Source organism: Peromyscus californicus, unplaced genomic scaffold, assembly GCF_007827085.1.
Source record: "Peromyscus californicus insignis strain IS unplaced genomic scaffold, ASM782708v3 Scaffold_19__1_contigs__length_69161282, whole genome shotgun sequence".
NCBI lineage: Eukaryota > Metazoa > Chordata > Mammalia > Rodentia > Cricetidae > Peromyscus > Peromyscus californicus.
Window position 1 is genome coordinate 44514628 of NW_026294491.1, and position 288358 is coordinate 44802985.

The window sequence follows — 288358 nt, forward strand, 5'->3', positions numbered from 1 at the left end:
TTGCCAATTCCTTATGTCACAAATGTTTATAGTATTTTATTTAGAGTTTTGAGGTAAAAACTCTACATTATGACCATATTATACAATAGTCTACCAGATTTTCTTACTCATATTGAACTGCAATTTAATTTCTGTTGCGAAACCTTTCTCTCTTCTTAAGCTTCTGCAGCTGCTGCTAGCCATCACCCTACTTTAAACTCCTATGAGATTTACTTCTTATTTCAAATATAAATGAAATAATATATTCTTATCCTTGTGTGACTGGTATATTTGACTGAACATAATCGTCCAGTGTCGCACCCATGTTGCTACAAATGACGTAAATTTGGTCTATGTTTACGGTTGAACAGCATTACATGGTTCATGCACATCAAAACTTCTTCATGTAGTCATCAGTTGGTAGTCAATAGACAGTTAGTGTATTTGTATTTCCCAGATACTCTAAATAATACCACAATTACATGGGAGTGTTGATGTGTCTGTGACAGACTGATTTAATTCCCTCAATACAAATCCCCAATACTCAGAATACTGAACATTTGTATGTGTATGTGTGTGTGAAACAGAGAGAGAGAAAGACACACACACACACACACACACACACACACACACACAGAGAGAGAGAGAGAGAGAGAGAGAGAGAGAGAGAGAGAGAGAGAGGAGAGAGAGAGAGAGAGAGAGAGAGAGAGAGAGAGAGAGAGAGAGAGAGAGAGAGAGAGAGAGAGGCCTCTATGGTGTTTTTCATGACCACAATGTAGTTTACATTCCCCCAAGTAGTATGGAAGGATTGCTTTTCTATGGCAGTTTTTATCTCTACGGATTTTGTTTATTTGGCAGCTTTTGTTTGGTTTTCAACAAACAAGGACAATTTTATTAGAGTTTAAAAGAAAAACAGCAGGGAAGGCTAGCTCTAAGTCTTGACAGTGGTTGGAAGAAGGAGATAAAGAAGAATTAGAAAAAAGACACACTTTGAGTTAGTCAAGCAGTCACAGGATGGAAGCAAGACGTTTGGAGAAGGAGAAAGCACAGATACTTAAGGAAAGTGTGTCCAAAATAAGGCCAATATATGTAGTATCTGAAAGAGACATCAAAAAGACAACTGGAATTTTTGCTTTTCTGAGTATTCTGAAAAGTTAACAGGCTCTATCCAGATGCCTACTGTGGCTTCATAAAAGAATGTACCAGGGTGGGCTTTCTGGGAAGGAAAAGTACAGCATTTCAATAATGGGATAATTATTCCTTCCATTTCTTTAACAAGGCTTAACAGCCTTCTGGAGTGTGGTTTCTACTAGTTGATTGACATGCACAACACCCTTGTCCAAGCCCCTCCTCCCTGCACCAAGGCTGAGCAAAGTGTCTCAGCATAGGCACTAGGTTCCAAAAACCCAGCTCATACACTAAGGACAGGTCCCAGTCTCACTGCCTGGGGGCCCTCTAAACAGTTCAAGCTAAACAACTGTCTCACTTATCCAGAGGGCCTCGTCCAGTACCATGGGGGCTCTTCAGCTATTGGTTCACAGTTCATGTATTTCCACTAGTTTGGCTAGTTGTCTCTGTACTTTTTCCAATCACTTTGACCAAAAGAAAATAGCTTTCTTCAATGGCCTCAACACAGCTCTGATCAATGCTGTTTCAGCCCTGGATCAGTTTATATGGCTCTACAGAAACCTTGCTGATTCAATTCAACTTACCAATGTTTAGATTTTATTTCCTTATGGGTTTATTTTTTTGGGGGGTGTTCTCCCCTCAAAAAGAAACTGTGCTACTACTATTACCAGAAACAATTTTGCTATTTTTTTCCTAGAAGTTTCTTGCTTTCACAGATTACACTTAAGTCTCTAATTTACTTGAGTTCACTTTTGTAAGTAGTCGGAGATAGAGATTTATGCCTAAAGTTTTGGGCACTAATTAATGAAAGGATTGCGTTTTTCTAAAGTGTGTTATTTAATACCTTTGTCAGAATTTAAATGGTAGAGTATAAGTTGGTTTGCTAATTTTGTTTTGTTCATCTGTGTATGTATAAATATCACACTTTTAATTACTGTAGCATCATATTACATTTTTAAATCTAGTAGTATATTCATTCTGTTTTTTTCTTTTTACTTAATATCACTTTCATCTTCAACATACTCTTGCTATTCTGTATAAATTTTAGGTTTGTTATTACAGGTCTGTGAAGTGTTATAAATATTGTGAAAAGAATTGTATTGAATCTCTATGTCATTTGGGGTTTGTATGGACATTTTAAAAGTATCTATTCTAACAATCAATAAAGGTGGTATGCTTTTTTTCTTATGTGTTGTATTCAATTTCTTTCATTAATACTTCATAGCATTCATTTTAGATACTCATCGACTATATTTGAGTGTTAAATGTATCCCAGACACTTCAACTAGAAGGTACCTATTTCTTCATAATAGATAACTAATTTTGAAAATTAATTTTGATGTTAGTTTATAGCTTAAGTGATATTTTGGATCAGTCTATTATTGTATAAATATAAGCATTATAGCTTTAATGATCTATGACAATTTCATAAAAATTATAATGTACTAATTGATTGCTGGTGGAAATCCAAATTACTTTTATCATACATTCCATCAGGTGTGCTCCACTCTGTTTTATTCCAATGAAATGAACACTTACATTTTATACAAAAAAACCTATACATGAATGTTTATAGTGGATTTACTTAATACCAAATGTGGAAACAACTTTGTTCTTTATTAGATAAATGGGGGCAAACTGCATGTCATTCAGATAGCATATGTTACAAAATAAAGGGAAACTTTTATTCATAAAAGATATGGTAAAATGTTAAACTAAGATTGGTATTTAAAACAAAGTAATCTAAAAAGTCCCCAAGCTGTATAATTCCAACTGTAAGACAACTGTGAAAACAGCAAAATTATGGAGTCATTTCAAAGACCAATGTCACCAGGGTTTGTGGACAGTGTAGTAGATGAATAATAGAAAACTATATGGTAATGTTAGTATTCTAAACGATACCATAGTAGTGGTATTATATGTTATGCATTTGCACAAACCTGTAGAATACATACAAACAGTTCTCCAAAAGTGAAATACAAATAAATGATAAAGAAATAAAGGTTCAACATCATGAAAAATGCAAATAAAAAAACTACCTGAGATTTCATTTTTCACCTGTCAGAATGGCCAAGATCAGTAAAAAAAAAAAAAAAAAAAAAAATGACAGCCCATAATGGCAAGGACATATGGTAAGGGAAAAACTCATCCATTGTTGGTGGGCCTATAAGCTTTTATAATCACTATGGAAAACCCCCACTATATGAACCCCCTCTATCAGTGTGGGGGGTCTTTGGGAAGCAGAGAATAGATATACTCTAAGACCCGGCTATATCAGTCTTGGATATGTACCCAAGGGGCTTTACATCCTACTTTAGCGACACTTGCTCATTCATGTTCACTGTTACTCTATATGTAATAGCCAGAAATTGTACATAGCCTAGATGTCTGAATGAGTTGAAAATGTGATCTATTTACACAATGGAATATTACTCAGCTATTAAAAATGAACTCATGAAATTCCCAAATAAATGGAGAGAGAAAAATATCATCCTGAGTGAGGTAACAAAGATCCAAAAGGACAAATATGGCCTGTATTTATAGTGGGTAGCTGCTCTGTCTATGACCTTGAAGCACTGCACCTAGAGATTTAGCAAGTAACTGTCCTACTTACTTATGATCATGAAACACCTGGCCCTGTGGTGTGGCTCAGGGCTACTCTTTAGACCTGAGAGGCATGTAGGCCTCTCTCTTCTCTTGCTTGTGAGCGGGATGGTGCTGACCATCTCAGTGGCAGAACAACATTGGACTGTACCTTAGCTTTTTCAGGATGCCATGATAAATTTCCTGTCCTGTAGTGAGTTTTCCTGCCTAATAAATTCCTTCAACCTTGAAGCAGATTCCATGGATTTCTCGCATTATGTATTCACTTATCTGTGGATTTTTGCTTTTAAGTCTTCAATAAGCATGTTATAATCCCTATGACGACAGAGGTTAGGCATAGAGAAAAGAAATGTGAGAATGGAATGATTTCCTAGGAAAGAAAAATAGGATACATAATTATGAATGGATGGGGAAAGAGAAATGGAACAGTAGGATTATATAGGGCATGGGAGTAAAGAGAGGTGTAAGGGAGGGAACATGGGGAGGAACAGCTAAAACCATGGGCCGTTTGAAGGGTCACATCAAAACCTACTACAACAGAAGTGTCTTAAAATATGCAGACATATGAAAAAATATAAATGTAATTACTAAATAATAGGAGTAAAAATTTTTAAACTAGACATCACCAAATGAAAACTCCATGCTAGCAATGGGTTACATCCCTTTCCTTTTAATGGGTTGCCTTGTCCAGCCTTGATAGGAGGCTTCATGCCTGGTTTTATTGCATCTTGTTATGCCACGTGTGGTTGATATCACTGGGACACTTGCTGTTTTTTTTTTTTTTTTTTTGAAGGGAAATGGAGGATCAGTGGATCTAGGCATGAGGGGAGGTGGGGGGTTGAAGTAGGAGGAGTGGAGGGAGGCAAGGCTATCACCAGGATGCATTGGATGAGAGAAGAATAAAGGAGAAGAAAAAGAAAAAAAAATTCCAAACTTGAAGAGTAACCTCAGAATAAAGTACCAACAGTTCATAAACAGTCAGGCCTGCTGGGATGCCCTCTGGGATGTGAGTGCAGGGCTATTCCAGGAAGCAAGCAGCAAAAAAGCTGTCAGAGATTGATCTGCATTTTCTAATTGGTAGGGACAATGAACATTATTGAGAAATCTATCAGTCATTTTTCCAGTTTCTTTTGAAAATTCTCTGTTTAGGTTCCAGCCCCATTTATTGTTGTCATTTATTCTGAATGGGTCATTTGTTTTCCTGTTTTGATTCTGTGATTAAGTTCTTAATATATTATGCATTGTAATCCTTTGTCTAGCGTATAGCTGGGAAAGACTGTCTCCCATTCTGTGGCATACTTCTTCCCCTGGCTGACTGTTGCTTCAGCAGGGCAGAAGCATTTCAGTTTTATGAAATCACATTTGCCAATTACTCGTCTTAACCTTGGATGAATTGGGACTTATTCCGAAAATCTCTTCCTCCATCCCTATAATGTAGAGTACTCTCTGTGGTCTCTTCTAGAAGTTTCAGTGTTTCAGGTTTCCTGTTTAGGCTTTTGATTTATTTGTAGTTAGTTTTTAGTACACAGTGATAGATACAGGTTCAATCTCATTCTTCTGTATGTGGACATCCTGTTTTCCCTGCATTATTTTTTGAAAATGCTTTCTGTTCTCTAGGGTATGTTTTTGGCAAATATTAAATGGTTGAAGTTAAGTGTACGCATGTCGGTGTCTCTGATTTTATGTTATTGCTCTACATGTCTGTTCTTGTACCAGTAACATATTGTTTTTATTACTATGACTCTGTAGTATACCTTAAGACCTCAAATTTTATTCCTACCAGCATTTTTCTTTTTGATCAGGACTGGGTTTGCTCCCTGGGTTTTTGGGTTTTTTTTGTGGTTGTATATGAATTTTAGGATAGTTTTCTTGCTATTTCTATGATGAATGAGATGGGGTGTTTAGTTTATATTGCATTCAATCTGTAAATATCTTTGGACAGAATGATCATTTTCACAATCTTTATTTTACCAATCCATGAGTATGGAATGTCTTTCTATTTTCTATTGTCTTCCTCTGTCTCTTCAGAACTTTAAAGTTTTCATTGTAGAAACAATTCATTTCCCTGGTTTGATTTATTCCTCAATATTTTATTTTCTTTGAGGCTACTGTGAATGAAAATGTGTCTATGATCTCCTTTTCTGTGTATTTATTGTTTATTAATAAAACAGGGATTGCTTTGTGCATATTGATTCTGTATCCTGCCACACTGCTTAATTTATATATAATTTCAAAAAAATTATTCTGGCATAATTTTTGGTATCTCTGTTCTACAGAATCATGCCACCAGCAAACAGATATTGTTTGACTTCTTCTTTCCCTAATTGTATCCTTTAATTTCCATCTCTCATCTTATTTCTCTAGGTAGTTATTTGAGCACAATATTGAAAAGGCATGGGGCTAGTGGACTGCCTCCTTCCTGACTTCAGTGGGATAGGTCAATCTTTTGTCCATTTAGGTTTGGTTGTGGGTGTTTCGTTTAAAGCTTTTATTAGATTGAATTTTGTTCCCTCTACTCCATATTCTGTAGCACTTTTGTAATGAAGGCATGCTGAATTACTTCAAACGTTTTTCTTTTGAAGGCTGGGCAGTGGTGGCACACGTCTTTAATCCCAGCACTTGGGAGGCAGAGGCAGGCTGATCTCAGTGAGTTCGAGGCTAGCCTGGTCTCCAAAGGGAGTTCCAGGAAAGGAGCAAAGCTAAACATAGAAACCCTGTCTTGAAAAATAAAAAAAAAGTTCTTCTTTTGAGATGACCAAGTGATTTTTTTTAATAATAGAAAAGTGTATGACATTTATTTACATTGAGACATTATTATGCAATTGAAAGAACAGCTTGTAAGTGATTTGATTTGGGTAAAATATGTATTGTTTAATAATACAGATGAAATAACAGCTTTTTCAATCTATTATTCCTAGTCTCTAGGAAAAAACCCTTATAATATGGAGTAATTTAATATTTTATCAATTCTAGTTGTCTTAAATAGACAACTAATTATTTTCTGTCAATAAGTGAGTTCTAATCCAGAAATTAGCAAAGCTGATGGATGAAGTCAAAATATAATGAATTTTATGCTTAGTTTCTAGCATGAATATTTTTTTCAAGTATTGTGAAGTATAAACATTGGCTTAATAATTCAATAATATTCTTATATATCAAGGTAAAAATCTGTGACATCATTTTCTTCTGTGAATCTCTATATAAATTTATTTAACTGTAGATAAATATGAAACATGAAGTTTTAGTGGTAAATGTCTTCCTTTAAAGGTGCTGTAACTTTATCACAAAGTGTGTTTTGAAAGTATACATGTGAAAACATTACCTTTACTGCTTTAAATTTAAAAAAATGACTCCCTTAATTTATTGAGTTTACCAAGTGATTTTTATCTTTAAGTTCATTTATGTGGTTTGCTACATTTATTCATTTATTGATTTGTGTGTGTTGACCCCTTCCTGCATTCCAGATATAAAGCCAACTTGGTTAGTGTGTGTGTGTGTGTGTGTGTGTGTGTGTGTGTGTGTGTGTGTGTGTATACATTCTGTTTGAAATTCTTTTACTGATCTTGAGTCTATGTTCCTCATGGGTATTTGCTTTTAGTTTTTGTTCTTGAATCTTTACTTGGTTTGGTTACTATAGTGATACTGACTTAATAGACTGAGTTTAGGAGTACTCCTTAGTGTCTATTTTTTAAATAGTTTAAGAAGAACTAACAATAGTTCTTTGAGTGTCTGGCAGAAGTCTTGTTTGAATCCATTTGGCCCTGGACATATTTTTTAGGTGGGCAGCCTTTTATGCTTATTCTAATTTTCTCACTTGTTATGACTGTCTTTATGTGGTTGATTTCTTCTAGGTTTAAATTGTTAAACTGAAAATAGAAACTAATTAAGTAATTAATTCTGATATTTTCTCCCTCTATTTTTGTCCAGATGACCTATCTATTGCAATATGTGGGGTATTGAAATGACCTGCTATTAATAGATTGGTATTAATCTGCATTTAAATATAGACATACATTTGTCATGAAATTGCGTATACTGGAGTTTGATGCACAGATATTTAGGACAGTAATGTCCTCTAAGTTAACTGTTTTATTGATTAGAATGAATTGTTCCTAATTATCTCTTTTGATTAGTTTTAGTTTTAAGTCAAATTTTGTCTGATATTCTGTCCAATATTAGAACAGCAATGCCTGATTGCTGCTTTGGAATTGATTAGAGTACTTTTTCCACCCCTTGTCTCTAAGGCAGTGACTATCATTAACCCTATGATGTGTTTCCTGTACACAATAGATATATTGATACAGTCTCTCCAACTGTGTCTTTTGATTGGAGAGTTGAAGCCATTGGTATTTACAGTTAACTTTGAAATATATGTCAAGTTTTGCCATCGTGTTGTCGAATTTTGGTGTTGTTTCTGTATTCAGTGACACTTTCATGTTTAGAAAGTATGGCTTCATATTTTCCCACAGTCCTTCCCCTACACTCATTCTTCTCTTCAGCATGGTATTTTATGCTTCCTGTGTTTTCTTTAGGTTTGGTTGTTAGATATAAATTTTTAAGGCTATTTATATTGAGGAAAATTTTTGTTTCTTCTTCAATTGTAGTTGATAGTTTTGCTAGGTATGTTTGTTTAGCCTGGCTATCATAGGAATTAAGGAATTGGAATTAATTTCTCCATGCTCTTAGGGCTTTCTTAGTTTCCATCGAGGAATCAGCTCTTATTTTGACTAGCTTTTCCTTACATGTGATATGAGTTTTTCTATTGTAGCTTTCTATACGTTTTCTTTGTTTTGTGTATTTCGTGTCTATTTGATGTTCTGTGTGCTTTTTGTATCTGTATGGCGTTTCTTTGCTCAGTTCAGTGGTTGTTTTCTTCTTTGATTTTGTTGAAGACCTGGTTAATGTTGTTGACTTAAAATTCTTCCTCATTTAAGTCTGTAATTCAAGTTTGTTTTTACATTTATGGTGTTCTGTATTTCCTTGATGCTCCTTTCCTGCATTTTGTTTTAATATTCATTAATAATTTGGTATAGAACTTTATCATCCTGTCCTGGTGTTTTGTCTTCTGCTTGATTATTTATACTTGTAAGGATTTCCATTAAGTTTTTGAGTTGAGTTACTGAGTCTGGACTATGGGGACAAATATGTCTGGTAGTAAGATTGAATATGGAATGGGAGGCACCTTGATATACAGACAGTCCTCATAGAAGCCTGGAGATTTGTTGTAGTGCAAGCAGGGGAGCCTAGACTAAACCAGGAAACTAGGTATGTGTCCCATTTTAGATCTTATGTGTTAGGGAGGGTGGGTAGATGGAGAAAATCAGAAAGATTCACTGGGCTAGATCTTGGCAAAGGATAAGGGATATTTCGCTGGAAGGAGAGGTTGGGTGTGGCAAAGGGACTCGTGGATAGTAGCACAAACCTATTTTTCAAACAGATCTATTTCATCATTCTTTCTTGGTATTTATAAATTCATCTTGATTCTAGTACTTAAAAAACTATTTTTTAACAAAATAGTTCATCCTATTTCAATGACAAATCTAGTCTGATTTTCAAAGGGGTTTATGAAGGAATGGTTCTATACTACTAAGATGTTCATAAGAATAACTTTTCAGCTGGGCGGTGGTGGTGCACGCCTTTAATCCCAGCACTCGGGAGGCAGAGGCAGGCGGATCTCTGTGAGTTTGAGGTCAGCCTGGTCTCCAAAGCGAGTTCCAGGAAAGGCGCAAAGCTACACAGAGAAACCCTGTCTCGAAAAACCAAAAAAAAAAAAAAAAAAAAGAAAAAAGAATTTTCAATGTAAAAAATCTCTTTCATTTAACTGAATTTCCTATAACTATTAAAAGCAAGTAACAATTTAACAAATGTCAAATTTCTCTCAGCACATTTTAGTTTGTTACAAACTATACTAGGTTTAAAATTGAATTTAGCTTTTTAGCTTCAGATGTTTGAGATGATCTTACTGATGTGAGTTCAGGTGGAACATTGCCTGGCTTTCCTACATATTATGTAGAAATTTTCTTTAAGCCCGGATTTAATACTGAGAAGTAAATAAAGCACCCTTGTTTCAGGAGATTTTGGACACTTACAAGATTCGGGAGATCACTCCCCAAAGCTATATAAGTAGAAAGGGTTATTGGAGGGAAGAGAGATTCTGGCCAGCCCACCTGTCTTTAGGATTATCTCCGACATTTCATGCTTCCTTCAAGTCCTGCAGGAAGTTTCAGGGATTCGGCTTTTGTGAGTCATCATCTAGGCTGAAGCTGGCTTTCTTGTGATATTGCTTCATTTCTGTTACCCATGCTCCTATAGGTAACCTCTCACACATACTCCCGTAAATAGCTCCAATAAACCCATTGGCTTGCCAAGTTGAACATTGGTAGAATAATTTCTTTGATCTGTTGTTACAGCCAGATCTGAAAATGAATAGACGTTTGTTCATATCTCCCCAGGAAAAGTCACACTGCTGCCTAATGGTTTTCATAAATGCCTCCTGAATCCCTTTTGTTTGGTGGCAGGTATTGATCTTCTCCTGTTCAGCTGTTTAGTTGTTTCAGTGACTGTTACTGGTTTTTCTGATTTTTTGGCACTGGGAAGTCTTTGCTCTATTAACACTTGTGCATCTTCCTCAGACTGTACAGGATCCATATCACCTTTGATGTCTGGATCCTCATTTGTAAACAGTATTATGTCCTATTTATTATGGCTCAATCTTAGTTAGGGGTATCTGATCTATCAATGGTTTGTCTGAGTACACACTAGAATTCCTGATACCTCAGTCTTGTTGGTTGATTTTCCCTTACTATATTTATGTGCTTTGGTCAGTTTTAATAAAAGACTGTGGTCTAAACCTGTCTTTTCACAGACATATTTTTACCAAGGGAAGTCTACTTTTGACTTAATGGAGTTGAGACTTCGCGAAATTTGCTGAGGAAGCAGATTCATGCTCCTTGGAAATGCAGTGCTCGCTCTGAGTCCAAACCTGGAAATAATGCTACACATCCTTGGGCCTGACAGAAATTCTGCCAAGACGCTGACAATATTAAGCAATTCCCCTACTGGCATCCTCTTTCCAAATACATTAAAACATTAAAAGGCAATGCATTAAGTCTCTTGTAACATGGAATGGATCAATTTATTAGAATGCTTTCTCCTGAAAGGAAAGGTTTAGGGTGAAAGTGATAGATAACAAGAAGGCTAAAAGAACAGCAGGAAAAAAACTGCACTATGTATAGAGGAGAGAAGGGCTGAAAAATAACTTTGCAAATACATTTTACTATAGACATGCGTTTGTTCTTTAGTTCAACTATAAAATAATTTTAAAATTATCAGAAAAATGTTCAAAAACAGTCTTGACACAAAGGTTGATACGCATAAAATTGTTGAACCAGATACATATTCCATATAAATCTTGTGAGTACAGACATTGGGAAGTAAACTTTCAAGTTCCAATTCACAGTGATATCAGTACCATCCAGATGAACAAAAGTCCCAATACAGATTCAACTTACTTCTAGTAAGATTGGTAAGATCTTATATTTATTGCAATTCATTGTTTGAAAAAATGGACATATTAATTAACATAAATTATATGTTTGTTATTACCAGTGTATCGGGTACTTGTAACTAATATCTCTAATATAAGAAAACTGAATTCAAACAAGCTAAATAATTTGTTATAAAATCAAAATTATATGTAAACAAAAGCACGTATAATAAAGTTCAAGCTTTTACACATGATGTTCAACATTATATCTTTATTTTAGATAACATTCATGTGGAACAAACACACCAAGTAATTCCATACAGAGCTTTAATTCATGTAAAACAGCAATGTAGAAAACTATATGTGCAATGTGTTCTGAAACATTTGTTCCATTATAATATTAGGATTTTTTTAAAGCTATAGTTCTATGGAATGTATATATTTTGTATATGAAATGTACATATTCAGCTGGCTAGAAGGTATAATAAGTACCATAGGATATGCTATTTCAATTTTCCATGCAATAACACTGAATATTGTGTTTCACTTCATTTTAAATTAAAAGTTCTTCATTTCTCATTAACCTAACAACCAACATTTCTCAGCTCTCCAATAGCCAAAGCATTCTAGTTTTCTGCATACATTTTGGTTACAGTTTTCAAACCACTGATTCTTTCATTGTAGGCAATTGTCTATAATAAATCTTTGTATGTATACATGTTAGCCACACCATCATGCTGATCTTCATGCTAACCTACATATATCATTCTGTATGAGGGCATCAGGTTAGAGGCAGCTCTCCCAGATAACTAACTTGCCTTACCTATTAGAATATATTAACTTTCTGCATATTCACAAGTGTTATCCAATATTCCATCTGCATAGTATTGACTAAGAGAGTCTTACTGTATAGTATTTCTTATACTTCACAATACGTTTTTATTACTTATCCTTGATTAATTTTAAGAGAATAAAGAAAAAGTATTCTAAAGTACTTAGAAAATTGACAATGTAATAGTATTAAATATAAAAAGCCCAAGATACACTATTTTTCAATGTCAATACTAAACATGGATAAAGCTACCTCAGTCTGAATTCACCGAATCTTGTCCAAGACACTTTCTCCTTTGTTTCATGTACGGAGTTTAATTGCAAGGGAATCGCTACTGTGAATGTTATAAAAGTTGATTCAGAAAGCTTTTTTCATATGAATTATTAAAAGACATTACAGCTAGTCACTTGAATATTTCAATCTCATATACATATTGTTGAACTTAAAATCATATGCTATAAAGTAATTGTATCAGAATAATGGATTCTTATAAAAAACCAAATGTATACAGAACTTAATAACACCAATTTAGAGATAAATGTATATATAATAAAAATTCAAGAGATACAAAGCAATGATGAGTATGAAATTCAGAATAAGTGCAGGTTGAACAGAAAAGAATATACTATGCAAAGGATAAAAAGGGAGCTAGAACCTTTGTTAATGATTTGTGTCTTGAAGTGAATGGTAGATAAATACATTTATCACATTATTTTATGTGACAGATACACCTGTTCTTGTGATTTAATAAAATAGACACAGTATGTTTTAAATATTTAAAATAACATACACTAAGTTGGGAGGTGGTGTTGGTGGTGATGCATTAGGAGTGAGCTGGAGGGATGGGAATAAATGTGATCAAAATTGAAATTCTCAAAGAATTAATAAATAATATATAAAATAAATTTTTCTTTTATATTTAATCCTATGGCAGACATGGAAACATTTAAATTATAAGACAGGAATGTTGAGTTCCCCTCTTGAACTTACTTGATATCAGTTCAGTTCCTACCGAGGACTTTCACACAGTCAGCACACATGAAATAAAAAAAATTGCCTAGAACAACTAAACAAAAAAGTATCATTCAAAACTATTTCAGTTGGATAAATAAACCCTTGCAATATAGGAGAACACTTGAAAACTCAGTACAGACAGGAAAGAAGCTATTTCAAAACTGGGTGAGTTAGTGGAAACAATTGCCAGAATGTTCTCTTTAAGTCATGGGCATTCTTGATTTGTACTTCTAAGGAGTGCTTCTTAGATTCTGAGAAAGATATCTCTAGTTTGCAAAAACAGCTATACACTAGTTGTACGATTAAGGTGCATGAAAGTATATCTAAAAGCAGATTTCTACTTCAGGATTGTTTGAAGAAAGGAACATTGTACAACAAAATAGGCATAAATTGGGGCCTGGGGAGACACCACAAAGGTTAAAAACATGTATTTGTCTTCCAAATGATCAGAGTTTTGGTCCCAGCACCCACATCCAATGCTTCATAAATGCTTGTAACTTCAGCTCCAGGGACTCAAAGGCTTCTGGCATTCATAACACATTAACTCTGGAGTGCATACACACACACAGATGCACACATACACATATGTAAAAATAATAAAACCAATCTGTTTTAAAAAGGAACATAAAGACATAGAAGTTGGATAACATGAAATTCTTTTCTTAGTGCAAATGTAGGGATATATATAATTGGTTTCATATCTAGATGGCCATAAAATTCCATTTACATATACTTTTATTTCATGTTAAAGTACTTCAGTTTTCATAAGTGTTGATTAAAAAATAAATTTCCCACATCTCCTTTGCTCTAAATACAGAAATCCTATGCCTGTACAAAAATTGAGAGTACTGTTAGCAGATGCTATCTCTGTTTCTCTTTCCTTGCTCCAAGGACACTGCAGCATTTCTGTTTCACAATGAGTAAATCTATTTCAGAAACAGAATGTGTTTCTGTGGCTTGTATTATCACCTTTCTAGAGACTTCTGCACCCCTCCTGGGTACCAAATGCATCTCTGCACAGTGAATGCTCCAGGGACTCAGAATAACTCTGATTAAAGCATTTACATCTTCAAAACATAGACTTCTTATCGTTATTTTTCTCATAGTGTGATGGCTCTGCTCTCACTTGAACGGTGTTAAACATTGTTATATAACACTATGAATAGATGTATATGGACGAAAACAGAAGTGAGCTCATTTTGGTATCTGTGAAAACGGTTTGAATTCCAGCCTTGACACTACAACACAAATGAACTAACTACTGAGGTCATTAAACAGGTACAGAGTGAATACTGTGATCATGATTGTACTAAGTGACACTTGGCATGTGCATTCTGTGCAAAGAGGAGGAGCTGGGTCTGAAATCCAACCTATGCTCCACTTACATATACTGACCTTTGTAGGCACCAGGAGAGAGACATACAGGTATAACCTGTCTGCTAAGAGATTGAACTTTATCCTGTCAATGACTGTACAGTATTGAATAGTGTCATTAACACATTGTATTTTTTCTTATTATGTCCTGAGAACTCCTTAAGATCCACAGGGATACAACTTTTCTACTGGAATTTCACTATTAGAAATACTAAATAACATTGTAAGGCTATTTGGAATAACACAAGGCTTTTTGGAGCTTAGTGCCTATGGTGGGACACTTTGCACAGCCTTGGTGCAGGGAGGAGGGGCTTGGACCTGCCTTAACTGAATGTACCAGGCTCTCCTGACTCTCCATGGGAGACCTTGCCTTGGAGGAGGTGAGAATGGGGGGGTTGGGGGTGGGCTGGGGGGTGGGAGGATGGAAGGCAGGGAATTTGTGGTTGGTATGTAAAATGAATAGAAAAATCTCTTAATAAAAAAATAAATAATGTATTTTCCCATTCAAAAAATAAAAAAAAAAAGAATTTCTTTCAGCACACATGTATCCAGTTTAATTTTCAGTCTGTTTTATTGATTCATTGGTGATGGGACCAATGAATTCAGTATTGTTTAGTTTTCAAATTTGTGTCCTTTCAGGACTACTGGAGAAGGAGATCTGCAGCTCTGTTTGAATTGAAAAGGAGTTGGAAGCATAAAACAACAACAACAAAATGATAAAATCATAAAACCTTATGAGACAATAGAAGAGACACCTAGAGCTACAGCTATAAAGAAAAAATAAAATCATAAAATTTGCAGGTAAATGGATGGCACTAGAAACTACCACACCAAGTGAGGTAATGCAGAGCCAGAAAGGCAAATGTCTCACATACCCTATAATTTGTGAATCTTAGCTCCTAATCTTAGTTTCTGAGTATTCAATCTGATATAGGCAGGAAAACCAGGAGAATAGGAGGCAGTGGAGTTGTGGTGGGGGAAGGAGATCTACAACTGGGAACAATAGGACACGGGTACTAAGAAGAGGGTAATGGGAAAATGGGGAAAAGGCTTTATCTTAGGAGTGTGCAAGGAGGGAGGATGGTACACAGGAATAGGGGAATAAATATCATTATGTGTATTTTGAAAATGACATAGAGAATATTATTTTATGCTTACTCAAAATTACACATTATATAGTTTGGATGAAGTTATGCAACTTGGGCTGAAATGCTTCCCCCAAGAGCCAAAGCCTATCAAACAAAATTCCTAGTAAAAAGAATAATAAACCACTTTTCCAGTTGTTGGCTTGGGGAAAACAACAGACCTTTAAAACAATACATTCTTTTGCTCTTGTCTTTGGTTGACTCCCAGAATCTGAAAGTAAGCCCCTATTGCTAAATATACAATACACTTTGAACACAGGACTTGGAGCAATCAAGCTGGAGCTGACCTGGAACTCTCATACTTGATAAACCAACTATCATACTATCAGAAGATGCTGTGTAAGCTTCCAAGGGAGAGGAACAACCAGTCGTCTTACAAGATGTAAAGCTTACGAGCCACAATAATAACTAGAGTGGCAAGATATCCACAGTGGTGAGATAAAGGCACTTGTATATTGTGTGCAATGAACAGCTGTCTAACTGGATATATGACCAACTCAACAGTAAGGAAATTATATCCAGTGCTGTACATTTCAGGCTGGCAAGATTACAGAACCAAGAAGCAAGACTACTGGTATTGTAATTCTAAATCAATATAATTTCTGACTACATTCTAAATATTTTCCATATACTCATATACTTTCACTCCTCATCAAAAAACTTCTTTTTGCAATAGATGCATGGTGTTACAACTAGTAAAAAATGCAGAGAATAAATATGTGTCCAACTCCAACTCAAACATCTGCAATGCAACCCCTACACCTAAAGCATAAAGAAAATCATGTAAAAGGAGAATGATTTTTTTTAGAGCCAGAATAACTACTGTTACATAGTGTCACCAAGATATGAAAGGAAAAATGCACCACCTATGAGATCTCAGCAGTATGGTTACCAAAACAAGACAAGCTTAACATTAATTCCTATTGTGGACAGAAGAAATTTCACCTGATCCTAACCTTAGACAAATAGGTATGGATGATAAATGGCTTCTGAGAGAGGGATAGTTAATGTTGTGAAACAGTGCATAAGAGGCCTTGATGGGTTTGAGCTAAGAAGACACGCCATGACAGCCATGGTGCAACCAAGGGGGTGCAGCAGAAATTTACTTACACCATGCAGGCACAGCATCCATGTGGACAGTTTTATTATTAAAGTGGGAGGGGAGAGAGAATAGAGAGGAGAGAAAGAGAGAGGAAAAGGGAGAAGTGGGAGGGATTTTCTCTTAAAGGGGGCTTTATATAAGATGACGTCAGGATGCTGGCCAAGTCCTAACAGTTTACTACAGGGATGAATTACCATACACTTTGTCCAATCCCAAATTGTCAGCCATAAACACATGTACATAAGAGTACAGTTAAACATACTCAATAGGTTATATGTATGTATGTATGTATATATATATATATATATATATATATATATGTGTGTGTGTGTGTGTGTGTGTGTGTGCGTGTGTGTGTGTGTATTTAGTAATAATAATTAAAAAGAGCGTAATTTTAGGAGGGGTACATGGAAGAGAGTGTGGTAGATGTAGTGGTCTTATGAAGCTCTCTCTCTCTGGAGAGAGAGAGAGAGAGAGAGAGAGAGAGAGAGAGAGAGAGAGAGAGAGAGAGAGAGAGAGAATGAGCAAGATTCTGGTAGAAATACATAATATGATGGGTCCTTCATAATGGCTATGGATTAGAGATTGCTACAGCAAAATCATTAATAAGAGCTCAGTACAGTTCTGTTAACTGTAAGCATACTTGCTGGACAGCGGATCTTTAGAATGAAATCAACTTGCTTCACTGACATTTAATAGAGACTTGGTATTTGGCACTATGGCATTTGGGGAAACCTGAAGAGTGCCAGTTCAGGTGTCTCTGTCATGAAACTCAGCACAGCACTATTGCATTGTGGACAGTGCCGAGACTCTTCATTGATAGAGCAACTTTAGTAAGATGTGCATATTCTTCTGAAGGTTGCCATAAAGTTTAGGGAATTAACACATTTTTACATTTACTATTTCTTCAGCTCACATAGTCCATAATCTTCTTACATTTGGCTTGCAAGGCCAAATTCAGAGTAGAAGAGAAAGAAGTGATCAAAATTTGCTAGAATTTTTAAGGATGAAAGTGATAAAGAAATATGCTATACTGTCAAAAATCTTTGCTCAGCCAAGGAAAGTGTTGATTGCCTGAACACATTTTGGACTAGGTGCTTACTTGAGTGGTGGTAGTTATACAATTCTGGGGGTTTGCTGAAACTTTGGAAATGGATGGATAGAGAACAATCTGGATGATCAAAACAACTCTTTGAGTAAGTCTGGAAGGATGATGAGCTGGCATGGTGGAAAGTCCTGGCTGAAGAGACATTAGGAGATGTCAAACTGTGGGAGCCCACAACTGACTCAGTTTCCCAGTTTGAATCTGAAGTCTATTCTGAGTCAATAGAGCTCAGGCTTGCTTGCTCCAGAGCCATGAGAAAGTCCTGATTAGCCCATGGGAAGGAACGTACTATCTAGCTAGACCTAGGCTGCTGATATCAGCCAGAGGTACATGAGATAGAAAAATGAAACTGCCTGCCCCTTGATGCAAGGACAGGATAGACAGTGGTTGAATGAATGCGTGTGCTATGCATTGTTCTACCTCTGTCCTTCAAGACGTATATAAGCTGGCTATGAAATAAACTCTGACATTGACTGGCAGGCCTCTTGACTCTCTTCTGTCTGCTTGTCTCTACAATCTGTATGCTTCCACCCAGATAACCAGTCAACAGGTCAGCAGTCTCCAACATCAGACTGTCTGTAAGAACATCCACAGCACCCTCCAAGATATATTTTCTTTAATTCTTGCATAGCTGCATTTTGTTCCAATGTTAGGTAGCCAGGTGTCTAAGTCTTAAATAAAAAAAAAAGTATGAGTGAAATCTAAACTTAAGGAAACAAGTGATGTTCTGCAGACTTTTACATGTCAACACAGAACTACAGGAAACTCAGGATGAGGATTCATTTTAATGCATCAGCCATTGAAAAGGGCTCTATGATTCCAAGTTAAAACTTGGACTAATTCACATCTGAGGTTTTATTTTATTTTATTTTGGTTTTTCAAGACAGTGTTTCTCTGTAGTTTTGGTACCTGTCCTGGATCTTGCTCTGTAGACCAGGCTGGCCTTGAACTCACAGAGATCCACTGGCTCTGCCTCCTGAGTGCTGGGATTAAAGGTGTGTACCACCACCACCTGGCCCATATCTGATGTTTTAATTTATAGCTTCAGAATTAATCATGCAATGATAAACAATTTATGAAAGTGGAAAGCAAATTGAAAGAAGCAATTATAAGTTACTTATCAGTAGGATGAAATCTTAATTCACATCAACACTTTTATGCCTCACTTCTTTTAAAAGGACTATTTTGATTTCTCATTGCAGCTGTATTGGGGTCTTATGTGTTGAGAACATGGTTGAAAAAATTCAGGGCCCAGAAAAATGGCCCAGAAGGTAGTTTCTTGCCCCCAAGTCTAATGACCTGAACCACACAAATGGTGGAAGCTAAGATTAGACTCATGCCACACACACCCTGCCTGCCCCCTAGCTGGTTGCTTGCCACCTGAGGCAAGGTGGGAGAGCTGGCCCTGCCCTTCACCAGCTGCTGCACTCTGGAGAGGGGGCCCTGCACATCTTCTGGGCAGTACAGTATGGCTGACCCTATTGAAGCAGGCAGCAGTGAGAATGTGAGTGTGGGAGAGCTGGCTATGTCCCTCATCTGCCACGGGAGAGGGAAAGACATGTTCCCCAGCTCCTCTGCTCACTACCCGGGGAAGACAGGAGAGCTGGCCTCAGGGACATGAGAGCAGGAGAGCTGGCTCTGTTCTGCACCAACTGCAGCTCTCAGAAAAGCGGTCCTGTAGATGTAATTCAGTGTAGATGTAGCCAACGGTTTTATCAGATAAAAAACACAGAGCCGATTCAGAGAAGAAAGCCAAGAGGTCAGAGCCAAGAGCCTCACCCTTCCTGATTCAGGGATCCTCCTCAGCCAAGAGAGCTCTCCGAAAGAGGAGCCCTCCTTCCTGTGTGTCTGTCTTTATATCTCCTTGTTCTGGCTTCTGATTGGTTGTAAACCCAATCATGTGGCTGCCTCGTCACTGCCTGTATGTACCGCCCTCCAGGTCCTTAAAGGCGTACACCACCATTGCCACGCACTTGCTATGGCTCTAATAGCTCTGACCCCAGGCAACTTTATTTATTACCACCACACAGTCCCATACCTTGCTTGGACAACACAGTAGAGCAGGCTCTGGTGGTGTGGGTGTGGGTGAGCCACCTGAGAGCTCGAGTGTAGAACTGGTTCTGCCCCTTGCTGCTTGATGCATTGGGTGAGCGAGCCTGGGTAATGCTGGAGAGCTCTCCTGGAGGTGAGGCTGAAGGAAAGCAGGAGGGCTGACCAACCCAGCTACTACCCAGGCCCAGTATCAGAGCTGTGATATGAGCTGGCCCACCCCAACATCCACCCCATCTATGAACTATTGGTATGTGAAGGGGCCAATCCCGAAGATCCAAAGCTGCAGGATCTCCATGACATAAGGCAACAACAGAATATCCAAGAGGAGTCCCACTGAGGGCCCAGTTTCAATAGCGTAGCTGAAACTAGAGGCTTTGAACCAGAACAATGACTTATTATAATGAACACTTGCAAGTAAAGATGTATGAAGTAAAGGATATATATGTACTGTGTGACTCACTGGATCGCAGGACAGATTCCATGATGAGATCTTTTTCTTTTTTTAATTTAGTTTTATTTTGGGGGGAGTTTGCAAGGGCAAATGCAAAGGATGGGGAGATGAATGAGATTGAGATGCATGTGTGAAATGTACAAAGAATCAATAAAATGTTAAATGAATAAAAAAGTAGGCTCATGCATACTACGTATTGTTCTCTGAAATTCATATGTGTACCATGGTAAGTGTGCACCTCACACATCCATAAATAAATTTTTACTAGATTTTGACTTCAAAGAGGACAAATATAGAAACAATATGTATTTCTTATATTAGAAAATTTTCTATTAATTTTATAACTTTTATTTAAAAATGATAGAGTTTATGTCCCGATGAGATTTTCAGAAATACAAGAAAAACAGTCTATAGCTGTTCTATATAAGTGAATGAAATAGTACCTGTACTAAGCAAGTAAAAAATTAGACTCGTGCTCTAAATGAATGTTTAACTTGAAAACATTTTCTGGATGTGTGTAATAGATATGCATTTACTATTTTATGACTTTCTATAAATCACATGAGCCATAACTTCTCACATGACCTCCTGCAAATAACTCCTCCATGGACCTATAAAATTATTCTAGAATCTAAGACATATAAAGGCAGTATGAGGTCTTCTGTGAGTTCTGATAGTAGTGAAAATTAATCTTGTGAGGACAAAACTAGCCCCCAACCCTCACCGCACGCTGCTGAGGCAGCATTGTGGCTCATGGATGTTTAGGTATGGCACAAACTTTCTGAGCAGATGTCAATTGATATTGAATATGAGTGACAGAGGGCAAGATAAGAGCAGCAAAAGTGAGAAGATAGACACATTCAAGAAAAGGGGAACATATGTGGATACAGTTTGTTGCATAAACAATGAGGTTAGGAAACCAGTATAAAGGGGAGATGTGATCAAACAAAACAACTCTTCATGAGCATTTTTCTGCTACTCCATTCAGGGATTTTTTTTTTTTTTTTTTTTTTTTTTTTTGGTTTTTCGAGACAGGGTTTCTCTGTGTAGCTTTGCGCCTTTCCTGAAACTCACTTGGTAGTCCAGGCTGGCCTCGAACTCACAGAGATCCGCCTGGCTCTGCCTCCCGAATGCTGGGATTAAAGGCGTGCGCCACCACCGCCCGGCCAGGGATGTTTTAAGAAAATGCCACAGTCTAGGACCAAGCCCACCTGCCTCATCCTCATACTTCCTGGTCTAGTTTTTACACTATATTTCCCTGTTAATGTGAACCAAGAACCAAATCCATCCATGCCATCTCCACATTACCAATTCCAGTTCTGCTCATGTAGTTCTTGCATTGACACAGCCTGAGTCACGTAATAATCCCACATCAGACAGACAATCAACAGAAGAAATCCACATGCCTGGGTCACATCACACAATCACAAGCTATATGAAATATCTAGAGAATATGACTCCCATCACTGCCACCAACATTTTAGATATGTTTACCAATAAGATTACCTAGAAGAATCTCAGGACACAGAATCTAAAGGAACAATCATAAACTTCATCAAAGAATACAAGGAGTTTAAAGAAGACACAGACTAGCATCTTTTAGAACTTAAAGGGGATAGCAACAAACACCGAAGTGATTTCCAAAAGACAAATATATGACTGAATAAAATGATCAAGACAGTTCACAATTTGAAAACTGTATTCAGAGAGGAAGTAAAATTATTGAAAAGAACTCAAGTTTAAGTGAATATGGAACTTAAATCCCAATAACTCAACTGGAAAACTCAGAAGAAGCCTTACAACTGAAATGGATTGAGTAAATAGAGAACATCAGGATATTAAAATAAAGTAGAGAAATGAACCACCATAAAGAATAATTAAAAATACAAAGGAAACATGAAAGAACTGTGGGTGCTTTATTATTATAAAAGACCAGGTCTTTTAATAATAGTCACAAATGATGAGAACAGAGTTGCTGTGGCCATAGACAAGTTACAGTCACAGGTGAAGGAAAATCCCTCATTTAATGGCTCATGGAGGGAGGAAAACTTTCTCAGCACAGAGCAAGGGTACTGAATGCCACAAGAAAGAAATCACAAATCACATATAAAACAAACACTACCAGAATAATAGCTGATTTTTCAATGGAAACTTTAAAAGTCCAAAGATCCTGGAACAATATATTTTCATTTCTGAACAACCATATATACCAACCTAGAATATGTACTCAGCAAAAGTATCTGCCACCGATAAGGAAGAAAGAAAATCTTTCTGTGATACAAGGAGGCTAAAATAATTCATGTTCAGCAATCCAGCCCTAAAATAGAGAAACAAAACTTCAAAATGAAGAGAGGAGTATACATAGCCAATATAATACAGAATGAAAACAAATGAAACCATTTAACAAAAAAAACAAATAGGACTAAAAATACAAACAGAAAGAAAAACAGCAAAAACCCAGAAATCAACACACATCATTCAATAATAACTTTAAATATTAATACGCTAAAGTCCCTAGTCAAAAGACATGGGATAATTGATTAGATTTAAGAAACAAAATTCATCTTTCTGTTGTCTATAAGTAACTCATTGCCTTCAATGATGGACTTGACTCCAAAGTGAAATGACAGAAAACATATTCCAAGGTTTAGAACCAGGAAATATAGCTATCCTAACATCCAATAAACTTGACTCTGAGCTAAAATTAATCAGAAGTTATAAAGAATGGAAGCTCATTCAAATTAAGAAAACAACTTTTAAAAAAAAGATCTTGTAAGTCTAAGCATACATAAACCAAACTCTGGTGAGCCCAATTTCATAACAAGTGTACTATTGGACATCAAGAGAAAGATAACTAAGCCTAATTCATTAATAATAATAAATTAAAGCATTTCATTCTTGCTTATGATCAAATAGTTTTCCACAATGTATCTCAAGTGTATGCACAGGTTTGTGTGTGTGTGCGTGAATGTGTATCATGTTTTCTTTATACTTTCCTCAATGGATACCTACTTCAGTTCCACAGTTGCCTATTCCCAAAAGCACAGCAATGACACAGGGCACCAGAGCGCTCTCCTCTCTCTAGCACTGGTTTTGCTTACTTTGCACATCACATGCCCAGTAATGAAAATGCTGGGTCATAAGATAATTCTATTTTCTGAGCTTTGGAAAAGTTCCATAGTACTCACATTGAATTTTCAATGCAGAATTTGTTTCACAAACCAGGAAGAGGGATAAAATTCTTAATCTGATTTTAGTGCATATTACCAAGAAATATTTTCCAGCAGTGGCCTTGGGTTTTGCAGCTGCAGCCATGCTGATGCTCAAGAAGAACCAGATTACCATTTATGCACATCTTTATTAAACGATTCCCAAATATTTAAATAGCCATAGCTGGAATGCTATGAAGGCTATGCAGTCTTGAGACTACATGAAGGAACACTTTGCCTGGTAGTGTTTCTACGGGTACCTTATAAGTAAGGATATCCAGCATCTCTGTGATTACCTCTACCTGTTTCCCGAACCCTGTATGCCACCCTGTGCCACAGCCACCAGAGACTGGTTCAAGGTCCTAAGCAGGAATGATTTGTAAAAATCACAAGAAGAGAGGCCCACAGAGTCACCTACAAAAGGAATGTTATTGCCTCTTGTACCTACCAAGGTAACCAAGATCAGGAACTGAATCCTAGTTCAGAAGTGGATTTGGTCACAAATGTGGCCAGGCAAGTCAAGTTGGAGGGGATTATTTTGTGCTGAATAAAGTTGAAGACAGTTGTGGATAGTTTTACGTCAACTTGACAAAAGCTAAAGTCATCTGAGTGGAGAGAATCCTTTTAAATTTTTTAAATCCAGTTAAAAAAATAAAAAAAAAAAACTTAAGCATCCATAAGATCTCACTGTTGGTAAGTCTGTAGGGCATTTTTTTAAATGGTGGTTGGTATGGGAGGGCTCTGAACATTGTCAGTGATTCCATCCCTTAGCTGGTAACTCTTGGTTCTATAAGAAAGCAGGCTGAGAAAGCCATGAGCAATCCAGTAAGCAGCACCCCTCCAAGGCCTCTGTATCAGCTCCTGCCTCCAGGTTCCTGCCCTTTTTGAGTTCCTGTCCTGACTTCCATTGATCATGAACTCTGATATAGAAGCCTAAGTTGAACAAATCTTTTCTTCCCCAAGTGGCTTTGATCATGGTGTTTTAGCACAGAAATAGTAACCTTAACGAAGACACCAGTAAAACAAGCAATAGTGAAAGCAAGTTTCTTGTAGTGGAAGCCAAAATTCAGTTTTATTTGGACTTTGATGAAGACAATTTAATTTAAATTACTATTAATATATTTCATGAGTGATTTTCAAATGATTGTCAGAACTGGAAAGCACTATTTTGCCGACTGTTATAAATAGTAAAATAATGATGATTATTTTGTATGGTCAGTAACTACATGTAAACCTTCAGGTCTAGCAACTTCGACTTGAAGATGATAGACACCATGTTTCTGACTCCTTCAAGCTTCCACTCAGCTTTCCCTGTTACTGCTGAGGCTGCTCCTGTGATATGTCTGTTTACATTTCACATTTATTAAGGATGGAGCATGATAATTATTTTCCAGTATGTTATTCACTTGATCCCCTTTCCTTAATCCTTATTTCCTACTGGCTGTGCTACCCATTTAGAGCTTCATGAATTCCCCTGCAATGGAATCACCACTCAGTTCAGCTATCATGATAAATTAGGAGGCATATAATAGACAAATTTCCACACAATACACTAAATGAAGTAAACAGGGTCTGGCAATACAGAATGGGATGGAAAAGAATATTAAACACTCAAACATAGAATTTCCACTCCATGTAATCAAGTCTATTCAGAAATGTTTTCCTGTTTTTAGTGTAAATGGCTAACAATTTAACTTAAATGGGACTTAATTCAACTTACACTCACCAAATTCTTATTTGCCTTTGGAATACTTGCTTGATTTTTAAATGAAGCACAGTTGCGTTCACTAAGGCATTTGTTTGCTTGCCTTTGAGGATGTAATTGAACTGAATGTATTTTAATAATTTTTCACGAGGCCACAACATCAAAGAATAAACTTAGGCCCTTGCATTAAGAGTGACAAGCAGCAATTAACAGTGAACAAGAAACTACCACTTAGGAAACTACTGTGAATGTACCTTGTGCTTGGTGTATTTATTTATCTGTATCTTATGAAAATATTTACATCAATTAGAGTTTTGGGTCAAGTTAATGTAAGTAGCCACAGCTCTCAAAATCAGTGACAGGCAAAACACTAGATTCAACCACTTCCTTGTCTGTTTTCCACTGTGCCCTGGCCTCTCTTTTGTCCTGAATCAATTATTCTATAATCAATTAGAAACTAAAATAATAAAACAACTTACCTGGACAGTAGAATCCACTTATCTTGTTTTCCTCACACAGAGATTTGCAACATTTTTTATTATTGTTTTAACAGATGGTTTGATATTATTAATACATCATAATCTTGAGTCATGGCAGGTTTATTAACTAAGAGTGCCCTAACTTTTAGGTAGAGCAGTTGATCTGATGAGGGTGCCTTTGATGACTAGTTCAGTGTTCAAAGCTGTCATTGCCAATGTCTGTATTTTCTGCATTGTTCAAGCAATTATGGTATGTTGCTGTGGGATGGTCTGTATGTCAAATGTGGTGCTGATTGGTCAATAAATAAATCACTGATTGGCCAGTGACCAGGCAGGAAGTATAAGCAGGACAAGGAGGAGAATAAAGCTGGGAAGTGGAAGGCTGAGTCAGAGTCACTGCCAGCCGCTGTCAGGACAAGCAGCATGGGAAGACTCCGGTAAGCCACGAGCCACGTGGCAAGGTATAGATTTATAGAAATGGATTAATTTAAGCTATAAGAACAGTTAGCAAGAAGCCTGCCACGGCCATACAGTTTGTAACCAATATAAGTCTCTGTGTTTACTTGGTTGGGTCTGACGGCTGTGGGACTGGCAGGTGACAAAGATTTGTCCTGACTGTGGGCAAGGCAGGAAAACTCCAGCTACAGTATGTCTCCAATATTTTCAAAGTATAAACAATTTAAAGTCTACTGATTTATATGTTGCAAAATTTGTGGTAGAATAGAACCTGAATTATTATAGGTATTTCCAAATGTAAAGTTAATTTCATTATTGCCTTAAGAAAATCACATGCAGTGTTTTTCTAATTGATATGTGAAGTAAATACTTTTATTAATGTTGCTTATTCATTAAACATTAAAGGATATTTTAATTTAGTATTTTTACTTTTTCCTCATTAATTCCTTGATTATCACAATTAATTATGTACATAGATTAAAGATAATATTTTAAGAATGCAATTACTGTAATACAAAATTGTTTCTTGAGGCGATGAATCACAGTATTATCTAAGTAAATAATAAAGCTATAATACATAGAAAATTAAAATACAGATCAAAAGGAAGTGACATAAAAGCATTCCAGTGATTATGAGTGAGTATAATTCAAAATAAATATTTTTTTAAGTAGAGTATTATTTCATAACCATTTTCAATAACATTTTGCTTTATATTATGATCCAGAATGTATGGAAATTTTATAGTGAAAGGTTATTTTGGTTTGTAAATTTTCACATATAGAAACTGATACCTGAAAATGAATAAGTGCTGCTTGTTCATTTAGTAAGCAGTAATGATAGAGTAGAAAAAGTACCAGAGTGTGGGGTGGGAAGAGAAGTACCAGAGTGTGGGGTGGGAAGAGAAGTTTACTCAGAATGATTATTTAGCAGTTGTCTCTGAGGAAACTGATGCCCAGGAAAACGAGAGTGATATAGAATGATTTCATTGCTTTAATGCATGGCATCTCCTTCCTCCAACAAAATGTAGGCTGTACTTACTGCTTTTTAGTCAACTAATGTAGAATTGTGTCTTCTTTCATTTCTTTTGATATCTCATGGGCCTGCTAGTTGCCATGTCCTAAAACATACAGTAAAATTATAGACATTCCCATGTGGAGAAGAACTGGACTATATGGTTAACAGACCCAGGGACAAACCAAGAAGAGGATATTAAACTTTTTATAATCTCCCTCTATCTATAACCCTATTGCTATGTCCATTGATAGCAATTGAAAACTCAGAGGCACAACCACACAAATGAGCCATGTTCAGGTTCAGACTAAACAGATAATGTAAATATAAGTACTGCTTTTGAACGCACTGAGTCATAGGAATAATTTGCTTTACAGAAATAGCTTGCACACAATAACAACCTACCAAAGACCTATAGTCATGGAAAACAAGACATTTTGCTCAGAATGACCAAAACTGAGCAATGTTTCACTGATTTTTTTCCCCAATAATATTTCATGTTTTCGCTAATCTTATTGTTCCTAGGTCCAAATCTTGAAATTTGGAGAATAGAAGCTGAAATAACTGAGAAACCAGGAAAGCAAAAAATTATCATGGAGGCAGATGAGAGAGAAATATCAGTATAGGTTATATGAAAGGGAGAAATGGGAAAAACAGGGAGGATGAGTATAATTTGGGATGGATTAGTGAGGTCAACGCAGAATAGGAGGGAAAAATGAAGGAAAAATAATACCAAGGATGTCTGAGAAAGCCTCAAGGAATGATATTATTATATATTTACCTAAAATCACATACATACAATACATATATACATACATATATATGTTAATGAAGTTATGGCACTTGTGCTGACAACCTGTCCTCCTGTCAAAGCCATGGACCGTCGAACAAAAACCCAGTACTAGGCCTGATGAACACCTCTCAAGAGTATATATTCTCAAATCCACTTAGCAAGACCTCACAGCCTTGAAACCAAGCTTCAAGACATGGAATTTTCTATGCCAATGAACCCACGTCGAAGCCATTTCCCCCGCTCATTCAGTGGTGGTGTCCCTGGCCAGAGGGATACATGACAGCTGCTGAGATATTAATGGGCAATGACTGTTAGCAAGAAGCTGTACAGTAACAATAGTAACAGTAACAACAACAACAATGAGACTGCGCTGGAAGGCAAGTGGGTAGAGGATGTGCTGGACAGGATCCATGGAGTGTTAGTCAACCCAGGTGGCCAAGCCTCTACTCCCAAGGTCAGAGCCATGGTGAGGGTAATCTGTAAAATTATTGTGGGTGGGTTGGGATTATCAACAACATGAAAGAGGTACTGCTGCCCTAAATTTGGGCTCCCTGACAGGAGCATTATATATCCAGGGACATACACGTGTAATTGAATGAATGGTTGTGAGATGCAACAACTGAAAGTTGTGTTGGTTCACTCAAACACTAGTCTCAAGTCTAGAGAGATGGGTCCCATGAAGTCTGACCTACCCTAGGCAGGCTCAGTGGGTGCTCTACGTCGCCTGCTGCCTCTGGATGCATTGATGATGTTTCCCGGCTTTACCAGTAGTTATACCTATGTTCCATCACAGTGGAAGCAGAACTGCTCTGGTAGTGTATACCAGCCACCACCAGCTTGCTGACAGGCCCAACTCAACACACTACAGATATGGGATTTTTAACATGTTTAGGGAACCTGCTATACTGAATCAACACTTATGAAATCAGGAAAGTCCATTCTGAGAATAAAATACTCTAATGTTTCTTAGAATTTGTCAAATCCATCATCATAGTCATTATCATAATTACTATCAGCGTTTTGTTGTGCTAGTGAGGGACAAGCAGGACATTGTTGTATTTTAAAAGCACGTAACCATTGAGATACGTCCTAAGACATATTCTATGATTTAATCGACACATGATAGTGTCATATTTATAACTCCATTATGTATATTCTTGTATATATAATTGTGTAAGTGTATGTGACATTTGACATAAAGTAAATGCATCTTTTCAAACACTTATCATTTCTGTGTGATGACAATATTCAAGATCCCGTTTTAGTGCCCATGGGTGTCATCTCAGCACTTAAGAAACTCAGATAGGAAGTCGTGCTGTTAATTGGAGACTAGCTTGATTTACTGTGTGAGTTCCAAGTGAGTGTGAGTTACAGAGTGAGACCTTGTCTTTAAAAAAAAGAAAAAAAAAGTGAACATATTACTTGTAGGTTTTTGAATTGTACGATAAATTATCACTTTCTGTAGCCACACAACTTTGAAATTTCACAATGAATCTTATTTCTCTCATTTGCTTTAACTTAATACACAATGATCAACCTCTCTCCATGTTTTTGTCAAATTTACTTCCTCCAGGAAACACTATTAGACTTCAAATCCTATGAGATAACCTGTCTTAAGATTCCAGATATGAGTGAAATTTTGTGGTGGTCTTTTAGTATCTTATTCATTTTTCTTAACAAAATGTTAAATCTAAAGTATGTAACAGTCTGTCTCAGTGTTTTTTTTTTTTTTCTGCTGTGAAGAAACATCATGACCATGGCAACTCTAATAAAGGAAAATATTTAATTGGGGTGGCAGGCTTACAGTTTCAGAGGTTTAGTTCATTATCATCATTATGGGAGTAGGCAGACATGGTAATGGAGAAGGAGCTGAGAGATCTATATCTGAATCATCAGGAAGCAGGAAAAGAATGCCACACTGGACATAGCTTGAGCATCTGATACCTCAAAGACTGCCCCCATTGGTACACTTCTTCCAACAAGGCCACACTTACTCCATCAAGGTCACATATCCCAGTAGTGCCACTCGCTATGGATATTTGGGGGCCCTTTTTATTCAAACCACTACATAGTTAATATGCCAACGAGACATCAATACTAACACATTTAGTGACACTCTATTTACAGTAGCTAAGAAATGAAAATAACTCATGAATGGAAACTCAGAAATAGAAATAACTCATAAATTATTATTGGACAAGAAAAATATGTCATATGTACTCAGTGAGATAATATTCACCCATAAAAATTGTTGCAACTTTAATGAAACTTGGGGTCATTATTCTTAATATTGTGAAAAACAGTCCTTTAATTTCTGAAGCAACAATGTTTTTCACAGATATTTTGAATCTTAATACACATACTTTGAAAAATTGTAGATCTTCTCAGTCATTATTTAATAAATGCAAACTATAGAGTGTAAGGATAAAACATGTCAAAATTATTGGCATAATATTTATACAAAATCATTCTATGGTGACTTGTAGAGACAAGATTCAATTGCTGCGACAGATTGCCTAAAACAATGAATTTAAGAAGCATTTTTGGCTCATGTTTTCAAGGCATAATCACTTGAAGCTGTTGTGGGGAAAAGCATATTATAGTAGGGAACATATCATAAAATAAAATGATCACATTATAGATGAGAGAGAGAGAGAGAGAGAGAGAGAGAGAGAGAAAGGGAGGGAGGGAGGGAGGGAGAGAAAGGGAGGGAGGGAGGGAGGGAGGGAGGGAGACAAAGGGAGGGAGGGAGGGAGGGAGGGAGGGAGGGAGGGAGAGAGTGCTCATGATCATCATAATAGCCTTCTAACATCCATCTTTGGGTCCCCAGGAGGCAACATCATCTGGGCTCATCTCATCTCCTCAGTTTAAGAACAAACATTTATCATGCCAAATTGCTCTGAATCAAAACAGTACATATTTACTTGATGGAGAAATCTGTGTACAAGCTGCAGATTGTAGCACCAGCATTTCAACTGCCCAAAGGTCTGTTAGTTGTTCTTCTCTATGTAAAGCTTTGCTGTTGTGTTAAAACTCTAACCTCATTTAGTGAGTACACAATGAGAAATTGCTGTTGATTTCATTCATTAAAACATTAATTTACATCAACTAGCCTTCACCAAGTAGCTGGAGTCTCTTGGGGGAATAAATACCATCAAACTTTTCTTTTTCCTACTCAGTAACTAGAACCATTTTTGTATAAATATTCTGTTGAAGCTCAGGCTAGCCACTGAAGTATTAGGAGATTTTTAATAGACAGAACATTAGACAAGCAATGAAACATCAAAAATCAGTCACAAGTGCAGTTGTGTTTTTGAATCAACAAATGAAGCAGAGGCATTAAGATTTCAATGGTCTACTTCAGCAAATTAACAACTGTTTAGACAAAAGGCAATACTGAGTCCACTCTGCCACAATAATCTTGTGTTAATCATAGATATAAAATTGACACCATGTGGAGTTCTACAGAAGAACATTTTTTTTTTAAATTTAACAGGAACAAAGAAACAGCAGAGTGTGCTATTTGGTACAATATAGAGTTGGTATTTTAGAATTTTTGACATAGAGATGAATACAATATCTGGCAGTGGCTAGCTGAGTGACCTCTATAAATCATACACATATTCCCTCGACAGCATCTATAAGCCTCTTCATTTGTACTTTCAGGTTTATATTAGGGCATAAATAAGAGGCTTGTCTTGGGGTGAATTTAAATTAAAAGTAATATTATACAAAATAATGAAAATGGACTCATTAGAATATGATGGAAAATAAAATGAATTATGGCCGGGAGGAGCACTCAGGTACAGGAACTTGCAAGTGTCTCGGGCCACAATGAAACCTCAACTCAGAGAGTGGGTTAGAAGAGAAGAATAGGAGAGAATTTTCCAAGAGGTAGCAATTTTCTAGCCATTTCCACAGTTTAGAGTGTTATCGCTCTGATTGATGTCCTCCATTTTTGTGTATAAAAAGGGCACAGTGTTGGGTGAGAAAAATAAATTTCATATACTTAAAACCTCTAGAAGAGCAAGAACTTCCAGTTCTTAAAACACCATAACTTAATGTATCATATCTATTAAAATACTAACAATTTGTTTTAAAATCTGAGAGCTACTAGAAGTATTGGGTGTTAATGCTGGACCACTTACAATCATGTTATTTGTAGATGCTAAGATGCACTACATCTTCCTCATAAGCATAACATAGCTATCAATGCATGAGGAAACTGGGTTGCTTTCTGGTTGGTGTTTCCTTGTGAAGGTTATTATAGAATTATTATAGAAAATCATTTATTGAATGAATATTTCAAAAGTTGTCCTTTTTTCTAGTTTTCCACTTCTTACAACATTTATATGTATCCATGAAACATATTCTACTTCAAAGTAGTAATATTCATCATGTGATCCAGGACTGATGACAGGTCACTAAAGAACTAATTAACAGAACTCATGTGAAGTATATCAATTAAACATTTTTCCTGGTGCCATGTCTATCTTGTAGTTACCACAGATTTATATAATATATTCTGTCAAAATGTTTCCTAGTCTATAAGTACAAACAAAAGGAGGTTGAGAAGGATCAGAATTAATGCTCCAAAAAATAGTCTCACATATATACATGTAAGTGTATAATTGTGTACATGAGAATGAGAAGGAAAAAGAGAAAAAGACAGAGAAATGAATTCTAATATTTGTGAATCTATCTCACAGAAATGTCATTGTCCTAAAGAGGTTTAATTTGAGCAGGGATTGTTTACTATTAGTATTGTGGTGGTTTGAAAGGGAAATGACCACACAAGACTATGTATTTGAACACCCGGTTCACAGCTGGTGGATCACTGTGTAGTGATCCAGGAGACATCTGGCCAGGATAAGAGGTTACCATCTAGGAGCTGAAATCACTTCATCACTAATAGGAAAATAATAACATTAGTCCTCCAAAGTTATTAGAGTTATTAATCCTCTAAAGTCCTTTAATATCCTTTAGTCCTAACTAGGAAGAAATGATTTTTCCCACCAACCAGTAAGTTTTTGGTGATGGCTACAGCCAACACTTTAATTCTAGCCTAAGGAAAATGGACAGTGCACTAATAACGTCTTTGTATTTCCAATATATGAAGAGTGTGATGATAATTTCTGCTGTTTTAAATTTCTAAGTTAGAAGTAAATCATCAATGGTAATGAATTAACAGTAAGCCAATAAATGTCATATCATAATTATTTATTGCAAATACTTAAAAAGTCACATGTGTGTCTAATTATATATAAGATAAATATTATATTTTACATAGTAAGTGACTCTTATCTTTGCAAAGCCAATTCATTGCCAAATCATGAATTGTGTTGAAAATATTTATGTGTGTGTATATTCTACATACACTCACTTTTTTGATGCATATTGTTATAGGTTTAATCTACTACTTAAAGGAGATATGCAAAGTACTAATTCCCACTATGCCATAACTTAAGTCAAAAATAAGGTGTTTGCAGATAAAAATTAATTTACAATCTTTAGAGTTTTTTTTTAATGCAGTATGACTAGCATCCTTATAAAATGGGAAAACTAGACTTAGAAAATAGTATACTAGGAAGAAACAGTAGTGAAGGCAAAGGGAGACATCCTTCTATGAGCCTAAGACAAAGATGCTACAGGTTATCAGAAACTTTTGTCTAACAGCTTCATCTGAGATTGAAACATTCCCCACCCCACCCTCACAGAAAGTTCTTTCAGCAAGAAGGTAAACCATTCAAAATAGCTTCAGGAAGTCCTTGAAACTGACTAGAAACACTAGGCTCCTAACACTCTGCCAGAATGAAAAAAAAATGCTGAGAGTTCCTTGCAGAGAGCAAAGCAGAGCTGCAAAGAAGAAAGAAGACTCTGAGAGCAGGCTGGCTGCCTGTAAACAGCAAAAACCAGCCAAGCTGCCAGGAAGACAATGTAACCTGTTTAACTGCTTTCAGACTGTGTAGTATGCTCCAGGTTCCCAGCTTTGTGAGCTGTCACTCATGCTGGGGTGGGCTTTTGGTGATGCAGCTGTCTTTGCATCATTTCTGCTTTTTGTAAGTTACCCTTCATCCACATTCCTATAAGAAAGCCAATAGCACTTATTTGTTCACCAGGTTGGACTTGGATAGTACCCATATTTTGTTCTGTTGTGGGTTCCCTATCTAGGGTGAGTAGATGTGTGTGTTATCTCTCCCCAGGAAAAGTTTTTAAGTTAAAATATAAACATGTACAAAGTAAAAGTGTTCGGGTCCTAGAGAAGTCCCATGTATGCAATCAGCAAGAACATTTATTATTCCAGCATGCTGTGGCCAACCATCCTACACAAAGGCAAAATGGTGATGACCTTGAGAGAAGCTGGCAGGCTCCTTTTAACCACAGCTAAGGGGAATTCCTAGGGCAGTTAAGTCATCTCAGATATGATTGCCTTAACCAAGTGGCAGTCATATCAGTACATTTTAATTGGTTAGGGCAAGTCAGGGGCTGGTTAAGGCTATCTATAGCTTTTCCATATTTGGGGCAGGCCTGGACAAGTCCCAAACTTTGTCCTTATGGGGATATTACCTATCACCTTAAGCTGCTGTGGCTCAGGGTTGGTACATGTTGTTCCCCTCATTCTTGCTGTCAGACTGCTGAAGATTGATTGTCCTTTATTTGTGGATTCCTCTCAAACTGCCTGCTCAGTTTCAAGAAGCAAGAACTAAGCTCTAGTTCTTAACTGAGTTATTAGGACAGGCTGCCATATTTGCCTGGCCCTCTCAAAAGCAGTGGTTTTCTATTTCTCCTGAAAAAAAATACAGAATATTAAAAATATACCCTTAATTTAAGGTCTAATCATCAATAACCACTTTCATATTTTACAAAGAATACACATATTAGCCTATTCTAATGCTGATCAAAGTATTCAGTGTTTTTAAAGAACCACAAAATGTTTTCCTAGTATCATAATGGAAATTAAATATGGATTGTGGAACTACCCTAGTAAAACATTACAAAATATACTGAAGTCCTGATATTTTTGTCATTAATAGAAAGCACCAGAGGGGGGCAGTATGCAGTTGGATCATAGAGACTTTAGACTAAAAATAGAACAAATGTTGTTTAAGAAGTTAGAGTTATTTCCATTAAATGACCCCTAATTTCTCTGTTACTCTACTTTCTATAAATCCTCCACTGGACAAACCCAGCAGTGGTCTCTTTTTACTTTCCTGGTTTATTCAGTTACTCAAAGATATGTACTCAAATTTGAAGATTTGGAGTTAGAAGCCTCAAGTGAGGAAGAATATTTGTCATTTGTCATTCTGGGTCTGGATTATGGCATTCAATGATCATCTCCAGTCCATCCATTTTCCGGCAGAGTTGGAGAGTTTATTTTTCTTTAGAGTTGAGTAGTATTCTATAGTTCATAAGAACCACATATTTATTATTTATTTATTGCTTGAAGAACATTTATGTTGTTTCCATTGTTGCTGCTGTGAACAGAGAAGCATTGAATTTATCTGAGCAAGTGTTTGTGGAGTAGGATGTCTAGTCCACTTAGTATTTGGCAAAGGTGCCTACAACATAAGTTCAAGAAAAGAAATGTTTTCATCACACGGTGATGGAAAAACTTGATGTCCACATGCAAAAGAATAACATTAGATGTAGCTCTATCACCATGCATACAAAATAATTCCAGATGGATCAAAGACCTAAATGTGAAACCTATAAAACCAAAACTGTTAGAAGAAAACATAATATACTACATGTTATAGCTATAGGGAAGAACTTTCTGAATGTGACCCCATTTGCCCAATAATTAAAGTCAACACTTCACAAGAGGGTCTTCATAAAATTAAAACTATTTTGCACAGCCTAGGGAACAATCAACTTGGTGAATACAGAGCTCACAGAAAGAGAGTGAATCTTTGCTGGCTATACATCTGACATGTGATTAATGTTCATAATATATAAAGAATCAAAAAAAAAAAAACCCGAGTCTAAAAAAATGACCCGCTCAAAACTTGGTCAGACCTAAATGCTCCCTCCCTGAAGACTAGAGTTCATGGTACTAAAGGTTCCAGGCAAGCTTCAAAAGGAGAAAGCAACCAATAGTCCTACCCAGCTATGATGCCTAGGAAACACAACAACAACCAGCATGCCATGAAAACCAGTAGAGTAAGTAGTCACATGCATACTTTAATAGGAACCAACGGCTTCTAATTTGACTTAAGACTTTTACAGCAAGAGGGAATCATGCCTGGTACTAGAAACCTAGCCAACTATCAAAGGCTAATGATACTATAAATCTTAGAAGATAATCTAAAATCACTACTTAGCTAAACCATCACAACCCCTAACGATACTGTAAATATTTGCCCTTGTACCTACAGATAAATGCAGCCCTTACTCCTCATCAAGGGAACTTCTTATTCCAACAGAGGGAGACCATTACTTCAGAAAGCTACAACTAATCAAAGTGAAGAGATGAGGAGCTGAGTCTCAATTGATCTGCAGACCACTTCCCCACCTAAGGCTTAGAGATCATTGAGTAAGAGATGACAGAATGATTCCAAGAACCAGAGGACTGGGCAGTTTGCTGTGAGACTGTGTCTTTTAATAGCACTATAAACTACACACATAAAATCTCACCAACATGACTGTATAAACATGAGCTGAACAAGAAAAACAATAGACATGCAAAGATGGGAAAAATCCCAGAAGGCCTTAACCCTGTGTAACTCCAGGCAGCTAAGGAATGCTGAGGGTGGGAGAAATAGTCTGCCCCAGGGAAGAGCACACCAATTGGCTATCCAATACGAATTCGTCAGTCCTGAAACCACACATAACATTATATAGACTTAGCATGTTTTATCTATGTATTTGTTAGCACATGTGTATATACATATCTATATACATGTGTATGAAACGACAGTTAATGAAAAGGGCTTAGAAAGAAGAAGTATATGGAATATTTCAGAGAGAAGAAAGGGAAGGCAAAATGATGTAAATATAATCTCAAAATATAACAGAAACAGAAAGAAAGACTAAAATTTGTGATGATGCTACCATCTGTAAAATACATGAATTCTTTTGTCACTAATCTTAATTTTTAGAAATACTTTTCAAATCTGTGTTATCTGACAAGAATAAATCTCATTAACTGCTACACTTCAAATGGCCATTCTGTCAGTGCAAATTTATTTAGGGACAGGTCTACATTATTAACAAGCTATGAAAAGTCACTAGCTAAATGTCACCAAAGCTGAGATATAGCTGCACCTTGGGATTCATATAGCAAACAGTTTAGTTTTAATCATCTTAGGCCACAAGATATCTTGACATTTGGGCAGCAACTTTTCCCTCTTTAACTTGCAATGGGCTCAGACCTCTATTATCTCAGCCATAATTTTTAACTTAAACTGTGATGGAAAGTTTTACCTTCTAAATTAAATATGGGGAAGAAATCGATCCATCATTCATTTAATCAATGCTCACCTGCAGCTCTCTTCACACCCATCTTTGCTCCAAGAACAGGAAGCAAGGACAGCTGGAAAACTCAAGCATCTTGGAGTTGCCAGCATTTTTTGCACTAGATGTTTTTCCGTTACATTAATACCTAGGAGAGATGACCTTGCTGAACCCCATTAAGATAGATGATTGATTTTAGTATCATATTTTTTTATTTTGATAAAATAAATAAGTCTTATACTTTAAAATATGCATTTGAAACTGTTTCTCCCTCAAGTGTAATAATATTACCAAGATATCAATCTCTGGTTCCAGAAAGTGGTCAAATTCATTATCAATATTTTATTTAAATGCTTAATGTGTAATATGATTGAACTGAATATTATTGATATATAACGTTTTAGCCTGTTAATTAAATTACCGTGAAATATTTTGTAATATAATTTAAAAATAATACATTGAAATATATATTAACACTTTATATATTTTAATATAAATGCATAATGAGAACTGTTTAGTGTATATGTTCCATATATATATATATATATATATTAAGCATACATAATGCACTTTTTTGTTTTTTTTTTTAATTTTTTATTCATTTTATATAACCACCACAGATCCCCCTCTCATCCCTTTCTCTACTCCCACTTCCTGCCTTCTCCCCACTCCTCCCTTCATCCAACATGGTAAGTTCTCCCATGGAAGGACAGCTAAGCCTGGTACATTAAGTTGAGGCAGGACCAAATCCCTTCCTGCTTTAATAGGGGTGAGCAAAGTGTCCGACCATAGGTAATGGGATCCAGAAAACTGGCTCATGCACTAGACCTGCCTGTGGCCACTGTGCCTTCTTTTCCTCAGTGCTGTCTGCTATGGGTCAGACATCCTCTGGACAAGCCAGATCCTATGATAGAGAGGTTCCCCACTCATTCCTCGCACACACTGGAAGGTGCTGGCTCTAGCCACGTGCTTTAAGAATGAAGAGGGGATATATTTTGTTATAGAGTAATGATTCTACAGTTTACTGAAGTTATATGTCAGATTTTCTCTTTTTGAAGCAATATTCAGGGATTTTCATTATTTCTGTCAGAAGATAGAAATAGGTTGTGAGAGTTCTGCTGAACAGTCAAGGAAAGCAGTCACGTTATAAAGGCTCTAGCATCTGTGTTGAGCAGTTAAATTCATTTTCCTCTTTTTCCAGGCCTCTCAGACTGTGTAGAATGTCAGGCATTGCAATGGGCTGTGTGTACATAACCTGCAGCTCTAAGAAGTCCAGTAGTAACCCTGGCCGGTTGTCCATCTACCTTCCCACTGCTCTGTGTTAAGTGTAATTGGTGTCTGTAGAGTCAAAGTCATACAGACTTTGAAATCCATCTTAAAAGTGGATATAAAAGCTCACCTGTGTTGTGACTGTGTAGACTACTGAGGCAATAACATGGCCTATAGAATGCACTTATTTTTAAAATGTCACAATTAACAAAACTCTATCAAACACAGCTTGAAGTAATGTAGAGGAATCACTAATTATTCTGACAGGACACATATAGCCAACCTTTTCATATTTAATTCTTGGTATAAGACAGCATGGTATAGATGAATTATTACTAAAACAATTACCTCCTGTGTCTATTTCCAATTGGTCAGGACTCATACATTAAGAAGTAAACTTTACTTTGCTTTTCATGTATTTCATTTATTTAAGAAAGTAACATATAAATAAACACAGTATTTAAATGTTAGTAGTGAGAAATAGTGAGGGACCTATTACCTTGAAAAGGTATTTTGCAAACATAATAGGAAATGGCCTTTGTAAAGTCTTCTTTCAAAAACCAGTAAATCATACCCATGAAAATGCCTAAAAAGAGATCTTTTGTTGTTGTTGTTGAAGTTTTTTTTTCCTGTATTTTTTTTTATTTTACATCCCAGCCACAGTTTCCCCTCCCTCATCTCTTTCCAGTCCCTCACCCCCATGCTGACCCTCTGTTTCCACCCGCCAAACCACTCCTTCTTTTCTGTTCAGGGAAGAGCTTGCCTCCCATAGATGGCAATAAAACATGGCCTATCAAGTTGGAGTAAGACTAAGCACATCCCATGTATTCAGGCTGGGCAATGAGAGCCAGTATGAGGAATAGAGTCTCAAATAACTCCCGCTGTTAGGAGTGCCACAAGAAGACTAATATATACAACTATATCATATGGAGAGTACCTAAGTTCGTCTTAAACACCCTAACATCTGTGTTGAGCGTCTATAACAATGTAGGCTCCTGGTTGTTGGTTCAGTCTCATGAGCCCCTTTGAGCCCAGGTTAGTTGATTCTGTGGGTTTTACTTATGGTGCCCTTGACTTTTCTGGCAAAAAAGATATCTTAATAACTTAGAATTAAAATATTTTTTCCTCAAGTAAATTGGCTTCTTATAGGTCTTTATTCTATGGATCCTACTTCATTTAAAAGTAGACATATTTGTGAAACTGCCCTGTCGTGTCCAGAAAACACAATTGTGCTGTAGTCATCGTCTGCCTCTGGCTCTTAGAATCATTCCATTACTTCTGCCATGATACCTGAGCCTTGAGAGGAGGTGAAATGTTATAGATGTCCCGTTTCCTCTGAGGCTGAGCACTTTGAAGTCTCTTGTTCTCTGAACCTTGACCAATTGTGGATTGCTATGCTAGTCATTGCTTACTGCAAAAGAAGCTTTCATGATAAGATTTGAGGGATGCACTTGTCTTCTTCTTCACAGAAGCTATCAAACAAACTTCCCAGAAGTGTCAATAGCTTCTCAGCTAGGGCTGTGTGTTTGTGTCCAAGACCCTCCCTCCATTCTAGCAGTTTGTCTGGCTTGACCTTGCACAGGTCTTGCAAATACTGTTATGACCATTGTGAGTTCATTTGTATAGCTCTACTGCTATGTCTAGCAGGCCCTGTTTTCTTGTAGTCATCCATTCCCTCTGGCTCTTGTACTCTCTCTGCCCTTGGTCCTTTGATGATCACTAATAGCATATACAAGATTTATAAAAGCTCAAAGTAGACAAACTCTCAGTCTAGAGTGAGGACGTTGGACTGAAGTCACACCTCTAGCTGAGGAGCTACTGGTAAATGACATCCGTTGAGAGAAGGCCAGTTAATTAAAAATTACGGCCCCTGATAGGTTGACGATGCTCCAGTGGATGACCACACCTATGAGGATAGAGGCAACACCAACTGGACTCCGTATTTTTTAAGAGGACACATAGTAGAGTGTGTGTGAAGTAGGGGGTAATTCTTGGAGAAATTGGGGGAGATTATGGTTATTACCAAGGTATAATTATGGAATTCTCAAAGAAAAAATGAGAGAGAGAGAGAGAGAGAGAGAGAGAGAGAGAGAGAGAGAGAGAGAGAGAGATTGTGTGTGGTGGTGTAAGTCACACCCAAAAGCATGGGATGGGTTTGGGCTTTGCTGAGAGAGTTTAGCCTATGAAGCCATATATTAATATCCTCTTTGAAGAGACTATACTGATGTTTGATAGCCTTTATAGGAGCATAACAATAAAAATAAATTTCAGTATCATGAAAGATATCTCTTCTGAATGAAAACAGTAATAAAAGTAGATATATGACACAATCTGTTGCAAATAGTCCAATCAGTCTACATATAAAACTGAAGTAGATGTAGTATAAGATCGAGCACAACACTTTTCTAACTATTCTATGTAATAGGAACTCATTAAGTAATAGATGATATCTTAGATTTAAAAACATGCATTAGGAGATAAGATCTGTTTTATTGGGTGGGAGAAAATACATCCCATTTGCACTTTTTTTATATTAACTAAACAAGAATTGGCAAATATATGAGAACATTAGACTCTAAGTAGGCACCTGAGATGTTAAGTAAACTTCTCCAGATTGTGTGATGGAAGACATGTTAGATTCTATGAACCTTCTAACATTTGGATGTCTTTATGTGGAGCTCTTTAGAAGCAGGACAAAAACATAGAATTAGGATATCGGTTTAGGTTTTGGGGATATATATATATATATATATATATATATATATATATATATATAGTGTCTGAAGTTGAATGAGTGGTTAAAAGGCAGAGAATGCAGGAAATGAAGTTGCCATATTTAGACAGACATCACTCCAGAATGTCAGAGATTATTCTCCTGACAAACCATTCAAACAAGACTCACTGTAGAATGAGCCCACCTAATGGATTGTTGTGATTAGAAAGATGACTAGGACAGGTGGAGTGTTAATTCCTGAGAATGCCTTCTCTGCATGGAGGAAGTTTCAGGAAGCCCTCTAGCTCATAGACAAATACACATGTAGCTGGAAGATGGCTCTGACCAGGTTAAAATGGTTAGATCAGAGCATTGTGTATTGCTGCACAGCCACAAATTCCAGTGATCAAAAGTTACTTGCATCTATTAAGATTCCTGATTGAAAATACTGCACTTAATCTGCTGTATGATATTTTTTAATAATGATAAAGATAATTTATCTTCTATGGAAGGATGTGACTCAAAAGATGCCATGTATCATCATTTATGATAGTAACTAGGTTTGTTTCCATGCCAGGAAGGTCAATGTCTTTAGGGGACTAAAATAACCGAATCTTCTTCCTTGCTTATGCAGCAAGCCCAATACACTTAACAGCACTCTTTACCATTTTCCCCCTTTAGGACTGGCTAGTGGAGCCTTGCAAATATCTTTTTCATTGAAAGTATGTGTAATGGAACTCTCAATTTCAGCCCATAAGTTTTTTCTTCCCTCAAAGGTACATAAATATTTTATAATCAAATTCATCCACTAAAATGCTAATGTCACTCTCTAGAAACAGAAGGGACCCATGAAGTTGAATCACACCACAGGCCTGAGAAAGAGACATGGAATACTTGGGGGGTTGGGGGAAGAAGTGAGTGATGGTGCAATAGACTGAGTGTTCATGACTCATGTGATAAACTGGCTAAATACTGAACTCCCGGGTGATGGCAGCAGTTAGAGGAGCTGTGACAAGTGATGGTTAGATTCATACAGGAGAGGGAGGCCGAGGGAACACATTCTCTGTACCATTCTGCACAGAGAAGATACCCAGCTATCTATGAATATGAAGGTGGACCATTGATAGACTTTACAATTTCATCACTGTACTTTTTCTGAAACTTTGTCTAATGTATTTTCTAAAAATTAAAATATTTGAGTTTTTTAGTAATTAAGGAATAAGTTCATATATACATTTACTGTATTGTTTAATTTCATTTCATGCATTATATTTTGATTATTTTTCACTGACCCAACTTCAACCCATCTCAAAGAAATAGTTCTAGTCACTACCAATATTTTCATTATTGGATTCATTTATTTTTCTGTATGTTCTAAAGTCTTCCTTCTGGAAGCATATGATAGCACACTTTAAAAGACTTTTATTAATAACATTGCACATAAATAACCTTATATATTAATGAATTGCACTCACCCAAATTCATGTTTTCTCCCACAGAAAACCTAACAAAACAAAATATTATAAATTTTAAATAAAATAGTGAAATGACCCTTTGCAGAGAAGGAACGAATAAGCTGTGAAAAAAAATAAATGAAGGAGAAACAGCAAGAGTAAGATATAAGTAAATCACAAAGTGCTTTGCATAATGGATCTGTCAGAATTGAATTTCAAACTAATAGAGTCAAAATCAAAGTCAACTTTGCTTGGCTTTTTCTCCTTTAGCCTGTGTTTTACTTTCCAGCAATTTGGACTCAAATAAATAGTTCTAGTCACTGCCAATATTGTCATTCTGTTGTTTTTTTTTCTTTTCTATGTTCCAAAATCTTCATTTTCCTAATATCATATTATAGTACATTTAGAAAGACTTTCACTAATAAGCTTGCACATTAATTATATATAGATTTGAATCAAATTGTCAAATATTTCTTATGCTAAATATCGCTTGAAATATTCAAGGTTTAATTTACATGACTGTTACTCCTTTTCACTTACAAAAGTCCCTTTCTTTTTACTATCTGTTCTTAGACCCCACTGCTCTACAGAAGCTGTGCTCTCAATATTTTTAAACCTAGGGTATTTGTCTTTCCATATATGCTAACATTAACCATGTTCAAGGTTCTTTGTTCTAAAGAGAATATTCTAATCGTCTTGAACTCCATCTACTATTTCCATGTGCCATAAACATGGCACTTGACTCTCTAGTTCTTCCTAAAATCATGGTTAGCAATTTTCCTCTTCAAGATTCATCTTATGCTAGAATCAGCATCATTTAAATTGAGTTAATTGAAGTCAAGTTTTTCTTTTAAACCTTGTCTGTCCCATTTGGTGCAACTCTTTGATCTTGTCTTGAAATTAATGCTTACACCATCTCCATCATATCCTACCCAGTGTTTTCCCACTTAACATCCTTTCTTCCTTCCCTCTTGTTCACAAACAACCAGTCTCCCAAATAACATCTGAAAAACTTCTAAAACTTTTGCTTCTTGCTGGTATTATTTTGTTTCATTTTGTTTCTTTTCTAGCCTTCCCCAAAGATCAATTGTAGACAGAAAAACAAAATGTCAAAATTGAATAGTATCTAGAGGAAGGAACAAATGCTTCCACTTGGTGAGAGGGTGCATAAAAGCACCAGAGGACCTCTGTAATCATTGATATTTAAGAAGTCCAAGACATGTCTCCTTCCTTCATATCTTCTGCTTCACGGAGTGTGGAAAGACACAGAAAATTTATGATACTCTTACCCATTAAGCAGTTCATGTCTTCAATTAGTACCTACATATTCAGTTTAAAAATTCTTATGATTTCTTAGATATGCCAAATAATACCTCCACTTACACTCTCATGGTGGAATCTCAGCTAGCCATGTCTTTTATGGAAAAGCAGAGGCCGATGGTGTACCATTCAAGAACTGCTGGTGACAGACTGCCGCTGCTGTCTACTTCCCAGGTTTCTGTGAATAATACCCTCCTAGCACTTATTTCTAAAGGTCTTTTAAAAACTATTATATTTCTTCTATTTATTTATTATATTTTATGACTAACATATGTGTTATGAATATTGTGTTAATTTCCCTGTGTAATATTCATTTTTAGTAAGCAGTGGTCAGCCCCTCAATATATAATACCTTGTGGGAACACACAAATAAAATATTATTACAATGCTGTTCTGTGATTTTTTTTGTATCATTTTTTGTCAGCATGAATAAATAATTGTTTCTAAATTGATACAATAGTGAAACCGGTTATAGAGGGAGTGAGGAGGCAAGAGTCCACTTATTGTGGGAGGCCAGCTTCTACCTTTTCAAGGGTTCTTATGAGGAGGAGAGAGGGATCAAAAAATATTAGACAGAAAAATAGCAAAGAGGAGAAAGACAGAAACACAGGAGAGCTTTGGGAGGACCCAAGTCAATACCCAATGACCTTGTCCATTAATTCAAAGGGGCTTTTTATAACAATGCCAAGGGTCAGGACAAAAGACCTCTACCTTGCTAGATCAAAACATACTGCACCGCTAAGTGTGGACCCATCCAAACACTTGATAACCATGCCCATGGTCAAATCATCCCCCTATGCAGCCCTACTAGGTAAAGCATTGACCCTGAGTAATTTGGGCCTCCACAACTTATGACTGATCCAAACATCCAGTTTAGAGTAATTATTATTTGACTGTCTTTCTGGCCATCATGTGTCCCTCGGTTTACTCATTGTGAAGAGATCACTTAATTTGTTGATAGCATATTGCATCTCACACACTTGTTTTCTCTCCTCTGAACCTGTCTACACATCCCTCACATTTCTCCTTTTACATCAGTTTAAAACTTTTCTGTGTTGGATGATCTTTTCATATTTAGCCTATATTATTCACAGAAGTTGACAATTCATCTCAAGTACAGTCTTATAAAATTATTGTATGAATGGATGGTTGAATAAATGAGTAAATGAACATTTAGAATGGTATTAACAAAAACCTTTAGTTTCATTACATATCTATCCTGTGCTCTGCGTATTGTGCTGCACACTGATAGCAAAACAACAATAACATATATTCCTGCCTTCGAGCAAATTAGCCAGCACAATATCGTCTGTGAAAATGGCAACTTGTAGATGTAATTCAGTGGTCTTATCAGACAAGAAACACAGAGCCGATTCAGAGAAGAAAGCCAAGAGGTCAGAGCCAAGAGCCTCACCCTTCCTGATTCAGGGATCCTCCTCAGCCCAGAGAGCTCTCCGAAAGAGGAGCCCTCCTTCCTGTGTGTCTGTCTCTCAAGTCTCTCTAGTCTCCTTGTTCTGACTTCTGATTGGTTGTAAACCCAATCATGTGACTGCCTCGTCACTGCCTGTATGTACTGCCCTCCAGGACCTTAAAGGCGTATGCCACCACTGCCACGCACTTGCTATGGCTCTAATAGCTCTGACCCCAGGCAACTTTATTTATTAACATACCACCACAGCAACTCATATTTTAAGATGGTCTTCATAAAATACTAATGCTACTTCTGAAGAAATCACATACTTTGGACAAGGAACTTGGAGGGACTGGCCTGGAAGCACCTTCACGAGGACTACCTCTCATAGTAGTGAAAGGTGCTATGCAAGTTGCCAAGGGGGAAAAGCAGTCGATATTCCTGTCCGGCTATGTCTATGAAGCACAGCACTCATTTGCATGGCAAGACATCCTGGAAGGAATTTACATCTTGGAAACCCACCATTGTATTAATTGATCCATTCAATAGGAGGAAATTGACGTCTCATAGCATTCATCATGCCACGTACCTAACGACTGATGAGGTCAGGGGCCTTGGAGAAGAACTTACAGCTGCTACTTCTCTGAACTAGTATTACTACTAATTTCATTATAAATATTTATCATTATATCCACAGATAAGTATAGATCTTACCCCTCATCAAAGACCATTCTTTTGAAACATATTTAGACCATTATAGAAATACAGAGAACATTTTTCCAACTCCAACTGACACATTTAAGAGCCTCATGCTTGAAACTCATGAAAAAAAAAAAAACTCAGAAAAGGGAGCTGAAAGATTTTAGGAACTAGAAGACCAGGGTGCCTTCTGAGAAACTGAGTCTTCTGTATAGGATGGGGAAGCTGCACCCATGAAATCTCAACAATATGATTACCTAGATAAGACCTGAACAATGAGAGCACTGACAGACATACCAGTGTGCTTGGGAGATCTTACAAGTCCCACTCCTATTAAAAGGCTATAGTCAAGTATGGATTGTGAGAGTGGGTAATCATTTCTCCGAGGATGAGCCCCTTAGTTGGTTTTTCAACACCAAGTGGTATGCTTTAAATATGTACATACAAGCAAAGGCTAAATGATCTCAATACATTGCGTTTTTTGTTTATATGAATATATACATGCAATAATAATAATAAACAGTATATATAATAAATGAACGTAGAAGGAGGACTTATAGGTAAAGGAAGCTGAATTGAGAGGGGTAGGAGGATATGATAGTAGGAGATTGAGGATCATCAAAGAATACTATATATAAAATGTCATAATAAAATCCATTATTTTATACAATTAATAAATGCCAACAAAATGAAGGCTTTTTTATAGTTTAAAATTGCATTTCCTAGAAAACAAAGGGAAACTAATTGTCTTGTTTCTGTTGTAAGCATATATAAATTATTTGTACCAAACAGAAAAAAAAAGAGAAGCAACTGTGACAGAAGTTTTGATATTACCTATGAAAGGATATGCACTTATGTGAAAGACTCACCTAAGATGGTGAGAATCAGAATGTCTTAAAGGAGCTAGAATGGGCTTCATCTGTATAGAATATACTGTGTATCTGACAGTGGACTGATCCCTATCCTTTGATAAATAAAAGAGAGACGACTAAATGAGACACTGATTTATGGGTATAGCAGAACTTCCTGTAAATGGGAATTAACACAGAGACCCACAACTGGACAATGTTACAGAGAGAGACTTTGGAGTATTCAGTCCTAAATGTGTATCTTCATCAAACCCCTCCCCTCAAGGCTCAGATGTAGAAGAGAAGGAAGAAGATTGTAAGAGCCAGAGGTAATGGAGTACAATAAGGAAGCAGTATCTTTCAGACATAGCAGGACTAAAGTATACATGAACTCACAGAGCTGTGGCAAGACCTATATGGGCTCAAGCCAGATAGTGTTCCAGAGCTGAGATGGAGATGGAGATCCAGGTATCCAATCCTAACCAAGGAGCTATCTCCAACTGACATATATTTGTAAAGCAAAAATTAGTTTTCTCAAACAGTCTCACTGACTATACAAGCCACACTTAAAGTAGACCCCTGCCCAGAAGTAGAGGGTCAACACAAAACATATTCCTGGTGTTTTTGTCTTGTATTGCTTTGTTTGGGGATTCTTTTTTATTCTTACTGCTTTTTTGTTTGTACCTTACAGTTTCTGATTTTGTGTTTTTAATGGGTTGTACGTGTGTGTGTTTCTTGTAATTTTTCTTCCTTTTTTCTTTATTCTATTTTCTTAATGTTTCTGTTTGTTTTCTAATGAGAGAGAAAAAGGAGGCATGGATTGGGTGGGTAGAAAGGTAAGAAAGACCTCAGAGGATATCGGTGAAGGGAAATCATGATCAGAATATATTATATGAAAAATTATTTTCAATAAAAACACACAAAAATGGAAGAGAGAAATGTGTATGTGTAGAGTATAGGAAGACAAGGAAAGGGAGGAAAATGTCCTGGAAAGTCCATGTGTTATTTAGTGAAATTAGTGACTGAAGGGTCCTGGACCGGAATTTGAGTTGGAAAACAAGAAGAAAAGAGGGTTTGAGCAGCAGTTCTGTGTGTAATGAAATGAATCTCCACTAATGTTCTTTAAGAGACACAATTAAATATTGCAATTCCCTTTTAATTACTTGGGAGCACTGGCCCATAGTTTAATAAATGCAAATCTCTTCAGAGCCTTGGTCACTTGGGCCTCAGAACTGATAAAGGCTGTGTGCATTTTATTTGCTTTTAAAATCCCATTTCTTTTTATTTTAATTCTTTTCAAAATGAGAGTGGGAATGAGACACCTTTAAAATCAGATTTCATATTAAAAGTGAAAATGATAATTATCCTGAACTAGTTAGATGTGCAAAGTGTTTCTGACTCTTGTGGTACGTAATTTTGCATACTGAAGAAATGGCTTTGCTGCTTCTCTCGCTGTGATTGGGTCTTTAGCGGGGAATGTGAGGCTCCTAGCCTTCCTTTGCTTAGAACATTTATCTCTGAAAACTTGCTACTGAAAATTCTTTCTCTTGAGCTGCACATTTTTCCCCAGCCACTGGCCATTTTTATTATTCAAGACTCTCTTTCTCAAGAACTCAAGAATCATGTCTTTCAAGAAAGCATTCACGGAAGGAATTTTTTCCACTCAGTGTCTGTAGGTGGACATCAAGTTATAAAATTGTCTCCTTTCGCTGGGCGGTGGTGGCGCACGCCTTTAATCCCAGCACTCGGGAGGCAGAGCCAGGTGGATCTCTGTGAGTTCGAGGCCAGCCTGGTCTCCAAAGCGAGTTCCAGGAAAGGCGCAAAGCTACACAGAGAAACCCTGTCTCGAAAAACCAAAAAAAAAAAAATTGTCTCCTTTCATAAAGTCTGCCTTCCTGTGAATAGAGTAACACTATAATCGGTGTAAATTAAGCAAGAATCATGTCATGTCAAATTTTCAAATGAACAAATAAAGCTTCCATCTATATTTCAAAGGACTGAAGTGTAGTCTAAATTATAACATGAGATCACTGACATAAATAAAGCCTACCAAAGTGTCCAAGAAAAGTTTCATTTGATAACACAAAAATCCACCCCCCAAATGTTGGTAGTACTAATTAATGAATGCTTATTGTTTGGCTTTTTGATCACTCTTGTGTTCTCATAGCTATAGTTCTATTCAATACTTTACACTGGATATTGTATGAAGCCTTTACTGACTAACCAGGCCAAAAAAATTTATTTTGCTTGCATCAGGAATGCACCTTCATATGTTTCTATGGGTTCATCCAAGAATCTTGAGCACAATAGTACAAAATAACAAAGCAAAGACAAAAACCCAAACATACAAAAAAAAACCAAAACACCAAACCTTCAAAGTTACAGATGAATGTTAAGGGAGAAATACAATTCCTTTTTCAGACACAAAAGTGCTGAAGAATTCTCAGGTCTACACTGCTTGCCTCCAAAATTTCTGTCTCATGGATGTTAAGGGGTACCTCTAATTGTAGCTCCTCTGCTTTACCAATGCCCTTCTCTAGGAACTAGTGAGACGAGGACCCTGTTGTTTTAATTCAGTTCTCAAAGTGTTGAGAAGAGCTCCCCTTGGCCCTCAGGTTCTCTAGTTGTGACTTCCTCACAGATAACTACTTTCTTTAGTCTCAGGACTGGAAATAGCTCCTCAAACTTATTCTTCAGTTCTAGCTGTCTGAAGGAAGACATTACTTAGAAAACCTTAAAGGAAACTAAGAAAGAGTAACAGGTATTATCTGCACCTTCAAAATTTTTGTACATTGAAACAAATCCCCTGTGAGATGATGGTACTAGAAAGTATAGCCTAGGGATATGATTAGCACATGATAGAGAAACTTTCTCAATTGGTTTGGTTCCCTTATAAAGGAAACTGTGGAGTGTGGTGGTATTGTGTTCTCCAAAATATTGTGCACCCTAATAAACTTATCTGGGGTCAGAGAACAGGACAGCCACTAGATACAGAGGCTAGAAAATGGTGGCACTCACACCTTTAATCCTAGCATTCCAGAGGCAGAAATCCCTCTGGATCTCTATGAGTTCAAGGGCACATTGGAAACAGCCAGGCATGGTGACTCATACCTTTTATCCCAGAAAGTGAGCCTTTAATCCCAGGGAGTGATAGCAGAAAGCAGAAAGGTACATAAAGCGTGAAGATCAGAAACTAGAAGCATTTGGCTTGCCGGTTAAGCTTTTAGGCTTTGAGCAGCATAGTTCAGCTGAGTTCCATTTGGATGAGGACACAGAAGCTTCCAGTCTGAGGAATCAGCTGAGGATTGGGCGAGGTGAGGTTTGTTCCGGTAGCTGTGGCTTGTTCTGCTTCTCTGATCTTCCAGCATTCACTCCAATAACTGGCCTTAGGTTTGATTTAATTAATAAGACTTTTTAAGATTCCTGCTACAGTGGAGTGCTACCTAGCTACCTGCACCACATGAGGGTATAGAGGCATCTGTGAATTGGAGGGAGCCATCATTGTACCCCGAATTGCTGGAAAGTTGACCTTGGATTAACAAGCTCCAGATTTCCATTGTCAATAATCCAGTGTGTACATGCTACTTTTGTTATAGCATATTGAGGAGATTATTACACTCTCTCTGTGAAACAGTATCTTGGCCGGTTTACAGATGTGAGACGAAAGCTCAATCAGGTACATCTTCATTTGTTAACTTACTGGGACTGCATAGTTTGTTGTAATAAAAAGGATAAAATTCATCCATTTGTTAGTTACGTGGTAAGCACTTTGCAGAGACTTCTCTGAAGTAATACCTTTCAATGCCATAAGCAAAATTTGACATACGTTTAAAAACAACATCAACCTAGAGTGTCCTGATGGTGGGAGCTCAAATTGTGATCATTTCACAACTATACACATAAACTAACGCAGAGATACCCACCATACGGAAATTGTGTATCTCTAAAATTTGGGCGTCACTCTGTAAGCTGACCCCTCCTACCATTAAGGTTCTTTTAAATAACTGAATTATTCAGGTTGTGGGTTTCATGTAGATTATTTCAGAGAAAGCATTTCATAGCTCTATCTTGCAGTTTCATGCAGCTCATATTTAGCTTGTTAGATTTTTGCTTTGTAATGGTGTTTCCATTTAACTGGTACTCTAGTCTCTCATCCATTCCCTGATCTATGCCCCTCGTATAAATCACCCTGCTCAGCCACAGTGGTGCAGTCTGCACAGTATGGCAACCTGTCAAGACTCAAATGCATGATCCTATCACACAGGGCAACAGCAACTCTGGTTATCAGGGTACAAGAAAGTTCACGCTGAGTCTTTTGTTCTGTATTGTTTTGTATTGTTTTCTCTCTCTCATGAACTGGGCCTGTTTGGATGACTTTGAAAACTAAACTTTTTTCCTCTTTGCCCAAACTAGGATTCTAATTTAAGTATAATGGGACTTGAACCTCCCTCAAGCCTTTTAAAATATTCAAGGGAGGCATAAAAGAAATAGCAGAGAGACATTCGCTTTTTATTACTCTGTATGATGGGGATATTGTATTGCATACATACTAATGTAAATTCCTCTAAAATATATAATTTCCACCCTTTATTCTCTCATTGTTCCCCCTCCACAATCAATTTGGATTCCAGAGACCTTCATGACTGGATAAAGAGCTTCCCAAAGCTGGTGTTCTTGGTCTTTGGATTCAGTAACTGCACACTAGATAGAAGCTGTAAGTAATAAATTTTTCTCTGTGACTCTTCCTGACAACAAGAAAAGAAATATTAACTTAACACTTCTGGTTGAACTTGAACCAGGGCCTGAAAAACTGATAAGGGACTCACACCGTTTCCTTCCCCCACTCCTATGCTCTAACCTTACCAGGGAAGTGAAACATTGACAGCATCCTAAAGGTTACTTGAAAGAAGTACTCTCAGACTTTGAAAGATTGGTGATGATGTGATTTTAAAAACTAGCATATTCCTTACCAGTTACTGAATATCTTCTGTCTTTTTCTATTTTATCTTACTCCTCTAAAAGGTGAAGTGAGAAGCATTTTGCTTGAATCAATTTTGTCTTTAACTCAAACCTTTTAAAGATGTATTCTTCATTCATTTTTAATAGTTTATTATTTATTATTTATGTGTGATTGTCTGCATGAGTGTATGTGTGATTTTGTGTGTGTGTGGGTGTGTGTGTGTGTGTGTGTGTGTGTGTGTGTGTGTGTGTGTGTGTGTGTGTATGTATGGTTGCAGGTGTTAGAAGCAGGCATTGGATCCTTTGAAGCAGGAATTACACGAGTTAGTGGCACACACATTGTAGGTTCTGGGATCTGAATTTCTGTTCTTCTGAAATATGTATTGTAGAATATTATTTCAAGGTGTGTTACTTTTGTTTATGTTGCACTTGTTTAACTCTGTTAAGCTGTGTTACTGTGCCTGTCTAAAACACCTGATAGTCTAATAAAGTACTGAACGGCCAGTGGCAAGGCAGGAGAAAGGATAGGCGGGACTGGCACGCAGAGAGAATATATAGGAGGATAAATCTGGGAAGAGAAGGGATCTAGTAGTAAGAGAAGAAGGAGGACATCAGGGGCCAGCCACCCAGCTACACAGGAAGCCAAGGAATAAGAAATAAAGAAAGGTATACAGGAAAAGAGAAAGATAAAAGCCCAGAGGCGCCGGACGGTGGTGGCGCACGCCTTTAATCCCAGCACTCGGGAGGCAGAGCCAGGAGGATCTCTGTGAGTTCGAGGCCAGCCTGGACTACCAAGTGAGTTCCAGGAAAAGGCGCAAAGCTACACAGAGAAACCCTGTCTCGAAAAACCAAAAAAAAAAAAAAAAAAAAAAAAAAAAAAAAAAAAAAAGCCCAGAGGCAAAAGATAGGATACTTTAAGTTAAGAAAAGTTGACTAGTTGATAAGCCAAGCTAAGGCCAGGCATGAATAATTAGAAATAAGCCTCCATGTGTGATTCATTTGGGAGCTGGGTCATGGGCTCCCAAAGAGACAACGAGTAAGCAAACAAACAACAACACATATATATGTGTGTTGTATGTGTGTATGTATGTATATATATGCTGTGTGTTTTTTCAGTCCCTCTTTGATGAACACACACGTTTATTGCATGTCTTGACTACTGGGAATAGCAATGTGATAAACTTGGGTGTTCATGTAACTGCTTTATATGTTAATCTTCTTTCTTTGTTAATTTCATTTCTTCTTGATACATACTCAAGCAGTGAAACAGACAGGGTATAGGGTAAATCAAGTTTCAGCTTTCTGAGGAACTTCCATCATATTTCATATATTGGTAGCAGTAACTTACATTTGGGAATGGGTTACTTTAAATCAGAGGTGTCCAAGTAACTTCTTGATATTGTGACATAACATTGCCATATACAAATGCAATTGGTCACATTCATAGCTATTGTTCGTGACTTCACTTATCTGCTTCAGATGAACTCAAAAACAGTGGCATAAGCCCTAGCTGCCATATAAATAACATGTTTTATACAAATTCCATATACATGAGCATGTATATGGGTAAAACCCCTCAAAGACTGCAGTTGCACCTAAATATATAAAATGTGATTTTGATTTCTGTACTGTAAAATGTATAAATTAAAGCATTACAATCAAGTTAATGTTTTCAGTTAAATGATAAAAATAAAATTTCAAAATATCTGGACATGATTTCAGTTGTATGATACTATTATAACCAATACTATTTTAATGGACTCATGACCTTTCTCACTCATCATACAAATAAATACTTCATGGCTGTCCAAGACAGCAAAGGTTGCCTTGAATGGACATATATGAGATCATTTACCCTTACCATGAGGATAGTGTAGTGTTTTGTAGTAACTCCTTTATCATAAATTGATGCTAAAAAGCTACATGCTTATTACTGCTGAATATGGAATCTAATTCTCTGCCCTCAATAAAACATGTAAGTTCCATAACACTGAAATGACTTGAAACTTGGAGGTTTCTTGGAAGCCACAAAAGTTTTGGAAGTTAGTATATCAGCTATGCATTTCTTTTATTTCTGCTTTTCCCCCAGGAAAGGAAACACTTTTTTGCATATAATTAAAATGAGTCAATTTTATGTATTCACACTATTCATGGAAAATCTTTAATCTTTGGATCTTTAAAAAGGAATTGACATTTCTTGAATGCATTATTCTTTGGAATTTTCAGAAAGTGTTAGAGGTATTAATTTTATCTTGTTAATCAGAATACTGGTTTAATGATGCCTATTATATCTAATCTTTACTGCAGTACCTTACACTGCATTCACACAATGCTCCACAGCAATAATTAGCTAAGGAAAAAAAAAACAAAAAAGGAACAGCCAAGTAAATAGAGACCTTTACTTTATTCTAGTAGAGAAATTAATTTATATTTAATGTAATCAGCATGTAAATTTAGTAGTGAATATAATACATGTTTTAAAACTTACTATAATCTAAGGGCTTAAATAAATGAGATGTAACTAATAGAAACATAATGAAGCAGCTCACAAATTCAATTCAAGGACATGAACATTTAGCAATCAAAAGGTAGATATGTAGATAGACTTTGTGACTAGTGATATAGAAGGATGTCGTATAAAAGTTGCATAGAGGCCTGTGAACTTCAATAAATATTTAAAATCTATTCTCAGAAGTGTCATTCATTAATCTAACTCTTTTCTCAGTAGAGTAGAGTGCTGGTACAGATGTCCTCATGATCCTGACCTTTGTAGAAGAGGGCAACAGAAACATCATGTAGAAAATTGTTCAATAGGTGCTCAAGAGAGAGAATGTTCTTACTTCATAAGAATAAAACTCACTAATATTTCAATTTGGCAAACTATGTTCATTTTTTTTCTTTCACGGTAGAAAAGAATTCAAGAAATTTTATTAATAAATCCAAGCTCTCTGCTTATATGGGGAAAGCATGCTCATTGTCTACAAGGTGAATGCCATTTTGCCCTGATGTGGTGACCTTGCGTCATTACCTGGAGTATCTCGAGGCAGAAGTATGTGCACTCCTGTGAAAAATGGGTCATATTTTTGGATTCCTGTCCACGTATTTGCTGTTTTTTAATGGGAAAAAATGCTTCTAATTGCTTAAGAAGTGTAGCATTCATTAAATGTCATTGCATGCATGTGTGTTGTTATTGATTTTGTGATGGGGGAATGTCTTTTTGTATGCTCTGAATGTGTTGCTCTGATTGGTTGATAACTAAAATGCTTATTGGCCAGTAGCCAGGCAGGATAAGCAAACAAGGAGAATTGTAGGAAGGCTGGAAGGCTAAGTCAAGAGATGCCAGCCGGCTGTCCAGGGAGCAGCATGTAATGGTACACAGGTAAAGCCACGGAACACGTGGAAACATATTGATTAACAGAAATGGGCTAAGTGTAAATGTAAGAACTAGACAGTGGTAAGCCTGAGCTAATGGCTGAGCAGTTTTAATTAATATAAGCTTCTGTGTGTTTACTTGAGGGAACACGAGTAGGAGAGATTTGTCCCAACCTCTGGAGAAATCTTCTGGCTACAATTTTGCTCTTTCTTGCCTGAACAAATAACTTGTTGAAATTCTTTTTTCTTGTTGCTTTAGTGATTTTTGGTATACATAGGAAGCCATTTCTACAATGGGACTCTATTCTACTCTAAACGCTTGGGAAAAACTTGTTTAATCATTTAAGCCTTTGTCTCAAACTCCATGTGTCCATGTACTATTAGGGTCTCCTATGTTCCCTCTGTTGCCAGCATGCCAGAACTACTCTGATGCTACACTCAGACTGCTGGAAACTCACTTGCTATCCACCCCTGCCAGACTCAAGTTGGCAAACTAGGGTATTTATTGCCTCTCCCAAATTCGTAAACTTCATGTACCAGTTGTAATAGTATCATTTTCTTAGAGTACTAAGGATTTAATATATTTTGATTCACTTTCCTTCCATTCTAAATTGCATCTAGATTTTAAGTCATGTCTCCATTTAATGTTTCCTGCTTCTTATACCTCTTCACATTCCCACCATGGGTATCTTTCCTTATATAGCATCTCTGCCTAATCATTAGAATATTACTAAATATTTTACTGCTAGCTTCTCTTACTTGGCTTCTTACTTAATGGTGTGATGAAATAAATCATTCCAATAGAGATTATTGTCATATCTTTAACCTAATGACAGTAATTAAAACTCCCCTAACATTTTCTACATAATGTGTGGTCTTTTATTTTGGAAAATAACTGTTTCTGATCTTAATATTTTCATTTATAAAACATCTCATCAATTTTCTACAGCTACTATATAGTTGGAAAATATCTCATTTTACAAATAATAGAATTAAAGCTCTAGCAGGTCAACAAACTTATCAAAATTAATAGAATATAAAACTGATCCAAGGGTCACACTTCTCATAGCAAACATTCAGGTTATGAATTACCTAGAAAGCAATCCATATACAGATCCTGTATCATTTTAGCTGTGTAATCTTAGTCAAGTTATTTGATATCCCTAAAACCAAGTTACCTTAAAAATGTTAAAGTTGTTTGAGAATTCTAATATATATATACATACATATATATATATATATATATGTATATATAAATGCTGTATTAAGATTAAACACATAAGGAAAAACAAAGAGGGAAAAAGAGAGAGTAAGGAGAGAGAGAACAAGAACAAAAGAGCAAATGAGAGAGACACCTCAACTCTCAATTCTCTTTATACATAATGTCTGGCTGTAGCTCTCTGCATCTGTTCCCATCTACTGTGGGAGAAAGCCTGGTGATGGATGGATAAGGCACTAGTTTAGTGAGTATATGAGTATAGCAGAATATCATTAGCAATCATTTTATTGAGTTTTTTAAATCAAGGAGTGTTTGGCTTTACCTTAGTTCTCTGTCCAATCTAGTCTCTGGTTCTTAGTTACCCAAGCAGTATTAGTGTGGGCTCCTCCTTGTGGGGTGGGCCTTAGGTCCAGTCAGACATTGGTTAGCTTCTCCCAAAAGTTCTGTACCACCATTGCCCCAGAATATTATGGAGGCAGGGCAGATTGTAGGTCAAAAGTTTGGTGGATGAGTTGGTGTCCTCATTTTTTTTTCAGTAGACTGAAGTTACCTTTCTACACCAAAGACTAGAACATAGTGAAGGTAAGGGCTACATGAAAGTACCAGGTCATTTTCTCCATGTTCCATGATTTGTGTAGGCGTTTTCATTAGCAATGAGGTCATGTTGTCAGTTTTCAGAAAGAAATCTTTTGTCATAGCAAAATCTTTTGTCTGGGTTGTTTGGTGATTTCCATGGGACCCCCTTGGCCAACAACTCAATTGAAATGCAATATAGTTCCACCACAGCAAGCCTTGCCAGGCTAAAAGAAATGGCCAGTTGAGAATTCATATCCTCCATTACTAGGAGTCCTCATTAGGATCAACTTCATAGATATCAGGAAGTTTCCATTGTACTAGGTTTCCACACTACTCCCCCTATACTTGCTTAATTTCAGCTGTCTCTCTCTGCACTATCTCCCTCTACCCCATCCCTCCATCACCTGATACCTATCTCCCATTCCTGCCTGCCCCCAGTCTGCCCATAAATTCTATTCCATTTTGCCTTCTCAGAGATATCCCTATTTCCCCCTGCCAGGCCCATCCTCTTTACCTAACAGATTACAGCTTGGTTATCATTTACTTAACAGCTAATATACTCTTATGAGTGAATACATACCATATTTATATTTATGGGTCTGAGTTACCTCACTGAGGAGAATTTTTTTCTGGTTCCATTCATTTGCCTGCAAATTTCATGATGTCATTTTTTTAGAAACAGATTAGTAATATTCCATGTTGTAAATATACCACATTTCTTTACCAGTTCTTCTCTTGAGAGACATCTGGGTTGTTTTCAGTTTCTGCCTATTATGAGTAAAGCCTTAATGAACATGGGTCTTGAGGTAGATAGTTTTCCAACTTTATGAGGAACTTCCATATTGGTTTCCATAGTGCTTGTCCTTGCTCTCCCAGCAGCAATGGAGGACTTTTGTCCTTCCTTGTCAGCATGAAGTCTTTCTTGTGATATTGATCTGTGCCATTACAATATGTGTAAGATGGAATCTCAAAGTACTTTTGATTTGCATTTTCCTGATAGGTAAGGATGTTGAACATTTCTTTAAGTGTTTCTCAGCCATTTGAGATTCTTCCATTGAGAATCATCTGTTTATACCTGTTCTCTGTTTTTAGTTGGATTATTTTTAAATATCTACTTTCCTCAGTTCTTCATATATTTAGGTTATTGTTCTCTATCAGATGTGGAGTTGGTAAAAATGTTTTTCTATTTTGTAGGTTGCTGCTTTGTCCAATTGATGATATTCTTTGCCTTTCAGAAGCTTTTCATTTTCATGAGGACCCATTGATTAATTATTGATCTTAGTGCCTATGTTCTTGGTGTTCTGTTCAGAAAGTTATCTTCTATGCCAATGCTTTCAAAGCTGTTTCTTACTTTCTCTTTTATGAGGTTTAGTGAAACTGGTTTTATAGTGAACTCTTTGATTCACTTGGACTTGAGTTTTTGCAGGGTGTTAAATATCTATTTGCATTCTTCTACATGCAGACATCCAGTTTGACCAGTACCATTTGTTGAAGATGCTTCCTTTTATCCATTGTGTATTTCTGGATTCTTTATAAAAAAATTCAAGTGTCCATATTTGTGTGTGTTTATGTCTGGGTCTACATTTGATTCCATTGATAAACATATCTGTTTTTATGTCAATGTCATGTGGTTTTTATTACTGTGACTCTGTAGTACAACTTGAAATTGGGAATGTTGGAACCTCCAGCAGTCCTTTTGTTGTTCAGAATTGTTTTAACTATCCTGTTTTGTTGTTGTTGTTTTTCCACATGAAGTTGAGAAATGTCCTTTCAGAGTCTGTAAAGAACTATATTGAAATTTTGATAAGGGTTGCATCAAATCTGTAGATTGCTTTTGGTAGGAATGTCATTTTTAATATACTAATCCTACTGATCCGTGAGCATGTGAGATCTTTCCTTCTTCTGATACCTTCTTCAATTTCATCCATCAAAGACTTCATGTTTTTAATCATGCAATGCTTTCACTTGCTTTTTTAGAGTTACCCTAAGATATATTATTTGTGGTAATTGTGAAAGGTGTTGTTTCCCAGATTTCTTTCTTAGCTCATTTGTCATTTGACTCTAGGATGACTCCTGATTTTTTGTTCTTCTTGTTAGCTAATCTTGTATCTAGCAATGATTCTGAAAGTGTTTTTAGGAGTGGCCTGGTGGAATTTTCAGTGTTACTTATGTATATTATCATATCATTTGCAAATAAGGATGTTGTAATTATGCCTTTCATATTTGTATCCACTTGATACAAATTGTTGTCTTTTTGCTTCAGCTAAAACTTTACTGTAATGAATTAATATGGAGAGTTGACAATTTTGTCTTGTTCCTGATTTTAGTGGAATTTCTTTGAGTTTTGTCTACATTTAATTTATTTTTGACTATAGGATTGCTATAAATTGCCTTTAATATTTAGGTATGTCCCTTTTATCCCTAATCTCTCCAGGACTTTTTCCAGGAAGAGGTGCTAGATTTTGTCAAATGAGCTGTGTCCATCTAATGATATGATCTTGTTTTTTTTCCTTTCAGTTTGTTTAAATGGGAGATTACATTTACTGATTTTCATATAATGAGCCATCCCTGCATCACTGGTATAAGTCCTACATGATCATGGTGGATGATCTTTTTGATATATTCTTAGATTAGATAGGCAAGTATTTTGTTATTTATTCATCTATGTTCATAAAGAAAATTGGTCTGTAATTCTCTTCCATTTTTGAGTCTTTATGTGGTTTGGGTATCTGAGAAACTCTGTTCTTATAAAATGAATTAGACAGTGTTTCTTCTGTTGCTGTTTCATGGGAAATTTGACTAGTATTGGCATTAACTGTTCTTTGAAATCTGGTAGAATTCTGTGCTAAAACCATCTCGCCCTGGTCTTGTTTTGGCTGGGAGTAATGACTGTTTCTATTTCACTAGGGGTCAAAGGTATATTTAATTTGTTTATCTGATGTTGATTTAACTTTGTTAAGTGGTACCTATCCAGAAAATTGTCCATTTCTTTTAGATTTTCCAATTTGGTGGAGTGTATTTTTTAAAGTATGTGCTTATGATTCTCTGGATTTCTTCATTGTTTGTTGATATGTCCCCTATTTCGTTTCTGATTTTTTTAATTTCAGTATTTTTTCTCTGTGTTTTAGCTAGTTTGGATAAGGGTTGTCTATCTTGTTGATTTTCTCAAAGAACCAACTCCTTGTTTCATTGATTCTTTGTATTTTTCTCTTTGTTTCTATTTTATTGATTTCAACCTACACTTTGATTAATTCTTGCTGTCAAATTCTCTTGGGTATGGTTAATTCTTTTTGTTCCATAGGTTTCATGGATGCTGTTAAGTTACTAGTATGAAATATCTCCATTTTTTAAAAGTGTAGGCACTTAGTACCATGAACTTTCCTCTTAGGACTGCATTCATTGTGTACCATAAGTTTGGGTATGTTGTGCATTCATTTTCATTGAATTCTATGAAGACTTTAATTTATTTTTTAATTTCTGTCCTTATCTATTTTTCATTCTGTAGATAGTTGTTCTGTTTCTATGAATTCATAAGCATTCTGTTGTTTTTGCTGTTATTGAAATCTATCTTTAATCCATGGTAGTCTGATAGGATTCCTGGAGTTACTTCAATTTTCTTGTATCTGTTGAGACTTGCTTTGTGTACAAGTATGTGTTCAATTTAGAAAAAGATCCATGAGGTGTAGAAAAGAAAGTATATTCTTTTGTGTTTGGGTCAAATGTTCTGTAACTACCTGCTAGGTCCATTTGGTTTACAATATCTGTTAGCTCTAGTATTTTTCTCTTTAGTTTTTGTGTAGATGACCTGTCCATTGGTGAGAGTGAAGTATTGAGGCCTCTCATGATCAGGTCAATATGTAATTTAAGACATCCCCTAGTATAATCATAAATCTTTAATGTTAGCTAAAACCTTTTGCCTAATTCAAATCTTGCTTTTGTCATGTATTTCATGACTGTTTGAGGATGCAATATAGTTCTATGAAAATGAGTATTTTTGATTTACTTGTCACATTTTTTGTTGTCTCAGAATATATCCCATTGGGCCACAGATAACATGCATGTTAATTGAAAAATCACCTGAATTACTCTTTTCTGTATGGAGATTTGTTATTAGTATAGTATTAGTTAAATATATTGGTTTACCTTGTATCAAAATTCGTATTTAAATACTTCTTTGATGTATTTTATATAACAGAATTCTATCCATAGCTTTAGAATCAGTAAAATTAGTAGTTTGTAAGATTACTGTTTCTCTTCTTCACCATGCTCCATACTCCTTATTCTACATTGTTCTCCTTTAGATATTTGCTATATGAATAATTTTTAATATGTTTCCAGTATTCTTGAGAGAGAGAAAAAAGACAGAGAGAAAGAGAGAGAGACAGAGACAGACAGAGAGAGAGAGAGAGAGAGAGAGAGAGAGAGAGAGAGAGAGAGAAAAGGGGTAAGTACTGTTTGGCATGTGAAGGACATGTGTCTGAGTATTACTTTCTTTACACAGAAAGATGCATAGTTTTTCTTTGACATTTAATCTTTTTAATAACCTGCAGTCTGTGTATTACTCAGAGCAAGCCATATCTTTTCAATACTTTTTATATCTCTATGTAGATGTATCTTTTTCCCATAAGTCAACTTTAGATAGGCATTTGAATGATGTTCATTTTCTTAATCCTATAAATAACACTACTGGGACTAGTCTAGTGTCTGTATTGTTTATCTTTGTTGTTGTGCATTTTCCACAATGCAGGTCTGCTAGTATGATAATGTAGTGGATGACAATGTAATCAGATCTGTACTGTCAAATTCCCTTCAATGTCATTCATTTTCCTTTTACAACTGCAATACGTCAGAGTCTTGATATCTCAACATGTTATTATAATTTTGTTATTTTTTAAAACTATAACTTTAAAGAAAGCTATTGTATTTATATTCTGTTTATTATGCACGTATAAAGAAAAACACCTTGAGATGTTAGATAATATTTATATACTGTATTATGCCTTTTTATTGTATTTATTAAAATATATTTTAATTGAAAAGGAATTTAATCACTTTCCCTTCTTGCTTTCCTTTTTCCAGTCACTCAGATTTACCCTCTCTCCAAATCCTTCCATACCCTTCCACTCTCAAGTTGATGGTTTGATTTTCTTTGATTATATTATTATTATTATTATTATTATTATTATTATTATTATTATGTGTGTATATGCATTCACAGGTATATAAATACCAACTTTTCAGTCTGTTCTTGATCTTTTAGTGTATATGAATTTAGAGCTGACCACTCTGTGTTGGAGAAGAAATAAAGGGACTCATCCTGGTAAAGGCTAATTCTCCTTCTCCCAGATAGTCATCTCTTCTAGTTCTTAGTCTACTGCTGGGACCCTGCAAGTATTTTTTTTTTCCGTTCACAGTAGCATGTCCATTGATACCATACAAGAGTGACTGCACTGACAAGATATTTTCCCTTTGAAAATATGTAATTTGTTTGGATTTTTGATCTATTCACATGACATTTAGCACAACTATTGATATAATGGTTTTTTTTTTGTCTTCCTGTGTTCTCATTGTTTTTTTCCCCTTGCATCCTTTCCCTCTCCTTCCTTCCTTGTAGTTGTTCATGGTATCTAGTATTCCATCTTAATTCTCATATTGACTGCTACAATTTACATGCAATTTCCACTGCTGTACTATTTATTAAATACTTAATATGTTACATAAACAAGAACAAAATAAATGCAATACAAATGGCTATGTTAACATGGAAGGGGGACATTTTTGCAAGCTTCCACCCTTAGACAAAGAACTAAAGGTAACTAATGACTGCTCAAAGAATAGCTAGCCTCTCTCATGGATGGGGATGTTTCTTTGTTGTCAAAAAGGATTTTTATATACCAAAGTTTCTCATAAATATTGCTGCAAAATCTCTAAACAGATTATCAGTTTAGTCAAGCAATATTATGGGAAGAGGTACATAGCGCTAATCAAGAGTACTCACCTCAGGTATTCATGCTAGGTTTAAGCTTTTCACATAATAGTCTATGTAATATTGAACAAATAAAATATTACCTCATCACTTCAACAAACAAAAATACTATAACTTTGTAACACTCATTTTTGAGAAAAGTCATCTAGCTACATAGAAAAAGAAACTTCCTTAATTTAATAGTGGTTGCCCATGAAAAAGGAGTGGTTGACTCTATATTTCATAATGAAATATTAAATATACTGTCCCAAGGTATAATATACCTTGCTGCTTTTAACCATCTATTCCATATTTCACTACAGGCTTGGCCAACTTAAATTAGAAGATTTGGATAAAAAGAAATACTACATTTTAGCCAAAATGCAATAATACATAAAAATTAAGTTTTCATGGGAGAGTTTCTGTTTATATAGTATTACAGGCATTTAAAACCTCATGGCTTTACATCTTCATTAAGGAAACAATATTTAAAATTCTCTTGTGCATATATTACTTTTGCAATATTTCTTTCCATTCTGTCATAAAGCAAAATGATAATTGTTGAATATTAAAACTTAAAATGTCCAAAACAATTCCTTTATCTTTGAAAATGTTATTTTAAATATTTTAAATGGATTTTACTGAATTTAATTTAGATTCTTTTTTTTTTTTTTTTTTTTGGTTTTTCGAGACAGGGTTTCTCTTTGTAGCTTTGCACCTCTCCTGGAACTCACTTGGTAGCCCAGGCTGGCCTCGAACTCACAGAGATCCGCCTGGCTCTGCCTCCCGAGTGCTGGGATTAAAGGCGTGCGCCACCACCGCCCGGCTAATTTAGATTCTTTAATATTAATTTTGAGAACACAATAACATCAAAAGGTGACTATTATAATCAAATAAAGTAATGGCTTTTACCCTTTATTATTGATCATAAACAGAACCTTATTTTTTATTCAGCTGAAAATTGATAACACTTTCTGTGATTCATCTTTGCCTAAATGTAAGTTTGATTGCCATTATCTTCTATCATAATTGGCTTCAGACACATTTGGGTGATTTTTACACAATTTAAAAGAAAAACAATCTTGGAAAGAAAAAAATAGTTCTTAATGATAGATATTTCTGTGAGTGTAGAAAATGAAAGTTACTTTCTCTTTCTTCATGCATAAAGAGCCAAGACAGAGCCCTTCCATCTCAAACATGCATTCTGCAAGCTCATGGTTTTCTGTGTTAAAAAAAATAATGTATTTAAATATGCTTGACATGAGAACTGAGATAATGAGTCCTACACACAAGGTCATAGTCATGGAAACACATTACTTAAAAAGAAAAATGCAAGTTACTAACTACATTTTTGTTACTTACAATGTATAGTATATATCCATTTATTTGATTTATAAAATAATTCCAAAATATTGTCAAGATCTGCTTCAGATATTTAAGAGAAATGCTTTTAAAGACACCTAAAGGATACACTCAGTGTATTGGTCTAGCCCTCTTGTGTTCAATGTTTCCTTAGTTCTTGCAGCAACTTTCCAGATTCATTAAAAGTTGTGCTATCAAGGGTCATGCGAAGAACTCAGGATCAGAAAATGCATCCATTATTCATCTGTTTATTTACTAAACTTCTATTGAATACATAATGCTATAGTCTCTATTGTGCACTGTGAATACCAGCATCAATATTTAAAGACATGAGCTCAAACAATCTAGTATCAGAATATTTACCGTACAACCATTCTTTGGGGAATAAGTGGTTTGAGAGTAAAAAATGTACTGGTCAAAAGTAATATTATTTATTGGTGTTGAAAGGTAGATATTCTAATAATAAAAATATGGAAGGTAGGATATATTTAATTTGTTATTATAAAATTTATGATTGAGTAATACCAGGATTGCAATACTCTTTTTCACTCTTTTAAGAACTAAATGTATGCAAAGCTTTTGCTCCGTTTATGAGCAGATAAAGACATTGGCATTTATAAATCCTATGGGGTTGGTAGCAAACAGATAGAGGTCAGAACAAAAGGACCTGATCACTCCCGACATGGCAGATAGCTACAGTTTTCAAGACAATCATAACTGAGTATATGTCTGATTTTCTCTGGATTATATTTCTCAGTCCTCATTGCAGGTAGGTTAGACTAGGTGATAATGAATACCAATGTTTCTTAAAGTATATGGATACATCCTGATGAAACCACCATAAATAGAAAGTATTCTGAGTCAAAGTTTATCATATACATGTATCCTAGTTAACATTAGAATTTAGATACATTACTCTGTGGAGTATTTGCTTACCCTCATGGTCGCATTGCAACTTGGGAACTATAGCTTCATGTTACACTCCCTATTAAGATTGCATATCAGACAGTACATCCATAATCTGGAAAAAACTTTGATGTCAAAATTCTGAATATATTGTTCACAATGTGTATCTCTGATGCATTTATCATAAATAGAACCATTGTAAATTTGAAAGCTTTGGAAAATTTCTTGGGATATGTAACCACAACATAAAATATCTATGACTCATCTCAAACATTTTCCATCTGGATTCTGCAGAAGTTTTCTATGTTTATTTTTTAAAAATAATTAAAAACCTGGAAGAGATGTCACAACAATGAGCGAATGACCTCATGAATTAGAGGTGAATTATAAACCTGTATAAGACTTATAATCATCACACAGTTGCTATACGATGTCATTCTGTATGCTGTGAATATGTGTTGCTCTGATTTTGTTGATAAATAAAATGCTGATTGGCCAGTAGTCAGGCAGGAAGTATAGATGGGGTAAGCAGAGAGGAGAATTCTAGGAAGAGGGCTGAATCAGTAGTCACCAGCCAGACACAGAGGAGGCAAGATGACAAGGCAGAATTGAAAAAAGATACCAAGCCACATGACTAAACATAGGTAAGTGCTATGGGTTAATTTAAGTGTAAGAGCTAGTCAGTAATAAGCCTGAGCTAATGGCTGAGCAGTTATAATTAATACAAGCCTCTGTGTATTTACTTGGGGGACATGAGTGGGAGAGATTTGTACCAAATGCCAGCCGGTTAGGATATAGGAAAACTTCCAACTACATACTGTGATAAGAGGAAAATAAATATCTACATTATAAAGTTAACTTATTTGGGGATCTAATTATTAAAGTACTGAAGTGACCTATTTAAAAATGATGTAGGCTCAGTGAGGTGACTTCAGAGAGTAAAGCCTCTTGCCTCAGGTCTGATGATGAGTGTTTGATCACTATGGCCTTACAGTTGACATAAATAAGGGATTCCTACATGCTCCTCTGACCTGTGTGTCTTCTGACACACATAGTCTTTCCTTAATACATACAAAGCCTCTGGTTAAATAATCAGTGGGAATCCAACACCTATTCTAAGTTCTTAGATGGAATGTCTGTTTCCTCCAAATCTAATAAACCTGCAATTATTTCTTGGGTGAGAGTTCTCCATGGCATCTCCAGCTTCTTCATCTCATATGCATAGCAGTGATCTGAACTATCTTCATAAGGATGTTCTCTTCCATTAGGGATAACTGAAGTCTATTTTGCTGTTCAGGAAAAGAATAATGTCTCCTTTCAGGGCACAGACATGGCAGATTTTCCAGCAGTTCCCTTGTGAAAGATTATCTATCCTTACTTAAAATTGTATGATTTCATTTGTAATGTAAATACATCCTATGTGTAAAATTTACATTGCTCTGAGAAACAATCAATGAGGCTATTATTGCTCTCCCTCCTATGGCAGATAAATTCCTTGTTCTCTGACCAAGGGACCCAGGAGCTTCTTGTATTTTGTTAGAACCTTGAAAGCTTCAGCAGTTCATCTACAGCAGGGGTAAACATCTTAGACACTTTACACTTCATCAATTCTTGTGTTTAGTTTTATAATATTTGTTACTACACAGGGCAAACACAGTTGCTTACACATTTACTATCCTATGTATCAACAAACAACATACATACCTGTGCAATTGTAGAAATACAAAAAATGATATGTAATAATGTTAAAATACTTTCTGACAGGTCTGAAGAGATGGCTTAGTGATTAAGAATGCTTACTGCTCTGACAGAAGTCCCAGGTTCAGATCCCAGAACCTGTGTCTCATAGCTCGAAGCCTTTTGTAAATTGAGTCCCAAGGAACCTGACACCCTTTTATATATTTTCTCTGAGCATCCATATATTATACATAAACTCTCCTATGAACACACACAAACATATACACATTTAAATATATACCTTATATTTCTGGAGTTTGGACCATAGCTCATTTGTAGCTCACTTACCAAGCATAGCAAGGCCTCTAATTTCATTATCATTCCTTTCAGCACAAACACACACACACACACACACACACACACACACACACACACACACACACACACACACAGTGGATAATTGATGGCCAATAATACAATGAATGTGTTTGAAATTATTTTTGAATATTATGATTTGTTTCTCTTTATGACTTGTATTTTCTTACTTGAATATATGAATTCTGTATGAATATGGTGACCTCTGAACTTGTCACTAGCACTTACAATGCAGCCCAGAGGTGGAGTGCTTCACTAGCATGTAGAAATCCCTATACTCAGTCCTGGAATCACCAACAAAAGTGACAAAGGTAATAATGATACTTTAGATACTAAATTTTTATTTGTAAAAATAAAATTTTTATTTTTCTTGCTGAATAAATGCCCTAAGACTAAAAGGATGACATTTAATGGAGTTCTTTCCTGAGTATTTATTTCCGTATCCAGATTCATGCTCTTACTATGTTCTTATAAATATTTTATTTTTGTTTCTCCTTTTTATAGATTTGTTAATGTATTCATATTTCAAATATCAAAATGAAAGTTTAAATCAAATTGGCTGCCTAATTATTTAAAATCTATATATGCATACATAAGTCCAACACTGTCAGGAAAGACATAATTCAAATTTTGTTTGTTATAAACCACCTCTATTGTTCCTAAAGAAATGAATATGCATATAAATTGTAGACCTCAGCCACAAACATGAGTGCCTGTGTTTATAATGGAGAAAGATGCCAGAGAGGAACATTTGTCCTAGAGGGCCAGTATATGGCCACACGCTGCTCTTATTAAACTGTGAGCTATTTATTAATGTGATAGATCATTTACTCTTACTCTATAACACAAAAATTAATAAATCATGGGCTATTGCAAACTGGTTATCTTGCGGGTGGTGCTTTCTTTAGGCATGTTTCCAAAATTGTTTTTGACCTGCTTTTTTATGCCCATCAGCTAGCAATTTGGGAATTTACTTTATGATTTATTATAAAATTACATTTTAAAAATGACTTCCAATTGTTCTTATAAAACATGAAGAACTAATAAGAAAATAAGGATATTTTGTAGAAGATGTACTCAAAAAAAAAAGATTAGAAAATTAGAGGAGAAAATACGTTCTGATAAACACAACTTATAAAAAGAAACATGATTATTTAATGATTACCCTTCATTGTACAAATGAGAAATTTCAGATGCAGAAGCACTAAGTATTCAAACTTAGTCTAGCTGATAATAGAGCTGGTTTCAAAATCCATTTCTTTTCATTGTGTACATATTTTCCATATCTAGCCTTTCAGAGCAGATAGAACATATTCAGACACAGGTTCATTCATGAGATGCATGTTAAATACTTTATTTTTCTAAGTATAATCATCCTCATTTACAGAATTCAATACAGAAAATGTACATCATTATTACAACCCCTAATGTGGGTTGAAATCTAGATGGATAGGTGAGTTGTGAACTTGAAGTTAAGCTAAACAAAGGCAATTTATAAAATAGTACCTTTTTATTTCTAATTTGTATAAATACATATATGCAAATATAAACATAAATAATACATATGATATAGAAGTGTTCATATATTGCATATACAATGTTGACTTACACATAAGATAATTCATATTATAATTTATTCTTCAAGGTAAATTGAGGGCAATACACTAAACTACCTTTCTGTAAGTGATGGAACAGTGAAACCATTGAACGAGATGATACCATGGGTAGAAAGCAAGGGTTATTGGGTGAATTTGAGCTGCCAAGATTGTTTGGGGTGGAGCAGAAGGGGCAGGAAAAAGTGAAGAGAGGGTTTCTTGTTTTAAAAGGACAGGTTGGGGCAGTATGACGCCTGTGAGCTGGAACTTACTGGGGTTAGAGTAGTGGGATGGGGCATGCGAACCAGTGTAGCCTTGGAGCTGTGTGGGGGACTGAGCTGTTGTGGGCATATTTGAGTTAATAGGGAACTAGATGCCCCATTTGCAGAGGTTGTTGGCCACAGGGGTAGATAAGGGAAGTAATGTCTTTTCCAAAAAAAACCAGAGAAACCTGCTTTCTAGGGTTTCTCAGGCATGTTGAGAATAGCCTTTAAAAAAAAAAAAAAAAAAAATCGCCAGGCGGTGGTGGCGCACGCCTTTAATCCCAGCACTCGGGAGGTAGAGCCAGGCGGATCTCTGTGAGTTCGAGGCCACCCTGGGCTACCAAGTGAGTCCCAGGAAAGGCGCAAAGCTACACAGAGAAACCCTGTCTCGAAAAACCAAAAAAAAAAAAAAAAAAAAAAAAAAAAAAAATCTGTTCGCAATCCTTTTAATTGGTCAGACTCCAGCCTGAGCTGAGCCCTGTCTTCATTTAAGACATTGTTAGCAGCACTTCCGTGTTTGGGGGTGCGTGCGGGGGCGGAGGGGGGGTTGGGGGCACTTTGAACCTAACACTTTCAACGAAAGCAATTTGTCAGAGTGGGTGTATGCAAATCATGGAGTTAATTAGTTAGACTTATTTTGATCTCTTTATTAACCTTATTAACACAATGCAAGGTCCTCCAAGACCAATTAGTGTGTGTTCTTTCTGGCAGGAAAACTTCTTAATGCGTGATTCTACCAACTGAGACAAAGGCACAGTAGGACTCAAACCCTGAAGAAGTGTCAAGATTCTGTGTCATTGAATTTGTTATATTGGTCATCTACTGCTGGGCATGGGGCCTGTCCTTATGTGAGATTTGTAGATCTAATGAGCCTGTATTGAAGAAAAGTAATTTTTCCTTTGTGAGACGTTATCCATTGGAAGTAGCTTCTTAGGGATGGGGGCTTGTGTCTGCTTCCCCTCTCAGTACTGTATAGACCAGTGAGGGTCCTGTGAATTGCTGCCACAGCCTCTGTGCTCTGTTCTGTATGTGTTTCCCATGCTTTTACTTGGCTCTGGTTTGTTTCTTATTATTATCATTATTTGTTTGTCTATTATTATTACAGTTATTATTAGATGCCTGGTTTTTTTTGTTTTTTTGTTTTTTTTTCTGAAAGAGAAAGAAAGGGTGTTGATTTGGGTGGGTGGGAAGTGGGAAGCACCTGGGAGAAGTTGGGGAAGGGGAACCATAGTCAGAATACATTGCATAAAACATCGATTTTCAATTAAAAATAAAGATTTTGTGTCAGATGAATGATTGAAATAATTTATTCCATTGTCCATAGGGGAAATAAAATTCAAAATAATAAACACAATTATATACTTTGAAACTTAAAGGGTACTTTAATTATTGAAGTCCCCGGAGCTTGTTTTTGATGTTGATCCATAAAAAACAAAAACAAAAACAAAAACAAAAACTACATGGAAAATTTAAAGGTGAAGAATCCTAATTGTTTGCCACATTGCCAACAAACAAACAAACCAAAAACAAGTATATCTGTAGATGGTCTAAATATGCCTTTCCCCCTGTCTTTCGCGATCTATAATTGAAATTCTTCAGCAAAGACTGAAATAAAATGTCTAAAACTCCTTGAAATGTAAGTCAATTGTATTTTTAAAGCAGTTTTTACCTGTGTTTATGTGTCTGTGTGTCTCCATGCTTCAGCAGTGCACACTCATACAGGTGCCCACAGAGGCCAAAATAATGCATCAAATCTTCTGGAGCTGGAGCTACAGGTAGTTACAAGCAGTCCAGTGCAGTGCTGCAAATAGATTTCCAGTTATTTGTGAGACAAACAAGCACTCTCAATTGTTGAGCTAGCTCTTCAGTTCTGTTAAGTCAGTATTTATTTAAGTTACTATAATTCATCATTTCAAATATTTTATTGTTGTATATATAGTATGTGTTTCGATCAAATTTACTCCTCATTCTTTCTTTTTTATTTCCCCCCAAATGCCCTCTTTTCCTTCCCAATTCCAGGCATTTTTTTTTTTGTAAAAACCACCAACTCCACTTAGTGTTGCCTCTATATACATGTATATAGGAGCTATAGGACCATCTACTGGACCATGTGTAGCTTCTCAGGGGCTATATTCCTGAATGAAACTGACTCCTCCTATCCCAGCATCAATCAATCACTAATAATTCTTCTGTTCATTTTAGGATTTTGACTGGCTTGATATTAAGCAGGGCTTGTGCATGTAGTCACAGTGGCTATGGTTTAATGTATACAATGTCTCTGTTCTGTCCAGCAAATAATGTTTTGCTAGAGAGGCTTACTGTAATCTTCTGTGATAATTCCTGAGTCTTAAGAGGAGGGAGTATGGTATAAATAATTGAGTATTCCATAGTCTTAATCTCTGAGTGATAATCAATTATAATTCTCTGTATTAATATACAGCAAAAATCATCTTCTCTGATAAAGTTTGAGAGGTAATTAATATATAGGCATAAAGAATATAAAGATAAAACATCAGGAGGCAGTTTATTACTGTGTCCATTCTATAGGATAATAGTCTCACCAAAGTCCTAAGCTGGGGAAGCCATGGGTTTTTGACCAGGTTAGTGGTACCAGGCATAGGACTTGTCTTATGTAGTGGGCCTTAAAGTTAACCAGAAAGTGGCTTGTTACTCCCATAACAATTGTGCCACCATTGTGCCAATGGTCATATCTAGACAAGCCAGGCATTATTGTAGCTTGTAGGTTTCTCTCATGGAATGAAACTTTACATTACCTTTCTCCCTATGGTGAGCATAGAACTTTAGGGCAATAGGGATGAATATTCCAAATCAGTACCAGGTTGATTTCTTCCTGTACTATAACTGAAATCTGTAGTGTCTTCTGAAATAGGGCCTTACTATTAGTAAGGTGATCTTCTTGATCTTACTAGCTTTGGAAGGTGATCAAGAAGAGCAACGACAATGGGCTGTAATGTTTACAGTATCTCTAGGACACCAGTGACAAATAAAAGATAAATGGCCTGTTCCTGAAACTAGGCTTTTATTTGGTGTCTGGCAGAAGCATTGCTAATCTTTTATAGGGTAACTCCTCTTAAAATTATCCATATCTGTTATATATGTGTATATATATATATAATGTGTGTGCATACGTGTGTGTGCATGTGCATGCATGTGTGCATGTGTATGTGTTTGTGTGTTCCTCAACAGCAATAGTCTTCCATGTGGCAAAGTTCTATAGTGCTAAGAATCTTTTATACATGAATTCATTGATCAAATGCCCACATCACTGAAGCCTTGCTAGATTCCTAACCCCCTTCATTCCATCTGTGTTCTATCTCCCTTCCCCTGATAATCCTCCCAGCCCTGTACCAGTTTTCTGATTTTTGTGGACACTAATTTAAGTACACACGTCTAAAGATCCAAAGTTAGCAACCATATATGCAATAGTCTTAGAAACTAACTCAAAGTTTGAAAATTTAGCCTCATTTTTTCACACACATATTTAGCTAAAAAATTTAAGAATGTTTAATTACAGACTACCAATGTGTTAATTTGGAATTCTATGAATATGATTCAATTTTGATGTGAATAAATGAGTTAAAAGAGGAATGAGATTTTCTCATTTCTAAATAGAAGGTATTACTGTCATTTCCCCTTTGTTCTTTGAATGTTATCATTCCTGTACAGCGTAAAGGATTATTCTCTGTTCAATGCTATGTAAAGACTATATAATGTGTAATATCTCTTCTTTTTAGGTGGATTACTAAATTAAAATGTTTAAAATGTTCTCAAAGCCTAAATGATACTGAATTCAAGCAAAAATTCCAGACTAAGAATCATTGCTCTGTGACACATACAATAAACTATCAAATTTATTGAATAGATGATACCTCCTGTTGACACATCCCTCCTGAAGGAAAACAGGGTGCTCTGAGGATCATGACTCATAGGAAACTTAATCAAGAATTTTATAAAATTCAAGTATTCCCTCTCTTTGTTTATGTAAACAATTAATGATGGTTGAGGGAGTAAGTCTCTTGGGTAGAGTTTCCTGCAAGTTACCCAGAAACTCTGCCCAATAATGATGCAGCACTCTCTTGCTGGAGTTTTTTTTTTTTTTTTTCTGATGCAGATGTCTGAATTACCCATGCTTCTGTAAGTTACCCCTCACCCATATAGCATAATCAACCTCAGTGAACTCAATATTTAACAAAGTTGGACATGAATAGATTTTCTTCTTTGTTTTCCTGGTACCCTATCTGAATACACATTTCTATCTACCCAGGAAAATTAATATAATAAGATTCCAAAGTAGTTCATCTCAAATATTTTACCATTGTATTTGAATGAAACAATGCATGTATACATACCATTCCCTTTTGTGTATCTCTTTTTGTGTGTATGATTAGTTTTATCTGTTTTCTATGCATGAAATTTCGTGGTGGTGTTACAGAGATAAGCCAGCAGTTAAGAGCATGCACTGTCCTTATTGAGCACATGTGTTCAGTTCACCACATCCAACTTGACTGGCTCATAACTTCCTGTAACACCAGCTCCAAGGGATCTAACACCCTCTTCTGACCTCTTCAGGTAACTACATTCATGGCCACATACCTCCATGTACATACACACATAACTTAATCAATAAAATAATCTTTCAGAAAGTTATTTCTTTGGAGAAAATTCACACGCACTTTATGGAAACAGTGTACTATGTAGAGTCTCCAGGTAAAATGATCTAAAGTTCAATCAATAGATAATTTTTATTTTTGACAATTTTATATGTGTATGGAATTCATTGAAATCACATTTAATACCCCTTTATGGCCCCAGAGCTTCTTACTTTCTACTGTCACACTTAATAATGATTATATAAGTCTGATTTAGGATGTTAAACTATGCTTTGATTGTAGAGGTTATAGCTATTTAATGAAATGATTCTATAAAAGACAAGATTAAATTAGTGAAGGATTGGAAGAAAAGGGCTTTTGACATGTGATGGAGGCAAAGTGACTTTAGAGGAATTTGAGCTGAAAGAGGAAGGAATTGGAATAGCTGTTGTAGAACAACAGACCTTGAAGAACAAATAAATGATTAAAGTATAGGTTCGGGGTGTGTGTGTTCTCATTCTGATCCTTTTAGAAAGTCAACAATAAAACTTATATGATTCTTAGCATGGTCTTTGTGTTTGTGTTTCTTCAGCAGATAAGACATGCTGTTACAGGCCACAATGCAGATAAATTTAATTTACCAACAATAATTAACTTCAAGCCGGGCGGTGGTGGCGCACGCCTTTAATCCCAGCACTCGGGAGGCAGAGGCCAGCGGATCTCTGTGAGTTCGAGGCCAGCCTGGGCTACCAAGTGAGTTCCAGGAAAGGCGCAAAGCTACACAGAGAAACCCTGTCTCGAAAAACCAAAAAAAAAAAATAAAATAATTAACTTCAATTTGAAAAAAAATCAAATGAATCCAAATATTGAAAATATTAATAATGTTTAGTGTTAGTAACAACTAATAATGTCATTGATGTGGTGTGAGAGTATTCAGAGTGTAATACTTGGAGATCATTACCTAGGTTTATTCTGTAATAACAAATATTTGTAGAGACATGACAGGTCATTGTCTGATCATAAAACATAATCTCACTTGCTCATTTAGCTCTCCTCAGGACATGGTTGGAGTAGGGCACATTACCTCATTTGACAATTCATCCAATTAATATTTATAAACGTTTTCATGAAAGGTCTTGGGGAATAGTTTGAATTATGATGAAGACAACTTATTTCATAGTTCAAAAACAGAGGTCTGCGTTTCACTGTATAAGATAATATAGTTTTTGATTCCTTTAATAAGTCTGAAAATAATGTAAGAATTTTGTGACCCTGATATTAAGGGAAAGATTTTTGTAATGAAAAAATATTATACGAAAGATAAGGCCATACGTGTTTTACAAAAATTTTATGAAAAGAACTTCTCATCTCAATAGTACATTAATTAAATGTTAATTCTGTAATTAGTTACCTTGTATCTTCCAACAACTGAATGCACCAATATTTGATCTACATAGAAGCAGATAGACTTTAAGACAGCAGTTCTAGGTAGAAAAAATACTGGATTTTTATCAAACCTAGTAATTTCTATTTTCAGATATCAGAATGTCTTTTTTTAAAACTTTTAACACTTTAAACATATAATTCTTTTTTAAACTCCCAGTTTTTTCCATATAACACATGGTATACATACCACAAATCATTGTGCAAGGTTGAATTTGTACTATGTTTTCTTAATAATAAAATATAACTGACCAAGGGCATAGAGCTTCTAAATTTATCATATATATGTATGATATATATATATACATATATATATACATCATTTATTTTTTTAGCAAAATATGTTTGTTTTTTTAATAGTTCAAATTTTTCTTTTATTTTTTATTTTTATTTTTATTATTTTTTCTTTTTAAATTAATTAATTAATTAATTTTCCTATTATCAGCTTGATACAGTATAAATTCTTATCTTAATAGTGAAATGTTTCGTTGAGGCTTGCTCAGCAATTGAGTAAAACCAAAACTTATTATAAGCCACAGTCATCCTAGGGTCCCCCATGCTATATATATATAGCCTCCATGGTTCTGTGGGTTGCAGTCTGATTGTTCTTTGCTTAATATCTAGAATCCACTTATGAGTGAGTACATACCATGTTTGTTCTTCTGGGTCTGGGTTACCTCACTCAGGATGATTTTTTCTAGTTCCATCCATTTGCCTGCAAATTTCATGCTGTCATTGTTTTTCTCTGCTGAGTAGTACTCCATTGTGTATATGTACCATATTTTCTTAATCCATTCTTCAGTTGACGGGCATCTAGGTTGTTGATAATGAGTATTCCCAGATGGGTAATGCCTGGGGGGTGCTCACCAACCTAAGACAGAGCGCCTGTGTGGTCTGGGCAGGCGTCTCCATGATGGGTAAGGTAACCTGCTGACGTCCCACGCAAACTAAGTCAGAAGCTCATTTTTTAGTAAAAGGGGGACCTGTAGGTCCCTGGCCCCCGTTTTGGGTAACTGTTGCCTTGCTTGCTGACCTTGACCTTGATATCCTCCCTATGCTAATTCCCTGCTGGGTTCCACCCTCCTGAATGCTTAAGGGAAGTTCCTTGTCTGTGTATCCTGCATAATGGGCATTAACAGCTTAGATGCAAGATTGTCAAACATTGGTAGTGAACTTTTGCCCTCCAGGGTTCTCCCATTGTGCTGTAAGCCTGTATTTAAGACCTCCTACCTCCCTCCATAAACGGCATTCAGCATTAAAAAATAAATAAATAAATAAAAATAAATAAATATATAAATCATTTACTTAGCATACACAATAACAAATGATAATATTCAATATGTTATATATATCAACATTTATAAGACTATAAATACTAAGAAACCTATTTTCTTAATTTTGGGAATCAAGGGAAAATTAAAAGAATATAGTACATCATCCCATTAATTTTTTCATTATATTTTGGGAGAAATATGATTAATGCAATGTATTTATCCATAGGTATAAAATGTAATGATAAAGATATTTAGGCACAATAGATATTATAGAATAATAAAAAGAATTAAAAATAACAGGAATATCTTAATGCTTCTGGTTGAATGTATGATTAAATAATTGAAGGGGTAATTTTTCATGAAAGTTTTTTAATTGTTTAGAGCAGTTTACTGCGTGTGTATATATATATCACACAGTATATATGTATTGCAGTGATCTCTAAGGTTGCAGCTTCTGTGTGACATCACTTGTGTTTTAGTGATGCAGCTGCTTGTTAGTCATCCCTGTTCATTTCTGTCAGTAACCCCTCACTCACATTCCTCCTAGTAAGCCGAATAAAAACTCATTGCTTCACCAAGTTGTATTTTGTCACAGTTATTATTTTGGTCTGTCATAGGTTCTCTTCTTGGGATGATAGGATATGTTCATTGTATGTCCCTAAAGAATTCCTACCACACAGGGACAGGCCTTGCCCAATGCAAGCCAGGGCTCCCTGGAAATGTGAATAGTCAATGTTCGAGAGCTCCAGCAGTGGTGGAAACAAGGTGATGGGAAAGGTCTTGGCAGTGACAAAGAAAAGGTTGCTGGGGGGGTGGGGATTTGTAAGAACTTCGTATTGAGTAAAAGTTACGAGTAAGAAAAGGCAACATATGGTAACCCTAGAGCATTGGAGGAAAAAGCAAACAAGTTTCAACAACAAAAACCTGAATGATGCAAGAATCAAAGTGGAAAATGAATGAACAAAAGCTTAAAGACCTTCATCCCAAAATGACAATGACTGCTTATGGAAATTGTCAGGCACTGAAAGTTGCAAGTCGGTGCAACTTCCTAATGCCAAGTAACAATTAATAGAAGAGCTCTGTGACCTGTTTCATTACCTAAGCTATGCGAAGCTTTAGGCATTTCGTGACTAGTGCCCTGCAAAGGAAATGGAAATACCCTCATTTCAATGGAAAGGAATCATATAACAAGTGAGTCACATTCCACAAGGCAATGAAGTGTGGCAAAGTTTGTTTCAACACACCTAAATTATAAAGCCTTGCATCAAAACAGCTATTAGAACAGGCACTCAGAAGCTTCCCAGTACTATTCACTCATGGAAAATAATCATAAACCAAACTAAACAAGGTTCAAGCATCTGCATGCCTCTATTCATCTTTTAAAGTACAAAACAACCAAAGCAAGAGCGTTCTATAAATAAGTGTATATAAGATGATTTTCAGACTAACTTCATGTCCTAAAATATTGGATTTATGAGTAATAAATATAAAATCAATGCATTACATAGTCCCTCAAACATTCTGAAGTTTTCAAGTGCTTTCCAAAACTGTATCAGAAAGCATACACATGTACACATGCACACACACACACACACACACACACACACACACACACACACACTGTGTATGTGATCTCCCTCTTTCAATGTAAGCAGGAGTAGACAGGAACAGTGGTGAGCCTGAGTCTCTGTTCTGCCCAGAAGGTGACTGTTAAGAATCTCATAAAATAACACTATCCATATGAAATCTCAATCAGATCTCAAGTCTGCTCTTTAGCATTATCTCTTAACACAATTTTAATAAATTTCTGCTCTCTTTGTATTGTCAAAAGGGAGTATTTCCTTAGTAGATTCATATAAGTGTTAGTTATTTAGCTGATAGACTCCTGCATACTATTACTGCAACATGTGGTGCTCTGGGAAATACAGAGTGCTTAGATCAAAGAACTATGAACATTCAAGTCTTGCGTACACTTTGTTTAAAAGCAAGACTTGTTCATATATTCAGGTGAGTTTAGCAACCTTGAGGACCTGAAGCCTGCTGGCTTGAGAATTTGAGGATTTGAGTCCTTGAGGACTGTGAGGTCTAAGAAAGACCCAACTCATCCACCCAATCAATATGTGTGTTAAATAATGATTTCTGTGAAAGTTCTTAGCATGTTATGAATAGTTTCCCTGTCCTTATTACACTGAATTCATGAAAGGGAAACAGAATGCACCACTTTAACAAAGTTCCACAAAACTAGCAACCTTGCAAATATACAAAAAATAAAAGCAGGTTTCCAACACTGTGCTCCATAGGGTAAGGAGCTTTATCTTTTGAGTACTCACAAAGACCCATTTTCTGAGGCCTAATTGTGCTCACACATCACAGGTTTCATAATGGCAAACCACAATTGCTGAAGTTTTCCAAGATGAACTTGAAAAAAAATAAATCTTGTAAGTTTCTTGTCTTCCAGAAACAGATAAATTAAAATTATTTCCTATCAGACATTGATATGTGAATGAGCTTCCTTGAGAGAGTAACCAGTAAATAGCCATAAATTATCAATAAAAAAGAATGGGGGAGACAAAGATAAGCTCACAGTTTGGGTGCTTTAAAAAATGGTTGAACATAGTTATAATCAAGGTAAAAAGAGAAAAGCCAATTTGAGAGTGTTATATCTCCTAATAATTACTGAACATGGATTACAAGAGTAAATGGGAATAGCTGGCAGAAATCTTTTCTGCTTTGTCTTTGTTTGGGCTGTATTATAAAGACAATATCACAAAATGGACATACATATTATTTGAAGTTTTAATATCTTTATTTGAACACTGAATTCCTTTAAAACAACCAATTATATATTCATTTACCTTTTCCTTTTCCTCTCTCCAAACCCTCCCATATAACCTTCCTTTCTAATTTTCAAATTTATATCCTCTTTTTTTAATGAATTGTTGTCACACACACACACACACACACACACACACACATACACACACACACACACACACCTAAATATGTGCCTGTGAACTCAGTCTGTTTAATATTACATACATGTGTGTTTTCAGGGATGAACATTTGGTAATGGATAATAATTTGGCAAGTTATTTTTCCTCCTGAAGAAGATTATTTCTCCTGCTTTAAATAGTCCTTATCTGCCTATAGTTCTTTAGTAGACTATATACTTTTTATTTCATTTATTTTACTGTTTATACAATGCATATTGTACATTGAGGATATTCTCCTTTCTACCCTGCCCTCCTTTTTCTCTCCTTTACCCATTCTGTTAATTTCCCTTGTTCCACTAGATAAATATGTTTTGAACTCCTCATCTACTAGTTAGCTCATGTATTTTTCTTAAAGCTTTTTTACTTTCTTGAGGCTGTTTCAGGGTCTGCAAAGTAAATTGATTAATTCAGAACTTCTACCTGGTTACTGAGCAAACAAAATTAGATTAGGTGTAAAGTACTTTGTGCTTAAAAAACACTTGAAATGTACATCTCATCTAAGTGCCTTCTAACTCTTTATGTAGCGGTGTTAAGGTTCAGCTGACTGGAGTCCAGTGGAGCTTGAGGAAGATGGATTTCTGCCTGTGGAAATAATCACAAGAGTATTTCTGAGGAACGGGCACATTATTGAAATTATGCCCTGGGGATTTCCTGTTAATCCTACCATGTGATGTACAGATATGTGAGTGCTCTTCACCTAGGTTCAATTTTATTTATTTAAAATTATTTATTTTACATCCAGACTTTAGTTTCCCCTCTCTTCTTTCCCTATTCCCTTACACCAAGTCTCCTCTGCTGGCCTCCATCCACAATCCATTCCTCTGTTTCTTTCCAAAAGGGGCAGGCCTCCCATTGATATTGTTAACAAAGCATGGCATATCAAGTTGTGGTAGGACTAATGTCCTCTCATTGTTTTAAGACTGGAGAAGACAATTAAGTTTGAGGAGTAGGTTCCCCAAAGTCATCCAAAGTGTTAGGGACAGCCCCTGCTCCCACATTCAATTTTTTTTAAAACCAGTATCTTTAAAAATATTGAGAAAGAAGTACATCTCAGTGCAGGCATCCCTAACTAGTTTTTATTTTTGTATCTAATTTTATTACTCTTTTAAAGGCATGTAAAGAAGAAGACAGTATAAAGAGCATGGAAATGATTAAGGAAAGACACTTCTCTAAGACACATTTCTGCTTGTTTCTGCAATTAGTTCTAACACATGTTTTGAAAAACAAATGTATTCCAAACAGTTTTATATGTTAGGATATATTTAAGCATAATTTGAATTTTGTGTTCTGTTTGCACTGATTTATTTCATAGGCAGAAGGCAAATGCACTAAGCCACATTTAGGTGCACCCAGGCACATGGCTCCTTCATCTCCCTCACTGCCACAGCCATGCAGATACACATCTGTGATTTTCCATGTTGCTTAATGTAACTCTTTTTCTACCCCTAATAAAATTCTACAGCTGATATCTTATTACATCCACTATAGAAAATAAGCCTCAAGTCTTTTACAAAATTAATAAAACATGTTTATATATTTAGCAACTTAAGGTGTATATGATGTTCTACTGATTTAGCTTTTTTACATAGAGTTTCAAATATGTTCCTAAAATCATCATTAAGTATTATATTCTTCACCCTACTTCCTACTTCCTCTGTTAGGAAATTTGCTTGTTTGCTTCTTTGGACTATTTTGGATGTGTTATGTTATGGTCCAGTACTTTTTGTAGAATATATATGCCCCATAATTGAAGTGACACTATCACCTAACTTCATCTTATAACAAAATTCTTTGAAATAGTATTTACACTTTCTAAAATGATGGAAAATAATAACTGTCACAGGAATGTTGAATAATTAAAGAAATTAGGTGAAACATTTAGAATGTAGAACATATCAGCAACATAGTTTGGGTGCTTGTTGTTTTATGATGGTATGTATCTCTATAGACCATTTATAATAAAAACACAATAAATTAAAAGTATCTATTAAGTTTAATGTACTGAACATGATGTTACAAATACAATACACTGCAAAGTATCAGTCCTTTACCTATGGGTCACATGGCTAATAGGAAGATACATTCTAAAGAGATAACCATATTTTGTATCACTAGCTCAAGAAGAGATTAAAGTGAAAGCACATGAAAATTACATTTCTTTGGATACATAATGTTTACAAATACTCATAAAATCAAACAGTTTAAGCCAAGTCATCATAAGTGTAGAACTGCTTGTACTTGATACATGTCAGTGATTGTAGTAGACATAACAAAGCACCCTTAAAAGATGTAACAGACAAATTCCTGGAACTTGTGACACAGAAAAATAGCCACATACTCACATATTTATCTAATATTATCATTATGTCTGTTAACAGACATATCCTTGTTTATCTGCATACCTATCACATCTCTAGTTTTCAAAATTATTTAATGCTTCTCTATTTAAATATCTAACTACACAAAGATTTGTGTTTCATATGAAAGCCAAGAGTATTTAGCCGAGATAATTTTACATTTTAAAGATATAAAACCTTTTAGCATTCTATCAATTAAAAAGAATCAAGTAGTTCTTTCCTATTTCCCTCAACCTATACCTTCATTCTACAACAAATTGTATAGTCTCCACTCCATATCAATCTCTATTCTGGGCTTTATTATGATCATAGGTACCACAATCAGGAAGGAAAGATAAGTAGATGAAAACATCTGAACTTATGGGGTTCACATAATGAAATAAACTCAAAAATGTTTATGAAATAATCAATATATATGTACATATATATATTAATTACATGATGAGACTGTTTCAAGAGGCAAGGAAAAGTGGTGAGTGAGACAAAACACAAGTGGTTTCTAGAGGAAAGGGTGATTTTGAAATAGAATCATCAGGGTTAGATAACTTGAAGAAAGGTAACTGCAGGCATGACTCTGATTTCAATGACATTTCAAAACAACAGTTATATGTAGAAGAAGAACAAGCATCTCATCTTTCAATCTGTATTTATTGACTGCCTTCCTTGAATGGGTCTTTTATGGACACTAAGACTACATCAATGCCTGAGCAAAAGCCCTTTCTTCAGGAAAAATCATTCTAAGTAGGAACTTGACATTCCTTCACATTAGTCCTGTCTCATGCTTATTGTTGTTGTTGCTTTTTTATTAGCCATCTGTCAGAAAAACAAAGGAAATATTTTCTTAATTATGAAATAAGACTATCATGTTTACCTCAGATGAGTGCTTTAGGGCTTCATTTGCTAAAAGTCGAAATGTTCAAGATGGCTTTATAGAAAAACACTGGGCTTGTACAGTGGTCGTATGGAGACTGTGGGCTTTGTTTGCCTATTGTTAGTCTGAGCTTTGCTCTGTTGTATCCCAGCCTTACATATGGGGCTTCTCAGTTGGAAACGATGTCATTTGGAACAAAGCTGATCTTATGAAGATTATTTCCTACAGTCTAACACCCAGTAAATGCAGCGAGTTTATTCAAACATTACACAGCTTCCAGAGTAATATATGACACACAAATAAAATAAATCATGGATTTAGGGAAAAGCTAAAGTGTTGTCAACTGAGCTGTAAATGTTTCAACATAATAAACAGTAGAGCAGAATAGAAAATGCTCCAGAGTTGAAGCCTTCAGCTTATGATCAAAGGGAAAAAGATTTGATATTGGTTGGAAAGAAACAGAGCATTGTGTCCAATTTTAACAATGCATGCTATCTAAAGGAAATAGCATGTGTTAGAATTGTCAGTGTGACAGATGGTTGGACTGTATATAATATAGTTGAACAGTATTTTGACAAGAAAGTGGATGGATCTGACAGTTCACAAATCACAATCTTAGGCTGCACTACTGAGAAAATATAATTGAATGTGTGCTAAACTGATGCATAGTCAATTTTTCATAACCTGAGGCAACAGGATATTGGAGATGGACATGATTATTCACAGATTTGATAAAATAAAGAGCAGAAGAGGCATAATGTGTCTAAAAGAGGTAAGCAACATTCTCTAAAAGTAAATATTATTTCTACTGTCTCTTTTGAAAAACCAAATGAAAACTAACATTCATGAATAAAAATCTATTATTTAGAACAACACAGGGATAGATTTAAATGTTACTGTGCTTTACCTAAAAATATAGTATGTGTTAAACTAAATCTGAATTTTGTACAATGAAGAAGGAAATTGATTTTACTATTTCATTAAATAGTAGTAGGTAATAGGTCTTTTCAAATAAGACTATTTTCTCCTTTCTTTGTGTAGATATGGAAATCTGTCCTTCTCTGTCTCTGACTATCAATTTGTAGCCATTGTTATTTTAAAACATAGCCATGTGAAAGCAAATTTAGAAAATGATTTTATATTTGGAAATGAATAAATTGAATGGTAGATTCCTTGTCTTCTCTTTAGTAAATGACAGCATTGTCTGCCTAGTGTTATGCAGGCTTCTTTATAGTTGTCACAAAGCAATGCATCAAGGTTTCATTAAAATGCACATGACCTTCAAGTGTTCAATCCTCATATACCAGTGTAACTGTAGCAGTGTCTGCTTATATTGAAATGTTGAAAGGGTAAAATTTAATGGTTCTACAGTTGAAGTTTTCAGGGAAGAACTAGGAGTCCCTAAGCAATCAAGCATATTGATTAAGAATAGTCAGTAACCAGGAGAATGAAGAACAGCAAAGCAAGTGTTTGACTCCGTATGATAATATCAGCGTTTTCACATTGTCCCTCGATTCCTGTCTATGGAAGTTTTGCCTGTTCATTGTTCTTGTCAGTCACATGTACAGTTCCACCAAAAAAGCAATGAGACAAATATAAAAATCCAAATCAAAATAAACCAAAGTACAGAGAAAACACAATTTGGATTTCTTTTATTAGTTAGTTCATCTTCTTTGCATGAAGAAAGTGCACTTGGAAATATTTGCTGCTTCTGGTGAAACTAAAAAGGCATTGCTATATGCTTTAATAACCTTTAGTGCATCGTTTTGCAGGTATGATACTACATCATTGCAATCTGTGTTGATTCATAAATCACAAAGCAATAAAGCCGGCTAATAAATCTCACTCTCACTCTTCACATTATTGACCCTTCTCATTTGCTGATTCAAGAACTCTTCCATATGTTGAAGTGGCATCTGTAATCTATGTATCATTATCCTTTATGTCTGGTGTCATTTTCTATAAATCAATATCCTTCTTCCTTGAAGTTGGCCTTGAAGAATGAGTTTCTCTACTCTGGCTTGAGCATGGCTAAAAGATTATATGTGTGACAAAGTTGCTATCCCCATGTCACATTATGGGAATTTTGGAAGTGATTGCTGGAGACCTTTTCAAGAGCATTACTCTGTGATGCTAAGAGATGACTCAGAAGTTTAATCTCAAGTGCCACACAGTGTCCAACAGTTTTGTGCCTGTGCATGTAACCAGCTGTATCCACCCTAAGCTCTTTGAATTTCCCTCTCACTATAATAGGTGGTTCCACTTTTATAAGGCTACATCTGAAAACTCACCATGAAAGATTTATTTGCTGTTCATAATGTTTCAGTGTTTTCATTCATTTTGCTTCTGGCTATTTTTTAAATGCCTAATGCAAATGAGTTTTCTGTAGTAAGAGCATATCTGGTTTTGATTTGACTGGAAAATTGAAGTTGGTTTAGGCTAGAACCCCTGCATAGAACTCTAACTGCATATATGTGTGTGTGTGCGTGCGTGTGTGTGTGTGTGTGTGTGTGTGTGTGTGTGTGTGTGTGTGTGTGTGTGTAGATAGAGAAAGAGATAGAGATATATTACCATCTTGGCTCTCAGTCATGTGTAGTCCTCCCAACTTCTGTTGCTTTAATGACTAATATAGACAGGTAATATTATATTTCTGTGAAGAAAATAATTAGAATAGCTTTCCACATAGAATAACTGGACAGAATTTTAACTTTAAGCTCATGATGTTAATAGAAATATGTCTGCATTCATATTTGACACATTTTCACACTAATATGTGCTTAATGCATTATCACTTTAAAAAATCAAAATCCACATGCTGTTCAAAATCATGCAAGCTAAAGTTCTATCTGTGTAGTAAAACACAGATTTTAATCATCAGGTTTAATAGAATTTAAAACTTTATGTACAAATATATACTATTAGTCATGATTGACATGGAAGCTGTGTCGTGAAGAAGTATCAGGATATCTCTACCATGATGTCCTGCCTCAACTGTGTGCCATAGTCATGGAGCAAACAAAATAATCCTTTCTCTTTTGAAATGATATATTCTTGGGTATTTGTCTCAATACTGAAAAGCAAACATATCCACTAATTTACAGCCTTATCTATTCTTGTATGCATATATCTACATGCACACCCCCTACACACACATACACACACACACACACACACACACACACACACACACACACACACACACCTCTATCACATTCAATCTGAATTTTGCCTTTAACTGTCTCATGAATATGTATCATTGTTAATACACTTTTAACTGAAAACCTTGCTGTACTTTTTTTCTCCTCTGAGTCTAAAGCCTAGTGTGTTCTGACTTCTTAAGCCTATTTTTATCCCTTGATTTTTTTTTTTTTTACCAGATGTCCTTCTAGCACATCTCTGACCTCTCAGATGTTTTTTTTTTTGCTAGATTTTTTTTATCCACTAAACATTTATACTTGCCATGATGTTATTTTAACAACTCTTCTTTCAGCATATTTTTTACAGACACATCAGTTATTCCAAGTTTTCTACCAGCACTGCGTGAACCTCTGTGCACACTGCATCTCTACCCACACTGGGGGTGGAGAACATCTCTTCACATTTAATTTCCCAGTACCCGTGAATCTCACTTCTCAAACCACAAGTGTGGAATTTCAAGTGACTGCTGGATACAGCAGCACAATATCCTCCTGATGCTTTATGTTTAACCTGCAAACAAAGGCCTTTCATTTTCAAATACAAACATGACTTCTAAATTTTTTATTCAGTTGTATTTAATAATGATGATTCCTTTGGCATGTTCTCCTCTCATAGATTGAGGTTCTAAACCCCGTCTTATTTCTTCTCCCAATTACATGCTGATCTTAAGTAGGATTTCATTTCACAATTTCTTATACTGCATCATTGAATCTTCTATTTTGGTGCCCAACTATAATGTATTTCAGATTATATATATGCATATGAATATATATGCACATATAAATATATATGTATACTAATATATATATATATACACATACACATATATAAACATACATATATATATAATATTAAAGCACAAATAATACAAAATGTCTCAAACATTTTTCTTGGTATCACTAATGATAATTAAATAAACATCCAAAGGACTAAAGACATTTGCTGCCCTGATTTATTTCATAATCGATCAACATCAGCAACCAAAAAGATCTCCAGCCCAGAAGAGATTTCAATCATCAGTTCCACCACATCTTCTGCATTTATGTCACATTCAGTAACTGCTCTAATCAGGGTCATTACTTTCCTTTTATTATGTTTTATATTTTTATGAGAGCTAAATTTCATTAAACATTAAGTTAATCATGTCATTCCACTACTGGTAGATACAGGTGCCTCTCTAATGCCTATAGATTTAATTTCTAACTTTTATTGGGATACAGTGTCAACTGGAGCCTTTCCATCAGCAATCATCAGTATATGCTGAAGGTTCAGAAAACTTTTCAAAGTAAGTTTGGATTTCACAAATCCCAAGCTCTCTCCATCCAACTCTGTTTTTGTTTGTATGTTGCCTTTTATCTCTGTCAGAAAATATGCTACTGCCTCTCTTGATCTCATTCAAATCTCACTTCTCTGTTGTGAGCTTTGCTTCTTCTCAGATTATTTATGTGCTATGATGTGTCATGAAAGTCTGTTGACAAATGTGCTTTTAAGTGAGTTTCTGGGTGGTAGAGAACATCTCTTCAAATATGATTCCCAGTATTTCACACATTGCTTAGCATTAATAAATATTTGTTAGATAAAGTAAAAGTCTCTAATCTTTACATATGAAAACATTCGGTTTCTCATTTAAATAAATGGGCCTTATCACTTAGTAGGTCTCGGTGGGTAGAAATTATATAATTATATCATTTTTGGTCTGTAATTCTGTATTTTTTACTAAGATAATCAAAAAGATTAAAAGAGATCTTCTTTGTAAATGACCTTCAAAGAGCATTTGCTATGTTTACAATAAATAAGAGGTAACATTCTTGACTAATTCATTTAGAGAAAAAAATATTTTTTAAAGTTTACTCCTAATCAATGAAGTTAATGGATGTTTCATGTGAGTGAGGATAATGTATGGAGAATTAAAGGAAGGTGTGTAAGATAACTCAGCAGAAACTAGACATAATATTTAATATATAATCCCTCAGAACTGAAAACAAAATATGTAAGAGAAGACTCTATGGAAGTATAATGTTGCACTTCAGGCTTTCAAAGCAGATTTTTAAATGAAATATTTCATAAACAATGAATAACCTTAACTTAAAAAAGCTCTCTCAGAGAAATATTTCAATGGAGTATGAATAATGTGCATTACAACAATCCTACTTTCTAGCAATAACAATGGGTTTTGTTACTAAACAGTGAACAAAGGCCAAACAATGGGTTACATGCAGATGTTACTACAATTCTTTAGAACAGGGAGTTAAGAGAAAAATTGTGATTTTTTTCCATATGTAATTTTTAGATGCTAGTGAGTAAAAACAAACAAACCAAAGTCAATTTCATTAAAGTATTGAAAAACGGTTTAAAATTAGACCACTCATAAGTCTTAGCAATAAAACACCAAATGATGGAAGTCTTATCTTGAGGGGGAGGAGCCTCATATTTCTATTTTGCATAATCATGTGTATCTTAGGGATACCATTTCCTTCATATTTCTCTGCAAGTTCAGAACAAGTGATTCTTGGACTTAGGATAACTTTTTTGTATCTAAAATAAAAGAATCTTATTTTTTATGAATAAAGTTGAAAATATCAATTTCAGTAACACAGTTGAGAGCAAATGTGATGGGCTGGTGACATGGTTCAGTGAGTCAAGGTGCTTTCCTACAAACCTCACCTAAGCCTAACCCCTAAAACTGACATATTGGAAGGTGAAAACTGACACATAGAATCTGTCTTTAACCTCTATATGTATCCTATGGCACATGTCCACCTCCCCAGTTAAAATAAATATGGAATTTTGAGAACTAGTACAGACAACAGTTATTTGTATACTAAAATGTTCTTCAGCTTACTTTTTAGAACAGCTTCATTCAGTCTCCCAAGTTCATTACATACAGATAGTGACTTAATCCTGGCGCATACTTCAAGATAGAGTAGAACTCATTACCAAGGCCCAACAGTATTACAAAATCCAAGTGAGGTAAATTGTGTTATTACTTAGCATATATTCTTTCAATCTATAGCAGGAATATACTTTTTGCATAGTTAATGTTGAGTACAAATATGTAAATTTCTGTCTAGTGGATTATAGTGAAAATGGGAAGAGCAAAACTTTCATTATTTTGTCATGATTTTACTGAGGCAGCTAAATCTTTCTTCATCATATATGTTGGCTTTCTTCATATTTAAAGAGGATGACAGATACAATTCAATTCTAGTTCAGAAACAAGCCCAGATAACATCTAAATTACCTGAACCTCCGTTAATCCATAATTGAGTAAGAAACAAGTTTATTGATATGTCCCACTAACTTTCTGTGCTTTCTTAATTATTTCCTCTATGGACAGACATGGTTAACATATGAAGAAATAAATTAATGAAAACTCTAAGAAAGTGGAAATTTTCAACGTATCTTGATTGTATCATCAATATTTCAAGTGAACAGACAGTAGTAAATCAACACTTAACAACTTATTGTTGTGCACATACATCAATGCATCGTTCTTCCTCATCTGAGAAACTTCTGTTTGCAGTAAATAGTGATTAACACTGTGACCCACAACTGGCAAAAATATAGAGAATAAGACACTGTATAATGTTCATCCCCAAAGGGAGTTTGTATACCACACACCCTGTTCTAAGGCTCAGGAATCACTGTGGAAGAATGGGTACAAATAGTGTAAGAGCCTTTGGTGGTAGACAACTACAAGAAAACATTCTCTTCTCTACACAGCAGGACAACTACAAAAATGAACTCAGAGATGTTGCAAAAGCATGACAAAATATGTAAAAGTCCAAGACAGATTAAATTTTAGTGTGGAGAGAAAAATTGGGCACAAAAATCCTACCCCATCCAATGGAGCTACTGACAATTATTAGCTGTTGGGAATGTGGGAGACAGTTTATCTCTATGAAGTAGCTTGAGTAAGTTGACCATCTCTAGAGGAAGACTACAAAATATCTTTGAATATTGGGAAATAGCAAGTTGGCTTTGAATGATCTTTTCAAAAGGACATAAAGTTGAGTGAGTAGAGAAAAAGGACAGAATTTTGAGAGAGTTGGGGGTGGTAAATATGGCCAAAATACATTGCATGATAATCTCAAAGAATGACCAAGAGGAACAAGGAAGTGAACATTAGGTTTTGTTTTACTTGTTAAGGCATTCAAGATAGATTGAAAGATGTACTGATAAGGTAAAAACAAAATATAGCACTATAAGAAGACAACAGAAATTAGTTGGTAAAAGAGAAAAAAAGAATAATGGTTCTAGAAAGTGTTTGTGAGAGAAACCTTTGTTCTTTTCCTGTATTCATTAAATGAAGAAAGGATCTGATTATGGCTACACTTAGAACAGAAATGTCAATGAAGTAGCACAAACTGCAAGGTAGAGAACTGACTAATTTTAACAAACCTCAAGTGCAGTAGAAAAGTGAGTGAGATTCAGTACCATGAGATATTAGGAGTTTTGTCCTCCATAACGAGAGGAAAGAGAACATGGATTTCTAATAAATTCTCAAGACATAAAGAAATTCTGATCACATAGTTGTTTATTTGGGAAGAAAAATCGTATTTTAACCACATCTTTGCTACAACTGTCAGCCATGCTTCGAAGACAAGGAATGGGCAAAGCAACTATGTGTTGGCTTGTTTTAAGACTTTCATATCTGACTTCCTTACTTTCTATTAAGGGGTATAAAAAGCTCTCAGAAGAAACACAGAATCAATTGAGAAAGTCTTGAGCAGTTCAGAAACTAACTTCTAAGCATATAGGGAACCATGAATACCAAATTAAATCCACTCATTAGAGGATGGCAAGAAGAAAGCTAGCAGTGAATCATAACCGAAGAATAAAATGGCAAAGCTTTAATTAGAACCAGCCCTAGTGATCCTGTGGGAAATGTAACCACTTGGGTGGCTGAATCAGGTAGGTTGCTGTGAGTTCTGGACAACCTGTGATACATAGTGAGTTCTAGGCTAGTGTGGTGGCCCACAGAGACTTCATAGTGTGGCCTTATTCCATCTTAACTCAAAGTCAGAGAGTCTGAGCACATTTTGCCCTTCAAGGCTGCATAACAGGATGGTTTGGCCAAAGGCGTGGTTACCAGGTGTACAATATATATACAGGTACAGGTAAAGAGATGTGATTGTTCTTAAAATCTAAATATCTAGAAAGGATGATAAGAAAGTAAAATTAGGTTATGAGGAAAGATGGAAGGGTGGGTATAGGTCAAAATGACACAGGAAACCTGAAAAAAAGAGAATTAGGGGCAGGGGTCTGACAGGAGACAGGGTTCAGAGCTGGTTGGGGGAAATTGGGAAAGGAGAATCACAAGAAACACTCTGAAAACGTCATCATGTTGATTTTTAAGGTAAAGACATGTTTTTTAAAAGTAGACATGTAGCATGAATCTTTAAAGTTCTTATTAATAAAATCAAACCTGAGGCCAGTTGTTGGGGTGAATGCTGGAAGATCAGAGAAGCATAACAAGCCACAGCTTCCTCACCTCGGCAGTTCCTCAGCTGATCCTGTTTCTTCAGACTGGAAACTTCTCTGAGTCCTCATCCAGATTGAATCTCAGCTGAACTGCTGCTTGAAAGCCTGAATGCTTAACCAGCCAAATGCTTCTAGTCCTGGTCTTCACGCCATATATACCTTTCTGCTATCTGCCATCACTCCCTGGGATTAAAGGAATGTGTCACCATACCTGGCTGTTTCCAATGTGGCCTTGAACTCACAGAGATCCAGAGGGATTTCTACCCCTGGTATGCTAGGATTAAAGGTGTGTGTGCCACCATTTTCTAGCCTTTGTATCTAGTGGCTGTTCTGTCTCTGACCCCAGATAAGTTTATTAGGGTGCACAATATTTTGGGGAACACAATATCACCACATAAGCATGTGTATGTGTGTAATATATGCATTTTTAACATTTATTTTGTGAAACTAGCTTAAGGCCATCGATGTCAAAGTAAATCTTTTTTAACAGTAATTTAAGGGATTATAATGACAGCAAATAGCTAAATTCTTAGTGAAAAAGATTACTCAGACAGAAAATTAGTAATTTTTGGTTTATTTAGTGTAATTTTATTTTAGGGATGATTAATATATTTGTGCTTAAATTTTATATACCTTCCTAGAATGTATGACTAGCATTCTGCAAAAGGATATTTCTATAAATTGAATCATAGTAGATTGGATAAATAAATAAAAATATATACTATATAAAAATTTAAAGTTAGTGTGCTAAATATTAATTAATTTATAGTAAATGCCAATTTTGTGACTTTTCTCCTCATTTATGTTCAAATTTAGATAGGTATAAAATTGCATATATATTATCGCCAATAATTACATATTTATAATAAAGAGTAACCAAATAATTTAATAATAGCAATAATGTTAAAATACATAGTATATGTTTCTTATTGAATTGTGTCAACTATATGACATATAATTTATTTAAGTTGGGTTTTGTCTTTTTAAGCAAAAGATAATATTACTGAATAAATTTCATTCTTTTCTTAAATTTTTGAAATAATAATAGGCAAGGATAAATTTGAAACATTGATAATTGCCACAAATGTTGGCTAGTGATAGGGTAAAAAACAACATTCAGTTTTCATTTGACCTGTTTGATTATCATGAAGTTGTCAAGTGCTTTGTAGTATTGTTTGTCTCATACTGATAGGCAAGAGTTATTTGTGAATTCTCACTCTATTAAAAAAAAGGAAGAAAGGAAAGTGCTGGAGGATATAACAATGCCATTTTTTAAACATTAGCCTTTATAGCTATTAAGCTAATTTAAATAAATCTTTATGTGAAATAATGTCTTATTCTGTTTTTCGTGCTAGCCTGCTGGGTCCAGCCCGACCTTGGACAGTCCTTGGTATAGGGGAGTGTGGATTGAGAAATAATAGACATGAAAAATAAAGATATAGATAAAGACAGAGACATAGGATAGCTTTGGGAGGGTTCTGAGTCAATCCTACAGTTGCCCTGAGTTTATTTCTCTTGAGCTTTTTATGCACCAGCAAGGAGAGAGGCAAAAGACCTCCCCCTCTCAAGGTCAAGGTACAAAGCACAGACAAGAGTAAACATTTCCCTAATTTTCAAATCATCTAGTAGCCATTCCTTAAGGAAAAACATCCTGTAATTAGGCCTTGAAGTATAAGACACCTGGTAAACATGCCTTTGGCCAAAACATCCTGTTATGCAGCCTTGAAGGGCAAAATGTGCTCAGACTCTCTGACCTTGAGTCAAGACGGAATAAGACCACACTATGAAGTCTCTGTGGGCCCCCACACTAGTCTAGAACTCACTATGTATCACAGGTTGTCCAGAACTCACAGCCACCTACCTGATTCAGCCACCCAAGTGGTTACATTTCTCACAGGATCACTAGGGCTGGTTCTAATTAAAGCTTTGCCATTTCATTCTTCAGTTATGATTCACTGCTAGCTTTCTTCTTGCCATCCTCTAATGAGTGGATTTAATTTGGTATTCATGGTTCCCTGTATGCTTAGAAGTTAGTTTCTGAACCCCTCAAGACTTTCTCAATTGATTCTGGGTTTCTTCTGAGAACTTGTTATACCCCTTAATAGAAATTCACAGTGAATGCTTCCGAAGGCCCGAGAATCTACATCTTAAAATTTTGAAATATTCCAATACATATTTTAGTTTATTTCTATATTTTTGGATTGTGTAAAAATATTTTCTTTTTTAAAATTACAATGCTTCAATGAAATATAAACAATCACTAAGCAGTTAAAATATATTTTAGATCATTCTTTATTTTAAAAATGAAGAAAGGTTTCCTATAATATTTGATAAATTTAAATTAATATTCTCTAAAATATACCAGAAGAAAAATAGATAAATGTTAATTTGATAAAATTATCTTCATCTTTTTAAAGATTATTCCATAACTCTATGAGTTTACAACAATAAGTTTATTCAAGTTATTTTTCTTAGAAAGTTTAAAGAAATTGGATTATGAAGTCTTTCTCTAAACACCTTCCGCTTTTGATCCATTCTTATAATGGTTGCTCTTTCATCTTTCCAGTAATGAGTTTCCCATTAAGCCAGGCATCTTCTTTTCTTATTGTTCATAAATAAGTCTGTTGAAAAAGGAGCCCCTGGGTCCTCTATTTGGCACTTACCTATCATCTCACTGATAGCATTTATTAATCTTATGTACCATCCCAGCTGTACTCAGAGCTAAAGGTAACATATACATCGGCAAACAATATCAGAATAAGAGAATTTAAAATGAAGGAAGAAGAAGACAAGGAAGAAATATCACAAAGAGAAAGGAAATTCTGGAAAATCCTGCACAGGTACATACACTCAAAATCTGAGGGCTTGATTTTTTCCAGGAAAACATTTGACCTGTCAATGTCATAATGCCTTATAAATGTTTTATTTTGTGATCCTTTTGGTCATAAATGAATATGTGTTGCTTTCTAAGAAATAATAAGGTAAAATGTGATTTTTGATTTAGTAATTTGAATCTAGAAGCATAGAACATATGACTGATACCTGATAAACATGCCCATAAACTAAAATTGATGACAAAATATCAAAATAGCACGCTAAAATTAAACTTCTGGCAATATATCATTTTTTCATTTATATCTTAAAATTTACAATATTTTTCTAAATTAATATATTGTTACACTACGTTCTCTCTCTTTCTCTACTAATTCCTCCCATCAGCTGCAGGCTCCCTCTGAATTCATGATCTCTTATTCTTTAGTTCTTACTGTTGCACACTCATTGCATATATATATAGCTACAACAGGCTGAGTTCATTTATTACTGCTCATATGAGTATGTTTTTAGGGCTAACCACTTGGCATTGGATAGTTAAACAGGTACTCCTTCCTGGGGAAGATTAACTCTTCCTCTTCCTCTCTCAGGTCAGCAGTCATTAGCTGCCTGTAGCTCTTCATCTTAAGATAGGGCCCTATCTGAATCGGAAAGCAGACAGACATGGTGCTGGGGTGCTGGAACAGTAGCTGAGAGCTTTATATCCTGTTATGCAGGCAGCAGGAAGAGAGGAGAGAGAGAGAGAGAGAGAGAGAGAGAGAGAGAGAGAGAGAGAGAGAGAGAGAGAGAAACAGAGACAGAAACAGAGATAGAGACAGAGACATTAAGCTAGGCATGAGCTTCTGAATACTTTCAAATTCCAAAAAAATTGAAATATCTCCAGGTATCTTATCGGATCACAATATAATAAAACTTTAAATCAACAACAAACATAATCTCTAATAATTACAGAATCTCATGAAAACTAAAGAACACATTGCTAAGTGGTGAATGAGTAAAAGAAAAAAAATAAAGAAGGCAAAATTAAACTTCTTAGGATTAGATGAAAATAAAACTGTAATACAAGTTCTCTGGGACACGTTAAAAACAGTCCCATGACCTCATGCAGCCTTGAGGCAGTGGAAGGGCTTGGACTTGCCTCTACTGGATGTGCCTCCATCCTTGCCTTCTTGTGGGGGGAGTGTAGGGTGGGTTGGGAGGGGGATGCTGGGGGTGGGAAGAAGGAAGAGGGGGATCTTTGATTGGTGTGTAAAATGAATGAAAAAATTTTCTTAATAAAAAATAAATTAATAAAAAAAACAGCCCCACAAAGAAAACCTATAGCTCTAAATACCTAGATTTAAAAACCTGAAAGCACAAATAAATGACTTCATAACATAATTCAGGAATTCTGAATAATAAGAACAAATCAAAGCCAAATTCATTAGAAAGTAAAAAAATAATAAAAAATTCAAAGGAGAAATTAATGAAATAGAAACAGAGAAAAATAATCAAAGCCTATACAACTGTTCTTTATAATGACAAACAACATGGACAAAGTCTTGGCTCAAGTAACCAAGAGGAAGAAAGGACTCAAATAGACAGAATCAGAAATGAACAAAAAAAGTATTACAACAGACACCAAAGAAATTCAGACTATGTTATGAGAGAATACTTTTAATTCCATTAAACTAGAAATTCTGACAGAAATGAACTAATTTCTCATCAAGCCCCCAAAGTTAAACTGAAAAGATACCAACAACCTTCAGAGACACATAACAAATAATGAGATTGAAGCAGCAATACAAAGCCTCCTGTCAAATCTCTTCCTGTAGAAAAGCCCGACTAACACTGAAGGTGACACAGTTAGGAAGGCTTTAGGATCGGGAGGCTGGGTCTATGTGGGAGTCTGCTAAATGCAATCATCTTTTCCTCTATTTTATTAATGTCTAAATTTATCAGGGAACACCATCCCGAAGGGCTTGACAGAATGATTAAAAAAAAAAATGTTTTCACTCTGTATTTTCAATTTGAAGACACGAAAAAAGTGTCCGGTCAGCAAAACTTCGATAATAAAAATGAGTTTTATGAACAACTTTAATCTGGTTATTTCTCCCTCAGAATGGCTTATTTGCTATGAATTCTTGTAGTGCCTTACATGTTTTCGATATTAACTGTTATCAAATAAGTGGTTTGTAGATATTTTCTTCACTCCACAGTTTCCCTCTTTATTTTGTTTCTATATTGAGGAAATGGGCTTGCTACTCTTGAGTTTTTTGTCTGTGCTTTTACTTTAATGGCCCCCCTAAATTTTATGTCAGAACCGATGCTAATGTTTTGTTGTTGTTTTCTGTAATGAATTTCAGGTCTTCAGAACATTATTTAAAACTAGTTTTCTTTTTACTTGATTTTTTAATGTATATGTAAATTGAGTATCTAATTCCATCATTTTGCACATGGTATTGTATGATGTTGAACACCATGCATTCACATGATACTTCTTTCACTTTTAGTAATTTTCTCGTATAAAAAGGAATTTATGAACTGTATCATTTTTCTCTGTAATTTGACAAAAGCATGTCAATGGCTCGAATTCTACCTTGGATGTATTTCTGAGCTGTCTCATAAAGTAGATTCACTAATTATTAGTCCCAAAAAGGACTTTTACTCCATAGATCACAGAAAAGGTCATCAATTATAATAATAACCAGAAATAGCTGGAACTGCCCAATATGGTAGACCAACTGGATAAATAATCCCAGGAATCTACCTGGCTCTTCTTCCCACAGATATGATTACATGCATGTGCATCACTGAGAGAGAGAGAGACAGAGACAGAGACAGATACAGAGAGACAGACACAGAGAGAGATACAGACTAAGACACAGAGAGAGGGGGGAGAGGGAGGGAGGGAGGGAGGGAGGGAGGGAGGGAGAGAGAGAGAGAGAGAGAGAGAGAGAGAGAGAGAGAGAGAGAGAGAGAGAGAGAGAGAGAGAAAGAGAGAAGACAAGTATCAGCCAGTATGTGAAGAGAAATGAAATGAACTTTTCTACGCTGTTGACCGGAACACAAAATGGTGTGTACACTGTGAAAACAGTATGGATGCTTTCAACTGAGCTATATATGATTCAGCAATTTCATTATTTCAAGAAACGAATTCCAAGATTGTAAGAGATACTTCCCATTCACTGCAGCATACAGCAGTTAAGTTATGGTACAATTTATTCATTACCAGATGAATGGATAGAGAACTGTGGTACACACCTTTGTGGATGATTACAAAAACTCCATTAACTCCTAAATAGTTTTAAAAGCAGTTTATCTATGGCAGCATGGGTGGAACGCAGATATTTTATGCTCAACAAGATAAGCCAGATGTAGAAAATACTGTCACATAATTGAATGTGGATACTAAAATGTTCACGCTAATACAAGAATTGGGTAAAATGGCAATTGCCAATATTTAGGGGAAAAGAGAAGTGAGGAAAAACAGTTATGACCAGATACCAAGCTTCAGCTAGGCAAGACACATTTTGGAGTTCCACTACACAGCAAAGTCCCTACAGTTAACAGTAGAATGCTGTATATTTAAAATGTTCTAAGAGGCCGTTATAGTTTAAGAGAGAAAGAAGAAACTTTAAGAGCTGCTTATGCTGGTTATGCTGATGGTGGGGTTCAAATCATATTTTCACACTTATCCCCATCTCATCTAGTTGCATGTATTAAACACATACATATTTTAACTGATTCATCATATTTAAGTAAAGTGATATTGTAAAGGAATACTCCTCAGAATGTTAGAAGGGTTTTCATTTTTTGGCTTAAGGTCCTCAAAGAGGCTGGTGATAGCATTCAGTTCTCAGCCTTGCATAGCCTTTCTCACTCAAATTAAGAAAGCCAAAAAGCCAGTGACGAAGGACCTAGGTTGACCTAGGTGGGCCAGAAAACAATAAAATCTAGTAATGGAGCCTAACAAAGTAACCATAGTAGATTTGTGGTGATATTGTATTTGTGCTGAAACATGGTGATATTTTATTTGTGCTTTAATAAAGCTTGCCTGGAGATCAGGGGGAAAAGGCTAGCCATTTTAAGTAAACAAACAGTCAGGCAGCAAACCTCTTTAATCTGATCATTTATCAGGCAGGGTCTCTGTGTGTTCAAGGCCATACTAGGGAACAGAGCCAAGCGTGGTGACATATACCTTTAATCTCAGTACCAATCATAGAGACCTGGAGTTCTGTGCAGACAGACAGTGACAAGGAAATGAGGTAGCTGGGCTAAGAGCCAATGAGAGGGCAGAAAAGCAAGGCATATAAAAGCATGTGTAAGACAGGAAGTAGCTCGTATTTTGGAAGCTGCAGAGTTGGTGAGGTAAGGTTGGCTGGTGGCTTTTACTCTTTCCCTGATCTCGCTAAGGCTTTCACACCTATGTTTGGTTCCATGTCTTTTATTTTAATAAGATCATTTAGAAATTCATCTACATAGGTTCTTTTCTAAGGTCTATGACATTACTAGCCCTGTGAAGCTGGTCTATTTCCAATACCAAAAATCATGATTTCCTACTTGTTTGGTGGGCCTTAAGTCTAAATCATATCTCTTAGTTGCCACTGTCATGTGAGTGCCATCTAAGACATTTATTCATTGATCTGCCTTGCTGGTAATTGTCATGGTTCATAGGTAGTACATGGGTATGGATATTTAATTTATTTTCTCCCTTGGCAGCTTACATAGTATTTTCTAGAACCATTGAAGGTAGACGGAGGGAAGAGGCCTTCAGGTAAGATCGAGGTGATTCATCCACATTCTCTTTCTCAAGTGTGTGGTACTATTTCTATCTATCTATATATTGACAAATATTTCTATATACATATATGAGAGACAGCTATTGATGTATATTGATATTCTACACATAGTTATATGTATTGTATATAATTTTATGGAAACCTAAAATATATAGATTTTCTATTTCTTTGTGTGTTTTTTTTGTTTTTGTTTGTATGTTTGTTTGCTTTTTTCATTCCTCCAATACAGGACTTTCTTCTTAGTTTTATTTGTTTCCTTGGGTTTAGGGGAAGAAATAGAAAAGAAAATTAATCTCACTTGAATTCCTTCCACATAAATGAGGAAAATTGAGGCAAGATTCAAAAGGACCTTAAATGAATATAGTATTGAGTATGTGATGCAGGAATAGTGTCTGCAATAAAACTTTGTTAATAACATTTATTTTTCTCCAAATATTCTGTAATTTATTTGAAGTTGATTGGTAGTGTGTAAAGAATCAGGAAGTAATTTTATAAAAATGATGTGGGTTTGCTACAAAAGATAAAGGGCTGTGTGCCCAAACTTAAGTGATTTTCTTTTCACTACCTCTGGCTAAAACACATACTTCTATAATTACATAGATGAAAGTCTTTCTTTGGCAAATTTCAGAGCAATTTTTCCTGCTTATAGAAAATGAAGATTTACTGTCAACCTTCAAAGGAGTTCCAATGATCTATGCCATTGTATGCTACTGTATTTTACAAGGCTCTCTTCAACCAAATTGTCTACTATTATTCTGACAGATTTTCAAAGAAACTGTAGTATTTTTATAATAAAAAAGAAATTTTATCCCATGAAATCAAATAGTAGGCATGTGGCTTGTATATTTATGGAAATTATGAGTATTGCCAGTCATTAATTCAAATGTCAAAGGTTGAAGAAAATATACTTGATTTGTTGTTTTAATATTTGGTTTAAAATTACTGTTTAAATTACTTTGGAAGTGGTAACAATCACTCACTAAAAAGGAGAGTCAGAAAACAATGGAACATTCTTTTCTTAAAAGCAAACAAACAAAAGACAATAAAGCCTGGTTCCCTATAGGTAGCTTCAAGCCACAGCCTACCTAATAATTATAATAATGTAACTGAAATGTAAAAAAATCCTGCTAAGCTACTTCATTTCTTATCTTTGGTTTCTGTTTTAACACAGTTTTGACATTTAGTCACATTTTAACATCTTGAAACAGAAACATTGATTAAAAGTTCTTGATTAATTGGTAATGTTTGAAAAAATATATGTATCACTTTTCAGTTAGAGTTTGTTCTGATTCTCTGGTACTGGGGATTGAACCTAGAGCTGGGCATACTAAGCAATTACTCAATCCATGAGCTACAACCCCAGATCAAGATACATATTTACTAATATTTAGAAACATAAAACACATTAGAAGCAACCGAAGTACAAAGCAATCATGCTATAGGGTGAGAAATCACTCAACTGTTTTCACTTGGCACAGACATCAGGCAATGAACTGAAAATTGCAAGGGCCAAGCATCAGTAATCTATAAATTGAATTTTCCAGTTAAAGGAGATTTAAATCCCAAATTAGGTAGAACTTACAGAAACAGATGCTGCTTGTTTTGTGCTTCATAGCAGCTTCTGGGTCTCCAGAGATGAACTGAGTGATATAATTGAGATGCCCACACCCCAGGGCAGGGATGGATGGTTTTGACATATGCTGCGACTATTCTCATATTCAAATAAAACTTGTATCTAGAGGATCATCTCACTGCCTTGATCAACCCTTTTTAGAATTCATGAGATAAGTTCAATGTTAAGTAGGCTGTCATTTACATGACTAAAGTTAACTATTTAAATATTATTTGATCAACCTTTACTACAAGTGGGAATTTAGATGAAAATGAAAATACCACACATACAATAACGTAAAAAGCAACACTGTTCTAAGATTATACTTACTGGGTGGAGCAATCTCTCAGTTTGCAGAGTGGTCATCTTCCATGCATAAATCCCTGGATTGGTACCTTGGCACCACATAAAACAGGATCTTGTGTTGTGGCATACATGTAAGAGCACAGCACTCTGCTAGTGGAGGCAGGCAGCCAGATGTTCAAAGTTTTCCTTAACCATGTAGCAGATACATGGTTGGCTAGATAAGTCAATACATGAGTGAATGGATGACTAAATAAATAAATAAATATATGTTTAAGAAGAATATACTAAGTAAAAATAATTTTCCTATTTAGGGAAGACATAGAAGAGAAAAACATTATCTCTCAAATGGAGTTACCTTAAATATGAGAGATACTAAAGAAACACAATCAGGCCAGCACCTAAATTTGTTCTTTAAAGACTGGTTAATAGTAAATTCAAATTTAGAGCTTGGAGTAGTGCCCTCTCATCTACTGGAAGTATTTTCTTTCCAGAATTCTCATATTATTAGAACAGATGACTAACAATTAATATAGACATGCAAAACTTTCTGTATATGTGCTGTGGGATGTTCTCTATGTTGTGAATGTATTATTATGATTGATTGATAAATAAAACACTGATTGGCCAGTAGCCAGGCAGGAAGTATAGGCGGGACTAGCAGAGAGGAGAATTGGGGGAGTAGGAAGGCAGAGTGGGAGAGATGCTGCCAGCCGCTGCCATGAGAAGATGTTAAAATACCGGTAAGTCACAAGCCACGTGGCAACTTACAGATTAATAGAAATGGGTTAATTTAAGATGTTGGATCTAGATAGCAAGAAGGCTGTGCCATTAGGCCAAACAGTTTAAATAATATAAGAGTCTGTGTGTTTATTTGAGTCTGAGTGGCTGCCGGCCTGGGCGGGATTGGAGATAGCTCTAGTTACATATATGCCTCACTGTTTTGTTTTGTTTTTTTAAATAGAGTTTGTAGGCCACATCAGTCTACATATGTTGCAGCAAGTCAACTGTTTTTCTCTATCAATAAACTGCAAACTATTTATTCATGTTTGAGCAAAAATCCATGTAATGAAATACTAAGATTTTTTATTCTTTTTTTTTGAAAGAATTTGGGGGCCATCAGATTTCCTGAATATATTCTGTTGCTTCCTTAAATTTGTCTTGTACATGTTCTATGTGGCTTTGTTTTTGAAATCTGTTGCTAACAGTCTTCTGCACAAACAGCTGTAAGCTGATGAGTCTTCATATGTGACTAGAGTCTGTGTCTGTTTCTCCATCACCAATCATCTTGCCTCTCTTAGCCTTCAGGCTTTTTGTCAGACGATCTTTGTCATGGTAGTACAACTGTGTGGCATCTTCAGTGGTGATAAAAGGTTGAATAATTTTACTTTTCTATAACTGATAAATGCAGGTGTGCTCTGTTCCTGTTTTAAGAAAAGTAATATTCAATGGATTTATGGTTGGTAAGAGTTATTTAGACTTGTATTTCTCAAAAGCACAGCTAGGAGAATATAATTATTTTATCTCTGCAGTTGTTGTGTAGGCCACTTATATAACCATCTTCCATGTAAATCATAGTTTACCACACATTTAATAGTCCTTAGAATGTAAGCAAATTACTTTCTTATTGTTGATAAGGGGCCTTGGCATGTTGCCCAAAGTGTTTCATATTCTAAGCCCAGCATAATTTTGACTAACTCTACACTAAGACAAGGATTTCTTGTAGGGCTAGCTGTAAATACCTTTAACGTTTAGAAAATTCCCATTTTAGTGTTTCACTGCATCTCTCAGAAATTTCTCTGAATTTTCCATGTGCTACTTCCTTTTTGACCATGCAGTTCCACACTCCCAGAATCATTTAATGGCTTGTTCATCCCTAGGAGTGAATCTGTTTGCACCATCAGTGTGTGCAGTGTGAAGACATAGCACATTTGTGGACACATATGGAGAGTCACTGAGCTAAAAAATGCCTTGTTCTCCCTCCTGTGATTTAGGATTTGAAAAGAGAACTGGTATTTTCTTCTACTTCGTCATTTTCTAAGTACACACACACACACACACACACACACACACACACACACACACAGAGACACACACAATTAGGAGGATCTAATTGGATATAATATGAATTAAAACTATCTTTTCTGTGCATGACTGCTAAGGATCATGCACTCTGTCAGACATTAGCTGTATGCTAACATTTTTTTCTTTCATAGTGTCTGTTTTGACAGCCTTCCACTTTTATCAACAACATAGTTCCAAGTAAATGCTATAAAGAACACAGAACAAATGTGATTACTGTTTCTTTTAGCTTTATTAATGGTTAAACTGCATTGTGTGGTAAGCAAAAAAGAAAGGCAATAATATCCAGGGGAAAATTGCTTCTTTTCTGTGTTTTTGCAGGCACAGGATTCACTAGGAAATATAATAAATAAGTAGAAGCATAAAGTAGCATTATCTAGAGAGGTTTTCTATTTCATGGAGCCCAAGTAAGAAAACCAGTGTGCTCAGAAGTTGTGAAATGATGGCACAAATGTTGCTGTCTTGATGCCCTGTGGTCTGTTTGGTGAGATGAAAGTGAAGATATTCAAATGACATTGAGTACAATGGGAATCCTTAATATGCCTCTTCAAAATAAAACGAGTCACTGAAATGAGGAAAATAGTGTGGGAAAACTTTCAGATTTTCTACTTTCAAGAAGAGATGATTAAGTCTTACAGAGAAAAAGTCACCCTAACCCCTTCCTTACTTGGGAGATCACAGTAAAAAATTGAAAACAGTCGCAGACTTTTCTTGAAACTTGATACAGGGAGAAGTATATTAGCAAGTTTGGCTGGTTGTTTTTTACCTCCCATTTGCTTGATTTTCCCAACTTGCTGCCTATCACTGTATTCTCATTTCTCTAAGAATTTGTCTGTAAAAGTTCCTAAAACACTAAGTTCAATTCTAGGAGCTTGAATTAAAAGTGACCTCTTTGAGGACTATTCATTCTGTGGTTATCATGAAATATGCTGGCTAAGAAGCTTCAGTTTGTTTTATATTTGTCAACCAGGTTCTTGTAAATAGGATTCATTTCCAATTAAAAAAATATGTAGTTAACTTTTTTCATGAAATAAAAAAACAATCTGTTTACTTCATTAGCCAAGTCTACTGTATTAGTTTAATTCAACCGAATCCCTTCCTTCCTTCTCTGTTTGTTTGATTTTTCTCCCCCTTTGCCATCTAGAATGTGAGTTACTAACCTTTACCTGTGAATATCACATTGGATCATTCACATTGTTCTGCCATTTCTTCTGTAATTGAACCTTGCTGCATCCCAACTCATCCCAGAATCTTCAATGACTGGGAGTATCAACTGTAGCTCAATGCTATGTATACACCAAATGTCTCACCTGAAAAAAAAAAAAAAAAACTGGATTAGTTTTCACAAACAAATCATTTATTACCACGAGCCACAGAGATAGGGAAATCTGTGGGAACTGTGGTATCGTGGAACAAAAGATGTTGAGGAAACACAAGAGAATCTGAAGAGTTTCCATAGTGTAATTACCTAAGTGAACATGAAAAAAAAATGAGGTCAAGTCTAAAACTGCAAAAAGAACAGCAGTGATACTGCCATGCTTTCAATTTTGCTGTGGGTTTGAGTAGTCAGTCAGGCTGTCTTCTCTGGAGTATTTAATTTTAGGCACTGGGTCATTGTGTGGTTCTCCTTTATTAATATATATTTTAAATTTTAATGTTTGAACAAATGAAGGGATTTAGGAGGAACAAAGATGGATTACTTAAACCTTAGTGACTATTTTAATATTGCTGATAATAGAATGCCTTATTGTACTTTCAGTTACCTATATTTTATGTTACGTTAGAATGATAGTATTTAATATATTATGGAAATTTATTTTTATATATTACATATTTACATTTTGTGTTAATTGGTAGTAATTAGAATTTGCAAAAGTATCTATTGGTCTTTTGTTTTATGTGGAAGACTTAACTTCATTATTTCAAAACTGCATCAAAGTAACATAATACTTCTTTACATGGTTATTTTCAAAGCTATACATTATCAAGAATTTGCTAAAAGCTAAATATGTAATGCAAAACAGAAACTACAACAATGCTTTTAGTCCTGCTTCCCTGAAACTTGGAATCAGTAGAAAATTCCTAGACTATTCCAGCAGTCATTAATCCAATATTTCTATCACATTAAGAAGAAGTGCAAAGCTGAGGTTTAGCCCCACAGGCCAGCATGCCCTGGGTTCGCCTGCTACATGCAGTGTCCAGGGTTCAGTCATCTGTAATGAAAAGAAAAACCTTTCCTGACAAGGCATGCATTAACTTTGATGTTGCAGTACACAGTTGTCATTTGACCAGTTTATGTTTCAGAATTACAATACAGACATTGCAAAATGTGTTTACAGAAGTAAGAATTTTATCAAAAAATCCAAAAGAAAAGGAAGGAACTCAGGTGGCTTTTTCCCCAGTGTTACAGAATCACTGCTAAATTCTAAAGAGTTTCTATTGTAATGTGTTTCACCCAAAGAAAACTACACTAGAAAGAACACATCATGGTAAACCTTGTGTTCTGTATTAGAAGGTCATCTGCACACAACTGAATAAATCTATTTATAAACAGTCATTTAACAGTGACTTGTGGTTAAACGTGATAAAAATGGATTTTGAAGTGACAATTTTATCCCACATATATGATTTTTTTTTGCTTGTTCATGAGAAGTTTTCCATTAGGAATTTAGTGGAAGAAAGTATACTTCTATCATTTTGATTTTTTGTTACTATTTCTAAAGAATGTTCTTTGAATCAAAATCACTTCTTACATTTCTATATTTCAAACGTTCTTCATTACATTCAAGGTGAGAAATGACTTGTAACTCCCCAGGCCCTGCCTACAGGAGCTAAGTAGGATCTTACTGTAAGTTGAATGGAGTTCCACCCTAACTCATGGATTGTGAAGAATGAACTGCTGTGGTGTTTAATTGACTGTCTAAGGATTGTGGTTTGTTGTATCCAGAGGCTATTGAATGCAACTTACAATGCTTAATACAAATCTTTATTCTTTAGTAAAAATAAATAAATAACATAATAGAAATATTGCAAAAACACTTTCAAGTCTAAATCAAACTAAAAATTTACAATGAGACTTGTGATACTTAAGGTTCTTGTTAAGTAAATTATTAAGCAAAGAAATTGTTTCATAATAAAAAGAGTTTTAAAGATTATACTATCATAATATACATAATCACTGGCCCACAGGTATGTTAGAAATTCACGAGCTAATATTTACCATGTTATTTGAATATGTGATTCCAAGACTTTGAGAAGTGTGTCTATTTGTTTCAGTTCCTTATGAGCTTGAATTGACTTTATGCCAATTTTAAAGCCCAAAACAGCAACAAAATACTATAAAACATTACTGTTCCATTTAACGATGTTTGCAGAAGTCAATTGATTTTCAGTCTTAGTTCTTTGTTTTTGTTAACTGATTGTTTATTCTTTTATACAGAACTACAAAGCATACAGAGCAAAGATAATTATGGGATGCTGATGACAAAGATTTCCATGCTCAATCTCATTTTCAAAATAAAGCAAGGATTATGAAATTAAAAAAAAATATTCTCATAAAAGGAGCATCAGTTACAATCACTTAACTCCTATTTCTGTTTACATATTGAGAGCAGCTTTGTGTTCTCAGGCAATATTTTTACACAATACCAATTTGAGACTTTATGTGAGCAAATACTTTGCTTGACAGTCATAAGATGCATGTGAATCTTGTATTAGAACAGGAATTTATTGATAAAGTATTTGGTCTAAGATTATTTCCATACATTCTAGGAATGTTAAGTTTGTCAAAGTATTTGACAATTTGTTATGATATCATGTGTCAATTTAAGACCATATTTGTAGGAAAATTATATTTTTTGAATTATGCTTTAATTTTAATGGTAAATTCCAGATATTTATTAAACTATATATCTCTTATTAAAACGAGAGCCTTTTGAATAAAAATCATTATAAATCGGGGAACTTTTATGCAGCATACACCAAAAACATCCTGGATGAAGTTCATGATGAAAGAGACTTAAATGACCTACCAATTCAATATTTCTTAATAAAAGTATTGAGTAATAGTTAACAACATCCATTTACTTATTTACAACGAGTGTGTGTGTGTGTGTGTGTGTGTGTGTGTATGCGCGCGCGCGCGCGCGTGCGTGTGTGTGTGTGTGGGGGGGGAACTCACCTACCACAGTGTACATGTGGAGGTCCAAGGACAACTTATTGGAGTCAGTTCTCTCCTTGTTCCTTGTGTGTGCCAGAGAATAAAATCACCTTTTCAGATGTGGCTACAAGTGCTTTGTGGTCTGAGACTAACATAAAGTTTTGTTCTATTGCATATCATAGACAGTACACCCTCAAGGGCTGGATTAGTGACTAAGAGGGCTTGGGGAGCAATCATGAGGAGTTGCGTTTGAATTTCAGCACCCACAAAACAAGCAAAATGCCCTAAAATATTTATAACTCAAGCTATAACACAAGTTCTGAGGGATCCAAAGACTTCTGGTTTATGTTTGCTCACAAGCATATATAAACATCTGCAAACACATGTGTATATACTTACATCAATACATACATACATGATAAATAAAATCTTTAGATTATGTACTAAAAATCTGAATTAGAAAAACAATATAAGAAAATCATATAACCAGCAAATTGCAAAATTTTTGAGTTGAAAAATAAATAGATCTGTATGGTTTCTTCTACAAACATGACATTACTTAATAAAAGTTTCAAAAACAATTGTTGTTTTCAATAAATTAATTTTTGGCCTTATTTTGGTTTTGATAGGTGGATATGCAAATTCATAGACATTTATAGAATACAATACTCTTGGGACAACATTGAAATTCTTATAGGTTTGTTTGCCCTCCAAATCCATTTTCCTTTTTCTATTCAAATAACTAATATGTAGGAGAACTTATCTCTTTTCCAAAAGAGCAAGACTGTTACTTTGTGGTTCTCTTTGTATGTAAGTGATGCACTTACTGTCTTCCCATAGAAAAGAACCACTCACCCTGAAAAAAATTACTATTTTGATTCCTTCTTGGCCCTTAAAAGGTGGGGTTATTTCTCTGATTTTTCTCAAAAGTCCTTTATACTTCTATTATTACACAAATACAGTGTATTTTGAATAATATTTTATTGTTATTAAAATACTATGCTTTGTGAGAAAGATCCATCTCTTTTCTTTTTTCATGTTGGTGGCCTGTCAGAGAATGGCACTTTAAAAATAGAAAAAAAAATATGTATTGAGTCAACAAATTATGGGATGATATTTACCAAAACAACTATTTGGTAAAATAAATGTTCTATAATGGCTTAAAATATATGCATGACTTTGCATACATAACATTTATTTCAATACACTTAGTGAGAGAGTAAATATTACCTCTGTAGCTAAATTGACCCCATATGTCGCTGTCCCTGGTGTCTTTTTTCTTATTTTACAGACAGACCTATAAAAGCGTAATCTCTGAGCAAGTCAATTATAGACAAGTCTCATGGAACAGCACTCACAGTCTCTTTAAGGAGAGTCATTCCTGGGCTTTGTTCTTATTCCAGCAGAGCGTGACACTGTTCCTAAGGAAAGCTCCATTCTGTTAACTTACATGTCCTTACATTTGCCTCATTAAAACTGTGTGTATCAGATTAAGAGCCAATCAATGCTGCTTCATTACAATGCAGGGGCAAAGGATAATAACAAAACATATGATTGCATTTCATCAATAAGATTGAAAATTTTATCATTGTTTTGCCAATGTTTAGGTCACCCTGATACTTGAGGTTTTGGTATCTTTTGATTAGAACTATGACACATGCCAAGGAAAAGATGGAATACATGACACTCCTTCATTAGAAGCAACCTGGATAAACAATTTTCAGAAGTATAGTCAATTGTTACTATGTCCACAGATAACGTCCATGGAGTTCTGCATAATTATATCTTCAGAGAAAACTCTAATGGAGCAAATGCACTCTTGAGGTAGGTCAAGGCAGAAATATAGTTTGAGAGATTCTAAGTACACTCTCATATTTTTGAGCTTGCTTCGATATAGGAAATGAATGAAATATGTTTTCATAATTATACAAAGGTGACTGAGAACTGAGGAACAGGCTATTTCCAGTGGTTTTGGATCTAGAAACAGAAGCAAATTTATGGTACATTCTGGAATCTCAGTTAGCTAGTAGCGTCTAAATTGTGGTTTGAAAGATAAGAGATAATATGGAAGTCAAGGTCATTTTGTGTTCACAGGATTAAGAAAACAGCTCATGTTAAGTGGATCCTAGTGAAGTCCAGTCACAACTGAATTAGGGACTAGGGAAACAGGTCCAGTGGAAGAGATGGTTGTCTCTGTAGGTTTCCCCATCATGATCTTGTTGCCCCTTGCTCATAGAACTCCTCTTCTCTCTCTTTGACTGGACTCCTGGAGGTCAGCCTGGTGCTTGACTGTGGATCTCTGCATCTGCTTCCATCAGTTACTGAAGAAAGGCTCTATGATGATAGTTAGGGTATTCACCAATCTGATTACTGGGGTAAGTCATTTCAAGCACCCTCTCCACTATTGCTAGTAGTCTAAGCTGGGATCATCCTTGGGGATTCCTGGGAACTTCCCTAGCATCTGGTTTCTCCCTATCCTGTTGATATCTCCCTCTATCATGGTATTTCTTTCATTGCCCTCCCACTCCATCTCTGTTCCATGTTGACCATCGCATTCCCTTATGTTCTCATCACCCATCCCCTACCCTCCAATGCCCACCCCTCATCCCAAGTTTACTCACGGAGATCTTATCTATAACCAAAGCAAACTAGTGAGAACTCATGAATTTTAGATCAACAGCTGTGGAACCTGCATGGGACTGGACTAGGCCCTCTGTATAGTGATACTGTTGTGTAGCATGATCTGCTTAAGGGGCCCCTGGCAGTAGGATCAGAATCCATCCCTGGGGCATGAGAAAGCCTTTTGCAGCATACTTCTATGATGGGACACCTAACACAGCGTCGAGGCAGGGGGAGGGGCTTGGACCTGCCTCTACTAAGTGTACCTCTCCATGGGAGGCCTTACCTTCTTGTAGGAGGGAATAGGGAATGGGTTGGGAGGGGAGGTTGGAGGAGCAGGAAGAAAGGGAAGAGGGGGATCTTTGATATATAAAATGAATATGTTTTAATAAAATAAAATTAAAAAAAAAGAAAAAAAAAGATGAGTAGTTCAGCTGGCAACAGAGGACAGCAGAACCTAGCCATCCTTTCCAACATCTATTTTGTCCTGGGTTTCTTGGAGAAGAAACAAACAAAGAGAGGAAGAGGCATGCTTTTGCAGTACATTTTACATTAAGGTAAATGCAAATTCATTAAGGTTCGTGTAAATTACATTACAGGAACAAGTAATGAGATTTTCACTTTGGCCTTTTGATGTCATCATTGCATTTGTACCTTTATGAATCGGCCTAAATTCATTAGAGTGATCTGCTAAGGCAAGTCGAAAACATCAAACTTACGCTACTGTTGGAAGTCCAGAGTTTAGAAAAGGTGCATGTAGAGTAAGGTAGAAGGAAGAAGCTAATCCTCATTAAACAATTACAGAGAAACTGACTTTTGACAGATCCCAACAAATCCTGGTTACCACTTTGAACTTCTTTCTGTTTCATGCCTCAGTGAAACAGACTTGATTTCTCTACATGTCCTAAATATGTAAATATGGGACAAGGATAATAATTTTAACATCCTTGAAGGGAGTTTAGGATGATTACCAGGAAAAAAAAATGTATCTCTCACAAAAAGTATAAATTTTGCCAGTTATTATAATTTTAATTTTTCACAGGTAATATATGGATATAAAAATACCTTCTATCTATGAAATGGTTTACAAAAAATATTCATATGATATTTTAAAACCACATTGTCCATTGAGAAGGAAGTCTAAATGTTGACTACAGAGAAGTAAGACTCAGCAGGTTAGATAGGAAGGATCAACGCTGTGATGTACTGCCCAGCAAGGGAATTATGAATATTGTACTTAACATTTAAAGACTGCTAAAAATCTAGATTTTTAATATCACCACTCAAAGAAATGTCATGTGAGGTAAGGGGATTGATTCTTAACATATCATTGCTCATTTTGGAATGATTACATATATGTAGAAAATGTCACACTGCATCTGATAATTACAATAGTATCGATTTAAGATAGAATGCCCTGCAACATTTGATGATGCTGAGAAGCCCTTCTTACCATGCACATCCCAGAAGGCAAGGCTGACTCTGTCTGTGCTGCCCTCACATTAGGATTATGTTCACTGATCACCTCACAGCCATCTGCTACCCCATGGCTTAAATCACAGGCTCCTTAAAAGTCTGTGGCACAGAACTGACATTCTCAGCTTGTACTGTTTCTCTAAAAGGCCATGTGAGAGTGAGTTAACAGGAATTAGGCTTATTCTAGTATTTCTTTTGAGGGCCAGACATTGTAATCTTGAAGACTCATCCTTTCTTTTTTTATTATATTTCTTGATTTCTTGATGCAGAGGGAATCAGATAAATAATGTGATACAAAAGGTTTTATGTATAATATATATGTATATATATATATATATATATATTTATTTATTTATTTATTTTCATATTTGGGAATGCTCATACACATATACAGGTGTATGTGTGTCTATGTGTGTGTATATGGAGGCGAATGCATACACACACACACACACACACACACACACACACACACACACACACATATTTACAGTCCTAGAAAATAATTTTTTGATGCCTGAAGTCTTTTTGCTGTGGGATGATTATTTGTCTTAAATACTACTGCTTCCGCATCACTTGAAAGACAACAGGCATTTGTCATGTACTGACTTTAGCAAATATTTATATATTCTATTTTAGATCTGATTATTCCCAAATTGAAATAGAAAATTATTTCATGAAGATATATGCAAAGTACACTGCAAAATAATTCTACAGAAGAAAACAAATACCTGTAAAACACCTCTCCCTAAATTGGTGTTGTGAAATTCAGTGAGACATTTGGAGCCCCTGCTTTGGTTAATCTTTAAGAAAATTTCTAAATGTTATTTGTTTTGAATGAAATATATTGATCCCAATGTAATAGAGTAACACAGGAATATATTTGTAAATGATTAAATTTGATTTTATAGAAATAGCTTCATTGATATAGGTTATAGATTTTCTATTGCCTTGACAAAACACCATGACCAAAACACATGTTGGGGATGAAAGTGTTTATTTGTCTTACACTTCCATATTCTTGTTTATCATCAAAGGAATTTGGGACAGGAACGCTAACAGGTCAAGGACCTGGAGGCAAGAGCTAATGCGTCCTGGCTTGCTTCTCCTGGCTTGCTCAGCCTGCTTTCTTATAGAATCCAGAACCAGCAGCCAGGATGGCAACACCCACAATAGACTGAGCCCTTCTTATCAATCACTAATTTAGAAAATACCTTACAACTGGATCCTATGAAGGCATCTTCTCAGTTGAGGTTCCCTCCTTTCAGATAAGTCTAGTTCGTGTGTCAAGCTGATGGAAGACTAGCCAGTATAGTATATTTCAGATTTGATAGTATATATCAGATATCTGTTCCAATTCTAAAAATGTACTTATTTTATTGTATGTTATGAATGTCTGTCTGCATGAGCACCACATGCAAGTAGTGCTGGCCATATATGAAGTAGCCAATTCTCTGAACCACCGAGTAACCACTTCAGTCCCATTTTTCATGTATATTGAAAACGTTAGCAAGGATTTAAAGATAAATTTTCTAATATATGACATACATTTGTATGATACTTTTTTCCTTTCATTGAAAACATATTTTTTTCAAACAATATATTCAGATTATATTTTCTCCTTCCATTACTCTTCCCAGTGCCTCCTCTTATCCCCTCCCATCTGGATCCTCATTTTTTTCTGTCTATCATTAGAAAACAGATAGGCATCTAAAAATAATAATAGAATAAAGATACAAATTTAGTCTAGCACGAAATCTAGCATTATGAAAATATGAAATAACTAATCACATTTTATCTTTTCACAGACCTGTGAAATACCAAAGAGCTTCATGGTCTTCCCCTCCCCTCCCCTTTCCTCCCCTCCATTTTCCTCTCTTCCCCTCCCTTCTCCTCTCCTCTCTGTTCTTTTCTCTTGTCTTCCCTTCTGTTCTCCTTCCTTTCTGCTCTGTCACCTCTTCTCATTCATTTAGTTGTTTCATAAAAAACACATGAACATTAGATATTGAAAACACATACATGCATTATTTTCTCCACATTTTATTTTTACTAAATATCTAAAATTTTAATATATATGAAACACATTAACTTTAGATAGTTCTTAATTTTTTACAGTTATTTGCCACTGTTGCTCCAGGCCATCACTGTAGGTCAAAGGTTTTGTGACTGGGTACATAACCAGATTTTTCTTTCCTTAGCTTACAGAGTACCTTCCTGCACCTCAGAGTCTAGAAAGTAGGGGTGAGGGCCCCATGTAGGCACCAGTTCTACTTCTCCATTTTCAGTGAGTTGTGTCGGTGTTTTCCTCAAAATGGGGCCCCTCTGTCAGTTTGCAGATAGCAACCCTTTGTCCTAGCAACAGCCTAGGTTGTTTGGTGATTTCCATTGGACACCCTTGGCCAAAAACTCAACTGAATACAACCCAGTCCTGCCACTGGAAGTCTTAATTGCCTACAAGAGATGGCCAGTTGGACTCATCCCCCATTACTAGGAGTTCTCGTTAGGATACCTTCATAGATTCCAGGAAGTTTCCATTGCACTAAGTTTCCACACCACCTCCCAAATGACATCCAATTTTAGTCTTCTCTCCCTAAAATCTCCCCTTCTACCTCACCTCTCCCTGCCAGGGAGATCCATGCATAACCCTAGACTCCTCTTTACCTCTGGGACTACAGGTTGTAGACTGGTTATTATTTACTTAAGGGCTAGTATGCTCTTATGAGTGTATATACCATTTATTTTCTCTGAGTTTTGGTTAACTTACTCAGAATAATTTTTTTTCTAGTTCCATCCATTTGCCTGCAAATTTCATGATGTCATTTGTTTTAAACAGCTAAATGATACCCCATTGTGTAAATGTACCACATTTTCTTTATGCATTATTCTGTTGAGGGACATCTAGATTGTTTAAAGTTTATGGCTATTATGGATAAAGTCAAAATGATCATGGTTGAACACATGTCCTTCAGTAGGATGGAGCCTCCTTTGGGTATATGCCAAGAATAGTATAGTTGGATATTGAGGTGCATTGATTCTCAACATTCTGAGGAACTGTCACGTTGACTTATAAAGTGGCTGTATAAGTTTCAACGCCCAACAGCAATGGAGGAGTTCCCCTTGCTCCACATTCTCTCCAGCATGAGCTGTCGTTTGTGTTATTGTTACTGTCAGGAGTTAGCCATTCTAAGAGGTGTAAGATGGACTATCAAAGTAGTTTTGATTTGAATTTTACTGATGGCTAAGGACGCTGAATATTTTTTTTTAGTGTTTCTCAGTCATTTGATATTCCTCTATTGAGAATTCACTGTTTAGATTTGTACCCTATCTCTTAATTGGACTGTTTAGTTTTTTTGATATCTAGTTTGAGTTCTTTATATATTTTGGATATTAGTCCTCTATCAAATGCAGAGTTGTTAAAAATATTTTCATATTCTGTGGGATGTCTTTGTCTGATTGCAAGTAATGATTATAGAACATTTTCCGTTTCATGAGGTCCCATTTATTAATCATTGATCTTAATTCCTGCACTATCAGTGTTCGGTTCAGAAAGGCATCTCCTGTGCCAATACATTCAAAGCTATTCTCCACCTTCTCTTCTACCAGATTCAGTGTATCTCGTTTTATGTTGAGGTCTTTGATCTACTTGGACTTGAGTTTTGTAAAGGGTGCTAAATATGGGTCTATTTGTACTCTTCTACATGCAGACATGTAGTTTGACTAGCACTATTTGTTGAAGATGCTACCTTTTCTTCCAGTGTATTTTTCTGGATTCTATACCAAAAATCATGTGTACATAGGTGTGCAGATTTATGTCTAGATATTCATTTTGTTTCCATTGATCAATATGCCCATTTTATGCCAATATCATGTGATTTTTATTACTATAGCTCTGTAGTACAACTTGACATCAGGGATAATGACACATTCAGCAGTTCTTTTATTATTCAGCATTATTTTAGATAGTCTGTGGGTTTTTTCCATATGATTTGAGAATTATACTTTCAAGGTCTGTAAAGAATTGCACTGAGATATTAATAAGGATTGCTTTGAATCTTTAGATTGCTTTTATAGGATTCCAGTTTTACTGTGTTAATCCTATTGATCCTAATATCTTCTTCAATTTCTTATTTCAAAGCTTGAAGTTTTAGCATACATTTCTTTCATTTGATTGGTTTGAGTTAATCCAAGATATTTTATAGTGTTTGAGACTATTGTGAAAGCTACTATTTCCTTGATTTCTTTCTCAGTTTGTTTGTCATTTCACTATGGGAAGGCTACTGATTTTTTTTTTTTCAGTTAGGCTTGTTGTAAATTTTCTCTATTATGTTTAAGTATGCCCCTTGTGTCCCCAAACCCTCCAGGGCTTTTATCATGAAGAAGTGTTGGATTTTGTCAAAGGCTGGTCTGCATCTAATGAGATTATCATGTGGGGTATTTTTTTCCTTTCAGTTTGTTCATATGGTGGTTTACATTGGCTGATTTTCATATGTTGAACCATCCCTGCATGTCTGGGATGAATCATACTTGATCACTGTGGATAACATTTTTGATGTGTTCTTGGATTCCATTTGCAAACATTTTATTTAGTATTTTTGCATTTATGTTTATAAGGGAAACTTGTCTGTAATTCTTTTTCTTTTTTGAGTCTTTCTGTGGATTAGGTATCAGGGTAAATGTGGCCCCATAAATTGAATTGTTCTGTGTTCTTTCTGTTTCTATTTTGTGGAAAATTTGAGGAATATTGGTGTTAACTCTTCTTTGAAAGTTTAGTAGAATTCTGTGCTAAAACCATATGTACCTTGGCTGATTTTTGTTGGGAGAATTTTAATGACTGTTTCTGTTTCACTGGGGGTTATAAATTGCTTATCTGATCTTGATTTAACTTTGGTAAATGGCATCTATCAAGAAAATTATCTATATCTATTGGTGGAAGTATTAAGGCAACTCTACATAGTTAAAAGGGAGGTTTATTTTCTGGGGTAACTTACAAGTAAAGGCATAGGTTAGAGGGTCCAGGAAAGGTGTGGTGCAGTCCAGCAGTGTTCTCTGGAGAACTCTGCTTGGTCTACCTCCAGCGTCCCAGATCCAGGAACCAAGAGAGCCAGCACATCAGGATCTCAGATCTTAAGGGCTCCTGTCTCAGCCCTGTCTCGTAGGTGTAACAGTTACCGGAAGCCTCAATGGGAGTAGTACTTCCAGGTCAAAGCTGGAACAGCTACCCACTGCATATATCATTTACATTTTCCAATTTGGTGGAGTACAAGTTTTAAAAGTATGGCTTTATGTTTCTGTGGATTTCTTCAGTGTCTTTTGTCATGTCCCACTTTTTGTTTCTGATTTTGTTAATTTCCATTTTCTCTTTCTGCCTTTTAGTTAGTTTGGAAAAGAGTTTGTCTATCTTGTGCATTTTCTCAAAGAACTAACTCTAACTCTTTGTTTCATTGATTCTTGTATTGTTCTCCTTTTTTTCCATTTTATTGATTTCAGCCCTTAATTTAATTATTTCTTGGTAACTACTCCTCTTGGGTGTGATTATTCTTTTTGTTCCATAGCTTTCAGGATTGATGTTAAGTTGCTAATATAAGATCTCTCCCATTTTTAATATTAATTTTTTATGCAGGCACTTAGTTCTGTGAGCTTTCCCCTTAGTACTGTTTTCATGGTGGCCCAAAAGTTTGGGTATGCTATATTTTAATTTTCATTGACTTAAAGAAGTTCCTTAATTTCTTTCTTTATTCCTATCTTGACCTAATAGTCATTCAGTAGAGAGTTGTCCAATTTCTTTGAGTTTGTAAGTTTTCTATTTTAGTTGATATCTAGCTTTAATCTGTGGTGGTCTGATAGAATGTAGGGAGTTATTTAAAAGTTCTTGTATCTCTTGAGGCTTGCTTTGTGTCTGAGTATGTGGTCAATTTTGGAGAAAGTTCAATTCGGTGCTGAAAAGAACATATAATCTTTTGTGTTTGTGTGAAATGTAAATATCTTTTAGAAACTTTTGGCTTATAACTTCAGTTAGCTCCAGTATTTCTTGATTTAGTTTATGTCTAGATGACTTGCCTATTGCTGAGAAAGGGATATTGAAGTCTCTCACTATCAGTGTATGGGGGACATATGTGATTTAAGCTGTAGTATGTAGTGGGTAGCCATTCCAGCTTTGATCTGGACGTTCCAACCCCCATTGAGACTTCAGCAACTGTCACGCCTACAAGGCGGGGCCAAGGGAGGCGCCTGGAGACTGGAGAGCTGCATCAGCGGCTCGAGCTCGGTTCCGGGACCCTGGACGGGAGAGGTGGACCAAGCAGAGCTCCAGAGAACACCGCTGGACTGCGATACACCTTCCCCAGACCCCGCAACCTACCTATCCCTTAATTTGTAAGTTACGCCATTAAATAAATCTCCTTTTAACTACGTGGAGTGGCCTTAATAATTTCACCAATAGTAGTAGTAGTTTTTTTTTTTTTTTTAACAAACTTGGATGACTTTTTGGAGGGGGGCATAGATATTAAGAATTGAGATGTCTTCTTGGCTGAGTTTTCCTTTCATGTGTGTAGTATGCTTCCCTATCTCTTTTGATAGCTTTTATTTGAAGTCTAGGTTGTTAGATAATAAAATGGTTATATTAGCTTGTTTATTATATCCATTTGCTTGGAATATCTTTTCCAAACCCTTTACCATGAAGTAATATCTATCCTTAATTGTGTATATTTCTTGGATCCAGCAGAAGGATGGGTCCTGTTTTTACATCATTCTGTTATTCTGTGTCAACTTGTTGTGGAACTGAGACCACTGATATTGAGAGTTATCAATGGCCAATGATTGTTGATTCATGTAATTTTTGCTGATGGTGGTGGTTGTGGTTGTGTGTATGTGAGTGTGTCTGTCTGTCTGTCTGTGTGTGTGTGTGTGTGTGTGTGTGTGTGTGTGTGTGTGAGTGTGTGCATGATTCCCTTGTTTCAATTTTGCTGGTGTGAAATTATGTATTTTCTCTGTTTTCATGGGTGTAATTAGCCTCATTGTGTTCAAGTTTTCCTTCTAGCACCTCCTGTATGGCTGGATTTGTAGGTAGATATTGCTTAAATTTGACTTTATCATAAAATATCTTAAGGCCCAATCCACAAGAAGGAATCCATACTGACACTACTTGGGTAGCCAATAACCAGAGACTGTACAGTTCAGAGTCCTAGAGTAAAACCAAACACTACTAGTCTAAATAAATGATTGAATAAATCAATAGGAACATTCCTAATGATAATCTGCTTTATTCATAGATGAATGTCTTATCCAGTCATGGTCAGAGAGGCTTCCCCTGGAAGCAGATCAGAAGAGATCCAGAGACCCACAGACAGACATTATGTGGAGAGAGAGTCTAAATTGGAGATTTCTATCAAATTCCTCTACTCAATGTTCAGGAAATCCCATGGAAGAGGAGGAAGAATGAATATCAGAGTCAGAGGGTATAGAGAACACAAGGAACCCAAAGCCCTCTGAATCAACTAAGCAAAGAGCATTTGAGCTCATAGAGACTGAAGCAGCATGTACAGGGCCTACATGGGTTCACACCAGGTCCTCTGTTCATGTATTTTAACTATTAGCTTACTATTTGTAGGGACTTCTGACTGTGAGAAGGTGCTGATTTCAGACTCTTGTGCTTGCTCTTAGGACTCTTTTCCTCTTGTGGGTTGCTGTGTATAACTTTGATATGACAGTTTTTGCTTCATTCTATTATATTTTCTTTTGTCATGTGGGTTGTTATCTCTTAGAAGCCTAGTCTTTTCACTTGAGAGACAGTAATAGATTGGATCCAAAGAGGAGGGGGAATAGCAAGAAACTGGGAGAAGTAGAGAGAAGGGAAACTATAATCAGGATATATTGTATGAGAAAAGAACCTATTTTCAAAAAAAAAATAAGCAAAGGCAAACTTCATACAGAAAAGTATATTTTTAACTATACGATGAAAACTAAAAAGAAGTCAAAACAGTTTAAGTTTACAGTTAAATCAAAGTTCTCAGTATACATGAAATCATATACTTTAAAATTATTTGGATGACAATGTCTTTGAATAATTCAGAGAGATACAAAGATACTTCATGATCACGTGTTGAAATTAATTTTTGCTCCAAAGTCAAATAATGGCAAAACAATGTTCTCTGACTTGTAAGGGCCAGTTACTGTATTCTAATAGCTCAAATGCTACCATGAAGCTTAAATTGTCAACTGTAAATGAAAAATATCAGAATAACAATGTATTCAGACATTATATTTTTTCAAAGAATTTCAAAATGAATATCAAGAATATTATTGAAAAGTATTTTGCTATCAGCCTACACTAAGATTCTGCAAAGTGTTTGTTAATGCTGAAACAGGCCCCCAGACTTTAGTAGGCCCCAAGGCCTTAGCACAACTGATGTCATGATGTAAGTGCCATTCAAACCTTAGAATCCACGATGTAGATAGGTAGCAATAACTGCTAAAAAGAGAACAAAGTCATAATCCATCAAAGTCTATAGCCCTAAATGCAGTAAATTTTCTTTTTGGCTACTGTAGTTCTACTCTTGTCAAACTGTTTTAGTTAATTGACATGTGTCAACTTAGGATGAGATTTTTTTGTTCTTAAAATTTCACTCTGAGTAAGGCTAGGGACTATACTCAGTCCCCAAAACCCAGTGTAGTCACTGGCCAGCTAATACTTTCTATTGGCCTGAACCCATGTCTGAGTAATCTTCTCTGGTGGATAATCAACAAATTAACATCTGTAAAGAATTTCAAAAAATTGTATACATTTTGGAGAATAAAAATAATTAGGAAGAATTATTTAAATAGCTTCACTGATACATTTAATAGAGAGAAATGGGAAAAATAAGAAGATAAGAGAATTTGAATTCTCATTAATAACCTTCTTAGAATGATTGGATTAAAGCCTGATAGTAAGGCTTTATAATGATCCCCTAGAAAGGACAATTATGTGCTTGGACTTTTTGCTAAATTGTTGTTAAGAAATTCTTTTCACAGGGTCATCTATGTAAACTATTTTCTGTGGTATGTCTCTGGTCGCATTAGAAAATTTTATTAATACTCCAGGCTATCTCCATGATGAATTAATGAGGACATATTTATATGAATAAGTAACTATAATATAATCCCTTTGCTGGTAAGAATTCAGGAGCACAGCATTCTCTATAAAGTGATTTGGAGTTGGTAAATAAAAAACAATTTGTTGTAGCTACTTCAGCACATAGAGCACCAGCTGTTGGATCACCCTTTATGATCAAAAGTCAAACTCTCCATGACATTTTTCCCTTGTCGTTCTTCATGTCTGTAAATCTGACTAAAATAACATAGAAGGAAGAAGAATATGATAGGAGAGATGCATAGGGCAATTTTAAGGATAAGCAATCATACTTTATATCAATAATACGCAATATGTAAGGGGGATTCCTTTCTATAGATGCAGGAAAGTGAATTACAACCCAGAGGACAGTAGCTGAAGTTTTGCTATTTCCCGGCCTGCTGGTGATCAGGACAAATCTCTCCCACTCACGTCCCTCAGATAAACACACAGAGGCTTATATTAATTGTAACTGCATGGCCATAGCTCAGTCCTTTTGCTAGCTAGCTCTTATATCTTAAATTAGCCCATAACTATTAATCTATGTATCACCACATGTTCTGTGGCTTTACCTGCGTCTCATTATATGTTGCTCCTTGGGCATCTCGCTGGTGTCTCTTTTCTATCCTTGTCTATCTGTTTGGATTTTCCACCTGCCTCTAAGCTGCCTTGCCATAGGCCAAATGGATTTATTTATCAACCAATCAGAGCAACATATTTTCACAGTACACAGAAAGACATTTCCCCATCAGGGGACTTGTCCAATCTCACATGACCAGTATACTAGAGCAAAAAATGAACACTACAGTCAGTTTATTTAATTTTTTTTAATTTATATTTTTACTTTGATTGTGCTGAGGACTAAATAGAGTGGTTTGTGCATATCAGGTAAGCACGTTGTCAATTACCTATAGTACATTTCTATTATCTATTCTCTTTTATTGTTGAATGTCTCTTACTTATGTAAAAATCGAAGGACATATGACTGGCTGGATTGCTGGGGTCTGAGAACTGCAACATATGTATGCCACTTCTTTTTGAAAGGTATTGATAACCATCTCTGAGAATAACCAAAGCTCCAGGTCATTTTGGGTCCTCTGTTCTTTCAGCAAAACATCTAGGTGTGATACTGAATCGCATCAGGGACACTGTCCCCTGAAGGTATTTAAACAATACCTGCCTTGCTTTCCCTCAATCATTAAAATAAAAGGTGAGTTTGCTTCTAAATTCTGTCTGGAATGCCGTCAGTCACCTCTCAGTCTATCAAATATCCTGGCGAGTTTCATATATTTACTGTAGTAGGCTGTAAATTCAAGTTTTTCCCCTCTGCAGCAATCTGTTTTCGAGCTACAACAGTGTACCAGCATGGAAGCAGATAGAGGCATATAACTGGTTCTGAATTTGTGTTTCTAAACTAACATTATCCGCTTGAGTCTACATGAGATTCTGTTTAAAATAGACAGAATGATTCCATCCAAAACAAGCACCAGCATTAATTACATTTGTTTTCAGACAGATCTTAAGATTATTCCTGCTCCTCTCACACTTTCTATGGAACCTCTGGATTATCATGTTAAATGTTTAGTAAAGATGAAATTTCCATTATCTGCCTTGATAAAATATAGCCATAAGTGTGCTCTAAATTTCATAATGTATATATAGAATCAAGGAAAATGGGGTCTATGATAACATTTCCTTTAAGTAGAATGATTATATATTTAGCACATTCACCAACTCTGATAAAAGAAAACATTTCTTTATAACCCATGTTACCCTTTATCTAACAGAAAGCAGAACTGACACTGTGAAACAAAAACAGTTTTTGCCTTAACTATGTGAAATACTAATTTATGCACAAGCAAAACTGCTCATGATTATACTTAAAAGTTTATTATTATTTTTTCCATTTTGCTTTATCAAACCTCAGTAAACAAACATAAAATAATTTTACATTTTGCCAGAATGTGGAACACAAATGGTGGTGATGGTAGAAAATACATGATTGGCATCTAATTCAGCTCACATTGAGTATCAGGTGATGCTGGATTATGGGTACAATGGCCACAACTCTCATGTCACATAGTATATACAAAAACTGCAATAATGAGGCTGTCAAGTGGGAAATGAGACTTTGAGGGTATTTTATAGGTTCATGTTTTCTGATAGAACAATATTTTTCAAGAGAAATTAGTAATGGTGTCTATGCTTGTTAGATTTCATTGTCAACTTGATAAAATGTTATAATGAGGGGTGCTTCTTTGAATGCCTTTGAGGGATTACCTTGTTAGCTGATGTGAGAAGACTCACCTTTGTTGTGTGCAGTACTGTTCTCCAGCAGGAGATCCTGGAGTACATAAAATGGAAAACGCAGTCTGGCCGCTTTCCATTCATTGCTCCCTGGTTTCTCCTTGTAGATGTGCTGTGTTTACCTGCTTCAAGCTCCTTGTCTTCCCCGTCATAATATACCGCACTGTGTGAATGGTGAGTCAAAATAAACCGTTCCTCCATTGAGTTGTTTCTGTCAGGGTATTTTAGGGCACCAATGGGAAAAGAAACTTAAATACAAATTGTTGTTAAGAAGTTGGTCCAGCTGGGCGGTGGTGGTTCACGCCTTTAATCCCAGCACCCAGGGAGGTAGAACCAGGCAGATCTCTGTGAGTTCGAGGTCAGCCTGGTCTACAGAGTGAGATCTAGGACAGGCACCGAAACTACACAGAGAAACCTTGTCTTGAAAAACCAAAAGAAGAAGGAGAAGGAGAAGGAGAAGGAGAAAGAGGAGAAGAAATTTGGAAGTTGGTCGATGACTATGATAATCCATGTGACACTTAAGCTATTGGGAATGTTTTGTGGGAGAGTTTAGGACTGTGGTATAGAAAACAGCTGGACACCATAAATAGAGCTTTATAGAATGTGTTGGTGGTGCTTGAAAGACAAGAATGATGAGGGAAATGAATGCAGCAGAGGCCTTAGCTAGTGACATCTCAGGGGGGAACAAGTATCTACCAGAAGCTAAGCTAGGTGACATTCATGTGATATTTCTGACAACAGTCTGGCTTCATTCTGTCCATGTCCCCAAAACCTGGAGGTATCTGAAATAAAAGAATGGGAACTAGTTTGTTCAGAGAAGGCAGTTTTAAAACAGCAGAGCTCTGGGGCCTATGCAGGGACACTTTACTCAGCCTGGATGAAGGGAGGAGGGGACTGGACCTGCCTCCACTGAATCTAACAGGCTGAGCTGAATCCCCAGGGGAGTCCTTTCCCTGGAGGAGATGGGAATGGGGGGTGGGCTGGGGGAAGGGCAGGAAGTGGGCGGGAGGAGGGAGGACAGGGGAATCTGTGGCTGATATGTAAAATTAAATTTTATATATATATATGTATATATATATACACACATATATATACATATATATATGTATATATACATATATATACACACACACACATATATATATATACATACATATATATATATATACAAAACAGCAGAGCTCTTGGGCTGGCACTAAAGGTCTAAGCACCTCTCAAAAGAAGCTTTCTGTTTTGCATCAGGTCAACAGGGATGCTGTTTTCAGAGAAGAACTCCAGCACTTGGAAGAGCCATCTTATAAAGATTCTGATTCATCAAAGACAGAAAATATAATGTGATGCAGTTCCCTGATCTGTGAAAGCATATACCTAGAAAAGTATTTCTCTTGGGTCAGCACACAGAAGCTGAATCAACTGTGGTCCAAAGAGACCAGATTTTATCTTAAACTATAATTAACTAGGCAGTGTTGTCCATGTGGCACTGATTTTATACACCTAGGAATTACCCAGTTTTTAGGACCCCATTGCCCCATACAGCTACAGTCATGTTATGTATAGAAAGGTCAGAGTTCATTCAGAGAAGCTTGGAGAGGTCATTGTATGAAGCTGTGAAGATGAAGTCTCAGTTAGAGTAGAGAGTAGAGGATATTGGCAAATGTCAGGGTCATGTGACATGGCTTTTAGCCATGTTACTAGCATTGGAATTGAGCTGGAACAGAATAGAAATTATGTCTGCTACAGGAAGCCAAGCAGGAGATATGAGACTACTTAAGCATTTAAGAATCCAGTTGGTTACACCATAGTCACAGATACTGAACAGGGAACTGCAAGAATTTGCTCTTGCCCTGCTGAATTTCATTCAGTTTTGATGTTACTGTACCTCCAATTATTTCATTTTAGCATGAGAATATTTACTCCATATTTTTTTCTGTTTTGGAAATATGTAACTAAGATTTTGTTTTTAGTTTTGTTGTTGGTAATTTTCTTTTTTCGTAATTTTTCCTTTAATAGGAGCACACAGTTCAAAGACTTTGGACTTTTAAAGTGTTAACAATTTAAACACTATGTGTATTCTGTTATAACATGGTTATATAGTTATAAGCCTACAGGAACAAGAGGTGGAAGGTTATGGTAAAGAAATTATGCAATTGAATGTCAAGTTGACAAAGGATGAAAAAACAGTGGCTAGTATTAATTGTCAAATTTAAAAAAGAAATTGAGTCACCTGAAATATAGGGCTCTGAAATACTTGTGGGTGATAATATTGATTAATTATTTGATGTGGGAAGAACTATCTTTATTGTGAATGAGTCCCTTCCATGGCAAGGAGAGAGTTAGTTGAGGTCTAGAATCCAGGTATTTGTTACTGTTTTCTGGATTTTGTATTGGCTGTTTCCAGCTTTGTCAAGCTCCTGATGCTTGGTCTTTCTCACCATGAGAGACATTTGAGGGTCAGTATGGAATTCTAATACAGCAGAATCTTCCTGGAATATATGCCCACATGAAGGAGACCTAAATGAAATTACTAAATAATGGGAGAGACAGGGCCCTAACTGGAAATTCCTTGTCAGCAAGTGAAACATTGTTGGTTGTTTTTGCTCTTTTAGGGGGCCTGCCACTCAGCTCCCAAATAAATCACACACAGAGGCTTATTCTTAATGATAAATGCCAAGTTTTAGCTTGGCTTGTTTCTTCCCAGTTTCTCTTAACTTTAAATTATTCCATCTACCTTTTCCCTCTGGGATTTTTCCTTTTCTTACTTCTATTTATCTTACTTTCACTCTTACTTCATGGCTGGCTATGCTGCTGAGTGAGTGGTCCGTGGCCTCCTCCTCTCCTTGTTCTCTTGCTAGTTCTTCTTTTCCTTCCAGATTTCTCCATCTACTTATTCTCTCTGTCTGCCAGCCCTGCCTATCTTTTCTCCTGTCTTGCTGATAGCCATTTAGTTCTTCATTAGATCAGGTAGGTGTTTTAGACAGGCACAGTAACACAGATTCACAGAGTTAAACAAATGCAGCATAAAAGAACGCAACACATCTTTGCATCATTAAACAAATGTTCCATAGCATAAACATATATAACACATCTTAAAATTCTACAATATTTTGTCTAAATAAAAAGAATTGTTTTAACTTTAACATAGGAAAACTATACACAACCAAAACAGTTATCAAGTAAGAATTAATTTACAACATTCTGTCCATTTGTAATTATCATATTCACTGAAAATAATGCATTATCTATTATATCTTAGTGAATCAAAAATTTTACACCTAATTTACTTTCTGTCTTAACTAAGGGAAACTGCAGTTATAACTATCTAGTCTTCAACTCCATCAAAGACCCAGGATGCAATATTATCTAACAACAGAGACATTTGGCTGCCTGGACAGTCACCAAAAATTCCTCTGCAATGTTGGGGCATTCATCCGTAGCCTACAGGCCCAGAATATTTGACTAACTTTTCAGTGAAGCAGGAAAGTTGGAGGACTGTCCTGTCTTATTTTGGCAAAGTTCAACTATCTTTTTCCTGTGTGTCCTTCAGGTACAGTCTGCAAAGCACATTGTCAGCCATCAAAGGCAAGAGAGGTTTCTTTATCCAGAGGCTAACCTTGCCACAATAAAAGCAAACTCCATAAGGAATGTCTTCAGTGCCCATCATCTCTGAAGTAAATTGGTACTACCAGATGCAAATGTGTCTCATTGTCATGAAAAACCTTAGGTTAAAAAAACATTTTAAATACCATATTCTATAGGCCTTTGAAGTGTTTAAAGACCATTTAAAGACCATCTAAAACACACCTATTTAACCTTGAAAACATACTTAATGTGACTATAAGTTTAATTCTTATACATTAACTACGAACCTCACTTCTTATTTATACACTCATTTTACATGAACTGCATTAAGTACAGTACCCCAAAAAAGAGTAAATATATATATACATATCTATATATGTATATATATATATTTGTATATGTATATATATATACAGTGTAACAAAATTAACTTTAAGTGTGTATCAATATACAAACATCCATGCCAATGCAAAATGCTTGAGATTAATAGTTGTTCTTTTTTAATTTAAAGTAGATTCAATAATCTACCCTTTTATCTTATCATTCCTATATTCCCCTAAATGATAACAAACATCCATAACCCACCTAATGACCAAAAGCCTCCCACACCCCTCTTGGGCTTGTGGACATTGTGTTCTCCAACTGCTTCCTGCCGTCGGTAGCCAATAGAAAATGAACTGACAGGAGTCTTTGGAGGTTCCTTGTCTCAAGTACTCTGTCAATGTTTAACTTTGTATTTGTTTATCTTATTATATTTTATTATTATCCCTTAGAAGCCAGTTTGTTGTGTATTGAAAGACAGAAACAGGATAGATCCATATGGGATGGGAGGTGGGGAGGAACTAGTGGTCATCGAGGATGAGGAAACTGTAATCAGGATAGATTATCTCTATATATATTAAATAGATAATATTATACAATAGATAAAAATCTATTTCATAAAAGAAAATGGAATTGCATTTTTAATATTTAAAATTTTTTATGTAAAAAATATTTTCAGTTGATAGCTATAAAAACAGGTTTCTGGCTTGACCAGAACTGAATGGTTTACCTATATGTACAGTTATCAATCTAGTGAATAAAAACACCATTTGAATTAAATTTAAGCATCAGTATTATAACGGGGAAAATTATGATTGAAATGTCAAGACTGTATATTCTGTCTTGACTAAGGAATCAAGAAAACCTTGAAGGAGGCAAAATGCTGAATGGAAATGTAGGTAAATGTCATACAACTGAAAATGGGGCTAACATGGGGCTAAAATGTGCCAAAGGACAGAGTTTAAAGTCAGCAAAATGTAACAAAAATGTTTAGTAACAGAGAGTGTTAATGAAGAGCCGGGTACATTTTATTGCATCTACGCAAATTTTAAAAGCATAAGGCTCTTTCTATATAGTTGGGGAAATAAAAACTTTTTTTGTTGTTTTTAACTTTGTTTCCTTTTCTTAAAATTAACAAAGCCTTTCAGAACAACAGAAAGTGCCTAAGGTTCAATGTGTATTGTACTGCCTGGTGGATTCTATAAATACTTTCTCAGCTGCAAAGATGAAGAAAGCATGCAATCAATTGTAGTGTGAGTCTCTATGCAGTTTCTTTAACAACAATAACAACAGCAGCAATAAAAGTATTCTCTTTTTCTTTTGTTTTGTTTTGAGACAGGGTCCTGGGTATCTCAGACTGGGCTTGAACTTGGTATGAAGCCCAGGAAGACCTTGAACTTTTAATCATCAGTACTTTCTAACTTCCTAGTGTTGGGATCACAGACATGTGCCACTATCCCCAGTGTAATGCAAAGCCAGTTATAGAACCCAGATTCCCTGCCTTCTAGACAAGTTCTCTACAAATGAAGCTGATTCTCAGTACCTATGGATATATTCTTTTGCTTGTCTCCTTAAATTATTAAATGAGCATATTCCACATATAAGGGATGTGCAGATACAGATACTCATGTCTTATACACACTGTATGAGGAGTAGAAGGTTATTTTTTTATTGAGATACAAGTCTACTGTTGGGCTGTGAAAACAACACACCCCGAGAACTGCCTGTTTGTGTTTCCTGTAGTTGCAGTCTGAAATTCAAGCAAGACACTCTCATAGCAATTGGTTATTATTACATGTTTTGGTGACATTGTAGCTTTCACCAAACGAAAACAAAGAAACCAACAAATAAAGAGCCCTGAAAAAAATCATTGCACAGAACAGAATAGGTTAATACACTGATACAGCTAAGCAGAAATTTCCAGTGTGCTGACCCATAACTATATCCAGTGCTCCTTAGGCCAGACTTCATAAACCTCCTTTCAGTTCAATCTTCAAACCTGAGTGAGTCACATAAAAAGTAAGCATGATAATGTTGGAAGGTATACAGCCCCATGATAAGAATAAGAATGGCTCTCTAATAAATTAAATAATTCTAACAAATCTTTCTCAGAATTAGTCATCATTAAGAAATGACCAAATGAAGCTGCATGGTGGTGGCGGCGCATGCATTTAATCCCAGCACTTGGGAGGCAGGGGTGGCAGATCTCTGTGAGTTCAAGGTCAGCCTGGGCTACAGAGTGAGTTCCAGGAAAGGCTCAAAGCTACACAGAGAAACCCTGTCTCAAAAAACCAAAAAAAAAAAAAAAAATGACCAAATGAACTTTGTATTTTAAGTACACTTTGCTTATGTGTTTTTTTTAACACCATGCGTAGATACAAAACCAAGTAATATCAGTAAGCAGATCTCTTTTTCTAAGTCTATTTAGAGTTTAATTTTGGCATCTTCAGCAAGTTATGATCATTGACAATACTAACTACTAACCTAAACAGGGGAATATGTTACAACTAAAATAGCTTGTCTATGAAATTCAGACTTTTTAACTGAGTTCTTTTCTATTTGCATTTTCTCTGATAGTTAACTTGTTATACATGCTTTCTATCTTTTTGTGACTTTCTAAGTTTTGGATGCTAGGGTGTCTCTTATTCTACATTTTAATTTTTTTAAACAGTTCTTCTCAAAACTTCATTTTCTACTGTATAGCATATGTAAGATTATTAAACTTCTGATTTTCTCACAATAATATTCATTTGAAAAACATTACTTCTAAATTTATGGTTGGTCCATTTTTCAGTTCCAGTGTTTGTCATTCTACCATCTATTTTGACTGCTTGGACTTAGTATTAGGCTTGCCAACATGCTATCTTACGTTTTTCTGAGTCGGCTGCATATTTATATCATTACTTTATTGCTGCTACTACCATCACATCATAGTGATTTTGCAGTTATTTTTATTGTTTAATTTGTTAACTTTAAGCCCTTATGTGAGAATTCCACACATTTAAATAATTAAATAATGTGTTTTAAATAAGTTTAGTCCCCCATTCTCCCATGTCCCATTCACTCCATTCTCACTCCATTCATTTTCTTTCCTAATGTATGTCTTTAGTTTTGTGTGTTTAATTGATTGTTTTGTTTTAGATTCACTGAGTCCATTTTGTATGCTCAGTAAATGCATGAGTGTATAGCCATCTTCTGAAGAACAGGCTCAGTTCACAACCCCAAGAACAGCTGCCAAATGCCCATATGTCCTCATCTAAGAGTGAGAATTCAGGGGCCCCTTCCCTATCCGTAGTATAATTTCGTCTCACTTGATCTTGCATGAGTCACAACTGCTGAGCATGTCTGAATAAACATGTCTTGTAGTCGTCCTTCACAACCTCCACTCTTATTATCTTTTTACCCCTTCTTCTGGGATGTCGCCTGAGTCTTGGGGGGAAGGAGACATCAATTCAACAAAGAAGCAGGACCCAAGAATGAGAAAAGTCTTCACTAGTTTATATCAGACAGCACATGATTGTGTAGAACAGAGAAAGAACTGAAAAAAGCTAAATGCCAAGGAAAACTGCCAATTGAAAGTTGAAGTGTGACTTCATGAGTGTAGTTTCTGATGTTCTTAGGAGACACAATCTCACAGTGAACTCTACGTTCCTCCAGAACTTACAATCTTTCTGCCCCATTTTTGCTGTGATCCCAGAGCCTTAGCTGTGGTTGCTGTATTGTAGATGTAGCCACTGAGACTAGTCTCTGCTCCAAGGAGACAATTAGTTTAAAAAAAGGCCATGATTAGGAAGAGAACATGAAAACATATAAGAGATGGCTAAGAGGGAGGAAAAGAAGGAGAAAATAATATAATCATATCATAATCTCAAGAATAAAAGAAATAATTGAAACAATTGAGATGTGGTACTAAAGGATTCTCAAAAGAGAAATGAAAATGGCTAAGAATGTATGTTAAAATTTTAAATGTTCAGCATCATTAGCCATAGGGCAAATGCAACTTAAAACTATGTTCAGATTTCATCTTTCTCCAGATGGAATGACCAAGAGTATGCAAACAGCTGACAACAAAGTCCAGTGATGATGTGAGGAAAGTGATCGCTGTTAGTGAGATTACACACTACTATAGCCACTTCAGACATCAGTGTGGAGTCTCCTCAAAAACCTAGAAAAAGCTTTACCATATGACTCAACTATACCACTGCTGTGCACATACCAGAAGACCAAATATCTTACTACATGCACACTGGTTCATCTAAGTGTGCTGTTTCTCTATCTAGAGAACAACAAAAAACAGTTAATGATAACAGCCTTGACATTTATCAACTAAAATAATGGAGTCCAGATGGATACAGATAAAAGAACACACCTAAGGCTCAGAGAACATTGTGGAAGAAATGGCAGAAAGATTGCAAGAGCCGAAGATCAGGTATTTTGCTGTGATATTGTGTCTCCAAGTAACATCAGAAGCTACCTATAAATTTTATGAGCATGACCACAAAAGCATGAACTGAACAAGGACTCTATGAATAAACACAAAACTGTGTGGGAAGATTCCATGAGGCCTCAATTATACACAAAGTACTACAGGCAAATGAGTAAAGCTGAGAGTTGAAAAGTGGTCCCCCCGGTGAAGAGCACATCAATTGGTTGTCTGGTGCCAAATGGTCAGCCATGAATGAATTCATACAAATTATATTGTATGAATTCAATCGGTTTTGTTTGATAATATATTTATATGTACAAATACAGATATACATGCAATAACAATTGATGAAAAAGAGACCATGAATTTGCAGGAGAGCAAGGAGCGGTATATGAAAGGGTTTGGAGGGAGGAAAGGGAAGGGAGAAAGGTTGTAATTAAAATACAATCTCAAAAATAAACATAGAAATTCAAGAAGTGGTTCTTATAAACTATGGATGTGTAAAAATATATAATTTTCAGGTAAATAATTAATCTGGGAATAATCATGCTCAATGTGGTCAGCTAGGCACAGAAAGAAAAAGACTACTTGTTTTACCCATGTGTATTCCCTATCTTTGAATCTTCAGAAATGTATTTGATTTGGAATCTCCACAGAAGTCAAGAGTCGTAGGTGTATTTCAGACAAAGGAGGACTGAACATAAGTGCTATGAGCGGGGAAATGCGGCAAATGGAGCAAGAACAGGTCTATGTAGTGGAAGATGGGAGGGCAAGACACAAGACGGAGAGTGGGGAGGGACAACTAACACTAAATACTAACAAAAACCAACTATTCTAGAAGCTTCATGAAATATATATTTACACATACATAAAAGAGTCTAAGTGAAGTTATCTATAATGGAGGTGAGGGCACAGTGCTTCCTTCAGATAACATAGGCTGTCAAAAACAAAAAAAAACCAAATAAACAACCACACCAACAAAAGAACTGAATGTCATGGAGTGGTTAAATTGTCTGAGATGCTCATTGGTGTGGTTCCACAGGCCCACCCAAATATAAAAAGCTACTATCATTGCTCTTGGTTACCCTCCACAACTTAATGTTAAACTTCCATTGCTGAAGATACCTCACAGTTGCCTAACAGAATGTAGAAAAATCAAGCTGGTACCTACCTGAAAGTTATACCACTACTGGCTGGCTGTTATAGTTTTGGAAGTTGATAATCATGTCACTGGGAGAAAAAAAGCAATCAACAGTCTTCCTCAGCCGTGAACCCTGTTAGCTAAAGTGACTAGTTTGGCCATACATAGCTGGTCCAAAAAAAAAAAAAAAAAAAAAATCTGTGTCTAGACAGGTAATAGGACCTAGGAGAAATATACTACAAATACTCTTCTAAATGGATAAAGCATTAAATTATCACCTAAGTAAGTGTTATATAGTTAAAACATCTCTCAGGCCTCACCAAAGAAGTTTATTTTTGCAGTAGGTGGTGATTAATATAAAGACCATGCCTGGTTAATGTACAATTGGGATCTGTACTTTCTTATTTTCAAATTTAAGTTCTACTATACAAAATTGCTAAGTATTTTGCTTGGTACTACTTTGTACTCTTGGCAGGAAATATTTTCTTCAGGATATATTCCTTAGAGAATCTACTAAGTTTTTTTTTTTTCTAATTCCAGACACTCAATGTATTTCAGCTTATGAATGTCTCCAAAGAGGCCTCCTTTCATATCTGTTATATTCAATACTTTCACTTTAGGTACAAATTATTTCATTCAATTTTATGAAATCATATTTCTTATTTCTTTTCATCATTCAAATTTCATATTCAAAGAGAAGTTTCTATTGCATTGTATCATAAACCTAATACTAATAGACAACATTGCTTTGTTCTTTTCCCAAATTTTAGAGTGATATGAAAAAAAGATACTTTATTTAACATCATTTTGTACTATTCATATGATAAAAATGTTTAGAATTTAAATATTTTTTTTATTTTTTATCAAAATGTTATTAATAAGAAAATTCCCATTTATTTCAATAATGTTTTTAAATAGAATACTGTTTCTTTCTTGCCATCATTCTCCTACAGCCCTTTGTTTAATGAGAATAATAGGTGCTTCAATTTTCATTTTAACTTGTTCTTAACATTAACATGTACATTTTACTTGTATGTGCACATGGGTGGGGACTGTGTACATATATGGTTGCATCTATCCACATTTGTGTGAGCATGGAGGTCAATGATTGATGCTTAGTGTCTTCCTCTATCTCTCCCCACCTTAATTCATGACAAGATTTCTCAGTGAAGATGGAGTCCGTCAGAGAGGCCCGCTGGCCACTCAGCCTCAAGGATAGGCCTGTCTCTATTCCCCATTTCTTCACAACCACCAAACATTGAGCAGGCTACTAGTTAGGTGCTGGGAATCTAAAATCACGTCATCATGGTTGTATAACAAGCACTTTACTTTCTGATCCATCTCCCTAGCCCCACAGTGAGTATTTTATTGCAGAGAATACATTTTAATATCAACTTTGACGTTTTCTCTATCAGCTGCCCTGCTTGTCAAAAACTTCCTCTTCTGAATTTGTTGTTTCTCAAAGAGTTAGTGAACCTGAATTTTCAGAGAGTTTCTGGAATAAACACCCATTGACCTCAGTCCTTCAAAGTGTCAGCTTGCACCATTAGCATGTAATTCTTTCCAGGGAACTGACAAAGAAGACACACTCTGCAGCTGTGGGTAGTGCATTAGGTTATATAGATAGTGGAAGAGGCCAAGTGTCACATCTTTTTCCAGCTTTTAAATTACTGGGCCCTTCCCATCATACTGATGAAGTTTTGTTGCCTTTCTTGCATTTCTATCATTTGTGCTTGGAGACCCAGCGATTTCTTCACATGATTTAGCTTTCAGTATTATGGTGAATTCTAATAGGCTTTCCCTACTGACCATTCCATTTCTTCAGGACTGTGTTGAGCTTTGTTTGTAGAACCCCTACTGCCTGAATCTCTTGGTCATAGAGCAAGGAGGACTTCAATGGCTTGAGGTGTCACAGTGCTGCCTTTTCAATGCCTGGAGTCTCCTGGGCCTGGGCCTCCTCCTGCTCCTTTGCTTTGTGCTCTGATCATCACTGAAACTGGAATTGCTTCTGGACTGTTTTTCACTTTCATGTGAGATTTATTTTTTTTCATTTTCTCTGCAATGGAATGTTTGGTTCCTTTTCCCTTGGCAATTATAAATTTTATGTTCCAAGAATCTGTCAAAATGTCTTGAATCCCAGTACTATTCTTTTCTATGTGGTCATACTATAAATACTTTATCTGTAAAATAAGTGGTGTCTTATTCTTGTATATTCATTGTATAAAGTGATGGGTTTCATAAGCACATTTTCATATAAGTATACTATGTACATTAATGACATTTACCCCATGATCTCTTCCACCCTCTACCTCCTGCTATCCCTGTTCATTACCACAGTCTCTTCTTCTACCATGACTATAAATTAATAAGATTTTATAAATCTATATAGTATCTAGTATCAACAAATAACAGATAACATGTGGTATTTTCTGTTTCTGATTTACTTTGCTTAATATGAGGTGCTTCAATAGTGTCCATGTTCCTGAAAATTGTTAGGACCCTGGAGAAATCCCACAAAAGACCAGCATCCACATATACAATCAATAAAACTGTTTATTATTCCAGCATGCTAGGGCCTGCCATTCCACACAATGGCAAGATTGTGAAGACCCTGAGAGAGACATGTGAACTCATTTTAGGTATAGCCAAAGGAAAGTCCTAAGGCAGTTAGGTCACTCTAGTTATGATTGGCTTAAGCAAATGGCAATCATATCAGTACATTGTAATTGACCAGGGCTGGTTAGAGGCTGGTCAGTGATGGGAGAATGTCTTTCAGTGAATATGTGTTGCTCTGATTGGTTGACAAATAAAGCTATTTGGCCTATGGCAAGGCAGCTTAGAGGCAGGCAGGAAATTCAAATGGAGAGACAAGAAGAAGGTGGGGAGAGACACCAGCAGCTGGCCAAGGAGCAACATGTAATGGGACACAGGTAAAGCCACGGAACATGTGGCGATACATAGATTAATGGTAATGGGCTACTTTATGATATAAGAGCTAGGTAGCAAGAAGCTTGAGCCATCCATGGCTATACAGTTATAATTAATATAAACCTCTGTGTGTTTACTTGGGGGATGTGACTGGGAGTCATTTGTCCCACCTGCTGGCAGGCTGGGACACAGGAAATCTTCTGACTACAGGTCAGGGCTACAGTTTTCCATTTTTGGGCAGGCCTGAACAAGTCCCAGGCTTTGTCCTTGAGCTGCTGTGGAGGCTGGCTGGGCTAGTACATAATGACTATGGGGGCTGGGTCAGGGGCCCAGGCTTGATGCATCCTATCTCGCCTTGTCACTGTGGTCAGGCAAATCAGTGATTAATTGTCCTTTGTTCTGCACAAGTACTTCCCACCACACTCTGGAGTAAGAGCCATAGGTGAGTCAGGCAGATACTATGTCGTGTCAGCTTTCACACTGGCAGTCAATATCATTGCCAAAAAAATAGTATGGAAGGAGAGACTGGGTCTGATGATGAGGATGAGTCAAATGAGCAAACCATCATGTATTATGTGAATGATGGAGTCTGTGGATCATTCAACTGCATTCTTTATGATCATGCACATGTGAAGACCCTGCTGCCGAAGAGACCCAAGCCAGATGAGAAGTATTACTCATCCAGCATCTGGGGACCAGCATGTGATGGCCTTGATCCATCGTCGAGCGTTGTAACCTGCCTGAAATGCATGTGGGTGATTGGATGCTCTTTGAGAACATGGGTACATACACCGTTGTAGCTGCGTCTACTTTTAATGGATTCCAGAGGCCTTCCATCTACTACATAATGTCAAGGTCAATGTGGCAACTCATCCAGAGCCATGGCTTCCCACCAGAAGTGGAGGAGCAGGATGTTGACACTCTGCTGCCCTTGTCATGTGCCCAGGAAAGTGGGATGGACCGGCACCCAGCAGCCTGTGCTTCTGCTATTATCAATGTGTAGATGCCATTCTTGTAGCTCTCACCTGCAAGTTTAGCTCAAATTAAGGGATTTGAGGGGACCATTTAACTTAATTACTGCTAGTTTTGAGATCTTTGTAAGAGTAGGGATTGCAAGAGATGTAGAGTAGAAGGCTAGGAGATGGGTCACACTTACCTGCGTTCTTATGGAAACTTTGAATATTTGTTTTATATGTATTTTTATTCACTTTTCAGACATGATCCTAACATGTGCCCCTCAGCTGCTGAGCAAGCATTTGTAGCTTGTACATTTGGCAGAATGGGCCAAAAGCTAATGTTGTGACCCATTTTGAAAATAAACTATCTTGAAATAAAAAAAAATGTCCTTTGTTTGTGGCTCTTTCAGTAACTGCTTATTTAGTCCTAGGAAACTGAAATTGAGGCCGGATCTCTGAGAGGAGACTGAGCAGCTTCTTATGACGTCTGCTTGGTCCTCTCCAAAAATAAAAATAATAAATAAATAAATAAAAATAAAAATACAGTTTTCTTCATTGCTGCTGAACAGAACGCCACTGAATTTGTATTTTACTTTGTATTTTACTTACCCATTAGTCTATTGGCAGATTGTTGTATTCCATTAACTTCAGCAGTAAAGCAACTGCTATCCTAATTGACAGTTGCAACTCTGCATCTACCAGTAGCGGATCAGCTGCACTGGCACCAGCAACATGGGAATTCTGTTCCCTCAGGCACAGGCTCTATCAGGGTGGCTAATGAGAACTTTATCTAGATCTCTATCCCTCTATAGAACTCAGAATTCAAAGATTGAGGTGAAGTTCTGCTCTCTCAGAGAGGCTAAATAGCAAATAGCTAAACTTCTCTTCTGGCTTGCTTCTCCCAAAAAACTAAAACTCCTTTTGCTCTGCCCCCACTTAAGAACCCTAGCTACATGTAGTTCCTCCCTACCACTTCCTGTCAGCTAGTTGCTGACTCAGCCTCCTGACCTCACGTTAATTTTATTTAATCAAACAAATGTAACATGTCTTTGCATCATTAAACAAATATTCCACAGCATAAATGAATGTAACACATCTTAAATTAATATTCCACAACAGCAGATGATTAAGAAAACTCCATAACTTTGCTCTGTGGGTAAGGCTGCAATACACACAGAGATTCAACTACCTCTGTGAAAATGAGTTAGAGTCCTTTGGATATTAGGGCCAGAGTGATCAGCCAGATCATACAGTAGGTCTTCTCTGAGATTTTTGGTGGAAACTGCATACTGATTTCTCTAGTGATTAAGCTGGCTTACTGTCCCACAACCGTGTACAATGATGATCTTTTTTTTTCCATGGATCGTTTTCAGTATTTGTTGTTGTATTATTTTAATTTAGGATATCAATTCTCAATGACAATGGGGCAAGTCGGCGTGTCCATGTAGTTTTAATATGTATTTGCATGATGACTAAGGTTGGTGAACATTTTACCATATGCTTTTTAGTCAATTGTACTTCATCTTTTGAAATTGATCTTTTATTAGTCCATTTATTGTTTGGGCTTCTTTGGTTCTTGGTAGTTAGTATTATGAGTTCTTTGTTTATGTTAGATCTAGATATTAATATTTTATTGGGAATATGGCTAGCATTTTTTTTTATCATTTTGTAGGCTGTCTCTTAACTGTGTTGTTTATGTTCATTGCTGTAAAACGAAAACCCATCTAAAGCAATCCAATTCAAGTTTTGGTATTATTCCCTGTACTATTAGAATCCTTTCCAGAAATTTTCTTCTTATTCCCTAAATCTTAGAATGCTTACCTTGAATTTTTCTCTAGCACATACAGAATTTCAGATCTTACAATATGACCTTTGCTTCATATGATTTTGACTGTTGAACTTGGCAAGAGATACAGTTTCATTCCTGTATATATGAATAACCAAAATCCCTAGCATCAAGTGTTGTTTTTAACTTTCAAATATTTTAAGGAAACTAATAATTGCCCAATCTTTGAAATATCCAATCATTTTGACCTAACTACCATCAAAAATCTCCTGATCAATATTTTATCATTAAACACATTTGCATATTTTGTTTATAATATTAGAGAGAAGTCAGTGAAATCAATTAAAAACTTTAGAATTACACCCAAACTGTCTTTCATCTACCTTTGAAGCTTAGTTGAGACTGATTCTAGAGTAACAAGTTGGAAAGTGAATATTGCTTTTCACATTTTTTTCTTTTGCTTAATTTTCATCTCTCTTTTTTTTTTGAGAAGGAAAGGAGGAAGCAGATAAAGGTTGACACAGACAACCTTCATGATTTCTGAGTTGTGACTAGGCCTAGTAAATGTTGACTTGGATAGTCATCACATCCCAATGTGGGAACCCAATTAGAACTACACAAAGACAAGAAAGCATTGCAACACGTGATGTCAACATACTGCTTATTTAGTATGCAGCTCAGTTTAGCATTACTTCACTAACCTCTATGCTATTTTTTATTATATTGATATGTTACTGTTTTACTACAGCGCTCCATTATGTATAATAGTAACCCTTAAAAACACTTCATAATCAAAGATACTAATACATTTTAACCTTCCTGCTTCAGATTTCCAAGTATCGAAATATACAAAAGGAAATCACATTTTAAACACTAGATAGTTGGTGTTAATATAATAATGTGACAGAGCCAGGTTTGCCCCTTTTTGTATATTTGAACCTACCATATTCATGCACTAATTTATAGTTCTAATTGAATCTCTGATGGCCTTTGCCTACCCCTTTAGTCAGTCCTTCTCTCATTTATCAGACATGACTCCAAGATTCTATCTCTTGTTTCAAACATTCCACCATACGAAAAATCTTCTGTTATCATATTATATTTTGATCCCGATCAACTATCAGTTACTGTTTTTTTTTAAATTTCTTATACTTTAGGATGTGAGATCTAGATTATGGAGTATCCTCACAGGAAAACCATTCCTTCATCTCTTTCACTAATTGAGAACACAGTGAGAAGAAAGACAGCCACCCACGAGCCAGGATATTTATTGTCATCAGATACCAGTTAGTAAGACTATCAGTCTCTAGAAGCTGAACTCCCAGGACATGTTAATATCACCTGTGAGCTTCAATATCCTAATTTAAAGAATGATTAGAGTAATATACTTATTGGGAATATTTCATAATAGAATCTATTAAATAGACCGAGAGCAAAAACATTGTTTTACAATAATTCTCTTTTTACCCATATACACAGCATGTATATCATTTGTTTAACTATAGATCACAAGGTCTTCTTAACAGTAACTTTGTTCTTAACAGACAGAAATTAGTAACAATATTTATCACAGGGAAGCGTAATTATCTATTATAAATGTCCTTATGAACTGCATCACTGATTTTATACAGAAATAACTTTATAGGCTTTTATTGAAGTCCATCATATCAGAGATACATAGAAAAAGTAAGTAAGCATGAAGGCAGATTTTCCATTAAATTAAAAATTAAAAACATCACCCTTAGAATTGTGAACTATAATCAGTTATTACAGTGCATTGCACTTGCATTGAGAATTTTCCCTCAGTAAGGATGATAGTTTGAAATAGCACATCTACATAAGGTTTGAGTGCTGTACACCCTTTATATTTAACAGCTTGCAAAATTATCAGCCAAACAGAGCCTGCCACAGATTGCTGTTGTCCATAAAAATTCAAAAAGTACTGAATCAATGTGAGTTCCAGAAAACCTAAAGCATCAAATAAAGTACAAATCACCCAACTGCCTGGGATCAGGGAAAGCACCTGAAAGCTTATATCTGGACCAGGGCTGCCAGCTGACACACTCGGTTGTTTTAAACAAAGCTTTTAAAAATTCATTGCTTGAAGAGATCTAACAAAACTATTTTCTGGCCAGAGTTGCTTTTCCTATTTCCTTGTCTTATGAAGTTTCATAGGATGAGTTTTAAATTACTCTGGAAATAGCTATAGGGTATCCTATGTACATCATAAACAATGTAGAGGCAGAGCTCAAATGTTTGTGCCAATCTGCAAAACTATACAAACGTTTTTTGGTTTCTTTTTCTTTAGTATGATGCAGTTTATATGAGAAGACATTTCTAACATGTATAAGAAAAATATAACTTTTATTCTTTTTATATATATTCTCTGTTTTTTTGGATGGAGGGGGTGTTCTTTACTCTTTTGTGAAGCCGTGTTATTCATATTTTCTTCTCAGAATTGCAATTTTTTTTTTTTTTTTTGGTTTTTCGAGACAGGGTTTCTCTGTGTAGCTTTGCGCCTTTCCTGGATCTCACTCTGTAGACCAGGCTGGCCTCGAACTCACAAAGATCTGCCTGGCTCTGCCTCCCGAGTGCTGGGATTAAAGGCGTGCGCCACCACCGCCCGGCCAGAATTGCAATTTTTAAATAATTACATAAAATTATCAGAAAACCTAAGGTTGCCTTTATGCTGTGTAATTATATTTGTATTTATATTTATGTCACCAAACACCTAAACATTTTTCAAAAAATATATGAATGATAATATTTGCTGTTTTATTTTCTTACCAAACGTCTATTTTTTGTGACATACCATGTTGGCATCATGAGCTAAAGTGCTTGAAACTTGGTGAAAATTTCTTCTTTGCCTCATCAGCTTGACTTGGAATTCAGACAAGAACATTCCTTCCAGTGGAGTCCTGCTAGATTTCAGATGCAGCCCAATTATTTAGCAGATCATGATATAAAATAGGCAATGTGAGTGCCCTTTTAAGTGGAACTCTGCCTTCCAGATAAGAGAACAATTTTTCTTTGTGTTCTTTGTACTTTAGACTCTCAAAGCATTTGACAACAACCAGTGTCTCTAATCTGTTGAAGGAATTCTGAGTTCAGTAGTTATATAACCAGAGAAATAAGTGGAAAACTGTGAGGATGAAGAAGCACGAGGTTCTTGAGACTGTACCTTCAATTTTGCCATGTTTATGGTGCTTTAAACATCTCATTCTGCCCAAGTAGTATCGAGCAGGTTCTGGCCTTTGCTTGCATGTGGTTTTTGTTTGCTTTATTGCTTATATATTGATTCGAATTCTAATGAAACCACACCAAATGCTGTTACTTCTAAATAAAAGTCTGCTGCAAAAGTTATAGATAACATAAACTACAGACTACAATCAACAAAATACTAGCAATTTATTCTTCCTGTAAATCAAGAATGCTCTTCCTTCAGTTTTTCTATGAAGTATCAGGGAAGAGAAATGATCATCATATCTAATTTAAATCATCCGCTATCAATCACAAATTCTAATTACAATTACAACAAACTAGAGCTGACAAAATTTCCGTGAGCTTAAATGGTCACAAAACCTTAAATAGTTAATTAGAATTTTAGTTGTGCTCAATACCATTGTACAACCTTAAACTTTAGAGAGTTAAGTATCTGTATGAATACTAAAGATAATGTTTTAGGTTTCAACAATATTTTAAACTAACTGAATAACTGGAGATGGACTTTATTCGAAAATTAAATTGTTGACTTAACCTGTTATTTTTAGAAGAGTATTGTTAAAAATAATATGATCAATAATTAAATCAAAATGCATAAAAATATCATGAGACCTGTAATTTACACAAGTAACAGACACCAGTAAGTAAAAGAGTAAAATTAATTCACTGCTGCTTAGAGTCCATGGTGTGTTTGTGCACAGCTGAGATACAGACTTGCTGTGGGATGTTCTGTATGGCAAATGTGTTGCTAATTAGTCAATAAATAAAACACTGATTGGCCATTGGCTAGGCAGGAAGTGTAGGCGGGGCAAAGAGGAGAATAAAGCTGGGAAGTAGAAGGCTGAGTCAGAGAGACACTGCCAGCCGCCACGATGACAAACAGCATGTGAAGATGCCGGTAAGCCACGAGCCATGTGGCAAGGTATAGATTTATAGAAATGGATTAATTTAAGCTGTAAGAACAGTTAGCAAGAAGCCTGCCACGGCCATACAGTTTGAAACCAATATAAGTCTCTGTGTTTACTTGGTCGGGTTTGAGTGGCTGTGGGACTGGCAGGTGAGAGAGATTTGTCCTGACTGTGGGCCAGGCAGGAAAACTCAAGCTACACAGACTGTGAGTTGCTAGTTCTTTTTTTCTTTTAAAAATTACTTATTTTTTTACTATATGTTTATTTTCTTTGTTGTACATATCTGTTCATGTACATCTGTGTAAAACTTTAGTGCATTGCTCATTAAGGCCAGAAGAGGGTACAGATTTCCTGGAAATAGAGATAGAGAAAATTGTGAGTTGCCATATGGGTAATAGGAATCCAATTCAGGTCTTCTGAAAAAGCAGATAATCATCCACTCAGCTATCTCTCCAGCCCCAGTGATAATAAGTTTCTTAATTATTGGTGATTTACATATTCATGGTTGTAGACTTGATATTCCAATGGGAGTCTCATATCTTATGTGGGAGTTGAAAATACTAGCTGTCATGAATCATGGAAAAGGCAAACAAACAAATCTTGATTGAGACCCAATATAAGTTGTTGCTAGTTTCATCTTCAAAGGAAACTGAAATAGTATAATCTAAAAATTGATGGGATGACCCCAAAATGACCCCAACTATCAGAGTTAGATATATAAAAAAGTGTTTAGGAGGAACCAATTGGGTCTTCACTCTTTCTTTATTATTCAAATATTTCCAAGTATTATATATCTTAAATATCATATTTCTATTATTGATTGCATCTCTGTAAGTTTTTAAAGAGTGAGTTCCAATAAAACAAGAGCTCTTTAGTGAGGAACATGAAAATTAAGATATATATATATATATATATATATATATATATATATATATATATATATATTTGCAAGTATTTTTTGATACAGGAGTGCTATTCAAAGAAAACAGAATTATTATACTCTACAAAATAATAAGCAAGAGAGTCATATATATTTTTCAGTTATATATATTACTGAAGATGCACAGATAGAAAAATTATTTATGCACTTAATACATAGGTATATAAGTTTATTTTCAACTTTGGACATAGTATTACTATTAGACTATTAGACAAAAACAGAATTACTAGATTTGGCAAAAAAAATCAATGATTCCTAGTTATAATTGGATTTCAGGTAATAAATAACTGAGTATATTTCCAAAATACTTTGCATGCTTGTCTAACTGCTAGAATGTCTCCAGGTAGAAGTAAACACCTACTTCCTTTTTTATTTTCAATTTGTAACTTGTAACTGACAGCACAGCTGGTATCTTTTCAGAGTATTAAAACACATATTTAGAGGAAATGAATGTGTCTTCTGTGTAACACACATGGAAATATAATCAAAGGCCAATTTAGGGTCCAGAAGCATTAACAGGTACTAGAGGGGTGGATAGGTGGTTAAGAGTACCAACAATGCTGTTCTAGAGAACATGGGTTTGATTTGCCAGGCCTCTCATGGGGGAACACAAACATCTGTATCTCCAGCTCCAGGGGATCCAATGTTCTCATTTGTCTCTCCTTGGACCAGACACACACGTTGCATATTCATATGTACAACCACACACACAAATGCGCGCGCACGCGCACACACACACACACACACACACACACACACACACACACACACACACACACGGGGTGGGGGAGAGACAGAGAAGAGAGAGAGAGAGACAATGATACTTATGCTCCTTGTCTTTAAGAATGTGATTTATATTTTGTAAGTTTTTCTCTTACTTTCTGCATTACTTATGATTCCTAAGTTATTTTCTAGTACTTTCAAGTTTGGTCTGATTTACCTTAAAGGACTTATCCAGATGGTTAGTGATCCCTACCTGTCTGTTCCTAATTAAACTTGAGTTATGACATATGGTACTGGAAGACGTTATGTACTGTACAGATGGAGGTGACTAAAGAGTGTCCCAAGTGTTTCACTAAGGAGTTAATACTTTATTCTCCAGGGAGGGAGGACTGGCCTGACTTGCTCATGGTTTAAAGGTTGTGAGTTTGAACACAGTGACCTAGACACAGTGTATGAGCATGAGTGTTAACCTTTGCCATTCAATGTGTACATCTTCACTACTCAGTGTACAGGCCTTCACTGCTCACAATTTGAACTTTCACCATTCAGTTTACAGTCCTTCACTGTTCAGTATACAGAATCATGCTGTTTAGCATACAGACCCGTAGTGTTCAACATGTAGACCATTTTGGTTCAACTTGCAGACCTTCACTGTTCAGGATGCAGACCCTCACTACTCCATATGTATCTTCATCACTCAGGCTTCACAATGGCATTCCTGGATCTACAATGCCTAACGTTCACAATTTCAAGTGATTTCTACTATAACCAGGCTGGAATAAAAAATCTCAATATTCTGCTTTGAAGTTCATGTATATGTATGAGACAGACAAAGGAAGCACAGCAAAGCTTTGCATGAGGAATTCTTGCAGGAGTCTACATGCTTTTAATAGTGGCCTTCAACACTCTCCTCCCCAGTTGAAACCATATACATACAACCTGGTTTTTTTTTTTTCAGATGTAAACACCTACAGTTCCTACATGGACTCTTCTATGACAGTTTCACTGCTTCTTGCTTCTCTCTTACAGTCATTTACTTCTCTTCTCTCTAAAGTTAATCATTGTTCCTAGAATTGGCTGTCGTTTTCTCTTTGCTTTATGGGATTGTATTTTCTTAAATCTCTTTTTATAGTTATTGTATATGTGTGCAGTTTGTGTTGTTTCAATTTAGTGTGTACCTTCACCACAAGTCTAGAGTTCTAAAATCTTGACTCTCATATCCAGTTATTCAATAAATTCTTCAATTAAAACATAGATATGCACCTCCAATAAGCTCACCAAACTCCACTCAGTATTACAACCTACTTCAAGCCACTGTAACAATGGACCCGAGTTTTAGTCCCAGTGTCACCTATACAGTTCCATTCTTCAAACGAACAAGAATGCACAATACAAGTGTCTTGAATTTTTAAAACTAATCTCCAACATGGTTGATGATCTATTTTATTAATCCTCTGAATCTCACCCTCTTAGCCATATACTGAAATTCTGTTATTACTATTTGTGCCCTTGTCAATCAGGGACATATGAACATTAGGCCATATTTCTCTATCTGTCTGTCTGTCTGTCTGTCTCTCTCTCTCTCTCTTCCTCCTCCCCCCTTCTCTCTCTCCCAAGTGTACGTGAGCACACACACACACACACACACACACACACACACACACACACACACACACAGAGTCCTTACACGTTATTATTTATATTTGTATAATGTGCAAGATTTTCTTCCATGATAAGCAAGGTATGCCTCCATCCATTACTTCTTTCTTTAACTATTTATATTACAGTTCAGATGTTACCCACACAGGGTGTTGTTTTTTTTTTTTTCAGTCTCATTATAAGGTGTTTCCTATAGTACTCTTTTTAGCATATTGTCCGGAATTTAATGTTTTATCCATTGTCTATAAACCACTTTCTGTGCTCTAAATCCCAAAATTGTAAGATTTTAGGAAATAATTGTATTTTTTGCATTCCATTTTAATTTATCACACATTAATAGGCACAAAGCAGATGTGCAGTGCAGACATGATAAACATCAATCAACTATTGCAAAATAGAGTTTAAAAATATACAATACTTTCATAAAAGAGATTTTCAAATGTGAACAATAGTTTTTGGTGGGAAATAATTTGCCATTAGATAAATTTCCTTATTTCTTTATTTTTGTGTGTTTGAGGAAGCTACAACTGACAAATCCTTACAAAAACAGCTAATGTTTGATTTTTCTCTTGGGGTGTGTATTTTGCTTTGTATGGCTTGTCTTATTAGAAAAATTTTATCTCCTAAACTAGACTAAAGAGGATCTTGTTTTATTGTAAAGACTATACAAATGTAAAATCAAGAGGATCATGCATATGTAGTTGCCCAAAAGAACAGAAAGTTGCCTTTAGATACATTTCAAAATTAACAATATTGAAGTAGTATTGCTATGTAAAATATTTAAATGATAATAAATATTAAATGTGAATTAAAAATTCGGAATTCAGTCACCGAATATGAAGAAAAGGAAAAGCTAACAGGCCCATTTCAGGAAATGGTAACAAAGATGGTAAATATATTTTATGACTTTTTTCAAGCTACAGGGTGTTCTGGAATGAATAGCAATTAGAGGAACATTATTATAAATATTTATATGCACAGAATTAAGATAAACTAGGATAGATTCTTCTTTATAAAGCCATCCATCTTTTCTGTCACTAAGGGAAAAAGTAGACACAAGCCACAAGAACATCATTTCCTTTCATTCTTAGCAGTTTCTAATTAAAATGTAAGGTTTACCTGACAAAAGCGTCATCATTCAAGAGATAAAGCAGGGGGAGTAACAGAAGAGCATGTTGTTCAGAAATGTGTTCTTTCATTTATTTAGTGTTTCCTCTCTCTAAGTAAAGGAAGAATAATATAGGAAGAAGAAAAGAGCATAGTATTTTGAAGGTTATGTTTTAAGACATCCCTTGCAAAATTTTGATCAATATTTATACTGTTTTTTATATATTAAATAGATTAGTTTTTACTTATCTTTTTAATGGTGTTTTTTTCTCTTCTTTTAAAAGTAAACTAAAACCTAAGCAGAGCTTCAGGCTTTATAGCTTCTCTCAATTACTTTCATCATAGTTTATTGTTTTCCAAAGTATGTGAAAGAAATATAATGGATCTGGTCATTTTTAGCCTACAACCATAAAAATACACTTAAACGCCACAAGTCCCATAAAATATTTCAAATGTCACTTAGCCAAGAAATAAGCTCAACTGATCGGCTTTTAAGTTGGCAACTAAATGTTGAAACACGTGTATATGCATTTAGTATACATTCACTAAGGTATAAAATTTACCATTTCTGTTGACCTTATTCACAGAGAAAGGAAATCAAGTCATATAAACTGTCACTATTATCTAATCTTTAGGAATAAGCTAAAAAGTTTAAGAGTAAACTAGGACATAATTGAAATCTATTAAACAAAAATCAATAAAACTCCACTTCTATCTTACTCAATTATTTGGCTATGAAAATACAATCAAAGTTAATATTTAGCAAAAAGTAATTTGCAACATTGAGTTGGTGAAGAATTAATTGTTGAGAGTAACTGTAGCCATTTTATCTGTACGTGATTAAATTAATCCTGAATTTGCAAAAATTATAAACTTAACCTAATGTATCATATTGAGGCAAAGCATGATGTCATCTTTCTTTAAATTATTTCTAGATTGCCACTTAAGTAATTATACATCAGTCTTCTCTTATTGATAGGAGCCCTCACAGGATTCTTCACATCATGAGTAGTATCAAACATTATGTTATAAATGTTTTTTATCTTCCTAAACACACTTTTTATGCTGTAACTTTCATATCATGAGATATGGATCAAAAACACCAGAAGTTTTTATTTTTCTTCTTCTGTCCCCATTGTAAAGCCCAGCTTTGGAAGTGCACTTTTTCCTTTATTTACGTAAACAATTTCACCTGTTCCCTTAAATAAGCATCCCCTTGTTTGCTTCTTTCTCACAAGCTGTATTACCAACATCACTATTCTTAGGTTTGGGGACATTAATTCAATTACAATTTAAATGAGCCCAGACCGTGCAATATGTCCATGCCAACCTGATAACCGAGGTAGTAATGAAAAACCAAGATGGAGGGACTTGAAAGACAGTGGCTTAGAGAACTTTTTCTCTTGCAAAAGATCCAGGTTTGATTCTCAGCATCTACATGATTTTTCAAAACCATCAGTAACTCCAGTTTCAATGGATCTGATGGTCTCTTCTGGTCCTCACTGGAATCAGACAAATACGTGGTACACATACATACTTGCAGACCAAACACCTATACATAAAATAAAAGAAATAAATCTCAAAAATAATTTAAAAAGAATCAAGGTGGAGATCACATATATCATGGATATATTAGACAAGGGGGTGACTAGTGCCCCACGTAAGACATAACTGCACAGTGTACACTTCATCACACTAGTCTAAGCAGTATGCGATGATTCATGACTTAAATTTATTAACTGTTTATTTGTGATATGTTGATTTATATTTTTGAGATTGCTGTTGAGCAAAGGTAACTACAACCACAAAATTCAAAACCCCAGAAAAAGTAAGAGCATCATCATAATAAAACATAGCTATAATTTCATGTACTTCTTGTTTTTATAAAATTTTAAATAATATATATATAATTGTGAACATAATAAATAATTACAAAAATGATAAAATGTGTTATTATATTGTTGCTGATGACATTGTTGATTAAAACTACTTCCGAAGAATACTATACATTTATCTTCGTGATGTAGGTTTTCTCAGTCACCCTACTTGTACTATACTTTGTTCAGTTTGATTCAATTATCTCCCATTTTTGTGTCTTTAAATTACTGTTAGTCTGGAATGGAGGTGTATGCCATTGATTTTAGTTTCTCAGGACCCTGAGGTGAGAAGTTCACTTAGCATGTAAGTTTCAAGCCTGCCTAGGAAACAGGACAAGACCTCTTGAAAAGAATGATGTAATTTAGCACAATACAACTGTTTATCTTCCTTTTCATTCTATCAGATATAAACAACTTGCTTGGCCTTGATTCCAAACATGCATATTAACCTTATGTGTATTATTTTCCATGAGTAGCAGCTTCACAGTAGTGACAACATTATACAATTAAGACATGATTCTGTTTCATACACTGAATGAGCAAAAAAAATTGTATTTGAGATACTCATAAACATTCGAGGTATTAACATGTCCTCATGAACATATAATTGTGAACTATGAAAGGGTGAAACCATGATGTGAAGACTGAAAATAGTTATTGAACATTATTGAAACACTGACACTTTAATTTCCAATAAGGCAATCTATGTATTTGATGATTTTGCTAATATTTTAATTTTAACCTAAGATTATAAATTAGCTGTTGAAGATGCAATTTGATCTATAGCAAATCTGATAAAAATAAATTAAAATTGATAGCAACCATTTACTTCTATCCTAAAGTCTATTGCATTGAATTTTAGGAGTAAATCTTTCAGTGAACATCAATGTTCTGAAATGTAATTCCTATCAGTTTCCTTCTTTTATTATCTTTTAAAGATTTATTCTATTATATCAATTATGTGAATATGTGTGACTCTGTATGTGGGTATTAACATCTGAGTGCAGATATCTTCAGACTCTAAAAATCTCTTGGAAGCTGGAGTTGCAGTTGGTTGTGAGTTGCCTGATGTGGGTGCTGGGAATCAAACTTAGGTCCCTTATAAGAACAGTATGTGCTCTTAATAGAGGAGCCATCTCTCCAGCTCTTTCATTCTTTGGGTAAAATACTTAACATAGCATCTGTTATCTTGGTTCTGGAGAGATGACTCAACAGTTAAAAAAACACTTACTGCACTTGCCGAGGAACCAGGTTTGGTAGAACACCCATATAGGGTGTCTCACAACTACCTATAACTGCAGTTCTAGGGCATCTAACACCATATTCTGGTTTCTAGATATACTCACACGTATGTAATGCACCTACATACCTCCATGTTTCACAAAAAAAAAAAAACCTCAGAATTTTAAAAATATCAACTCTTCCTGGTTAAATCCTAATCAACTCACAAGTATCTGTCAGTTTATCTTATTAATACCAAATGATTTATATATATATATATATATATATATATGGTATATCGTCTTCATGCTAAATGTTGTATACTATGTAGGGGTTGGAACAAATTAAAGATAAATAAAGAGATAAAATGTGTAAATATAGACCAACATAAATACTACAATAAGAACAGTCTTAGTCTGTGGGAATTCTTGGTGCAGAGTTGTTTTAGCTAATATATGATAAAATTATACAGATAATTGAAATAATAACAATAATGATAATATTAATAACTTTTATGAATGTTTGACAGATCAAATGGCCAAACTAATCATTAACTAATACATGTGACCCAGAAATCAGTACTATTAATAGATTCATTTTACATAGTCATATAAATTTCAAATTTAGTGAATTATTATTTTGAGAACTATTGAGTATTTGGAACAGTTTTTCAAAATCATGTACATATGATGACATAAAATAAATGATAATAATAGTTAATTTATCTCATATGGTTAACATTTCACTTGGTTAACCTATTGGAAGGCAAATATTATACACATTTTTAGTTTAATGAATTTATAAATTAAAAAGTGACAGAATATGAGTTTATTTTCTATGAATGATCCTGAAAATTTTCAAGCAGGGTTAACCATGGTGCCTATGTGGGAGCGAATGAATCCCCTAATCTTCACATGAATCTTAAACAAGCAACAGACTCATGAGAGCTCCAAATCCACAAGTGCTGATTGTCTATTCACACTGCCAACAAGCCAGATGGCATTCCAACATTTAAAAAGGGAGAGCATTTTCAATATCCATATAACACCTGCTTGCTCCAGTTATTACATACTGAAAAGAGAGATGAAATAAAGGCTGCTGTTTAACATGTATAATGTATAAGTTTTATGATTAAACAAAAGATATATGTGCAGACTATTGTATTATTCTTCTACCCAATGTGCTTGTCATTGTATATTGGTATTAAATGACATGTCACAAGCATTTGAAATCACACAATTAGGAGCAACCACTCGTTTTAGAGTTATTACTTTAAACAAATAAAAGAGAAAACTGTATGTGCTTAGTGCTGTGCAGTATATATTTTATTTATAATATTTCAAAAGTTCTTATATAATTATTTGGCCTAAAATTTTTATTAATTTTGAAGTTATGTATGCATAATTCCCTAAATATTTTTCAAAGTGTCACTTTCTTTTCATACATGTGTTAAAATGCATATATTGGCATAATAAAGCCTTTTCACCTATGGACATGAGACACTTCCTAAATATTATTTGGCATTCTTCAAAGTGAACTGTTTGTAGATATGCAGTTCTTATATGCATATATGAAGTTACAGGAATTTGGGTTTCTTTTAAGGTTATTTGATTAATCTAAACAATAAAAGGGAAGATAAAGTAGTCAAGTGAGAAATTTCCAGTTGTCTGTGTATTCCTCTGCATCCACACAATCTGTTTGAAGAGTTTTCATTGTTGGTTCTTTTTCATCATTTTAGCTAAAAGCATTTGACCTACCAACTTTAGTGACTGAAATTTTTTCAGTTAACACTGAGCATTTGAACCAATATAGCCTAAAAGAAATGTGGCCATTATTAAGTCTTTATTAAATGCAATGAATAGCTAAGTATTGCCTTTTTTATTATTTATTTTATATTTTTTGAGATTGTGATGTAATTACATTATTTCCCTCTTCCCTTTCTTTCTTCAAAACACTTCTATATATCCCTCCATGCTGGATTTCCAATTTATGATCTGTTTACATTATTTTTGTTATATATTTTATATAGATGATATAGATATTGATGTAGATATACATATTCTATATGTATATATATATGGATCAATATAATCTGCCCAGTCTATACATTTTACTCATATGTAACATATATGTGTAGTCCTCACCCCTCATAAAGTAAACTTCTTTTTGAAACAGACAGAAAACAATAACCAGTCAAATGCAGAGTTTTGGAGCCCAGTCCCAATGGACAAATCTACAACATAACTTCTAAACCCTAAGGCAAAGAGGTCACTAAAGAAGACGTGATGGAAAAATCATAAAAGCCAGAGGATCAGGGAATTTGCTGTGAAATTTTATCTCCTAGGAATGCCAGAATCTCTACACCTATAAAACGTTCACCAGCATGACTGTATGAATCTGATCTGAAAAAAAAAAAAAAAAAAACAATAGCAATAGACATGCAAAAGTGGTGAGGGAAATCCCTTGAGGGCTCAACCCTACACAAAGAACAATAGGCAAGTAAGAAATACTGAGAGCAGGAGAAATGCCTTTCTTGGGGAAGAACACATCAATACCAAGAACACTATTCAAAATCAACTGGTCATCCTTGTGGAGGCCCTCAAAGGTTTCCTAGTGAGATCTGAGCTTGCTTTACCTAGCGGAGCTGCATTAGAGGATTGCTCAACCATGTGCATGGTTACTAGGTGATTGGAAGCGTCTACACTTGGCTGAGCTAGAGGGAGGTCTTTTGCTCCATCCCTTGGCATTCCTATAAATAATCCTTTAGAAGAGAGAGAAGGGGCTGGTGGATAATGATCCAGACCCTCATGTGGCTATCCTGGGTTCCTGTTTCTCTCCCCTCTATCCTTCCATCTAATATCTCTTATCCATCACTCCTCAAGAGTTCCCTGTCATAAAATGTGGGAGCTGCTCTCCCAGCTGGGCTCGCACATACCCTTGAAAACATCCAGTGTTTCATTTTTAGTCTCCATGTTTCTCTCTCAGTACTAATGTTTCTACCCTTTCAATCATCTCTGCAAGATTTAAACTTCCCAGTATTTTCATCATTGTATTTGGTACTTTGATTCTTTTACAGATAGCTCAAAGTAGCTATTTTTAGAATACGTGTGTATGTGTGTGTGTGTGTGTGTGTGTGTGTGTGTGTGTAAGCTTATAAATAATATAGACTATGTAACCAATTATATTTATCCTACATATTTAGTTGCGAAACCTTAAAATTACAGGCTTCTACATGGCTTTTTAGACATCCTCAGTGTTAGTTTCTCCACGCTGCATCCCATTCTCTTCCCTTCCCTCCAGTATCTGCCCTACTTAAATCCACCACCATTATTGTTCATACCTTCAGATAATCTGTGTTCACTAGGTTGTTGCCAAATTCTTTGTTCTTATTAATAAACTCAAAATGTACGTGTATAGTTCTTATACTACTTTGCTTTGGAAATAATGGCAAGAATATATGTGATGCTAGTAAAATCTTTTAAATAAGTAATTTTATTGAGATTATTGAGGCCAATTTGTATGTATGTAAACAGATGAATTATTCTCCTATCCTAGAGAACTTGAATATATTCATAATTTTATTTTTCTGCCTCACATTTTATTCTTCTCTGTTTCCATCTTATCCTTACACAACACATAACAGAAGCACTCAATATTGTAGTTTAGTTTCAGCTAGTGAATAAACTTTTTACCTTTCATGATCTCATTATTGAGTTTATAGTTCTGTTAGAACTAAAATATTTGTAAAACTTTTATGACAAAGAGCAAATAAATTTATGCCTTTGTGATTGTCAGGCAAGAGGAGTTCTAGCTATATAAATTGTCTGCAAATACAGTTGCCAAGAAGTAAAGGTAGCTACAAATGGGAGGTTTCCTGACCTGTGGACACACAGCAATTCCTCTGACAAGGGAAGCATAAGGAATATTGGCTTTCATTGCTTCCCCATGTCTTTGATGAAAAAGTACTATCAACTTGGACAACAGCAAATGACAATAAAATTTAATCCTACCGATCAAGTAGGCAGAAATCACATTCCGACACTGCTTTTTGCAAAAAGATGTTTGGAACTGACTGAAAATATGTTGAAATCACTGTAGCAAACAAAAAAATGATATGGGGACATGGTACATAGCAGTTTTAAGATTATTTTCATCTATTCAAATATACTTTTCCTATATAAATATTGTAAAGTCAGACTGCTTCATATATAGTTTGTTTCAGTGATGTTTCTTTTAATTTCACAATTCCTTCTTGTTTAATCTTAAGGTTCTAGGACAATTATTGCCAGAATTATCAGATAATCATTAAATATATAAATTTCATACCTTAGTAACCCTGGAGTGTACTATTATGTAATATTTACATCTCATGTTCCCTGAGTTATTCATAGAATCAAAATATGTAATGATACAAATGAATAATTTTCAGTTTGAATGTTATTTATCACAAATGTTGCTAAATTTGAAAACTAAGCATTAGGCATGGGTTGGCAACATAAAATGGGACCTGAGTTTGAACATATTAATGTGTATTAATTCAAAAGTCAGACCGTGATTTCCATGATATATTTATACGTTGACTTAGGACTCTTCAACACTAAAGTTACATTGTATAAATGTATGAAATTCTCAACAAATAAATATACTAAGTTTTTTTTAAAAAAATCCCCAGTGTCACCCTCTGTAATCTGTGTTTTACATGATAATAAATTAATGGTTTGTTTATCCTATTATAAATCAAATGCATTTTAACTGTTGCTAATCTAAAAGTGAGAACTGAAGCTGTAAAATCATAATTTCACTCCATTCCAAAACATTTTTAAAAATCAATATTGTTAAGATCAGTCACCAGCTAAAGAATTGTGATGATTCATTCTATCAAGTAAAATAATGCAGTGTGTTTTACACACAGCAAAGAAAGTGATAAATGTTGCATCCCACCTGGTTAATAGACTTTTACAAAAGTAATCTTTATGTATTTAAAGGTCACCAATAAGACAGTGACAGAAATCATTAAATGGACAAGTAGCAGACATATTTCATAGCTGAGAAAAAATTTAAGTATGTGTTAAAAATGAAAATGAGTAAGAAAAATATTATGACTTGCATATAAATAATAAGTATATAAGTTTTAAATTCTTATGTCAATATTTATGAATATACTTATGTCACAAGTATATAAGGCTTCAATATCATTCTTATGTGACATGTTAAAACTAATTAGTATATGACTAATGTAGTTGATAATAATGATGATAGGTTATTGTTTGAATCAGTAACCTGTACTTTAGTGAACTAATTTATTGATGTTGTTTGATTTTCCTCTTTACTCTTTTGGGGGACCCACCACCCAGCTTCCAAATAAATCACACATGGAGGCTTACTCTTAATTATAAATGCCCAGCTTAGCTTGGCTTGTTTCTAGCCAGCCTTTCTTAAATTATCCCATCTACCTTTTGCCTCTGGGCTTTTTCCTTTTCTTTTCTTTTTTTAAAGATGTATTTATTTATTATGTATACAGTGTTCCATCTGCATGTATGCCTGCAGGCCAGAAGAGGACACCAGATCTCATTACAGATAGTTGTGAGCCACCAAGAGGTTGCTGGGAATTGAACTCAGAACCTTTGGAAGAGCAGCCAGTGCTCTTAACCACTGAGCCATCTCTCCAGCCCCTTTTTTCCTTTCCTTCTGTAATCTTATTTTTACTCACACTCTATGGCTGGCTGTGTGGATGTGTGACTGGCCCCTAGTGTCCTCTTCCTTCCTCTCTTTTTTTTTCTCCAGATTTCTCCTTCTGGTTTATTCTCTCAGCCTGCCAGCCCCACCTATCCTTTCTCCTGCCTTGCTATTGGCTGTTCAGCTCTTTATTACACAATTAGGTGTTTTAGACAGACAAAGTAACACAGATTCACGGAGTTAAACAAATGCAACATAAAAGAATGCAACACATCTTTGTATCATTAAACAAATGTTCCATAGCATAAACAAATGTAACACACCTTAAAATAATATTCTACAACAATTTACACTATTACTGATATTTTTATCTGGGCATATAATAAAATAGAAACTATCCTTTAAATATTATGCCGAAAGTTTTATTTAATACCTTATGGCTGTTGACATCCTAAAACTAAAATCCCATTTGCTCTTACTGATTCTCTTGCAGTTATTAACAAGGCATCAAGAATGAGCTGAATCAAACATCAATTTCACCAATTGTAATATACTAGTACTATGAACTATTCATGCTCAGTTCTGGTCAGAAGGAGTAGTATAGTCTAGAAGAGAAAGTGAAACAAGCATAGGAAACAGATTGAGAAAATGGAGGCAATGATCTAGGAGATGAATAGAAGAAAATCACAGAGTGGATTGAGATTTGCAATCACAAGCTGTGGGAATAAAGTTAGAATTGTGAAAGACAAAGGCAAACAGTATCACAGGTAAAAAGTTTATAACAGAATCTCACATAATAGAAATAATAGAAAATGCTCCCTTCTCCAAGCGTTGTTTGCACACAGTTGCTATGATGTCTATCATCTATGTACTGACGAGGACAGAAATCGATGCTTTTACATATCTGTAGCCCTCTGCTGTGTGAGTCTAATGTGAATCTTAGTGTAATTTCAACATAGTTTTTATGGTGTAATAAAACTTGCACACATTAAAATGCTATTAAAGTGTTACACATGCTTAATAACACTTACAGACTTCTGAAAGTGGCTATTATTAAACAGCACAAAATCCTTAATGTATTAAAGCTTTGGACAAAGAAACAAAGTAAAAAAAAAATGAATGAGCCACTGCATTTAGAGAAAGTTGTGATATCTGAATATTTTTATCCCCCTTTTCTATATAAGTATTTTAATTTAAGTACATAGCAATGAAAATTAGAAATAAAGAAATTAAATAAACAGTGAAAGCACAGTTGTCTCTTTTATCTTTCTAACTGACCATGACTCCTTTTCTGGTGATTGACAGTGTGTGTCTCTTCGTGTGTCTCAGCTTTTCTACCTGTGAATACCTAAGTCACTCAAAGATGATTTCCTTTAGCTTTAAAACCCTGTAAGTCAATATGAACTCAAAATTAATTACTAACAATGAAATTATCAGCTATTATTTTTTGTAAACATAATTAAATGTTCAATTTCTTTAAATTAATGAAATCTTTAAACAATTGACTTAAAATCTGGAGAGCTGGAGAGATTGTTCCATGGTTGAGATCATTGGATGCTCTTCCAGAGAACCCAGCTGTAATTCTCAGCACTCATATTATGGCTCATAACTATCACCTGTAACTCCAGTACCAAGGGGTCTGACACCTTGTGAACACAATGGTTACCAAGTGTACATATGGTACACAGATGTATAAGCAGACAAAACACTAATATACATAAAATTAAATAAATTTAAAAATAAATAAATGAAAGCTGGTACATGCCAGCTTCTAGAAAAGTAGCAAGTTCCCTTTTTTTTTATAATATATTTTGATCACTACTTTTTCCCTTTCCCAACTACTCCCAAGTCTTCTCAACTTCTTTACCTACCCAACTTTGTAGGGTTTTTGGTCATTCTGTCTTAAGAAGAAAAAAACAAAAAAAAACCCCACAAATCAAAAATCAAAACAAACGAAGAACAATAAGACAAAAAATACCAAACAAATTGAACTCACAGGACTGAGTATACACAAGAATGTGTCCTCTATTTGGGCACAGATGGACAAGGGGACCAGAGGGCCCTAATTCAGTGCTGAACTGTTTGCTTGTTATAGACTCAAAGGTGAAGGATAATTGCTTTCAGTGGTGTAGTTGTTGGTGATTCCAGCAAGCTCCAATGGAGAGGTCCAATCGATTGCACGTAACCATGGCTGTGATTAAACTAAATAGGTCAGAGAATAAAACAGTCATAAATATTGGAAAGGAATAGAAGGAAAGGGTGGGGAGGGGTATAAACAAGGGGAAATATAAGATAGGAGAGAGGTAGAGTAATCAGAAGGCATCAGGCACATGCAAAAAATTGCCAAATAAATGTAAGAAAAAACATTTTGCTGTATTTTAAACACACATTATTAAACTGTAAATCTTCATTAGAAAACATAATTACATGTGTCTTAATATCTAAAATATGATTCTGATTTCTACATGTTACTTTTAGTGTTAAAATGACCTCACACCTTACCAAAAGTCATTTGAGGGGGAGTTATATAATTAATTGAAAATTTAGGACTATTTTAGGGCCTGCAAAATGACACCACCCACATATTAACAACTGTAACGTTTTTAAAAAAACTGTTAATAAGTTATGGTCTGAAGTTAATTAATAAATTATGTATTATAAGGGGTAGTAATATTTTACGTTGTATTTTATCATTATCAATGTTTACATACAAAACAGTTATGTTTAAGGTTTTTTCATTCCTCACTATATTCCTGATTTCCTTTCTTTTTTTCTTTGTATAAAAATACATATAGTTTTTATTTATTTATTATGGAAAATAAATTATTCTCTCATACAATAAATACCCCCTCAAAATTTCCCCTCCTACACACCTCTCCAAACACACACCCATTCACTCTCCCTCAGATCCACTCCCCCTCCATTTCCTCTTCAGAAAAGAGCAAGGTCTTCAAGAGACAACAGACAGACAGGACAAAACAAGATACAATGAGACAAGATTACAGCCCTCATGATGAGACTAGACATGACCAAAGGAGGGGAAAAGTCTCCAGAGCAGCCAAAAAAGTCAGAGATATATGTAGCACGAATCTCTAAAGGGTCTTATTAATAAAATCAAACCTGAAGTCAGGTACTGGGGTGAACGCTGGAAGATCAGAGAAGCAGAATAAGCCACAGCTTCCTCACCTCGCCAATTCCTCAGCTGATTCTGTTTCCTCAGACTGGAAGCTTCTGAGTCCTTATCTAGAATGAATCTCAGCTGAACTGTGCTGATCAAAAGCCTAAAAGCTTAACCAGGCTTTAAATACCTTTCTGCTTCCTGCCATCACTTCCTGGGATTAAAGGCTCTTGTTACCATGCCTGGCTGTTTCCAGTGTGGCCTTGAACTCACAGAGATCCAGGTGGATCTCTGCCTCTGGAATGCTAGGATTAAAGGCATGTGTGCCACCATTTTCTGGCCTCTATATCTAGTGGCTGTTCTGTTCTCTGACCCCAGATAAGTTTATTAGGGTACACAATATTTTGGGGAACATAATATCACCACAGATATACCTGCTCCCACAGTTAGGAGTTCCACAAAACAACCAAGCTGACAGCCATAACATACATGAAGAGGACTTGGTGCAGACCCATGCAGGCCCTGAGCTTGCCACTTCAGTCTCTGTGAGCTCAGGGAGCCCATCTTAGTTGATTTTAATGGGCCATGTTCTTCTGGTGTCCTCTGTCCCCTCTGACTTCTACAATCTTTCCTTCCCCTCCTCTAAGAAGTTCTCCAGTCTATAAGGGGAAGGACCTGATGGAGACCCCTAATTTAGAGTCTCTGCTTAATGTCTGGCTGTGGGTCTGTGTACTTGCTTCCATCTACTTCCTGATGAAGTCCCTGGATGAGGTTTGGCCTAGCACTGATCTGTTAGTATAGCAGAATATCATTAGGAATCATTTCATTGACTTTTTCTTTTGCCAGTCATGTTTGGTTCTACCCAAGGTCTCAGATATTTTGTCTCAGGTTTTCTGGCATCCAGGCAGTGTAGGACATAGACTCTCTGTCCTGGGTTGGGCCTCAAGTTAAACCAAACACTGGTTAGCCACTCCCATAAGTTAGCTACTCCCATAAGTTAGTCACTAGCATAGGGACCTCTCCAGCTTCTTCCCTCCTATCCTCTCTCTTCCCCTCCCCTCTCCTCCCATCTGCTTCCTTCTCCTTCCCTCCCCTCCTTTGCCACCATTTCCTCAGCACATCTTACAGGCAGGAAAAGTTGTAGATGGAGGGGTTCGTGGCTGGATTGTTGTCCATTTTTCTGTTTCCATAGCCTGCACAGAACCTTCTTGTGACAAAGAGACTGGAATTTAGGGGTGAACACTCCAAGCTGGCACCAGCTCACCCTCTCAATGGCTTGAGTGGAAATAGAACTCTAAACAACCCAGGCAGATGCTAAGACAGAAGGTTGCCCTCTGAAGACTGTCCATGGAGCCCCAGTGCCAAGGACAGCTTCCATTCAGCTCATTGAACATAGACAGATTCTTTCTTTATTCCTTTCTTGTGTTGTTTTGTTATTGTTATTGTCTTTCAATTTTTAGAGTTATATCAGTATCTTTCAAGGTTCTCTACTAGTTTAGTAAGACAGAAGTTGAAACCATGAAATTTATACACAAATGGATGGAACTATAAAATATTATACTGGTGAAATTACTCATATCCAGTAAGAAAAAAATCTATGTTGCCTGGTTCAGCTTTGATATGAGGGTTTGTGCCTCATCTTACTGCATTTTGTTATGCTGAGTTCGGTTGATATCCCTGGGAGACTTGCTCTTTTCCAAAGGGAAATGGAGGAGCAGAGGATCTGGGAGAGAGGTAAGGTGTGTTACGGGACTGGAAGGAGTGGAGGAAGGAGAGGGTCTGGTTGGGATGTATCCTATGAGAGAATAATAAATAAAAGGGAAAAATAGACATAAAATATAACAGTGAACTTATATATTGTGTTTATCCATTAGTATCAACATAAATGCAAAACAAGTCAATCACTATCAACACAGAGTGAACAGTGGAAGAATATAAAACATTTCCAGATGTAAATCTATAAAAGTAATGTATCATTTATCTGAGCATTTAAGATTTCAAAGGTGAAACAAAATGGATATAAATTATATGTGCAACCATGGTAGTCATTGGTGTAAAAAAATGTATATGTTTATAAGAGAAGAAAAATTTCATCTCTGTGTACATGAAGGAAAGTGAATCAACTGAATTTATAACTTGTGATATTAATTAACTTTAGGTGCTTGTTTATCTTTACAATTATGGATTTTAAAACAATTTTTTTTCTACCTTAAGATCCAACTATACCATTATTGGGCATATACACAAAAGACACTTGCTCAAACACATTTATTGCTGTCTAATACATAACACTCAGAAATTGGAAACATCCTAGATGTCTTTCAACAGAGAATGAATAAAGAAAATACATATTTGCAGAATGGAATACTACCTAGCAATTAAAAAATGAAATTCACAGACAAATGAATGGAAGCATAAAAATTAATCTTGAGTGACATAACCCAGACCTAGACAGACAAATGCTTTATGTATTTACTTATATGTAGATATTAGATGTTAAATCAATGATAAGCAAGTAACAATTTGTAGAACCACAGAGGTCAGACTTAGAGTAAGGGACAAGAGGGAGAGATAGATCTCCCTAGGAAAGAGAAGTAGAATAGATAGTTATAGATGGACAAGGTGTGTTGTGTGGACTAGAACAGGAGGCTCAAATTGGGAGGTGGAGGGAAGAGGTAGAAAAGGCAGGAAATACAGGAAGAAATAACAAAAATTAAGAGACATTTGTGGAGTTGTATGGGAACCTAATACCATATAAGCCTCCAAAATATTTACATATATGGTGATTAAAATAAATTGTCAATAATGGGAGTGGGGTGGGGAAGAGCTCTAACTAGTTATCACTTGTCACCAAATGAAGCTGCCATTACCAGGAATGGGATACATCTAGTTGAGATGTTAGCCACAGGGATCCTATGGGGATGCCCCAAAGAAGCTAGACTATGACCAAGACTGTAAGTTACTCACCACAAACTAACTGCAAAGCCCTGAAGACACAAATTATTGAACATGCAGAAGATGAGTTGTTGCATATTCAGAGCCCTCACCCATCCTGGCTAGTATTCTTGGTATCAGAAGGTACTCTGCATGCTCCCAACAGAGAAAGGTAAACACAAATTCAGCTACAAAACCTCCAATCTACAGTAGTATCCTGACTACAAGTTATGTTGGTACAATGATGGTACAAAGCTTGGAGGAGTAACTAACCAATATTTCATTTGACTTAAGGCTCACTCTATGAGTCAGAACCCATACCCATAGCTCCTTGTTTGACCAAGAACCTGAGGACTAAAGAACCCAGGCACCTAGGGTAAAACTAAATACTACTTACTGTTCTCCTAAAGGAAATTAGCACTACAATGAGTCCCAATGGCATTCTGCTATACTCATAGACCAGTGCCTTCCTCAAGTCACCATCAGGGAAGGTTCCTCCTGCAGTAAATGGAAACAAATGCAGAGACCCACAGCCAGACAATATGCAGAGTGAGAGGTCTCAAAACACTCAGTCCTAAATGGGATGTCCCCATTATATCTCTCCCTTGGGCTCTCAGTGAAATCTCTTGAAATGGAGGTAGAAGGAGAATAAGGGTGAGAGGAGATGGAGGACACCAAGGAATCAAGACCTTCTGAACAAAGCAGGACCAATGTAAATCTGAACTCACAGGGACTGAGGCACCATGCAAAGGGCCTGCATGGGTCTGCACAAGATGGAGTCCAGGAGCTGAAGGAGAATTAGGCACGTGCTCCCATCCCTAACTCAGAAGCTGCATCCAATTGATAACTATGTGTTTAAGAAGATTTCTGATAGAGGTACCCTGCATGTGTGGACAATACTAAATCTCTGTAGCTGTAAGTAATGAAGTAAAAATTTTAGTTTCAGTGTGGAATCCCTTTCTAGGAATTGATGGCCAGAAAGGACCAAGAAGCCAATGATATGGCTATTACTTTGGTTGCCCACCAAAAGTGTCTGACAAGACTGTATTCCTAGAGCTAACACACATCTTGGTTGTAGAATATGGGAAAACAATGATGAAACTGAACTGGAAGCTTCTTTCTTCCTGGCTGCTTTTATAATTCTGGAAGTCACTATGCAGACAGCTGAGCGGAAAATCAGCAGTGATTGTCCTCAGCTTTAGATGGTGACTGCTATAACACCAACTTTCCATACAGGAAGGGCTTATTGGTACAATATTGGAAGGACTGTTTTTGGAGTAATCGATTTGAGGTCCTATACTTAGGAGGGAGTTCATGACCATCACTGGGATATGGTTCAAAGTCCATGGCTGGGGAAGTTGTAGACACTAGGGGTGAACCTAGTACTCTGTTTTGTTAGATGAACATGTTGTCAGAGTTCCTCTTAAATGTTTGTGTTTATAGCCATAGACTAATGCTGACCTCATGCAGAGACATATGATTGGTTAAAGTACTGAGACTCAGTGACTCTCGAGGGCTAAATGCTAAAAAGAACTTGAATACCATCCATACCAAGTCCAAAGAAGCCTAGAAAAATGGTTAGGAAAACAATAAAAAATAGAATATGAAAAGTGGTCATGGAATTTTCTCAGTTTGGAAAATATGCTTGTGGCATTAAACCTCAGCAAGCTGATTAAGTAATAAATTAAAAATGTGCATAAGAACACCGACTGTAGCTATGATTTGTTTAGACTTGGAAGCAAAATTAGCATAAAGTGAGAACTTTCTTTCTGGATAAATTTGAAAACTACACACTAGAGCTCTAAGTGCTAAGCACAGTGTCCTTTGGAAATAAGGAAAGACTGGTCAGCTTGTCATTTTACATAAACATGAAGTTTTATCCCCTACATAATTTTAAGTATTTCACTTGCAAAGCTTTTCCAAGGTTAGGTTCTCCCCAAAGATTGTGGTCACTTGACATAATTATGAGGATCCTTCACAGTTCAGTGTGGAAGCGCCTACTACACTGTGCTTCCCAAGACAATGCCATGCACAGCCACATCAAATCAACTGCAAAAACCCTGGAGACTGGTGACTTTTCCTTAAGTGCAGTTTGGTTAAGTTGCAGTAGTAAAAAGAACTCATGCCCATCCCTGGGGAGTGCACCAGGCAAAGAAACAGGCATTTTTATTCTGAATTCTCTCAGCTTCGTGCTTTAAAGGTCAGCCTACCTAGTCCATGAATAACAGTCCCCGGAAAGAAATGTTTATAAAGGCAATCTTAAATAATTCTGAGAAACACTAGCAATACACACTTCAGCTTTATGCTCACTTGCTCTATACCGTCTTTAAGGTGGAGAAAATAGGTTTCTGTGTATACAGCCTGATTCTGCACAGCCACCATACATATTCTTTATAGTGGTTGATTCAGTGGGGAAATCACATTCTGACCACAAGGGCACTTGAGATGGTCACTTTTTTATACTTGTTCTAGATCATTACCACATTCAGTAGAGACATATTTATAATATGTTAGCAGATCCCCATAGTGAAATAAGCAGAATCTATGCAAAAATTTGACAAAATGCATGGGATTTTAAATGTGTACACACAGGTGCATAGACATAAGCGAACACTTTTGTATTTTTAGTAGCTTATTACATGACATATAATTAAAATACATGCACCATGAAATTAAGTAAAAATAGACTTTATATGCTCTAAGAAAGTTAATTTTATTTAGATCATGAAATTGACCTCTGTCTGAACTTTTCTTTCAATACACCTTAGATAAAATTATACATTCAAGATTAAATTAGTAAATGGTAAAATCATGCTATAAATATTGAAATATATAGGTAGCAATATTAGGAGTTTGAGTGAATTATGGTAAAGCAAAACAATGAACTATAAGAAGAATAAACACTCTTAAATAGTAAATAATTCATTTTAAAATTTAGATGATAAAATTGTCATAATTTCAGATTCTATGATAGAAACAGTTGGTCTGTGCTTTTAATGTCCAGCCTGTCTCAAAGTGGATGGAACTGAACCTAAGCAGGAAACCTTGTTTGCCTTGTTTTGTTTTGTTGAGAACTGATTGAAATTCCTATTTTGTAGATTGATCAAGTGTTCACTACAGTTTTCAAAGGCAAAATTTGTATAAACACGACATAATCATAAAGATAAACTCATTTTCTATGAAATAAAAAGTTGTTCCTTAATTCACAATTGATTAAAAAATATAGTAATGATGAATTTGTATTTATAACTCAAACAAAATTTTCACAACTTGTTAAGATATTAAGAGCATATCAGACAGATATTTTAATAATTGAAATGAGTTTATGACTGTCAATCATACTATAAATCATTCATCTATTCAATAGACAAGAAATTGATTAAAAATCCATTTTTTAATCTCTTTAAGGTCTAAAACAATTTTGATTAAACTAGAATAAAACTAGAAAACAAGTAGCTGAAATTAATAAGAATACAGGACATGTTAAAAAAAATAAATTCTCCTTTTGTCTATGGTGACTTTAAAGTTGTAATTATACATTTATGAGGTGAAATGCTACTTGTAAACTTAAAATCTGCATTTACCTCTAAATATATTTGTATTTAGTAAATTATGCAGTCAAAGCTCTGCCTAGGTCCATCAACATTAACCCTTGCTTCCAGAAAGAGTGCTAAACTCACTTAGGTACAGAATTTCTATGGGTAGGTTTTTCCACAGTGTGTGATGATAGTCAAATGCAAACAAGTACATGTCTCTTTCATTAATGAAAGGTGATAAGAGACAAATCAAAATTAAGAAATACGGGGAAATTAAGATTAATAGTAACAAAAGCTGTCTGATTAAACTTATTTTTCTTTAATTTTTTTTTTTTTTTTTTTTTTTTTTTTTGCAATACAGTTCAGTTCTACATATCAGCCATGGATTTCCTTGTTCTCCCCCCCTCCCCCGCCCCCCTCACCTTCCCCCTAGCCCACCCCCCATTCCCACCTCCTCCAGGGCAAAGCCTCCCCTGAGGACTGAGATCAACCTGGTAGACTCAGTCCAGGCAGGTCCAGTCCCCTCCTCCCAGGCCGAGCCAAGGGACCCTGCATAGGCCCCAGGTTTCAAACAGCCAACTCATGCAATGAGCACAGGACCCGGTCCCACTGCCTGGATGCCTCCCAAACAGATCAAGCCAATCAACTGTCTCACCCATTCAGAGTGCCTGATCCAGTTGGTGACCCCTCAGCCATTGGTTCATAGTTCATGTGTTTCCATTCGTTTGGCTATTTGTCCCTGTGCTTTATCCAAACTTGGTCTCAACAATTCTTGCTCATATAAACCCTCCTCATTCTCGCTAATTGGACTCCCAGAGCTCCACCCAGGGCCTAGCCATGGATCTCTGCATCCAGATCCCTCAGTTGTTGGATGGGGTTTCTAGCACGACAAGTAGGGTGTTTGGCCATCCTATCACCAGAGTAGGTCAGTTCGGGCTGTCTCTCAACCATTGCCAGCAGTCTGTTGTGGGGGTATCTTTATGGATTTCTGTGGACCTCTCTAGCACTTTGCTTCTTCCTACTCTCATGTGGTCTTCATTTACCATGGTCTCCTATTCCTTGTTCTGCCTCTCTGTTCTTGATCCAGCTGGGATCTCCCGCTCCCCCAAGCTCTCTTTCCCTCGACCCTCGCCCTTCATTACCTGCACTCATGTCCAGGCTGTTCATGTAGATCTCTTCCATTTCTCTGTCATTGGGTGATCCCCGTGTCTTTCTTTGGGTCCTGTTTTCCAGGTAGCCTCCCTGGTGATGTGAGTAGCAGTCCAGTCATCCTTGTTCCACATCTAGTACCCTCCTATGAGTGAGTACATATCATGTTTGTCTTTCTGAGTCTGGGTTACCTCACTCAGGATGATTTTTTTCTAGATCCATCCATTTGCCTACAAACCTCATGATGTCATTGTTTTTCTCTGCTGAGTAGTACTGATATCCAGAATATACAAGGAACTCAAGAAATTAGACAGCAAAATGCCCAACAGTCCAATTAAGAAATGGGCTATAGAACTAAACAGGGAATTCTCAACAGAGGAAACTCAAATGGTTGAAAGACATTTAAGGAATTGCTCAACATCCCTAATCATCAGGGAAATGCAAATCAAAACAACTCTGAGATACCACCTTACGCCTGTCAGAATGGCTAAGATCAAAAACACTGAAGACACCTTATGCTGGAGAGGGTGTGGAGCTAGGGGAACTCTCCTCCACTGCTGGTGGGAATGCAAGCTTGTACAACCACTTTGAAAATCAATATGGTGCTTTCTTAGAAAATTGCGAATCAATCTCCCCCAAGATCCAACTATACCACTCTTGGGCAAATACCCAAGGAATGCTCAATCATACCACAAGAGCACTTGTTCAGCTATGTTCATATCAGCATTGTTTGTAATAGCCAGAAAATGGAAACAACCTAGATGCCCTTCAACTGAAGAATGGATAAACAAAATGTGGTACATATACACAATGGAATACTACTCAGCAGAGAAAAACAATGACATCTTTAAATATTTTTAAGCATGAGGGTTTTTTTGAAAAGCACTTTCCTAGCAGGAAAAATGATTTGGGGCTTGATGCCTAATACTGTGAAAATTAAAAAACAACACAAAACTGTGAGTATATATTATATATCAACAGATAGGCAGACAGCTATACAGACCAAGAAACAGGTAAATGAATGCGAGGTAGATGATGTGAGATCATGTATGATATTTCCTTCTTGTGGAAAACCATATATACATACATTCATTGTAATAAGTTATATATGTTATATATATGTTATATATGATATAATATGTTATATCACCATATATCTGTCAAATGTTCCGCTGCTTGACTTCTCATAAAATGAAGCTATTAAACTTTATTAAAATACACACAATTCACCCGCGGGAGAGTGGGCCCTTCACCTCATCTGGGCAAAACAGTAGAACTGGACCTGGTGGAGTAGGTACAGGTGACCTGGTCCAAAGGGCTTGGAAGCAGGAGAACTGGCCCAGCTCCTCACTGCCTGTGGCAGTGGGTGAGCTAACAGGGGCAGTGCTGGAGAGTTTACCCTGTTGGTGTCAATGAGGGAAAACTGGCAGGCTGACCAACCCAGCTACCACCCAGGCCCAGATCCAGGGCTATGAGTTGGCCCACCCCAACATCCACCTCATCTGTGAACTGTTGGAACACATAAAGGGGTTGGACCTGCAGATTCAAAGCTGCAAGATCTCCATGACACAAGGCAACAACAGCATATCCAAGAGGAGTCCCAGTATCAAGGATGTAGCAGAAGCTAGGGGCCTTGAACCAGACCAATGACTCATTGCAACAAACACAAGTAAAGAAATATGGACTAAAAGTTATACTGTGTGACTCATTCTGTCACACTACAGCTTCCAGACATTTTCTTTCCTTTTTCCTTCTTTCCTTTCCTTTTTCTTTTCCTTTCCTTTCCTTTCCTTCTCTCTCTCTCTCTCTCTCTCTCTCTCTCTCTCTCTCTCTCTCTCTCTCTCTCTCTCTCTCCCTCTCTCTCTCTCTCTCTTCCTTCCTTCTTTTTTCTTCCTTCCTTCCTTCCTTTCTTCCTCCCTTTCTTTCTTTCTTTTTCTTCTTTCCTTTGTTTTTGTGTGCATTAGTTAGTTTGGCTGATTTTTTTTTCTTTTGAATTTTGTTTTGTTTTCAGGGGATGTTTGCAAGGACAGATAGATGGCAGATATGAAGGGCCAGGGAGATGGATGGCTTCAGGATGCATCATGTGAAACTCGCAAAGAATCAATAATTTTTTTTAGTTTAAAAATAAATAAATAAATGAATAAATAAATAAATAATAAAATATGTGCAATGCCAGAGAACTGCCTCTGCCCTTAGCATAATGTGAATTTTTCCCTCAATAGACAATCCCAAGGAATCATTGACTCTTAAGATTACCAAACATTCAAAGTTAGCCCAGCTTAAATCTTCTACTCTGATGATAAAATCAGGAGCTGCATTTTCTCACAAGGGAATTCTAGATTTCACCACACACTGAAAAACAGACAGCTTACAATTTCCATACATCCCTGTAATACATCTGAAATATCTATGACATCTGAAATGTGAACTTGCTGACATTATGCCTGTCAATTAATTAACTAAATTATTGATAAGGTTGGCATAATATCATGTTTATACAAGCTGAATAATAAATGAAAAACACTTCTTGCTTCAACAATGTTTAACTTGTTTAGTCGATGCTGTTTTTCCTGTCTTTCCAACTTGGAAATGCGACCATTTTTGGTCATTTTGCATTTGCCTTAACTGGAAAACACATTTCTTTGTACATATAACTTACAATACAGCATGCCACATATTACTTTCATTTATATTTTAGGTTTCATATGTATGGCTACATTGTCCAAAGCACTTGTCATAACACAGTAAGCATAACGTGACATCATATCTTAATGCAAACATAATTAAAACATGTATATTCATAATTATAACAATTTGTGAGAACTATGACTTCACTAGTAAAACTTTCAAAATATATTGTCTACTAAAAAAATCAAAATGAACACACACAAAATTGAATACTTTTTCTTTTGTTTCAAATTATTACAACTATAAAGGTAACTATATACAAATATAAATTAAAAAATATAAAACATTTTACATTGAAATGGCAAAATTACTCAAACATACTTATCTTTAAAATTTTACTGTGAAAAGTTATGATTATCTAGAACTATCATTAATTGATATACATACTTGTAAAGCATTAATGACTTTTAAAAAGCATTAACAATAAAGACTAACATTGAAGCTATTACATTCACATCTTGCATCCAAGGGAGAACTAACAAATTGTCAACATTACCAGACCGCTTAATTAGTGTCATCTTCAATAAGAAATAGATTGTGTCCTTGCATATGAAGCTCAGTGTCAACTGGAACCTGGCTGGTGGTCTTTCACACTCACTCCAGTAAGACAACTAAAAAGGCCTACTCCAGTAAGACAACTAAAAATGCCTACTGTTCCAAACAAAGGGCATTCTGACGTTTGTTGTAACTTTGCTGAAAATGTGAACTTTACAAGGGTAAGCAAGGGCACTTAGCAGACTTACTAAAGTTTCTGCAGTGACTTTTACAGAATGTAAATGCAGAAGTCCTTAGGGAGTGGCATGGAAGTAGAGTACTTCCTTCTGAGTCCTAAGGCTAGGTATATATAGAATGATTTATTGGAAAGCATTACATAAACTAATTGAATTATTCCTCCCATGGGAAGAAAGGGAGAGTTTTCAGACTGTTGAGAGTTCAGTATCTAGGGTTTACAAGCATTTTCTACTAAGTTAACTAGAAGGCTTAATGGGAAATAACAAAAGCAATTTCTCTATAGAGAAAATCAAATTGTCATTTAATGTTTTTCATTTTACCAGGTTTGAAAATTAAGAACGATGCCTTTTCTTTTGCCCCCACCATTTATAATACATTCTGATACTCTATGTAATATAATAATGTGCTCCCCCAAGTGTTTACTAGTGGAGTTCAGCCAATAAAAGTAACAAAATCCTGGGGTGTTTAAAGAAAGAATTCAAATCCGAGAGCAATGCTACAGACTAGATAATATTAAGCCTAAGCCAGACTGCAGTAACATCTTTCTTTAGTATGTTCACAGACACCATGACCATAACTGTACGTGAGGGGTAGGGTATCAGAGCTCCACCAAGGGACGACTGGTCTCAGGAACAAGAGCTTGAAGACTGAATGTGAAAGTCATGTCACTGTCATATACCGCTGTCTCCTCTATGGAAGTTATTGTTTAGACTCTATAGTTTGTTTTGTTAGCCTCCAAATCATCCAAAAACAATAAACCATTTTCTGAAGTGATTTGTATTAAAGTCTTTATCTCACAGCATAGTGTGTTTTAGTTTTTGGTATTGGCATTGATGTGTGGTAGAGCACGTTCCTTGAAGCAACAGCTCCGAGAAGCAACTTGTTGAAGTTTATGTATACGCACATATATCATATATATATGCATATATGTAACAATAATAATTAAAGAAAAGACATTATGAATTTGAAAGATAGTCATGTGGACATGGAAGAGATGCAAGGGAGAGAGTTAGTCAACATGATATAAATACAGTATTCATGTATGAGATTTTCAAGAAATTAAACAAGAGAACAATGATATAGAAACTGTATCTATCAATGTAGATTAATTGCAACAAGAAGTTACATGAAGAATCAGAGTACTCAGTGAGTGGGTATAATGAACAATATCATTTTCAGACTTTCTGCCTCCAGGATGGTGTGACGTTTTGAATTAGGCCCTCAGGGGCTCATGTATTTGAATGCTTGGTTCCCACTTGGTGGAACTGCTTTGGAATGATTAGGAGATGGAGCCTTGTTGGAGAAGATACATCACCGGGGGCAGGCTTTGTGGTTTGAAAGCTGACATCATTTCCAGTTATCTCTCTCTGCTTACTACATGTGGATAAAGATGTAAACATCAGCTGTTTTTCCAGCACCATGCCTGCCTGCACCATGCGCTTCACCACTGTGATCATAGACTCTAATCACTTGCAACTGTGAACCACAAAGTAAATGTTTTATTGTATTAATTGCCTTAGTTGTGGCATTTTGTCATGGTAATAGAAAAGCAAGTAGGACAGTTGGGTTTCTGATGAAACAAGATAGATAATTCTCTACTGTGGTTACTGGGAAATAACTGGCCGTTTATCTCACCCTTTATCCTGAAATATTCTAATGGTGCTTGCAAGTTAATTAAAAAGAAAGTGAAAAATTACAACATGTAGAGTGTGTTTCTCTAAAAAATTTCACAAGCTATTTTAAATTTAAATTCAGAAAAACAACTGTTTTCAATGTCAGGGTCCAACATATACTAACATATACTAATCCAACATATACTTATAAAGAAAAACAGTAACATAAATGTTATTTATAAAATGTACATATACTAAATAAAGTATAAATATCTAATAATATAAGTAAAACAACATAATTTATGCTTCCTACTTGGATATATGCAAACGTGTATGTACCACATTCCTCATACTCACACAGATGCTCCCACACGAAACACTAAGTAGACATTTCCATTCTACTGAGATAAATTTCTTTAATTTTTCTTCATATTTATATAATGAAAATATGAAAGAATTAATTAATGAATAAAGTAAAAATTGTTAGGAAATTTTTACTTTTTGAAAACAGTTTAAAATTGATAATTAGGCTTCTGTCTTCTATCAGTCATAATCATATCCATTGTGTGATAACATCACAAGTATTAACCACAAAATTTAGCAGATAGGAATATAAGAAAATATTCCCAGAATCATGAAGAAAATGGAAAAATAAAATACAGCAATCTCACAATTTACTGGTTGTTCAAAGCAAAACTTCCCCAATTCTAGAATTAATTTACAGATTGTCAGAACCTAAGTGGTTTTATTCATGATTTCAAATAATTTATGTGAATTAAAAAGGAAAAGGAAAACAGGACAAACATAAACACTTTGTGCAAAAGCCATGGGCAGGCAAGGTGCCAAGAAACACAAGTGCAAACAGAGCTATGCAAAGGTGATTTATCTTGGTAGTGATCTGGGAAACTGTAAATTAGAATAAGGACATGACACGTTTTCCTCAGCAAATTAGTCAACACCTTTTAAAAAATGACTTAATTTAATAGAACATATGAAATCTGGCCTGCTCATACTCTCATTAAGTAAGTGTGTTTTTTCTGCATTTATTTGGAACACTTACAAGCTATTAAAAAGAGTGAGTCAGGACCCTGTGCATTTTAGCCGAATGACACTGAAGATACACTATGTTGAGAAAAAAAAAAGGTCACCGAGTGAAGATAATATCTCCAATTAATATTAAAACAAAAGGACACTGAAAACAGTCAACTAGATTTTGAACTCTTGTTCTATGATATTGGGCATATATATGTGTACATGGATGTATAGACATGTATGCTAAAGAAATGTTTTACTTGCTACTTTTAGTTACAGAAACAATGTGGTTTTGTACTGCTAAGAAACTGTTATTAAAGACTATGACAGGTAATATAACCACAGGCAATATTTCAATACTGCTAATATGTTATTTGACTAATCTATTATTAATGGAGAAATTTACATTTCCTTTTTCTCACAAAGAATAGGTTTCATTACATTGAAATATTATAATACTAATTTGTGATAAAAATGTGCTAATTGAGTAACTTTCACAACCTAATTCAATCCTTAGAAGAAGCAAAGAGTTAATTATGATAATAACATGTTATTTCAGAATAAAAATACCTTTGTAAGATACTTACATATTCAATGTATCAACACAGTGATTCAGGCCACTCTAATTACATTTCACTTCTCAATGATTCCATGTGAAATGGTCATTTTTAAAGTATCTCCAACTCCCATGTATAACTTCATACAATGACTCTTCAATTTAGGAATTACTGAATCTATACTTCACTGCTGTAACGGATTTACACAGGGGTTTAAGTAAAACATCTTTTAGGAGTATAGAGCAGGATTTAGTTTCCTTCTTAATTCCTTCACCATGTCACTGTCAGCCAAGAAGACACTAGAAGAAATCTTCGTGGTCACAGAAAGGCCCCTCAAAATGGCCATTCGCCAAATGTGGTCCTAGGCTCCAGGGAACCAATATTTTTCCACAGAGAGAGACATTCCACATAAAAAAAAATCACATGCTATCCAGACAACAGAAATCTCTTGAAGATGATTATAAGGGTTCTAGATATATCTTGTCCCATAGCTTTTGGCAGAGGCATCCCATAATTATTTTCTTCTTGTAATAAATACTTCGATGAACTTGATCCTGCATTATATCTAGACATTCTCAGATGTCTTCCTATGCTGAGACTACAGAAGCAGCTGCAGATATGAAACCTAAGCCGTCTAAGCTTGTGTTGGTATCATACTTCCAGCACTAAGTTTAAGGAATCACATTAAAAGCATCAGGAGGAACGTGGCTAAACTGCAATTATTATTTTGATTTTATTTTTAGCTTTTTTGTTTTATTGAAAATAGAAGCCGGGCAGTGGTAGCGCATGCCTTTAATCCCAGCACTCGCGAGGCAGAGCCAGGCAGATGTCTGTGAGTTCGAAGTAAGCCTGGGCTAGAAAGTGAGTTCCAGGAAAGGCGCAAAGCTACACAGAGAAACCCTGTCTTGGGGAAAAAAGAAAGAAGAGAAAAAGAAAAAAGAAAAGAAAATAGATTCTTCTCTTATACATCCTGAGCACAATTTCCCCTCCCTAAACTCCTACCAGTTCACCCCTCTTCCCGTCCCCCGCCACCGCCCCACTTCCCCAGTCCTACTCCTCCTCCATTTCTTCTTCATAAAATAGCATGCCTCCAAGACACAAGAGCCAAACAGGACAAAAACAGACAGAATAAAACAAGGCAAACGCCCTCATATTGAGTTTGGACAAGGCAAGCCAATATGAGGAAAACAGGGCCAAGAACAGGCAAAGGCGTCAGAGATACATCTGATCCCATCGTTAGGAATCTCACAAAAATATCAAGTTAAGAGCCATAGTGACCCTGCTGCAGACACATCTGCAGACTCCGTGTTTGCCTTTTCAGTCTCTGTGAGCCCTTCTTAGTTGATTCAGTGGGCCATGTTCTCCCGGTGTCTTGCATCCCTTCCACGATTGTCCTGCCCACTCTAGGCGCAATCCCTTGAGCTCTGATGGGAAGGACTGATGGAGACCTCTCGTTTTGACTTGATCTCCATATAATGTCTGGCTGTGGTTCTCTGCACCTGCTCCCGTCTGCTGCCAGAGGAAGCCTCTCTGACGACTGTACAAGGAATCATTCTATTAGGATAGCAGACTATCATTAGAAATAGTTTCACCTTTTTTTTTTTTTCCAGTTGTGCTTGGTTCTACCCTAGGTCTCTGGGCTATCCAGTCCCCATTTCCTGGCCATCAAAGCAGTATAGGGCATGGGCTCCCTGTCGTGGTGTGGGCCTCAAGTCAAACCAAACATTGGATTTTCAGATCTTTGACAAGTTCAGTAGTGGAAAGATGAAAGAACAATGGGTCATTGATAGCTATTGAAGAAATTATCTGAGCACTTAAGAAAGTATCCTGGCCTTTAAACATCACCCTTTTTAGTTTATCTTAATACTCTTTTATTTTTTTCTACTTTTATTAAAATTTCAAATATTAAAATATAATTATACCACTTCTCCTTTCCCTGTCTACTTTTCATCCTGTGCCACAACCCCTCTCACCCCATCTCAAATCAGTGGCCTATTTTTTATTATTGTTGTATATATTCAGTCCTACTCTTCTCAGATTCTTTTTCACCTGTTTGTGACTCCGTATGAAAGAGTTTTGTTCAAAGTATCTCATATTTTAAAGTATATATTTGTATATGCATATAAATGTACGTATGTGTGTATGTATGTATGTATGTATGTATGTGAGCTATTTAGTGTGGTATGTATATATGAAATCAAGGCCAACCACTTTAAATTAGAAATATAACCTTTGTTGTAGCACATTAATGCAATTATAAAACTTAATACTGATTTCAAACTTGTACTTGTCTTTCCTGCATTTATCCTCAGTAATGAGGTCTGTGCATCTGAAACAGACTTCAATTCTGTATAAGTAGATATAAAATTATAACAGACTTTCACTGCTGTCGTTTTTTTTTTTTCTTTTCTAGTTCAGTTGGAAAAGATAACACCCTCCCACGAGGAACCGAAAGCAAAGTCTATTCCTGTTTTTCATCCTTGAAGGTGACTTGACTGGAAGGACGGATCAATTTTCATTTGCCGTCTTCCCCATGGCAATGGTAAGAAGCTACAGGATGAAAAGTGTGTTGGGGACTTATGTCAGAAACTGAAGTCAGCTATGCTGTAGCGAAACTGCATTACAGTGAGGTAGTCACCCTAATCCTCCCTTTTCTGCTTCCAAAGTCAAAGAGAGTGATAGAAAAAAAGATGTTGTAGCAGGCAGACAGGTACCTCTGTGACACAGTCTTCCTTTCCTAGCTGATTCTTTTACAAGTATCTCTATATTAGTTTTGTATAAAACAACATATATCTACACAAGAGTCATTAAACAATCCTGAAGTCATGTGACACCTTCCATGCACAAAGAGCTAAAAGAGCCTGTCTGGTTATAACATTTAACACTAAGTATGGCCCATTATCTCTTCACAGAGTAAATAATAGAATGGCTCATCAGCCTACCTACTACCTCTATTGCTGGGAGCACTTACCTTTAAGCATATTAAAGTCTAATTAATATGCATGTATTGAAAATTATTTTATGCTAATAAACAGGAATAAAAGAAAGACAGAGATAATGGATCAGTACATTGTAATAGTTAAAACGGGAGACAGCTGTCATCCTAACTGTACTAAGCTCTTGTTTTATGAAAGAGCATAATTAAAATAATCTTTATTAGCTTTCCCTTTACAGTAAGTCTTAAATATTGTGAGTTAGACATATTTGCATCAAGTTAGTAATAGAAAAATATAAATATAGCTACCTTCTACATAGACAAGGATCTGAAAATGATCATTTGTATCTGTTTAAGAGTGTGTTTTGAAAAACTGGTTTCTATAGTATCATATCTAATGATTGATGCCATCAACACAGCTCCAAGCTGCAGAAAGGGTTCTGAGAGGCCTTCGTCTATACTTAAGCAACACCCGACAATTACAGTAGAAGAGACAGGACAAAGACAAGCCTGGCTAATGATAAACACAAAAGTTCATTCATTGTCCTGAGTACGACCCCACAAATTAATACCACCTGCCCATAATGACAACACGATATCTTGTGGCAGTGGAGAATGATTTTCAAGGTTAAATGTGTTTAAGTTTATGATACCTCAGACTATTAGCGTGAGTGAGGAGACAAGCAGAGGCTTAATCAGCTTAAGGGATTTGTTTGTAGTGTGAGGAGTTATGCCTTGAAAACAGTAGCAAAGCAGTGACACATTATGTTGAGTTGTCACCGTGAATAATCATTCATACTTTTAAATGTCTCTTTGGAGCTAAGTATTTCTTACCTGTAGGAATTAAGAAAGAGTTTGAAGTTTCTGAAGTTGTTCTTGTTGAGTTCATTAATAGACTATGTGAGATTTCTAAGTGTAATCTAAGTTTGGCTAAATACCTGGGGTTTTCAAAGACCAAGTTGTGAATATTCATTAGGCCACTTCTGTGCTCAACTAGGGGTAAGGATAAAAAGTCAATGTTAATTCAGAAGCATGTTTTCATCGAGGCAATACTTTATGATGGGAAGATACAGAGCATCGAGGAAACAACATAAGCAGAACTAAATGAAGGCAAGATTGTGTTCCAGGTTGCCTGTGTCTGGCAGATTAGGGACCATGAAGAATTCTTGTAAAATGTTTAGGTCAACCTCTTCTTTACTAATTGCACGCAGGTGTACTGGACATCTGCTAATAGAAATTGTTATTGGACACCTACTGATGTACTAGACCTGGTCTTGAAGGGGCATTCCCTTAAAGATCATCGAGCCCACTCAAGTGAGTCTCATTAATAGCACTAACTGATGGAAAAAAGCAAGGAGTCAGTAGACAAAGTTTCTTCATCATTTAAGGACAAAGGAGCATTTAAGTCAAATTCTTTCTGTTTGAACTCAGGTTGTTATAAAATATCTGCTTGCTACCACTGTAAAGTGTATTCTGGTTATATTGTACTTCTCTCATGAGTAAAAGAGTGACATGGATCTAAAGCCATGGCTAGTAGCCTGGGAGGAAATGGAGTGGTAAGGAGCTGACTAAAAATGTGTGAAATTTTTGTTCAAACGTCAACATTGCCAAAAACAAAACACAAAAACAAAGAAAAACAATCACTTGACTCCAGTATCTGTTTGTGTAAGGGTAGCTGAAAATGAGAACCAATCAGCAAATGAGACCATTTACAAATCAAGAATGTACTAATCTGTACCACATGGAACCTTTGCCATGTGGCAGGTACACTAGATTACAGAGGTTTCTGACACAGATTAATTTGTCACTCCCATTATATGACTAGGATGAACTACAGAGTGCCTTAAAGTCTCTTAGCTCTGGTTTAGAAGTTAGCAAAACATATTATACCAGAGATACTAGCCTCACTGTTTTAAACTGATCCTTGCTATCCCAGTTTTGTTGGGCTTACTCATGTGATGTCATTTGCCCAGTGAAAAGCAGATGGTTCTTAGATTTTCTGCAGCATTTCCTAGGCCAAACAAAATCATTTCACTTCTTCCAACATAAATAAGATGAAAAGGAGTAGCCACAACCTAGGAAATGGCATGCCTGCACCTTTGATAACAATAGCACTTAATACAGGCATAGTATATAATGTATTTGTAAACAAGGATTGTGTACTAGTATTACATACATTTATTGGGACGATAAACCAAAAGCGCATGTTGAAAACAAGTATCCCAGGGCTTTGTATGTGCTTTACATTTGATCCCTATACTTTTCTTAGTAAAATATCACTAAACTATATTTAATAGGTGATCTAAGTGATTTCAGAGACACTATAATTCGAATTAAAATGTTAAGTATAATGTTTCTTTGTACAATATCATACAAGGTTATCAGCTAAAAAGAAAAGGTCAATCTGGTCAAATTTTACTGGTTTGTTCCAAACAGCCAATACATGAAGGATAAGACGTCTCCATGCTATACAAGGAGACTTGTTCAAAGACACTACAGTGTTTTATTGCTCTTTCCACAGAAGACAAATATCTCCAGCTGTAAGCAGAAAACATCAACAGGATTGCAATAGATGCTGTACCTTTCCTGAGGTGATTCAGTAAGTAAGGCTGTGATTATAATTTGACTTGCTGAGTAGCATCCACAGAGGATAGGAATGCAATTATCATCTGACCCAAACAGTTTGGTTCCTGTAAATCATCACGTCCTCATTTTGACACCACAGTTCTTCAGTACCACACGTGATTCCTCTTTAATTTCATATGTCTCTCTTCCTATGCTGGCTCAAAGTGCTGTAGTCACTTCAATCTCCTCATGTCCCTTGCCACTAGATTTTGTGACTTTGGTCTGATTCCAAGAATTCTTTTTTCCCCCCAGGTATTGAAATAGATCCTGTCTTAATTTTCTTTATCTCTTTCTTCAGATATAACTTACTGAATGAATTTATTTGATCATACTTATTAAAACACATTCTCTTCTTTACCTACAATACCACCACCTGTTCTATGCTTTTCCATTGCTTATCAAATAATCTCTGAATAGAATCTCAAAACATTTTCTATCAATTAAAAATGTTCACCTAGGGTTAGAGAGATGGCTTAGCAGGAAAGGGCACATACTGTATTTTGTTAAGGATCTGCATTTAGCCAAACTCAGCACCCATGCTGGGGCTCTTCACAGTCTCCTGAAACTCCTGCCCTAAGGGAGAAGAGATCCTCCCCTGACCTCTCTATGAGTGCTGCCTTCACATGCAAATACCCCCACAGAGAAATGCAAATGTTCACAGAATTTAAAATAGTAAAAATAAATATTTAACAGAATCAAAACAATGTTTTTCTCTGTCTTACCCCCATTACAATTCTAGTTGCATGAATGGATGGCTTTTATTCTCACTTACCCACTGCTGCATCCTTTCGGGTATCTGTCAACAACACATCACTGCTTTGTGCGTATGTGTGGGAGCTTATTTCTCCCAGATCAATTTCATATCTGTTTTTCTTAGAAGAAAACAGTATCCCCCATGTGTTCCACACCAAGGATAAGAATTCTTTTTAGAACTGAGGAAAACTAATGTTCTTTGCAAACACCTGAGAACCTGAATCAGGAGTGAGAAGATAATGATACCTGTAAGGGGAAGGCCTGAAAAGTGTGACTTGTCTGTGTAGCTTAGGGGGAGAATTTAATGGGGTCTGTACTTACACTCTTGTTAAGAAACAGAAGAATCACCATTAGTGGAGAAGGAAAGAAGGAGGGCATTGGACATTATTTCATAATCATCTCCCATAGCTACCTACCAAGCTATTCAAAATTGATCAGAAACATACATGTCAAAATAGCTAAGTCACACTCACATAATATACAGAACAGCTATCTACTGCCTAGCTGGATATAGAATACAAATAATGTTTATTTTTATGTATCAAAACATGCTCATTTGTCTTCTTCATATGTGAAAATAGAATAGTTTGACACAGATTTTAATCCCCAAGCAAACACAAAAGAACAAGTATTTAGCATTCTTTAGCCATCATCAAACACTTAATGCATGTCTTTCTTGTGTCTTTGTCTGCTTTCTTTACTTTTACTGTTAATTAATTTGTCTATACATATTAAAATGTCACTCATAGTTAGGATTTTTACAAAGTCCCCATTTGCTCAGCATTTATCAGTACTGCATCCAACAGAGAGCAACAGATCATTAGGGAATTCCATAGAGAAGAGAACTATGACTTATATAAGTTACATACAATACTCCTTCCTGGCCCAACATCCTCATTGGCTCCAAAGCAAGAGTTTACATTTGGAAAAAGAGTCAGATTATAGTTAAAATTTAGAATCTCTGATCTCACTATAAGTATAGGCATTTTTTTTTTATTGCAAAGTAGATGATCACCTGTGGAGGTTGGGATCTTTCATTATTTGATATGGTAATATCAAGTCCTTCTCGGCTCAATATTAGTTTTTCCTAACATGTTTTAAAATTAAAAACCAAAGAATGCTCCTCATAGTAAGCCATTAAAATTGATAAATTGAGAAGTGTGATCAGTAAAAATATTTTATTCATCAACAATGTTATAATTAATTATATGAATCTATCATTTCTCTATAACATCTATCTACATATCTCTTCATCTATCTATCATTTCTTTCTTCCTCAGTCTGTATTTTTACTAAATTCTTTTTAAACCTTCTTTACCTAAGTTTACCTAGTGGTTAGAATGACATGCATTTTTCAAACTTACTTTCCTGATTCTTAATGTGTTGCATTGTAATGTGGTATACTAACAAACGTAATGTTACTCAGTTCTATTCCTATTGTTATAAATAACATGACTTTATTATTTTTTTAAAGATGTATGAATAGTATGTATAGACTCCTGTGAATGAATAAACAAATAAAAAGAAAGTTGGGGGGATGGCTCTATCAGAAAGGCACTTGCCCAACAGCCATGATACCTGAACTTGAATCCCCAGTACCCACAATGACACCCAGCATTGGCAAGCTCTTAATAGTGCTACAGTGTGTATTTGAAGCTAGGTTCTTGTTATTGTTATTGACTTGTTTTGTTTGAATTTTGAAAAGGTTTCACTAGATAAGCTCAGGCTGAGGTTAAAACAATTCTCCTACCTCAGGCTTTGAGTGCTAAAATATGTGTGTGTATCCATTACAACATGTTAAGACCTGACTTTATTTAAAATCCTGACAAAATTTAGCATATTCTTTTTTATAGACTAACATAATCTTAAAATGGCCTTTGATAGAGCCTAATGAAAAATAAGCTGGGCCCTCTGGATAAGTGGGACAGTTGATTAGCTGTTTGGGAGGCCCCCAGGCAGTGGAGCCAGGACCTGTCCTTGGTGCATGGGCTGGCTTTTTGGAACCAGGGGCCTATGCTGGGACACTTTGCTCAGCCTTGGTGTAGGGAGGAGGAGACTGGATCTGCCATGGCATTTGAGTCTACTAGGCTGGGCTGACTTCCCAGGGGTTACCTTGCCTTGGAGGAAGTGGGAATGAGGGGTGGATTGGGGGAGAGGGCTGGGGCGTGGGAGGAGGGAGGATGGGGGAATCCGTGGTTGATATGTGAAATCAAGTTAATTATAAAATAAAAATATATTAAAAAAAGAAAAATAAGCTAATATCAAAGTTTCTTAAGGCTCTATTATTGGAATTAGCACTTTTCTTATACTCTAAGTAATTGAGGATAGATAACTATTATTTGATACATTTTATACAACATGCCATAGACAAAATACTTTATGTAGTCAATGATCAAAAAAGTCCATTTTTTAATACATCCAAAATTGTAATAATATTTTGAAAATGTCTATCACTGACATACATATTAGTATAATACTTAAAAATAATCTATTTTGTGTAATGTAAGCATGTAACAAATAAATTCATATGCCATTAAGGATTAATGAGTTTAAAAAAATGGACATCTGTATGTACATTTCAATTATAAAATATAGCACAGTAATAAGACCTTTTCTAAACCAAAATGAATCTATATTTCCTTGCAGAAATTCTTAGAAACAATTATACAAGTCATATAAAGTGTTTTGGTAAGCAGACTGGTAAGTTCCTGTTTTTAAGGGATATTTCAGGATTACAATCTTGTTTCCAATAAAATAAATCAAGATAATCAAGTCCCTTCACAAAACCAGAAGTAACATGAAAATTCCAAACAATATGCCTCCTCTTCAAAATGACCAATCTCATAGTAATGGCCAACAGTAAGACTGACTTAAGCAAAATTAAAGGTGAAGTATTCAAAAAAATAGTTATAAAAGCATTCAGGTAACCCAAAGACCTCAAGATAAACTCAAGAATGAATTCAAAGAGGGTACAAATAGTCTCCTGAATTAATTCAGAACACAAAAAAAGAGTTAAATGAAATATATAAAAGTAGAATTTAGCAATGGAATATAAATACTAGAGGAAAAAAATCAATGTTAGAAATGAAAATTTCAATAAGTCTTAGTTAAAATATCAGTGAAAAATCTCACCAAGAGAATGGATTGTGTATAAAACAGAACCTTAGAGGTAGAAGATAAGATAGAAAAACTGAATCATTCAAATAATGTCAGTGATAATTTATTTTTGGAGTATGAAGGGAACATGTGAGTTCTTTAGAACAACATAAAAAATTCTAATCTAAAAATTGTAAGTATAGAAGAAAAACAACAAGAAGAATTTCATGCCGAAGGAAATTTCCACAAATAAGGAAAGTGATGCAAATCCAGACAAAAGGCAAAACAACCACAAATAGAAAGGACTAGAAACAACAACAACAAAAAAACAAAAACTCTGTAAAAAAGAAGAAATGAAATTCTGCAGCCATTAGAATGCCACAGTGCTGGGGAGAGGCAGCATCCCTCAAAGGGTGAGAGGACTTCTGTTTAAGGAGACACATACCAAGGGCACAGAAGCAGAATACGTACCTTGACCTAAGGATCTAAATAGATCAAGTACTTGGTGATGAAGTAGTATAACTCAGGTAGCAGTGACTGGACTCAAGGGAGGACTAATGTACCTTTGGTGGAAGCAGACTGCCCAAGAGCAAAGCCCAGTTGTGAAATACATGCTATTCTGGACTCCCTTTCTGCTCTACATGGCAACTTTCCCCCAGCTTATCCAATCCTCTGGCCCAGTGTCTTAGTTAAGGTTTTTATTGCTATGAAGAGACACCTCAACCACTACAACTCTTATAAAGGAAAACATTTAATGGGTTGGCTTACAGTTTCACAAGTTTAGTCCATTATCATCATGGTGGAATGTGGGGGTATACAGGCAGACATGCTGGGGAAAGAACTGAAAGTCCTACACCTTGATCTATAAGCAACAGGAAGACCTATGAGCATAGGAGACCTCAAAGCCCAACCCTAAAAATTAATGTGCCTACCTCAACACGACCACACCTACTTCAACAAGGCTACACATCCTAGTGTGCTACTTTAATCCTATGAGCTTATGGGGGCCAAGTACATTCAAACTACTACACCCAGGGAAGGTAAATGACCTCTGATAGTAGTGGGCTATGGAAAATACCTGGTAGGAGTTGAGGAGGACATCTCTACAGAGATACAAAACCAAGTACATAATATGAAATGTGATGGCCATTGGCCATCAGCTGTGCCTTGTCCACAGAATAGAATACCTTCCCTCCCACCTTGGTTTTACTGCAGACTGTGTAGACATCCCAGTTGTAGACATCTTAGAGACCTAGTCCCTGATAAAGAAAATGACCCCCTGACCCCCAAATGATGTAGCTATGAGACTGAGGTTAAAGGTAAGAATAAGGCCAAAGGACAAGTGACATATTCTAAATGACTATGGGCTATTCTGATCCCTGGTCATTGAAGAACCCAGGCCTGGGATAAGGTAAAGTCTCTCCAGGTTTGAGCCAATAGATGCCTCACCAGATAAATGGAAAATGTGAGTCAGTTTCCAGGCAAATATTGCATATATTCCCAAGATAGGTGATTTCTTCTCTTCTGCCAAATTACATCTTGGCTTGAGCTATGTTCACCCCTATCCCAAGATTTAGCAGGCTGTACATGTGAGAAATGTGGGACCACAGATGGCAGAATGATGTGGACAGTAAAGAGTTTTGTATTCACAGGAAAGAACCAGATGGCATTCCTAACATGAGAGCTCATTGGGAAGGACTGAAAGCTCAGCAGGTTGGGGAGATGCAGTGGGGTGAAAGACTTCCATAGGAGCCCACACCAAGGGCAGGTGGGTGGGTGGAGGCCATATGACTTCATTCCCTGCCGTAATGAACTTTTGTACCTAGTTTGCAAATGAGATATCTAGACGTTTCAGAGATGCTAGAGTAAATTGTTCTACGTCATGGACTTTAAGAGGATTTGGCTCCTTCTTCTTGCCCCAGTTGTTCTTAGAGAATGACTTGAGGTGTGTGTGGTGCTGTGTGACCTGTGGGATATCTGTCTCAATTTCTCACATGACAGGAGGTATGGGCAATGAAGGCACATTTGTTTTTTTCTACTCGTCTGGGAAGGGACCAGGCCTGCTTTGTTCCAGGTCTGGGTTCCCCATTCACCCAGTAGGGACTGAGTCTTTGTCCTTACCCTCAGCTATCACATCCTTCCTACAGTCAGCACTGAGCCAGCCCTGGACACCTTCCCAGAACCCTGACTCACACTTCGACTCAACAGAAAATTCTGACTCAACCTGAGTCCCCTCTGTTGATTACTTCTCTGGTATCACATGATTCTGTGGGGAAGAGAAAAGGAGAACCAAAGGAGTCATTTCCAGTTCCTGATCTGGCTTTTGGGCCCCCACCTTTCATCTCCCCTCGCCCCTTCAAATCAAGATTTTGATTGACCTGAAGTATCCCTGGGCTCATTGAACACAGGCTTGAAAACCTTCTGCAGAATTAGATTCCTCAGGGTTAGCCCTTCCCTGGCCATTCATCCTCAGGAGACTTCAGGATATGGGGTAAGGCTGGTCTTCGGATGTAGAGGTAATAATAACAGCAGCAGCCAAAGCAGGGGACTTAGTGCCTCATGTCCTCACCGCCCTGTAGCCATGCAATGTGCCGAGGCCTGAAAACAGAGTAACCCTGACTAGGGCTTGAATGACCATATACAAGCCCTACAACTGCTGGGACAGTCTTTGAACTTTCTTTGAATCAGACCTCCATCTTCCCAGCCTGGGACCACCTACCTGCCCATATTCCATCCTCCTCATTAACCAGCATGACCCAGGCCCCACTTACTGTCATGCGCAGTTGGTCTCTATCACATCCTTTTCCACAGGTGACCAATGCTGAATTTATGCATCCTACATAGCAATGGAAAATTTTTACACTCAATGAGGATAAAGAAAAGAAATCTTAGCATAGACATTCTTGAACATGGTTAATGTCAGTAACGGAGCCCAGGCTTATTAGAGTTAAGTTACAGGGACAGGAGAAAGAAAGATGGAATGAGACTGTGTGTGAGGGTCAGGATAGCCAGAAATCTGTAATGACACAGGGCAAGTACAGAAACATGCTGAAGTTTTCACCAATGTCATTTGGAGAAGACAAGGACATATCAAGTCACATGAACTGACAAATTCTGAGTTGTTGATTGAGTCGGAGATAGGAGTTGTTGATGTGCTGTGAGTTGCAGAGCATCACAATGGGACTGGAGTGACACTGTTCTCCTCTAACTCATCACTCTAATGTCAATGTAAAAGTCTTGGTCCTGTAAGTAGGTACGGTGAGCTCAGTCTGTAAAAAGCAAAACTACTACAGAATTTGAGCACTAAAGTGAAATTCCATGTAAAGTCTAATAACATTCAGCTAGAAGCAGTTACTATACCTGTGTTCATAGCCATACTAAACACAAAGTTTCTCCAGTCTATCATTAAGTTTTATTACTATTATTATTATTATTTATTAACAACAAGGGTGCATGAGACAGATTTGATGTGGAATGTCCACTGTCACACATGTTCGAATACTCAGTCCTCACAGTTTTGGGGACACTGTGTAACCATTGGAGATGACACCTAGCAGGAAGTCTTGGGTGCTGGGAGGAATGAGGGATTGTAAATGCCATGTAACCAATTGCATTACACTCCTGATGTTCATGCTACGAGTTATCCCCATTATGTTGCTTTATGTCCTTTAAATCTGAGGTTAAACAGACTCTTCTTTCCATAAGTAAATCATTTTCAGCTATCTGAAATCACAACTATCAGCTATCACAACTATAGGAAGAATTAGGGCAGTTGTTGGGGACAGAATGAGAAAAAAAAAAGAAAGAAAAAAAAAAAAACCACTATGGGCTTTGCTAAGCCTTAATTGGTCCATTGCATGTGACATCACAAGGCATCTTTCTGAGGTATGCTAGACACAAGTCCATAAAAGGCACTGCCTGAGGCTGGGTTTTGTCCTCATACTGCAGAGAAAGAGTTGGTTGGTAGGCATACAGTTGGACTCTGTTGTTTCTGATAGATTTTGACTTTCCCAACCTGTTTGTTTCAGGTTTTCAGGTTTGGCTTTTGGTATTTGGAATTTATTTATTGATTTTTATTTTTACAATATGAGTTTTGGTTCTAAAAGCTGGCTGTAGTTTCTATTACTTCATTGACAGTTTCTATTCCTTCATTCTTCTGCTCTATTCACTTCTGTGCAGATTGCATGCAACCAATATCCATTATACAAAAATGTATCCCTCTGAATATGACCTGTGGCAAACAAAAATAATTGTGTTCATGGAATTGGTTGTCTGTAGTAACACTTTCTTTAGTTCCATGTTTTTTTTTTTGTTTTAGTTTTGTTTTCTGCCAATGGCATTTAATACTTTTTCATGGCTGACTATCATGCTCATTTGTGTGTTTTTTTTGCTATTTTCCTTGTCAATTTGTGTATGTGGGTTGATCCATGTGTTCCTAGTGAAGGAAGCATCTTGATCATGAAGTATGGTCTTTGTAGTATGTCATTGAATATGAAGTAAAATCTCTACTACTCACATTAAGGATTTTCTCATCATGTTAGTCAAGGACTTTGCCAAATATTAGACTCTTTTTTTTTTTTTTTTTTTTTTTTTTTTTTGGTTTTTCGAGACAGGGTTTCTCTGTGTAGCTTTGCGCCTTTCCTGGAACTCACTTGGTAGCCCAGGCTGGCCTTGAACTCACAGAGATCTGCCTGCCTCTGCCTCCCAAGTGCTGGGATTAAAGGACTCTTTTTAAGGTGTTTTTACTTGGTTTGAGAATAAGCATAATCTTTATGTAGCTTGAGTTTTCCTGCCTGGTCCACAGTCAGGACAAATCTCTCTCACCTGCCAGTCCCACAGCCCTCAGACCCAACCAAGTAAAGAGAGACTTATATTGGTTACAAACTGTATGGCCATGACAGGCTTCTTGCTAACTGTTCTTACAGCTTAAATTAATCCATTTCTATAAATCTGTACCTTGCCACATGGCTCGTGGCTTACCGGCAGCTGTTTCTCATCATGGCGGCTGGCAGTGTCTCTCTGACTCAGCCTTCCACTTGCCAGCTTTATTCTCCTCCTTGTCCCACCTATACTTCCTGCCTGGCCACTGGCCAATCAATGATTTATTTATTGACCAATCAGCAACACACTTGACATACAGACCATTCCACAGCATTTTATCTTATAAAAAGAGTTTGAAAGTATCCCTTCCCTCAATTTTGATGAACCACTGAAATACTTGCATATCATTCCTGTTAGTTCTTTAGATTGCAGAATTTGTCAGTGAATTTCCCTGGTCATATTACAAGATTTTCTTGATCTGTTGGTTCTTTCAGATTGTTTTCTCTAGTTTTATTTCCTGGAACTTTAGGTTTTGCATTGATTTCTATCTCTCCTTATTGCATGCGTTTGGGTTTTAGTTGGGAGTTCTGGAATTTATGCTACTTGCAAGGGTCATTGTTTCTCTGAAGAGGGTGAGAGAGACCTGGCCAATGTGTAAAAATGTGGCACTGTGTGACACTGAGGACTATGCCTTGACCTTTGGGAAACAGGGGTGAAGTTGGGATGGATAGCAGTCTTCTCTGCTAAGGAGGTGTGTATTAGTTACTATTCTGTTGAGATAAAGTTCATAAACATAGAATATTAAGAAATAAAGAGGCTAACTGGCTTTTTTTTTTGGAGGGATTAGAACTCATGATGACAGGCAGAAGCATGGCAGCTGGATGGATTCTTGCGGGCATGAGCAAGAAGCTGAGAGCTTCATATCCTCAAACTCTATCAGGAAGCAGTGAGAGCTAATGAAGGCTAGGATTGTTCATCTAAACGACAGCCCCAGTGATGGACCCTTGTCACTGAGGCTATACCACATAAAGTTCCCCAAACAGTGCCACTAGCTGGTGTACATGTTTTAAATTTCCAAGATTGTAGGGGACTGTTTTAGTTCAAAGTACCACAGTAGCTTTGCTAGCAGTATCTCTGGTATGTTGAGCACCTGCTTTCCAGTTTGGAAATTTGTGGAATACATAAAGGTGATGCTTAGCTAGAGCTGTGTCACTGGAGGATAGAGGTCTTCTAATGTGGGCTCACCACCTGCCAAACTACTCAGCTCTATATACCATGATGCTCCTACCACCATGGCTTCAGTGTCTCTTGAAAGCCTGAGCAGGGATAAACCCTTCTTCTTTAGAGTTGATTCTTGTCTGGAATTTGTTCACAACCATGAAAAACAACAACAACAAAAACAAACAAACAAAAATCCAGTGCACGGGTTGCACTACAGAAGCTTTAGAGAAACTAATCAGTTCTGACAAGCCATGATTGGTCAGTTGCTTGTGGTGACATCACAAGGAGGCATTATGAAGAATGTTGGATACTAGTCCACATTAGGCACAGCCTACAGTAGCAGTTGGTTGCCTACAGAGCAGATGGGTGATAACATTGGTTCTGATAGAATGGAATCTCCAATCTACTGGATCTCAAAACACTGAGTTTTTTAGTTTGTTGTTTTTGTTTCCTGGTGTTCAGGTATGGTATTTCATATTTTTATATTATTGGTTTTGATTCTAGGTTTTATTTGTGCCTGTATTATCTCTTTCTTCTTTATTATCCAATTTCCTACTTGAAAACTCATTTAGTTTTGTTTTTAAATTTTTTCCTGTTAAAACATCTGTTACTGTATACTACCCATAGCAGTTTCATCATAGCATAACCATACATGCCTATACAGCACTTTGGTCATATTGTCCTGTTTCACTTCCTCCTCCCTATCTCTGTGACATATTCTTCTTTTCACAAACTCTTAGCCTCCCTTCTTTCTCAGGACCCACAGAGGACAAAATATGCCATAGTTTTTGTTTGTGGGAATGGTTTATTTTATTTAAAACTCATTCTAGTTCTAGCTACTTTCCTAATACTACAGCAGTTCAGTAGTCACTGTGTCTGAGTACAGACTCTCCCCCTAGAGTCTGAATATATGCTAAGCCATGGTCAATTTGCTGATTTTAAATTATCTTTTTGATTTTTCTTGTATTTCTACATCCTTTTGGTTGTTTTGGATCTCTCAGATTTCATGATGTATAATTCATAAGTATAAACTTGCCTCCTAGATCTTCATTCATTATTTTCTTCTAATATTGTGTCCCTGGAATTTCCATATATATATATATACATACACACACACACATATGTGTGTGTGTGTGTGTGTGTGTGTGTGTGTGTGTTGAAAATGAACCAAACCTCAATGTCATTCCCTGGGAAGAGGATAGATATCCTTGAAAAGGATTTCAAGATCTTAACATCTCTGGATTGTGGCACATTTTAAGAAGTGAAGTGTGCCTACTACCTTCCCACACATGCATGGGTTGCTGTCAAGGTCCTTGAGAAAAATCAACAATGATGTGTGACATCTCCTCTGACTAAACATCCTTCAATTTTTAGAACACAGGAACTCCATTTTCCACATGGTTGACACACTGACAATGACTTATATGATCAAGGAGTATGTGGAGGGAGAAGACCTGGAGAGCTGCCTCAGGGAGCTAGGCTGTCTAAAGCAGGAGGAGGTGGCAAGTGTTTTTTCATCAGGTCATATCAGCAGTTCACTTCCTCCACTAAAGACACATCATACACCATTACAGAAAGTCTTAGTCAATGGAGTGGGCAATGCAAAGCTTTGTGATGTTGACATGTCAGCTAAACTTGTAAAGAGGCAGATGTTGGGGAAGGTCTGTGTCTCCTTGCTCTATTTAGTGCCAAAGATCTTGGAAAGGAAACCCTGTATGGGCTGGAAGTTGATATATGGAGCTTGGGCATTGTCCTATATGTTCTGCTCACAAGGCACTTTCCATACTTAGAAACAGCTCCTCAGGTATGCACAAGCTCATCACCACCATGATGGGTCACAATTCCCACCATTTGTCAAATCATCATTGATTACTCTCAGTCCCCACCTGGTACAGGATAATAAAAGGTCAGTTCAAGGGAATGTCTGTGGCTGAGCCACATTCAAGAACATATGCTGCCTACCACTAAAGAAATCCTTCCCAGGTCTGAGGAGACTGTACTCTGCATTGGATAGACCTGTGAAGAAACTGTCATCCATAAAATATAGGGAACTAAAACAACCATCAATATTTTGTAACACCAATTAAGCTGTGGGAGCAGCCCTAAGAAAGATGAGAAACTCTAGTTAAATACAATCCTTACAGGTCCTCTTAGTCTCCCTCTCCCCTTGAAAAGGAGAGCCAGTGAACCAGCATTTTCAGCATATACAATAGTCGGAAAGAGTCACATTCAAGACGAGGATGTGGAAGGAAAAGGCAAGGAATGCAGAAGCTACACCATATACAACAAATATCCTGCCTGGAGATTATTCCCTGTTCAGATAACCCAGTCCTGGAAGGAAATGCTTTGATGGCTGACACCATTAACACTGTTACAGGGGACACTGCAGTTGACAAAAATTTAGTTGACAGCCTACCTGGTGATCTCTCCTTCCCAGAGTCAACCCTGGATGTAACAATCACAGGGTTAAATGAACAGAAAAGGGCTTCTCCATAGAGGAACCGTCCATAGGGCTAGACATGCCCAGAGACCAGCCCCCAGCTTGTACCCACAGCCTCTGGATCCAAGCCACTAGGGGTTGGAAGGTGATGAGCAAGGGAATTACTCATGCTCTCAGAGCACTTTGGTGCTGCCTACTCCTCCCAAGGTGAGCACTGAACCCTTGTGTAAGTGGATACAAAGTAGTAGAGTCCCACTGGAAGCCCTGTTGGTTTAACCACCAAGATACACTCCTCCACTGTATTTTGATTATGTTATTTTAATATCCTTTGCAAATGACAAATTTTAGCGACTCAAAGGACAGGAAACTTGAGATGTCTAGCACATTAGATGGTACAGTTTCACAGCTTCCCCTCATGAAAATGCTTGGAAAGTTGAGCCACAAGCAGAGAGCAGAGCATGGGGATCAGTAATTGGGAAGGTAGGGAGGAGAGTTTGGCTAAAGAGGACCAAATTTCAGAAGGAAGGAATCAGGATGAGAGCTATGGCACAGCTGGGCAATTTGGTGCTGAGTAAGTCCTTTCTCTGTCAAAGTTATTAACTATTTCATGTTTGTTTCTGCTTTGAAGTAGGGGGGTTACTACTTCAAATGGCCTAGCTGAATGACAGCCCTGGTAAGAAGTGACATCACAATAGGAGACATAATTCCAGGCTTCTGTGTCCCTGCAACCCGGGAAAACAGGGTCCTTCATCCATCCTCCAGCTATTGGGTCTGAGCTGCCAGCCTGCTTGCTCCACTTCTTCAGCTTACTCCAGCCCCAACACTGCTTGTTGGACAGAGAAGTGATCATAAAGACATCTCCTCATTGAAGATCTACCTCCCAGTTTTTGTTGTTCTTGTAGGAACAGTACCCATAACATCTAAAGCAGCTGCCTAAGCAAACAGGAATGATTTATATACTAACCTTAGGCTGCTCATCATCTTGGTTACTTTATCCCCTCTGACTTATTTTGTGAAGAGCTACAAGAACTATGTAAGTGCAGTGGAGGAGGGAAATGGACCATGGGAGATGAAGGGGACTAATTGGGAAAACAGGATGGAGAAGAGAAAGGGGAAAAATAAGAGATAGTGTATGAGATGAATAGAGTCTGTTCTGAGGAATGTCCTGTCAACAAAATGAGGTTAAAGAGATTATATGTTGGTTTGGGACGTGTGGGTCTCCTTTTGGTTGAGGGCAGGGTGGCCACTGGCCCACTAGGGTGAAAGGAACAGAAGGGGCCAGCTGTGAGCTTGACAAAAGTACTTCCTCTGGGAGTCAGCTTCAGAGAGACAGCTCATTTCATTGTACCAGGGGTAAGGTATATAAGAATTCTTAGAGTTACGGGTGGGAAGGGCTGATTGATCATAACACAGCACCTAATTATCATATAGGCAGGAAAGAGCAGGAATTATGTGCTGAGTCATAGTGTTTTCAGAGAGCTTTGTGCAGGGTCCTCCTGCAAATAAGGTCAGGCATCTGAGCTTAAGGGCCATCTTCAATTAAGGTTGGGCAGAGAAGAGGAAACCCCACTGACAAAGAGAGTTCTCCCATTTTGTGCAGAGCTCAGAGATCAATCTGGACATGGTGGACTGTTACCTAAACAGCAGGGTTCTCCAACAAGGGCTTAGACAAGCAAAAGCAGGAACAAACTTCTCCTGAAGTGGGGAGTGTGAGGGGGCCAGACATGACCAGCCATGAGGATAAGAGGGGGAGTTTCTGAAGCGTGGACTTGATGTAGCACAATCCCAAGTGAGGAAAGGGAAAACATAAAGAGGCTTATGCCAGCATATCCTCCACAGGGGCAAAAATACCATTCCCTTGTTTTGCTGAAGTGTAATGGGAGGGAGACTGGGGAACTGCAGAGCTGTGGCTAGGGAGAAGCAATCTAGTCTGGTGTAGTTCACAGCAAGTTTCCATTCATACATTCTGGTTCTAGGCCATTATGGAACAATGTGTCGTAATATGAGGGAAGTGGCCAAATGTTTTTCTCAGCAGTCTAGCATGAAGGTTTTGCTGTCACAGGCCACATTACTTTCTAGCAGACACTAACTGAAGCATCCCATGTGGACAGAGACAAGAAGCAGCTGCTTGTTTAGTGGTGAGAATAAGGTTGGGTTTGTGGTTTTTCAACTGGGGCAGGCTGTCTGGGATTTTTTGTTTGTTTGTTTGTTTGTTTTTTGCTTCACATCAATGAAGCCAGGGCAGTGGAAGTAGGGGGAGTCCTGTTGTTTTTTGGGGAATAAGGTAAAAGAAGCCAACACCAAGTGATTTTCTCATAATCACTAACAGTATAAAATATACAAAAATAAAACAAACCATTAATAGGTTATGATTTAAATAGAAGAAAGAAGTGAGAAAGATGTGGCAGAGTGAGATTGAGGGAAACAATGGGTAAAAATTTATTGGACTCTTTAGCTCCTTCAAACAGCTGTATAAGCTAGGTTGGCCTTGAACTCAGAGATTTATCTGCCTCTGACTCTTGAGTGCTGGGATTAAAGGCATGTGGCACTACCACAGAACTGCCATTGCTGTTCTTGGGTACAACACTCCTCTCTGATTGGATTTGAGACTTTCTCCACCAGAGGGAGTCCATACTTGGTACTTTAAACTGAGTCAGAAATTCACTGAAGTACAGAGTTAGTCCATAGATGTGAACTGAATATTGCTGGTAGGTTAAATTGAACTCCTAGGTTGCCTTCTAAATCTGTTTTTCATATTTATAGACACATGCTACTCTCAACCCTGTACAGAGAGCCTCTCTGGAAACTATAATAAATACAGAGGGTCATAATTGCACAAGGTGCTGAGTGAGAATAAAAGTCAACTGCTCAGCCCAAAATAAGCCATTTATACCACAGTCCCCAAAGTCTCAGGAAATGTTATAGGGCATAGGAATGGTGGAATGTTAAGAGTTGGTGGATTAGGAGAAGGGCTGAGAAATATCAACTTTTTGGCAAGACACGGCTGTTCTAATCATAGACTCACAGTATCTGCGAATGCCTTCCATCAATGGCCAGCAATGGGTAGCAGAACAGTTCAAGAGGCTCTAACTCTCACTGTTTAACTCTTTACTATGGTTAGATTCAGGGAGCGCAGAACTCAGAGACTTTAGTAGTATACCCACAAAGACTCTGCCAAGCTCCAGTGGCCAGTTCTGGTTTAACATTTGCACAGATGGTCCTGATTGAGCTAAATGAGTCACACAGCAAAGCTGAAAGTTGTGAATGTGGGAAAGGGATTGATGGAATTGAGGGAAGGTTAATTGGGAAGACAAAGACACGAGAGAGGTTGACTGCAGGGGATAATCAGAGTATGGCATATACATATATGAAATTGCCAAAAAGAATCATAAAAAGAAGAGAGTTTTCAAAGTAAATTTTCTATAGGAAAGATTTATAAAGTTTTAATAAAACATAATAAAATAATAAATAAATACTTAGAATAATAAAAAGCTTAAAGTAAATAAATTGCATTTATTAGTAAAATATAACAAAAATTGGCAGTGGTACTAGCTGTTTTAAGCACTAGATGAAAGAATTATGAATTAACCATTTAATTAATAGGTATTTCACTAATATCCTAATTATTTGGTTTTATGGAAATGTTATATGACCCATTTTTATTTTCAAACATTGTCAGAGAACTATAACTGATGCTTTGTCTATAAAAATCCTAGGAGTGGACAGAAGTTTTAAAAATTTATTAGAGTAGTCTTAGAGCTGTGGGCAAAGGACAAGTATCAATAAATATTTGATGATTAAAAATGATGATGATAATGATGGCTTATTTAAATCTTGCCTTTCTCTTTTAATACCACTTTTGGAAATCCTACATATCAGGTCACTTTTAAACAAGAGCTTCTCTCTCTCAGAATTCATTACTACATGATTATGGTCTGATATTAGAAAAACCTCATATTTCATTGAAAAAGTCGTGAAAATAATTACCATGTCACCAAAGAAATTTCTAGAAGAAATTTTCTCAAAATTAATACACACAAACATTATTCTAATCCATACATGTTGTTTATTGCTTTTAGCAATAACACAAATTAATAAAGGCACATGAAATGAAACATGTAATCAGGGGACTACGTGCAGAGGTTTTGGAACAAGGAAAATTGTTCAAGGTCTTTGCTTTCTGTACTTTATGCTTAAAACTAGCCATATAAGGGCTGATTTGAAAAATGGAAGATATAGGAAAAAAAGAAAATGTTAACATTCATAACAGTTCATAGGTGAGTCAGATTTCTGTTTTGTTGAATAACCACTTTGCATCTTAGGACCTGTGTATCACAATAATTAGTATGTTAAATATTTTCAGAACTTGTGAACTTCACACATATAGGCATATACATGAATTTACAAATTACTGACTCATTAACACTAATAAATTCCTGGGAATCTATTTCTAAAACATAATTTAGAATTACTGAAATACTACTTAGTTAACAGACTTGGCCATTTCACGTGTTTGAGTCACTTAAAACAGTCAAATTCTTTGAATCTGAGCTTAGCATGGTAGTTTCTGCTACTGAGCTGAGTGGGAAAGGGTGTTTGTTGGCCAGTTTTGAAGAATCAATAAGTTCTGAGGATGTGTTCTCCAACCCAGGACCTAGTTAGCGATCTAGTATAGTGTGCTTCAAGTATGTAATGAGAATAGATCTCATGATAAGTGCTCTTACCATAAGAGGTTAATATATCAAACAGAGAAAGGAAATCTGGAATTTATGGTGGTGATGTTTGTAATTATGACTGAGAGTTCCAGGATATATGCATGTGTTCACAATTATCAGCAAGCATACAGTAAACGTTTGTCATTGTTTCTGTATCAATTAGATGCTATAAAACTAAAATATAAAATAATACTTTTTCTCTTAAGGCTGTGTATAGATCAAATGCACCTGTGAATAGTTACTTAGTCCTAACTATGTGCTTTAGAAATTGTTTTTCAGGGAACTGTTGCAATGAACTAGCTGTTAAGAGCACTGGTTGCTCTTCCAGAAGACCAGGTTTCCACACACATGGTGGTCCATAGACAAGTGTATCTCTAGTTCCATGGATCCAATATTCTTTTCTGGATTCCATAGGCACCAGACATGCATGTGATGCATAGACATGGAGATACAACATCCATATACACAACACCAATTCTAAAACAAAAATTTAACAAATTATTGTTTTTAGGCTAGTATAAATGAGTCTAGAATATTCTCATGTGTGGTTCCAGTGTTCATGTGATGCTTCAGCCACAAGAACTTACCACAGTGCACTTTCTAATTCATAAGTCTGACAGTGCTGTTTGATAAATATTTTAAAAATTAATGAAAATAGACTCACACAGAAAACTCTTTAATTGCACACATGTCATTTCTTTATGTTGAACATCACAGGTTTTCAACCTAAATGCCTTACCAACAAACATTGGCAAGTTTACTAGGAAAAGAACTTTAGTAATGTATACTGAACAACATTAAAGACCAAAATGTTTACAGAGGACAGAAACAGATGGCTGACCTACAGAGCTTTTCTCCAGTCCCTTCACACTCAAAACAGGACTTGAACAATACAGAAGCAATCGTATTCCACTAATGTTTCTAACGTAGAGTGCAGAAACAGGATGGAAACCTATAAAAAGCAAAAGAAATTCTCCTAAATCTATCACTTTGTGAAGAATGACTTAGAATTAAGAGAGAGTGACGTTCTGAGATGAGAAACTGCTGAAGTGAGGTGTGAATCAATTTGCATTGCATCGATGACCACAGTAAATATTTGTTGTCTGTGGCTCCGTCTAAATAGCTACCTGGAATTCTTACAGACAGGAGATGAAGCACCCAGTGAGTGACCTGAAGAAAATATATCCTAGCAGTTACTTTGCCCTCTGGATGGTACAGTGTAGCAGCTGACCGAGTTAAGAGGTGAAGGCAAACAGAGAAGCCATCACTGCTTCTTACTGCTTTCCTCTGCATATTTCTGTCACTGATCTTCCTGCAGCGTTTGGATCGAAGTCACACAGGTGACTCTTGGACAACTGACTAGCTTCTGGGAGTTTGGACACATCAAATTAACTGTAACCCTGGAACCTACTTCATGTGCCTTTCATCCAAGGAACAGGTAGCCTGTTCAAAAAAAAGGGAACAGGTAGCCTGGACAAAAGTATAAGAGAAAACCTGTACAAAACAGTCAACTCCTAATTAAGGAAATTTCAATTACTCTAATAGCAAGTTTCTCAGTATTAAAACATTTTTACAAGAAAGCTTGGGAAGATAAATTCAGATTACTGAGAGAAAATAGACATCTATCAATTTCCTCACCAGTAAATCCATTCTTCAAAACAAAAGATAAATTATTCTAATTAAAGGAAAATCTGAGAAAATTCTTAACAAGTTGTCTTGACAAGATCTAAGGAAGCTGTAACTATAAGCACAAAGACTGATTATCAGTACAGAAACATTAAAACACACTATTCAATGGAAGAAGTGTATTCATAGTCAAATTAGGAAAATTAAATTTCCATCGTAGTGTATGATCTTTACAATCTCTTCTAAGAGTATTAAAATCAGGTTATGGGAAATGGCTCAGTGATTAAGAGTATTCTGCTCTTACTGAATACTGTGATTCAGTTTCTAGCATCCACAAGGCAGCTCCTCACCATCTTTAACTCCATTTCCAAGGAATCCTAAACCCTCTTCTAGCTTCCAAGTCATCTACATGGTACATGGACATACATGCAAACACTCATACACACAAAACCAAAGACGTTTTTAGAAAAGTAATAAAAGACTATATAAAATATAACTTCAGTAGATAAATGAGGATATAGCATAAAAGCATGTACATTAATGAAAGGAAGTTATAAATTAGAAGAGATCAAAAGTCCAAAGTATTTATCTGTGAACAGTGCAAAATTCTATTGCAGAAGAATTGTCAGTATAGCCATTCCACTGTGCCAATAAAGCAACCTTGAATCTAGAATGGAGTCAATGATTGGCTGACCAGGATTAGCCATAAAGTTCTTGGAGAACTTTGCAGAGTAGCTAGAGAGGACAGGAAGAGAACTGAGAGGAGTTCAGGAGGTAATTTCGGGTGCTGTAAGTTCCATAGAATGTGGAGAGAGGGTCAGTCAATTGCTCTGCTTTCCTTGGGTTCTTCAGATATTTATCTCAATTTTTGACTCCCGAGTTTTTATTTTACTAAAGCAAATTAGGTAATCGTTTCATCTGGCAGCTACAAAATTGTAATCAGCTTAACAGTATTTTATAGGCACAAATGAAAAAATTCATTAGAAACAGAAATGTGAATGATACATAAGTTAAACTTAGAGTAATGAAATATACCAAATCAACATGAAGTTTGAACACATTTAAATTTGTACCAAATTTATATTTACTATGATTCTCTATTTTAAAAAATGGCATGGCAGTTTTGGAAAAGTCTTTAAGTAATACAACCACTTCCACTGTTTATCATATGTAGTTGCAATTTGCATTTAATTGAAAACTATATGATGGAGCAAAAGACAGTGCATTAAAATGCCAATGTTTTCTGCTGAATTGTGAATGAACAAGTTTCAATTAGGGTAGCAACAGTGGAATAGGAACAAGGAAGACAGAAAAAATAGCTGAACTTCTTTTGACATCACGATCACCTGATTTTCTTCCTCATTTTAATGAGAGCATACTATTTTGTAGGTAAATGACAAGAAATGAATTTTAGTCAGTCACATCATTTTAACCAATGAGAAATATATATGCTTTTCTATGAATATACACCAGATAAAATTATATATGTCTATAAAAATGAATGTGCCATAAACATGTTCTATTATAATACTATATACTACACAGCAAGAATTTTATAATCATGTATCTCAGTATTGTATGGATATCCATAATGAAGATCTTAGGCTCACACATAATATATATATAATTTGGAGCTAAGTTGTGACAATTTATGCAAATGTTTCCTCAAGGGGGAACTTGTTATGTTAAATGAATGCATGTTTGGCCTCAACAGTGTATGCATCTCCAGTAGGAAGTGACATGAATATTAAAAGAGGCAAATATTTTTTCATCAAATATTTTTTAAAAATTAGCAGTATCTAGAAGTAGTGATGTAGTCAAATGACTTTCAGTTACATTCCTATTGGTCTGAAATCCTATGATCTTGCCGTAGACAGAAAATGACATCACTGTAGCAAACATTTTGGCAAAACACGTTAAACAATTTAAATATAAATCACAAAAATTAAGCACACAAATGCATTTTGCATTAATTCCACTTTAGGCATTTGTTTAAAGACAATTATCAAAAATGTTTCAAAATGTATGTAGAAATTTGGCTATTTAAGTATTTTGATAAATTCATTGAGATTCATTAATCATGTTGGAGCTTCATCATGAAATTTTAGGAAGTTATTAAAAATAATCCTAATTAATTAAAGGCAGAGATATTTAGAACATAATTATATTTGATGCTTTTATTGTCACTATGGCCAAATACCTGACAGAATCAACATAACAGGTAACAGATTTATTTTGGCACACAGTTCTGAGAGTTTACTCCATGCTTGCTTGATGAGCTTAGGAAGACCATGGTGGCAGCAACATATGGCTGACGGAGAGAACATCCCATTGGTCAGAAAGCAGAGACAAAAGAGCACACTGGAGTTGAGCATACCATTCAAAGGCAGACATAACATCCATGACTCTTCCAAAGATCTCATGACTTGCTAATGAAGTGTCACCAGCTGAGGATAAGGTATTCAAAATATGATACTGTCAGGAACAATTCACATTCTAATCACAGCATCCTGCTAATGGACTCCAAAGTTTCACATAATGAAAAATATACTTCTTCTCTAAGAGTTCCCAGTCTTCACAGCTCCAACATTGTTCTAAGGTCTAAGTTATCTCTTCACTCTTAATTTTGATCTGTAGAATTAAATAAAAAAAAAAGAATGCTATGTTCTTCCATATACAAAGGCAGAGTAAGCAGAATGGAACAGCAAGTAATGATCAGAATAAGGTAGTACTAACAATGAGAAATAGTTCTACATCCATAATTTGAGGAACATTGTAGTTCAGAAGGAGATCCAATAAGCATTAGAGTCTCGCTCTCATGGTCTAGCTGCTTACCACCCATATAGCTTCTTTCATGAAATGTCAACTTGATGCCTATGACTTTCCTTGACAGATACCCAACTTTTTGGCATCTCAGTCTTACTGGGATTACTACTGTGTCTTCATTTTAACCCTTATCCTTGTCATCAAGTACTCCTGGCAGTAACACATTGTCTCTGATTACTGGAACTAGAAGTCTTTTTTATACATATATGAATGCAACAACAATTAATGAAAAATGAGACCCTGCATCTGAAAGGGAACAAGGAGAGATATAGGGAAGGATTTTGAGGGAGGGAATGGAAGAGGAAACGATGTACTTTTAAACTCAAAAAATAAGAGAATTTTTAAAACTCATAACAAAAGTGTCTATATCTCTGTAATGCTTATACTTTATGTAGCTGCAAAGCCAGCATCACATGGATGTCAGCATTCTCTGTCACCAGCTCACTTAGTATTCAGCACCCTTGAAGTATGGTCACAGATACCTCTGAGAGTGTGTCTCAATGAACCTCAGAAAATTCTTTGAGAGGACCTGTGCAAAATGGATGCCCCTGGAACCATTTTCACTAAGAGGAAAGTCCTAATAAGTTTTTGATTCTATAGTTTTATATCCTGGAACAAGCCACAGTTGAGATCTTGCAGTTCCTAATGTGTCTTCAATCATTTACCCAAAGAAAGACTCTTGAATGTTAATCTTTATCATTTTTCACTTCAAAGCATGTTTAATTGTTTCAAAAACTTTTTTATTTTTTTAAAAATAACACATTACTAGTTATTTTCTTTTTAATTTTATGTATGTTTGCAATGTACTTTGATCTTGTCCATACCCCATTACTTAACTCCAGTTCCCCCAAGACCCTTTAGCCTATCTTCCTCCTAACTTGATACTCAATTTATTATTATTATTATTATATTATTATTATTACTACTACTCTTAGTAGTAGTAGTAGTAGTAGTAGTAGTAGTAGTAGTAATAGTAGATGCCCTGACTCCAGTGAGTTTTTACTTACTACAAATGGTGTGATGCCATCTAGTGGGCCATAGTCACATCCCCAAAGAAAATTGACTCTCGCTCCTGCAACCATAGGCTGCTAATAGTTCTTCATTTAGGGATGGGTCCTTGGGATCTACTCACCTCCACTTAGAATTTTTATTGGCTTGATCCCGTGCAGGTCTTGTGCACGCAACCACACATTTCAAAATAAAAAGCAAGACCACAGATGTAGCTTAGTGATAGGGCATTTTCTAGCATGCTCTGAACTTTGTGTGAGTCTCAGGTAACAAAAGAAAAAATAACATTTTTAAAATTATTTCTCTTTAGGTCCCTCAGGATGGCTCAGTTAGTAAAAGTCTTTGCACCAAGCTTGATGACCTAAGTTTGAGATCTAGGACCCACATAGTTAAAATAACATTTTCCAGTTGTCCTATGACCTTCACATGTACACTAAAGCACATACATACATATTCACAAATACCTACATGTTGGGAGGCCTTGTTGGTCAGAGGGTGTAGTCTACCATGGCCTGGCAGCTCTCTTCAAGCTTGACAACAAGAAGAACTCCTGCCCCAGCAAAGACTTCCTGCTTTCTACCTGCCCTTATTTGGAGAATGCCTCTTGGTCTGGAGGCCTGACCTTATCTGAAAGCTGTCCCTGAGCCCGGATGCCTGATTTATCTCCAGTGTGGCCCTTGGCATAGTTCCCTTCTAGAGCTTTTCCCCCTTGCTGCCCATATGCTATTCAGACATCATGTTGGGAATTTTGCTATAGGATCGTGCTACCACACAGGAAGCCTTACGATAGGAGCATGCTTTTTAATACAAATTAGGTGATGCCCCAGCCACTGTTCCCAGCCTTTTTATGTCTTTTTCTGAAATAAAGTGGAACTCTAACAAACTGACTCCCCAGAGAATATATCTCCATCGACTCACTCAGACCCTGCTCACTTACTGCTGCTTCCTCCCTGCTTGCAAACCTATAGTCGGGTTCCTCAGGAAAGGAGATCCACACCTACACACAAAAATCTGTGCAAAATAAATTACTTCAATTTATACCATTTTCAGTTCACAATATGGCCATTGAAAAGCAAGATAAAATGTAGAACACAATAATTCTAAAGGAATTTTGGACTGATTATATGTGAATCAGTTCCTTTATCTCACAATATATCTCATTTGAATAAGCCTTTGAAGGCTAAGCATGTTTCTCCATTAGTAGAGGGCTCTCCTAGCATACATGAGACACTAGGGTTAATTCTCCAGCACTGCATCAAATTGGGCATCATAAGCATGTGTGCTATAATTCCCAGACCTTGAAAATTAGAGACAACAGGCCTAGAGGTTCAAGATATTCCTGGGCTTCATAGAGTTCATTCAAGAACAGAGATGTTGAATGAAAAAAAAAATACAACAAGCCTCATTCTAAGGGGACTGAAAAACTAATTTACAAGAAAGTAGGCTATGTCTTGACCAGATGAAATGTTGATGTTCAAAGACTTTCCTATTAACTACTTTCAGTGGAAGTCTTAGGGCCAGAGTAGTATACAGGTGAGTCTTGCAGTGGAGTCTGATATAGAGACACATGCCTTTGCTTTGCTGTGCTGGTGCTGGGGAAATGGGGTTTCTATACATCATACACAGTAACGGCACTCTTAAAGGTGATGTTGTACTTCCCTTGACTAAACATTATTCTGCTTTTCAAAATCCAATTACATGTCTTCAAAGCATAAATCATGTAATTTTGTAGGTCATTATGTAGTTGTTCCATACATGCACTGTCAATGTGCATGCAGGTGTTGACAATATGTTCTGAATGAGCACCTTTTTCTTTGCTGTTAACCAAATGCCATCCAAGTTGGTAGACCTTATGTTTCTGTGGAATCTCAGTGCATACATACAGGATAAAAAGACTGAAATTCATTCATTTCATTTTCTTATGATCCATTAAAGATATTTTTGTCTAATATTTTAATTTGATTTTTAAAATATCTACTTAGAGCATTTTGCATTTATTTTGCATTTTAAGTGCAAACCCTAAGCAACTAGGAGGAGCTGCGACTCCATGGTAACAGGAGTCTGCACTGAAAGCCTCAGCAGTAAGAGGCAGTTTATAAAAAGATATTTTAGGGTACCAGTTTTAATTTTATCTCCTCAAGTATTATCATCTGGATATCCCACTCACTACACATATTCCACCATTATCTTGATGCTTATCACTGTGTAATTATAAACATCTTACCTTACTCTGCATAGTATTTTTTAGCCTTATTCCTACTGTATTAATGCAATACAATCATATAAAGTTAATTTTTGCTTGCATAGTTTATGATAAATATAGTTAAAACATAATTCATTTTGACAATTAGAGTGCTTATATATGTTTAGTTATAGATCTAACCAGTTACCTATTACTCAACGATTTTTTTCAAAGTTAGTATTGCAAAATGGCCATTTGGATATTCTATAATGTGGTTATCAGTCATTTTATACATATATATATATACATATATATATACAGTATATATACATGTGTGTTCATTTATAGTAAAAACTTAGAGTGAAAATAACTATTTAACTTTATTAATAATAAGATGACTGTTTTTATCTTTTAAAAATTAAATTATGTCTTTAAGAAAATCATATGTAACTCCAGAAGAAAGGTCTATAACAGTGGGGGAGGCATGGTAGCAGGTGGTCAGCAAGGAAACTGGGAAATCACATTTCCATCCTCATAAAGGAAACAGAGGAAGAATCCCAAAGTGAAGAAAGGCTATAACTCTCAAAAGCCACCCCCAAAGTTGGGATGTATTTCCTCCAGCAAGGCACCACATCCTGTGATTTTCATACCCTCCCCAAATGGTAACACTGAATGGGGACCAAGTATTCAAATTAAAAAAAAAATCTATGTGGGGTATTTTTCATTCAAGCCATCACAGATGGCAAAAACTTGTACTGCTTTTGGAGTCCTTAGGGCTTCCCAGACCAACAGCACACAGGCAGTGTCACACAACTGGCACTGTAGTTTTGAGATAAAAACCGTAAATTCTCAGAGGATCCTTTATGAGTACTGTATGTTATTTCCTTTGCAGATTAGTTTGGTGGAAAGACAGTAGAATTCAGTATGAGTTTTTTCCTACTCCCTTAATTTTAGTTAACCCTATCCTTGTCCCTTCATCTGTCCCCATTGCACTTTTCCATCTGGATTTAACCTTTCCGTCCAAAGTATTTCCCATCTCTCATTACATAATACTTATATTTTCCTGTTACCCCTTTCTTATCCTATCCCTCTCCAAATAGCCTCTTTCTAAATTTATGGCCTCTACTTAATTCTAAGGTAAACATACAAAATGAGAGATTAAAGACAATATCTACAAATGAAGGAAAACACAGTTTTTGCTTCTCTTTGCTTGGGTTCATTCAGTCAGTACAATTTTTCCAGTTCCATCGATTTCCCTGAAATTTTCAGAATTTATTTTTTTACAGATGAATAAAATTCATTGTATGTATCAACTTTCACTATCCACTCATCAGCTGACAAAACTCTAGGCTAGTTCTATTATCGAATACCATGAACAGAGTGACAATAATTATTGAAGAACAAGTATTTCAGTACTAGGCTATAGATTCATTTTTAAAATATAATTTCTTTATTGAATCTTTGGGAATTTCACACCATGCACCTCATTCTGCTCCCCTCCCAGTTCCTTCATATCCTCCCCTCCCTCCCTCCCTGCAGCAGACCCCGAAATGAAAAATAAAAAAATCAAATTCAAACCAAACCAAAGCAAGCAAACAAACACAAAAAGAAAAACAAAAAAAGGCAAAAGAAAAAAGAAAGACAACAACAACAACAACAAGGCTAGTACAGATTCTTCAGGGTATATTCCTAGAAACGGAATATCTTAGTCTTAATCAGTTTTTTTTAGTGTTTTGAAAAAAAAATCTTTAAACTGATTTCTAAAGTGGCTGCATTGGTTTGCCTGCCCACCAATAGTGGAAAAGCAGGCTTCTGTCTTCATTTTTTCTCCAACATTCATTGACACATGATTTCTTTCTAATAGACTTTCTCACTAGAATTATATAGAATCTCAACGTGATTTCAATAAGCATTTAACTGATGGCTAATGAATATTTGAAGTCCTTCCTTATTCATAATTCATATTTCATCTGTAGAATCCCTGTGTATATCTCTAATCCATTTTGACTTGGTTGTTGATTTTGTAATGTTTTTATATTTGTATTTTGCAGCCATTACTAATCTGTCAGATGTATAGCTGGCTGGTATTTCCTTCCAATCTGTAAGCTGCCTGATTAATTGGATTTTTTCCTGTAATTTACAGAAGAGTTTAACTATCATTTGTCAATTTTGGTCTTATTTCCTGAGTAACTAGAGTACTATTTAGAAAGTCTTTAACTGTGCCTGTATGTTACAGTGTACACCCTTTTAGTAGTTTCAGAGTTTTGTGTCTATGGTCTGGTCCATTTGGAGGCTTTTTTTTTTTTTCCCAGAGTGAGAGGTAATTTTATTCTTCTGTGTGTAGATATCTAATTTTCTTTCTTTTTTTTCTTATTTTAGAGCTTTATTAGGAGGGAAAGTGGGGCGGAGGCGGGGGGGGGGAGAGGAGAGCCAGGCCTGGTGGGGAGGGAAGTGGGGAGCAGAGCAGAGAATGGAGAGCTCTAATTTTCTTAATACCAATTGTTTAAAAAACAAACAAACAAACAAACAAAAACCCAAATAACAACAAAAATTTCGTATTGTCTGTAACACAAAATCTAAACGGTCTTTTAATAAAAACCCAGAACCAGGTATTGGGGTGAAAGTTGAAAGTTCAGAGAAGCAGAGCAAGCCACTGCCACCTCTTCCCTCACCAACTCCTCAGCCTGAAAAACCTCAGCTGATAGGGGTTCCTCAGCTGCAAAGCCTTTAGTTCTTGTCTCCTCAAGCCTTATATACCTTTCTCTGCCCATCATATCATTTTCTTTTTCTGCTGGGATTAAAGGTGTGTGACTTCCCAAGCAAAGGCATGAGATTTCAAGTGCTGGGATTAAAGATGTGTGCCACCGCTCCCTGGCTCTGTTTCTCTCCTAGACTGAGTCAATCTCATGTAATCCAGGGTGGCTTTGAACTCCAGAGATCCAGACAGATCTCTGCTTCTTGAGTGCTAGGATTAAAGGTGTGTGCAACCACTTCCTGGCATCTATGCTTAATCTAGTGGCTTGTTCTGTCTTCTGATCTTCAGGTAAATTTATTAGGTTACACAATGTATCACCACAATTGTCTTACTGTGTTTTTAGTTCCTTTATGTTAAAAGTTAGCGGATTGCAATTGTATTGGCCTACCTTTTGGTATTCTCCACTCTATTGATCTACATGTCAGCTTTCTGCCAAGTATTATGTTGTTTTTTTGTTTGAGCTTTGCAGTATAACTTGATATTGAATATGACAATACCTCCAGTATTATTCTTTTTGCTCTCAATTTTTTTGAATGGGGTCTCTTGTGTTTTTTTAATTTTAATATGTTTCTGCATTTGAAAAGAACGTCATGCATTGAAACAGTAAAAATTGCTTTTGGTACTATAATCATTTTCACAGTATTAATTCTATGAATCCATAATCATAGTAGTTTTTCTGTCTTCCAGTGTCTTCCTCCTTTTCATTCTCTAGATTTTTCAACTTTTAATTACTGAGGTCTTTCATCTCCTTTGTTAGGCTTATTCTAGAGTTTATTTTTTGAGACTTTCATAAATGGGTTTTTTTTCCCTTACTTTTGACTCAGTGGGTTGTCACTGTAACACAGAAAACTATTGACTTTGGTATATTAATTTTCATCCTACTACTTTGCTAACAATGTTTTTCAATCCTAGGAAGATTTTTAGTTTGTTTTCTGATGAAGTCTTTAGGGTCTCTTATGTAAAATATTATACTGTTTAAAAACAGAGATACTTTGACTTTTTCATTTCCTATTGGAATAACCTTTGTTGCCTTCTCCTTTCTTACTGCTCTGTGCAAAAAAAATCAAGCAAAGTATTAAATAAGAGTGGGCACAGTGAACAAACAGTCTTGTCTTGTTCTTGTTTGGTAGCAGGATTTGCATTGGTGACTTTTCTATTTCTGTGACGAAATACCATGACCAGGGAAACCATGGGAGTATTTAATTGGACTTGCAGTTTCATACGGTTATTGTCTAGGATGGTGGAGCAAACGCATGATAGCAGGAGTGGCTAAGAGCTGGAATGATCCACATGCAGTAGGTGGAGAATGATCAACTGGGAATGGCATGAGTCCTTTGCAATCACAAAGCTCATCCCCAGGGACACATATCCTCTAACAAGGCCACACCTCCTAATCCTTCCTAAATAGCTCCACCAAAAAGGAACCAAGTTTTCAGAAATATGAGTGTATAATGGGGATTACTTTTGTTGTTTGTTTGTTTTTTGTTGTTTTGGTTTCTTTAGAGACAGGATTTCTCTGTGTAACAGTCATGACTGCCCTGGAACTGATTTTATAGATCAGACTTCAAACTCACTGAGATCCACCTGTCTCTGCCACCCGAGTGCTGGGATTAAAGGCATGTGCCATCACTGCCCAGTATGATAGCCATTCTTATTTCAACCATGGTAGGATTGTTTTATCTTCATTTAGCATGGTGTTGGCTGTGAGTTTTCTGTCTACAGCTTTTATTATAATAGCATATTTTTATTCCAACCCTATGTTCTCTAGGACTGCTGTCAAGAACAAATGTTGGGCTTTGTCAAAGGATTTTTCTCTATGTAAATAGTCAAATTTTTTTCTTTACATTCTTTTATGTGGTTTAATTTTTGGTGTGCTTATGTTGAAGCATCCATGTATATCAGGAATAGAACTAATTAAATCATGGTGAATAATCTTGATCTGTGCCAGTCTTAGGTTTTCTTGTATAATTTTCAGAAGATTTTACATTAGTGTTCATCAATGATATTGGTTTATATTTCTCTTTTATTGTTTATCTGATTTTGATGTTAGAATACGATTCAATTTGTAAAAGAAGGATTTTGAGATTGTTCTATTTCTAATGGAAGAATATTTTGAGATGTATTTGCTGTAGATCAATTTTCATTTTTCTTTAAGTCTTTCTGGATTTTTTTTTTTTTTTTTGAGATAAGATGTCTCTGTGTAGCTTTGGAACCTGTACTGGAACTTGCTCTGTAGAACAGGCTGGCCTCGAACTCACAGAAATTTGCCTATGTCTGCCTCCCCAGTGCTGGGATCAAAGGCATAAGCCAACATTGCCTAGAGACATTTTCTACTTATTATTATTATTTTTTATATATCTGCCTCAATCTCCTTGTAAGTTATAGGTTACTTTAAGCAATTGATCTAATTTTGGTTAAAATTTACTTGGGTCACATATACATAGAAATTCATCTGTTTTTTTTTTCTTAGGTTTTCTAACTGAGTGAAATATAAGTTTTTAAAGTAAGCCCTTATGGCATTGTTTTCTTGTTTGTTTGCTTATATTTCTTTTACATCTTGTGATATCTCCCTGCTCATTTATAATTTTATTATTTTGTGTCTTCTTACTCATTTTTAGCTAATTTGATTTGTCAATCTTGGTTTTCTTTTTTTCTTTTCTTGTTTTACTAATTACCTTAGTTTTTATTATTTTCTCTTAGCTATTGATTTGAACACTGATACAAATTTTAGAGACTGGTTTCTATTGCTATTATTTATTAATGTTCAGGTAAATTGCTCATCATGAAAATACTTCTATTCTATCCCAAATATAAAATAATCTCATAGTTATTTTTTCTTACTACCATCCTTCCATCTTCTTGTATGAATGGCTCGTAGGTACCAGAGATAGCTATCATAGATTCAGGGAAAGACAAAGGAAATACATTTTCTGTGCAGCATAGTTTAAAATACTGGCACAAGGTAAAGCTTCAATTAATATTTTAATATTCTAATGCCCAATCTTGAAGTTTTTCTACAAATAATATTTTTTATACATAAAAATAAAGCCGTTTTCTCGGCCTGGTTAATACCACTTCACAAATACCAACTGTAAAATATTAAACACGTTTTGAGCCTATTGACATCACACAGCCATCTGAAAGCTGCTGCACTGGGAGCATTCTCACCTTAGAAGTTAGAAGAGGCTGTGAGTCAGCTATTGGAGCTCTGCTTCTAAGAGAAAATTCTTAATAGCTGACAAGCACATCCCTGTCAAAAGTGGCTTTGAAAATTAAAAAAAAAAAAAGTCCGACTCTCAGATCCAATTATCCTAATTCCTGAGCCCTCTATTAACCTTCTTAGAATGAGGAAATTGACTAAAACAGCAACAAACTCTGCCCAGACCTCAGGAATCAATGACGATGAGGCAAGTTGGGGAAAGTCAGTATTTAACAGTGTTTGCCAATAACCATCATCTGTGTCTGAATCTACTACTGATTATCAGTAGAACTAACACAGTGTGTTAATAGTATTTGTTTTACAATCAACGCTAGGCTAACCTTGGTAAAATTAAGCAGGGTGGTAAGTAGCACATTGTTTACATGAAGACTTTGGTAAGGTTTTTCTAGATTGGGACACAAGGTGACAAAGAAATCACAGGAAGGGGCTTGACATAGCAAGGAATTATTTTCTGTGTTTTGTTCAAGTAGTTTAACAGCAAGATCTTAGATAACATAGCGTTAACCTACGTATTACTGAATACCTCAAGGTAGAATACCGGTTTTTGTGTTCATCATACTATGCTTCCTAAAATTCCGTTTTGTCTAATAATTATACCTATGTGAACTACCCAGATGTTATTTAGGAAGCATACTAGCATGTACTTTATTGTGTTCACAGTTTTATTTTCCTCCATTGTAGTGAAAGAAGATATTGAATGTCAAATATCCAAAAATATACCATTTCCACAATATTAAAAAAATACATAAATCTTGAAATGTTTTTCTGATAATACTAGATTTGCATTTTTCTGAGTGAGAAAACCTGTCTCCCATTGTTGTGGAATATTTGTTTACACTGTGAAGATTTGTCTTTGCCTAAGGGGCCTTTTGGTTGGTTTAATAAAGAGCTAAATGCCCAATAGCTAGGCAGGAGAGAATAGGTGGGACTTCCTGGCAGAGACAGGAACTAGGAGGAGGAATCCAGGGCAGCGATTTCTCCAGCAGACTCAGAGCAAGTCAGATATGCCATACTAAGAAGAGGTAACTGAGCCATGTGACAACATGTAGATTAAAAAATATAGATTAATTAAGTTATAAGAGCTAGTTGAGAACAAGCCTAAGCCAAGGCCAAGCTTGCATAATTGATAATAAGCCTCTGGGTTGTTATTTTGGGGGCTGGTGGTCCAAAGATAGTCCAACAAGAAAGCTTGCTATGTCACTAAATTAGAAACATCTCTTCTAGTTATTTAAAACAATCTAGAACATTTTATAGGTCTTTTGGGTTTTTCTTTGAGAACAGTAATTTAATAAAAACCTTTATGTGGAAATCTTTCTTCTTTTAGACAAACTCAAAGGATTGGGAAGTCTAGCACAATTCTCTGACCCCTTTAGAACTCTGTGATAACACAGACCTTTGACACTATTTTATTACATGAAAACATACCACAGCCTGCCAACTCCCTCTCAAGATTCTTTCAGCAGTCATTATTTAGGATGGCTGCCAACCAAAGGTGAAGCACTTTACACTTCAAACAAAACTTGTAAGATTGTGTATTGCTGCCATTAACTTGCCATCTAGCACAGAAACACAGAAACCCTATTAACCAAAACCTCAGGTTGTTCCTTCTGACTATGTCATTGTAATTCTAACATAGTGTTGACTCTTGGTTCTTCTCCCTCTTCTGCCTTAATCATATACCCTCAAATCTAAGAAGCACATACCGATCTCAGAATATCTCTTCTCAGTGCACTGCACATAAATTAATTGCATACTATTATTTGTGAAGCATGGCATTTATTGAATTAACATTTATGTTATAAAAGATTCTTCAGACAGATTCTCCTATTTTGCACTTTATCACACTCCTAGTCTTCTCGTCCATCCTTCATTTCCCTCTTCCCTACAAACTTCTTCAGGAATATTCGAAGTTCACATGCCTTCTTTCTGTACAATTAACTTGAAAATATTTATATCTGGCTTTTTTTATTTCCATGCTTCCAAATATTAATTCTTATATCTGATTTGAAATTACTATGTGATCTTACTATGTCAGGTAAAAACAACATTCCTTATAAACATCACATGTTTCCTACCCAAACCTCACACCATCCTTTTCCTTTTAAAGATTATCGATTCTAATTAACCCACATCAAAACTTTAGAAGTCAGTGCAAATTTATTCCTTCTGTTTTTGAAGATTGGTTTAGTGTTCCTTGCTTTCCATTTCTATACTCACGGATCTATATCAGTCCTTCATTTATATTGAAAACAAAGAAAGAAAACTGATGTTTTGTCTCCTACGGTTCCCATAACTTCCACATCTGTCATCATTCAGAGGAAGCTCATGTAAGACCATGACTTTGCTCAAAGGATTTTTAGTTAGCTCCCTGTTACCAAGGACAATGTAGAATCTATATGTACTTCTGAATAACATTGTAAGAATAAATCAAAACTTTTCCTACCAATAATACATGCTGTGAAGGAAAACCAACAAAAACACCCAAAAGTTATCTGTAGAGTTTCTATAAAGTATTTAAGTATAAGGGAATAGCCACGTAGTGCAAGAGGGTTAAAGATTGGAAGGCTCATTCAATATTGCAGCTCTCCCTGAAATATTATTACAGTTCAGAAATATAAAGAAGCTCAGGTTGTATTAGTCACAGAGCAGGATACAGAGGGACCAATAGGTCACAACAGAATTACTTGCTTAAGTCATTTGAATTTTGTAAGATAAGGTTTAGAAGAACAATTTAGGGTTAAGGTCTTACAGGAATAAGGGAAAAATCTTTAGTTTTACAGGAGCTTTAACAATTTAAAAACATCAATTTATATATATAAAAGATAGAAAATAAAATATTGTTCTAAAATGAAGCAAGGACTTTTATTATTTATACTATCAGTTTTGTCCATTACATACTTTCACGTAGCATATTTGAGGAACTATATTCATCCATTCTAATTTATATATTGAAGATAGAGGTTACGTTTTATAAACAATCAACATACACAGGAGATATCATAATAACTGTTTCTTTCCAATGGTATTAGAGAGGTAGTTTCTTAGGGGTTCCACTTCTGTAATAAAATACTATGACCAAAAACAACTTGGGAAGGAAAGGGTTTCTTTCATCTTTCAACTCTCAGGTCATAGTTTATTACTAAGGGGATTTAAGACAAGAATTTAGTTAAGGAACCTAGAGTTAGGAACTGATACAGAGGCCATAGAAGAATGCTGCTTATTGGCTTGTTTCATAGAGATTACTCAGTCTGCTTTCTTATACCATCCATGACCACATTTTCATCGGTGGGACCACTCACAATGAGCATGTCCTCCCACATCAGTCATTGATCAAGACAATATCTCAGAGACCTGTCTATAGGCCTGTCTCATGGGAGAATTTTCTCAAGATTTCTTATTCATAGATATGTTTAGGTTTGTGTTCAGTTGACAAAATAAAAAATAAAAAACAAAACAGGTGGTAAAGGAAATCAAGTGTAAAATTGGAGAATAAATGTTTTATTTCTGTTAAGCAAGAGCCTGCAGCTGGTATTAGTAGAATGGATTGGTGAATATAAATAAAGTGAAGGAAATAATGCTAAATCAAATGAACACTAAGATGAACTGGATCAGATTTAAGGATATTTAGTGAAAAAAAATTTCTCATGATGATAACCAATACTTGATGCTTCAAAGGCACACAGCAGCTCACATACTATCTCTATTCAATTTATTCAATGATACATATCAAGTGACAAATTTTAATAGCAACACTAAATGCAACCACTGAAGACCTCAAGTCATGTAGTTTGAATGTATACACACACACACACACACACACACAGATTATATATATGTATATATATATATATTTATATATATATATATATATATATATATATATATATATATATAGAGAGAGAGAGAGAGAGAGAGAGAGAAACATACAGATACCTGGTAGACTAGAGAGAGAGAGAGAGAGAGAGAGAGAAACATACAGATACCTGGTAGACTAGCAATTGCATAGATAGACGTAATACTAATAAATTTCTAAAAAATAATCACATTGCACTGCTTTCGTGAGTTTTTCATTTATCATTGAAGTACAATGGTCATCCACATCACATGAAATATATACAGAAGTTGAGTGTCATTTTGAAAACTTTGGTTTAATTACGTTTAAAAACATGTCAAAGAAGGATTTGGAAAATGTGTTGCTCTTTAGAGGTCCCGAGTTTGGTTCCTAATACCCATATTGAGGAGCTCACAATCATCTGTAACTTTAGTTCCAGAGGATCAGATAACCTCTCTTGCCTCTTTTAGCACCTTCAGCCACATGGCATAAACTAACACAGACATACACACAGTTTCTTCTTGCTGTAGGTGGTAATTGACACAAAGATGCACAATTGGTCAATAAGCAGAAAGAGGCACTTTGTGGTTCTCAGCCTTGAATGGGATGTCTTTATCACAACCCTCTCCCTAAAGCTCACTGATATATGTACAGGAGTGGGCAAAAAGACTGTAAGATCCAGACAATTATAAGGAAACATCATTTTCCAGGCACAGTAAAACTGATGTACATTTGTTAGGGCTCAAACCCTGACAAAGGGTTAAATGAGGTGCCTATTAAGATGTTAAAGCAGAAATTGCCTGCAGCCTCTCTCAACATTGCCAGTGCCTCTTAAAGAGACATCCTGACTGGCATATCCTACCCTCAACTCCACCTCGGGCACTGAGCTGGGTTTCTGTTCCAGCAGCAGCTCTTCCCTATATAACTCAGCCATTTTGGCCTCTCCAGCCTCTTGGTCTCTTGGTCTCTTGGTCTCCTGGCTTGCTCCTGGCCTCTTGGCTTCTGGATCTCACCTCTCCTTTCCACCCTATCTTAACATGGCCATGTTCAGCCAGAGGCCTCTGGCTGTGCTCTCCCTCATATCTACAATAAAACCTTCACCATACCTAGAAGCAATCATATCCTCAGTATATTTAAATATATATATATATATATATATATGTATTTATCAATATAATATCAATATAAACACACAGAAACTGCTAGTAACAGTGTAAGTCCTAAACGAGTTTATTTCAGTTGGGATCTCAGCTCAGAGAATGAAAAGTAGGCACAACACCTCAAACATCACCAAGAACCTATTTGGAAATGATAATGGAAAAGAAATATACATTTTCTTAAATAGCACGAAAGTTTGTATCAACTTGACTGCATGACAGTCCCAATGCTAAAGAGTAGTTGGCCAACAGCATTCGGACTCCATGATTTTTAATGGCTTTTCTTTCTCTCTCTTTATTTTTCTTGTAAGAGAAGGAAAGAAAAGTTGTATGTTTAGGGAGGGGAGAGAGTTAGGATGTGGTAAAATATGATAAAATATAATGTATGAAATTCTCAAATAATAATTAACTACATAAAATGTGTTGGTAGTCAGATAGCCAATATAGTCCCATTATACTTCTTAGACTATTCAAATTATTCTTGCTTTATACTTTTGTACTTAAAAATTTTCAATTTTTATCAACTTTAAAAATTTCAAAACTCTTACAAAAATCAAGTTTGTCATATCAGAATTTCTAATAATACACATGAAAGAATATTTCACTATCTTTGTTAGGTTATGAAGTAAAGCTAGGAGTAGAACATAGGACATATGTACCAACTACCATGCTACTTCTTTCTGCTTTGAAGAACCAGGGAAAGAATGAACTATTGGCAATACAAGAAATTCAACTGCTAATATAATGAGCCAAAATTAGAGACCAGAAGAGGTACATGGCAGCTCTTTCATATTAAGCCATTTTCCATAATACATAGATTGTGTCATTGAAACATGTACTCTATAATGTATTTTACAGGACAGTCATCACAAGCTAGGTGTCACCTTGGAGATGCTCGAAACTCAGAGAGAGATCTATTTTACCACCAAATTCTACCGTTTGCTTCGGACTTCTATGGGCATACAAGTAGAGTAAACAGAGGAATCTACTGTGGAACTGTGAAGACAGGGTGTATATTAATCAGCTGTAAGCTGCATACCTTATGATTGTAAATAATAAATAAACCTCAGGATAATTCTCACAACCAAATACAATCTTGTTCAAAGATTAGAAGCAAGGAAGTCAACAAGTTCACCCAACTGTTAGGAGTGCACACTGCTCTTGTAGAATACTCAAATTCCACAAGCTTGTGTGGCTCACAAGCACTTGTAATTTCAGATCTCCAGAGCATCCAAAGCCCTTTTTTTTTCTGGCTCCTATGGGCATGTGCGCTAACATGCATACACCCCCACACAGACATATACAGGCACACACATATATACACAGAGAGACACACATAAATAATTAAAATATAGTAAAATACTTAAAAGTAAGCAAAAAAGGTGAAAAATAATAGGAATTAGAGCATGTGTAGGTTAATATTTATTTTTAAATTTATAGGATCTGCAATCTACGGGGTTAATTTAGGTGAAAAGACACACTGTAAATTTTGGAGGTAATGTTCTATGGGCTGGGGTCATGGGTTTACTAAAAAAGATAAAGCAAACTGAGGATAGGTATTTATAATTGGTCCTTCATTGGATTCAGCAGCACCATTTGCTTCAAGGTTATCAGGACTTACCTGTCATGATGTGCTATACCTCAAACTGTGACCCAAAATAATCCCTTCCTCCTTTAATTTTGTTTTCTCTGTCCTTTTTTTTTCTTTTACTGCAACAGGAAAAGTAAGTAACTGGAAAGAATCTCATCTTCAATAAGAAAAGTATTAGTCATTGAAAATTATGAACATTGATGTCTATACTATGATTGGAATATAAATTTGGTTAACTAGTATCTGAGAAACTTTTGAAAACTGTATCACATCCACTTTGTTTTGGGGTTATATACAGTGTATGCATATGCACGTATACATATATGTGGATTTGTATCCACCACATGTGTACATATGGAGGCCAGAGAACAAGGTTGAGTGTCTTCATCTATGGCTATCAACCTTGTCCTATGAACATTTCCTGAAATGAATCTTGTCCTTTCAGCTAGAGTGGCTAGATCCCTAAGATCTGTCTTTCTCTTCCTTTCAACTGCAGTGCTAAAGATACAGGTGCTAGTTTGCATGTCCAGCTTTTTACCTGGCTGCTGGGGACATGATTCCCAGCATAGCATAATGTTTTGCTAACCAAGTCAGCTCAATAGACCCTCATTCTTTATAACATTGTGTGTGTGTGTGTGTGTGTGTGTGTGTGTGTGTGTGTGTGTGTGTGTGTGTGAATTCAGTCCTAAAGGGAAATAGCATTGACGTAGGTTCCTCCTTTGTCACACTGTACTTTAGTAGATGTATTATTTTTCCATTTCTGAGTGAAAATTGCCAGAAATTCAGTGTTATAAATGTCTATTTACTATCTAAAACTTGTATAGTTCAGAAGTCTGAGTAGCCTTAGGTTTTATTTTGTCTATTTTATGGTTTCTCAAGACTGAAATCAGTTATTGACAGACTGGGCTCTTACCAGGAGGTTGTGGAAAGGAATTTGTTTCCAACCTCATTGATGTTAGACTTTAGCTTAGGCATGCTGTTTTCCTTCCTGATTCTCATTCATGGGACACATTTTGTTTCTAGAGCTAACCAGCACATATTTCACCTAATATCTTTCAACTTTCACCCAATCAAAGGTAAAATACTACTGAGAGTTGGAGAGTTTTCTACTTTAAAGTAGACTTACATAATTAAAATGCACTCTTTTGGTTAATCTATTTCTCTGTATAACTTAATATCATTGTGGGTGAAATCTCTTAAATGAATAAGTTTCACCATACTCAAAGGAGATTATAATAAGGACAAAAATTCATGTTGTTATTTCCATAATTTTGCTTATTGTAAGAATCTATTTCTTAAACTGTAAAATTTAAGACTAATTACATTTTCTTTAGTTTCCCCTCCCTCTTCTTCCCTCAGTTGTACAGTTGTTTGGGGGCAATAAACAAGGTAACAAAATCAATAACTGTTCCAATAAATATTTCAATTCTAAGGAAGTTTTTCCTTTAAGGGTGTATTATGTTGAAACATTCTTTTTATATTGTCTTAAACTATATTCCCTGGTCATTTGATCTCACATTAGAAATTAAGCACAGTCTCCATAATGTCAAGCACATATCATATATCCCGTGACACTGGTCTATTAAACGCTACTCCAATTAATCATAGGGATGTCATTCATTGCTAGTAATCAATGGTGAAAACACAGGCATTGAACTTCCTTCCTTGAGACTGCACTCCAGGAAAGAAACTGTATTCATCATTGCAAAACATAAATATATATGAAACTAGAAGAGAACATTTTCTAGAGACATGATTAGCATACTCTGGAAAGACTGTCAAAGGTGAGGCTGGACAGACTTTTTTCTCAAGAGATTATGGTTATGACACATAAATCAAACTATCTCAATAGAAGTCGGTAATAACCTGTTATAAGTTACAGCATAGGAAACTTTGGCATCCATAGAACTTCAATGACACTGTGAAAATGTTGTACCAGGGAAGTTTCTAGTTTCTTTCATTTAATACAGTATCTTACAGGTCCATTCATTTGTAAGTGTTTTAGTTATATTTAACCACTGTGACAAAATACAAGATGGAATCTGGGCTTATGCTCTTGGTGGGGTAGAACATCATGAAGAAATGTAGTACAGCAAAACTGAACACTTTATGGAAAACATAAAATAGAGAAAGAAAAATGTCCAGAATCTGGAGACATGACACATCCATCAACACTTTGCTACTCTGATCCAGTTCAGATTAGGTCCCCTTGGATCAACTGTGATCCATCTAGAGTGTGTCACCTTAGGATCTAATCAACTTTCAATAGTGCTATTAAGTTTAGCCACAAGTTTTCCTGTGTCCAACAGCCACTCAGCACCAAGTAAACACACAGAGGCTTGTATTAACTGCAAACTGTTTGGCCTATGGTTCAGGCTACTTGCTAGCTAGCTCTTACATATTAAATTAACCCATTTCACCACATGGCTTCATGTTATTACCAGTGTTCCATTACATCTTGCTCCCCTGGCAGCACTCAGCATCTCCTCTGACTCCACCTTCTTCTCCTTGTCTCTTTGCTTGGATTCCCCACCTGGCTCTATTCTACCTTGCCATAGGCCATAACAGCCTCTTTATTAAGCAATGGTAGCAACACATATTCACAATGTACAGAAAAACCATCCCACAGCAATTAAGTGGGTACAAGATTTCAGTACATGAGTTTTGGGGGGCCTATTTCATATTTGAACCATAGCAATGAAACTGAATAATCACTTATTATTTACACACATACACACACACACACACACACACACACACACACACACACACACACACAAGCAGTGGGTTTGGTTTCATGGTTTGGCCTTGTGAGAAAGGCTTCAAAGAGCATGAAAAGAGATTCACATTCAACAAATTCATTTCAATTAGTATATTCCTAGAATGTATATATGCAGGTATAGGATTGTTGTGTGTTTTCTATGCTGGCTTTTAGAGTTTTCCAAATTATTTCCAACAATTGTTGAATTCATTTAGACCCTCATTCTTTATGTGGCCGGATATAGATTAAGCTTAGGTTTGTGAAGCTGTGAATTTTAGTTTAGCACAAATATGTTAGGTAGATGTGGCTTTATCTTCTGCTCAGTCCTGATATGTTTTTGCAATGTCAGTGCTAGAGTTAAGTGCAATTAACTGCTAATGCATTTTTGATCAGGAAGCATCATGCTGCCTGTTTCATTCTGTTACTTTAGAATATTTTAGAAATTCAGAGCCCTGCATGCTTACATCATAATTTAGGGAGATTTTAAATTTTATGCTCAAACAGCATAATCCATTGGGATTTATTACTGGAGTACAAGAATGTGTCAGTACCTTAAGTTTAACAATTCATCACACCACATATACTAAATGCTAAATAAAGTTTTCGTGATTAATTACAACCATTTATAAAGTGGATGTAATTTAAGATCTTTTATAATATGAAACTCATCATATTAGGAATAGAGGAATTATGTTCCATAATGGCCATAGAAAACAAAACCACAGCTAATAATATCATTTGTGAAAATCTAAAAATTTTCCAAAGTCAGTGGCAAGACATGGATATCCATGCTTACTGCTCCTTTTTACTATAGTTTGAGTGGCTGGTCAGGACATTAGATAAGAGAAAGGAATAAAAGGACCTAAATAGAAAAAAAAAATCATTCCTTGACTGAATTATCTTATAAATATTCACCCAAAAGCTGCAAGGATCAAAAGGTTTATAAAATTGAAGGATAAAAAGTCAACACAAAATTAGTAGTATTTTAGATAGCAATAACACACTAACTTAAACAGGATGTAAGGAAAATAATCCTATTTAAGATATCCATAACAAAAATATAGTTGCATGTTGAGGTTAGGTGAGGTTACAAAGAATTGCACTGAGAATTGAGAAACATTGGTTAACCAAAAATGGAAACTAAAGAAAAAATACCAACACTTTCCATGAACATGTATATCAGGGTGAATATTGACAATGACTGTATCAACCCCCCTGCCCAAATCTGCTAATTTAGTTAACTTTCTTTGGATTAGAGTTACCATGGCATGCCTCTTCTGCCTCTTCAACCAATCTGGCTTCATACTTTTTACTACTTGAGTTATATACTACCTATACACCACAAGTACATACAACCACAAATAATGATACTTGAAGGAAGTTATAAGTGATGGGAAATTTTACAGATATAGATATAATAACATTGAAATCTTGATGAGGAAAGTTTAATTCTAAGGTTGTTATTAAAAATAGAATTGAATTTAGTAAGTAAGAAATCATAATTCAGAGAAAGCAATTTATTTTATTTTCTGTCAGATATTTATTTTGTTCATATTTTTCTTGCAATGCTCTATTTATCAAGCATTTTGTCTTTGAATGCTCATGGTAGTTCATGCTATCAGTCTGGGGATATCATAAAATTCAATCAAATCTCCCTCATGCATAGTTATGATTTAAGATGTGCACTTTGGAGAACTTGGCTTTCTCTTTTAGAGGCCTATTAATTATAAAACATCTCCTGTTGATTAACTGCTTCCTGGGGGCATCAAAAATTTTTAATGTCTTTTTTATAACTTGGGGATTGTTTCACTTACCAGAATTATTTGGCCATCATTTAAATCAGGTAGAGATATGAAAAGATGAGCTCCTTGCATTTTCTTTTCTTCTAACATACAAATATAGGCCACAGTTCTCTATGGCCTATTAATTATTCAGCAACCTTTAAAATATTTAAAGCACTGGAATTTCCCTCCCTCTATTGCAAGAATATTAACCATGCTCAAAAGGTGTATGATGAATTATAATTCTACAATTCTCATTTTTATCTTTTATTTATTTTTCAGATATTAATATCACTATCTAATTTATTAATCATTTTAGGCTTGTTTAAAATATTTCATTAAATGAATACCTTAATACGTCTTTTGAGATTTGTGGTTTTCCCGAAGACAAGTTCTGCTTTACAAAAAAAGGTGACTGTACAGTAGCGAAAATATTGATATTCTCATTGAAATAAAAGGATCTACTAATGATGATCAATAACAAAGAACCAATAAAGAAAAGTGGTATATAATTAAAAAGAAAAATATCACAATTGCTTTACAGTTGTATAGTTGGAATCCTTCAGCTATAAATACTCATATGTCTAGAAGAATGTAACTTTCTTGGTGTAGAATATAGAAAATCTTTTAAAATGAGATTATTTTAGAAAGAGAAAAAACTAGATACCAATTAATTAATTCAGAGTATAGGTATCATTCAGTCAGTGTCAGTCAAGCACATATATTTAACTATAGACTTAGAAATATCAAGGGGGACACATATTATACCTTATTTTTCCAGCTTTAGATAACTAATACTCTAAAAATGTAGAATTAAAATCGTGGGGTTTTTTGGGGGGGGCTATTATGTTTTTAATCTTAGGTTTCTTTTGATGTCACTGTGTATTTTAGAAAACACAAAATTCAGACTCAAATCCTCTACCTTCTTCTCTGAAAATGTATTTAGATTTGTCCTGTCTCCTTAGATTTGAACTGGAAATAGCTAATATAGTAACAATGTGTAACAATATTCCAAGAGAGTTTTTTTTTATCAAGGCCCACTGGAGTCATTCCTAGACATTCCGTTCTTCTCCTAAATGAGCTTCACTTATGATAAGCAGATTAAACATCTAACTATCTTCCCAAGTTCCAAATCAAAACTAAGATTTATAGTCACTGAAAGTATTGTTCAAATGCTGTCTGCATAGTAGCACTTTGTATTTTTGATATTAACACTGTTTCATCTGTATCATGTGTCTCACTAATTAAACCAACTTATTTCCATCTTTGAGAATGCAGCAACTCTGAACACCCACTTTAAATGTCAAACAAAATTTAATTCTGTTCCTAAAACCCAGACTTCTGACTAAGTGGACTGTGATTATTTGTTTACATTTCCTAGTCTTTTATCTCCAGTTAGCATTTGTTTTACCATGTACTCTCCTTAGACAACTGACATCATTAGGAGAACTCCACTGAAAGCATCATTAATTTTGATTTTATTTCCTTAGTGAAAATCCTGTGGGTAATTAAAATACTTGTGCATATTTTATAAAAAGCTCTAATTCCATAGACTATTTAAAACTTCACACAATATACAACCCAAAACAAAACATGGTATATTAAAATATTTGTTTGAAGTGTCTCTTATTAATATGTCTGTATGTTATTATATTTTAATATGTTTACATTTTGTTAAATATTCTAAATTATACAGTACCAATACCTGTTATTTTCTTTATTACTGTTGAGCCCTAATAATGTGTCAAACAAAGTTTTAAACTCTGGAAATAAACATATAAATAGCACAAATTTCTTCTTTCAACTCTAACACATGTTTTCCTGGTCTGCATTGAAATATGTTCTAAACTTTTGGACAAAGAAACATATGTCACAAAATACTTTAATACTTGCAATTATTACAAATGTAAACTATTTGTTTCTCATTCCCTTATTAAACTTAAACGGAAAGTCAGTGTTTGTAGATGGAATATAATCTCAAGAAAACTCATAGTCTTCATAAAATTCTAATTTATGACTTATCACATCAGATAATAAGAACAGTTTACACATCCTTCTCTCTAGATTTACAATGTTATCTTTACTTGAAAGATAAAGTATTTGCTGTACCATAGGATTGCAAAGAATATAAGGAAAATGGAAAGGTTCCTAATGCAAGTAATAATTGGAAAAAGTTCAAAATCGTAAGAGCACTGTTTTGTAGAAAAATTAAAGACTTTCTTATTTTATTATTTATACAAATCTAAGAACATTGAAGATATTAATGAGCTTTGATGAAATAGTTGTGTGAAGGTTATGATTAAATTATACACATACATACATCTTTGTTATTAAAAGTCTCTAGGGGATTTCTCTGTCACTGTCTTCTCTAGATGACTACTTTGCTACAAATCAAATTTCCAGTTACTCCTGCCATTCACTATTCCTCCTCTTCCACTGCTCTCAATAACTACTATATTTTTACTATTTTAGAGTCTAAATTAACTAGATATGCATGGTCTAGTTAGTATTTTAGTGTAAATAATTTTTGTAGGTTTATCTATTTTATATTTCATGTGTATGTGTGAGTTTCTGCATGCACGTATTATGTGGATGTCCGGTGTACATGGAAGCCAAGAGAGGGAGTCAGATCCATCCACTAAAACAAGAGTGACAGGCTCTTCTAAGCAAGACATATATATATATATATATATATATATATATATATATATATATATATATATATATAAAATTATATGTCAGATAATAACTGTATATATATATATACAATTAATGAAAAAAGAGGATATGAATTTAAAAGAGCAAAGATGAGTATATGGAAGAGACTGCAGGGAGGAAAAGAAAGGGAAAATGATGCTGTTACAATCAAACCTCAAAAAATAAAAGGTAAAAGGAATTAAGAAGTGAGTGAAAATATTCACATGTAAAACAGGTAGTTGAAAAATTTCTGAACAAGTTCCACTTTATGATCTCTAGTTTGGTGACTTAGTTATGTTTACTTCCACGCTTTTATTTTGAGCCTAAACATGCAATTAGGGCAAGGTGGATCTCCTGGAAGAAGACAAGATATATGGTAGAGAACCCTGTTGAGCTGAGATCTCTTAGCATCTGGAATCAGAGCCTGGCAATAGCATGTGGCCTAGGGTGCTGGAGGCATTGCGTTATCTACTGTAGGAACTGTGAAGGCCTGTTGTCAGTGAATAAACCTGAAGACTATCATTCCAGATTCTTTCAGATAATTATCGTGTACCAGAAACCACCCTGCCAATACAAAATAACACAAATAGCAGTTTTCTACATTTTATTGGGGGGGTCCCTTTTTGTACATCCAATTAATCATTCAATTTGATACAAATCAGTCTGACATATGAACATTATTCATATTTAAAAATTCTTCTCACTTTGGAACATAAGTCATGGGTACGTTCTTCACACTGGCTTCACAAGAGTGACATGTTATTTGAACTTTGCTCACCCTATGGAAGAAAGAAAAATGATTGCTAGAAATTAAGATTTTATCAGTGCCCAACACATGTTAATTATTATGTAACCTAGATTTTTATTTGCACCAGTCTTGTCAATATATTTCCTAAAATTAAGGTAAAATGCATATTTTAATGGTGTTTCTAAACAATTTCTGAAATCTTATTACTATAAAATATCAGACACTAAAATTTATGATATATGGTTTTGAAAGCTAATATAGGCATATAATAACTGGATAATTGATGAGTTTTTAATAGAGAGTGCTTCAACTCAAACCATTATTTTTAGCATCTTATTTTTAGGATATAAAAAGTTAATGGCTTCAAGATTATTATATATTACATAAAAGACCAGCAATGATAAGGTCACTTGGTTTAATTTGCTATTGGTTTCATTTTACAATGATTTATTGTAGGTTAATGAATGATAGAAAAGGTCTACATTTTGCATTTTACTTCACTTTGAGATTTATTTCATAAAAAAATTTTACACTTTAATATCACTTTTGAGTTTAGAACTGATATTTTGTATTCATATGGATATGGTTTTAATTCAGAATGTAGCTGATTTGCAAGGTTATCAGGACTTTGCTGACTATACATGGAATCAAATGACATCTTGAAATTTCTTTTTGGCTTCTAATACTTAAGAAAATACAGCATCTTGGAAAGAAAATCAGAGAATAATCTGTTTAAATATATATGGTCACTGAGTAAATAACACACAGAAAGCTAAAATAAATTATAATTAAAAAGACATGTAAAAGATTCATTTATAAAACTTTTATGTGCTTTATCTTTGAAAAAGAGAGAAATGAGAAATTTTTCCTTTTGAGGAGGTGGAAGTCTGACCCCAGTGATAAATTCATACAAGTGGTAGAGGGAGAAATGGACTGAGCAGGTAGAAAGAAGCCTTTAATATAACTATATTTAGAACCAAACACTACTGGCATAAAAGGTATATGAAATTATTCCTAATGATATTCTGTCTTACTCATAGATTGGTGGTTAGCTCAATCATTTTCAGGTCATCAGAGAAGCTTTCTCTCACAGCTGTTGTGAGCAGAATCAGAGACCCACAGCCAAACATTAAGTGTAGATGGGGGAATCCTACAGAAAAGGGGTAGGAAAAATTGTAGGAGCTAGAGAGGTCAAGAACACCAGGACAACAGAGCCCATAAGAATCACACTGAGGTCTTTGATCCATTTGAAATTAGTTTCTGCATAAGAGATAGATAGATGTCTAATTTCCTTCTTACACATGTGGAAATTCAGTTTCCCAACTCAACTCATTGAAGAAGATGCCTAAGCGTCAAAGACTCAATGGTCTACTCCATGGACACTTGTTCTGCCTCATTCATTGCCACTCTAATCACAGTACCTAGGAAATGGAAACAACACAAATGTTCTAATGTCCTTCAACTAATGATCAGACAGTGGTAATGTGGACATATACACAGTGTGATACTACTCAACTGTAAAGAAAGATATGATGAAATTTGCAGGAAAATAAATGGAACTGGAAAATATTTTGACTAAGGTAAGCCAGATATGGAAAGATAAATACTACATTTTCTTGCTCATCTGTAGTTTCTATCCCCAAATATTCAGATTTAAATATGTAACCTGGAATAACCACAAATCTAGGAAAACAAAACCGGGCTGTGTTTGAAAGGAGCACTAGTTGATGGAATAATTGGATACAAGAGATATGGAGAGAAAAATGGGAAACAATGACCAGTGATAGGAGTTTTACTTGGGAAAGAGAAAAAGTGGTAACACAAAAGGAAATGGAAGGAAAATTAACACCAAAGATGTTTGAAAAAGTCATAAGGAATCAAGTTTTATTGACTCCACATTACATTTATAATACATTTAAATGTACATGTAGACACTATTCTTAATAGTACATATTCATTTAACATACAACGTATTTAGTAATAATATATAATTCTCCCAAGATCCATAGAGTCCAATATGCTAAAAACTGAAACTGACAAGTTCATACAGAAATTTACTACAGTAGAAGTTTCTTAAAATATATTCATATATGAAATAAATTGAAATGGAGTCATCTAATAAGGAGGAGGCATAGCCCAAATAGACATCTCTTGCCACCCTCCAGTGCAAGGAACGGATTATGTCAAATCAAGTTATTGCCTGAAGGGTGCCCATGGAAAGTCCTAAATGACTAAGGCTATTGATAAGGCTATTGGCTGTTCCCTACAAACTCATTGTAAGGCCAGATTACTAAAGAGAGCAGAGAACTCATTTTATATATATATATATATATATATATATATATATATATATATATATATATATATACAGACTATATATATATATATATATGACATTGAATAAGAAGTCAAGCTAGTGCCTGACTAGAGTCTTTGTACATACTGAGTAGTGTTTATGGTACTTAAAGGTACTCTGCATACATACCAGAGGGTAAAGATAAATACCAAGCCAGCTCCAACCCCCATGATCTACATTGGTGGCATGCCTGCATGATATATTTATTCAATAGTGGCACAAACATTGTGGGAGTAACCAACCACTATCTGATTGACTTTAAGGCCTACTCTATGACAATGCCTGCTCCATACTATTCTGGTGGCATATACTCTGAGAATAGATAGGCCCTGAACCTACGGTAAAACCAAATACTGTTGTTCTGCTATATGAACATAGCAATAAAATGCTCCCCAATGACATTCTGCTATACCTATAGAGCAGTATTTCACTAGCCATCATCAGAAAATATTTTTCCTGCAGTAGATCAGAACTAATCCAGTGACACATGACTGGACAATGCAGAATGAAAACTTGGAACAGACAGTCCAAAATGTGATATATTTATCAAACCCTTCCTCTCATGGCTCAGGGTACTCTATCAAGAGGATGTGGAAAGATTTTAATAACAAGAGGGGATGGATGATACCAAGGAAACAATGTCTTACAGACACAACAAGACTGAGGTATATTTTAACTCAGAAACTGTGACCTGCACAGCTCCAAACCTGACAGTCCCTGCTCAGAGATAGGGAAGTAGACAAAAGCTCCCATCCTGAATTGAGAAGCTGTTTCCAATTAGGAAGATTTTGCAAAAGAAATATTAGTTTCTTCAGTCTCACGGAGGCTCCACAGATATTGGTCTAAAGTTCATGAGTTCCTCTGCATAAATGAGACAGTTGTGTAGCTTGATCTGCTTAAGGGGCCCCCTGGCAATAGGATCAGGATCCATCCCATGAGCAAGCTTTTTGGAGCCCATTGCCTATGGTGAGACACCTTGCACAGCCTTGATGCAGCAAGAAGGGGCTTGGACCTGCCTCAACTGAATGTACCAGGCTCTTCTGACTCCTCATGGGAGGCCTTACCTTTTCAGAGGAGGGAATGGGGGGTGGGTTAGGGGAAAGGTTGTGGGGAGGGAGGAGGGAAGAGGGGGGATCTGTGGTTGATATGTAAAATGAGTGAAAAAATCTTAATAAAAATAAAAGAAATATTAATTTCTCTAAGGGAATGTTACTGGTGTACAAACCACACTTAGGGGCAGGCCCCATGCAATCAAAAAATGAGCAATTTTTGTCTCATAATGCTTTGTTTGGACAAATTTTTTCTTTTTACCTTACTCATCTCTTGCTTGGATATTGTAGTTTCCAATTTGGTATTTTTACAGGCTTTATGTCTGTGCTTGCACGCATGTGTGTGTGTGTGTGTGTGTGTGTGTGTGTGTGTGTGTGTGTGTGCGCCTTTCTCATGCTCTTTCAATGTTTTCATCTTTATTATTTTGCTTGCTGGTTTCTTCTTTTTGTTTGTCCTGGCTTCTTTGTCTTTTTTATTGGCCTGTCAGTTTTATGAAGAGAGAGAGAGAGAAAGAAAGCATGGAGTTAAAAAATGAGGATATGAGAGGAAAGAGGCAAGGGAACCAGTGATCAGAATATACTTTATGGAAATATCTATATTTTCAATAAAAAATTAAAAAGTAAAGCCAAATATATAGCATGCTACAATACCAGTGAAGAACTCAATTTTGTTTTATAATACGAAACTCTGTCTTTGAATTATATATCATACCTATGTATTTCATGACTGATAGATCCAGCTAACACATTATGTGGGAATTTGAACTGTACTTGTGAAATTTAATTAGAAATTAAACTTATAAATCAATCAAAATAAGGCTTCGATCACAGACTTATCACTATTGTTTTCCCTCCTTTGTCTCCAAAGCTAAGTTAAAAGACATCATAACATCTGGCATCACATTAGTTTCATTATCAAAGTGACAACAGTTTTTCAAGTAAAAGGGTTGAAAGAGTGAGGAATTATTTCTTTTATTAATGATGGTTGTGATGGTTACAGAACTGTCGACCTTACACCTGAGAAGAAGAAACGCAGAGTAATGGGAGTAATTGTCTCCATCACATGAGCCTGAGAGTGTGTCTGCGGGACATTTTCTTCATTCCTAATGAATGTAGAAGGGCCCAGCTCATTGTGGATGGTTCTATCCTGGGTAGGTAGGCCAGGGCTGCATCAAGAAGAGCTGTGCAGACCAGGAAAGCATGGCAGTAAGCAAGGGTCCTCTGAAGTCTCTGCATCAGTCATGCTCCCAGGTTTCAGCCCTCAATTCCTGCCTTAGTGTGGACTGTAATCAGTAAACCAGATAACTCCTTTCATTACCTATTTGCTTTCCATCTGTGTTCTTTCACAGAAACAGATAAAAAAGAGTCAATGGAATATACATCTTTAATATTTAATTTTTTATTCCAAGACTTCATTGAATCAGACAATGAAAGGTCATGATTTCTTTCTTGAGCACTGAATCAGGACAGTAATCTTTAATAATAAAGTGAGTGAATTGATCCACATAGGCAAAGCTAAATTTTAATGTTAATTTTTCTTTGTATGCTTCAAAGGCTTGATCTCTTACTTAGTGTCATTGGAAGGTCATACTATTGTTAGAGGTGTATCCTAATGAGAGGTTATAGGTCATGGGCAGCATGCCTTTGAATGGGTAGGGATATGATCCCTTCTTATCATCCATTTTGTTTCTCAGCCACCATAAGAGAAATGATTTTGTTCTACCTGTACACCCCACTATGATATGCCATTTTACCACAGACCCCAAAACTTTGAAATCAACCACCCATGGACCAAAATGTTAAAAAAAAATGTTTGATGCTTTCCTCAGTTATTTTGTTACACTGTTGGAAGGTTGACTAATTTATTTCACTGCCAATTAAAAAAAATCAATGCTGTACTTAATGTTTTTCTTCTTATCTCTATGTTGCTATAGTCATCTCACATAAAGTTTACTCTTTGTTACAGAATAAAATTTAGGTAGACATAAAACTGGGAATATAATAGATGTTTATTTTGAGCCTAGCTCTATGACCACTGGATTGATTATCTTGAAATATGTGATTAGTACATGAAATCTTTGTGTCTTAAACATTTAAATCTTCTCCAGATGGCAGTGGTATATGCCTTTAATCCCAGCACTCAGGAGGCAGAGCCACGCAGATTTCTATGAGTTTGAGGCCAGTCTGGTCTATAGAGCAAAATCCAGGACAGGCACCAAAACTACACAAATAAACCTTGTCTTGAGAAAAAAGAAAAAAAAATCTTCTAAGTGAATTATTAGAAGACTTTGAGTTCTTATAAATGGAAAATACGTTACCATGTTTTCACACAGGCTGAGTTTTAGGAGACTTGAATATGGATCTCTCGTTGAGCATAAAGCAAAACAAACCCCTTGTATCTGAGAATAAAAAAGTTTTCTGTGTCCTTGAATGACCCAAAACATCAATTCTGAGATCAGAATAGCATGTACTGGGAAACAAGTACATTTTATCTCCTCAGGGACAGTAATTCCTTCTGAATTGCCATCCATGCATAGTGTAAAAATAAACAGCAATGAAGACTCCATAATTGATTTTTTTCCTTACTATCCTCAGTAGTAAATTGTGAAGGATATAAAATACTATTTTCTCACTTCCCCCTGAAGCTAACAAAGTCCATATGATCCAGTTCTGGTCAAGTGAGATATTAACAGAATTTTTTATTAGTAATTGTGGAAGATTTTCCTGACAAGTAGAGTCAATGCCATTGATATCACTCTCCATTCATCTGACCATGGAATGCTAATCTGGAATGCAGCAGCATTTCTGAATACATTCTCTAACAATGAGAATTCAACATCAAGAAAAACCTAACCTAACGCATCTTGGTTTATAGCTTCTTCTCTGCAGAGATTTTATGTGATAAAATAGTTATTAATGATAATTACTGTTTTTTTACTTATTATTGAATCAATATGGTAATACATATCAGCCTTACATTTGCAATTGGTAGTTGCAATTAACCCGTATCACATTCAGACAATGCTAATCACCATTATTTATAATGAAAAGAAAGAAGTTATGTAAATAAGGAGATTGCTAACTTTTCAAACAGTCCGAGCAAATGTTTTATAATACATATTTGCAGCCCCATTGATCTTAGCACCTCATTTCAACATTGTTAGCAGCAGCGAGAGCAGCAACAGTGAACATCTCAGTGAGTGTTATTACTTCTTGAATTCTAGTGATCCCATTGGAAATCTCAGTATCTGGAGTATCTTGCAATATAAAAATTAAAAAATACACTAGTGGTATAGCACACATTTAATGCTTTTATTTATATGACGGAACATATGAAGAGTAATGATTAAAATCTTTTAAAGAGACTGTGCATGCAGCAATTCTTACCAAGTTCTATGAAACCACCAACATTCTTTAGGAAAAGCACTCACATACATCTTGGATTGGGTAACTTTTTGTGTCTTTTGATCCCTTATTCTCTTGAAGTGCTTCCATTGCTTTGTTATTTTTCTTGCCAATCTTGTCTCCTTGCTCTCACGTTTTTTACTTTTTCCAGCAAAGAGCTTAATATTGAATTAACTTTTACCTAGCCACCCTCAGGCTAGGAACTCACATTAGCCCAGCTCCTTCAAAACAAGCAATAAATGAAACTTGAAATTTCAACAAATTTTTAGACAAATATTAGCATGTGGATATGCTAAAACAATATGAAAATTTGTATTTCATTAATCAATTTTTCTCTAGAGATTTAGAGATATTATATCCTTGAAATCATGAATTTTGGCTTTATATGTAGAAAATGTTTATGTTGTGAAGCAATAATATTAAAGAGCCATTTGAACTGTGTTTTATGTTTGAAGTTCAAATTCACAAAGGTGTTTGCTGATATTTAGCATACAAAGTTTAAGTGACTAAGCTTGTCACATTTTTTTAAAAATTGTGTATTATTTATAGCAAGGTTATTTCTTTTATTCTCCAGATTTTATTCATGGGAGCATACTCTATATCAAGTCCACTTTTAAAAAGTAAAGAATATACAATATACATTGGAACATTTGAATATATAGCAAGTTGTTAATAAAACACAGTTTTGGTTCCTTATTTATTTATTCTAGATTTAACATATCTTGATCTTTTTACTCCTTGGGAATTTGTTATTTCAGGAACAGGAATATACATATAAGTTAGTCACTTATGTACAAGACAGGAATATGTTGACATACATTGAAAGCTTGAAGTTGATCTGTGTATCAAGTGACACATAAGCAGTTCTGTCTACAGGTTTTATTAACACAATTTTTCCATCTAGACAAGGTAGAGCTATTCAGTATTTTATAAACAATTAACAATTTATTAAAGGATCCAGTTTTACAATTACACACACACATACATACACACACACACACACACACAAAGGAAAAGAGAGATGATAAATGAGCAATAGTCAGTTAATTAACTGCTACGAAACAATCTTTGTATTGTAAATATATATTGCTCTTATTGTTAATAGAAAGCTGATAGGCCAATAGCTGGGCAAGAAGAGATTTGCTTAGAGAGTCTGACTTAGGGATTATGCTGGGAAGAGGAAGAGCAGAGTCAGAGGAGTCATCGGGAGACACACAGGGAACAAGACGTACTGGAGGACAGATAAAGCCACGAGCCATCTGGCAATACATAGATTAATAGAAATGGGTTAATTTAGTTAAAAGAGCTAGTTAGTAATAAGCCTGAGCTTTTAGCCAAGCATTTATAATTAATCTTAAGCCTCTGTGTTGGTTATTTGGGAATGGGTGGGTGGGAAAGAACTTCTGCCTAAAAATGGCACCCAATATTCAGGGCCATATACATGTAAATAAAACCTGAGAAAGTTTTAAAAGAGGTTCTAAATGCAACAGAAATGGAGCCAGAAGCCACTTCCTGGTCTTGAGTCTCATACCTGCTGTGGTACAGAGATGCCTCTCCTGTCAATTGCCAGCATGCCATGAGCTAAGCCACATGGTGGGTTCCTGAAGTCTCACACAGGCAGCAGTATAGAGAGGCATCTCCTAGCTGTGCGCTGAGTGGTGGGTTTAGGGTTTTTGCTCAAGCAGACAGAAAAGAATTACAGATACCAGTAAAGACAGATTCTGATGAAGAAAAAATAACCTCTAAACAGGTTGTAATGTATTTAAAATATATATAAGCTCGGGAGAGAGAGAGAAAGGATATTTAAAAATAGTTTAAGAAAAAAAGTAAAGTCCTTTAAAAATGAATAAAGTAATAAAAAATAAAATAAGCCATATAAAGATGGGAAATACATAGAGAATCTGGATCCTGTATATTATTGTGATGTCTGAATTTTTTGACTGCTAATGAAGGAATGATAACTGCTAAGAGACATTGGATTTTGAAAGGTTTTAGAGTAAACCAACCTCTATATTTTAAAAATACTTTGACTTCAAATTTTAAGTCAAGTGGTATATTGCTTTGGGGAAGAGGTTATGCTTTTATTTCCACAGGAAATGAGAGCCTGTGGATTCATTATGGGTTAAAGAAAATCAGGTTTGATCAAGGAAGATCCCCTGACAAATTTGACTACAAACATTAAGAAATTAATCTAGAAAAACTACAAGACCTGTAACATATATTATACCTGCTCCAACATAATACAAAAAATCATCTATAACTGACTTGTGTACACCACATATTCTAAACCTTACAGCTTTTGCATATATACTATGGCTTCTGGGTTTTTGTTGTTGTTGTTTGTTTTTAATGGCATTCCTGAATGTGTGAAAGGTGTGTCTCTGTATCTACATCTGTCTCTTGTGTCTTCGGTTCTCTTCCTTCTCTTTGTTTTGTCCTATTCCAATTTATTTGATTTTGTTTTATCTTATTTTATTTTTTATCTCTTAGATGACTGACTGTTTTCTAATGAGAGACAGATAAGGAGTGAATCCAGATGAGAGGGGAGGAGAGGAGGAACTGCAAGGAGTATAGATAGGGGAAACTATAATTGGAATATTTTGAATGGAATAAAATCTCATTTCATTAAAAAAGCAAAAAGATAAAAACAAACAAAACCAAAGCCAAATGAATGGGATTTTGCCAAGTTCCAGATAAGTAGAATCAACTGGAATAATTGAAGAAGAATACTGTACTGTAATCTCCTGGGAATGTGGTTACTGCTGATGTCAGTGTTGTTTACAAGGTTTTTGAATATTTGAATGAAAATCCATTTAAATGATCTGGAAAGCAAATGAATTAATGTGATGAAAATCTTAAAGTAAATCAGAACCTTCATGATCAAGTTTATTCAAGACAGCAGATGTGGAAAATTATTTAATGGCTTTTCATGTCCAGTGATTCAAAGAAAACAAATTATTTCAAATTATGACTACACAGTCAGCCATCCATTTAAACACAACCAGATTTATTAAAAGATGAAAGTTACACAGTCTAATAAAAAAGGCAATCATGATGGTTTCAACATATTTTCATGAGAAAGAGTTCACATGTTATCCCTTTCTCAAATGCAGTGGATTATTCTACTATTTGCAATGGCCACAGATATACATCCCAGGATACAGAACAGTATAGCAAAGTGCACTTATTATTATTTATTTTGTTAATATATTTCTATAATTATTTAGAATAAAAGCCTATTTTATTTATTTTGTTTTTCAGAGACAAAACTATGAATAAATAGCAAAAACATTTTTTTTGAAATGGATGTAGAAGTCTGAAATTCTGGCACTCAACAGAATTTCAGACTTCTACATCCATTTCAAATACAAAAGTCTCCATAGCCAGTTCCGGGTTAGTCTAGGTGACATATTTATTCCTGTCTCAAAAAAGAAAGTAAAAAGGAAGGATGGGGAGGAAGGAAGGAAGGCAGGGGGGAAGGAAGCTCATATAAGAGAGAACATGTGACTTATGTCTTTCTGGATCTGAGTGACCTCAGTTAATATAATTTTTTTCTAGTTCTATTCTTTCAGTTACAAATTTCATGATTACATTTTTTTAACAGCTGACTGGTATTCAAAAGATACATGTACTACATTTTCATTATCCATTCATATACTAAAAGACATTTAGGTTGTTCCCATTTCCTAGTTACTGTGAATAGAGCAGCAATGAACAAGTTGATATCCAACTGTCTCTGGACAGAAGTCGAGTCCTTTGAGCACATGCAGAGAAGGTGCATAGGTAGTCATGTAGTTGGTTTTTGTTTTGCTTATTGAAGGTTCTTAATATTGATTTCTAGCGTGGCAGTACCAATTTGCATTCTGCCAACAGTGAATGAGGGTTCCCTTTTCCAGACAACCTTGCCAGCATTTGCAGTCAGTTGTTTTGTGGATCTTAGCTAATCTGACTGGAGTGAGATGAAATCTCAAAGTTGTTTTAATTTGTATTTCCACAGTTGAGAAGGATGATGGACACTTTTTGAGGTATTTCTTAGTCATTTTTATTTTTTTTTCAATTGAGAAGTCTGTTTAGATACCCAGCTCTAGCTCATTTCTAAAAATTAGTCATCTGTTTCCACTACTCTCTTTATTTAAATTTCTTTCTATAATTTGAATACTAGTACCTCCTCTATCAGATGTATAGCCTGCAAGGATTCTCTTCCATTCTGTGTATTTCTTGTTAACCCAATTGTTTCCTAGCTGTACAGAAGCCTTTTAGTTTTATGGGATCCCATTTTGTTTGTCTTAAGTCCTTTGCAAATGAAGTCTTATTCAGAAAGTTATTTTCCTATACTTGTATTTCATAAGATACTACCTATATTTTCTTCTAATGGTTTTAGAACTTCAGACTTCAAACTGAGATCTTCAATATACTTGGAGCTATTTGTTGTTTAGAGTGATAGATAAGGGTTTAATTACATTCTTCTGGGTGTTTTCAGATTTTAGTTTATATCATTGAGTATAAGGGCAGAAGTTAGGAAAGTGTAAAGTGATCATAGGAGTGGGGTGGAGAGGAGAAGAGGAGAAAATAGATGATATAAAAGGTGTAAACAGATAAATGGTTAGGAGCTGTCCATACGAAGGGAGGAAGGAGCTCAATGCAGAAAGAGAAGGAAGGAGGGGCAAATAACACAGAAATTGTTTGATAAAGCTTGCAGGAATCTTATTCTTTTATATCTAACTAAAACTGTAAACAATGCATATATAAATTAAAGGAAGTTCTGCCTCTAAGGCTGATAAGGCTTTACACAATAACCATTGACTAACAAAAACACAACTACCAGGCATGAACGATCACCTTTTGAATGGTTGGGTTAGGCAGTCTCCCAAACCTATATAAACTATGGATATTGCCCTTGATTTCCTGTCATCACCTGAAAATAAGCCTGTACTGCTGAAGTCACTGCACACATAGGACACAGGACATTGTTTGAACAGGAAATAACCTGAAAGTATCCTTCCTGGTATCTAGTGTCTGTAGTACTAGAAAATAATATGCAAGCTCTCTAGGGAAGGGAATAATGAATACTTCCACCCTGTTGTGACACCTATAAACAATTGTCAGCATGAAAACATATCCTTACAGGTGAAATAATTGGAACTTAATATCAGTGGTAACCAACAGCTGTCTAATTGGATATAAAGTCCATGTAACAGGAGGCGATTTAGGAAAGAATCTATCTCCACTTGGCTAGAGTAGCATAATTCCTAGCTATATTCTGTCTTAGCACCCAGTTGAGTGTTCAAAATAAAGTGGTCAACCCTGAAATCATATACACACAAAGCACTTGTGTTTATATATTTGTAGAAAGGGACACACATTATGTGTGTGTATATATATATATATATATATATATATATATATATATATATATTAGATTATTATTAATAATTATGGAAGAAAAGGTTACTAATTTGAAAGTCAGGGTGAATGGACATGGAATGAGTTGATTGAGGGGACTAGACAGGGGATTTTAAGAGGGAAATGAAGAGAGAAAGTGATGTAATTACATTTTAATGAAAAACATATTTAGAGAGCCCGCCAGCACCTAATTGGACTAAGAGAGCCTTTGTCCAGTGACTGATGGAGGCAGATGCAGAGATCCCCAGCCAGGCACCAGGTTGAGCTCCAGGAATCCAATCAATGAGAGAGAGGAGGGATTCTGCATGCTGGGGACATTGAGATTATGATGGGAAGACGTGCAGAGATGACCGGCCACACTAGTGGAAGCCCATGAACTGTAGACTAGTGGCTGTGGAGCACCCATGGGACTGGACTAGGTCCTCTGGATATGGAAGATGGTTGTTTGGCTCAAATTGTTTGGGGGACACCCAGGCAGGGGGATTGGGATCTATCCCTGGTGCATGGATAGGCTTTTGGGAATCCAGTGCCTGTGGTGTGACGCCTTGCACAGCCTTGGTGCAGTGGGGAGGGGCTTGGACCTGCCTAGGCTCAGTGTGCCTGGCTCTGCTGACTCTTCATGGGAGACCTTGATTTGGGGGATGTGGGGATGTAGGGTGGCTTGGGAGAGAGGGCTCAGTGTGGGAGGAGGGAGGAAGTGTGATCTGTGGGTAGTATGTAGAGTAAGTAGAAAATTTCTTAATAAAGAAAAATGAAAAAAACATTTAAAAATTATGAAAGAAAATAAAGTGGAAAGATGTTCAAAGCAACATATATGAAGCAGTGTAGAGGAAGGCTAAAACCCGAGCATCTAATGCAGAAGGTGGTCCAGCTGCCCAGGAATAGCAGTCTCTCTCTCATAGTGCTTTTAACTGTTCCTTCTCAGAAAGTGTCTTTTCTTTATGAAGGAACTATCTCTTTATGCTCAAAGTATCATTTGTTTGCAGGGATGACACAGGCATGCCACAGAGCAGCTTCCTAGTCAGTGTCTATATAACCTGACGTTTTTGGCTCTGACATCTCCTGCTTAGTAAAAATGTCTCTCAGATGTCCTCTCTCATATTCCTGTGGCAGAGCATGGGTTGGCCTATTGTATATCCTTTCCCATAGCAAACCACTAATCACTGCCATCTGCTGTGCTGTGTACTTTCTGATAAAGTCCCAAACTCCCTTTATTGGAGTCTATCAGGGAAGCGGATGCTGGTGTCTTGTCAAATCTGGCTGTTACTTTGGCAGGAAATAATATGGAATGCCGAAGACTGTTTAGTCACAAAAGGAAAGGAATGAAGTAGAAATACAAAACAATAGAAACAAACAAGATTGTTAGAGACACCTCGATGTAGAGTTATATCAACTGACTTTTGAAAACACTTTAATTTATAAGACAGATGAAGGGGTTGGAGAGATGGTCCAGTGGTTAAGAACTCATCTTGCACTTGCAGAGCAACAAGGTTTGCTTTCCAGCAGCCACAGCAGGCAATCACAAGTGCCTGTAATTCCAGTTCAGGGCAATCCAACACTAGCTGGCCTCAGTGGGCATATACACACACCATAGTCACATAAACTCCTACAGGTATGCACATATTCCCACAAATAAAATTGCATAAATAAATCTCTTTTGATGCTAGAATAAATAAAATGGGCAAAAATATTCTTTAAATTTATATTTAAAATACAGTCACTTAGAATAGATAAAGGAAGAACAGTGGAATGAATATGCATCATGAAATGCTAATTTAAAAATCTTGGTGCACAGTTTTCACATTATTATTATTATTAGTAGCAGTAGTAGTACTATTTTGTGTATTTGTATGCAAGTGCATGCCATGGTTCATGCATTAGGACAACATTGTAGAGCTTGTTCTGTCTTTCACCTCTACATGGGTTCAGGGGATCGACCTCAAGTGGTCAGGCCAGTGTGGCAAGTGTTCTTACTGCTGAGCCATTTTCCCATCCACATCTGACATTTCCTTATACTCAGTAAATGGAGATTTTAATTTATTCTTTTGAGCTATACTTTTGGATTCTTCAGTGTATTAGGATTAAAACAAAAGTAAAGTGAGTTATTTCCATGTTAATATAGTTTTCTTGTCTTTTCTGAACCACTCACTTCCACAATGTTAAGTTGCCATTCCCGTTTTTATAATGAAGTTGTAAAAGTCATAGTGTTTTCGAGTCTTTCTATTTCAGAGAACATTCCATTCTTTAAATATTTTATTGTGTTCAACTTTCTGCAAGCTAGAGGTTTAGAAAGTGGGATGTACTTCAACGTTCCTGCTTTCAGCATGATTAGTTTTCTCAGCAAGGCAGGACATTTTGACACTAGGATATTTCTTCACACTGTTTTTGAGGCACTATCTCTCAGGGGCACTGCTTGGCTCTGAAGTCCCAGGAATCCTCCATGATTAATCTGAGCTGATGAACCAGGACACTGAGGGGCCCAGAACTGAGATAGCTCATAGGATAACTGGGATTTCTGTGAGTTTTCTTCTTATTCATTAAATTTGACATTTCTAAGATGGAGTTTGATTTAAACCTAGTAACATATTTCAACAGGCTGTGGGAAATGAGGTTGCAGAAATGTAGCAGGTATCTGGAGAAAAGTAAAGTGAACTTAGACTGCATACAAGCCAGACCAAATCTTTATTAAGAAAGTAGTTCTGAGAGTGTAAGGGCTGAAATTATATGTATGCTTAATGTCAAACTGCATATTCTATTGTCTTGAGAATTAGAATCTTATATTCATTTGGGAGAGAGAGTACTCGATTTGGATGTATGCCATCCACCTAAAAACTGTTCAGATAGAAAATGCAGTAAATTAGTTCTGTGTTGTTAGGCATTTATTTACTTTCATGCAGAGTTCTCACTGGTTGTACCCCGCTGACTGTAGAATGGTTCTTTACACACAAAAACAGTGGAGCATTTCCAATTGGGTGTTCTCTCAATCCTTCTCTTACTGGCCTGTGTGTTTACTGCTGCAGCAAATGACTAAATGGCTTCCATTATCCCATTCCAGAATAAATTTAGTTATTTGACAATTATGGAAAACTAGACTATACACCAAACTTGATTAAAGGGGTCACTTTAAAAATCCTTTCTGTTTGGACTTTATTGTTTAGGAGTCATGATAGGCAGACAAGTGCATGAACACTGGAGAGTTTTTCATTGGAAAAAAAAAAGACCTTCAAAATAAGAGTCATTGATTATTGTGACCTATCTCCTGACTTTCTCACATTAGAATGGCATCAGGTAGAGTAAGTAGAAATGAAAGTCTATAGAGAAAAAAAAAATGTGTACAACACAGGTATATTTTGATGAAAGAGTTAAAAAATCATCTTTTGCAAAATAAAAGAAGTAAATTGAGCTAGCCAAAGCAATCTTGAGTGAAACAATGATGAAGGTATCACAATAGCTAATCTAAAATTGTATTATAGATCCATAGTAACAAAAAAGAACTGTATTGGCACAAAAACAGGAAAATGGATAAATGAAATAGAACAGAAGACATAGAGGTAAACCCACATTGCTACAGGCACGTCATTTTTGACAAAGATGCCAGAAATATGCAATGAAAAAGCTGTCTTCAACAAATGATGCTGAGAAAACTGGGGAACCACACACAGAAGAATGGAGGTAGACTGTGTCTGTAACCTACACTAACAATTCAAATGGGTGATGTGGTGATATTTTATTTGTGCTGAAATGTGGTGATATTTTGTTGATATGTTAATAAATAAAGTTTGCATGGAGATCAGAGGAAATAGCAAGCCATTTTAAGTAAACACAAAAGTCAATCTGTGGTAGCACGTGCCCTTAATCCTATCACTTAGCAGGCAGGGTCTCTGTGTGTTCAAGGCCACACTAGGGAGGAACAGAGCCAAGCGTGGTGACACACACCTTAAATTCCAGTACCAACCATAGAGACCTGGAGGTCTGTACAGGCAGGCAGTGACAAGGAAGTGAGGTAGCTGGGCTAAGAGCCAATGAGATGGCAGAACAGCAAGGCAATAAAGGTGTGGGTAGACAGGAAGTAGCTCACTTTAGAAGCTGCAGTGTGGTGAGGTAAGGTTAGTTGGTGACTATTCCTATTTCCCTGATCTCTAAGGCTTTCTCCCCTATATTTGGCTCCGTGTGTTTTATTTAATAAGACAGCTTAGTAATTTGTCTACAAGGTGAAGTCCCTTAATTTAATAACTGAAACTGTAAAATAGAAAGAGAGAAAATGCTCTGAGATATAGGTACAGACAAAGATTTTCTGAAAAGAAATAACATTGGCTTAGGAATTCTTAACAAGAATTGGCAAATAGAGTAGAATGAATTTTAAAAGCCACTAAACCAAAATGTAAACAATTAATTGAATGAAGTAATAGCCCACATGAAGACAGGAAAGCTGTGTAGCTAGACATTGGACAAGACTAATATCTAGAATATATAAAGAACTAAATCACCCCAAAAAATAAAAAGTGAACAACTTAATCAATAATGTGCGAGTAGACTAAACATCATAGTTCTCAAAAGACAGACTAGAAATAGACATGAACGTGAAAAAAAAAATCATCTACCTTGGCAATGATGAAAATGAAAATTTAAACTACATTAGGATTCAGTCTGGTCAATATGGCTATACTTATGGAAATGAAAGTAAGCACAATGATACCGTGAGGTAGGGAAGTCCTTATACACTGCTAGGGAAATAAAATTGATCCAGCCTCTATGGAAATCAGTATGGAGGTTACACACAAAAGTAAAAACAGAACTACCATATTACAGCTGTACATACATTTGAAAAATTATTCAAAGTGTATTCAGCCTCTGGTGTCTGTCTGTTACAACCTTCTGAGTTCTTTGATGTAGTTGAAGACTAGATAGTTAAAATTTTCCTTGGTTATGATAAAAGATAAATTAGATATGAAACTTTAGACTCACAAATATAGGATAAATAGAATATTTTCTTTGAATTTGCCAAATAAATATATAGAGAGACTGGATATTGTAACTGTAATTCTTGCTTGATAGCTGTTTTGTTATATGTGAGTTTACTATGTGAAAGTTAAACCCTTCCCTTTTGATTAGACAGAAAAGGGCAGGTGCTGTGGGATGATCTGCATGCTGTGAATGTGTTGCTCTGATTGGCTGATAAATAAAATGCTCATTGGCCAGTAGTTAGGGAGGAAGTGTAGGTGGGACTGCAATGACAGGGTAGCTGGGTGGGCACAAGAAAACTTTCAGTTACCATCTGTCCACAGAAGAATGGTTAAAGAAAATGTGGTACTAACATTTTAAGACAAGCCCTATGTCCAGGAATATTTGGCTAACAAAAAAGACAGTCTCCAAACTTTTTTCCCCTTTTGTTCTGTTTTGGCTTGTTTTGTATCTTTTGCTTATTGGATTTTTTGTTTGTATGCTTGTTTTTTTTTTTTGTTTTTTTTTTTTTTTTGGTGAGAGGTACAGAGAAACAACATCAAGTTGTTTGCATAAAGAGGTGGGAAAGATCTGGAAGGAGTTGGGCGAGGGGAATGATTATGAGCAAAATATAGTATACCAAAAATATTTTAAATACAAAAAGTAAAATGTGGTATATATAAACACTTGAATATTATTATGATTATGTTTGCTTTTAATTATGTCTGTGCAAGGGTATCCTGTGGCACACTTTTTCTGGGAAGAGTCAACATACACAGGTCAATTCACCCCATAAAGGAAGACTAGGACAGAAAGCAAGAATTGTACCAGTATCTAATTTGGTGAACTAATAAGTGTTTGTTTGTTTTTTTTAATTAGGATTATTAATCACAATATGGGTGAGGGGTTACTTACAAGAAGTGGGGATGATGCAAAATTTATGTCGCTAGAAAGCACATCATAGGTAATAATGTCAGAAAAGAGGAGCGAGGGAGCATTCTATGCAGCCTGTAGGCAGTTGCGTAGTGAGAATGTCTTCCTCCTCCTGCAGTTTGTCTGGTCAGAGTCTCCACCCCTAGCAACTGTTTACCTCCTTTTACGACTAGTTAAGGGCACTAAAGAATCCCCATAGTTTTGTTATCCAGCAAACATAACCTTTGGTTTACCTCCTGAGGCTCAATGCCTCGCCTCCATTCTGAAGGGAAGAATTTTCTTTCAGTGTGGAAGGAATGTTGCAGACTCGAGAATCATGCTCAACAACTGTGTGTGTCTATTCAGGAATCTTTGCATGTGGATGCAGATTCCCAAAGAGGCCAGAAAAGGCATCAAATCCCCTAGAGTGGTAGTTACCCATGGTTGTTAGGTGCCTGATGGAAGTGCTGGAACTCAGGTTCTCTACAAGAGAAAGCAAGCAGTTCCCACCGCTGAAGCCCTGACAATAGAATTTTATTTAACCATAAAAATAAAATTATGTCATTTCCTTTAAATGTATGTAACATTTAGGCAAAAATAAGTCAGACAGAGAAAAGTCTCTAAATTTTTCTCATTTAGTGTTTTTAGAGTAACTTATTGATTAACAAACTGAATATGTATGACCTATAAACACCCACACATATAATAAGGAAGGTATGAGGAAGGTTGGCAAAAGGAGGGAACAGGAAAGCCTGGATATGAGTAAAATAGATGTCACCCTTGAAATAAATTATTTAGTTGAATTCCAACACTATACAAATTAATAGAACAACAAAATATTGGAAAAAATAAATGAATAAATGTAAAAATAAATGTTAAAAATTATCTTTAAAAGCATCTAAAGGCATTAATTTAATTTCTTCTTAATTAAAATGTTGACTTTCCTTGTACTTAATACTAATTAAAACAAACATTTTCTAATGAGACATTTTTTTAAAATTGTGTGTTATTTTGTGAAAACACATTAGTGAAGAGGTTAATGTTTTCAAAATAATTTATATTAGGAGAGGCCTCAGATTTAAATTGCTGAGTATGTGTACATAAAACTAATGCTTTTAATATACATTAGTGACATTTTTAACACTGGTCTTAGCTAACTTTAAATGATAAGAGTAGAAAAGCATCTAAATCTAAATTTTGTAAATATTTAATATTACTGTGTTTTTGATTAATTTTTATAATATATGTTTTCACTGACATTTAAAACTAATAGATGGTATGACTTGTAGATGTAACCAACCGTCTTATTAAATAAAGAAAGAGCCAATTCAGAGAAGAAAGCCAAGAGGTCAGAACTAAGAGCCTTACCCTTCCTACTTCAGAGATCCTCTTCAGCCAAGAGAGCTCTCCGAAAAGGGACCTACTTCCTGTGTGTTTGTCTTTATATAGTCTTTCTGTTCTGCCTTCTCATTGGTTGTAAACCCAAACACATGACTGCCTCGTCACTGCCTGTCTGTAGAGACTTCCAGGTCTTCTATGGTTGGTATTGAGATTAAAGGTGTGTGTCTCCAATGCTGGCTGTATCCTTGAACATACAGAGATCCACCTAGCTCTGTCTACCAAGTGCTGGGATTAAAGGCGTGCGCCACCAACGCCAGGCTCTTGCTATGGCTTTAATAGCTCTGACCTCCAGGCAACTTTATTTATTAACATACAATTAAAATCACATTTTAGTACAAATAAAATACCACCATAATGACTAGTTGGGAAATGTCTTATGGTTAAAAGAATAGTTTCTAATTTAGAGAAACTTTTCTAATGTAAGAATTGTTTCCTGTAATCAAGAATCTTAGGGAGATTAGTGTTAGTGTATTTAATGCAGTAAAAGGTACTTTTAAATAAATCTCCTTGTCTCCCCAGATACTACAACTCCATCAGTATCAGTTCACTAGTTGCAAACCAATACCACACAGAAATGATCTGATTCTGTCTTCAATGATAACACTGCACGAGACACCCAAAGTACTACATTTCACATCTCAGCAAAGTCTCATTTTAAGAAATAATTCCACATCTCCTCTTTGTGACACATGCATTAGTTTGGGATATTAGGAAGTTAAGCTTTTTGCCATAAATTAAAAGTATTTTATATAGATATACTGTGCCTAGTAAACTGAGCCAAATTTTAAAATAGAAAGCTGCAAAATAACCCTTTAAAAATAATTGCTAGTTGAGGCAGGTCTAGTCTCCTCCTACCAGGTTGGGCTGACTCCCCAAGGAAGATTTGCTTTGGAGCAGGTGGGAATGGGGGGGTGGGTTGGTTGGGGAGGAAGGCTGGGGGTGGGAGGAGGGAGGATAGGAGAATCCGTGGCTGATATGTCAAATTAAATTAATCATAAAATAAAAATATTAATAAAAATAATTGAGAGTGAATATCTTTCAAGAATGAAATGACTTTAAACTGGATATATACTGTATTTGCTAAAATAAGTCTATTGCCTGCTATTAACAAACACATTCACAATATTTTACGTAAAATCATATTTACTTACTTAATTCTCATGTAATATTTTATTCTTTTATTAGGAACTAGAATATGAACTCAGTTTTTACATCTTTACCATTTATCTCATTCCCTTAATAATGTGTGCCAAACGCTGCTTTTCTGAGTGTTATACAACATTAAATGTCTTAGTAAAGGTAATATTTGCTCCTAGCCTTGGTAGGAGAAATATCAGGATTTCACGTGATTGGACAAACAACAATATGCAAAAACTAAATATTAAAATATTATTTATCAAAAGCTTAAAAACCTCATTGTCAAGCCTCTGGGTTGTTGGTCAAAATATTCCACAATACTCTCAAACAATAGAGATTCCTGACATTACCCTCGGTTGCTTCCCAAAATGTGAGTGTAGGACCCTATTTTCAAAAGCACAAAACACTTCAGAGACAGGATTTTGAGAAATAGAGCTAGATCTGGCCCAGAAGTCTCCTACTCTGATGACTATATCTCATATTAACTGAAGGACTTCTGCAAGCTGTCATGGGAGAAAAACAGTAGCTAGTCCTATTGAACTGTAACTTCTATGAACTACAATTACCAAAATAATAACATATTCCTAAAGGTGCAATAGTGGTGCTCAAATCCATGAGTGTAAGCAACAGTTGGTGAACTGGACTTCAGGCCTGCTCAATTGGAAGGGATGCATCCTATAGTTTAAACCTACTCAACTGCCTGAACCTGGAGAGGAAATAGACCCTAGATGAAAACATAATGCTTTACTTCCCTAAACCATTATTATCTCTAAGAGCATTGCTAAATATTTATCCTCATAGTGTAGAAAACTAGCTCCCATTTCTCAGTAAAGAAGTTTCATTATGCAACAGAAGAAGACAATTCAAAAAGCCAAAACTTGTAAGATGAATTGCCAAGTAGTATTATTAATTAAAAAAAAATGGAGCCAGATATTGGGGTAAAAACTGAGGAATAGGACAAGCCACAGCCAACCTCACCTTACCAACTCCTCAGCCTCCAGAGAAAGCTATTTCCTGTATACTCATGCCTATATACCTTTCTGTGCCCTGCCATCTTACTTCCTCTCTCCTCCCAGCTATATCACTTCCTCTTTCTGTCTAGCTCTACCACTTCCTGTCTGTCTGTACAGGCCTCCAGACCTCTATGGTTAACTAGTGCTGGGATTAAAGGTGTGTGCCACCATGCCTGGCTCTGTTCCCAGTGTGACCTTGATCTGGATGAATCTCTGCCACCCGAATGCTAGGATTAAAGACGTGTGTTACCACTGCCTGATCTCTATATTTAATATAGTGGCTGGCTTTTTCCTCTAAACTCCAGGCAAGCTTTATTTGTTATAGCACAAATAAAATGATCAAAATGATGAAGAAAATTAATGGTGGGGTGACTAACCATAATTGATACATTTACAACACAACATTTACACCTAAGAATCAAGGAATATTGCCTTAGAGGGGGAAGGACAATTTTAAGAGTCAAAGGACCAAATTGTCTGCTCTGAGCTAGTTTCTTCTTCATACAACAGGGAGTCTGTACCCATGAAATTTTATCAATATGACTGGCTAAAATGACCTGAATAATGAAAAGATGAGATGGCATGACAGTGTAGATGGAGGAAATCTCACAAGGACTCACCCCTAGATGAAGGACTTCCAGTGATTACTTGCTGTTGAGGAAGGAAGAATCAATTGCCTCTAGGAATGAGCCTCTAGTTGGTTATTGAATCCCAGGTGGTCAGATCTAAATGCATATAATATATATGTATATATGTATTATATACATATATATGTGTATGTCATTGGGGTGCATTATAAATGTATATATTTCTGTCTATTTATTTAGATAGTATAATTATATGAAACAATAATAAAGAACAAGATGCCAAATATTCTAGAGGGGGTGGAGGGACATAGTAGGAGTTGGAAGGAGGAAAGGACAGTTATAAATTCTTTGTACTCATATATGTATTCATAAATGAAATTCTCAAAAAATGAATAAAAATATAAATTCATATTCAAAAGAGGGAGTTTCTAGAACACTCCTTTTAAAAGCTTTTCTACTGTATACAAAACTTCATGGAAAGGAAACCTGGTGGTTGACAATACCAAAACTATGACTAACAGATACAAAAAAGTTTTTCCTCAAGATCAGTTATAAACAGTTCTGGATGTCATTCTCCCAGTCACATAACCAAACACTGATGAATCACAGTATTCAGAAGGGTGGGATTCACCATGCATCTTAGATTAGTATTTTCCAAGTGATGCTTGTGAGTATTCACTGACACACAAGTAGTTTACCCGACTGTGGATTCCAGGAATTACTGCAAGGCAGTATCAAATAAAATTTTGAAGGAAGTGGTTTTGTTGTGACAAACTGAAGTTTCACCTGCTGAAGAATCTCGTGGAAAAAATACGTGAACTATAATAGGTTATCTTACATTACTGTCTCCCAATACCTGAAATCATGCAATTTATGAAGAACAGATATTAGCTTATACTTTTGGAAGATGAGAAATCTTATGTATGGCTATGTTCTTTGAGCTGTATCAGCCCTTAAGAAGGAGATATTTGTCTGTAGAAAGAAGAAAAAGAACATGAGAAGTGTGTGTGTGTGTGTGTGCGTGTGTGTGTGTGTGTGTGTGTGTGTGTGTGTGTGTGTGTGTGTGTGTGATGTGCATAGACAAGTGTGTATATGAGAGAGAAAGAGCCAATTCATGTGATGACCTCTTCAAGATTACCACCTCTCAATAACTTGAAGTGTAGTAAGTTGATAACACAAAAACTGGGGAACACATTCAAAGTACAAAGAAAGACAACTCATGATTGCCACACTAACCAGGAGAGCTCTGTATGTACCCACAGATACTCGGTTTTGTGCATATTACCGTCATAATGTAAATATTGTTACTGTATTATGCTTTAGTAGTTGATTTGTGTGCCTCTCCAGGAAACACTGAATTGATGGTAGGTGTGCTATGTTCATGTTTCTTAATATTATCATGAGAAATGACACATTGTATGAAATAAATACATGTTTCTTAGTGAGTTAATATAGAATATAAATTTAAGGTTTGTATTTCTTGTCTGCTACCCATGTGCAGTTTTAATGCAGATGTGTGTATGCAGAGCATAGTTTTAGTGGCATAAGAAATTATAGGAACCATAAAATAAAACTTTAGAAGTATAAACATACACTAAATAAATAAAGCTCATTTGCTTCCAGGGTCCTCCTGAAATTGTATGTTTTACTATGCACTATTTTTATTTTGTAAAGCAATGACTTTTTTCAATCACAGAAATGTCCACAAACAAATAGGTTTATATAGAAAGGAGACTTGCATTGAATTATCGTGGTTTTATGCCTCCTTCTCATCTATTTCCCACTCACAAACATTTGATATGTATATGGAGAAAATTAAACCACCTAGTTTTCTTTTTTTTTTTAATTCAGAGTTTTTCTATTCATGTTACATACCAACCACAGATTCCCCTGTCATCCTTCTTTTGCCACACACCCCCCCAGCATTCCCCCAACTCACCCCCCTTTCCTGCCTCCTCCAAGGCAAGGTCTCCCATAGGAAGTCAACAGAGCCTGGTACATTCAGTTGAGGCAGGACCAAGCCCCTCGTCCCTGCACCAAGGCTGAGCAAAGTGTCTCACCATAGGCACTAGGTTCCAAAAAGCCGGCTCATGCACTAAGGACAGGTCCCGTTTCCACTGCCTGGGGGCCCCTAAACAGTCCAAGCTAAACAACTGTCTCACTTATCCAGAGGGTCTAGTCCAGTTCCATGGGGGTTCCTCAGCTATTGCTCCACAGTTCATGTGTTTCCACTAGTTTGGCTATTTGTCTCTGTACTTTTTCCAGTCATGGTTCCGATATCTCTTGCTCATAGAATCCCTCCTCTCTCTCATCGACTGGACTCCTGGAGCTCTGCCTGGGACTCAGCCATGGATTTCTGCAGCTGCTTCCTTCAGTCACTGGATGAGGGTTCTATGATGACAGTTAGGATATTCAGTCATTTGATCACCAGAGCAAACCAGCTCAGGCACCCTCTCGACTATTGCCAGTAGTCTATGACCACCAGTTTTCTAATCAAAAAACAGAAGCATTGTCTTACTTTGCTTTGGAAACCATGATCATAATAAGGCTGTTGCCCAGTTATATCTGTGAATTTTAGTAGCTTACACTGCATCAAAATGGATTCATTCACTGTAATTGGCAATCATACAAATCAAAGTATCTTATGTGCTGATGAGTAAGCTAGGCAGAGATCCAAAGAAAGTGTACTTGTGGTCCTCAAGGTAAACCTGAATGTCACTTACATTTCCCTGGAAGTAGTCCCCTTACTAATCATCACAGGCACTTTGTTTGCAGTTATATTTGAGTGGTAGTCGACTGGATAGACTAACGTAACACCGTGAACACAAGTTCAGAAATATGTGCTTAGGGGCTGAGGCAGAGGCCATGGAGGAGTGCTGCTTACTGGCATGCTATCAATGGCTTATTCAGCCTGCTTTCTTATAGCACCCAGAACCTCCATCCCAAGGATAGCACTACCCGCAATAGGCTAGCCCTCTCCCAATCAATTACTAATAACTAAGTAAATGCTCTAAAGTCTAACCTAAAGCACAATCTTAAAAAGTCATTTTCGGCACACGCCTTTAACCCCAGCACTCAGGAGAGAGAGTCAGGAGGATCTCTGTGAGTTTGAGGCCAGCCTGGACTACAGAGTGAGTTGCAGGAAAGGCGCAAAGCTACACAGAGAAACCCTGTCTCGAAAAACCAAAAAAAAAAAAAAAAAAGTCATTTTTACAATTGAGTTTACCTCCTGCCAGATGACTACATCTTATATCAAGTTGACATTAAAACAATCAACATAAGTAAGCCACATAGGTTGAATTTCTAATGCTAATTTAAACAAACATTACTATCATTGTTAGACCTGATTTAAAAGAACTTTTTGAGCTACTTACATTGGAAATATATGGATTCAAAATAGTTTTTTTAATTGAAAATAAATTCTTCTGTCATACAATACATCCCAATCACAGTTTCCTCTACCTCCACATCCTCCCAGCCCCCATCCACCTTCCCTCTCCCCCATCCACTCCCTCTCACATTTTCCTCTTCAGAAAAGAGCAGGCTTCTAAGAGATGACAGACAAACAGGAAAAACCAAGATATAACATGATAAGACAAAAGCTGGATAAGGAAACCCAGTAGGAGGGAAAGAGTCTCAAGTGTAGGCAAAAGAATCAGAGAAATACTCATACCTATTAAGCTAACAGCCATAAATACATGCAGAGGACCCAGTGCAGACCCATGCAGGCCTCATTCTTGCCCCTTGTGTTTCTGTGAGCTCATATGAACCTTTATTAGTTGATGAGAAACCATATGAGAACTGCTTATTGATTCTGTGGGCCATGTTCTCCTGGCTGCTGTGGATGATTGATTGATAAATAAAGCACTGATTGGCCAGTAGCCAGGCAGGAATTATAGGCAGGACTAGTAGTAAGGAGAACTGAGAGAACAGGAAGGCAGAGAGGAGGAGACACCAGCCTGCCGTCCAGGGAGCATCATGTAGAGGCAGCAGGTAAAGCCACAGAACACATGGCGACATATAGATTAACAGAAAAGGGCTGAGTATAAGAGTAAGCGCTAGACAATGATAGGCCTGAGCTAATGGCCGAGCAGTTTAAATAATATAAGCGTCTGTATGTTTATTTTATAAGTGGCCAAGGGACTGCCGGGGCTTGGCGGGACCCAGAGAAAAACTCTAGCTACACCTGGCATCTTCGATCACCTCTGACTCCTAGAATTTCTCCTCCTCCTCTTCCATAGGGTTTCCAGATCTGTGAAGGGAAGGTGCCAATGGAGTCCTCACATGTATTCTTTCTCTCCCTGCATAATTCTTGCTGTGGGTCTATGCACTAACTCCCATCTAAGGTACTCTGGAGGCTATGGAAAGAGAAACCTAACACCACTGTGAATCCGCAAGTAGATGGCATTGTTATAGTTTTATATGCTAAAAGAAGTTTTCAGGATACCATCAAAATAATCTACTCCTTACTCACCAAGAAGGAATTCTTGCTAGATTATGAGATGTATAATACACAGTATTAAATTGTAAATTATAAACATATTAAGAATCAAGAAAAAGTATGCCCTTTTGATAGGAAATTATCAGTAGTAAAATTGTGAGAGGTTTTATTTAAAGTCATTAATTATGATGTAGATACTTAAAATATTTAGCTAGTGCTTAAAGGCTAAGAAGTTAAGTAAGATGCACACAGAACTATGGAATAATTCTTCCCAATAAATTTGCTCCTCCATTGATACTGAATACTTTTCAAAATGTTGTACCCTTCCTAATTAAAAAGGAAATTACTCCTTTAAATGGTCTTTATAATTTCAGAGTGCTCCTGTGTATTAAATATTCTACTTATATAATTTTTTCTGTCTCTTGATTTTCCTGCCCCGTTTTAGAAAATGGTTTTCTATGTACTGTATAAAGCCTTGCCATTCTTGAAAAAAACAATTATCAATAGCTTTTCTGTTTCCAGTTTCAAAACTCATGAGGTGCCTATGTTTCTGTCACTTTTTGCAATATTAGAGACTTGCCCACATATCCTTAAAAAATTACCTGTATTTAACAAATGAAAATAATTCTTAATAAAATTCTTTATTGGTTAGCATAGTCTAACCTGGACTTGGTGAACACAAGAGCAAATAACACCTTTGACAACTCCTTTGAAAGTCAGTGACAGGGTAAAGGAAGGGGACTCAGAAATAAAAGAGATAGTTTCAGTTATAAGGCTCCAATCAGTACTTTTTTTAAAAAATTTTTGCACAGGTTTGTGATACATTCCAGCTATATTGAAAATTATTCAAGCACTAATTACATGCAAACATCCCCACTGAATTGTGTCTGTGTAGATGGTTCCATTCTGTATGGCCGCCACTGGGGGCTTCAATAATGTCCCTTGCTCTTTTCATTCTCTGTCTTTTGAGATAAACTTACCTCAGATACTAGGAACAAAAGAAACCTAAGCAGAAACATATTATATTTCTAGATGGATCCAGAGATACACTCCAGAACCATTTTAATTGATTTCTATTTCTAAGAATGCTACATAGAAAAGCTTCTTCAGGGAAAATACCCTATACTGAAAAAGATTATTTCTAAATAAAAGAAAAATTGCTAAAAGCTACCAAATTCTTCTTGCTTCCTCCTATAATGCTACTTTAATTTTTAATTAAAAATAAATTTTGTTTCGTACAATATATTCTGAACCAAAGTTTCTCCTCCCTCATTGTCAGAACAAGGTCCAAGAACAGAGTAATGTGAGGAGAATTCTGAGTGCTTGTGAGGAAACTTCAAGAAAAAAAAAGAGTCTTGTGACCTCAGTTTCTTCAAAACATGGAATTTTTTTCTTTTTAATTAATTCATTTATTTTACAACTAGACTGCTCTTTCCCCTCTCCGCTCTCCCCTCTCTTCCTAGCCCCTCCCCTCAGCAGCTTACATTTGCTCTCCCCTCCTCCCTACCCCCTCCCCGTCCCGGAATCCACTACTCTTCCATTCTGTTCAGAAAAGGGCAGGCTTCCCATGGATATCAACAAAACATGTCATCAAATTGCAGTAAGACTAAGCACCTCCCTTGCATTAAGGCTGATCAAGGCAACCCAGTACATGGAATAGGTCCTATATTCCAGGAGAAGAGTCAAAGACAGCCCCTGCTCCCACTGTTAGGAGTCCCACAAGAAGACCAAGCTACACAACTATCCCATATATGCAGAGAACCTAGGCCAGTCCCATGCAGTCTCCCTGGCTGTCAGTTCAGTATCTGTAAGTTCCTATGGGCCTAGGCTAGTTGATTGTGTGGGTCTTATTGTGATATCCTTGATCCCTCTGGTTCCTACAATCCTTCTTCCCTCTCTAACCAGGATTCTCTGAGCTTGACTTATTGTTTGGCTGAGTGTCTCTGTCTCTCGTTTAATCAGTTGCTGGCTGAAGCCTATCTGATCACAGTTGGGTTAGGCACAAATGTATGAGTATAGCAGAATATCATTAGGCAACATTACATGGACTTTTTTTTCTGTGAATTCATATTTGTTAGTATTGTTGTGTCTAACAGACACTGTTTCCTTGATGATATCTAATCTCTTCTGGCTCTTACAATATTTCTACCTCCTCTTCCACATAGTTCCCTAAGTCCTGAGGGAAGGGGTTTGCTAAGACATCCTATTTAGGACTGAGTGTTCCAAAATATTTCATTCTGCACATTGTGGGTCTCTGTTTTAGTTCTCATCTACTACAAAAGGAAACTTCTCTGATGATGGCTGAGTGAGACACTGGTCTATGAGTATACCAGAATGTCCTTAGGAGTCATTTTATTGCTGTTTCCTTAGAAGAGCAATATCATTTAATTTTTTTCCTAGGTCCAAGTCCTACTTAATCACAGGGTTTTAGCACATGAGCATTCTTAGGCATGGGTTCCATCTCATGTCTCTCTATAACTATATATTCTTTGCCCATTCTTTTGGAGGATTTCTCCTCCTCCCTCCTCCCCTACTCTATACCTAATCTCTGTGATTGTTTCTAATTTGTGGCTATTATGGATAGAGCAGCAATGAACATGAATGAGAAAGTATCCATATATAGTAAGATGTGGACTCCTTTGGGTATACGTCCAAGAATTATATAGTTGGATATTGAGGTAGCTTTTCTTCCAGCTTCCTGAAGAATTAGCTATGATTTTCTTAGTGGCTGTACAAGTTTGTAACCCTATCAGCAATGGATAAGTCCTCCTTCTCCCTCCCGACATGTGGAGAGGCCCTGCTGGTAAGATGTTTCAGTCTGTCACGGCCTGTCAGCTTTCTCCAAGCTCAGCAACATGAAGGACTCCCTCCTCAGCATTACTTCCTGCTGTCTGCCCACCCTTTTCTGGAGGATGTCTCTAGACCCAGATGCCTGACTTATCTCAAGGATGACCCTTAACATAGTTCCCTGCAAACTCTCTTCCCCTGTGGTCCATATGGTAATTAAGTGACATGCTCTAGCTATTTTCATAGGGCCATGCTACCACTAAACCCCACCTTTATGATAGGAGCATGCCACTTAAAGCAAATTAGGCTTTGTCCCAGGTTTCCCAATCCTATATATTTACTATACTCTGTAGTAAAGTTGAGTTGTCTCACCAAAGTAATCTCCCCGAGGGCTACCTCCACCTTAGCCACAGCCACTGAAATCCAGAACTCTGTTCCCCATTTCTGGTCCCTTCTCCCTCATGGACCAGCAGGAGAACCACACCCACATTCTTGCCTGCATAAATTGTCATTTGTTTTATTGGTCTTAGACATTCTGATGGGTGCAAAATAAAACTTCAAAGTATTTTTGATTTGCATTTATGTGATGACTAAAATTATTGAACATTTCTTTAAGCATTTCTCAGCCATCTGTGTTTCTTCTCATAATTCTTTTTTTTAAATCTGTACCCCACATTTAAATTGGGTTATTTGTTTTGTTTTCTTGATATGCAGCTAAAAATTTTTTATATTTATTTTTTGGATATTAACCTTCTATTGGATGTTTAATTGGTTAATAAAAAAAGGATTTTTTTCCTCTTGTGTAGCCTTCCAATTTTTCCAAATGATGGTGTCATTTGCGATATAGAAGCTTTTCAGTTTTAGGTCTCATTTATTATTTGATGAGCTTAGAACCTGTGTTATTGTTGCTCTGCTCAGAAAGCATTTCTTTGTGCCAATGATTTCAAGAATATTCTTCACTTTCTCTTCTATCAGATTCAGGATATCTGGCCTTTCATTGAGCTTCATGATCCATTTGAAGCTGAATTTTGTGCAGGAAGAAAAATATGGATCCATTTGTGTAACATGAATCTTAAAAGATCTGATAATAAAAAAACCCAGAGCCAGATATTAGTGTGAAAGCTGAAAGATCAGAGAAGCAGAACAACCAGCCACTAGCTTATCTCTACGAAATCCTCAGCCCGGGGAGGGGGGGGGGAGAGAGAGAGAGAGAGAGAGAGAGAGAGAGAGAGAGAGAGAGAGAGAGAGTTCCTGTTTTCTCACGCCTTACGTACCTTTCTCTGCTCAGACATCACTTCCTGGGATTAAGGGTGTATGTGCTTTCATAGTAAAGGCATGAGATCTCAAGTGCTGGGATGGAAGGTGTGTGCCACCACTGCCTGGCTCTGTTTCTCTCATGTAGCCCGCTGTGGACTTGACCCCACAGAGATCCAGACAGATCTCTACCTCCTAAGTGATAGGATTAAAGGTGTGTGCCACCACTGCCTGACCTCTATGTCTAATCTAGTGGCTGGCTCTGTCCTCTGATCCTCAGGCAAGTTTATTACAGTACATAATATATCACCACATATTTGATTTCTTCTAGATGTGGCCATCCAATATTTATCAGCATCTTTGTTTAAGATGAGACTTTTGAAAAATTTTGAGTGTAGATTTGTGTCTGTGTGTGAATTAGGATGCACATGTAGTAGTGCTTGCTTATGGAGGTCAGAGGAAAGCCTCTGCTGTCAGTATTTATGCATCCCATCTTGTTTTTTCCCTGTCTCCTTACATTGTCTTCCATTTATGCTGTGCATGTGTGAGTATATGCAAATTTTCTCTTTGTAAGTAGTCACTTTGCATTAGGATTTTTCCTTATCAACACATTTGCTTTTCTTTTTGTTTTTTTTGAGATGGAGATTTCTCTGTGTTGACCTGGATAGCCTGGAACTGTCTCTGTAGACCATGGTGGCCTCAAATTCACAGAGATCTGTCTGCCTTCACCTCCTGAGTGCTGGAATTAAAGGAATGTGTCACCACTGCCTAGCTCAGCAACACATTTTTATCTTGATTATTTCTTTAATGTTCTTTTTTTCTCCTTTCAATTGTTTTTGAAAATGGATTAGATATACTGCATAACCACACACCCCAAACCTGTCCTAGACGCATATTGAGGCAGAGTCTCTTTTTGTTTGCCACTGAATAAACCAGGTTACTTGGCCCACAAGCTTTCAGGGATTCTCATCTCCTTCTCTCACCTTGCTGAAGGAGTACTGGTATTATTGATGTATTTTACACCGTCAGGCTTAACAAGTGTTCTGGTGATCGAAACTCAGGTCAGCAAACTCCTTGGCATGCACTTTATACCACGAGTCTTCTCTCAAGTCTAGAATACTTTTAAACCTGAACTTAGAATCAGGCACTGCCCAATCACTAATGCATACAGGAATTTCTCGGTCATTCTTAACTGTTTATCATCTCATGGGGACAATAGCAAACAAACATTAAAACAAACATAAGTGCATACCTTCTCTACAAATACAATAATAGTTTCCATCTGCCAGTGTCAAACCTGTTGACTTGTTTTTGCAAGGCTCATTGAGTAAAACATAGGGGTTATAGTATTGATGACAAAACCACTTAGTATAGAAGAGAGGATTCAGAGATATGAATTGCCCAGGGGTAAGAGACTCATGACAGTGAGTTCCACTCATGTTTGGACTAGAGACGCGTGAATTTATTTCTTCATTGCAGTTTGTTCCTATAAATACAGATGGATAGTCACAGCTAAAATAAAATTTAAAAAGAAAAAAATGAACACCACATTTTCATGTTTATTCCTTGTAATTTTAATGCAATTATTATATTGAAGTAACAATATCAGGATATTTACATTATAGTGGGATTAATGTACTACACATAATTTAATTTATTTTAGCCCTAGTTTCCTGAAATGACTTCAAGTATATTTCCACAAGACAGTCTACATTGAATAAATTCTGATTTTGGAGGTATTTTTGTTAAACTGCTAGTGTAATTGGGGAACTGAGACTTATCAGACTTTAGATTTTGCAATGTATAATGATAAACAAGATTTTTCCATCATTTCTCTAATAAAAATTTGTTTTACAGATATCATTGTTTACAAGCAAGAAGTGTGTTTTAGTGCAACATCCTCGAAAATATATAGTTCATATAGTCACCAAACATGTGACAAACTGTTCTTTGTGTTAAGCATCTTTCTTTAGCTTTTGTGTGCTTATTAGTTATAATATTTGAGATATATTTTTATCTATTAATATTTTTTTACATTTTTCTTTATTAAGAATTTTTCGGGGCTGGAGAGATGGCTCAGAGGTTAAGAGCACTGTTTATTCTTTCAAAGGTCCTGAGTTCAATTCCCAGCAACTACATGGTGGCTCACCACCATCTATAATGAGATCTGGTGCCCTCTTCTGGCCTGCAGGGATATGTGCAGGCAGAATACTCTATACATAATAAATAAATAAATCTTAAAAAAAAAAAAAGAATTTTTCTACTCCTCTGCATACCACCCACAGATCCCATCTCCTCCCACCTCCCACCTCCCACCCCCCAGGCCTCCCTCCCAAGCCACCCCACATTCTCATATCCCCCAAATCAAGGTCTTCCATGGGAGGTCAGCAGAGCCCGGCACACTTTGCCTAGGCAGGTCCAAGCCCCTCCCCACTGCACCAAGGCTGCTCAGGGCATCACACCACAGGCACTGGGCTCCCAAAAGCCTGCCCATGCACAAGGGATGGATCCCGATCTCCCTGCCTGGGTGCCCCCCAAACAGTTCGAGCCAAACAATCGTCTTCGATATGCAGAGGGCCTAGTCCATTCCTATGCCACTAGTCTACAGTTCATGGGTTTCCACCAGTGTGGCGGTTCTTCTCTGCGGGTCTTCCCATCATGATCTTGACGTCCCCCACCTGCAGAATCCTTCCTCTTTCTCATCAATTAGATTCCCGGAGCTCATCCTGGTGCCTGGCCATGGATCTCTGCATCTGCCTCCATCAGTCACTAGATAAAGGCTCTATGATGACAGTTAGGGTATTCACTATACTGGTCACCAGAGTAGACCAGTCCAGGCACCCTCTAGACCACTGCCAGCACTCCCAGGCGAGATCATCCTTGTGGATTCCTGAGAGCCTCCTCTGTACCCTGCCTCTTCCTATTCCCATGATGTCCTCATCTATCATGGTATCTCCCTCCCTGCCATCCCACTCTGTCCCTGTTCCAGTTCCACCCTCCCATTCCCTTATGTTCTCATACCCCACTCCTCACCTTCTACCCCCCACTCCCCACTCCAAGTCTACTCATGTAAATCTCACCCACTTCTCCTTCACTGGGCCATCCATGTGTCCCTCCAGACTGCAGCTCACAGCTCCAGAGAGGCTAGCTAACAGGGAAAGACCCTAGGAGGATCTATTAATATTTTTATAATAAGAAATTCATAAGAACATCAAGAAGAAACAATTGATTCCTGTCTTTATATCACGTACTGGAGCTCAATATGCTACTCCATATCCAGTGCACGCTGTGGTCTTTAAGGAAAATTTCAGTTAATATCACTTTCATTAAAGCAAGCTTGTTCTCTTCCTAAGTATAAGAAAATTCCATGACACAGGGCTTGAAAACAAATCTTCCACACATGGGCTTATGGGAGAACTGAATACAACAGAGCAGAACGTACGGATAGAGAGAACAAATGTATGTTTGTTCATCAGCTCCTTAAGTGCAAGTCCATCACCAGCTATAAGCTCAGGGAAAGGATGGCACTTGAATCGATTTCTTTTCAAAGCAGATTTCTACATTTAAGGGAACTGCGCCATTTGGCTAAGTAATCAGTCCTGACTAAAGTCATAGGAGATATCAGAACTACTATGACAGAGCATCATATAGTGACAAATAACACTTTAAGATAAAATTATATATTTTCATAGTATTGAAACCAATCCACTTGCTCCATGAAAATCAATATTACCCTAACAGCATATGAGACCTATTTAGGAAACAAATCCTGGACTTCAAGTACATATTAATGTCCTGAGAACCAAGCATAGGGCCAGCTCTCTCTGTTCCGTCTAGGGCTCCTCCCTTTATCCCAGTATAGAGACTTATGCTTTCTTAGAAACATACCTTTTGTGCTTAGGCTCTGGGAGGTGAGGTCATTCCTGGAGCACCAGGCATTCAGGAGAGGCTGTAGTCCCTGCCACTAGACTCTAAACATCTGGGCTTTGTGCATAAGGTGGTGTGTCCCAGGGAGGCCCAGGTTTCTTCTTCATTGATAACTTTTCTTTAGTGTTATATCTAATACATCCAAATTATTCTATTTGACAAATAGGAAATCACAGTATAATAAGCCTGATAGTCTCAGAGGATTGTAAGGATAAAATGATGTCAGGTTTATAGGCTCTCAAGACATTCACTGTCAATAACACCTGGACACCTGCATTGCTATGCGCTATCACTGAATTTTGAAAGGTGAATTGTTACTGTTTGCCTAAATATAATATATATCTTAATGATGAATATTAATTTAGTTCTTAATGAGATTTTTCTATTTGTCAAGTTACATAATATTTTAAACTGTCAAATCTATTGACACCTTTTAAAAAATACTTCAACATATATAGAAGATGTGTTTACTACCCACTTGACACGTGAGATGGCGGTAAGTGCAAAAGATAAAATTATTCATCCAGCATCATGTATTTAGGAAACAGGGGGCATGAACCCACACCTCTTTTGCTCAGGTCCTTGTGGTTCATAATTTTATGTTTCAACTTTCAAATCCAACACCAAATTGTTTAGTATATTGTGAAAATATGTTATGTTTATTAGCATGTTCTCGTAAAATAGCTTCAGCACATGTACTTAATTTGAAATACCACCACCACTATAAATATACCCATTTAGTCAAATCATAGAAATAAATGAATATAGTATTGAAATATTATGAGGGTAAAATGAAAGATACAATTCTTTCTTCAATTGCTAAGGGATGTAGTACAAATTGTTATATTTTACTCATGATTATATTCTTCTCAGCACATAATTTCAATTTGAATAAAAATTTTCTGTGAATAACTAACAATAGTCAAACATTTGGTAAATGTTCTAAAGTTTTGTTTTTTCTTTCAGACAACAGGTGGACATGTGATTTTGTCTTTAGGATGCAATACTCAGGAAAGCATTTCAATGGAACTGATACAGCTAAAGTTAAGTCCTGTGGAGATAGATGTCCATACTGTATTAAATAAAGTTCTAAGGAACAAAGTAACCACTAGTGAATAACAATCATGTCTGTGGATTCATGTATTTGGATGTGCTTTCTATAGGTCAAAGAAAGTAGTTGCTGATCTCACATGAGAGCTGCAGCATGTCCTTAGGTTCTTGCCATGAAATAAGTGATGATTCATCGTGATCTGACCAGACTTTTCAACTCAACTCTAGAAACAGACTTTGGGTTAAAGGAAAAAAATAATAAAACACATAGTAATATTTCCCTAGTTTATAGATGTACCTAAAATTAAATTGAAATATTCATATATTCTACCATAGTGAGGAAGACAAATTCATTGTGTAAAACCAACTGGAGTGTATAGTAGGGACATTTTAGATGGTTAACTAGAGTATTAATGCAAAGAATAAAAATTATGTATTATTGCTTAAAATGAAGTAAAATATATCCATGAAGGAAATTCATTTTATTTATAAACCATTTTATGGCTCTTTTCAAATAATAACCACTTTGTATGTGAACATAGATTTATATGTTGATGATTATAAACTTTTTTGTGTTAAAGAATATAATCTTTCTTGTCTACCAAATGGTTAATAAATATAATAACATAAAAATAAAATAGTGTTTATGATAGCAATTAGTTCACTGTTCAAAAAAGCAGACAATAGCACATTATTATTATTAGAGGCCGAGAGGTAAGGGAAATGGCAGAATGTTGGGCAATGGGTTAAAATTCCCAATTATGGGGAATTAGTTACAGAGGTTGGTATTATGTGCAATAACTACAATGAATAACAAATTATGCATGCTTGAAAATTGCTAATAAGGTATTTTAGGTATTCTCATGTAAAGCAAAAATTAATTGTCTGAGGCAATGCCTATGTTAATTAGCTTTATTTAGTCAGTTCATAACCTCAATATATTACCAAAAACATAACATTTGTTAATTGGAACAATTAGTTCATTTATTATTTCATATCAAATGGAAATTCCAAATAATCTATGTAGGAAAAAAAGGAAATAAAACTGTGAGTAATTAGGTAGTATTGTTTTCATTTTAATGTTTTAAAATTTAAGGACGCAGAAAAAGTTATGGATTAGCACATTTAATAATTTTTTGAATCCCTGTTTTACTATTTGATCTATATATTGGGTCATCCATTTAGTCACATTAACAAACATTCCACCAAGAAAAACTAAATAAAAATTGAATTATTAGCTCACCACTATAATTTTAATCTCTGAATCCCTCTTGGGAAAAAAGGTGGGAAACAACTGTATTTGCTGAATCTGATGAAATCCTAATTGTTACTGCTCAGTAAATGTTCAGACAATACCAACTCTTAAGACCAGAACAGCCACGTTAAGATGTAAAGACACTTCAAAGTAATGATGTAGATGGAATTAAAAGTGATGGCACAAACCATCAGGCTACAGGCCATTAAGGAATTCTGAGAGTGGGAGAAATGGTCTTTTCGAGGGAAGAGCACAATAATTGTTTTTTCAATACCAATTGTTCGGCCCTGAAGACATACATATGAATTAACATTATATAGACTGAGCAGGTTGTATTTAGGAATATATACGTATATAGACATATCAGCATGTAATAACAAGTAATGAAAAACAAGGTCATGCCTAGAGAAGAGAACAAGAGGGATCTATGGGAAGGTTTAGATAGAGAAAAGGAAAGGGAGGAGGGATGTAATTATATTATAATCTCAAAGACAAAAGAAGCAATAAACAAGTTTGTACATGCTGAATGTACATGCTGTGATGAAAAACTGCAACATGAAAACAAAGAAATAGTACCATCAAGACAAAGTTACGAAGAATCGTGGAAACAATCGCTATGCTGAAAAGAACAAAATTAAGAAAATCCCCAGAGTTATCCCTGGATGTATTTTTAGCTAGGTTTTTGGTTTATCCAGTTAATCAAAAAGTAACACACTCATATTTTTATGGAACAGAGGAAGGGATAAAATAGAGAATAATTTGAATCTTTTGTTTGGTTCCTGATAAGAAATTATCAGCAACAGAACAAGCCAGCAAACCTCATGTTATTTGACATGTCTTTCTCATGGAGATTTGAAATCATTTGGATTACAGCTGGTATAGGCAGATGATGGAGAGGAATGTGGTACTAAGGTACTAAGATGATTGTAAGGAAAATATAAAAGTTAATAAGATCATCAAATATGATAAGAAAGACAATGATATCAAGGAAAGAGAATTTAACACATGATTTCTTAGTCAGCCACATGATTTCAGACACTGTCTTATATATACAATAAAAAAGTCAAACATAGTATTTCTAGGAAAACCAATGTCTGCAATAAAAATTCACGAACCAATATTACCTGGAATGATTTGGTGGCTAATAATGATTTTCAACTTGATAAGAACTAGAATAAATAAATATGCAAGCCTCCAGGCATGTCCATGGGAGAATTTCTGTACCAAGCTTTTTCTTCTAGGCCACCAACCAGTTCCCAAATCATGACACAGAGCGTTATGATTAGTTTTGAATGCTTGATCTTAGCTTATGCTCATTTCTGCTTAGCATTTTCTCTTTAACTGAAAGTAACCTGTTTCTCTTCATAGACAATTTTGACTCTGGGCTTTTCATCTCTCTTTTGTATATCCTACTCTGTGTCTGCTGGCTGGGGGCTGCCTGTCTGGCCACGGGCATCTCCCTCTCTTTCCTCTCTGCTCTCTTTTCTAGCCTAGATTCCTCCTCCTATTTATTCTCTCTGCCAGCCAGCCCCACATATTCCTCTCCTGCCTAGCTATCGGCCTCTCAGCTTTTTATTAGACTAACCATGTGCCTTAGGTAGGCAAGGTGAAACAGTAACACATTTTTACATAATTAAACAAATGCAGCATAAACAAATGTAACACAACTTTACATTCTTTGCAAAGGCAGTAGAAAAAATTTAACACACTTTTACATAGTTAAAGTAATATTTCGCAGCTTAAACAAATGTAACACATCTGTGCCCAGTTAAAATAATATTGCCAACAAATTTCTACATTGTTAGGCTGAGGTGGGAAGACTCACTATAAATGTGAGTAGAACCATCCAGGTCTAAGATCTGAGATGGCCTACATTTATAGTGAGTCTTCATCACTTTCTGCTTCCTGACTACAAAGGTAATGCAACTCAATGCTTCACATTTCTCTATGACTTCCCGGTCTTGACTACACATTCAAACTATAAGCCAAAACAGGTACTTCCTTCTTAAAGTTACTTTTCGTCAGGTAGAGTGTCATGACAGCAAAAAATATAAGACCTTTGATATCAGGGGGACTTTTCCCAGAATTCTTGAGAGCATGTCAGAGTCAGAGTTGCTGCAAGCATATTCTGAGAAGGCCAGTTAATGATATGAAGCTGAAACCAAAGTTGTAAGCAAGTAGCTACCAGAATGGTAGAGAATCTGGGAACAGGAAAGATCCGAGTAAAGCTGTAGGCACAGAACTTAGCCAGCTCCAGAGAAAAGTTGTCCAGAATGAGGCAGCAGAACTGATGGGGCAGGATTACTCAAGCCTTTTGTTGCTCAGATGATTTTGTTTAAACCCCCAGATGTTACAAATGGTGCTTCAGGGTTTTATGCTTTCCATGCTGTGTTTTGGTCTTGCTTTGGCCCAAACTTCCCTTACTATATCCCCACATTAAATTTATGTCAGTGTAGGTTACAAGCATATAACTCTTCTCAAAATTATTCTACAGAGACTGAAAGTTATGCAGTTATGCAAGTCCTACTTAAGACTCAGAATTTAGAATTTTGAAGAGCATTGCTCAATAATATGAGCACTTTTATAGTTGGATTGAATATATTTTGAATTATGAGATAGTTATGAGCTTAAATGGAACAAAAGAGAGGGATTGTGATGTAAAAGTGATGTTTTTATGTCAAGTTGAAAAGTAGTGGACTTGTTGAAAGAATCTTATAACACCAGGCATGACACTTTGCATATCTGTAAGGAATTTTCTGTACAGAAGTGGGTCGGAAAGTTCCAGCCTAAATCTGGACATAAACTCTCCATGTCCTGGGTTCTTATATGTCATAAAAATGAAAAGCTAAACAAGAACCAGCACTCATCTCCCTCCATTTCTTTACTGTGAAATCAATCTTAACAGCTACCTCAAGTTCCCAAATGCCTGACTCTAGCTTTAGAGTGGACTGTATATTTTGAGCTGTGAATGAAAAATAAATTCTCTTTCCACAAGGTACTTTTTTTCTTGCTTTTGTTGTAGTGACATGAGAATTCTCTATTACAAATGATTAGGTTTCAAGTTTAAAATTTTCCATTTTTACAGTATTTTTCATTGATTTTTGAAATATATAAAATAATCTCTCTTTTGGTGATTTTATCCCCTATGTTATAGAATCCCAAGAGGATTTTGAGTGAAAAGAGTTAGTAAAGTGCACTCTGTGAGGTGGTTAGAACAAAAAAATTTAATCCAAAAGAAAAAAATAAATCTTTAATTCTTAGATTTTTGTTTATGGTACAAAGCAATTATTCTGTGACGATTCTTAAAGAACTCAGATATTTCTGTTTAATATTAATAGAAATAAACATTTTATAGTTTGTCTACAAAGCTATGTTTTATATGTCAATTGTCCATATATGTGTATCTATATATAGATATTGTATGTCAAATACTTATATACCATGTCAATCATGCCTATCTAATTGCATAATTTTCCACGATTTTAAGTGATGTACATTTTTGGTTAAACTATTTAGACACTTCCACTATGCAATTCTCCTTAAATTATCTATGCTTTTCCAGTTCTATATGATTTCATTTTCCCTGATATGTAAGCATACAACTGATCGATATCCTTTTACACAAGGTTTAATATCAAGCTGCCCTTTGGTTCAACATCTCTTGACAGATATCAGGCTTTTTCAGGGTTCAGAATATCTTCTATATCATAGTTGGAAGCTAGCATATCAGTCAGCCTTGTTAGAAATACATCAGAAAAAAAAAACTTTCATTTCAGTTTATATTAAAGAATAAAGTAAAATTCTGATGAAATAATTATATCTTGAGGAAACTCCAAATTCCATACACCACATCTTGGAATGGAGCAATTATACACAGAGTTGCACATTTTTTTAACAGCCCTGATAGAGTTTTTGAGTGATTCTCAAACTCACTTATGAAGTTTCATAAACCAGGCCTCCATCACCAACATTTCTCTCAATATTCTTAATTGCAAAGCTACTACAGAACATTTTATTAAGTTTTAAGCATTTAGTATATTTTCCAGTCCCAAATTCTAAAGTCTTTCCACAATCCTCCAAAGAGTCCAACACAGTGAAGTCCATCTCTGGTCATAATTTCTTTATCAGCTAATTTTATATTGCTTTTGATAAATTGCATGGCTGTCCTGGCTACCTTTAATCCACCTTGACACAAGCTACAGTCATCTATGAGTCAGGAGCCTCAACTGATTAAACACTTTAATAATATTGAATTGTAGGCAAGCTTATAGAGCAGTTTCTTAATTACCAGTTGATGCGGCAGGGCCCAGCCCATTGTGGGTGGTATATAGCCCTGCATTCTAGAAGAAAGTAGGCTGAGCAAGCCATAAGGAGCAAACAAGTAATCTATATCCCTTCATAGCTTTTGCATCCTCTCCTGACTCCAGTTTCCCATTCTGTTTGAGCTCTTGTCCTAACTTCCTTCAGTGATGAAAAGTGATGTAGAAGCATGAGCCAAATAAACTCTTTCTTTCCCCACTAGCTTTTAGTCATAGTGTTTTATTGCACCAATAAACTAAGACAATGACCAAAAGCAACTTGGGGAGGAAAGGGCTTATTTTCTTTTACAGCTTATAGTCTATCTTTATGGGAAGTCAGGGCATGGACTCAAGCAGGTATCTAGAAACAGTATCTGTAACAGAAAACATGGAGGGATGTTGCTTGCTGCCTTGCTTTCAGATTATTTTATTATAATACAAACCCAAGACTACCTGCATAGCAGTTGCACTGCCCACATTGATCTAGGCTGAACCTTATCAATCATTAGCAAAGAAAATTCCCCTACAGAGATGCTTAGGGGCTAATATAATAGAGGAAATTCCCCTACTTATGTTCCCTCTTTTCAAGTATCCCTAGTTCGTATCATGTTTATAAAAAATGACCAGAACAGTATGGTACTTGTCTTAGTTACTGTTCTATTTCTGTGAAGAGACACCGTGATGATGACAACTCTTAGAAAGTACTTAATTAGGGGCTTACTTACAGTTTCATAGGTTTAGTTCATTATCATCATGGAAGGGGGTGTGGCAGTAGAGAACATGGTAGCAAATAAAATACAGTGCTGGAGAAGTAGCTGAGAACAGCTGCATTCTGTCCTGCAGGCCCAGTTAGAGATATTGGGCCTAGTACGGGTTTTGAAATTTCAAAGTTTACCCTCAGTGACACACTTCCTTCAATGAGGTCCCGTATATTAATTCTTCTAATCCTTTCAAATATTCCCTCTCCTTAGTGACTAAGCATTCAAATATATGATCCTGTGGAAGTCATTCTTATTCAAACCATCACAGTGCCAAACCACATAAGAAACACACTCTCCTAGTTCTCCTTATTACCAGCTTTACACAGTCTAGGGTCTTGTGAGAGGAAAGCCTCCACTGAGAAATTCCCTAGATCATATTGTCCTGTGGGCATGTCTGTTAGGGACTATCTTGATTTTTATTGATGTAGAAGGGCTCAGTTTTCTATGGCTGGCACCATCGCTAGGCAGGTGATCTTACACTCTGTAAGAAAGCTACCTAATTAGGAGCCTGTGAGCAGTTTAGACACTGAACCATGATTTCTGCCCCAATTTTTTTCCTACTCTGATGTCCCTCAATGATGGATTGTGATATAACATGAATCTTACAAGGTTTTGTAAGTAAAAAACCTGGAACCAGATATTGGGGTGAAAGCTGAAAGATCAGAGAAACAGAACAAGCCACAGCCAACCTCACCTTACCAACTCCTCAGCCTACAGAGCACTGCTTCCTTTATACTCACGCCTTATATACCTTTCTGTGCCCTGTCATCTTACTTCCTCTCTCTATCCAGCTACATCACTTCCTCTTTCCACCCAGCTCTATTACTTCCTGTCTGTCTGTACAGACCTCCAGACCTCTATGGTTAACTAGTGCTGGGATTAAAGGTGTGTGCCACCACTGCCTGACCTCCATGTCTAATTTAGTGACTGGCTCTGTCCTCTGATCTCCAGATAACTTTTATTGGGGTGCACAAATAAAATATCATTGTGAACTGGAATTGTTGGCCAAATAAACTTTCCCACATTTGCTTTTGGTCGAAGAGTATTTTATGACAATGACAAAAAGAAGACTAGAGCCATAGCTCAACAAAGAGTTTTGTCAATATCTTTAATGAGGATTAAAAACCAACAGCTATGTATAAGAAGACTGAATCTAATAGTTCATTAAAAAGATTGTCATCTTAGTACTATAAATGAGAGCATGGTGGCCATGAAAGGCACTAAATAATTTCATGACTACAGCTGTCAATTCTGTCTTGTATATTTAAAAACTACTAAGAAAATTGTTTTGAATATATTTACATTAAATAAATGAAGGCAATGACTTATAACTTGATTTAAATCCTATGCAATTGATAAGTGTTTTGCAATACTGCCAGTTCATTATTATTATATGTAGTCTATATACCAATTAAAATAGTTAACCAATAAAAAATAATATTCATAAATTCTACATCTCTGATTCTTATATTGTGCATTTTCTCTTGAAGATATATGTGTTTGTGTGTATACGTGTTTGTGTATGTATGTGTTTGTCTGCAAACACAGAAAACTGAGAAGTTGTCAGGTAAACCTAGCTAGATACTACTTTCCCAAGTTTTACTAAAAAAGAACTATTTATGAGAGTCACTATGAGTGTATCTTAAAAAATAATTTCCTTCATATTCTTACAAATGTACAATTGAACTAGTTTGCAGCTTAACATTTATGTAATTATATGTATTCCTTGCAAAATACTCTCACAGAATGTATTAAAATTATACTTGAAAGCAGATATATAATCTTTCAAATACAATTTAAAATACAGAAAATTTCACATACTATTATTTTCTTTTAAGTTGCATTTGAGTAGGAGGCAGTATTTTACAATAAAAATACCAAGATACAGAGTCTTGTTTAATGCATGTAAAGTACTGAAACTAAATTTCTGAACATTTTACAAAATAATTTATAAATCTGCATCATATCAGCTGTTTTATTAGAAAAACAATTTTAATCCTGAGCTTTAACATCACACTTTGAATCACAAAAGAAAATTTGGTATGCCCATAAAAACCCAATCAAATTTATATATTTAGAAATGTATTATAAGCAAATAGGAAATCATTATTTGTTGGGACTAACATACTAAATACCTTGCTTGCTGCAAACATCTTTGAAGTAATATGTATCAGAAATATGTACTCAAATTCCTCATAGACTCTTGGCTATCAATACAATTGCATACAATATGTATGCAATACAGGCAATCAAAAATTTTGCCTAATTTTGGTTGACTAACATCATATTATTGGAAAATAAGTCACACATAAAGAAGTCTAACACATATATTTTAATATATACATTTTTGTTAGTTCTTTGAGAATTTCTTATAGCATGCTCCTATTCACCCTCCTTTTTCCAAAGGCACACCCCTTCCCAACCTACTGTACTTGGACTGTACTTTATCCATCCCTTTTAAAAACTCATCTAGGCCATGGGTTATACTTCCCAAAAAAATCTTAGATGTAGAAACTGGAGCATGGACAACTTATACACACTTAGATAAAGCTGACTCTCCCTTTCCTAACACATTTCATTTACCAATAACTCCTTGGCTATGGGTAGGATTTCATGTCTAATTTCCCTCTTTGTGTTGTGGGAATTCCTTCCATTCAGCCAATGTTGTTGGGGTACAAACTCTAGGGCGTGGCTTTGTCTTTGTATGTGATCCCTTAAAAGCTGAGTAAGAGGAGTGGAGCACTCTCTTGGGTGGCAAGGACCAGATCCAAGTGGAGCAGCTTTAGGTGGGTCCCTAGCTCCCCTGGCCAAACAGCAGGACTCAGCAACTGGATCAGTGTCAGTTTCTTCCTTAATCTGTTATCAGTTTATGTATTACTCCCATTTTATACCTTAATAAATTCTTGAGATTCTTTAACAGACTCTTGTGGATTCACATAACATCTATGTGTTGGGATTTGTCTAGCTCAGGCTTGCGCATGTCTTATGCATGCTGTCACAACATGCTGTTGTGAGATCATATGTGTAGCTGTCCTGATGTACCCAGAAGATACTGCCTGGCAGTCATCCACTGCCTATTGTTCTTCTTATCCTTATTTTCACTCTCTCTGCTGAAATTATCCTGAGCCTTGGGAAGAGAGATGTTATCAGAGATATCCTCTTTAGGGATGAGACTTCTACTTTGGCTTGTTCACTGTACCTTGAACAGGTGTGGGTCTCTATGTTAATCACCACTTACTGCAGATGGAAGCTTCTTTGATGAGGGTTGAGGGATTCATTAATCATCACACTGAACCTACTGCAAAAGGAATGTCACCTTAAAGATGACCACACCCATCTCAAGCTCAGGGAGGTAGTAGTTGTCTGTTGTTGTGACTCACATGGAATGTTTAGTCAGCACCCTCATATCATGGGGACAAAAAGTGGAGAAATTTTTTCTCACTTTTTATCTGACAAAGGGGTTAGAAGACTCTTTTGGGAGCAGACATAGTATATAATTTTCTACCTCCAAAGAAATTGACTATATTTGTTACTTCAAAAACTGCATTCTGTCTCTCACTTTATCTGTAGTGTATTTTGAAGGTACCTAGATTGTCTGGGGAGTTAGATCATTGATATGTTTGTTCATTAATGGTGATGTATGCTAACCAAACTGGATCATGTAAGTACGCAGAATGCTTTGGTGTTGTTGGAAGTAAGCTCTGAAAGTGAGGGGGAATGCCATGTAAATGAGGTTCATTGGAATGGACTCAGTGTTCTAGAAAAGCTGCAATGCCCCCATTTAAATGAGAAAAATAAAACAAAGCAGTACATCTTATATCTCAAACCACTAAAAAGCGGGAAGAAAATCATGTCTCTTGTGTTTACAAACAGAAATATGACAGCATTGCAGTTAAGAATAAGCCCCAGAAGCAAAGTATTAATATCAGGTGCCAGTAGACTTGTGTTATCCATAAGAAGAACCAACAGGCTTTTAGCTGCAAAATTCCTTCCCTAGAAGAGACTTAAACAATTCTTTCTACTTCTCCTCTGAAGGTTCCAGTGACAAACCATGGCATGGAACCACTTAAGTCCATCTGGGAGAACTATTGGGTTTAATGGACTTACTAACTTAGCAGTGGGTGGAAGATTACAGAAACGATAACGAGCTGGCTTAATGTTTACAGCTGCAGGGACCATAGCTTCCCTGTGATTACAAAGCTAGTATCCTCATGCCTTGTCATTTCCTATTTGCTCTAGCCCCTGTCATCAGATCATAAGCAATTGGGGCACAATTATTTATAAGTGGTTGGGAGAGATGGCTTGATACTCAGGTGAGGGACTCATGACCGTCTCCATGTCCCCCTTCTATGAGTGAATGTAAATAGTCAACAGGCCCCGCTGTTGTGAGTCTCTTTAAGTAGGCCCTGCAGAGCTCCTGAAGATGTCAGCAGTTTGGTTTGGAAGACAGTTCTATGCAATATATTCATTGTGATACAAGTGATATGAAAAGACCTTATGTAGTTATCGGAACTCCAAAAGGAGACCATAGATCTGTGGAATGAGAGCAAGGATGTAGTTATGATGACTGCTGATGAATGTGATTTAAAATTACTAGTAGGTGAGAAAATGTACTCTTTATCGCTTTTGGCCTCTACCCCAGCTACAGAGTAAAACTACATGGCTCATCCTACTCATCTGTTACATACAATTTGTCCCACACCAAGCCTCCCACAATAATCATAAAGTAGTGTCACTCAGAACAATTAAGAAGCCAGTCAATCCAAAGTACTAAGTAGGCTTCTGGTGCTGGGTGTTGTGCTGAGAACTGAAGTTCTTGTTTCTCCAGAGTCTGGGAATTACGGTAAATGACAGCTTTAAGAACTGCCCTCAACTGGATGGAACTACTTCACTCAAGATTATTGACAATTTCGTGAAATAGTTGAGTTACTGGTAAGTACAGACACATGAAGGGTGTGGTGGGTTTGAGTAAGAATGACCCCCATAGCCTCATTTGAATGCTTAGGGAGTGGCATTAGGAGGTGTGGTGTTGTTGGGGTAGGTGTGGCTTTGTTGGAGGAGGTGTGGCTTGGTTGGAGGAGGTGTGGCTTTGTTGGAGGAGGTGTGGCTTGGTTGGGGTGTGTGGCCTTTTGGGGAAGGGCTTTGTGGTCCAAAATGCCCAAGGCAGGACCTGTGGCACTCTCTTTTCCTGCTTCCTGCTTATCGAAATGTAGAATCTCCAGCTATCTTTCTAGCACCATGTCTGCCTGCATGCCACCGTGCTTCCCCCCATGACAATAATGGACTAAACCACTGAAATGTAAGCCAGTCCCAATTAAATGTTTTCCTTTATAGGAATTGCCATGGTCATGGTGCCTCTTCACAGCAACAGAACATTGACCATGACAAAGGGTAAACCCTCTGACTCTGTGTGCGACTTGTTGGCTCCTTATTGGCTTCATGGCCTGGATTGGGACTGGTAGACCTACTTGTATTTATACAATAATTCACCTTTGGCTTCTGTTCAACTCTGCACTTTTTATTCTTCCTCAGATGCATATCTTTTTAAAAACAAGTTTTGAAATATAGATGATTAATAAAACACTACGCATCAGAATCTTCTACAAAAAATAACCTTGCAGCATGCCAATCTCCATGTCAGACTTAATATTCTAGGGACTTCAGCCTATAATTCATTCACCATGAGGAAGTCCCAAATGCTATTATTTATTTTTAAGTAATGTACATATTAAATGGCTGAAAATATGTGCTGTACTGGACTTTATAATTTGCAATAGTGAAAGATGAAAAATAAACAATGTACATTAAGAAAGCACAGATTACCACTTAGGTGGCCTATGTTTGTGAGATAGAAATATAATCATTTCAGTTACCATACAATATATAAAATATGAAAACACTAGTATTTCAACTTTGTGGGCAATCTTTCATGTATCTGTACAAATATTTCTAAGACATGCAAAGACAGTAAAGAATATTCTGTGAAACATAGGGCCAGACATTCTGGATTCAAATTTTGTTTAATGTGTATTACCTGAATGAATCTGAAGCATTTTCTTCACAGTCCTTATAAATAAGAACACTAAAATACCTTTCTCAGTTTAGCCAACACATAAAATATCTGGACTTGATTAAAGGAATTAATCTGTAGACAGATTTTTATTTGGACCACCAGCTCACAAATAATGGCATGGAGACTTATTAATTATGAAAGCTCAGCATTAGCTTAGGCTTGTCTTACTAGCTCTTATAACTTAAGTTGACCTGCTTTTATTCATCTATGCTTTACCATGTGACGTTTTACCTTTCTTTCATTTTGTATGTGTGACTCCCTCCCTGTCTCATTGGCATATCCTCAGTGCCTCCATTATCTCCTCCTCCTCTTCTCCCTCCTCAGAAATCCAGCCTATATTCATCCTGCCTAGCTTTTGGCTGTTCAGATTTTTATTACACCCACCACAGCAATACGCTTTCATACAGTGAACAAATATCCCACACCAATTATCTTTTGCTGTCTTAAAAATTGGGTTAATGGAAGATTGGGATTTTAATATTTTCTAAAATATGTCTATAAACATAACTGAATTTTATGTGACAATTTTAGTATAGATTTAGGTTTCAAAAACACCTTGACTAATGTTGAAGCCTCAGATTAGTAGCCCAAATTTCTAGACTGTTCCCTGCTCTTCCTTTATCTGTAGATACCTGTCTAGCATTGTGCTTGACCATAAAGTAAGAAAATTGCCTCCTCTTCAGATCCCTTTATTATCCACCTGGTGGCTGCTCTGTCCTTTTAGCATGATTCACTGGAAATGTGATGAGCACACATTTCATTTCTCAGGGCATCCCTGCATGGCATCTCTAGGATAGGGCAAAAGCACTGGAAGTTATCATCCAGCAAATGACTTTCTGCTTAACTTGGCATCATTAACACACAGCTGATGGGCATGTGCTTCCTTTCTGGTGCTTGCCTTTGCGTGGCAAGAGTGGCACAGCCGCACTACAGGGAAGTACCTCTTCTCTGCCAACTGTCTCCATAACGGTGTCGGCACAGATCTCGAGGTCTCCTATGAATGCTCCCGCATCGGTCACTTCTCAATACAGTTGGCCTACCATTGCACAGGAAATATTTTTGCTTCTCATTGTCATACTTCTAAATAAGAATTCTTATAAATCCTGCACCACTATATGGAAAAGACTCTGAGGAAGAGGATATCTAGTTTCATTTTTATTACAGTCAAATCATCTTACATATGTTGCATATATATTTTCAATAAATCTGTAAACTGACTGACTTGATCACATCTACTTAAGAGGGAAGGTGTCTTCCTTTTTCCTTTATCTTTTTTTTTGTTTCTTAACGTAAAATTATAAAATATATTAATGTAGGTAACTGTGATGAATTTACAGTCTTAAAATTATGAAAATACTTTATAATTAGTACTATTTAAATTATTTCTAATTGTATAAACAATATGGAATAGTCATTGAAGAAATTTTGCTTTTCCTAAAACACAAGCTCAAAATTCATGTTTCTGAGTAAGGAATGAGACTGTTCTATAAAGATTTTGTAGAATGACAGTACATTTTTGTTATTGTTGTTTTGTTTTTTCCATTTTTGCTTTGCAATATAATCAGCAGCAAGAAAATACCAAGCCAAGGTCACTAGTCACAATGGAAACCTTCTAAGCTAGGAACAATAGGCCACATCTTGACACACAGTATTGAAGTCTAGAAAATTGACCAAATCTAGTTGCCAAAAGATCATTTTGCTTCCTGAACTTGATTGTAAGTAAATAAAAACAAATGACTTTTTAGCATTTTGTTTGGCATGCCAGACATGCCAAATCAATCAATGCCTGCAATCAATACAAAGCAGTTCATATTGCTCCAGAACACAAAAGGACTCCAATTCGGAGTAACACATTCAAGGCTTAACTTTTTTTCCTCAGTTAAAGAAAATGTTTGAAACTCAATAAAGCAAATACAAATGATGTCTATATTTATATCTATATTATGTCTGGTTCTAAACCTGGAACACATTTAGGAGTTGTTTTGGATTGTTCCTAGGCAGTTAAATCTTGAGAGTGTAACTCTAAGGTGCAAGCTTCCTTATCTCATTCTCTCATGCATCCTTCAGTTTCCCTGGCCGTTACACAGTTATGTGACAGATCAGTCAGAATAAGATCTCATCCCCTGGAAATGTTATTTCATGTTATTTTCTTACCATCAAATCATGTCTTACTGAATCCTATTTCCTCAGTAACTCCTTCAGTCTCTGACTGATAAGCTAATTTTAATAATGAATAAAGTATAATGTTTATCTTCTGCCTATTTCTCATTTTAATAAAATCCGTCATAGGTCTCCATTCTGCCTCACTTGCCATTAAGACCAGACAATATGCTAATATCATTGGAATAATGGCAGTTCCAACACCAGGCATCATGTTAATTTTAATTGAAATAGACAAATTCTCTAGTTTTTATGATACCTGCAATTTACTCTTTTTCCAATTTATTGCCCCTATAAAGCTTTCATAAATAGAGAGAACAAACATAGCAAACTTTTACAGTTTTTGTATGTTTTCTTGTTTTCCCTATTTTATGCACAAATCAATACATTGTAGAACTTGATTTAATGTTTCATTATATTTATGTGTATCCTCTTAAACTCTAAAACACAAAACAACTTCATTTTTCCATAGAAGTCTTTTTCAAATTTCAGATTATAAATACATAACACACATGTGAAAAAACAACTTTGTTGCTATTATACACTGTGGTAAACATTCTCCTGTCCATTTTGCCTATTAAATCTTATGCTGACTCCCCATGCCCGAGGCGAGTGTGATTTAATGTCAGATACATATTTTAATCTTCTACTAGATTTCAACTTTGAATATATATTTAAATGCTGTACCATATTATGAAAGGCCTGAAGCTCAGACTATACTATAAAACACATAAAATCTGGATATTTTAGGATAGAAGCAAAGTCTTAGCATTTTATTGTATAAGTGATTGTCAATGAGAGCCAAGTGTTCTGATTTTCTTGCAGTGTCTTCTTGAGAAAAGCTGAACTCAATAGAGTTGAGGTGGCTTCAGCAATTTTGGCTTGGGGTCAGAGCTTTGATGTTTACTGAGACCTTGTGAGAAATACTCTTTCTCATTAGTGAGCCATGCTTTATCTCATTTGATGTTGTCACAGGCTACTAGTATAAAGTCTGGGTCAATCATTTCAACTGCCACAATGAATATTTTGGCACATTCGGTGTATAGGACATGCTAAAGCCAATGAAATCTCTGAGATTCTTTTCTTTTTCCAGAGGGTCAACCTACCTGTGCTCTTACTGTGGTATGTGGTCATATCATTGTGTTATAAATGAACTAGATTTTATTATATTTATTGTAAGTAAAGTTCAAATTCATATTCATAACTTTTATGTTCATCTGTATAACATGTGAATAAACTTCTGAAAAATAGAAAATGTATTTAAAATTATGATGTGATTTGTATTTACTTCATTATTACTTATTTAATTTATGTGTTGAATCATTGTGTTAAAGAAAGCTTATCTGAATATTTCAACTAATATAGCAAAGATATTTTAGCAAAGCAATTGGTTAAATTGTAGACATCATTAGCCAAAATATAAGAGAAGTAGGTTTTTTTGAAAGAATGAATTTGGCACTATAAATCTAGATTCAATGTAATCTAAATAAATAAATTCTACAGATTCATGATCAAATGTAATTGTAAATTCTTCCACATATAAAATATTTGAGATTATATTTGTGGCATTTCAAAATAATACTAAGAAATGATAATCACCAATTTTAATCTATCTGATGGGATAAACTTTCAATGAAAAAATAAGTGTTGCTACAGAAATAATCCAAGGTAAATATTGAAAAATTAAAAATAAAAACTAAATAGCCCACTGTTCAAACTGGATAAGAGATATAAATCTAAGAGGCCAAACTATGCAACTTCTAAGAGATAAGAAAAAATTATTCAAGAGAATACTTAAGGCACATTAAAAATCATTCAATTTAAAATCAGATGAAACATGGAACTAATATTTGCACAAATGGACTACATAAATGACCATCTTTGGAGGTTCATACAGTATTGGGACTTTTAAGTATGAAAAGATACACACACAAAAAAGAACTAATTTCAAATCATCTATGCAGCTAATGCTGTTGAGGAACAAGACAATTGGATCACTCTCTAATTAGTTGTAGAGATGTGATGGCATATTCATATGTAAAAACATCTATTTCTTATAAAGCTAAACATATATATATATATATATATATATATATATATAAACAAATGTCCATAAATCTATCGTGTGTCCATAACTTGCAAGCCTATACTCATAGGAAATTTTGAAGATAGATGTTTATAGTGTTAGTTTAGACATATTCATGATCTATAATCAACCAAATGTCTTTCAGTGAATGGCAGAAGGGGCTTTAATTTTTTTTACATTTTTAAATATAAGATTTTATTAATTCTTTGAGAATTTTATAAATTACTTTTTGATAATATATGTTCTTCCCTTAACATTTTTCTCATAACCACACATTTTTCTATCCTCCCAATATATCCTGCTCCTAAACTTCTTGCTGTGTGTGTGTGTGTGTGTGTGTGTGTGTGTGTGTGTGTGTGTGTGTGCTGTCTTCATATCATGGGACCATCCATTGGAGGATGCTTAACTTATGAAGGGCCACATCCTTAAAGAAAAGTGATTTTTTTCTTTTACTCACAGAGGTGATCAAATGTCAATAGTTCCTTGGATAGAGATAGAGGCTGTGATCCCCACTCGCTTCCTGCTAGAATGTCAATGATGTTTTCACTTTGTAAACATCTTGATAAACAATAACAGCTGCTATGACGTCATGTGTATGAGAATATTACTTTTGTTTATGTTGCATTTGTTTAACTCTGTGAAGCTATGTTATTGTGCCTGTGTAAAATACCTGATGGTCTAATAAAGAACTGGCCAATAGCAAGGCAGGAGAAAGGATGGAGGGGTGGCAATGGCAAGCAGAGAGACAAAGAGAGGGAGAAATCTGGGAAGACAGATTTAGCAGCCAGAGAAGGAGGAGGACTTCAGGGACCAGCCACCCAGCTACTACACAGAAAACCATGGAGCAAGAGTAAGAATTACAGAGGTAAGAGAACGGGAAAAGCCCAGAGGCAAATGGTAGACAGGGTAAGTAAAGTTAAGGAAAGCTGGATAGAAACTAAACCAAGCTAAGGCCAGACATTCATAAGTAAGAATAAGCCTCTGTCTGTGTATTTTTTTTTTTTTTTGGGAGCTGGGTGGCAGGCCCCCCAACAGAGCCAAAAAACAACCAACAATAAATTGGTATACCAACTTGGGGCACTCCAATCTCCGTGTGCCTGAAGCTTTTGAGGGAAGAAAAAAAAAAAAAAAGGATATGGCTTCTTTAAGAGGTGTTGCTGTTCAGCCAGCCTAGCTAAATGGCAAGCTAAGTGAAAAACCACTTGTGGCAGCACAGACACTAGCTGCCATAGTACTGGCTTCCATACCTAGGAAGGCTGAATACAGTTCTCGGTCATGAACCTCTGAGTGGACTTTGAGCTTTAGCCTTGGCTCTCAGGACCCTAGAAGTGGGAGGAGCCAGCTGAGAGCCATGTTTGGAGAATCCAGGTGTAGGTTAGCAGTTGAAAAGTTTGCTCATGTGGTCAAAAAAACCAGGGATTCAGAGTAAAAGTGGTTCAGATGGAAAAACTTCAAAATAGGATCCAGTATATTTAACAATGTGTGTAGGTTTACGAAAAGAAAAAAAGGGTGGAGTCATAGAGGAAATGAATAATTTAAATGAATAGTCTTTAAATAGAGAAGTAAAGTAATATATAAAAAAAGAATAAGCTACATAAGACGGAAAATACACCGAGAATCTGGATCCTGTATATTTTTGTATTAATTTTGAGTTTTTTGGCTGTTGAGAAGCAAAAGGCAGCTGTTAGGACACATGGAATTATGAACTGGACTGCTAAATTGAACCAATCATTGTGTGTGGGCTTGACCTACACCACGTTACACAGAGGTGTCTCCAAGCTGCGCACTATGCTGCATTGTGGATATAGTTTTTACTAGTTTTAAAAAAAAAGTTCTCTGGGCTACAAGCTGCTTTGATAGAGGCATAGACACACTGCCTCCCAGAGACCAGCAGTGAGCATGGTTCCTCTGAAGCTGGTGGTAAACTTAGTTCCGCCATGTTAGAAAGCTGAGTTGGGCACAGCCAGCAGCCAAGGCTCTGCTTCAGTACTACAGTTTAAATCAGTAAGTTCACAATAAAACAGATTCAGTTGCAATAGTTTACAATGTGTGTAAAAATGTACATAGGCTTAAAAGAGAGAAAAAATATATATACAGTTATATAAAAATAGTTTTAAAAAATAAAGTCTTTTAAAAAAAGTAAAAGCAATATAAAAAAATAAGCCATGTGAAGATGGATATTACACAGAGAATCTGCATTATGTTGTATTTAAGATTTTTAACTACAGAAAGACATTTGATTGTAAAGGATGCTCAGTTAAACAAATAGGTATATTTCAAAGGTACCTTGACTTCAAAATTTGGATCTAAGGATATGTTGCTTTGGAAAGGAGGCTCTGCTTTTGTTTCCACAGGAAGAAAGAGGCTATGGGATTGTTCCAGATTACGATACATCAAATTTGACCAGCCAAGACCACCTGAAAGGTCTCTGATGACACCATAGCCCAGATGATCCAGCATCCAGAACTGTTTCAAGGCAACTGACTCAGACAATGCTGCCTCACAGACTGTTCCAGTCAGGACTTGACTATAATTCTTAATTTTCTCAGGATCCCCACAAGAATACAGCACCCTCATCCAGCAGGAAGTAGTATGGGAAGCTACACCCAAATTCCCAAATATAACAAGCTGGCTTTGGAGATGGAATTGGCTCACTTTTTCTCCAACCCCAAGCATATTGCTAAAAGACAAGGTTGAGAGATTCTTCTGTTCTATATCGGAAGAGCCCTCTGGTGTGGGACAGAGTAAAACCAATATTTTTATTTAAAACATGTTTATTTTAAATGCAATCTATTTCTAAAGAAGAAAAGGGGATAGTACAGATATGATAAGATAAAAGGGTAGATTAATCAACCTACTTTTAAAGAGCAACAACTTGTTTAAAAATGTTCTATATTGCTATGGATTCTAGTTTATTGATACAAGTTTAAACTTAAGTTTGTTATACTGTATATATATTTCTACTCTTGTTTAAGGTATTATGTTTATGTAACTCATTTAGATTGTAATGGATAATTAAAAATACAAATTAATAATTAGTCTTCTGTGATAGTCACACTTATAGTCATGTTAAGCTTTCTAGGTATACATAGACATAATTCAGTTAGGTAGGTAATCTTCAAACACTTCAAAGACCTACAGAATATGGCATTTAAAATGTTTTAAAAATTTAGACTTTCTAGACAGTGAGACATGTCTGCTCCTGGCAGGACTGATTTACTTCAGTGAGGAAGATGGACATCGAAGACACTCCATATGGAGTTTATCTTCTTCTTGACAAAAATAGCCATGGACTGCTTAAAAAAATGTATCGACTGGACATGTAGGACCCATAGAAAGGTGACCACTGAACTTTATAAGGCGAAATGGTCCTCCAGGTTCCTGCTTTGCAGAGGAAACTGCCAGACATTCTACAAGACACAGATAAAAGTAACTGAGAAACTCTAGGCCTGTGGGCTAAAGACAGATGCCCCAACTTCACAGAGGAACTTTGGGTGACTGTCCAGGCAGCCAGCTATTTCTGTCATTCTAGATTTTTGGAAGTTTTTGCAATGTATTTCCTGTTTACTTAGGTAATATTATATCCTTCTGAGGTCTTTAATATAGTTAAAGACTAGATATAATTTCCTTGGTTATGATAAAAGATAAGTTAGAAATAAAACCTTAGACTCACAAATATAAAATAGGATATCTTCTTTAATTTTGCCAAATACAAATAAACTAGATATAGATATTATAACTATAATTCTTAATTGATAAATGTTTTGTTATATGTAATTTTACTATGTTGAATTTAAAAGCTTCCTTTTAAATAGAAAGAAAAGGGGAAATGATGAGTGATGTTGCTCTGTATGTTGTGAATGTGTTGCTCTGACTGGTTGATAAAAAAAAAAAAACTGATTGGCCATTAGCCAGGCAGGAAGTGTAGTATAGGTGGGATAAGCAGAGAGGAGAATTCTGGGAACAGGAAGGCTGAGTCAGGAGATGCTACCAGCTGCTGCTGCCATGAAAAGCAAGATGTAAAGATACCAGTAGCCACAAGCCACGTGGCAAGGTATATATTTATTGAAATGGGTTAATTTAAGATGTAAGATCTAGCTAGCAAGAGCCATTAGGCTAACCAGTTTTAATTAATATAAGCGTCTGTGTATTTACTTGGGTCCAAGCTATGGTGATATTTTATTTGTACTAAAATGTGATTTTATTTGTATGTTAACACATAAAGTTGCCTGGGGGTCAGAGCTAATAGCAAGCCATAGCAGAGCTGGGCGTTCGTGGCCCACGCCTTTAATCCTAACACTTGGTAGACAGAACTAGGTAGATCTCTGTTCAAGGATACAGCCAGCATTGGAGACACATGCCTTTAATCTCAATACCAACCATAGAAGACCTGGAGGTCTGTACAGACAGGCAGTGACGAGGCAGTCATGTGGTTGGATTTACAACCAATGAGAAGGCAGAACAGAAAGTCTATTTAAAGACAAACACACAGGATGTAGGTCTCTCTTGGCTGAAGAGGATCACTAAAGCAGGAAGGGTAAGGCTCTTAGCTCTGACCTCTTGGGCTTTTATCTTTACATTGACTCTGTGTTTCTTATTTAATAAGACGGTTACTTCTACACCAAGCGGCTACAGGATTAGCGGGTGAGATAGATTTGTCCTGACAACAGATCAGGTGGGACACAGGAAAACTTAAGCTAGCTTCTTCCTTCCTTCCTTCCTTCCTTCCTTCCTTCCTTCCTTCCTTCCTTCCTTCCTTCCGTCTGTCCTTCTTTCCTTCCTTTCTCTCTTTTGTGTTTTTGTTTGCTTGTTTAGTTTCTGCTGTTGTTTTGTCAAGACAGGTTCTCTATGTGTAGTCCTGACTATCCTGTAACTCATTCTGTAGTCCAGGCTGGCCTCAAATTCACAGAGTTTCACCTACCTCTGCCTCCCAAATGCTGGGATTGAAGGCAGACATGCACTGCCACATCTGGCTGTGGTTTGGTTTTCTCAATGGTATAGGGGCATAGAGATGTCAGTGTTAGAACTTCAAGCCTCTTTAGGGTATCCCAACTGTTATACATATTATTGTGTTAATAGATAGAAGGCACTATAGATTCAGTAAGTCCACATAGGAATATAGCACAGAGTAAATTCTGATGTTAATTTGGACATTAGTTGATAATAATGTGTCATTGTCGGCTCAGCAATTACGCAAATGAATGTAACATAGGACTTTTCCTGAAGCTTCTTGAAAATGTGTGCTCCTTCCCTTACTATAATTCTGAAACTGCTCTAAAAAGTTTATCCTAAAATATGTTTTAAAAAAATGATGTTAACCGGGCGGTGGTGGCTCACGCCTTTAATCCCAGCACTCGGGAGGCAGAGCCAGCCGGATCTCTGTGAGTTCGAGGCCAGCCTGGGCTACCAAGTGAGTTCCAGGAGAGGCGCAAAGCGACACAGAGAAACCCTGTCTCAAAAAAAAAAAAAAAAAATGATGTTTAAACCTGGTTTAAACCCAAATACACACATATTCACAAAAAAAGGAAAATATGAGATGAATGTGAACAAAGAAGACTGTTATCTCTTTTATTTAACTTCTTTCTACAATATATTTTGATCATGTTTCCCTTCTCCCAGTTCCTCTCAGATCCTCCTCATCTCCCTACCCACTCTACTTTATGTCCTCTCTCTTTCTCTCTCTCTAAAAAAAGCCTCATAAAAACAAAAATAAAAAAAAAAATCAAGCAAAAGATCACCCTACCCACCCTACTTCATGTCCTCTGTCTCTCTAAAAATATAACTCATAAAAACAAAAATCAAAACAATCAAGCAAAAGATCAATAAGACAAATAAATGAAATATAAAATGGAAAAAGAGATAAAACAACCACAGAACAAAACCAAAAGGATGGTGTACATTTTGTGTTGATGAACTACTCCTGTATATGGGACCTGCCCAGGGATATGGTTGATGTACCAGTAGCATTCCTTTGGAGAAAACTGATTTTTCCCCTAGTCAGCAAGTATCAGCTACAAATAACTTCTTGTTTAAGAGTAAGACCCTGTGTCCATTTCCCCTATTATTTCTGGGACCCTAACTGTCTTGAAACTGTGAAGATCTTACGCATGTTACCACAGTCTCTGTGAGTTCATATGTGTATTAATCCTATTGTGCCTAGAAGATATTGTTTCCTTAGAGTAATCCATTCTCCATGCTCTTACACTCTTTCTGCCTCATCTCCTACATTAGTTCCTGAGCTTTGAGTGATGGGCTTTGATGAAGACATTCCATGCTGTGGGATGGTCTGTATGTCAAATGTGTTGCTGATTGGTCAATGAATAAATCACTGATTGGCCCGTGGCCAGGCAGGAAGTATAGGCGGGACAAGGAGGAGAATAGAGCTGGGAAGTGGAAGGCTGAGTCAGAGAGACACTGCCAGCCGCCATCAGGACAAGGAAGATGTAAAGTACCGGTAAGCCACAAGCCACATGGCAAGGTATAGATTAATAGAAATGGATTAATTTAAGCTGTAAGAACAGTTAACAAGAAGCCTGCCACGGCCATACAGTTTGAAACCAATATAAGTGTCTGTGTTTACTTGATCGGGTTTGAGCGGCTTGGGACTGGCGGGTGAGAGAGATTTGTCCTGACTGTGGGCCAGGCAGGAAAACTCTAGCTACAATTCCATGCAGGCCTGAGTATTCCAAAGTCTTTCACTCTCTGTACATTGACCATTGGGTCTCTCTATGTCACTTCACATCTACAGCAAGAAGATTTTCTGATGAGAGTATGTCAGTTGGAGTCCTTTAATTGCTATACTCCTTTATCAGAGCAATAATAGTTTGTTTTTCCTGAGGCCCATGACCTAGCTAGTGTGTTTCTTAGCCATTTTGAAAGTGTTAGGTATAGGTCCCATCTCCTGGAGTGGGCCTTAAATCCAATCAAAAAGTCTTGGTCACTACTATAATATTTCTGTCACTATTGCTCCAGTATATCTTGCAGGCAGCCAGGTTGCTGTTGAAGGTCACATGATTTGTAGGTATGTGACAATGATGATTGCATTTCTCCTCTGGTAGCATGTAGAGTACCTTCTTGCTCTATGAACACAGGTCAGTTAGAGTGAAGTTATCAGCTAGGCACCAGTTCAACTTCTTAGTGCTCTATGTCATAATTAAACATCTTCACCAATAAAGCCTTACCATCAGGTAGTAGAGAGCAACAAATAGTCTTAGCAATTTCATGTGATCTTGGGACCCCTTATGCCAACAATTAAACCAGATGTAACCCATTCCTGGAATTACTAATACTTTAATGCATTTACAGCAAGAAATGGAAGGATCCATGCGGAGGATTGGAAAAATGAAATTATATGACATTTTCAAAACAAATGGAAAGAAATATTTCTGATTAAAGGAATGCCAATTTGATTTCAGTAACTGAGAAGAGATATCCATTGAAAAATAGACCATTTCTTTTCATGGAATTGTTTCTCTAAGTGAAGAAAATGACATCAGATTTATAATTTAAGTTAAATTGATAATGTAAATTATGTCCTTAAAATTTGGAGAGAAAATATTTATCAGTTGAAAGTTAACACAAAAGACGAAGCATTATTGTAAAACAAGAATAATATTTAGAGTGTATCCCAAAATAATACATGTCAATTTATAATGGAAATGGCTGAGGATCTGATGTGCTCTTGTCTTCCCCTTAACATCAACTGAATGGTTAGTCATTCATTTATTTATTCACAAGTCACCATTAGGTGTCTTATGGCACTCAAAATGCCTTATGTAGATTATTAGTATTGGGCAATAATAGTCAACTGAAAATAAAAGATTAGAAATATTTTCAACACACTTTACCTCAAAATTTTCATAAACATAGGATGAGAAGAAATGATACTGTGGGCCATATGTTTAAAAAGCCTTGGTACACAATTTTGACTTGAGTCCTAATATTTCAAGCCCTAGGTAGTAATGGTAAGTAATAACAAAAGTTGTAGCATTTAAAACATGAACATAAACAAATAAGGATAAAGACAGGTATATCGATGGAAGTGGAGAGGGGAGGGACAAGAAAAATTGGAAAAAGACCTTGAAGTATTTGAGACAGGTGAAGGATATCAGTGTAAATTTTATTGTAGCAATTAGATATCTACTACAATTAATAAGTAATTCCCCCCAAGTCAGGTGAATTTTGCTTTAAAAAATTAAACCCCAAACATGTATTTATTTATTGTGTCCTCACTTAGTGGATTTGTGGAGATCAGAGTACAACCTGTAAGAGTTAATCCTCTCCTCCCACTATGTAGGTCCTGGGATTAAACTCAGGCCATCAGCCTTAACAGCAAGCTTCCTTATGTGCTGATCCATCTCTCTGGCCCACTGTGCTTCTTAAATGAATAGATCTATTAAATATGTTGTTATAGCCAGTTACATGTAGTAAATATGTATATGCTAAGCAATGGTAGAATTCTCAATCAATACATAAAACATGGCCTGATGAACTTACACAATAACAGAGTTGACCTCAAATGTACTGTAAAGGGATACTAGATCCTTGGTGTTTTAAATGAATCCATCCACCCCTTCTTTCCCAAGAGTGATTGCTTTTGTAACTTCTCAAAATATTTCAATTAAATTCAAATTCTAATCACAGTTTGATTTAGGCAAAATTAAAATGAATACATGTGTTTATAATTTTAAAACAGGGAACAGGGAGACACTAAAAGGTAATGAACGGCTGAAATTTTTAAGGAACAATGAAATCATGAAATTTGCAGGTAAATGGATGGAGCTAGAAAATATCATACACAGGGAGGTAAATCAGACCCAGAAAGACAAATGACACTGAACCTTTCTCATCTGCTATTCATAGCTCCAGATATTCAGATGCCGGTATATAATCTGGAGTAACTACAAAAACAAAACAGTAAAAAGGACCATGGATGGAGAGAGGTGTAGATGAATTTCTAAACAGTCTTATTAAATAAGAAACACAGAGCCAAATACAGGGGTGAAAGCCATAGAGATCAGAGAAATAGTGAGAGCCACCAGCTAACCTTGGCTCACCATGCCTCCGTAGCTTCCCCAGAGTGAATTCTTCTTCCTGTCTAACCTGTGCCTTTATTGCATTGCTGTTCTGCCCTCTCATTGGCTCTTAGCCCATCTACCTCACTTTCTTGTTACAGCCTGTCTGTACAGACCTCCAGGTCTCTATGGTGGGTATTAAAGGCATGTTTCACCGCTGTTGGATGTTCCCTAGTGTGTCCTTGAACACACAGAGACTCTGGTTGCCATGTGATCAGATTAATGGCATGTGCTTCCCATTCCATGACTTTTGTTTATGGCTGGCTATGTCCTCTGATCTCCAGGCAAACTTTATTTATTAACATACAAATAAAATATCACCACATTTCAGCACAAATAAAATATCACCACAGACAGGGAAAGGGAGAAAAGATGGAATGGGTTAATATGAGGGTTTAGAAGAAGGAAAGGGAAGGGAACTAAGTTATAATCTTAAAAATAAAAAATAAGGTAAAAAAGAAGATTCAAAGGATCATGTAAATAGTATGATTTTGTGAAAACACAGTAGCTTAAATAGCAACAACCTCAAAACACAGGTAGGTCGTAAAGACTGAGTCTAAGCCCACCTGTAAACTACTCCCACTTAGCTATAAATAAAGAGCTACACACACTATCAGAGTTCCTTTTTTTGAGTAAGCTTTTTCCTGTATATCATCTGGCTTATCATTTTGAAGACTGATGGGGCTCATGACATTCATTTGAAATATATACAAATTTTGTAGAATATATGTGAAATTAGTTTGCTATATCAATACTCCTAAGAGAGGTTAGTTATTTCAATGTACTCACAGACAACTTAGAATGTGAAGACTTATTTATGTTATTCACTAAAATTATACATTTTAAATACCTCACCACCAGTCTAAATTACAATTATGTATATTATGATAATTTATGTCCAATCATATATCCATAAATTCATATTTAACAAAACTTCCATGCATTTGAGTGACAAACAATACTGTTTTGACAGTTAAAATTTTCACAAAAATTCTATAAAAAAGTGACATAAGCAAAATCAAAAATGCAAACTCTTTGTTACCAAAAGATATGGTAGTAAATGTTACTGGCTTACTCACGTGATCAATGTCATCATAGACTGAAAAAACTTAGAATAGTAAAGGCAGATACAAAGGATTTCACAGTAAATTTGTCTTCATCCTCCCCAAAGCAGAGCATTTAACAGCTATTTCATTGTTGAATTGGTTAAAAGTGGCAGGTAATAATTGAACATTATAGCTAGTCTTAAAAATTCTAGAGGAAGACATCCTAAGTTCTATATGTTGTTAGCTAGAAAGCATCTCATTGCAAAACAGACTCATCTAAATATATTTTTGCATTTTCATATGTGAAATACAAATAAAAACAGTATATCACCTGTGTACAATGGCAATAAATATAAAATGCAGTGCTTCTGTAAAGCCTTTGGTTATGTAGTGTGTGTGTATGAGTGTGTGTGTGTGCGCGTGCGTGCGTGCATGTTTGTGTGTGTGTGTGTGTGAGATTTGTATATATTAAATACTTTTCCTTTTGAAAAATGAACATGTTAAAATTTTTGAATGAAAAAATTTTTACTTGAAATTTATTATAACAACCAAAACATTGTCGTGTAACACATAGAAGAAAGATGCACATGAACTATAAAGGGCAGTAAGTACTTGAGGGTGGACATTTAGGTTTTGGTGACAGTTACCAAATTTTCTTTATTCATAAATACAAGATCTCTATGAAACAGATACAATACAATTAAATCAATTGCATATACACACAATATTAAAGCAATTAGTTGGTTTATGGGAGCAACTTTTTCTTTTAACTTTGCATTTTCCCTCTACGGAAAGAAACTGAAGGAGTTGAAGAGCTACCTAGGAGAATGAGGTAGGGGAAGGCCTCATATTTGACATTAATTAGCTTTTTAAAGAATGCATCATCCTTTTTTTTATTAATCACCAGGTAGCAAAAGAAAATCTAGACTTTGGGGGGCAGAGTATTATCATTGTACACTTTTTCCTGCTGTATTTTCTTATAAATGATTTTTTTTCTAGCAAATGCTTTCATTCCAAATTTGATGTGTTGTGGTTGTCAGGGTAATAGTTATTGTGCTCATACAGAACATCAAATCTGAAGCCAACAAAGATGGATGGTTTTCAATTCATTTCTAATGAACCATTTCTGAATGTGTCTGGGTCATTTTTGTTGTTTATATGATACATTTTTTTTCATTTTGCTTAAAGTCAACAATTTTAGCATCTTTCATAACCATATACCAACTTTTAAGCAAACATTAGAGAAGATTCAAACAAAATCTTTTCTTTTATGAGACACTAGTAATACTTAAATTTACTTTAATGCAGCTTATTTTTAATTTAAAAATCAGCCAATAACACCTTCAACTTGCAGTCAATCTAGGCTCCTATATAAAATGAGATGGTCTAATTTGCCTTTTTCTACACTTCTAAATAGTAAAAACAATATTTAAAATGTTTCTATATACTTCTGATTCTAGAATTGAAGATATGTCTTATATGTTTGTACTAAAAATAAAATTTTGAGTTCCTATGGTATAAGAAATGTCTAATTTCTCCACTCAAAATGTACTACAGAATTCTCTTTTGCCCTTCCAAAAGTTTTACTCCCCAACATCACAACATATAACCATGTTCAGAATAGAAAATATAACACATGTTGAAACATTAAGTCCTAATTTTTGCAGCCCAGAGGAATGCTCTAGTTATAAACACCCACTGTAGAGTAGAGGAGTGTAGACAGTCCACACAGAAAAGTAGTGATGAAGCCTTGCTCTCTGCATGGTACAGGCAGGGCTGAGGATACCTTACAATGTTCCCACCAGCAACCCAGCAGGGCAGGCAGGGCATAAAACAGGCAGGAGAGCTGGCTTAGTCCCTTGCCTGACAGTGTGGGAGAGCTGACCTTGGTGGCATGGGAGCAGGAAAGTAGGCAAAATGACCAACTCAGATACCACCCAAGCCCAGACGCAGGACTTTGAGTTGGCTCAATCCAGTATCTACTCCATAGAAGAACTGCTGGATAAGCCAGGCGGTGGTGGCGCACACCTTTAATTCCAGCACTCGGGAGGCAGAGCCAGGTGTATCTCTGTGAGTTCGAGGCCAGCCTGGTCTACAAAGCGAGATCCAGGACAGCTACCAAAACTACACAGAGAAACCCTGTCTCAAAATAACCAAAAAAGAACTGCTGGAGCTCATGATGAGGCTGTTCCTGTCTAACCAAATATGCAGGAACTCCATGACACAGGGCAACAACAGGATATCCCAGAGGAGTCCTGGTGAGGATCCAGTATTGATAGTGCCAGAGGCCTTGAACCTGACCAAGGACTTGTTACAATGAACATTTGCAAATAAAGCTCTTTGGGCAGAAAAAATAAACTGTGGGCCTCTCTGTGATACATTGCAGTTTCCATGGCAAGATTTTTCAAAAAAATATTTTGTTCTGTTTTGGCAAGGGAGATTTTAAAGGTGGAAGGC

General features: G+C 36.0%; 1 pseudogene; it reads left to right on the forward strand.

Annotated features, from left to right (window-relative positions):
* Window positions 1-28230: 28230 nt before the first annotated feature.
* LOC128113924 (ornithine decarboxylase-like) lies at window positions 28231-136264 on the forward strand (annotated as a pseudogene).
* The last annotated feature ends 152094 nt before the right edge of the window (window positions 136265-288358 follow it).